Genomic DNA, 271,975 nt, shown 5'->3' on the forward strand with positions numbered 1-271,975 from the left:
GTTTCTAAACTACTGCACTTTTCTGTACTTGCTATTTAGCAATTTGCTAAAAGTTTAAGTGAGTTATTTTATCTAAGATTTAAAATTATTGGCATAAAGTTTTCACAACATGGTATCTTTTTTAAGGTATGAAGAATCAATCCTTGAGTTTAATTGCAATATTTAATCCATTTACATTTAATGTAATTAATAATCCAATTGGGTTTCAATTGACCATCTTGCTATTTGTTTTTTCACTTGTCCCAAATATTCTTTGTCCCCTTATTCCTTATTTCTTGACTTCTTTTGAATTAAGAGCAATTTTATTATTCCATTTTTCTCCTATGTTAGCATTTTCATTTCCTTATAATTGTTTGTACCTTTAGAATAAAAAATTCGTTCTTTTTTTAGTTGTCTTTTAAGTGAAAGTTTACGACTCAAGTCAGCTTCTCATACAAAAACTTATACACACATTGTTATGTGACCCTAGTTGCTCTCCCTACAATGTGACAGCACACTCTCTCTCTCCACCCTGTATTTCCCATGTCCATTCAACCAACTCCTGTCCCCCTCTGACTTCTCATCTCGCCTCCAGACAGGAGCTGTGCACATAGTCCCGTGTGTCTACTTGAACTAAGAAGCACACTCCTCACTAGTACCATTTTATGTCTTATACTCCAGTCTAACCTTTGTCTGAAGAGTTGGCTTCGAGAATGGTTTCAGTTTTGGGCTAACAGAGAGTCTGGGGACCATGACATCTGGGGTCCCTCCAGTGTGAGTCAGACCATTTAGTCTGGTCTTTTTACCAGAATTTGAGGTCTGCATTCTCCTTTTCTCCTGCTCCATCGAGGATTCTCTGTTGTTTCCTGTCAGGGCAGTCACTGGTCATAGCCAGGCACCATCTAGTTCTCCCAGTCTCAGGCTGATGGAGTCTCTGGTTTATGTGGCCCTTTCTTTCTCTTGGGCTCATATGTTCCCTGTTTCTTCGCTGTTCTTCATTCTCCTTTGCTCCAGTGCATTCTTGACTTATTAAGGGATCTTTATGGCTCAGTCTTACTTAAATTTATATTTTCACAACTTCCAGAGCAATAGAAGAAACTTAAAACAATTTAACTCCATTTACACTGTCCCGCCTTTTGTGCTTTTGTTGTAGCATATTTTACTTTTGTATTTATATAAAACCACATAACATAGTTACTGCAACTTTAAGAAACAGACACTTGTATTTTCCCATATATTTACCCTTTATGGTGTGCTTCCTCTATTTCATACTTCTATCTGGCATCATTTTCTATCAGCCTGAAGAACTTTCTTTAGTACTTTTTGTAGTGTGGGTATGCTGGTGACAAATTCTCTCAGCTTTTGTCTGTCTGAAAACATCTTTATTTTGCCTTATTTCTTGAATAGTTCACTATATATAAAATTTTAAGTTCACTGGGTTTAGAATGCTAGTTCTTTTTTTTTTCTTCCAGCACTTTAAAGATGTCAGCCTAGGTTCCATAGTTTCTGTTGAGAAATCAGGTGTCAATATAATTTTTCTTTTGGTAGCTATGTATATTTTTTTCCTCCGACTAGTTTTAAGATTTTACTTTTACCTGGTTTTCAGAACTTTGATGACATTTTCATAGGTGTGGTTTTCTTTGTATTCATCTATTTTTGGGTTTGTTGAACTTCTTGAATCTGTATGCTGATTCTTCCAGCAATTTTGGAAATTTCCTGGCCATTATCTTTTCATGTATTTCCTGCATCTTCATAGATCTCATAATGTTTTACTATGCTGGACATTGTGTATAAAAGAACCATAGAAACTAAAACCAAATCAATGTTATTTTCAAAAGAAGTTTTCTCTTTCCTATGTTAAACAGATAAAATGTGGAACAGGTCTCCTCAACCCAATCAGAAACTGAGCTAGGAGAGCACTTACTGGCACTGTTAATAAGACAGTCTTCCTCTGGTTTCAAATGTCTTGAGCGCAAGACCTATTGTGTGTTTGTGGAAAAACCCTCATTCTAGTGGGTCTTTGTGTACTAAGCATTTACTCCCAAGTGATACTATGGGATATTTCTACGGAGTTTTTCTGGGCCAGTCTCCCAGTCCACCATACCCTCTACAAGGAAAACCAGCCATGCATTTAGAACTCTCCAATTCCAATTTGTCACACCAGCCCACATGTCAAAACCTCCGCTGGTTTCTCTTTTCCCTAGTATAGTTCCTCTGCTTATGCCAAGCCCAATTCTCAGCCTGGGACTAGACTTGACAAATTCTCCCAAAAAAAGTAAATGGCTGTCAATTTCGACTCACCTAGGGAGGACTCCTTTCCTCTAGAATTTTAGTTCTTTGTTTCCACAGCTGTCTGATGTGATTAAAAATAAGGCTTTAACATTTAAAAATTTATACGTGTTTTAGTTGTTGCAGTGGAAGTAATGACTTTCTGCTACCCACTATATCCTAACTGGCCGTGGAAGTTTCCAAAAATGTTTCTGGCTACAAGAAAAATGTCAAGCTTGTCAGTCTGGCAATCAGAGTGCTTCATAATATGATGATATTCATCAAATTATATCCCAATTTTTCAGCCCTGAAATCCTGTGGTTCTCACTATGTCCACTGAACAGTGTTTTTATTTTCCTGACTTGATGCTTTTGCTCATTTTGCCCCATCATTATTCCTTCTATGTTCAATACTTACTAGTTTCTATGGATGCTTCTCCAGGGTAGCCTGCAGTAATCTCTTGCCCAGTCTAAATTTCTGTAGCAGTAGTTGTTACACTAATTTTCTAGTGAATTAGGACCCTTAATGTATGGCTATTTCATTTTTCATGCTATTATTGCCTCTTTTGTAAAGATGACTGTAAGGTTCCTACCATGTTACAATACAGATCTCTGTATTTCCTACAGTGCCTAGGACAGAGCAGAGTAGTCCCTAAAACATAATTTTTAATTCATCAAATCAAATACTGACCTATTTTCATCATTTACATTTTAATATGAATTAATTCCTGAGCTGACACTGTTGGGGACAGATATACTTCTGTCTACAGGCTTTCAGTTTCAAAAAACTACGTCTCCAGAATCTAAATGTTGTCCTGCTTACCACCTTGCAGATGTTTTCTTTAAAATATTCACTTTATCCCTTTCCTCTGTCTGTAACTCTCAGAGGACAGTGAGAGAGTCTGTTTTCATTGTGACTTCTCTTCAGCTTCAGGTCCTGTCCTGAAGTAGGCAATACAATCATCACACAGAATGATGAAATACAGCCTTGGCCCTTAGTATTTCTTTTGTCTCATGACCTAAAATCTGGAGATTTAAGCTTTATCCTTCACTCTAGCCTTTATAAAATATTTTATCAACAAAATATCCATAATATTTTGGTTCTCTATCTCCTAATTCTTTTGTTTCATCAATTGGTTCTGAACTTGATAGGAGAAGGGGGATGCTATTTATTTGACCTTATCAAAGACCTCAGTACTTTCAGTAGTTTCAACTCATTTAGGGATGGGAGAGAAGGGCAGTATCAACTAAATGTGACATAATGTGGCCAATGTGACATAATGCTAGTTCAGTGGCATCCTTTGTTTTTATATGTTTTTAAATAGATAAAACTAGTAAGTGGTTGAATTCAGATGAGAATCCAGGTTTCTTAATTCTCAATCAGGCAAATGGTCTTTTGTTCACTATACAATACTATTTTGACCAAACAGCAAATAGTTTTTTCCCAAGCCATGGGAGCTAAATTTGGCAACATACCAAAATTATGATTTGGTATTAGATGCCAAAGGTAGGAGTTTTAACTTTTGGCTCCTTCATTTTTGAAATGGCATGTTACCTTTGTAGGTTGGGACAGTGTCCAATTTTCCTTTCTTAATTTGTTGTCTTTCCAAAGGCTGGACTTTTGCCACAGGCTGCACTTTATAAGAATTAAAATCTCGTTTGTAGGTAGTACCAAGATCAATCTCCCCAAGTTTTGGCTTATATTCTTCTGGTATATGGCGAGGCTGTTTGACTATTTCATAAGGACGATAATCCGACCTGAAATATATAAATTTGAAACATAGCCTCACAGGTTCTCTTATGTCTAATTATTTTGATGCACTATTGAAAAATTCAAGAATTTTTTTTCACTTGAAAACTTGATATTAAAATAGTGATAGATGATATATTACTTGGAAAAAAAGAAAAAGAATTTCTTTATAAGAGTCTATCTAGTGATTAAAGATCTTAATATGTAAAAATATCCTAGTTTTCAAGGCATCATTACAATGGATCCTCAGTTAATTGGATATTAAGTAAATAAAATCCTCAAGTAATTGAATTTTTTAGAAGGAAATCTCAGGAGGCTTGATGAACTTGAAAATTTCTAAAATTATACCCTGGGTCCACTTTGTCAAAATCCTTATTCATCCTGCTTAAAGATTCTAGTAAACTATCCAGACACACTTTCTTCTAATTGAAGTCATGCTGCCTTCCTGCTCATTATTAAATAATCATTAACTCTGGCCTTCAGACACAAATCACATCTGTAACATGGATATGAGTCTTACTCATGTATGGTTCTCCCAGGAGGCCTTGGCATGGATGGGAGTCACACAGTAATCCAGCTGTCCTGGCCATTACATAATGCTATGTGACAGAGGTAGTATCATAGACACTGAGGTAGTCTGATGGAGGGAAGATCACTGACTCAGGCTGATCTGGGTCTGAATCCTAGCTTTGTTGTTCACTAACTGCACAATCTTGGGCAAGTTAGTTAATCTGTCTATGCCTCAGTTTCCTCATATGTAAATGGGACACAAATATCACCTATCTCATAGAGTTGTTTTAAAGATTAATTGAACACACACACAACTTAGGATTTGGCATATAGAAAGGGTAATATGTTAGCTATTAGTATTATCACCCCAAGTCTTCATAGATTGCTCTTTTTTCTTCTGGACTCTATTGGCTGTGTCACTCATTTGAATATTAATTTAAACTATCTTGTATTAATAAATATTTTCTGCATACATTTGTATACCACACACATGAACGGAAACTTACTAAGCCCCTCTTCCTATTTGCAACCTAACTTCTTATTGATTTCATTTCTTCACCTCCTATTCATTTTTCAACCCACTTCACTTTAGTCTCTAGCCAAATACAGCTCCAAGGTCCACAGTGACTTCCATGGGATTAAATCCATCAGGTGTTTTTAGTCCTCATTTTATTTGACCTGTCAAGCAGTAATCAATATTGCCCACTCCCACTATTTCCAAAAAATTTTCTCTTCCTGCCTCCGATTATTTCTTCTAGGTCTCCAATGTGGCATCATTCTCCTCTACTCAGTTATTAAATCTTGGAGTTCCTCAAGTTTTGGACCTACCCACTCTCCTCTTCTCACCCAGTGTTCAGTCCTCAGGTGAACTCCTTTACTCTCATAGCTTCAATTACTACCTATATAGAAATGACTCTCAAATTTACATCTTAGCCCAGATCTCTTTGCTGAGCTCCATACTAGTACGTGCAATGGCCTCTTGAATGTTCAAGGGTACTTCAAAACTCAACATGTCCTAAATAAAACTATTTCCACCCAACAAATCTTTTTCACTTCTTCCCTCTCTTAGTGAATGGCATCACCACGTCTTCACCTGTACAAGCTAGAAACCTAGGACTCATTCTTCATACCTCCCCTCTTTCCAATACTCAGTCCATCATCAACTCTTATAAATTCTGTCCCCTAAATCTCTTACAAACCTAATCACTTTTCTCCATCTCCATCAGTACCATTATATTCCACGCTTTCATAATAGCTCACTTGAACCACTTCAATAGCTTCCTAAACTCATTTACCTACATCCACTCCAGTCCACTCTCCAATCTTTTCTCCACGTAACACCCAAAGCAATCCTTTCACACGTGAATCTGATTGGGTCATTCCTGCCATCTCCCTAGTCACCTGCTAATCTCCCCAACACCCCCTAAAAACGGAACATAAGCCTTTAATGGCTTCTTGTGTTCTAAAAACACAGTGGGGGAAAAAAGCTGAAGACAGCCCACAAAGCCATGCCTGTTCTCCTTTATTAGCCTCAAACCACAAAGTGCTTCCTCTTGCTTTCTGTGCTATAGCTGGGCTTTGAGGATTTCCTACTTTCTACGCTCCTTCCTGCTACCTGCTGTTTTCTCTGCCTGGAATGCACTTTCTCCCCCTCTTAATCCAGTTCATTGCTACACATCTTTCAGGTCTTAGCTCATTTTTCCCACTTCTCTGCTAAAGTCAAAGAACCTTGTGCCTATCCTTCATACATTTTATCACTGTTGCAATTCTGTACTTATTTTGAGTGATCTCTTTGATCACGCCTCCGCTCCACTAGACACTGAACTCTGTGAGCACAGGGACCATGACTGTTTTTCCTCATGACTGTATCACAGGTGTCTAGCACGGTGCCTGGCAACTAATAGATGCTTCATAAAGTGTAAGATATTTATTTGTGGATGAATAGTAGTAGACAGCACATACCTCTGTTCCTCAAGACATCTGAGTTGTTCTTTTCTCTTTCCAAATACAGCTAGAGGGGAATAGGCTAAAATGCAATCAGCGGGTGGAAGAAGCAGGGAGAGACGGACAGAGAGCAAGTTCAGGAGTCTCACTTTCTCTGATCAGATTAGTTAAGTGTTAGAAAGTATACCTCTAAACCCAAATCAACCTTCATGGAGAAGTAGTAAAGGGTGAATGCAGTCTTATTCATCTCATATATCTTGAAACATTTGATATGTTAGAATCCTACTCTTTCAGGGCAAACTTCCTGCCAGATCTGGCAGTCATCTGACAGTCTATGCTGCATTACTGTAATGTCATAATGGATCAAAAATCTTGTACAAGTCCAAACATCTGCTTTTTACAGTCTCTTACTGTATTATAGAAAAGTATAAAATGACACCTTATTCTCTAAACTTATTACACTTCGTTGTTTATACAGATAAGTCAGTTGTCTGCTGCCTAGTCAACATGGTCAACATAAAGGAGATAGGCAAGAGTTGCAAAATGCTAGGATGTGGCTCTTAGAAATACTGTTAGTTCCCCAGTCAAAATAAAAAGATCCAGTGTCTTACTAAGTGGAAAGATGGTGATTTAAGGAAAGGGATTTTTAGTTTTATAGGCATATTTGGACACTTTGGAATTTGGAACATTTCTTTCTCTTTTTTTTTTTTTTTTTTTTTACTATCAAGGACTGCTTGGACAAGTCAACTGAGAAAACCAAGAATTGAAAAACAACTGCCTTTTTAAAATTTCCTAATTTTAACATTTAGAACTAGTTGAAAACTTTATTCAATATAAACACAGTGAAATTTATTTCAAATCTCCATTATGAAGCATTAAGGCATTAAGAAAAAAATAAGATTTATAGGTGAAGAAAAAAGAGTAACCATTCCCATTGCTCTTTGTCAACCAATTGTTTGATTTTATCTCATTTACTACAATTTGTAATTATCTTGTTTTATCTGAATTTTTTTTGTCTCTGGACTATCTGCCCCACAAGATTGTAAACAACAGTAGGGTAAAGCCCTTCTCTGTTTTGTGTTCTATGTCATTTCTAGTGAGCAGTCCAGTACCTGACCCACTGCAGTAGGTCTGTCAACAGAAACAGCAGCAATGCTGGCTAAAAATGCAGATTCCTGAGATCCACTCCATTACCTGCTGACTCCATTATGTGGAGTTCTGGAATCTGCAATTTTAACAACCATTCTAGATGACTCTGAACACACCAGTCTGAGGACTCTGGAAAATCTTCTAATTTGTGGAGGAGCCATACACCTACAGCAGTATCTAACTGGAATTACGAAAGCACCATTAACTGCAAGGGTTGCCTGAAATCAGGTTAAAAGTAGAAGTAATCTCATTTATATGAAATATCTAGAACAGGCAAATGGATAGACTATCAGTGGTTACCAGGGGTGGATGGGAGTAGAAAAGGGGGTACTGAGTTTCTGTTAAGGGTGATGAAGAAATTTGGAAATGTATAGTGATGATGGTTGCCCAACGTGGTAAATTGACTGTAATTAATGTCACTGAATTGTACATGTAGAAATGGTTGAAATGGCAAATGGGTGGTTATATGTATTTTAGCATAATAAAAAATTTAAAAAAAAGTAGAAGTGAAGAACTAAAGGTTTAAAAGTTTCCACCTTTGCTTTATAAGCAGAATGAGCTCTATCTGAAAGAAACTGAAATGGCTCACCCTAAACATCAAAGCTGTTACACAGCATTTAAAAAAACTCAAAATTACAGAAAACTGATACGAGTTCTCTGAAAGCAGGAACCTCAAATTCAACTTTTTATACTTAATGCTGAAGATTGGGCCTCCAATATAGTGTGCACATTAAATAAAAGAATGAATAAATAAAAGAATTAACTCACCATGTTTCAAAGATGCAAAGAGATCAGCTAGTCCAAGTGAAAACTTTAGGCTTAGGACTTCTTGTCTATCACTATTGAACAATTATTGAGCGAATACTATATGCTACTTGGTTTCTACAAATAAAATGCTGAGTTAAGAATAGATACAGTTCCTGCTTCCACGGACAATGAAAAAATTCTAATGATAAATAGGAAGGTGGTTATGTAGGGGAATTTCACCTATCCTGAAAACTGAGTGAAGTGTCAGAGGTAGTTCTTCAGAGGAAGTGATAATTGAGTTGAGATCCCCACGTTGAATGGGCATTAACTAGGGGAAGAAAAAAAAAAAATTTTTTTTTTTTTGAGGGAGGGGAAATTCCAGGCAGGGCAAACAGCACCTTGAAAGTCTCTGTGACAAGGGAATCCTGGTACTTTCAAAGAAGTGAAAAAAGCCCTATGTGATGGGAGCATAAAAAAGTAGAAAGGACATCGCAATGAAATTAAACTAAAGCAGCAAGTAAGGGACCAAACTCTGCTGGAATTTTGGTCCATGTAAAACACAATATGAACGTATAAGAATTCCAAGCAGGGAGAGGATAGGATTAGATTTGCATTTTATTTTGGCAGGCTAAAGTACAAAAAGCAGATTGGAGATGCAGAAACCAGAGTAGATACAAATACAGTTAGGACGCTACTGGACTTGTCTAGCTGGTTGTTACAGTGGGAAGCAAATGAATATGATTTTAGAAGGTTAAAAAAAAAAAATCAATAGAACTTTTCCTTTCTTTCACTTTGTCGGCCTAACTCAATTCTCATCTTTGTTTTTCTTGAGTTGTGAATGAGCTAGTTTCTTGCTTCTTGTGTTGCTGGTCAACTTGAATCAACTAACAAGTTCAATTTAAATGCTTAGAACATCCTATTAAGACCAGAAGAGTTGGGAGGAAAATAAGTAGAGCAAATAAAAAAATAGTTGCTGAATATTTACTTAAATGTTGTTATTCCTTCCATTTTACCACGGTATGCCCGAAATTCTTGCTTGGGTTTAAGACTCTGAGGTGGAAGAACATTGCCATACGTAGGGTATTTTTCCAAATACTCAGTTGTGGGGCAAGGCATGCCAGAATTTTCATAAATCCTTGTGTTTCCATGTGGACAACGATGTCGCCTGTGCAAACATAAACAAACTCTAAGTTTATTTTCACCTTCAAAACATTTTATGACAGTTGCGTTTAAATTAGAGACCTCAGAAAAACTCAGAATCTTTACAGTTTTACTTTAAAACAACAACAACAAACCCTCCGTTTACTCTGCAATGATGTTTACAAAATCAATAAATAAGTTATGGTATCTCTTTCTTAAAAAAAAAAAAATCAACTCTGTTGCTGGGGTTGATTCCAACTCATAGTGACCCTATAGGACAGAGTAGCACTGCCCCATAGGGTTTCCAAGGAGTGGCTGGTGGATTCAAACTGCTGACCTCTTGGTTAGCAGCCAAGCTCTTAACTACTGGTATGGCCTTAGGTGGTGGAAATGCTGGCTTTGCTCTAACAACAATTTGGTGTGTTTTCTTACTCCAAAGAAGCTGAAAAGCTAACAAGTGTATTTCCTAGATCCTTTGCAAGGAGGTTCCACATACAATTTAGGCTTCACTTATTAGATATACTTAAATGTGACTCTAATTCGGAACGGAGTCACACAGGAAGAAAGGCGGGGCACAACAGCCGTTCTGCTTGCCTGGGCTGTAGTGGAGGCTAACAGATTTTGGCGCCAGCAGTTAGGTAAGGTCCTGATGTGCAAGGTGGCTTCTGGAGTTAGCAGCTTCCTAATCTTGGCAGAGGTGAGTGGTTTTGGAGCCTGACTGTGGCAGAGGCAGTGGATCCCTCAGTAGCCCAGTTCTGTGGTGCAACTTTCGGGAATTCTTCCTGAAAGCTTGTTTTGAAAATTGTTTCTTCATTTCTTCCAACGAATTTGTGAGCTAAATATACTCAATAAATCCCTTTACGCCTAAACTATCTAGAATAGATATTGTCCATAACTAAGAACCATGGCTAATATACTCCACAAGCTAATAGAATGCAATCGTTAAAGAGGATGAGGTAGATCTTTATGCCCGGCCACTGGGAGATAGCAAGGCTGTAAATGGTGAAAAAGGAAGTTGCAGAATTGTATGTATAGTGTTGGGCAGATTATCCAATAGTCGAGGTTTACTTTGCTCACCAGATCATCCGTAGTGAACAAGTTCACATTCGTCACCACATCAGAGTCTGCTTCTAGGTATGGCTGCCATCTGTCTCTCCCAATCCCACAGCACCTTCCTACAGAATCAAAGCCTTTTTTCAAATTTATAGTCCCTGATGGGGCGGATGACCCAGTAAGCAAGGGAAGCACAGACTTACTTGTGCTTACTTACTAAATCTGTGGTGAATAATTTCATCTCAGATAATCTGGTGAGCAAGGTGAGCATTGGGCTTACCTCACGTATTGGATAGTCCACCTTTATATAGGATGATCCCTCTCTTTTTTAAGTATGTGTATATAAAATATGTCTGAAAAAAATTAAAAAACAATTTGGAGTATAGGATTTCACTATACCGCATGTGTATTTATTTCATCATCAGAAAAAAGGTAAAGCCCCTTAAAAACAAAACAAACAAAACCAAGCAAACAAAAAGAATAAAATCATACCCAAAAAACAATACCATTCTGAAATATAAGGTCAGTCTCTCAGGTCTGGGGACTCCAGGCTAGGCAATGAGGGCTAATAATACAAGCTCAGGTAAAGCTTGACCTGAAGAATATGCTCTGCAGATGAATCAGAACCCACTAAGATACCTGCACTCAGTGAACCCCTGGGAAGAAGAGAAATAAGCTTCCTTGTTTGGAGGTTGCTGGATAGCATCAGGAAAGTCTGGTGGTGTAGTGGTTAGGTGCTACGACTGCTAACCAAGAGGTCGGCAGTTTGAATCTGCCAGGCGCTCCTTGGAAGCTCTACGGGGCAGTTCTCCTCTGTTCTATAGGGTCACTATGAGTCGGAATCAACTCGATGGCACTGGGTTTGGTTTTTGGTTTGGAAAGCATAAAGAATTGCATGCAGGGAAAAGCAAGGAGGCGGTGCTACAGAATATCCAAGAAACGTCAAGGTCAGGGTAGTCTAGATTCAGGATTATCAGCTGAAAACAGAGGCTGTGGGAAAGTGCTGGCGTGACATAGTGTCGCACATGGCCCGTGACTCATGGTAAAACTAAGTGTACAAAGGTCTTGCTTTCGGGTTCTGATATAGCTGCACTGAGTTTTAGAAATCAAGTGAAAGGTTTGGAATTCATCATTGTTTTGGTGTTTAATTTTCCATTAAAGTAATACATGAACATTGTAACAAATCCAACAATGCTTAAGAGTTTATAAAGGAAAGCAAAAGCATCCTGTCCCAGCGTTTCCAATCCCCAGAAGCAACCTCTATTTCTGCTTTTCAGCTTTTGTGGAAGTTATATATATATATATATTTTATATCTATAACAGCAGCCCTGGTGGCACGGTGGTTAAGAGATCGGCTGCTATAGAAAAGGTCAGCAGTTGGAATCTACCAGCCGGTCCTTGGAAATCCTATGGGGGCAGTCCTACTCTGTTTTATAGGGTTGCTATGAGTTGGAATTGACTTGATGGCAATGGGAGTTTTTACGTCTATAACACCTGTCTATAAACTTTGAAGGTCTTGATTCGTCGACTTAAAATACCAACTTTGAAATAGGCAGCCTTGGAGGCATAAATGGTTTGCTAAAACATAATGACTGAGTTCACTTATCCCACCCACTTCCTTTCACTTCCCACTGTCCTGTCCTCAGTCAATTAATTCAGTAAGTACTTAATGAGCAACAATTATGCAAAGGTCTTTGAAGATACAGTAGTAAAAAAAAAAAAGCAAAGGTTAAAAAAATCCCTACCTTCATTGAGCTTACATCCTAGTAGGAGGTAAACAATGAATATATAAACCCAAAAAATACATAGTATATCAGATAATGGGTAAATGCAATGGAAAGAAATGAAGCACAGAAGTGGGATAGGGTTCAGGGTGGGGCAGGAAGGTTGCAATTTTAGGAAGGGTGATATTTGAGCAAAGATCTAAAGATTTATGTATCTTGATTACATTTGTGTCTTTAAATAATACATTTAAACCCTTTTTCTTATTCAGTCAAGGAGCCCTGGTGGCACAGTGGATAAAGCGATCGACTGCTAACCAAAAGATCGGCAGTTGGAAACTACCATCAGCTCTGCAGAAGAAAGATGTGGCAGTCACTCCCGTACGGATTTACAGCCTTGGAAACCCATGGGGTCGCTATGAGTTGGAACTGACCCTGAGGCAGTGGGTCTTATTCTATCATCTTTACATAGCATTTCAGGATACTCACTTTGCCAGATAAAGATATGAGCTCCTAATTACTTTTCCATTTTGTAAGATGATGGAGAAACGTATTAGCTCCTAAATATTTTACTTCCCTTTAACATCCCACTTTTATATTTATTTATATTATAAAAGTTGTTTGGATCATGTCCTTCAACAAAACCAAGTTGCCATACTCTGTAGCTAGGTTTTATTTTTGAAAAGTTATAACCTCAGTATACTATGTTTACATTACAATGACTACGATACATCCTTTAATGCTGGGCGAGGGAGCGCCTTTTCTTCTCTATGGGTTCAACATGATCCTAAGGCACTCAAGGTAAAAAGCTTGCTAGCTTCAAGGTTAATTTAAGTAAATTATCTTTACTTTCACTCTATTAATTATTAATACTTAAAATCATTTTAATTTTTACTTTGCTTCATTTATAATTTTACTGTACAGCTTTCCATTTTCCTGATGTTTCTAGTACCCTTAATGTCACTTATATTATTTGCATTTCACACACACTCAAGATGTCTCTTGTATCATCAGTTTATTGAGTCCTCTCCTCGTTTTTGTGGTAGGCTTCCACAGTTGGAGTCTTAACTTCCTCTAAAAAAGTAATTTAATTTCATTAAAGAAACATCCAGTTGTTCTTTTCCCCCCTTAGGGGTAGGTGTCAGTCGCCTGTGCTTTGCTTGGTGGGGGCAGATGGAGACAGAGATGGGAAGCCCAAGCAATACAGGTGTTTTGGATTCAGACCTTAATCTTTCTGTATACATCCTAGCCTTCTGCCCTCTCTTAAAACTATGAATTTAGACCACACAATCTCTCTCAGGCCCTGTACAGCTGTAAAGTTCCACGTCTAATTCAGGTCACCTTCGGATATCTGTATCTACTGTAAAAGTGTCCCTACCTTCACTTTCCTACCTTCCAAAAATTTGTTGACATCTCCTGTTAGTGAGTCCTTTTCCTATTCAATTCAATACCATTATTTCTACCCTGTTTTTACATTTTTATTTCAGTAGGGTCCTAGGAAAGGAATGAAGAACAACTCTCTTATCTGCTATCATGAACTTCAGGCACAAGTTACACGGCTTCCTATCCTCTCAAACATCATCCTCTCTCTCCTCCCTCTTCCAGCTCTCATCCAACCATCATGACCAGGTCATTGTTACCAAGCCTTGATATTTTTCTAGCATCACAGTTTAATTCATATGAGAATCTGTATAAACACAATGCAGAGGAAAAAATACTCAGAGATGGGTTGTTGCTTTGACCCACCTAGTGAAAGAAATTGGTGTGTGAAACTATTTATTTACGTGTGTGAAAATGATTCAAACAGGAAGCTGAAAAGGTAGCACATGCAGTTGACAATTGCCCCAAGGAGCTCTCTTGGCCGTCTTGATTCTCCTAGAAAGAAGCAATTTACTGAAATATTAACAAGTTTGTCCTCCCTGTATTTTTCCCCTCCTTTATTTTTTTTATTTTAAGTAGGTAGTCAGGACCCTTTCGTTTCCTTATTGCAGGACTTTTGGTACTTTAGAAGCTGCCTGAAGTCAACAGATTTCCCTGAATTTTTAAAAAACATATAATGGAAGAGATGATATCAGGTGTCCTTAAAGGGGAAATAAGAGAGTTGTGTTTTAGGGTCACAAGAGGAAAGAGATGGTCTTGAAGAGGAAAGAGATGGTCTTAGACTGAAAAAAAAAAAAAAAAGGAAGAGGTTAAAATTCCCCCATAGAGAAGAAGGAGGTAAAAGATGAGGGGGAGGGGTTCTGCTGAATGGGGAGCCTTTGCTTGACTCTGTCAGTGCCCCAGGAAGTTGCCATATCCCAAAAGGGTTGGCTACATGGAACAGCTAGGGAAGCTAAATCTAATGATAGCGCAGCTTCGGCAAAGATTCTTGTACCTCAAGAATAGGCCTAAAAGCAGCAGAGGCACCATTCTTGAAGAGACTATGTGAACCTGAGCAAGGGTCATTTCAGTGGTAAGCATTACCGATGGTCAAAGACCAGAGTGGACTCCTTTTCAACTGCCATGCCTCGGCTCCCTGGGTGATTATACTGCTGGGAGAAAGGGAGCCTCCACTGTAATGAAGACTCAATTTCCTAAGAGCTGAAAGGGAAAGGCAGTTGGGTTGGATAATAAATGAATTTAAAGATCAGAAAAAAACTGAAAATTTTCTTGCACACTTGAGTTTGCAGATTCATATCTCAAACATTAACTCATCTTTTTATCATGTTTATTATGAGACTAGCGAGAAACTGCTTTTCATTAATATTCAAGTGCTTTTCCTTCGGATGATGCGGTTACAGGGATTACAAATACTAAGGGATTGACATATTCATAATATTTATTTAGCAAATAATGATCTAATCTCTGGGTCAACAGTGACGCCAAGGAAGGAGAAGACTGTGTTTACAGGTGGTAGGAGGTTGTTAGGTGGGTCTCACCGGCCAATTCTGAGCTCCAGGGTGGGAACTACTTACTACCTTTCCAGTCAGAGGGATCCCAAAGGTGGGCTGCTGTTTAGGAATGGAAATATGGTCGGCGTTGGAGAATGGAAAGTTGGAGATGGAGGAAAGCGTACAGCACAGTTGCAAAATCATGACCATGCGCACCGTTCCTTTTTTTTTTTTTTTTTAATTTTTGGGGCATGCACTCACCCAGTTGGATCTGATCCCACCAGTTACCATCCTTACACTCGGCCTCCGCTTCACAGGTTATTGTCCTCCTGGCCCCGAAGGCATTTCGATTTGCGCTTCTGTTATGGGGGCGTCTCAGAGACGACAAAGCAGAAACCTTTTACCACCGGCAGCCAGCGGGTGCGAAGCGTGCATTCGTGGATCGGGGTAAGCGGGGACGTCTCTGCGCCCTCGTCCCTGCATCTCCGGGCTGGGAGCTCCCTACGGGACTGGCTCCGTCCCCTAAATGCCCCGCACAGCTTTCATGCCCGGCCCGCCGCCACACCAGCCGTTTCTTACCCGCAGGTACATATCTGGCAGAGACAACGGCTTCTCATCCTCTCAGTTTGCAGAGCTTCCTCAGCTGCGCCTCAACACAAGCGGCTTCTCCAGTTTCGCAGCGCCCGCCGTAGTCATGGCAACGGCGGGATCCCGGGGACGGACGCTGCGCCAGCTTCCGGCTGCGTCAGAGCGGCGCGCGGGTCAAAGGTCGCGCGCCTGACAGCCCCGCCCCTCGCGCGCCGGTGTTCCGGTCCCGCCGCGGTACTCCGGTCTCCGACGCGCGTGGTGTGGCCGAGCACCGAGAGACACAGCTGGCTGGTCGGACTGCCGGAGAGGGTGAGTGCGGGCTCCCGCTGGGTGCTGGCGCCCCCTCGGTCCCGCCTCCCAGCGGCGCTGGAGACCGGCGTCGTCGCGGCGGCGGGGTGGGACTGGGGCTGGGGGTGAGCCCCAGGCTAGGAGCAGTCGCCCGCCCGAGTTGTCGCCTCCACTCGGGGCCGGGCCGCTTCTCCATGTGGACACGGGATCCTCAAAGAAGACGAATCCGGGCTGAGTTTTTTTCCTTTTCTCTTGGGAAGGAATCAAAGAGCTTCAGCGCACCTGCTTGTTTAATAAGCGCGTGATCCAAAACTTTATTTGGGCTGTATAGGTAGAGAGTAACTTGGGGTGTTTCCTCTCCAGTGGAAACGAGCAAAAATGGTAGAATGAGGAACTAGGGAAAAAATCGAAGGGAGCGATGTTAGGATATTCTCTGCTTCTTGCTTGCGACCATTTTACGCATTTACTAGCTCAGAGAAGTTTAGCCTAGTATCCATCCAAAGGTCAGAATTACTGCTGGTGCTGTGCACCTACCCCCCGGGACCTGTGTGATTCATCGCAGCCGTCGGTTGCGGAAGAATGAGTACACTCCTTGAGTACAGTCGTGATATATGGGTTTAACCTAAGTGCTAAAGCGAGCCTTGGGCTTGGATGGGTACATCCTTTCAATAAAGGTTCACTGGGTTCTTAGTTGAAGGTATCTGAGAAGTCTTGTCACTTTTCAGCGTTGAAGCTATTTCTTTGCCCTGACCATCATCCACTGTGCTGTTTGTAATACATATTTAATTTTTAGCCACAGGAAAATAACCATGGTGCTCAATAGTTTGGATAAGATGATTCAACTCCAGAAAAACACTGCGAAAATAAGGAACATCTGTGTTTTGGCTCATGTTGACCATGGTAAGAATCCTTTTAAACTGCTTATTCTCTATTACAAAGGGAGTGTGTCTTGACACCCCTCATGGAGTGAAGCTGTGGGCAGTTGGGACTGATGCTTAGCTGACCTGAGAAGCAAGTATTATTTCTTTAAAAGTTTTCTGTGATGTAAGAGAAGCACACACTGTAAGCCATTTGAAATGAATATGACTCACTAGTGGTTAGCATTTCTTAAAACATAGTATGTCATCTTATTCTTTAAACCAGAACTTGACTTTTGGTTAAAATATGAAGAATTTTCGAAATGGCTTTGTAGTTTAAAAAGCCTGTTGCATGGGTTTGGATTTATGGCAGGCCTATTCCTATGGGCCTCTCATAGTGTCCCATGCTAGAGCAAACTGTAGCCCCCCCAACCATTGCCTGGCCTCCCTGACCGTAAGCTGCGGGCACTGAAGTGGGTTGTACAATGGATAAAAAATAAAAGGTCTATGTTGTTGTTGTTGTTAGGTGCGATCGAGTCGGTTCCGACTCATAGCGGCCCTGTGCACAACAGAATGAAACACTGCCCGCTCTTGCGCCATCCTTACAATCGTTGTTATGCTTGAGCTCATTGTTGTAGCCACTGTGTCAATCCACCTCGTTGAGGGTCTTCCTCTTTTCCGCTGACCCTGTACTTCACCAAGCATGATGCCCTTCCCCAGGGACTGATCCCTCCTGACAACATATCCAAAGTATGTGAGACGCAGTCTCTCCATCCTTGCCTCTGAGGAGCATTCTGGCCGCATTTCTTCCAAGACGGATTTGTTTGTTCTTTTGGCACTCCGTGGTATATTCAATATTCTTCGCCAACACCACAACTCAAAGGCATCAACTCTTCTTTGGTCTTTCTTATTAATTGTCCAGCTTTCACATGCATATGATGCGATTGAAAACACCATGGCTTGGGTCAGGCGCACCCTAGTCTTCAGGGTGACATCTTTGCTCTTCAACACTTTGAAGAGGTCCTTTGCAGCAGATTTGCCCAGTGCAGTGCCTCTTTTGATTTCTTGACTGCTGCTTCCATGGCTGTTGATTGTGGATCCAAGTAAAATGAAATCCTTGACAACTTCAATCTTTTCTCCATTTTTCATGATGTTGCTCATTGGTCCAGTTGTGAGGATTTTTGTTTTCTTTATGTTGAGGTGAAATCCATACTGAAGGCTGTGATCTTTGATCTTCATTAGTAAGTACTTCAAGTGCTCTTCACTTTCAGCAAGCAAGGTTGTGTCATCTGTATAATGCAGGTTGTTAATGAGTCTTCCTCCAATCCTGATGCCCCATTCTTCTTCATATAGTCCACCTTCTCGTCTTATTTGCTCAGCATACAGTTTGAACAGGTATGGTAAAAGAATACAACCATGCCGCACACCTTTCCTGACTTTAAACCAATCAGTATCCCCTTGTTCTGTCCGAACAACTGCCTCTTGATCTATGTAAAGGTTCCTCATGAGCACAATTAAGTGTTCTGGAATTCCTGTTCTTCACAGTGTTATCTGTAGTTTGTTACGATCCACACAGTCGGATGCCTTTGTATAGTCAATAAAACAAAGGTAAACATCCTTCTGGTATTCTCTGCTTGCAGCCAGGATCCATCTGACATCAGCAATGATATCCCTGGTTCCATGTCCTCTTCTGAAACTGGCCTGAATTCCTGGCAGTTCTCTGTCGATACACTGCTGCAGCCGTTTTGAATGATCTTCAGCAAAATTTTGCTTGTATGTGATATTAATGATACAGTTCTATAATTTCCACATTCGGTTGGACCACCTTTCTTAGGAATAGGCCAGGAAGCTGTCTTCCATATTTCTTGGCATAGACGAATGAGCACCTCCAGTGCTGCATCTGTTTGTTGAAACATGTCAATTGATATTCCATCAATTCCTGGAGCCTTGTTTTTTGCCAATGCCTTCAGAGCAGCTTGAGCACTTTTTCCTTCTGTACCATCAGTTCCTGATCATATGCCACCTCTTGAAATGATTGAATATCTGGTATAATGACTCCATGTATTCCTTCCATCTTCTTTTGATGCTTCCTGCATCGTTTAATATTTTCCCCGTGGAATCCTTCACTATTGCAACTTGAGGCTTGAATTTTTTCTTCAGTTCTTTCAGCTTGAGAAACGCCGAGGGTGTTCTTCCCTTTTGGTTTTCCATCTCCAGCTGTCTGCACATGTTATTATAATACTTTGTCTTCTCGAGAGGCCCTTTGAAGTCTTCTCTTCATTTCTTTTACTTCATCAATTCTTCCTTTTGCTTTAGCTGCTCAACGCTCAAGAGCGAGTTTCAGAGTCTCCTCTGACATCCACCTTGGTCTTTTCTTTCTTTCCTGTCTTTTCAGTGACGTCTTGCTTGCTTTATGGACGATGTCCTTGATGTCATTCCACAACTCGTCTTGTCTTTGGTCACTAGTGTTCAGTGCATCAAATCTCTTCTTGAGATGGTCTCTGAATTCAGGTGGGATATACTCAACGTCATATTTTGGCTCTTGTGGACTTGCCCTGATTTTCTTCAGTTTCAGCTTGAACTTGCATATGAACAGTTGATCGTCTGTTCCACAGTCGGCCCCTGGCCTTGTTCTGACTGATGATATTGAGCTTTTCCATCGTCTCTTTCCACAGATACAGTCAATTTGATTTCTGTGTGTTCCATGTGGCGAGGTCCATGTGTATAGTTGCCGTTTATGTTGGTGAACGAAGGTATTTGCAATGAAGAAGTCGTTGGTCTTGAAAAATTCTATCGTTCAACCTCCGGCGTTGTTTCTATCACCAAGGCCATATTTTCCAACTACTGATCCTTCTTCTTTGTTTCCAACTTTCGCATTCCAATCCCCAGTAATTATCAATGCATCTTGTTTGCTTGTTCGATCAATTTCAGACTGTAGCAGCTGATAAAAATCTTCTATTTCTTCATCTTTGGCCCTAGTGGTTGGTGCGTAAATTTGAATAATAGTCGTATTAACTGGTCTTCCTTGTAGGCATATGGATATTATCCTATCACTGACAGTGTTGTACTTCAGGATAAATCTTGAAACGTTCTTTTTGATGATGAATGCAACACCATTCCTCTTCAAGTTGTCATTCCCAGCGTAGTAGACTATATGATTGTCCCATTCAAAATGGCCAATACCAGTCCATTTCAAATCACTAATGCCTGGGATATCGATGTTTATGCCTTCCATTTCATTTTTGACGATTTCCAATTTTCCTAGATTCATACTTCGTACATTCCAGGTTCCGATTTTTAATGGATGTTTGCAGCTGTTTCTTCTCATGTTGAGTCGTGCCACATCAGCAAATAAAGGTCCCAGAAGCTTTACTCCATCCACGTCATTAAGGTCGACTCTACTTTGAAGAGGCAGCTCTTCCCCAGTCATCTTTTGAGTGCCTTCCAACCTGGGGGGCTCATCTTCCAGCAGTATATCAGACAGTGTTCCGCTGCTATTCATAAGGTTTTCACTGGCTAATGCTTTTCAGAAGTAGACTGCCGGGTCCTTCTTCCTAGTCTGTCTTAGTCTGGAAGCTCAGCTGAAACCTGTCCTCCATGGGCGACCGTGCTGGTATCTAATAGTGGTGGCATAGCTTCCAGCATCACAGCAACACACAAGCCCCCACAGTACGACAAACTGACAGATATGTGGGGGAAAAGGTCTGTAGTCTTGACATAATGTCCTCAGAGTGTCTCAGAGTGTGTCTTAATGTAATCGTATTTAATTGGTCAGATATTTATTGAGTATCTACTAAGTTGAAGGTGTTTATGAATAGGGCACCAGCCCAGCCTGAGATAGATCCTGGGGTGTGGCGCTGTGTCCTGTTTAGATAGCACTGTGTCCTGTTTAGCATGCTCAGAATCCTCCTTAGTTCTGGTGGCCACAACCAAGTGATTGGAATGGCGTGTGAAGTAAAGTGTATTTATTGTCCTGAAGGTGAGGGCATGAGTAGTAGATGAAGAGACAGCCTGGACTGTATCTTTTAGAACCCTGCATGCTAGACTAGGCACTAGCAGAAGGCTTAAATGCTCTGGAATTAGACAATCTGAATTCAAAACTGCATTTCAGGTTACTTTGCCTTTTTTATGCTTCACTGACAACATTGTAAAATAGGATGGAAACTGCACCTACCTGATAGGACAGTGAGGAGCAAATGAGATGATGAATGAGAGGCCCTTGGCAAAATGGTAAATCCAGAATCATGAACATGATCACTAGTGTTTATTAAGAGGCGGTGGGGAGGTGTTTGGGGAAAAAAATAAAGTGTGGGTGATGTATTCCGGTAGTATAGTGGAAAGATTAGTGGAAGTGCTTACTTGGCGTTTTGCCTTCAATGTGAGAGCTGAAGTGAAGCAACTGAGAACTGAAATAAGGACAGGGGTAAGAGGTCACTTTATAGGTGAAGCCAACTGAGAATGAGTTTTATATAAAAATCCAGTGACCAACCCCTTTCCCTGTAAGTTTATGATTGTGTTGCTTACATTTTGAGGACGTGAGATCTGACAAAATATTTTTTTGCTTTGTGAATTCATGTGGAAAGCCAGGCTATGTATATAACAAATTACTTTAAATTTACTCTTTAAAATTACTTTAACTGGCACTATTCTAGAAAATCTGTGATTTATTCATTCAGTCAATGTATTTTTATTGAACACTGAGCATTGTTCTGGTACTAGGGATACAACCATGAGTACAGCAAAGTCCCTGTTCTCTTGGCACTTAAAATTGAGGGTACGTGTGCTTGCCATACTGAGGATGATTTCTACGCCATTGCCTAGCAGGAAAGTGATGCTCTAGGATTGTGTTATTTCTAATATTTAATGACAAGCAGATAATATAGTATTAAAGGTCATCAGTGTTCCTAGTTATTGGTCTGTGGTTTAAGCTGTTACACACAGATGCCATAGCTTTGGATATAATAAGGGACTTGTTTCTCTTGAAGAAAAAAAAAAAAAAAAAACTTATTCCAACCCAGCTTCAGTAATTATATGTACCCACGGCATTCTTTAAGCAGGGAAAATTACTTGTCTCTACCACTTGCAATTCTGTAGAATTTAGTCATAATCTGTTTAATAAAGCACCCTTAAGTGTGTAGTTGTGTATACAAAAAATTAAATTTAAAGAATAGATGCCTAGATTGCTTGGATCCTAGGTTGCATTGGTAGCTACAGTGTAGCTGATGCCCTCCACAGGATCCATTGCAAACAGTAGGAGAGATGGGTAAATTTCATTAATTTCTTTGCTAAATGTGTATTTGCATAAGACAGTCATTACCAGGCAAATGCCAGCTAAGGCGATATGTGGGAAGTAGGGGAGAAGAGCATGTTCAGTTGTCTTGATGTTTTACCCAGTATACCTTTCAGAGAAATAAATTATTTCTGGACTGTCTTGTCATTCTGAGCTACCCTGGGCTTAATAGTTTATAGGCATGGTCACTGTTGTGGGTATTAAATGACTGATGTAATAATTGTGATAAGTTTGATCAAATCCTTTAGGGACGGATTAGGGTAACTGTAAATGTTGTTAGCCTGACGGTCTGTATTTCGATTTGAGTGGTGGTTTGCCTTATCAAGTACAGTTAAACTATGCATTTTACTCTACGTAAATTATGCCTTAAATTTTTTTTTAAAAGCTGTATGCTTAGAAAAACTTGCCTGACAGCTTTCCAGATGAGGTTGGTGGGATTTACAGCACTATAAAGTACTGTATCCTTCCAGGTGATGTTCTGTTGGTAAGTCTAGTTAAACTCTTTAAAATGTTCCATTTGCCTTGCTTCATCCAGCATCTGTAAATATGAACTCTTTGCTAAATCAATTCTTTTGACCAGATATTAAATCTGCAGGTATAATATATTCTCTTCCCCTTTTAAAAAAGAAATAGATTTGAGTCAATATCGTTGTTAATTTTTTTCAATAACAGGAAAAACTACCTTGGCTGACTGTCTTATATCTAGCAATGGAATCATCTCCAGTCGCCTGGCAGGCAAGGTATGTTGTTATATTTAATAAATACTTGTGGCATTTCAGTAAGTACTTAATAACTGTCTGCAATGTGACGGACCATTTTCTGTGTTCTCTGGAGATCCAAAGAAATTGTAAAGCCTAGTTCCTGCATCTAAGAAGCTTCCAATCCATTTGGGAGGATAAAATAGATGGGGACAAAAGCATCTCTTTCTATATTGTCTTTTATTGCTTTACATTAATATTTTATAAATGCAAAATGAATTTTTGCAACAAGTCAGATGATAGCCTGGCATGATTTCTTAGAGAAAGAGGTTTTTCACAAGTAGATGACTTGGGTCGTTTGAGGGGAAGGCAGAGAAACTGTCAGGTAGGGGAAAATGGCATGGATAAAGACTTAGTAGTTGGTTGTGCTTGATTTGAATGGAGCATTTGCTTAGAGACTAAATGGAAGAGGAAATGTGTTGGTAGAGAGAATGGCAGCAAATTATAGAAGACCTCCCAGGCTAACCTAAATGTCTTAACTACCAAGGAAGCCTTCTGAAGCCTGAGGTCATGGTGAAGATAGTATACATGCACATAAAAGGTGAGTAACTCTGTGAATGCTGCACTGAAGTCAGGGAAAGTAAGGATTGAAAAGGCTTCTTGTGTTTGGCCAGGAGGTCATGGAGAGCTCTTTGAAGTTTGGTTTTGCCAGAGCTGTGGGAATGGAAGCCTTTCTGAAAACTAAGCATTTGATGAGGATGAATAAACATGGTAATTCCATATCAGTAAAATTTTCACAAGAGTTTTGGATGAAGAAAATGAGTAAATGTAAAGGTTAAGAATTTTTCAAAAGTTTTGACAGTGGAGAGAAACAAGTCAAGGAAGGGAAAAGATAATTCTGGAGAGGGAGGAAGTTAGTGAGGTACTTAGGGTCAGTGAGGTGCTTAGGGTTGAAGAGTTGGAAAAAAACGGGATGTTTAGTTAAGTGAAGCCTCTTGTCAGTACTGATGAGTTACAAAACCTAGAGAATTAGATGCTGGCCCTTATTGGTGGGTTAAACTATTGAATCTAACTTTATAAAAGCCATGAATTAAGTGGTGATGTTATAAATACTTTTGTACTGTACCATTTTTAATGTGTTTAAAATCTGCTTAAAAGGAGTAAAGACTTCTCATACGTCTAGAGACCGTCTATTTCAGCCTCTGCTCAGATGTTGTCAGACAGCCTCTGAATAGAGAGAGAATGACTGTTCTTGATGAGTAGAAGTAATCCCCCCCAATCATTCATGATTGAAATTTGGACAAGCAACACTCTGGGAAGAGTGTGCAGTGTTTGAGTACATTCATGAGTTCCTAGTGATGATGTCTTTCAATTTGTCTGTATTCTCCCCATGACCAACTACGCTTCTCCACCCCCATCCCCCCATTTCAAAAACAAATCAAAAGGCTCTTTAGTTTAAGACTTAAGTGTTTAAAACAAAAACCCACATCAGCCAGTTTTAATGTTACATTTTAATTCCTTGGGAAATGAGGACACATATGTTGCATTTTTCCAGTTAAGGTACATGGACAGCAGAGAAGATGAACAGATCCGAGGGATCACTATGAAATCCAGCGCCATTTCACTACATTACACAAAAGGTAAACCAGTCTGTGTTTTGAAAGAACAGCGTTTTTGCGTCTTCCTTGCCCTTCTTCCCCTTTCTGAATTAATTACATGCCTCCATGTCTGTGCTGTATATTTCATGTATCTCACTCTGGCCTCTCCAACTGATCTGTTGTCTGAGGCAGGCTGTCCAGGCTTGGATGCAGGTGGGGACCTCTGACTGGCCTGAGGGCGGAAGAACTGACAGTCCACACCTGCCCTCATCTACCCTGGCGATTGTATGGATTTCCTCACAGGGAAAGTCAGGAGGTGTAGTACTTTGCTGGCTCAGCCCCAGCTGTCTGTTTTCTGGCTGCTTCCTTGTTCTGCCCCATGGCCTGTGCATTGAACATGGAGACTTAGTTACTTAATGGTGGGCTGCGGTGGTCGGCCCCAGCTTGCTATCCCCAAATCAGGATGCCGTTTTAATGGTAACACTTCTAAAAAGTTATCTGGCAAAAATTGTCATGCAAGTATGTGAGATAATTGTTCGTGAGTTAATAGTTACCAAAAAGTTTGTATTTGTGAAAAAGAAAAAATGACAGTTGCCTAAATGTCTGTCAATAGGAAAATGGTTAAGTAAATGGTACATCTGTGCTGTAAAAAGCTATTCACCTATGAAAACAAGTATGTTTCATGTACACGTATTTGTGTAGAAAAACAATGATATGTTAAGAGACAGAAAACAAGTAGCACAGTATTTTTGTAAGGTATGAATGTGTTTTGGTAATAAAAATATAGTATGTATGCAGATAAAGGTGTCTGGGGGCACCTTACTTGTCTCCAGGGGCTGGATAATGGAGAAACTTGTACTTTCCACTATATTTTTTTTTGTATTGTTGGAAAGTTTTACATGAGATGTGTATTTTTCTAGTTAGAAAAAAATAATAAAAATATGTTTCATTTCCCTACCGGACTGACCTGTGGTTCATCTTTCACATTGTCATGTCTCTGGGGCCGGCATGAAGGGACGTGCTGTGGGGCACGGCTATCCTCTTGGAGGTCAGTCTGAGAGATATTTTTGTACCAAACCAGTTTTGAAGCTGTTAGGCTCATGAATTCCTAAAGTTTAATATTTAAAGAAGTGCCTTTTTTTTTTTTTTAACTTTCACATTTTAAAAGGTATGTCCTCACACTGCGATCCAGAAAATGGGTCAATCATCAGTTTCTTTCTTTCCTCCTCCTTTTATAGACTTCGGAGACTTGTAGTTGTTTTCCATGCTCCTGTTATTAGTGGTGTTTTTTTGTTTTTGGTGATTCCTCTAGTGTCGATTTTAGTTGCTCTGCTTTGGACTTTGTCTCCAATCTCGCCCCCCTCCCCATCACTTTATTAATGTTTAAATACCATAAAACTTATTCCAATTCACTTTTTTCTGTCTGGGGTAGACAGTTCTGTGGGAGAATTGCCACAGGACCCAGGGAACCTCTCTTCTGTGACCTTGGCAATTCTCTCTCAGGACTGTTTTGTATATGCTTCCTTGATTACACAGAACAGAGACAAGCTAGCCTGGGTTGGTTTGGAATGGCTTCTTGAAAGAATATATGGGAAGTGATATCAGTAACAATATTCAGGGAAATTAAGAACAAACAAAAAATACCAGGAGCCTTATTAAATTGATGTCTCATAGAAGTTGGAGGCAGATATTGATTCTGGATCCAAAATGGCTCTAGAGTCCACATCAGTAAAAGTTTATGGATCCACCTGAACTCCACTGTTGTCCTTGGTGCTGTGTTTTTATCTGTTATTCCCCTAAAAGTCTTTTCTGTATCTTGTAGCTTTTTCTTAGCGTCTCATCCTCATAAATGGACCTTTCCCTGACCCTTGATCCCCACTCGTGTGTATGTTGATGTGTTCTTTGACCCTATATCTGTTGGCTTACTGCTTCACTCCCTTGAGTTTCTGAGCATATATTCTCAAGAGCAGAAGTGTGGCCAGTTTATTTTTTTAAGCCAGGCCATGGGAGAGGCTGTGGATTGGCTGCCCTTGAGTTGGATGGCCATCTCCTCGTCTAATTAGTGGTGATTGGAGTGTGGAATGAATGCCTAAAAGGGGCTTTGGGCTAAGCAGTCTCCATAATTGAGAATTAGTGCAGAGGCTTGTTTTTCACATCTACAAAATGGGGGTAGAAGCTGGGGATATGACTGAGACATATGTTCTCAGAACATTTGAGAGATGATACACATTCTTACCTGTATCTAAGTACTGATTTTCCTGGGTGGGGTATTTCCTGTTATGAAGGTGGGACAACCTGAAGGGGAACCTAGATGGGAGGAGAGAAACCTGATGATTGTGGAAACTCCACTGGTGATTTTCATTTACCATCCCATTCTCTCCTCCCTCTGAAGCATGTCCTTGTATTTGAGAGTCTGCATACCAAATGTTAATTCAGTCCTTTCTGTGGTCTAGCTCTTAATTTAACCAACTTTTGGAAGTTTTTTCAAGTCTTTATTTGGATTGAAAGATAAGGTCTTACTCTTATTTAATGTAAACAAATAAGCTTACAAAAACTGCATATTATAGATACGATGTTGAAACCCATCAAGGTGATAATCTGTCTTAGCAAGTTCCAGCAGTCTAGTTCTTCCCTGAGAAAATGGAGCCTCTCTCTTTTTACGTTTGTGGCCAAAGTTTGCTGCAGATGTTGGAGCCATATCGTTAAACCTTGTTTTTCTGTTTCTTACCCACCTCACTTTGTGCTCCTCCCACAAGGCATACCTTGCATTTATCGTTTCATTTCTGGTGTTAGGCAGTGCTTTCAACAATACACATCCTACAGAAGATCCTAAAGGTATGTGATGCCTCTGCATCTGTTAGTCTAGAATCCAGATACAGAGAAGAGGTAAATAACTTGAAAGTTGTAGGCTATTCTTTGCATATTCTCAGAAAGGCATGTATATTGCTTTCATTTCTACTTGGTAGCCATTCTTTATACCTGTGACCAAATATTGCCACTACAGGACTTCCAAATTGAAGTTTTCATTCTAATTCATCTTTTAAAAAAATTTTAAATAGATTTATAAGCTTATACTTATATAGAAGATTAAGTATACACAGTAAAATGCAAGACTGAAATGAAAATCACTCCAATTTTTACCACTGACCAAACCAAACCAGTTGCTGTCAGCCGATTCCAACTCATAGCGACCCTACAGGACAGACTAGAACTGCCCCACAGGGTTTCCAAGGAGTGCCTGGTGAATTTGAACTGCTGACCTTTTGGTTAGCAGCCGAACGCTTAACCACTATGCCACTAGGGTTTCCACTAGTTATATTTTCAGTTTTTATATTTAATCTAACTAAAACTGCATGTGTGTGTGTGGGTATGTGTATGCTGTGAGGTAGGTATCTAAATTTTTTCCACCAAATATTTAAGTACTTAGTCCAACACCAGTTAAACGTGGTTATTAAGTAGTATTTTATTAGGTCTTGAGGTGGTGTTGGTGTTGAACCTCTAAATGATTGAGTCGGTCTGGGTGGGGACTGTTAAGAGCTAGAGAATGAATTGTGCCCACCCATCCTTCTCCCTTATTAGGGGTAGAGTGGGGCACATTCTTGCTTGATGTCTTTTGGGAATCTGATTTTTCAAGAGAAGTTGGAATCAGGATTTTTGGTAAAATCTTCCAATTTCTTAAATGGTGACAACTTATTTAAAATTGTAAGACAATGTGCAGAACAAACTGCAATGGACTTTAGCTTATGGCCTTCCAGTTTGTAACTTCAGGCATAGAGGCTAGCTCACAACTTGGCTCAGTGGGACACTCAGGATTCACGTAAGTGGCAGCGACATGTCACCAGGGTATACTCCAAATGCGGAGACCAAGAATATAGCAGGGCTTTCTTCAAAGAGGTGCAAATACAAGTTTGGTTATGGGCAAGTGGAGAATTTACCCTAGCGTTGGTTTCAGCTCTATGAAACCAGCTCTCTGGTCTCACTCTCTCAAAGACAGATTCCCGCAAAAGCCAGCATGTACCAGAAAGTCAACTTACAGGGAGAAATTTCTCATTCTGAAGGCTACAACAGCTTCCCTTTCCTTCCAAATGTGTGAGCATTAACTCGCAGTCCTGTTTTTTGTCCCATTCCTTTGGGGCTCAGGCTAGGAGGGAGGGGTTCCATTGCCCCTTGTTTGACTAAAGGATCAGATTTTTTTATCCTTGGATTATAATGAGTGCTTTACTTTGCAAAGTATTCAGTTGGTGTAAGATCTAAGAAACTGCGTACATGATAATTTAAATAATTCTGAGCCACTTCTTACGCATGATTTCATTTAATCCTCACAGTAGCCTGTGAGATGGGTATTATCTTTATTTTACACGTGTAGAAAATGGAGATCAGAGAGGCTAAGAAACTTTTCCAAGGACCGAGTCATTTCTAGCCAGTTGTGATAGTCCTGGGAACCAGGTAATTACATTTCCAGCTTATTGGCTTAGACCACAAGTCTCTGGTCCAGGTCAGAGAAGTCAGTCAGTGCAGGCTGATTTCTTTCTGATTCCCAAGTCTTTCCTACCCATCAGGGATTGCTGGGACCACTTGTGGATATCTTCTTTACCAACATTACCCACATTCCTCTTGTCCTTTGTCACTGCCCCGTGGGTAAGCCAAGTGACCTTCTAGTCTCTTCTCCATATTGCTCTGTGATTCTAACACCCACCCACTAGTCGTTCCTTTCCTAAACTTATCCTCAAAACATTCCAGTGTAAACAAACATCCCTACGTTCTCAACCTCTTTTTATTGATGTCCGCTCCCTTCTCCCCTGCCTTAGCAGAAGTCTGGCTACCTTCCAAGGATACTGCTTTCCTTGTATTTCTTTCAGGTGAGTGCCACTCATTCTTTCATGTCCATGTATCTCTGGTTTAGGACATGGGTTGCCCTTCTCCCCTAGTCTGGTTTCAAAGTTTTAAAACTCCCCCTCAAGTTCTGCTGGCAACTATCTTGGTGTTTATATTTTCACCCCTGTTAGAAAACAAAATGACTCTCTTTCTTTTGAGACTCATACCATCCAATTATACACCTTCTGTCTTTTCTTATCACTGTCAGCTCCTGGTTATAGTCCCATTCATTAGTGGCTCCTAATTTTCATTTTTACCCCAAATCCTCCAAGGTGACTTACCATCTCTAAGGATGACTTGTTCAACAGTTTGGTCTCTCAACAACAGTGATGTTTAGCTATTCTTCGCTCACCCACTCTCATGGCCACTTTCTGGATTTTAGCATCACCTGGAGCTGTCCCTCTTTGACATTTCAAATTTAAATACTCCCTTCTCTACAATCTTCCATTCTCCTGGCTTTCTCACCTGGGTATTGAGGTACTCATTTTTTGACTTCATCAAGATCTCTAGTCTCTTGATCTGTTCCGCCTCATCAGCCTCCTGCTTTGTTCATCTCTTGCCTCATCCAGCCCAGACTTGTCGTTTCACTGATAGTCTTGCCAAGGTCCTCAGTTTATTTGCTCCCTTGATCTTCTGTCATACACCTAACAAGACTCTAACCCTTGATGAAGCTAATTATCTGGCCCTCAGCACTGCCTGGCAGAGTTCCCTTATCTCCCTTGTTAGGTCTTCTCATTCTCCCAGCTATTTTAAACCTTCTGTAGTCTCCCCAACTCGCCCCTAATCCCCTCGCTGCACAGTCTCAGAAATCTTTTCCCTCCCTTTCTTAGAAAATAGAAGAATTCTCTTAACTGCATGTCACCACACCACAAAATGTAATGGCATTGGGATCTTTGCTTGTATCCTGTGAAAGACCCAGTCGCTGGAGCTCATCTTCTATCTTTTCTTCTGTATCTTCTGCCTCTCCCTCTTACTAGCTCCTAGGCATTGGCTTTTAAACATGTGCAAATCTGTTTCATCTTTATGTATACACACACACACACACACACACACAGACACTTAAAAAAAAAAAAAAAACCGTTGCTGTCGACTCGACTCCAACTCAGCCACCCTGTAGGGCAGAGTAGAACTGCCCCATAGAGTTTTCAAGGAGTGGCTGGTGGATTTGAACTGCCAGCCTTTTGTTAGCAGCTGAGCTCTTAACCACTGTGCCACGAGGACTCCATATACATTCTCACAGAGACACACACATATATTGCCTTCTCTATCTCAGTCCCATGTTCCCCTGCACTCCCACTCTTCTCTCTTCCTAGTTAAAACTGCACTGCTATTACTTTCTTAGGGTAATGGCACACATTTAACGACCTAAATGAGTGAAAGAGAGCTGGTCCTTGATCTGTGACTTTCCTTCCAGGGTGATGTAAGCATAGGTAGATCGTAAGCAGGCTGCAAAGGTGTAGAACCTTTATCTGGGCTCCCAGAAGGCTGTTTTTCTAGTCCGGGGTTCCTTAGTCTGGTGGTTCCTTCCAAGCACAAATACCTGCAAGTCGAAGAATCAGGGCAATTTAGGTGTGTAATTACTAGATTTGTAGCCTACACAGCAGAATTTCAAAGGTGGGAAGTTCCGAGTGATGTCAGAGCTCGGGGTGTGGCCACAGTTTGAGTGGGCGAAGTGGATTGGTATTGTACTGAGAAAAACCAAAAGTGCATAAGGTAAACCATAATCAGAAGTGGCCCACACGTGGTCTAGTTCACTTCATGTTAGAGGAAAGTCCGGAGAGGCCTTTAGGATGGGCTTGTGCAACAACAACAAAAAAGCTCGATTTCCTTGCTATTAGATCATTGTTCTCTCCCCCTTGTCTAAAGCATCTCAGCTCTGACACTTGTGCCATCAGATTCAACCGCCCACAGCCTCTTCTAGTGGGAGCCTTCTGAGGTGGGAGCTTGGTTACCCTGCCATGTGCCCCATTACCTGTGTCAGCAAATGTGAGATAAAATGTGTTGTAATGTGCTTTACAATTCTGTCACATGATAAACCATATTCATTGATTTACAGCTTATAATTTTATATATTGGTTTAAAATATAAAGGGATAGTAGCGCTGTTTCCTTTGAAAACTTGTGGTTACTCTTGTTGCCATCCAGTCAATTCCGACTCATAGCAACCCTGCGCATGCAGTAGAATTGCCCCTTAGGGTTTCCAAGACCCTAAATCTTTATGGAAGCAGACTGCCACATCTTTCTGCCGTGGAGTGGCAGGTGGGTTCCAACTGCTGACCTTTCAGTTAGCAGCCGAGCGCTTAGCCGCTGCATCACCAGGACTCCTTGGTTACTCTATAGTTGGGGTATAATTTATGTTCATAACTGTTATATGTCCGTGCTTGAGTGATTTACTCAGGAACGTATCCTCATGCTCCTCAGCCCTGTGGCTGAATGCCTACCCCTTTCTCAGATCTGCCTGTATTCCTGTGTTGTTGTTGTTAGATATAGTGTTCTACACTGAAGCATAAAATACACTTGAACAAAGTACAGATCTTCATCCATAGCTTGAGTTTTTATCTGTTCCTTTTTTTTTTTAAGATACCAAATGTTAACATTTTTATTTTATCTTCCCAGTATCTTCCTTTTCTCTCCTCTCTCTCTCTCTTTTTTTTTCTTTAATTGTGCTTTAAGTGAAAGTTTGCAGCTCAAGTTAGTTTCTGATACAAAAGTTTATACGCACATTGTTGTGTGACCCTAGCTGCTCTCTCTATAATGTGACAGCACAGTCCTCTTTTCCACCCCGGATTTCCTGTGTCTGTTCAACCAGTTCCTGTCCCTTTCTGCCTTCTTGTCTCACCTCTGGACAGAAGCTGTTCATTTAGTCTCATGTATCTACTCGAGCTAAGAACCACACTCTTCATGAGTATCATTTTCTGTCTTACAGTCCAGTCTAGCTTTGTCTGAAGAGTTGGCTTTGGGAATGGTTTTAGTTCTGGGTTAACAGAGACTCTGGGGGCCATGTCTTCCAGAGTTCCTCTAGTCTCAGTCAGAGCACTGAGTCTGGTCTTTTTATTAGAATTTGGTTCTGCACCCCGCTTTTCTCCTGCTCTGTCAGGGACTCTCTGCTGTGTTCCCTGTTTCTCTTCCTTTATTTTAAGGAAAGTTTTCTCATCCCCTTGCTATGTGTGCTTTAGTGAGCATTTCCAGTGTTTTGGAAATTGAACGCCGAACTCCCTACCATGAAGCTTTACTATTCACCAAGGAGATATGTTGGCAGGCACTAGTGACAAGTGTGCACCTTCCATGAAACAATTATCTATGGCACTTTAAAACCAGAGGACTATATGGCAAGGGAAAGATTCTTTTCCCATAACTGCTTATTAACAGCAGAAATTGTCTGGAGGATTTCTCCCATAATTAACTTAAGGTTCTTGCAACCTTTTTTTATGGTCTGGAATGTAAAAAAAAAAAAAAAAACTGGATTGGTGCTTGACTGATTAGATCAGTCCCCTGAAATGAAGAGATTTATTTTCAAATGCCTGGGAAATATGGCAGCAGAAGTTTCTGTTCCTAAATGCTATAGTAGGAATTAGTTCAATATATGGCTCTGAGAACAGCCCTGGTGGTGCAGTGATTAAGAACTCAGGCTGTTAATCAAGAGGCTGGCAGTTCATATCCACCAGCTGCTCCTTGGAAACCCTGTAGGGTGGTTCTGCTCTGTCCTATAGAGTCGCAGTGAGTCAGAATTGACTCAACAGCAGTGGTTTTTTTTTAAAAGGACACTTTGTCTCTTGAGAAGTGTTATGCCTTCTCCAGGTGTTTTTATAATTTGTGTTAACAGTAATAATAAAAATATATAACATGGTAAACTGCATAACTGTTTTTCTTATATTTTTGTACTTGATCTTCACCAAAAAAAAAGTAAATGGCTTTTATGCTCAAGGAAACAAGTCTTAAAGAGACATAATGTGGCTAAAGTCATACAGCAGAAGAACTGTGTTGGTGGATTTTTTTTTCCTCTAACAGATATTGCACTTCTCTTCACCTACCTTTGAAATTTAGTTTGAAGGTTTTTGGAAAGAGTTAAGGTGGAAGACGCGTTGAAAGTGGTGTCGGGAGACTTGGCTCTTAGCTGAGCCCTGTCTTTATCAGCTATGGGACTGAGCGCAGCATTCCCCTTCTCACCATCGAATGCATTTGGGAAACTCTATATTAAACAGGATTGAGCAAGCTTCTTTATTATAGGACTTCTTTAACGCGTGTGTGTGTTGTGAACCTTCTCTCCCACTGGACTGGCTATATTTCCAAAGTTTATTTGATCTCACATTCTTATTTTTCGGAATGCATGTTTTCAGATTGAACTCATTTGGTGTAGTATTAGTTTTATAATCCCTTCTAGATCTGAATCTGCAATCCTGGAATGAATTTCAAGGAGTCTGGAAGGAGCCCAATGAGCCCTGGTGGTACAGTGGTTAAAGCGCTTGGCTGCGAACCAAAAGGTCAGCCATTCGAACCCACCAGCTGGTCCTCGGGAGAAGAATGTGGCAGTCTCCTTCCATAAAGATTTACAACCTTGGAAACGCTATGGAGTAATCCTGCTTTGTCCTGTAGGGTTGCTATGAGTCGAAATTGACTTGATGGCAGTGGGTTTGGTTTTGGTTTTCGGGAAAGGAGCTCTGGTGGCATAGTGGTTAAGTGCTCGGCTACTAACCTAAAAGGTCAATGGTTCGAATCCACTAGCCGCTTCTTGGGAGAAAGGTGTGACAGTCTGCTTCCGTAAAGATTTTGGGCCTTGGAGACTTTATAGGGCAGTTCTACTCTGTCCTATGGGGTTGCTATGAGTTGGAATCAACTTGATGGCAATGGGTTTGGTTTTTTTTTTTTTTTTTTTAGTTAAAATTGGGTGCATAATTAAAGAATATATATCTATTCATTCCAGCATTCATTCATTCATTTTTCTGGGTATTCTCTAAGGCCTGAAACCTCAGTAAAAGATAAAAGCACTGTTATATTGGAAGCCTGAGATTTCTGTGTGAGTCCATTTTTAAAGTCTATTTTTATGAGTCCATTTCTAAAGTCAGTTATTACTTATATTCAGGTTCTAGTTGGAACCCGACAAGAGACCCATTCTCTAAAACGTCTGTATCAGGTCGGGGTAGTGCCAGACAAAGGGTGAGGAAGTGCTTATAAGTCCCCACCCTAAACTCTGGAGTTTGGCCAAATGAACAAGCATGGGTATTGTTTCCCAAGCTGCAAAGTCTAAAGGAGTCCAAGAACAGAATGATTAACACCATGAGATAGACCTAGGTGTCTGGCTTGATAAGACTTTTGTGACCTTGGGTAAAAATCCCTTCTTTTGGGGGGTCTTTTGCCCCAAAATGAAGGAGTTAGGCCAAGATAATACTGAGTAATTGCAAGAGTCACAGCTTTTGTTTTATATGATGGGAGCTGATAGGACCCTGGACCATGTTAGACTTAGGCATTTTTGTATGGTTTATTCAGCCGAGTGTGAGGTACTTGCCCAAGATCGTGGCTGTGAAAACTGGTTTTATGAGACCCAGCAGTGGAAGGTTCCAATTAGATACTGTGAACTCTTGCTCCAGGGCCCTGGTTATTTGGCTTATTTTATTTTCTTTGGAAATATCCACAGTCCTTTCTGGTTGGAGCCTTCTCTGGTGGGTGCAGCAGAACCAGAGCCCTACATAAAGCAGTTTGCATGTAGAGAGACCTAGGAAGCAGAGGAGGGGAGGTACTGAGAAAAGCAGTCCATTGCCAGTTGATGGCAGTCTTTCCCACTGAGCTCTGGTACACTGTGAAAACCTTAGCATAATGCTTCAGGAATTCACTACCAGTGGAATCTTGGCACATGAGATGAAACTTACTGCCACCCTGAGTGTAGAGGTTATGTGCTCTAGTGTAGTTAGATGACCTGGGTTTGAATTTCTACTCTTCGCCTTTGAATTGTTTGATCTTAGGTTATTTACCTCAGGACAGGTTCTAGCTGAATGTCCTTGAGAAAGACCCCTAGCCTTTCATGCCCTGGTTTCCTGCTGTGTCAAATGGGGCTGTTGGTAGTAACCGCCACAAAGGGTTATCATAAGGAAACATCATATAATGTCTGTAAAATGTTCACAACAGTGTGGGGCACAAGTAGGCAATCCACGAATGTTAATTCTGGACTGGATGTTGTATTGTTGCCTTGTTAGTATTATCGGGATTATATAAGGGAGAATTCAAGTGATTAAAATTACCTGGGAACGTCCTTTAACTAGCCCACAAATTACAACATCGCGTCCCGTGGTAATTCCTGAACACAGTGAAGTTGATAAACAGTGACGTAAAGGGAGGAGCAGAAGTATATACACAGGTGGTTGAGCGTTCAATTGTTTTGCTTTTAAAAGAAAACTCAAAGGTAAATGGGAAGAGAGTGTAGAATTCTAAAGTATTGCTATTTTTCTGCAGTATTTTCTTAATTATGTTTCCATGTTAAACTTCTACAGCCTAAGATGACCAATTGTTCTGGTTTGCCTGGGACTAACAAAGTGTTTGATGGAATGTGGGACTTCCAGTATGAAAACTAGACAAATTGAGATGAGGTGATCGCCCTACTACAAAGTCCATATGTTATAATAAGTGTTTGTTGTGAGGATTAAAGGAAATTATATGTGCGAGAGCGCCTAGCACTCTAAACCAAAACCAAACCCACTGCCATCGAGTTGATTCTGACTCATAGCAACCCTATAGGGTTTCCAAGGCTGCAAATCTCTATGGAAGCAGACTGCCACATATTTCTCCTGTAGAGTGGCTGGTGGTTTCCAATTGCCGACCTTTCGGTAAGCAGTCAGTTGTTTTAACCACTGTGCCACCAGGGCTCCTTACATTGCATACTAGTAAGTAAAAAAATAAAATTTCTTTAATGTTTTACAGAGATGCTGTTTAAAATCAATGGTACTGTTAATGGGAATTCCTAAATTGGAATGATAGCTGTTGATTGAGCTTTTGGCTTGTGGAAGAGTATTGTATACTTGAGCAACTGAAAATGTGTGTTTTAATATGTCATTTCAGGTACTGAGGAGTACCTGATTAACTTGATAGACTCTCCGGGACACGTGGATTTCTCCTCAGAAGTATCAACAGCTGTTCGCATCTGTGATGGGTGCATCATTGTGGTAGATGCTGTCGAAGGGGTCTGTCCACAGGTAATGGATTATAATGTGAAAATCTTTAACTGGTTGAAGAAGGTGAGAATAGAGGAGGAACTGACACAGTATACCACCTTAGGCATTTCACTGACAATCAGACAGCCAGTTGTATATTTCACATTTGAGGATATTCCAGGCTATGATAGAGTTAGATCTGCCCAAGTTTGAAGGGATCTTAGAGACAGTGATTTTAATTTTAGATACTTTGGATTGAAGTTATGTCCCTATAGAAAGAGAAAGACTCAGCAAGATTGGGAAAAGCATTGAATTTTGGAAGGATCTGGAGGCTTTACACCAATAGAAAAGGCTTCTACAGAATGCAAGATGATGTTGATAGCAAGATACTGAGCTAGCTGTCTCCTAGATAGGAGAAAATTTTTCTATTGATTTCTCAGTCTGTACTTCTTCCCCCTACTTACCCACCCACACACACACACTCACACTCACACTCACACTGTCTCTGCCTCTCCTTTTACTCTCCCATATCCTTTAACCAGTGCTTTTCAACGTTTCCACCAAAGTTGGAAGAGGTCACCCGTAAGGCCAGAGTGAACATATAGCTCCGGTTAGGGGTGGAGCTCAGAATGGCTTTCTTTAAGCTCATTTGTTTTAATAATTTTTTGGAACCTTATGTTTTATCTTAAAAGATATCATGTTTTATAGTCTGCCTCTTGATTTGGCCATGTTTGTTTTAATGTTTAAAAAATAATAATAAAATGTTTAAATTACTCAAATAGAGGAAATTTGATAGTCCCAGGAGATGTGCTATGATTCCTGTAGCCACCCCTCTGATTCCCCTAAGGGCCCAGGTAACTTGAGAAGCACAGCATTAGTCTATGTAGTCCTCTGGGTATACTGACAAGATAAGTGAAATTAATGCCCTTCAAAGTAGTGGTTAGTTCTAAGAAATGGGATTATAGTTAGGGAGGTGTACACAGAGGACTCTGGTGGAATGTTCTGTTTTTGGCCCGTGTTCTGATAACATGGTGTTTGTTTTATAATTATTCAGTTAACTGTGTGTGTGTGTGTTTGTGTGTATACCCATACACGTGTGTGTGTGTGTGTATTTTATATTCTTTTGTATGTGTGTAATATTTCAAGGTAAAAGAGAGACAATAATTACAGCAATGTTGACAGAAAGGAACAACAGCAAGGGTACTAACAGTATAGTTCCACTAAACTCTTCATTGTGTTTAGGATATAATCATTATATTTCCTACTTATGTAATTTAATTCATCCTTAAATAAACTGTCAGTTCCAAAAGGCAAGGACTGTTTCTTATCTGTAGTTTTTGCTGCTGTGTTATGTACTTTGTGCATGCTTAGTGAAGACCTATGTCTGACCTGCACAGCCTAAGTTGTAGTAAAGAAGTATGGGAATATGGTGATTTATTAATCTAGATGTTCTAGTGTGTTTTAAGTATTTCAAATTATGAGATTTACATTTTCATTTCTGTTTTACTCAGACACAAGCAGTTCTTCGACAAGCCTGGCTCGAAAACATCCGTCCAGTTTTGGTGATTAATAAGATAGACCGCTTGATAGTGGAACTGAAATTCACTCCGCAGGAGGCCTATTCTCACCTGAAGAATATTTTGGAACAGGTATTTCATCCTTTACCTCAGGATTTTAAAAACTGGGGCTCAGAGAAGAATTGTAAAGAGGTTGCTGAGTGGGATGTGAGGCTTTGCACAGAAAAGTGACTTATAGAGCTTTTGTCAGAGAAGATTCGCGTGTGCTGGAGTTGTCATGCTGCAGCAGAGGCAAGAGGACAGATTTGCTCTCGGCGCCCCTTTTGTCTCCTGTTTAACACTTAGTAGTTTGGTTTCAAAGTGAAACAATATTAGGAGGCTCTGTGGTATTTTATTTCTTTTCATTAGATGAAGTTTTACCCACACATTCATTCATTTTATTTATTCAGCAAACATTCATATATGTTGAATAAACATTTTCTTGAATGTCTGTTGTGTACCAGGGATTGTCAATATAAAGATGGACAAGCTAGAGCCCCTATTTTCCAAGAACTCACAGTGTGGTAGGGGAGACCAACAGTTAAGAGATACTTGAAAAATAATGAGATAAGCACTAGGCCTGGTTTGAAAGCATAGGTGAAGGCCATGTAACCCAGACTGGGGTGAAGAGGGAAGAGTTAGGAAAAGTCTCACAACAGAAGCCTTGAGATGCAGGAAAGGTAGTCGTTTGCCAGGTATAGAATTAGGGGAAGGGCATACGAGAAAGAAGGAATAGGATGGGCAAAGTCATAAAGGCAAGAACAAGTATGGTGTACTGTTGCCTTCAAGGACTGCAAGTTGTTTGTTGTAGCTGGGGAGTTAGATCATGTTAAGTGGGGGCAAGAGGTGGCAGTCTGAAGGATTACAGAGCCTGATTATGGTGAGCCTTGTATACCACACTTAGGAGTTCGAACTCAGTCAAGACAGTGGAAAGCCAATTATGGGACAAACTTCAGAATATTTATTTGCTAAAGGGAGCAAATGATTTTATTTTATTTTTTTATTTAAAGGGAGCAAATGATAAAAGAGCAGTGAAAGAGAAAGATTAGTAGAAACAAGTTTCCTATAGAGCCAGGTAGGAATGGGCACAGATGAAATGCTCCTTCCCTGTGAGGTGGGAGGGGAAGGACAGCAGTATTTACAGATGTGAACAGGCTTATAGATTGGGATAAGGAGCCCTGGTGGCACAGTGGTCGAGTGCTCAACTGCTAACCCAAAGGTCAGCAGTCGGAACCCCACAGCTGTTGCACAGGAGAAAGATGTGGCAGTCTGCTTCTGTAAAAATTACAGCCTTAGAAATCTATGGGAAGTTCTACTCTGTCCCGTAGGGTGGCTATGAGTCAGAATCCATGCAGTGACCACAGGATAGATTGGAATATGGGCTTACTGACAGGATTTCTATGTAAAAGTTTCCTTTATATCTCTGAAGTAAGCAGTGAGATTATTTACTTGGGAGTGAAAAGTAGTTGGGGTTAGAGGATGAGAAGAAGGCCTGAAGAGAGAGGCAACAATTTCAAACAGCTGATGTGAGAAATGAGAGCGGGAGGTGACTAAGGTTACAAACTTTATAGGGGTTGGATACCAAGAGTTCTAGTGACACCAGGGCCTGGTACTGAAAAGCAAGGTAAAGATTTGACATATTAGTGTTTGCATTAAAGTAATAATAATAATAATCAAAAAGCGACCTTTCAAAAGCCCATAATTTAGTTTTACTGGGTTTAGAAAGAATGAGTTGATAACATGTAGTTGTAAGTTAATCATTGATTATAAATGTCATTTCCATTCATGTGTGCTTAATATGGGCCCAAACTGCCACTGATGATTCTAGCCCTAACAAGGGTTAGACGGTGTGTCTCCTACCATGGGGTGCTAAGCATCGGAGTGACGCTCTGCCATTTCACCATCTCTCCTAGATTAATGCACTCACAGGAGCTCTTTTTACTTCTAAAGTCCTAGAAGAAAGAGCAGAGAGAGAGACTGAATCCCAGGTGAATCCCAGTTCTGAACAAGGAGAGCAAGTGTATGACTGGAGCGCTGGCCTGGAGGACACAGACGATTCCCACCTTTACTTCTCTCCAGATCAGGGAAACGTGGTGTTTACAAGTGCAATAGATGGCTGGGGCTTCGGGTAAGTCTGTTTCGGTCTCATTAAATCTTTGGATTTTATATAACATTGACTTTTTAAATTAAACTTTTTATTTTTAAGTAATTATAGATTCACAGGCAGTTGTAAGAGACGATACAGAGAGTTCCCATTTATCTAGTCCCCCGCCACCCCATGGTTACATCCTGCGAAACTGTAGTGCAGTATCACAACCAAGATACTGACACGGATACGGTAGGGACAAAACATTTCCATCACAACAAGGATTTCTCCTGCTGCTCTTTTATACTCACACCTATTCCACACCTCCCAACCCTTGGTACCTGGTAACCACTAATCCGTTCTCCATAATTTTGTCATTTTTAGAATGTTCTATAAATAGAATCATACAGTGTGTAACCTTTTAGGATTGGCTTTTTTCACTCAGCATAATTCTCTGGAGATTCATCCAAATAGTTGCATGTATCAATAGTTTGTTCCTTTTTATTGTTGAGTAGTATTGAAGGATTCTATGGGCAAAACAGTGACCGATATAAGAAGCATCAAAAGAAGATGGAAGGAATACACAGAGTCACTATAGTAAAAAGAATTGGTTGATGTTCAGCCATTTCAGGAGGTAGCATATGATCAAGAACTGATGGTACTGAAGGAAGAAGAAGTCCAAGCTGCACTGAAGGCATTGGCAAAAAACAAGGCTACAGGAATTGATAGAATACCAACTGATACGTTTCAACAAATGGATGCAGCACTGGAAGTGCTCACTCGTCTGTGCCAAGAGATTTGGAAGACAGATTCCTAGCCAACCATCTGGCAGAGATCCATATTTGCCCGTTTCAAAGAAAGGTGATCCAGCAGAATGCAGAAATTATCAAACAGTATCATTAAGCTCACATGTAACTAAAATTTTGCTGACAATAATTCAAAAACGGTTGTGGCGGTACATCGACAGGGAGCTGCCAGAAAGCCAAGCCAGGTTCAAAAGAGGACGTGGAACGAGGGATATCATTGGTGATGTCAAATGGTTCGTGGCTGAAAGCAGAGAATACAGAAAGGTGTTTACCTGTGTTTCATTGACTATGCGAAGGCATTTGACTGTGTGGATCATAAGAAATTATGGATAACATTTTGAAGAATGGGAATTCCAGAAGACTTAATTGTGCTCATGAGGAACCTGTACATAGACCAAGAGGTAGTTGTTCGAATAGAATAAGGGGACACTGCATGGTTTAAAATCAGGAAGGGTGTGGGTCAGGGTTATATCATTTCACAATACTTATTCAATCCTTTTTGCTGAGCAAATAATCCGAGAAGCTGAACTATATGAAGAAGAACACGACTTCAGGATTGGAGGAAGACTCATTAATAACCAGTGATATGCAGGTGACACAACCTTGCTTACTAAAAACAAAGAGGATTTGAAACACTTACTGGTGAAGATTAAATACTACAGCCTTCAGCATGGATTACAACTTAAAGAAAACAGAAATCCTCATAACTGGACCAATAAGCAACATCATAATAAATGGAAAAAAGATCAAAGTTGTCAAGGATTTCATTTTACTTGGATCCACAATCAACGCCCATGGAAGCAGCAGTCAAGAAATCAAACGTGTATTGCATCAGGCCTTTTTAAAGTGTTAAAAAGCAAAGATGTCACTTTGAGGACTAAAATACAAGTGACCCAAGCCAAGGTATTTTCATTCGCCTCATGTGCATGTGAAAGCTGGGCAATGAATGGGGAAGACCAAAGAAGAATTGATGTATTTGAATTATGGTGTTGACAAAGAATCTTGAATATACCATGGCCTGTCAGAAGCACTGTCTTAGTCATCTAGTGCTGCTATAACAGAAATACCACAAGTGGATGGCTTTAACAAAGAGAAACTTATTTCCTTACAGTAAAGTAGGCTAAAAGTCCAAATTCAGGGCATCAGCTCCAGAGGAAGTCTTTCTCTCTCTCTGTCGGCTCTGGAGGAAGGTCCTTGTCATCAGTCTTCCCTTGGTCTGGGAGCATCTCAGCACAGGAACTTCAGGTCCAAAGGACACGCTCTGCTCCCAGCACTGCTTTCTTGGTGGTATGAGGTCCTCAACACTCTGCTTGCTTCTCTTGTGTCTCTCGATACAGGCCACACTCCAGGGAAGCTCCCTCCACATTGGATCAGGGAAGTGACCTGAGTAAGTGTGGTGTTACAATCCCACCCTAATCCTCTTAACATAAAATTGCAATCACAAGATGGAGGAAAACTGCAAAATACTGGGAATCATGGCCTAGCCAAGTTGACACATTTTTGGGGGGAACACAATTCAATCCATGACAAGCACAAACAAATCTGTCCTGGAAGAAGTACAGCCAGAATGCTTCTTAGAAGCGAGGATGGTGAGGCTTTGTCTCACATACTTTGGTCATATTATCAGGAGGGACAGGCCCTGGAGAAGGACATCGGGCTTGGTAAAGTAGAAGATCAGTGAGAAAGAGGAAGGTCCTCAATGAGATGGATTAACATAGGGGCTGGAACGGTGGGCCCAAACATAGCAACGATTTTGAGGATGGTGCAGGACCAGGCAGCATTTCAGTCTGTTATACATAGGGTCGCTGTGAGTCAGAACTGACCTGGCAACATCTAAAAACAACAAGTATTCCATAATGTGGATATGCCACAGTTTGTTCAACCGCTCACTTGTTGAAGGACATTTGTATCGGCTCTAGTTTTTGGCTCTTACAAGTAAAGCTGCTGGAAACATGCGTGTACGTTTTTTTTTTTGTGAACGTGAGTTTTCTTTTCTCTGGGATAAATGTCCAGGAGTGCAATTACCGGTTTATACAGTATTTGCATGTTTAGTTTTTAAAGGCACCACTGCACCGTTTTCCAGAATTGCTGTGTCATTTCATGTTCATGCCACCGATGTATCATTGATCCAGTTCCTCTGCATCCTCGCTGACGTTTGGTGATGTCACTGTTTTTTATTTTCACCATTCTTGTAGTTTTGTCTTGATATCTCATTGTGCTTTTAATTTATATTTCCCCTACAGCTAATGATGTTGAGCATTTTTTTCATGTGCTTATTTGCCATCTGTGTATACTTTTGGGTGAGGTGTCTCTCCATGTCTTTTGCTCATTTTCTGTTGGATTTTTTTTCACTGTTGAATTTTGAGATACACATACACACACAGACTAAGCAAGATACGTATATTTTTTTTCCCATTCTGTAGCTTGTCTTTTCATCATTATAACAGTGATTCATTTAGTCATATAACAGGATCCAAAACCAAAAAACAAAAACCCAAGCCCACTGCTGTTGAGTTGATTCCAACTCATAGCTACCCTATAGGAAGAGTAGAACTGCCCCGTATGGTTTCAAGGCTGTAAACCTTTATGGAAGCAAACTGCCACATCTTTCTTCTGAGCAGCGGCTGGTAGGTTCTAACCACGGATCTTTTGGTTAGCAACCGAATGCTTTAACCACCGTGCCAGCAAAAACCCGTTGCCCTTGAGTCGATTGAGACTCATAGCGACCCTATAGGTAGAACTGCTTCATAGGGCTTCCTAGGAGCACCTGGTGGATTCGAACTGCAGACCTTTTGGTTAGAAACTGAGCTCTTAACCATTGCACCACCAGGGCTCCCCTTCGCCACCAGGGCTCCTATCTGACCTGTTGATTTCCTAATTTGTGATCATTCTGCTAGTGAGCCACCAGGTGGAGAGCTTGTCCTTTACTTGTAATGATTTTCATAAATAATGTTCTATACTAATTTTTTTTTGTTTTTTTTTATACTAATTGTAGTCTAAATCTCACAAGTTAGGAGAAGCTTGTTGTGGAAACAGAAATAGGGAGATACTTGAGTGGATAGAGTAAGTGTAATTTTTGTACCCCTCACACTTTTGACACTGTGGAGACTATCAGTCAATAAGTAAGTATTCTCCGGTGTTAGGCAAGGTCATATTTAGAGATCTGCTATTACCTTTTCTTAGCAAATTGACATGTGGGTTTATGGGAAATTGGGTGATGGAAAAGACAGCACTGAGGGTACTATTCCTTTCAGCTTCCCTCTAAACTGTCACTGGATGGGGAAAGTTGCAGCTGCGTGTGTCACAAAAGGTGAGAAATGAGCACCTTTCAGAATCTGCAAGATGGTTCTATAAACTCTCATAGAGTGGGGCAGAATTTAGAAGTGTGACTAAGTGACTGAACCTAGGTCCACTGCCTAAATCAGTTTCGTTAGTAGGTGTTAATCTAGGAGAATCTGCTCTGCAAATCAAAAGCACATTGACTGGGGTAAGTGCCAGCAAGAATCAAAGTTCTTGCTTTAGGTAGATAGAACTGAGGACCCAGCCTTCAAGCATAGGGACCAAAAGGAAGAGGCAATGAAAAGCCCTTCATAATAGTTCTATTTGACTCTGTATACCACTGTTTTAGAATCCTTCGATTAACATTAATCCATTGGGTAGCTTGGAGGGCAAAAAGGTATGTGACCCAGAAATTTCATATTTGGCTTAGTTGTCATTGAGGAGGACAAGCAAAAGATAGGTCAGTAAAGTCCTGGAAAACATGCTCCACAGGCCTGTTCTAAGGCTCTTGCTTGAAGTTATTCTTCAGAGTAAAAGGAAATAAATTAAAACAATTCAGTAATGGCGAAGTTGTATTCGGAACTGTCAATGAATGTGATAACCACCAATGACAGAGAAATGAATAAAAGTACTAAACAATAATGGGGAAATATTGATGTCAGTAAGCCAATTTTGTGATAACTATAGCATAAAAAAGAATGATCTGAATAAAATTCAAGATTTTGAAAGATTTATGTGCATATATGTGTGTGTAACTACGTGGTAGACTAGAAAAGGATTCGAGGATGGTGGGCTAAACAAACGGGCTAACTTTTTTATAATTTGTGATTTTCGTAAAAGCTTTAGAGTGTTTATGAAAATCTTTAAGTTTACCACTTTTAGAATTAAAAAGAGAATATTTATCTGACACATCAGTGTAAGAGATAAAATATAATCAAGCCTAGATAGCACAAACCAACATTTTTTTTTTTTAACTCTGGAAACCTGAACAGAAGGTATTCTAGAAGTCTAACCAATCAAAACAGTGTGATAATAAACTTATGAAATCCCCCATTAAGGAGGCAAAGTATTTTAAAAGAAGGAAATTCAATTAAAAAATAAATTCCAGATGTTTGCATAAAAATGGTGAACATAAAGCATATTGGACAGAGGCTAAACACCAAAACTTGACTCAAATTTGTCTATCAGTTGTGAACAAAAAGAAAGTAGGTTTGGCAGTGTTAATGATAAAGAAGAGTTTACAACAAACAAGTTATGGCATAAGGATCATTTTATATTGACAATTGACAGATTTCAGTAGTGAAGAGATAAACTATGTCTCCATCATCACAGCAACAAAGGGCATGAGACAAAAATAGAACTGTAAGTAGAAATCAACAACATATAATTTGTGGGAGATTTTATTATCACCGTCAGACGGTTAACCAGTCAGGTAGACAGACGCACAAACCATGTGAATAGTGGTATAAATAAAGTCAGAATTTATTTTCTTTTAAGTGCCAGTAAAGGATGTACAAAAATTGGTCCTGTTTATTAGGCAAAAAAAAAAAAAGTCAAGTTTGAAAAATGGGAAAATATTCACAGTTTAATGTGCCAGTTACTCACTCATCATCTCTAGTTTTAACTGTCTATTCAAGTTGCCAACATGGAAATTGAAGTTTGCCTTTACTCATTGAGACCCCAAAGGGCATCACTCCCAAAGAATAGGGCTTCCTGGTCACGTTGGGTTGGAGAATGTGGTTGGAACCTCAGGCCACAATGGCTGCCTCCTCTTGTGTCCTTGCAAATGTAAACCCTAGGACCTAGCTATGGGTCCTGGATTGGATGTGCAAATCACGCATCGAGGCTGCTTAACTGGCTGTGTGCGTGGAAGATTGCTGCCTGCCTGGCAAAATTGGGTGTTGGCAAAATAGAAAGCCACAGAGATAATGGTCTCCTGAGTTGTGCTTGGAAAGAAGGCTCTGTGCCCCACTCTCGGTGTACTTAACCACAAGAAGCCAAGGAGGAGGCCTGGCTCTTACTGATCCTTGGAGCGGACAGCAACACAGAGCCTGTTTCCTTTTTGAAGCAACAGAACTCTACCCGGTAGATAACAGCCATTCACCTTCTCCTCACTTACGGGAGAGACCAGGAGTGCTCCTTTCACACGCCTGTGCTGGGAAAGCTGCAGAAGTCTTCAGGCCTATGGACTGAAGTAAGATTTTGTGGAGAAAAGAAAGGTTTCCTCCTTCAAACAGGCAAAATAAAATTATAAATTAATAATATGTGTTTCATAACCAAACCAAATCCATTGCCGTTGAGCTGATTGTGACTCACAGTAACCCTGTAGGACAGAGTAGAACTGCTCTGTAGGGTTTCCAAGGAGCGGCTGGTGGATCTGAACTGCCAACCTTTTTGCTTTGCAGCCTTAGCACACCATGGCTCTTAACCACTGCACCAGCAGGGCCCCTATATGTTTAATAGATGTAATCTAAAATTTTGGAAAATTAAAAAAAGCCAAAAAATCTCTAGTAAATAAATAACTGTTGGTTCAAGGGCAGAATCAAGATTACAGTAGCAGATTACTTAGAAAGTAATGGACCCTTGAGGGCAGCTACAGGATGTCAGCAGCCTGTATGTGTGTAATTTGGATTTTTGCTTCTAATTGGGTATTTTTTGTTACCTTGGCCTTCAGCAAGAGAAGACATTGAGTGATATTTATCTTCAGTAGTTTCTAAAAAATCTGCTTTTGCTTCTAAGATACTGACTGCCTGATGCTCCTCAAGTCTCTCGTTCTCACCATAATTATTGACCCCACTCTTCCAGCTTCTCATTGTTCCCATCAGCCTTCCAGGGTGTTAGGAGAATATCCGCCAGTTGGCCTTAACTCAGTTGTAGTCGATGCCCTGGAGAAGCGATTTCCCTCACCCGAGTTTGTCATGTGATTGCTCTGCTGTGGCTGGGCTTTGTAGTAGTCAACCCTGGTACTAACTGGGTTCTCTGCGGGCTAATGAGCATTAAGTAAGTGTGGGTACGTTTCCCAAAAAAGCTAAAAAGCCTTTTGGGGCAGGTTCTGGCTCTGGAGTTTGTTTCCTTTGTGAGCAACAGGCACTTAATAGCAGTGAAGGGCCAAAACGAGGTTTTTATTGTTGGTATAGTTGTGACAGGCAGCTGGAGCCTGCAGTTCCTGGCTTTTGTTCCTCTTACTTTGTTTTACACATGTAAAATTGACAGGGAGCTATAGTGTGCATTCTGATTTTATTAGTGGAGAGAGTGTATATTGGACAAGTACATGGGCTCTGGAGCCAGACTGCTTGGTTTTGAATCCCTGTCTCATTAATTATGTGTCTGTTAGCTCTCTGTTTCATTTTCCTTTTCTGTACAATGGGGGAAATAATTAGTATCTACCTTGTAGGATAGTTGCAGTGGTCATGTTTAGTAATACATGTAGAGTACCTGGCCCAGAAATGTTCAAATTTTAGCTGAATTCATTATATCATTACATTATTGTTATTAATAATGTGAATGCTTGGTTTTCTTTCAGAATTGAGCACTTTGCCAAAATCTACAGTGAAAAAATTGGCATCAAAAAGGAAGTTCTTTTGAAAACCTTGTGGGGTGATTATTATATAAATATGAAGGCTAAGAAGATTATGAAGGTCGATCAGGTAATGTGGCTCATGTCCCTTTTGATTGTGGGTCACATTCTCGCCCTGTGGCGACCTATTCTGTAACACCTTTAATAGATGTAATTCCACTTTGGTTTATGCAGACCAGTTCGTGACTGACTTACTATGCATATTTGGTTAAGGCTCACAAATCTTGCTTAAATAGATTTCTTAGCCCTTTTAAATACAAGGAGCAAAGGATGACATTTACTGAGTGTCCCTTTTTGCACGTTTGCTCCTTTTTTTTGGAGGACAAAAATTTCAAGTCCTGTACATGTGGGGAGACATAGTTTGCGTTGTACCTTTATTTGTCCACTTCATTATAAAGAGACAGGTCTTCTAGACATCACTGCTTGGTCCACGCTGCGTTCCTGGCCTCAGCATAGGCCTTATCTCACTGCCTGCTGTGCAGTGCCCCTGCAGTGTTGGTGGGAGAGGGAGGGAGAGAGAATCTCTGCAGCTAGAATCACATAGCCTCAACGGATGCTTCTCTTTAAACTTTCTTTTAAATGTAAAATTTATAATTTTAAAAGTTTATTCTCATTGAAAGACATTTTCTTTTTAGGAAGTACCCACACAGTACAAAGCAGCAGGAAAGAGAAAATCAGACATCACCTCTGCTAATGTTATGGTTTTAATTTTTTTTCCATTCTTTTTGCATAGATATATACATCCCGCAGTTAAGATTATATTGTTTATATAATATCCTAGCCTGCCTTTTTGCTTAATGTCACATTGTGAACATCTTCTCTTGCTCTTAAAAGCTTTTTATAAACAGCATATTTAAAAAGGAGCCCGTATAGTCAAGTAGGCGAGACCGTGGCTTGAGAGTCTGACTCTATGTTTGAGTCTCAGCTGGACCACTTGCTAGCTCTGTGACCTTTGTTTTGGTTTTCTCATCTGTAAAATGGAAAAATAGTATTTACCTTGTAGAGTGGTTATGATGTTTACATGAAATGATCTATATAAAGTCTTTAGAACAGTTTCTGTCATATGATAAACCTGTATTATTACTATTTTTTGAGTGCATCATCGTTTATGTAATCATTTTCATAAGATTGGACAGAGTTTTTTTTTTCCCCAAATGTATTGATATTGTAAGTAAAGCAGTAATAACCATCTTTGTGCATAAATTTACCTTTTCTTGAAATTGAACATTTTTTCGTATGCTGAAGGACGTTTTGTATTTCCTCTTAATCGACGGCAGTGGGTTTGGTTTTTGGTTTTCTCTTAATATACTTTAGAGTGAGATCCACAGGAAGGGTCCACACGTGCTTTAGCTCTGAGCTTGGGTGTTCCTTTGATGGCATGGTAGGGCAGCTGCAGTGATATGTCCCCCAAATGGTCTTATCATTTGCAAAGTCCTTGATCCTCAGAGGAAGGGAACAGTGGGTTATTATCGACTGTGGATTGTTGACTGTTTAGAGCATTCTTGTAACTCCTTTACTTTGCTGTTACATAAATATTATCAAGTAAAAATGAGACATTGATAATAAAACCTGTCAAGAATGAATATATAAGATATCTATTCAATATTTTTTTGTACAGGCCAAAGGAAAGAAACCTTTATTTGTACAGTTGATCCTGGAAAATATATGGAGTTTGTATGATGCTGTCTTGAAAAAGTAAGACTGTTATAAAATTGTTTGTCTTTGGGTATCTTTGGGTAGTGTCATTTGCCTCACTTTCCAATTTGATGACTCACACTTCAGAAAGCTGAGACAGACTGAGAAAATGAACAGAGCCTTTATAGATGAGTTGATTATACGGTTGGCAACAAAATTTAAAGGAGTATGTTTAACCTGAGTAAAGGGTGACAGAGGAGGGACAGAACAGCAATATTTTAGAGTGTGCTGAGGTGAAGATAGAAAAGAAATGGAAAGAAACATTGGCCTTTGTTTTCATAAACCCAGTTTAAAAAGAAAAAAAAGTGGTAGTAGAAGAGGTACTTGATATCCAGAATGATAGATGGGGAGCTGGGGAAATAACTCACCTGGTGCAAGTGGAAAAGAAACTTTGCTTTGGGACATTTAGTTTTTGAGTTATTCCAGAGGGGGCATGATGACTTTTTGGCATTTGTTTGTAAAACTGCTTAACTGGTTGACAGAGTTTGTTTAGAGAGATTGTGGAATGGTGCTTCATGAGAAGTTGTAAAGAAAGGTTCATTTGAAAGTAGAGGAATGTAAGAGTCAAGTGTCCCCTGCTATGGCAGCAGCCCCTTGCAATCATTTTTAACTTTTTATAGAAAAAGTAATACTTTTGGAATAAAGATGAGTCAAATAATGTTGAGTTCCTTTTCACTACTGCTCTCTCCTGTCTCTTCGTATGTGACTTTTTTTTTTAACTCCAATCTTGTGTGTTTACCACAGGGACAAAGAAAAAATTGATAAAATAGTGACTTCTTTAGGATTAAAAATTGGAGCCCGGGAGGCGCGTCATTCGGATCCCAAAGTCCAGATCAGTGCCGTTTGCAGTCAGTGGCTGCCCATATCCCAGGCAGTTCTTGGTATCCTTTATTTCACTGGTTTTTAATGAAATCATAGTTTTGATAAAACAAGTCATGCGTGTTTTTGGAACCAGGAAATCCTTTAGAAGTAATGCATTCCAAGTCAAAGTAAGTCTTCTGTGGTTATTTAATATTCTGCCATGAAATTGTATTTAATACTTTAAAAATTCATATGCTAATACTAATCAGTATTCAGACTAATACTAATGAATGTTTTTTAAAAAACTATTTCTTTTTACTTTTGTTTACTAATCTTGTAAAAAGACAACTTTTGGCCTAAGACCTGTATGTAAGCAGATAATGTAAATGTTTGTGTTGGATCACTGTTTTATTTTAGTACCATATTTTCTTTAGCTTATTAATATTTCCTATCATGTTAGTGATCCCAAAAAGACTTGATTTGAAGTGCCTTACCTTGACTAAAGTAATTTTGTAGATGGATTTCAATTGTCTTTATTTATCTGTGTGTACGCGGCATACCCGTGCATTAGGGCTGGAGGTACAGTGTCCTGGGAGTGGACCAGCAGGGGTACTCAGCCCAGAGCCATGATGGACACATATCCCACAGGGACACTGACTGTGGTAGGGGACCTTCTTGTGTCATAGCTAGTGGCTGATGATTATTGTGTTTTTATAGACTAAAACCATATGAAACATTTTTTGAACTTCGTTGTCACAGGCAGCCAACCTCTTATGCTCTATGGTCCTCACTTACTCCATGGGCAGTCAGTGTTAGAGTACTTATCTTGAGGATCTTTTCTGGGTTTTAGAGAGTCTGTGAACTTCCTGAGGTTGTATGAATATTTTGAGGCATGGTACAGAAAATAATGTAGTTTTACAGCCCAGGCATTTTCTGTGTAGACATACGTTGTTACTTAGTATTTCGTGTATCCAGTGAATCCTCGCCTCTGCGGAGGGCACTAGCTTGGAGTTTTGAGTCCTTAACAGCATACTTCAGCTATGGTATGTCAGAAACTTCCTAGTCCCCTTGATATTACAGCTGAGAGAGTGGAGAAACTGATGTGCACAGGATCGCAAACGTTTGATTCTCTTCCACCCGAAACCCAGGCACTGAAAGCAGGTGAGGTAAAGGTGAACATGTTGGCAAGTGCCATGTTATTGACTGTTGTAGTTCCAAGGTGTGCCAGGCCAATATGCTGAATGCCAGTTTGCTGAATGGCCCGTTTGTCAAATAGCCAGTTCCACAAATGAACGATTTCATAAATGGCCACTTTGTCAACTTTGTTCAGTGTTTTCCGTTTTGCTACAGCCGGTGGATTAGGCCAGAAACCCCAGAGGTGCCTGTTGCCTGCCCTGATCTCATTTCATAATTGTGCTATATTCCATTCTTATAAACAGCCAGGAATGTGTTCCCTGAGCTGCTGCCCCATGACCATGGCTGTGGCCCTAGGGACTGTGGAAAGTGGTTCCGGGGGCCGTGCTGCTCATAGAAGCCCAGTACACACACTCCCCCCTGTACATACACTCCCCCTGTTCCAGGTTCAAAAGCTTGGGAAATTATCTCTATGTACCTGCTGGTTCCAGCTCTTTTACTCCCATTCTATTAAATTTGGATCCCTCACCCCAAAACCACCCCACTGCTGTTTTCACGGTCACCATTGACCCTGACTTTGTCGAATCTAATGGCCAGCTCCCAGTCCTCACTGACTTGATGTGTCACAAACACTTAACACAGCTCCTTCCTTCTTGAAACACTCCCTTTGCTTGACGTCCTGGCTCCCAGGTTCTTCTGCTTTTCTCCCAGCTTTTTTTCTTCACAGGCTGGGTGTTCTCAGTCTCTTTTGCTGGTTGCTCTCCATCTCCCTGACTTTTTAACTCTGGGGTGTCCCAAGTAATGCTGTCTTTGGGCCTCATCTCTTTTCTGTCTGCAGTCACTCTCTTGGGGATCTCATCCAGTTTCACAACTTTTAAGTAACAGCTGTATACTTGTAATTCCCAAATGGGTATCTCCAGCCCAGGTTTGCTCCCTAACCCCAGGCTCAGATCCAGCTGCATGCTCTATCTCTACCTGGCTGTTTAGTAAGCATCTGAAACTTAACATATCCCAGATTGGGCTTCTTATCCACAAAGCTGTTCCCCCTAATCATTCCAATCTCAGTAACACGTACCTCCATCCTTTTCATTAGCTCAGGCCAAAAACCTTGTAGTTATCTTTGACTCTTACCTTTCTCTCATACCCCACATCCAGCCTATCAGCGAACCCTGTTCTGCCTTTGAAATATATCCAAAATTCAACTACTTCTCAACCTTTCTATTTCTGCTTTCTAAGGCCAAGCAACCATCCTCTCTCACCTGGATTATTAGTATAGGTTTCTGACTGGTTTCCCTGGTTCTGTTCTTTAGTGTTTCCTCAACACTGCAGCCAAACAAAAAAAGAAGCCCGTTGCTGTTCAGTCGATTCTGACTCATAGCGACCCTACAGGACAGAGTAGAGTTGCCCAGAGGGTTTCTAAGGAGTGGCTGTTGGATTCAAACTGTCGACCTTTTGGTTAGCAACCAATCTTTTAACCAGTGCACCACCAGGGCCCCAAACTGCAGCCAGGTGGTTCTTTAAAATGTAAGTCAGGGCGTTTTATACTCTGTTCCTAAGAAGCTTTCAGAGGTGTTCCTGGCAAGACTTCTGGTATATGTTTAACCCTTACTTTCTGTAGTTTTTTAGAATTTGTTTGAATTTTAATACTGAATTCTTTAATTCATCTAGAAATTATTTTGCTGTGGGGTGATTTAAAAAAAAAAATTGCTAACGATGGTTTTATAACTCCAATGTAGTATATGGTATTAAACCAAAAAAGACTCAAACCCTTTGCCGTCGAATCGATTCTGACTTATAGTGACCCTATAGAACAGAGTATAACTGCCCATAGGGTTTCCAAGGAGTGGCTAGTGGATTTGAACTGCCAACCTTTTGGTTAGCAGCCCAGCTCTTAACCACTGCACCACCAGGACTCCTATATGGTACTAGTTAAGGAAAAGAAATGTCACAATGTTGATACGAAATTGTACTAAAATTTGCAGATTGAGGGAGAATTGACATATTTATGGTGTTGAATCTTTATTTCTGAGGGGTTTTGTTACTATCATGAATAAAAGATTTCTGCCCATTTTACTTTCTAACTTGTTTTTGTGTGAGGCTGGAAAAACTGTTGACTTTTATTTACTAACAAACCACTTTGCTGACTGTTCACCCTTGGTAACTTCCTTCATTTCTACCTCTGAGGGATAAGGGGAGAATTTAAGGGCGTATAGTGGGTGATAGGAGCCCTGGTAGCACAGTGATTAAGAACTAAGGCTGCTGACCAAAAGGTCGGCAGTTCAAATCCACCAGCTGCTCCTTGAAAACCCTATAACCAAAAACCAAACCCAAGGGCAGTTCTTTTCTCTCCTATAGGGTTGCTATGAGTTGGAATTGCCAGCAACAGGTTTAGTTCTGGTTTTTTTATAGTGGGCAGTTAGGCCGATTCCCTAGCATCAGCTCCGATGGAGGAGTCCTCGAGCCCCACCCCGTGTACGGTTTTCTTTCTTGATTTCTGCCAACTTTGCTTGCTATCAGTCTGCTCTTCCTGCCTTCCCAGCAGCCTTACACTTACCTAGATGGAGGGATTTTGTTTTTTCATGTTAATAAGAGATTGTGGACTGTTTTTGTATTTAGATGATGCCATGTTCTAAACATCTTAACTGTTTTCCAGAAAAAAAAAACCGACTTCTTAATATCAAGGCGAAAAAAATAGTGACATTTTTGCTTCCTGTTTGTTTAGCTTTTATGAAATGTGGAAGTGAAGACACTGCTCCAGTTATTATCTTTGTTTCCAAAATGTTTGCAGTTGATGCTAAGGCTTTGCCTCAGAACAAGCCAAGGTAAGGCTAAAGGGGAAGTTGGGCTTGGCCAAGGAAATGGCATAGTTTGGGTGTGCAGTGGGGGTGTAGGTGGAAGGGCACAGATAATGCTTTTTCTCCTTGACTCAGAATTCATCTTGAGTAACCCCAGGGTAACATACCATTTGAGTAGTACAGTATCCTTATGTGATATCTGTATAGGAGAAAGCTGCTGAATTCGCCCTAGGACTATAGATTTGCACCCATATAAATTTGAAGGGGAACAGTAATAGTAGAATAGTAATTCGTGTACTAGTAGTGGAAGTGTGTCAGGCAGGTTCTGACCCGAGCCTGCATTATCTGTCTACTCCAGAGGAGACTGATGAGTGTGTATCTCTGCGTCTCTCTGTGTGCATCATGCGTATGTGAGAGGGTGCTGTGGGGCTTGGATTACTTCTCAAGTTTCCAGAGTCTTGGGGAGTCGAGTCTATTTATTCTGCACCGTCTGTGTTGTTCACATGTATCCGCCTCCTTCCCATTAATTTAGATCTCGATGATCTCTTGTAGAAATTATTGCAGCAACTTTCTAGCTGATTCCCCTGGCCTCAGTCATCCTATATGGCTTTTTAACCTCCTAGCTGGCAGCCACCCATGCTGCTTGTTTTTTTAAATAACAGCTTTTGTTGTTCTCAACTTTATCTTTCAGAAATTTTTACTGAATTCTCACCTGGTAATAAGTTTCTGTTAAGTAACATCATTCTATTTGGAGTTTCTAGGGAGTTCCTCACACCCTGAATCCCTGAGTCTATTTGTTGCTTTTGCTTCCTTCTTGAGAATCAGCTCCTTGTAACAAGATGCTTTTTAAAACAGATACCACTTTTCTACTTGGGCTCCTGCTTCCCGTCATCTTAAGCTAGTGGTACCAACTGCAGACAGTTCCCTCCAACCCTTTCTCTGACACTCTCCCAGTCTGCGCCTTGACCAACCTCACAGAGTCCAGAGCATGAAGGAATCCTTAGACTGGATGGCTTAGTGTTCGTGCCTCTTTTCCTTTTCCCTCCAGCTTCACCTCCCCAGCCTGCACTTGGATGCCCAGTCAACATTCTCACTTCTGGTCTCCTTCATCTCTAGTATCTGTAACTGCTGCCCCTTCAAGAAGCATTGTTAGTTCAGCTGTAGCCTAAATAATTCCCTACCCACAGCTGTTCCCTTACCAGTAGAGCCCTATTTTCTTCCAATAAATCCTTCTGTATTCTGTGTTCTCAACAAATACTGGATACACAGCGAGTTCTTCATGTGAGTCCTTGCTGATTTCTCTTTGTCTATTTTGTTCCCCTCCCTGCTTCCCCCACCACCCCCAGTGCCTACAACAATACTTGGTACATGGTAGCTGTTAACTCGATAGGTGAATAAATACAGAGAAGGACAGCAAGCCTCTGCATGTTTAATGTGAACGTGCATAAGGCTAATTTATCCCAGATCATCTGTCGTGAACTTTCACAGAAAGGGCATTTAATACGTGAGGTGAACGAATATACCGCTTTTCTAACCAAAGCTAAAATGAAATCACATTTATTGAAGGAGGTGAGTTTATCATCTCTAATTCCTTCTGAATGGGAGACATAAGCCTGGTGATAACTGAGCATAGAGTTGAGTCAGATAGATGTGAATTTGAATTAAATCTCCTCCATTTATTATCTGTGTGACTTTGGGCCAAGTTATTTAAATTCTATAAGCCTCAGTTTTTCATCTGTAAAATAAGGACAGTAATGTCTACTTCATTTCACTGTTGTGGTAAGTATGTGCTGTAATGTAAGCGAGTAACAGTGTCTGCATCACAGTGATACACTCATTGGGAGAAACCGTTCCTCTGCAGATGCTGGCCAGGTGATAGATGTTTTATCCTCAGGTGATAGATGTTTTATCCTCCCTGCTCTAATAGCAGTCATAGTAAAATAATAATAACAGTTAATGATCATAAAATTTATGTTTTAATTCACACTTTCCAGATAGTCTTAAAAGAGTTTTTAGCAAAAGTCTAGAAACGAGGGAAGTCATCTAAGGGTCAGATGAAGGACCAGCTGGAATGTTTAGGCTGGGGAGGAGAAGGGAAGGGTAAGGGCACGGGCACAGATGATTGAAGAGAAAGGGAGGAAAGTGGATTTGTTGCGTATTGCTCCAGAGGTCAGAACTATGGCCATGGCTAGAAATTGCGAGGAAGCAGTTTCATCTAGTATTTAAAAGGCCTTCTAACGTTTAGAGCTTTCAATAAAGAGGAGCTTGTCTCTTGCAGGGGTAGTTAATCCCTTCAGTGCCAGCAGCTTTGATTGCCTAGTGACACTTGACCAATCCATTCTCAAGGACCGGTCTCTCATATTTTTGTAACTTATGGCAAAGCCCTGTTATCTACAGTGGTTAGGTCTGACTAGAAGGGACTGACTCGTAGAACTGAACTCATCCATTTTTGAGGAGCAGGTGCTAAGGGAGCCAAAACTAGTGTCCAGTCCTGCTGAGAAGTCTTGTCTTGCAGACAGATGTCTGAAAAGTGTAGCAGCGAGCAGTCAGGGATTTAGGTGTTCACCTTCCTGGGTAGCCATGTGAAGTGAAAAGGAAGAGGTTTGGCGGCACTTGGCACCGGGAGCTCCAAGAGTATGTGGCCACTTCAAATGTGGCCGAGCAATGGACATTCAGAATGACCGTGTGCATGGTTTCCAGTGCGTAAGGAGAGAGGAGGGGAAAGGGACAAGGCAAGGTGGGAGATGAGGTTACCAGCCAGGTCCCAAGTCAGAGATTGAGGATGAAAGCGGAATCATAATTTCAAAGGTAAGGGACAGCAGGTACAAAGGCATAAGTTTTAGGACCGAGCAAAGTAGCCCAGCTTCCAGAGCTGGAGCATAAAGTTGGGCCCAGAGCAGTAGCCTGGTTATGTTGATGCTCAGTCCTAGAGTATGGGGCTGAAGGTCCTCAGGCTCTATGTTAGGGCAGGGTTGGTCTTGTACTTGTGTTGGGGTTGAGGATGCAGTTGGGGTTTCATGAGGACCCACACGTGGGAAGGCAGCCAAATTCTGGGGATTAGTTTGTCTGGTTTCTACCTCCCAAACCCAAACAGAATGTTCATTTTTATTCAACTTAGTGCTACGCTTTTGGTGTGAAAGCTCCAGTGCCTTCTCTGTGGCCTAACAGACATGAAGGTAACTGTTCTGGAAGAATACCTTAGTTATCCTCCCCCAACCTCCAGCACACATACACACACATGTAGTGCTCCCCAACTTCCAGCACACATATACTCACATGTGGCCTCCCAACCTTCAGCAAACACACATACACGTTGCCCCCAACCTCCAGCACACACACACACTCACAGCTCCCCCGACCTCCAGCAAATACACATATACACATACTGCCCCCCAACCTCCAGCACACATACACACACTCACATGCTGCCCCCTAACCTTTAACAAACACACATACACACTGCCCCCAACCTCCAGCACACACATACACACACACAGCTCCCCCAATGTCCAGCAAACAACGTATACACATACTGCCCCCCAACCTCCAGCACACATACACACATTCACATGCTGCCCCCTAACGTTCAACAAACATACATACACACGTACACACTGCCCCAACCTCCAGCACACACACACATACACACAGTTCCCCCAACATCCAGCAAACACATGTATACACATACTGCCACCCAGCCTCCAGCATACATACATATATACGCGCACACGCACACACACACACACACACACACACACACAGCTACCCCAACCTCCAACAAACACACATACACTTACACACTGCCCCCTCAACCTCCAGCAAACAGACACACACCCACACACTTCCTTTTCCATGGTGGTTCTTCTTGGGTCTTAACGCCATGGTTGATAATCTCAATTTGACCTTTTGCCCACTGAAATGCCAGTTCTTAGCCTGACCTTGAACCCTTACTCCTGGACCCTAGTTCTCTATGAAGATATATTTTTGTACTTGAGGGGAAAACCTCAATTCCTTATTGAGGCCTTATGCTTGTTTCTCAGCAGCGGTATTCAGAGCCCTGGTATCTTTTACTCACTTCCTTCCCTCCTCCTGTTCTCTGACTCATCCACAAGGAATATGAGTATGTAAGAAAGGTTCCATGCTGTTGTGCATAGCTCCACTGGGGGACATAGGGTTGTCTTGCATGTTAGCTCATAAGAGTAGGAATAGCTGGGGACACAGAGCTTTCTCATAGAGAGCCTGCTAGATCCTCTCTCCTGTTGCTACAGCTAGGATGAGGAAAGGGAACTTGGAGAAACCCTCTGTCTGTAAAGGAGCTGGGGCTCACCTTCATCTATCCAGTCATCTCACTACTTGTTCCCTGCTTGAACAGACAGAGATGCTTGATATTGCCAGATATTAACATATTTGTGACACCCTGTAGACCCCTCACTCAAGAAGAAATTGCACAGAGGCGTGAGCGTGCGAGACAGAGGCATGCGGAGAAGCTGGCAGCAGCACAAGGGCAGGCACCCTTGGAGCCCACCCAGGATGGGAGCGCCCCTGAAACAAATCTGAAAGGAGAAGAGCCAAGAGGTATAGTTGTCCTGAATAGGCTTTGGTGTGAAGTGGTTGACATTGTGCTTACCTTGGGAGACTCAACTTTTAGCTTTTGAGCTGTTAGCTTTTATTGTAGTTTTTATCAGTTTTCTCTTATTCTTGGTGTTTCTTTCCTGAAACTGGGCCAAATATATCATATTTAGTCTTCCCTCTGTGTTTCCAGGCAGTTTCTGGATTAAGAGGCTCATTCTTGGCACTCATTATCCCTTTGTTTCCAGCAGGTGATGAGGAACAGGTGGAGAGCATGACCCCTAAACCTATGCCCCAGGAAGAAAATAACCAAGGGTCTTTTGTTGCCTTTGCTCGAGTATTCAGTGGTGTGGCTCGAAGAGGAAAGAAAATTTTTGTCTTGGGGCCCAAATACAGTCCTGTTGAGTTTTTGCAGCGGGTAAGAATTGAAAGCAAAATATTAGTATATTGTTTCAAGGGTCTGATATCTTTTCAGATTGCTTGGGATTGGGGATTACCTTATTGGTAGATTTATTTTGTCTCTAGAAAGGCACACTTGAGTGAATCTATATATATCTGCTCTTCTGTTGCTTTGGTAACATTTGTTAGCAAATGTATCAGTTAGTAGCATTTAGGAAACCAAGCTAGTATATGACCCACATTTTCAGGTCTTACTGGGTGTTTTTTTGTACTTAATTACCAGGCTTTTCTCTTCAAGGCAAGAAATCACCTGTGGTGTGCGCGAGGAAGGAGCTGGTCAGAGCCTACTTCTGTAGAGCCAGGGCAGTGTCAGATCGTCATGATGGAGATCCAGTAACTGGGGACCTCAGGCCAAAGGCGTGGAGCATTGAGCAGGTGATAGGCAGCAATTCCAGGGCAGGCAGGTCCCAGATACCAGGTCAGGAGGGTCTGTAACCAGGTGAACAGCCAGCATCTAAAAAACCCTGAGTTAAAGGCAGAAATAGAGATTGTAGGCAAGAGCTATCTCAGAACAATTTTGGAAATAAGCAAGGTATATGCATAGTAATTAAATAATGAAGGTCATAGGTGATGACAATGCTGGAGGTCTAGGGAGCCAGTCTGGATCAGCAAGAAGAAGCCAGTCAGGCATTTGTCAGACGGCAGTGTGCAGCATCGCAAGCAGAAAGCACGTGCTCCTCTCCATGCCTGAAACTGCTTCGGGGTAAGAGGCCAGGCCTCTGCAGGTAAACCAGGGAGGCGACTGGGCTTGGGTACAAGTGATAGAGAGGGGGCTGGCAGTTGAAGGAAGTTTCTGCCATCAGCTTTTCCACGCCTTGAATGTTTACCAGTTTTAGCAGTTTAACTAAGGTTCGGAGGTTACATGCTGAGTGGTGTTTAAGCAGTCCTTGCTGGGTTTATGGCATGTTCTGATTTAGCAAGAAGGAGCACTGTGAATGGTGTGCATAGGAGCATAGTTTGTGGGAAGCTTAAAGTGCTGTAATTGCATATATAAAAACCCATTTATGATAATCATAACATCTTGGCTTGAATTCAAGACCATAGGACATCTAGGATAAAAACATCACAATTTAGTAAAGCAAAAGAAAAATTTTATTCTGCATATATTCAAAGAAGTAAAGGTGGGAAATGGACAAGCATGCTGCCAGAGCTAATGTCTGCCAGAGTTTGAGGAACATTACAGAATCATCTACATGATAATATCACAAATGGGTAAAATCATTGAAAGCTTTTGCCGATTGGCTAAAAACTGCCAAAACAATGTGATTCTACGTTTTGAATCATCTTTCCTAATAACCGTTGGTACAGGTTTGAATAACAACAGTCAGGAGGGTCTTCGTTGGTCCCACAAACTTTCTGTTTGCTAAATGCTAATAGAAAAAGTTGAAAGTCTTTTGTGCTGCTTGATTAGTTCATGTGAAAGGTTCCCTAAAAGATGTTTTTCAAGATTATCCTAGCTGTTGTCTTTATGTCTCAAGACCCAGTTGGTATGTCCTTGTCAGTCCAGCTCCAGCTGGGTCACATTCTGTATGCTCAAGGACAGGGAATAATGGCTCCAATATTGTCTCCTAAATCAGACATAATTGATAGTTTTATTGTTTATCAGGAAGGGTCAAGTATCTGTTAATTATTATTTTTTTTTTCTTTACTCTCTAAACTGTCCAGATGAGTAAGAAATTGTTATTTATTGAAACACTGATTTATTGGGCATTACAAAATCTGTGAGCACCCTAATTTATCTTCTGTGCCTAGTCCCTTTGCTCTTGTGGAGCTTGTCCTGAGTAAAACTCTCAGACTCAGTTAAAGTGAAACAAAGTGATTTATTGAAAGCGTAAGAAACATTTGAATGGGGAGGTGTTAGCCCACACAGAGTGAAGACCAAGGAATGCAAGGTATGGCTGCTTTGCAGGGATTGTTGTAATGTGGACTCAGGAACCTTCCAGCAAGATTCTGTTTGGTTGGTCCTCCCTGGACTTACCTGGGCTTGCCTAAGTTTGCCCAGCCTTGCCCTGGCTTGCTTAGGCATAGCCATATTGTCTATTGGTTCCATCCTGCCAGAGGCCCAAATCTATATGCGTATGAATGGGAAGAAGTCAAAGTTACATCCTGAGGAATAGAGAAGCAGGAGCTTCTAACAAAATGGAGTCAGGCCTGCTCCTAGGCCAGCTACCCTAAATATTCCAGGCACCTCGGTACTGATGTTCTTATTCATTCCTTTCGATCAGGAATTTTGGAGAAATTCTTTGATCACATTATCAACCACCATTTTAGGGAGAGTGCTTTCTTCTTCATAGACTTGGATTTATATTTCCCAGTAGGTCAGCATTTTTAGAATATGTTGGAAGAAAGAGACCTTTGTTTTGTTGCTGTCTTAGTCATCTAGTGCTGCTGTAACAGAAATACCACAAGTGGATGGCTTTAACAAAGAGAAATTTATTCTCTCACAGTTGAGAAGCCAGAAGTCTGAATTCAGGGTGCTAGGAAACGACTCGATGGCACTAGATTTTTTTTTTTTTTTAGCTTCAAGGGAAGGCTTTCTCTCTCTTGGCTCTGGGGGAGGTCATCAATCTTCCCTGGTTGAGGAGCCCCTCAGCACAGAAACCCCAGGTCCAAAAGACAGGCTGTTCTCCTGGCTCTTATTTCTTGGTGGTATGAGGTCCTGATGTCTCTGTGTTTGCTTTTTTCTTTTATATCTCCAAAGAGGCACAACCTAATCTTATAGATTGAGTCCTACCTCATTAACATAACTGCCACTACTTCTATCTCATTAACATCATAGAGGTAGGATTTCCAACACAAAGAAAAATCACATGAGATGACAAAATGGTAGACAGTCACACAGTACTAGTAATTGTGGCCTAGCCAAGCTGACAGATATTTTGGGAGGACAAAATTTAATCCATGACATTCCACCCTTTGTTCCCCTTAAAATCGTGTCCGTGCCACATGGAAAACACATTCACCACATCGTATCATGGCAACAGTCTTAAAGCAACTAACTCCAAGTCCAAAATCCAAAAATTCTTCTTCATCTGTGAAATCTAAAATACAAGTTATCTGCTTCCAAAGTGCAGTGGTGGAACAGGCACAAGCTAGACATTTCCATTACAGATGGGCAAAATTGGAGGGAAAGAAGGGATAACAGGCACCAAGCAAGTCAGCAGAACACATTATATTAGCCCTCAAGGCTTGAAAATAATCCTCCGTTCTCTGAGGCCATTTAGACAATAATAGCCCTGCTCTCCAGACTCTGGTATTGGCCACACTCTTCCAATTGAGTAGAGATCCCTTGGCCCTGGGCTTTAGCTCCTCCTTCCAGGCCTCCTGGAAAGGCAAGTTTGCTCCCTAGGCTTTAGGCGGTCCCGTATTCCTAGTCCATCTGAGTGGCGACTCTACCATTTGAGACTCCGGGAGTCATGGTCTTACCATTTGAGACTGAGGCAGCTCTGCTTCCTGTATTCCTTGTCTCTTCAGCTGCTTCCTAGTTCCTTGGCCTCTTGATCCCTTGGGCCTTGCCACCCAAGTCTGTCCTGCTGGGACAGGTGTTCCAAAGTTCTTTAGCTCTACCGATAAGTTCCTGGAGGCACCCTACTCTGCTTAAACTTTGCCTGGAAGGCACTTAGCTCTCTCATCCGTGGGTGAGCTCTAGCACTGTCTTGCACCAGTCTCCTGATTCTGCCGCTGCCATTTTTCTGCTGCTGCTTCTCGACATCTGCGCCATCTCCAGTGTTAACAGTTCTCACAGTTAACCAGAGCTGTCTTTGATGTCCATAATTCTACCAACAGTCTCTTCAAGGCAGTCTAAGCTTTTACTATTAGGCACTTCGAAACTCTTCCAGGTTCTATCTATTCACAGCTTCAAAACTGCTTTCACATTTTAGGTATCTATTAGAGCAGCACCCCACTCTCTCGGTACCAAATTCTGTATTAGTCATCTAGTGCTGCTATAGCAGAAAAACTACAAGTGAATGGCTTTAATAAAGAGAAATATATTCTCTCACAGTGTAGGAGGATAGAAGCCTGAATTCAGGGTGCCAGCTCCAGGGGAAGGCTTTCTCTCTCTGTTGGCTCTGGTGGAAGGTCCTTGTCATCAATTTTCCTTGATCTGGGAGCTTCTCTGTACAGGAACTCTGGGTCCAAAGGACACACTCTGCTCCCAGCGCTGCTTTCTTTGTGGTACGAAGTCCACTATGTGTCTCTGCTTGCTTCTCTCTTTTATGTCTCAAAAGAGATTGACTTAATACACAGCCTCATCTTGTAGATTGAGTCCTGCCTCATTAACATAACTGCCACTAATCCCATCTCATCAGCATCATAGAGATAGGATTTACAACACATAGGAAAATCACATCAATACTGGGAATCGTGGCCTAGTCAAATAGGTACACATACTTTTTGGGGACACAGTTCAATCCATGACACCTCACCCTTGGGACTCTTTTGCCTTCCTGAAGGACAGATTGTTAGTGACTATTTTGGACTGCTAAAGTGATTGAGAGGGGGAAGTTATGCTCCAAAGATGAGAGAACTGTGGCTAGAAAACCAGGGGGTGGCATGTGGGGCAGTGGTTTACTTTTATATGGCCTTTCTCGCCGTGGTCTTATAACTCCTACCAAATGATTGGGTTGTTGTTGTTAGGTGCTGTTGAGTTGGTTCCCACTCATAGTAACCCTGTGTATAACAGAATGAAACACTGCATGAGGACCATCCTCAGTCATTGCTATATGTGAGCCCATTGTTACAGCCACCGTGTCAACCCATCTTATTTGGGGTCTTCATCTTTTTCGGTGGCCCTCTACTTTACCAAGCATGATGTCCTTCTCCAGGGACTGGTCCCTACCAGGGGAATTAGGCAACTTGCTAATAATGCAAACAAGGTGCATGGCACCATTGTGTGTATGAGACCATGCAAATAAGATTTTGGAACCCTAATGAGGGGATTGGTCAGTTTTGCCATCCCACTAACCTTGAAATGAGCCATCCCAGAGCCGGAGAGGCAGACCTCACCACCACCAAGAAGAAGAGATGGGAGCAGAGCACATCCATTGGACTTGGGATCCCTGCACTGAAATTCTGCTGGATACAGGAGACAGCGAGAGATGGCAAGAAGCAGCAGCAGGAAAATCAGTGACAGCAGAACCAGGAGACCAGCACAAGATGACGGCTCAGTGGTCTTCCCAGTCCATGGAGCAAGGCAGTTATAGTGGGTGTGCCAACCAATGGAGTGAAGAAGCTGACAGCCTTCAGGCAGGAGGCTGCCTGGTACCGTGTGGTGCCTCCAGGCACTTGTTGGTATATCTAGGCTTTTTGAACCATGGAGCTGGAGAGTTGAGCGCCTTTGGGCCAGGGCTTACTGGCAGAGTAAGGTGCCTCTAGGCACTTATTGGCAGACCCAAAGAGATTTGTAACACCTTCCCGACCATGGCAGAGGCTGGGCCGAGGGCCAGAGAGAATGCTGCCTGTGGGAACAGTTGAGAAGAAGCTGTCCTGACCGAAGAACTGTATCCTGAGTCATTTCTAATCCTGAATTGTAACCTGTTACTTCCCTCATAAACTCCATAATCATGAGTATTGTCTGTAAGTTCTCCATGGCCATTGCAACAAATTTTCAAAGTAGGAAGTGAGAGTAGATAGCAGAGAAGTAGAGAGAGAGTGCCATGGGAGGGACAGTTGGTATCAGAATTGGTAAAAAGGTTGGAGAGAGGAGGCATGTCTGACCTCTGCCTCATAGGGATCAGCCTTGGGCTGTTGATGTTGATTATGATTCTGTCTCCTTCCCCTTGTGAAATTAGACGAGGAGGTCAGATGTCTCCACCACCACGTTTCTACAGTGGGAGCCATTTTTACTCTTTAGTAGTTGGAGTTCCATAAAACCTAATTCCAACCTACTTTTTAAAAATAGTGTGTAATGTTTTATACATTCCCCAAAGATAATCACCTGCTCAGACTTTTTTGTTTATCCTTTGTATTAGTTTTGTAATTACTAGACATCTAGCATCTTAAAACAATACATGGGGCTTATCTCACAGTTTCTGTGAATTAGGAGTTCAGGCATGGCTTAGGTCTCACAGGCTGCAAAGTGTCGGCCACACTGCATTCTCAGCTGATCGCTTGACTGAGGAAGGATCCACTTCCAAGCTCACTTAGCTTTGGCGGAATTCATTTCCTTACGCCTGTAGGACTGAGGGCCTTGGCTTCTGCTTGACTGTTGGCTGGAGCCTTCCCTCAGTTCCTAGAGGCTGCCTGCAGTTCCTTGTGATGTGAACTTTCCCAACTTGGCCACTTCCTTCATCAAGTAAGCACAAAGACTCTCCAGAATGAATCTACTAGCAAGACAGAGACTTATATATAATAACCACAGGAGTGACATCCCATCATTGTTTCTTATTCTGTTGTTTAGAAGCAAGTCACAGATCCCACTGACATTCAAGGGGAGGTGATTACACAAAGGAGTAAACACGGGGTAGAGATCATGGGGGCCACCATAGACTCTGTCTGTCACATCCTTCTCTTGCTTTTCTTTGTAGTTTTACAACCTATATATGTGTTACTAAAGACTAGTTATATTTACATGTTCTTGAACTTTGTATAAAGGTTGGAGAGAGGAGGCTTGTCTGACTGTATTTATTATAATAAATCCTACTGTATTTATTCTTCTACAACATGATGTTTTTACTCAGCATTGTGAGATTAGAATATGTTGATGCCTATCCTGTAGCTCATTCATTGCTCACCACTACATGGTATTCCCTCATATAAATATACATTTTGTTTATCTGTTGTCCTGTCACTGTATATTTGGGCTGTTTTCATTTTATGTTGACTATTTATGTACATATCTTTTTATGCACATTTGCAAGAGATCTAGGAACACACCCTAAGTGGAATTGCCTGGATAATTAGTATGTGTATCGTTAGCGTAACTGGACAATTACAAATTGTCCACCAAAGTGATTGTTCTAATTGACACTCTCAACAGGGATGTATAACCATCCCAGTTGTTCACATCCTCCCCAAAATTTGGTATTGTCACCCTTTTAATTGTCAATCCAGTGGATATGATAGGGTGTTTTGTTGTGGTTTTAATTTACATATTCCTGATTATTCTTTTAACATGTTCATTGTTATTCCCATTTCCTCTTTTCTAAAGATATCGCTTTGGGTCATTTGCCTATTTTTCTGTTGTGCTATGTGATTTTTTTTTTTTTTAACATTGCCTTTTATAAGTCATTTGTATATTTAGGATTCTAATCCCTTGTCAGCTTTTTTTTTTTTTTAATATTTTGTTTTCTGTGCAAGTTTATACAGCAAATTCGGTTCCTGTTTAACAGTTTCCACACAGTTTGTTCAGTAACATTGGTTACTCATTATTTCCATTCTGATTGTTCCATTTCTAGTACTCTAGTTTCCCTGCTTCCTTGTCTTCTCATCTTTGCTTTTGAGTAAATGTTGACAGTTTGGTCTCAGTACTTGACTTTGGTCACAGTACTTATGGGATGATACTATTTATTTTATGAACCTGATACTTGGCTAAAAGATGACCTTATGGAATAGTTTTGGTTCAAGGTTTAAAGAGTATCTCAGGACAGTAGTCTTGGGGAGTCTCCTAGTTTCAACAGGCCCATTAAGTTTTTTTTAACAATTTGAGCTCTGCTCCACATTTTGCTCCCATTCTGTCAGGACACATCTGTTGTGTTCCTGACCAGAATGGTCAGTAGTGGTAGCTGGGCACCATCCAGTTCTTCTCATCAGGGTAGATGAGGTCGTGGTTCGTGTAGACTGTTAGTCCCGTGGGCTAGTTTCTTCTCTCAGTCTTGCGTTTCCTTCTCTCTCTTACTCTGGATGCATAAAGACCAATATTTCCTTATAAATTTTAAATTTCATAGATTTCATCTTCAGTTTTATGACTTGTCTTTACTTTCTGTTTGGTATCTTTTAAAGAACAGATTCCTAATTTTAATGCAATTGAACTTATCACTCTTTTGTTTTATGAGTTTTGCTTTTTATATCTTATTTAAGAAAATTGTCACTACACTGAGGTCACAAAGTTTTCTCCTAAAAAGTTTAATGTTTTGCTTTTCATGTTTAAGTGTTTAATATTCATGTATGTTACGAAGAAAGGATCTAATTTCCTGTTTTTCCTCATACAAATAACCAGTTGTTCCAGCACCATTGCGATCCCTTCATTCATCACCCGTTAGTCGGCTTTGCCAGCTCTGACATAAATCAGGTTTCACATGTGTGTCTGTTTCTGGACTATTACATTTCATTTTTTCTTTTGTCTATCATTGCCTCTATTCAGTGCTGTCTTCGTTTCTACAATTTTGGGAATATAAACAGCTAAGCCTTTCTGTCTTGTTTTACTTTGTGTTTTGTTTATTTCTGACTCTTTGTTCTTCTGTGTAAAGTTTACGGTTAGGTTCCATGAAAAGCCCTGTTGAGACTTTGAAATTGCTTTAAATCACTTTGGCATGAATTATTGCAATACATAATTTTCCTATCCATGAATGTATTAAGTGTATTTATCCATTTATTTAGACCATTTCATTAAACTTTCTATAGAGATCTTGAATAACTGTTGATAGATTTATTCCTAGTTATCTTGTATTTTGTTGCCATTATAAAATATTAGCATTTTAAAAATACGTATTTGTTGTCTATTGCTGATACGTAGAAGTATAATTAACTATTGTATATTGACCTTATATCCAGCCACTTTCCTAAACTGTCTTACTCATTTTAACAGTTCACAGATTGTTTTAGGTAGGTGATCATATTGTCTACGGATAGTTCCGTTTCTTCCTAGCCAATCCTTTTATCTTTCACTTCTTTCTAACCTGTCTTTTGATTTACGCTCAGAGCTGTCCTTCTATCTGAACATGCACGTTTAGATGCAGCATGTGCCTAAAAGGTCGTCACTCTCATGAAGTGAAATTGGTTTATACAATAATCTCTCCTTCCTCTGAGTTTTTATGAATTAACTTGCCCGAGCAGCCTTTTGTCACTCACTCTGTGGGATGTTAGTTACTTTGTATTTGTAATCAAAATAGATATTTTTGAAAGGATGAAGTAAAGACATATCATAGACATTTTTTCTCTTCCTAGCACTATCACAGTGCCTTGAGCACCAAAGATATATTGGTTGGTCGAAATACTTTCAGAGCAATTGTGTTTATATGAAGGATATATTTCTTTTTTTTTCCTTCAATAAATTTACTTTTTTATTATGTGTTTGTGATTTTCTTGAAGGATATATTTCTGAAAGCCTTCACACAACTCAAAACTTGAATAGTTTGAGGCAGTATCTCTATAAGGATAAATATGATATAGGAGGAGCTCATAAATCTGTTATCTTTGTAGCGTAATTTTGCTCTGTGTACACTCTGTTTTTTCATCAGCATATCCAGTATTTCACAGCGTGTTCTCTTCTGGATTAACAGCATAGCATATAATGACAGGTGTTTGCCCTTTTTCATGGCATTTTTATTACATCTGACCACTCTTCCCCAGTTAGTAATTTTCACCTATTATTCACCAGTAGCCCTAGCGCTTGTTGAATGCTAGAAGGACATTATAATAAGATAAAAACAATTTTAAATGATAGTAATAATAATGAATGTTGTAATAATAGCACAGCAGTCACCAAAACTAGTGCCTGTAAACCATTACATGACTCACATAAATAACAAGGGACTATAGGGTTTTTTTTTTTTTTATAGGGTTTATCCCCCATGTATCAGTTTGTTGTACTTTGGGGTGTTTGCGTGTTGCTCTGATGCTGGAAGCTGTGCCACCAGCATTCAAACACCAGCAGGGTCACCCACAGCAGACAGGTTTCAGCTGAGCTTTCAGACTAAGACAGACTAGGAAGAAGGGCCCGGCAGTCACCTTCTGAAAAGGTTTTGCCATTGAAAACCAGTGGTACTGAAGGAAGAAGTCCAAGCTGCTCTGAAGGCATCGGCAAAAAAAACAAGGCTCTGGGAATTGACGGAATACCAGTTAAGATGTTTCAACAAACGGATGCAGCACTGGAGGTATTCACTTACCTATGCCAAGAAATTTGGAAGACAGCTACCTGGCCAGTCGACTGGAAGAGGTCTATATTTATGCCTGTTCTGAAGAAAGATGCTCCCAACAAATGCAGAAATTATTGAACAATATTAATGCCACACGCAAGTAAAATTTTGCTGAAGATCATTCAAAAGCAGCTCCAGCAGTATATTGACAGGGAACTGCCAGAAATTCAGTCCGGATTCAGAAGAGGGCATGGAACCAGAGATATCATTGCTGATGTCAGATGGATCCTGGCTGAAAGCAGAGAATACCAGAAGGATGTTTACCTGTGTTTTATTGACTATGCAGAGGCATGTGACTGTGTGGATCATAACAAATTATGGATAATGGTGTGAAGAATGGGAATTCAGGAACACTTAATTGTTCCCATGAGGAACCTTTACATAGATCAAAAGGCAGTTGTTCAGATAGAACAAGGGGGTACTGACTGGTTTGAAGTCAGGAAAGGCATGCATCAGAGTTGTATCCTTTCACCATACCTATTCAATCTGTATGCTGAGCCAGATAATCCTGGAAGCTGGACTGTATGAAGAAGAACCGGGCATCAGGATTGGGGGGAAGACTCATTAACAACTTGCTATAGGCAGATGACACAACCTCGTTTGCTGAAAGTGAAGAAGACTTGAAGCACTTACTGATGAAGATCAAAGACCACAGCCTTCAGTATGGATTACACCTCAGCATAAAGAAAACAAGAATTGTCACAACTGAACCAATAAGCAACATCATGATAAACGGGGAAAAGATTGAAGTTGTCAAGGATTTCATTTTATTTGGATCCACAATCAACACTCATGGAAGCAGCAGTCAAGAGATCAAAAGACATATTCATTGCACTGGGTAAATCTGCTGCAAAAGACCTCTTTAAAGTGTTGAAAAACAAAGATGTCACTTTGAAGACTAAGGTGCACCTGGCCAAGCCATGATGTTTTCAGTCACCTCCTATGCATGTAAGAGCTGGATGATGAAAAAAGAAGACCAAAGAAGAATTGACGCTTTTGAATTGCGGTGTTGGTGAAGAATATTGAATATACCATGGACTGCCAAAAGAACGAACAAATCTGTCTTGGAAGAAGTACAACCAGAATGCTCCTTAGAAGCAAGGATGGTGAGACTACATCTCACATGCTTTGGACATGTTGTCAGGAGGGATCAGTCCCTGGAGAAGGACATCATGCTTGGTGAAGTAGAGGGTCAGCAAAAAAGGGGAAGACCCTCAATGAGGTGGATTGACACAGTGGCAGCAGCAATGGGTTCAAATATAACAGTGATTGGGAGGATGGTACAGGACCAGGCAGTGTTTTGTTTCTGTGGTACATGAGGTTGCTCTGAGTTGGAACTGACTTGGTTTCACCTAACAACAACAGGAACATAAGGTTTATAGGAGCCCAGTGGTGCAGAGATTAAGAGCTTGGCTGCTAACCAAAAGGTTGGCAGTTATAATCCACTGTCTGCTCCTTGGAAACCATACGGGGTAGTTCTGCTCTGTCCTATAGGGTTGATATGAGTCGGAATTGACTCGATGGCAGCAATTTTTTAGTAGGATTTTTGTTCATCAGCTAATGTGGTCCTGCCAGATTACAAGAGAGTTTCTGTCACTTAGCTGGAAAGCTTATGATGGATTATGTGGAATTCTTGACAAATTTTTAATATTTGAGAGGTTTTGCTATTTGAAATTTTATTTGTTATGTGGCTGTACCAAAACTTTTGAATACAAATGTCTTTATAGGTACTAACAAGTGTTTGTATTTCACGTCTCCTGACTTCACTTTTTTTTTTTTAATCCAGGTACCATTAGGCTTCTCAGCCCCACCTGATGACCTCCCCCCAGTACCTCACATGGCATATTGTACTCTGGGAAACTTGTATCTTCTGATGGGAAGAGACCTGGAAGATCTTGAGGAGGTGCCGCCAGGAAATGTGCTAGGTAGGATGATGCTGTGTATTGTGTCTGTGCTCCATCCTGAGATACTACCTGATAGGCCAACACAAACCTAGTGAAATGTCTGAAGGAAATGACTTTAACCTCTGTTTTAGTTTGATTATTATTATTCCCATTGTTATTACTTTGGTGCCTTTAGAGTACTACATTTGAATGATCATTTTACGTAGCAATAATTTGCTGTGGATTGTGGTAGTTATTTAAAAAATTCACTACTTAAGTAACCTGTGACTGCGTTGTTCTAAGATGGAGTTCCATTGGTGTGGGAGTAACAGGGAATTCCTACTCACATAAAGGTTAGTCTAGAGGATGAGGACACTTCTGGTTCTCCAAGTTCGGTTCTAAATTGTTGGTAATTATTCTGATGTTAAGGTCTATTTAAACTCATTTCTTTTTTTCCAGTACTTTTTATTCATTGAGTTTGGCTTCACTAATAGTTAATTATCAGTTTGTATCCCTAATTATTCCTTATCTTCTCAGTGTTTACTACCTGCTTAACTTCTGCCCTTTTTGTGTGAAATTCCCTTCTTGAAGCAAGCACCGTGAGTTTCAGAAGACTCAACTGGTTTGGTTTTTGAAGCGTAACCCTGTTCAGATTAAGGAACTTCACTTAGACTATCACAGGAACCAGACTGTGTACTATAGAGTGCTGTATCTTGTTGTACTGCTTGATTCCTAACCCTTAGGACATTGTCACCGCGAGACTGCTTGGGTTGGAAATTTTCTTTTATGTTATAGAGAAATGGTCTAGAATAGCTAATGATTTATCTGGATTTGGTGAACTTTTATTTAAGAAATTTGCCAAAGCTTTTTGCCATTCCTCCACAGAAATAGATTCTTTTATTTTTTAATTCATTTTTTGTTTTTGGCATGGAATTAGTAGAATTCCTAGCTTGTTTGTGTTACCCATTCTTTTCTATACCTCTGGAAAATACCGTTGAACATTAACAATTGATATAGCTTCATGAGCTGCTGTAGCCAAATCCTTTGTCAGGAAGAACATTGGGAAAAGAATGGATAACACCCTACTTTTATTTAGAACTCAGATTAGCCTTCCTTGGAATTATTGTGTTGCTTAAACTCAGTCCAGTTGTCTCTTAAGTGGAAGGTAGAATGGAAGCTCTCAAACATGATGTTGAAGTGAAAGAAAAGGTGTTTTTTTGAGTGAATATTTTTTTAATATCTTCCCTAATAAAGGCCTGGTATTTCCCAGTAGAGGCTGGGAACTTGACATGCATTAGCTTCTTGTTTCCTTCTTTCTGTTTTTGGATTTCCAGGTGCAGTCCAGGACTGAGGTTGAGTGGTGTATAAAGAGGGAAATCATCCTCCTTTCATCTGCCTCCCAAGGCAGTCTTGGCTCTGCCATCTGCTATAGGGAGACCTCCTGCAAGTCAAAATTTTTCACTCTCTTCGGGAGAGAGATACCTCATTCTCATTCATTGACCTTTCAAAAAAATGGGGTTGGAGTACCAGGAGTGAGGGTGCTGAAGATGATTAAACATTGATTTACAAAATTTAGCTTTATCAGAAAAAGACAGGTGGATACACCACCTTGGGAGAAAATGGATTGTGGAGGAAAAAACAGATGTAATTTTTATTATAGTTAGGATTGCATAAAAAAATCAACTGCATAGCCTTAAACTTCATACAAGGAAATCTAAGGATTGAGAGTCCAGGGCTGGTGTGATGGCTCCCCTGTGTCATCAGGGAGTCAAGTTCCTTCTGTCTGTTTGCTCTGCCAGCATCACCATGTGGCTTTTGTCCCCATGGAACCAAGGTGGTGTCTGCATCTCCAGGAATCACATCTGCATTCCTGGTAGAATGAGAGCGAAGGGCGAAAGGCCTTTTCCATGACTTCTGTATCTAGTCTTATTTTTGTAATTTTGTCATGTGGCCACTGGTGGCTGCAAGGGAGCCAGAGACTGAGTGTTTTACCTTCACAGCATCTGCAGTTAAGGCAGGGGATATTGGGGTTATAAATGACTTTGAAGTAGTCCACACTATTAGCCACATTCCCTTCACATTTGCCTGGTGATGCCTAAGGCCCCTCCGTGAAGGTTCTGTTTCTTTCCATTAAGGAGAAAGATAGTTCACCAGAAGGATTATGAGTATAACCTTGAAGAAGTTGGAACCCAGCCAGCCACTTTGACTTACCTTTTAAATTGAAACATACAATAATTATTTTCCCTTCAATTAATCCAGATCTAAATGAGCCCCCTGATGACTAGAAAACATGAATAAACCAAAATTCTAGTTGTAGTTCTGCCGCTCACTACTTACGTGGCCCAAGGCCAATTGTATAACCTCTCTGGGCTTCCGTTTTCCCGCGTGATTTGTACTAGAGGAGTGATTAGTAACATTTCTTATGGTAGAAACAAAGCAGCCACTTTTTTTTTTTTCCTACAAATACTATTTATGGATTCTCAGGGAGTTTTTTATTATATTTATCATAATTCCTAAACTTTAAGGACAAAACATTAATAGCATTGTATGGAGTGCCTTTTATTGCTGTAACTATGAATTAGAAACATAATCATAGTTTATTTGAAGTTTAAAATTGCTGTTCTGTTGTGTCCAGTTCATGTATGAGGATGGAATGAGGTGAAAATTCTTAGTATTTATGGCATGAAAAGTCCTCCTTGGACTAAGTCGGTGTCCTACTGGTTGAAAAAAACAAGTTGGATTATCTCCAAGGTTCCTTCTAGCTTTCAGCTTTTCAGGCTTGTGTTTGTTAGAGAAGCACTTTATTTCACAAATTAGGACGTTTTCCTCCCTGGTATTCGTTAGAAGGAGCAATAAGTGCTTTGATACAGTAACTTGATTGGGTTGATAACCCATTTGAATGGTTCCATCAAAGCATCTTGAGCTAGTTTCTGGCATCAGAGTCATAAAATTACCTTTTCACACAAGTTTCACTTGCTCATTGATTAAAAACCTGGAGCATGTGTAGTAGCGGCAGCAAGTAAGCCAGGCTGTTTAACAGCCGAGGGATAAGACTAGCTGGCTGCTGAGAGTAATGCTGGGTGGGATTCCAGCCGTTAAGTTGCTAGGGTCAGTCTCCTGACCAGATATGTCAAAGCGGTTTTGTTTTCTTTGAAATGGGTTTGAAATGGAAAGAATAAGATTATTGAATTTCACTGTAAAAATCTACATGTTCTCTAAAGAATCCTCAAGAAAACTACTGAAACTAATAGAAGAGTTCAGCAGAGTATCAGGATACAGGATAAACATACAAAAATCAGTTAGATTCCTCCACATCAACAAAAAGAACATCAAAGAGAAAGTCAAATCGATACCATTTATAGTAGCCCCCGAGAAGATAAAATACTTAGGAATAAATCTTACCAGAGATGTAAAAGATCTATACAAAGAAAACTCATAGACACTACTGAAGAAACCAAGAGACCTGCATAAGTGGAAAAATATACCTTACTCATCGATAGGAAGACTTAACATTGTAAAAATGTCTATTCTGTCACAAGCGATCTATAGATACAGTGCAGTTTCGATCCACATTCCAATGACATTTTTTAATGAGACGGAGAAACAAATCACCAACTTCATATGGAAGGGAAAGAGACCCCAGATAAGTAAAGCATTCCTGAAAAAGAAGAACTAAGTGGGAGGCCTTACTCTACCTGATTTTAGAATGTTTTATACTGCCACGGTAGTCAAAACAGCCTGGTACTGGTACAACAACAGCTGCGTAGACCAATGGAACAGAATTGAGAATCCAGACAGAAATCCATCCATGTATGAGCAGCTGATATTTGACAAAGGGCCAAAGTCAGTTAAATGGGGAAAAGATAGTCTGTTTAACAAATGGTACTGGCGTAACTGGATATCCATCTGCAAAAAAAGTGAAACAAGACCCATACCTTACACCATGCACAAAAACAAACTCAAAATAGATCAAAGAGCTGAATATAAAATTTAAAACGATAAAGCTCATGGAAACAAAAATAGGGACAATGCTTAGAGCCCTAATACATGGTATAAACAGTATACAAAACATTACTAACAATGTAGAAGAGAAACTAGATAAATGGGAGCTCCTAAAAATGAAACACCTATGCTCATCCAAAGACTTCACCAAAAGAGTAAAAAGATTACCTACAGACTGGGAAAAGTTTTTAGCTATGACATTTCCAGTCAGCATCTGATTTCTAAAATCTACATGATACTGCAAAAACTCAACTGCAAAAAGACAAATAACCCAAATAAAAAATGGGCAAAGGACATAAACAGACATTTCACTAAAGAAGACATTCAGGTGGCTAACAGATAAATGAGGAAATGCTCATGATCATTAGCCATTACCAAAAAAAAAAAAAAAAAAAAAACCCAGTGCCGTCGAGTCGATTCCGACTCATAGCAACCCTAAAGGACAGAGTAGAATCCTGGCGGATTTGAACTGCCGACCCTTTGGTTAGCAGCTGTAGCACTTAACCACTGCGCCACCAGAGTTTCCCATTAGCCATTAGAGAAATGCAAATCAAAACTACAAATCACTCCAACAAGGTTGGCATTAACCCAAAAAACACAAAATAATAAATGTTGGAGAAGTTATGGAGAGACTGGGACACTTATATACTGCTGGTGGCAATGTAAAATGGTACAACCACTTTGGAAATCGATTTGGCGCTTCCTTGAAAAGCTGGAAATAGAAGTCCCATACGATCCAGCAATCCTACTCCTTGGAATACATCCTAGAGGAATAAGAGCCTTTATATGAACAGATATATGCACACCCATGTTCACTGCAGCACCGTTTACAATAGCAAAAAGATGGAAGCAACCAAGATGCCCATCAGTGGATGAATGGGTAAATAAATTGTGGTATATTCATACAATGGAATACTACGCATCAATAAAGAACAATGAGGAATCCATGAAACATTTCATAACATGGAGGAATCTGGAAGGCATTATGCTGAGTGAAATTAGTCAGTTGCGAAAGGACAAATATTGTGTGAGATCACTATTATAAGAACTCGAGAAATAGTTTAAACAGAGAAGAAAATATTCTTTGATGGTTATGAGAGTGGAGAGGGAGAGGGGTTCTCACTAATTAGACATTAGGTAAGAACTATTCTAGGTGAAGGGAAAGACCACTCACAATACAGGGGAGGTCAGCACAACTGGACTAAACCAAAAGTAAAGGAGTTTTATGAATAAACTGAAAGCTTCGAAGGCCAGCGTAGCAGGCACAGGGGTCTGGGAACCATGGTTTCAGGGGACATCTAAGTCAGTTGGCATAATAAAATCTGTTAAGAAAACATTCTGCATCCCACTTTGGAGAGTGGCATCTGGGGTCTTAAACACTAGCAAGTGGCATCTAAGATGCATCAACTGGTCTCAACCCACCTGGAGCAAAGGAGAATGAAGAACACCAAAGACACAAGGTAATTATGAGCCCAAGAGACAGAAAGGGCTACATAAACCAGAGACTACATCAGCCTGAGACCAGAAGAACTAGATGGTGCCCAGCTACAACCGGTGACTGCTCTGACAAGGAACACAACAGAGAACCTCTGAGGGAGCAGGAGATCAGTGGGATGCAGACCCCAAATCCTCATAAAAAGACCAGACTTAATGTTCTGACTGAGACCAGAAGGACCCCAGAGGTTATGTTCCCCAGTGCTTCTGTTAGCCCAAGACAGGAACCATTCCCAAATCCAACTCTTCAGACAGGGATTGGACTGGACTATGGGATAGAAAATGATACTGATGAAGAGTGAGCTTCTTGGGTTGAGTAGTCACATGAGACTATATGGGCAGCTCCTGTCTGGAGGGGAGATGAGAGGGCGGAGGGGGTCAGAAGCTGGCTGAAGGGACACGAAAATAGAGAGTGGAGGGAAGGAGTATGCTGTCTCATTAGGGGGAGAGCAACTAGGAGTATATAGCAAGGTGTATATAAATTTTTGTATGAGAGACTGGATTTGTAAACTTTCACTTGAAGCACAATAAAAATTAAAAAAAGAATCTACGTTTTCTCTTACCTGTTTCTACAAAGTAAAGTCAAACCCTTTCCCATTGAGTTGATTCGGACTCAAGGCTACGAAATGATCCGCCCTCGAACCTATGGAGGAGATCTGTGTAACACATGGGGTCACCACTACAGTTAGGATGGACTCAAGGGCAACTAACAACAACAAAACCTAGTGGCTGAAAACAAAGACAGCTTTTATTTTGCTCACAGATAGGCAGTTTGGACATAGTTTGGTAGGGACAGCTCATTCTGTTCCACTCACAGTTGAGGTAGCTGAAAGCCTGGAGGCTGCAACCTCTGAAGGTTTTGCCAGTCACATGCCCAGCTGATGCTGGTTGCTGAGTGGTACCTGGCTGGGGCTGGCCCCAGGGCTGGGACCTGTGGCCTCTGTGTATTGTTGCGTGGCTTCCTCACAGCATGGGGATTGGGTTCTACAGGTGAGCATCCCAAGGAGGAGAGCCAGGAAGAAACTATATCGTCTTTTGTGACCCAGCCTCCAAAGCCTTTCGGCCTCACTTCTGCTTATTAGAAGTGAGTCACTAAGACTAGCGCGTATTCACAGAGAGGAGAACTGACTCCACCTCAATGGGAAGAATGTTATTGAATTTTGGGGCATGTTTTAAAACAGTCAGACCACTAATCATGCATAACCTCTTGTTTCCTTTTGTATATTAGCCGACCAGTGGCAGGACATGTATCACAATTTAAGACATAAAGATATTTATATTGATCAGGACAGCCTGTAAATGAGCAGGACAGGCCTGTAAACACCATCTTCTTTTACTCTTGTTAACCTAGAGAAAAAGTTGTAATTCCTATTTAATAAGAAAGTAGTAGAGAGCTGTATGGCTGATACCCATATGCTTTTCATCAGTAGTGATACAGAGTCAGATTTATCAAGTGCAGATGAAAAATTTTCTTGGAGAAACAAATGAAAACGTTGTTTGGCATTTGTGAACAATTCAGGGTTATGTAATCAAAGACTAAAAGAAAGTTCTTTTACTATCACTTAAAATATGCAGATTTCACACTTGAGCTCAGCTGTAACTCAGACTGAGTTAGACTGACTAAGAGGTGTGGAATAGATTTTGTGGTCTGCAAATAGTTGATTTAAAGGTTAGAATTACTTAAATGTAACCTGATGTTTGTAAAGTTGGTATAGGTGGAACCACAAAGAACTCATCATGTTTAACACAATAGCCTTTTGTTCAGTTCCCTCCTGAGACTATCTCTGAAAATACATGTTTGCTACGGACTCTTATTAAAATGTGAGGGGAAATTGAATTAAGATTCCAAACCTTAAGGCTTTTCATGTAAGCTTTCAGATCTGTTCCAGATGGTTGAATCTTTCAAAGTTCGGGGGCATTTTCTGTGAGGAAACCCGATACCCCGCTTTCACAATATGAGGAAAATAATAAATATTAATTAGCCTTTTTCTGAACTGGTTTTGGTTCTGCCATGGTTGGTTGCTGGGCCTACAGGAAATCAGTGTGGATTGGATGAATAGAGAGAGAGAGAGAGAGTGTCTGTGTCTGTGTCTGTGTCTGTGTCTGTGTCTGTGTCTGTGTCTGTGTCTGTGTCTGTGTGTCTGTCCTTAAGTCAGGATGGAGCCAGGAGCCTTTAAAGGGTTTATACTAACAGATTTCATTTGATTTGATTATTTCAAGGGAAATCTCAATACTTTGTGACTCCTAGTCCTTTGTGGTACTTTTGTAATACATACTTTAAATATTATTATTAGTGAATTTTTAAAAACATCTCTTTTTATTAACACTTCCGCTTGGAGGGTATTTCATTATTATGTAACTAACAACCTTTCAGTTTCATCTAATTTTAATAGATTGTCTTTTACAGATGATGCTGTTTTATTCTCCTGCTTTTTTTTTCATAGTTACGTTTATTTCAGTTCTAACTCATAGGCACCCTGTAGGACAGAGTAGAAGTGCCCCATACGTTTTGAAGGCCATAAATCTTTAGGGAAGCACACTGTCCCATCGTTCTCCCTCAGAGCAGCTGGTGGGTTTGAACTGCGAACCTTTCGGTTAGCAATGAGTGCTTTATCACTGCGCCACTAGGGCTCCTTTATGAGAGTATGATAAATAATAATGGTCATAGCTGATAATCTATCTCATTACTTCCTGACTTTAATGGAAATTTCCCTCATGTTTTAGTGTCAGGATTGCTGTTGCCTGTTGATACATGCTATCCCTATGTATAATGCTAGCATTCTTTTTTTTTTTTCTTTCTTTAAACCAAGAATGGATGCTATGTTAGCTTTCTAGGGCTGCTGTGACAAAGTAACCACAAACTGGGTGGTTTAAAACAACAGAAATTTATCTCTCACAGTTCTGTAGGCCAGAAGTCTGAATTCAGGATGTCGGCTCCAGAAGAGTATCTTTCCTTGTCTCTTCCATCGTCTGGAGCCCCAGGCGTGCCTTGGTTAACGGCAGCGTAATACCAGTCTCTGCCCCCCTTGTCACATCTCTGCCTCCATCATCACGTAGTATTCTTCCCTGTGTGTCTGTCTGTTTCTGGGTCTCTTCTTTTTTTATTGCCTCACTTATGCTGGATTAGGGCCTACGCTGCTCTAGTATGACCTTGTGTTAACTAATTACATATGCGAGACTCTTATTTCCCAATGAGGTCACACTCACAGATACTGGGAGTGAAGGGCAGGGGAGGGCTGAGGAGTGCTTAGGACTGGAACCTATCTTTAGGGGAAGACAAATCAGCCTATAACAGATAGTGAACTTTATGGATGCATTCTCAGCATCTGAGGAGGAAATGACAGGGTTTTTCTCCTTTCTGTAATTGATGTCAGGAATTCTGTTTCATCAGTTTCCTCGTTATTAAGCTGTGCTTGCATTTGTAGAAAAAAACAAAAACCAGCACTTGACTGTTGTGGATTATTCTTTTTGTATACTGTTGGAGTGTGTTTACTAGCATTTTCTCCAGAGTTTTCTTGTATATTAAGTAAAATTGGTCATTATTATTATTTGTATCTTGGTAATGCCAGAATGGAAAATTCTATCATTTCCACCCTCTAGTGAGCTGCACTGTCCAGTCCTTTAGCCACTAGCTACCTCCAGTTATTTAAATTTAAATTGATTGAAATTAAGTACAATTCAAATTTCGCATCGTCAGTTTCACTAGCCGTGTTTCAAGTGTTCAGTAACTACGTTTGTCTAGTAGCTGCCATGTTGGATGGGGCAAATATTACCGTTATCACACAAAGTTCTACTGGATAGTGCTACTGTAGAGAAATTTCTATATGAGAATCATCTTTTCCTTAAAAGTTTTGAAGTAGTTTACCAACTGGGCCAGATGCATAATATGTTTGATTCTTTTAATCTGATATTAACTGTATCATTCTCATTCCCAATTCTGTATACTTGTGCTTTCTTGCTTTCTTACATAAGTTTGTCTATTTTATTTTTACGTAATAAAAAAAAAAAAACCCGTTGCCAAGTTCTTTTTACAAGATAAGATTCCAATATAGGCTGTCTTATAGGCCCATTTAAAAATGCAAATCAGCTAAATAAACCTTACCTCATACCACAAAACCAAAAACCAAAGTGCCATCGAGTCGATTCCGACTCCTAGCGACCCTATAGGACAGAGTAGAACTGCCCCACAGAGTTTCCAAGGAGCACCTGGCGAATTCAAACTGCCGACCCTTTGGTTAGCAGCCGTACCACTTAACCACTGCACCACCAGGTTTCTTGTACCACAGGAGAACCACTAATACTTCATCATACACATGTTGTGCGTGTTGCTCTTTGGTATCAAAAAAAAAGGTCATACTTTCTACACCGTTCTGTAACCTGTGTTTTTTTTTTTCTCTTAGAAACAATGCCTTCTCTGAATATTGATAGCTTCTCCTTTGTTTAACTTCATTTGCTAAAACTTCTGAAACGTTGTTAAATAATAGTGATGTTAGTAGGAATCTTTGTTTTGTTCCTTACATTATAGGAATTCCTCCAGTATGGTACCTTGAGATATGCTGTTGATTGTAGGTTTGAGCTTGATAGTCTTTATGAGGAAAAGAAAGTATCGTTTGTTTCTCTTTACCAGGTTAATTTTTTAAAATATAGATAGATAATGAGGTTTACCAAATAGCCTTTTCCACATCTTTCAGATGATCCATATGGCTTTTCTCTTTTGACCCAGTGGTGCCATGAATTACATTAACACATTTCCTAATAACAAACCAGTTTTGTAGCCTGTAATAAGCCATTTGATGAGTGTATTTCAAGTGTTTTAATAGAATAACTGAACTCAATTGGCTGACAGTATTTTATGTAAAATGTTTATATTTTTCAAGTTCTCCGGGTCTAGTTTTTTTGTGTGTACCTTATGTATTTGTGGAGTTTAGATAGCAGCGTTATACTGGCTGCATAAAGCAAATGAGTGGATGATTTTTAATGTATTCTGTGGAACAGTTTAAATAAAGTAGGAATTTTCAGGTCCTTAGAAATTTTGATATTAACACCCATGAAACCAGCTATACCTCTTTGGGTATTGAGTTTACTTCAAAGTATTGTGAGTTGTTGTCATTCCTTTCAAGTTCCTTTTACTCTTCCTTATGTCAGGTTTGGTACTTCATGTTCTTAGAGATGACCTTCTATTTCAGATTGATTATCCAGTACATTTGCTTAGAGTGCCATTCAGGGAGGGAGTACGGCCCATTCTTGGACAGTTTGGGGCTGTCCTGGTGTAAGCTTGTCACTGAGACCATCCTCTCTAGAGTGGTAGGCCCTTGCTTGCCCTTTGGTTAGAAGGCAGAGGGCAGGCTCTCCTACCAAAGAGCCACCTCCTGCAAACTCAACTGATAAGGCTTGTTGCAATTTCTTCATTGCATTCTGGGCTTTTGACACACCAAGCTTATTACATATATCATAGGTGAAAAAGTGAGCAGTTGTATTTAGAACTTACACTTAATAACGAATATACTGCAGCCCATCTTCTATTTAAAGAGGTTTTGGAAACATATTTGTAAGTTGAGTGTTTAATTATCTGCAGAGTTGTTATGCCAAAGCTGGGGAGGCCAGGGAGACCAGAGCCTAACATTTAGCTCAACTGGTCAGATGCTAGCAGATCAAATGTCAGATATAGGAAGCAGGAAAGAGGGGGTGGTAATGGGCCAGGCAAAGGTCAAGTTCAAGAAACCAGTGGTGAGACATTTGACTTATTTTTAGTATTTTGGGCACATAACAGAAGGAGGAAGTAATTTGACTCTTGTAAATGGCTTAATGGAGATTGAGAAGAGACCCTTGATGGTACATACAATAGTCTTCTTGTTGATACAGTCAGATTTGATTTATCCCAACAGACAGCCAATTGATTGTCAAAAGGGTACTAAAGAAGGTCAATAAATACCCTCTTTTAGGCCCATAAATTGATACAATCCATTTGGAGTGCAGTTTGGTATTATATACCAAGGGTCTTAAAACTATCCTGGAAAATAACTGTATCCCTTGACCCATAAATTCTACCTTTAGGAATTGATTCAGAGGAGTAATGAACATTCTACACAAAGGTTAGGTATGCTGTAGTTTTTTGGGGGGAGGTGGGATAAATTGGTTAAATTATTTTATATTATTTGTTTTAATTTCAACAAAGCAAGGTACTTCTTCAAAGACTATGAGAATCGTTTTGGGGTAGTTTATCCTGAGTGATTACAGTAACCATGAATTTTGAGTGGTGGCAGTGATTACGAGGCTTGACATCTCTTCAGTCTTTTCAGAGAAGATAAACTGTGGTTTGGAGGAAGGTGATACTGGATGGTGAAATAAGTTTCTAGAGTATGACCTAAAACGTGACATTAACATATGTGGCAGACACATTAGATGTAAGAGTAATCGAGGAAATACATCTTAAAGTCACAATGAGATGTCATCGCCTCATTAGAATGACAAAAAATGTTAAGATGTGGCAGTATCCTGTGTTGTGGATATGGAGCAGTGGGAACAGTGTTGATGTGAATTGATGTAGTCACTTTGAAGAATGCATTGATCCAAGATGTAGTCATTCCACTTCTAGCCCTATATCTTAGAGAAACTATGCTATTGTAAATGAGACACGTACAAAAATATACATAGTAGCAATGTTTATAATAGCAGGAAAAAAATGGGAAACAAACTAAATGTTCATTGACTAGAAGAATGGATGAGTAAATTAGGATGTGTTCATAAGATGGAATATTATACACATGTAAAAAATGAATGAACTATGCTATATGTATCAACTTGGCAGATTTCACGAGTATAATGATTTGGGAAAACAAGCCAATTGCAGACCATGTATATAGAGGTTAACCAAACCAAAACCAGACCCACTGCTATGGAGTCGATTCTGACTCATAGCAACCCAGGACGGAATAGAGCTGCCCCATAGGGTTTCCAAGGCTGTAATCTTTACAGAAGCAAACTGCCACATCTTTTTTCCGTGGAGGAGCTGGTGGGTTCCGACTGCTGACCTTTCAGTTAGCAGCTGAAAGCTTTAACCACTGCACCACCAGGGCTCCTTTTAAGATGAGTAGTGGGCCCATGTTGTCTGTTTTATTTTTCTTTTTACCTTTTTGTATATCTTAAATATCACCTAATCTATTTTATTTATTTATTTATTTTAATTTAGAAGGTAAGAGAGTGTTAATGTCTTTCCTTGTCAGTGGAGCTGTCTTGTAGAGTTTATCCCGTAGAATTTAGTGGAGAAGTGGAAAGTACGTGGTTTGGAATCCGACACTCAGGGTTCAGATTCCAGCTCAGCTACTTTTTAACTTTGTGGCCTTGGACAAGGTGCTTAAAGTTTCTGATCCTTAGTTTCCTCTTTTGTAAGATGAGGACAATGGAGGGCAGCTGTGAAGATCCAGGGGGTGTGATACACCTTATTTTGTTTCAAAAGACAGCAGAAGGCACGATGTTAATTAAGCAACATGGTTATCACCATTGTTTTCCATGGGAAATATTATCGTTAATTAATAGACCTCCAAAGTCACACACATAAAACAAATTATGAGTGAAGCACTTAATTATAAAGATTAAATAATGCTTTTCTAATTTAAAACATGTCATTTATTTAAATGCAATCGTTTTTATCTAAGTAAAAAATTCAAGTAGGCCACCAAAAACATTCTGAGTAAAAATTCTCTGTTCTAGGGAACTTTAGCTGAAAGAAGTCCTTTAACAGTGTATGTAGAAAAGAAATCATAGCTGTTACTGAAACTGTTTTTTGCCTGTCCTTTATCCCTCATTCTTAGTAATTGAAAATTACAGGGAACTAAAACTTTTTGGTAGCTCCTTAAAGAGAAAGCGTGAGGTAGCAGAGGTGATAACCAAAGCCAATCCAAACCTGTTGCCGTGGAGTTGATTCGGACTCATGGCGACGCCCGTGTGTGACGGAGTAGAACCGGGAGTTGATTCGGACTCATGGCGACGCCCGTGTGTGACGGAGTAGAACCGCTTCCTGTGGTTTCCTCGTCCGTAGTCTTTCTGGAAGCAGATCGGCAGCCCTCTGTCCTGCTGGGTAGGTTCCTAGTTAGTGGTCAGGAGCCTCGTTGTATATTTCTTCACAGCTTAAAATACTCTGAGGTTTTCTTTACCAGTAAGCCCATTTGTTTTTTATTTTAAGTCTACTGGAATTTGGTAGGTGAGAGCAAAATCTTTTCTTGGCCTGAATATTTCTCATTAAAGAATAACAGGGTAAACAGGAGTAAAAACCCCAAACGGATTGCCCTTGAGTTGATGCACATAGTGATACTGTAATGTGATTGATTACCCAAAGGCCCGGAGTCAAGTGGTGTTACCCCTGGACATTCTTTGTTAGGCTCCCCTATTGCGCTGACACTAATTGCTTCTTCCGCTCCTCACTGTTTCCCAGGTGCTCTGAGAGGCTCACAGGTACCTCCTGGACTGAAAAAGGCAAGGCTGTTTGATGATAGGGAAGCAGAGAAACTCTGAGTCCCTTTCAGCTATTTTCTTGGTGCCATGGACAGAGACAGATCCAATGTTCAGGCTTTGTGAGGCTCATATTGCCCCCCAGAAGGCCTTTGAGGCTCCTGTCTAGTCCCCCAAGCCAAGGGTGCTCCTAAGGGAGACAGAACTCAGTTGCCACATGGTCTGGAGAGCTTGTCTGTCCCCCTCCCTCCGCCCATTGTTGTTATTTTGCACAATATTCTCAGAGGTGTGGTGTTTAGGTTCTTAACTCCTCAGATACCTTCCTCCTCTTTTTTTTTTTTTAATTCTCTTACTCTCTACCTTGTATGTTAGTAATTGTATTCATTCTTGCATTGCTTTTTGAGTTTTTCGTGTACGTAACTCCCCTGTGCTTGCCAAGCTCTTCAGCGGCATGGACCAGGTTCCCCATAAGATAGGTATTCACGTTTCTCTTCTCCCAGATGGATTGCTGTTGTGCCAGCACAGTTTGTCAAACGGGCCTTTTTATTTTTTTCACTGAGTTTTACTATCACTTTTGTCATTTATTTATTTCCCACTAATGCTGTAGTCTATTTCTGGACTCTGTTTTCTATTTTACTGATATACTTGCCTGCCTATATTGTTTGATTTTTGATGGTTTCAAGAATTCATTTTTATATCTGGTTTTATCACTATTTGTTTTAATAATCTTTTGACTATTCTTAGACATTTATGAGATCATTTTATCTCATCCCAGTACATTAAATCTCTGTGGTAAGCCATTTAATTTTATTTATAGAAATAAATCATGACTATATTCTTTTACTATAAAACTCAAATAATATAGGAAAACTACATGAGTTATCTTCTTAGGGGTAATTACTACAGGTGTTATGTACTATCAGTGTACATTCTTCCAGATTTTATCTCTGTATAAACACACATGAGTACATACACATGTTCCTATAAGAATATATAATTTTATGTATATGAATGTATAAACAATTATTCCACTGCTAAGGAGCCCTGGTGGCGCGATGGTAAGTGCTTGGCTGTTAACTGAAAGTTCGGCAGTTGGAATCCACCAGTGGCTCCTCAGGAGAAAGACCTGCTGATCTGTTTCTGTAAAGATCGCAGCCAAGAAGACCTTACTGGGCTGGGCTGTTCTGCCCTGCCACCCAGGGCCGTTCTGCCCTGCCACCCGGGGCCAGTTCTGCCCTGCCACCCGGGGCCAGTTCTGCCCTGCCACCTGGGGCCATTCTGCCCTGCCACCCGGGGCCGTTCTGTGTCGAAATCTACTCAGTGGCACCTAACAAGGACAACATCCCAGCACTTGGCTCTTTTGGGGAGAAACCCTTCCCGTTTTCATACAAGGCCTTCTTATTTAGACCCCAAGCCTAGCTGTCTTTAATTGAGCCAGCTGGCAGCAACCAAAATTACTTCAAATGGACATTTCTTCTTTCACCTCAGGGTCTTCCCTAAGACAAGGACTTCTGCCCTTGGCCTTCTTACTTGGGTGTATTTGTGAAGCCCTGTAAAATCCAAACCCATTGCCTTTGAGTCAATTCTGACTCATAAGCCACACTGTAGGACAGAGTGGAACTGCTCCCATAGGGTTTTCGGGGAGCCTCTGGTGGATTCAAGCTGCTGACCTTTTGGTTAGCAGCTGAGCTCTTTAACCACTGCACCACCAGGGCTTCATTTGTGAAGCCCAGGCCCTCTTATTAACTTCTGAGAGACCAAGTGCTCTAGTGACATAAATGAATGCTAATGTACTCAGATGACCCTCTTTAATCAGGTTTCATTTTTCAAAGTGTCTGGCATTTGGATGAGAGCCTTTCCCGTGTTGATACAGCCTTTCCCTAATTTTTACCTTTCTTTGGTCATTTCACTTGGGGTTTGGAGAGGGAGGGACTTGAGAGAGAGAAGAGTATCAAATGTCTTTGATAAGCCTTTCTTTCTCAGAATCCGAAGTCTCTTAAAAGAAAAAAGAAATGCATTTTTCTTTTTTTACATGTAGTGAATTAGCATTTGCTCTGAAAAGACAGATTTTGTTTTCTTAAGTCATTCATTCACATACATTTATTTCATGGAAACCCTTGTGGCATAGCAGTTAAGAGCTATGGCTGCTAAGCAAAAGATTGGCAGTTCAAATCTACCAGGCGCTCCTTGGAAACCCTATCCTATAGGGTCACTATGAGTCGAATTCAACTTGATGACAATGGGTTTGGTTTTTGGTTTTATATGTTTGATTCCGTACTGCCCACTAGATTAGATGTCTTATCCTGGGTGGTTACATTTAATTTTTTATAGGCCCTTTACAGTTCTCACCCCAAACTAGCCAATAAGGCAGCCTCTTCTATTAGAAACGGTAGTGGTTTACCAGCTGTGGGGCCTCCAGCAAGTTGACCACTTCTGAACATCTAGACCTGGATCTGTATCCGTATAAAACAAGGAGACTGAGTCAGGTCATCTCTTGTGGCCCTTCCTTTGCTCTCTCAGCTGGTTTTCCAGGAGTCTTTCCTACCTTCCCCACTGCCCACATCTTGAGCTCCCCTGCCTCCCTTTAGTTGCTTCCAGTTCTCAATACCCTATTTGCCCTCCCCTCTCTCTTCAGATTTCCTTTAAGTGACATTCAGACAGCCAAAGGGCCAGAGGCCATTGGACTTAGAGGGATGCCAGAGATCTCTTCTTACAACCTGGAGCTTTTAAAAAGCAGTCCTTATCCTAACTGGAGACCAGCTGCCTTGAGAGAGATCCAGAATGGTGCTCTCAGACTTGAGCCAGCTCAGACTCATTGATACTTTCTTAGAAAGCCCGAGCAGTGATCCTCATTTATGCCAGTCTTGATTTCTGGACAGATGCTAAGTGGGCTAAGTCTGCTCTCTGAAGCTGTCATGGGACGGAAAGGCATATGCAGCCAGTCCTTCTGGCTCTAGCATGCACCACAGCTACACGGAGATGAACACAAGGGGGCAGCCTTTCCTACAGAATTTTATCCAGTAAGAAACCAGGAACAAAGACAGAGGTATCCGTGTGAGCGCGCGTGCATGAGCCTGTGCCCACATGTGAATTCACAGTCTCCCGCTGTGTTAAGTTTATATAGAGTATTAAGCTGTTGGATGAAGGACATATGGGTGCTGAGTAGGTTTTGTGCTTTGCTGGGCTGAGGTTTGTTAACACAACCCCAGGTTCCTCTGTGTAGGTACCAAGTCTAGGTTGCATTGGCCGGCGGAGAGCCTTGCACATGGCGGGCAGCATTTTTTGTGACGGGAGGTTTGGAGGTGACTGGACCACTAAATAGAGGAACTGGAACTAGTTTAGCTTGCTGTTTGAACCTGAAGAATGATTTCCAAGCAGCCATTTAAATTTATTCTGGACCCTTCTTTCTTTCTCCTGTCCCTCCTACCTCCCTTCCAAATACTAAAGGCATTGTTTCAGTTGTGTATTTTTTTCCTTTGGTTTCCTCTTCCTCTTGGAAATTGAGTTATAACTCCTTTGGTTGTTTGTAGTTGGAAAAAGCTTTTTTATGGAAATACATGCTGCTTAGTGGGCAATGAAGCGGAATGTAAAATATCACTAATATCCTGATCTCCCAGGCAATTAGAAGTACATTGTCACTAGTTTTGTTTTATGTTTCCCAGATGACTGTGTGTTAATTTACAGCAGTTCAGCACATAATTGCATTGATGATCATATTTCAGAGGATTTGGGTCAATGGATTCAAGTGCAGAATTGAAGTAGCAGTTGTTATTCCTTCACCGTTGCGTCTAAATTCACCTTATTACTTGACTCTCTAATGGCTGGAAGAAATCAGATATGCTTTGAGAATCAAAGGCAAAGCCCATCTCCCCTGGGAATTGGGGGGTGGGTTGGAATGAGGAACTTTTTTTTTTAAGCTCTCTGCAGAAGCAGAAATTAGTAGATTTATTGTATAATAGTTGTTTTTCTTCAAAGCCGTATTTAATTTTTCTAAAATGTCAACTGTAGAATTTCAGTTTCTGAACAGTTAATATAGTCAGTTTCATTAAATTTGCATATCTTTTGTAAACTGATACTAATAGAGATGGCACCCTTGTAAATGTACATGAAAGATACACCAAACTAGATATAACTAGCATTTACCCGGTATCTATTGCATGCCAGGTGTTTAGTGTGTCACTTTTGTCTGTTACCTTATTTAAGACTCATGGCAAACCTGAGTGGTGAATTTATGAACTTCATATTGCAGATGGGAAAACTGAGACTGAGAGGGTTTTGACCTGTCCCACACTGACCCCATCCATCCCTTAGCATCCGTAATTTTGTTTTCTGTATAGTTTTGTAGCTGAAATATTTTTAAATCCTTTTTTACTTATTTCCCTCACTTTCTATTATTGTTAACAAAAAAACATTAGTATAGTTTGATAATGATTTCTTTTACATCTTTTTTAAGAGCTTTCTTGAATTTCATAGTTGACATAGCCCATTCCTTTCCTCCTATAAATCAGGAATCTGAGACCCAGAGGGCCTAGGTCTTCTCCAAGCTTGGATAGCTAGTAGTGAGAGTTGCAACTAGAACCCAGGTGTTTTCCTTTGTAAAGGAGAGAAAACCACTGGGAGGACAGGAAGAGAAATAGTTGGCCTCCTCCTCCTCCTCCTCCCAAAAGGGAGAAGAGAGAAGTTGAACAATGAGAATGTGTCAGTTTTGCCCAGTTTGGAACAAGAGGCATATGTAGAGGCGAGATAGTAAGACCCCACACACACTCCCCGAGGAGAGAAATTTTCCATTGCTCCCTCGTACTCCTCACCGCCAGTGTCCCACACTGAGGGGCCCAGACTTGTTTTGTGTGCTTGTTATTGTGTAAATGTCACAGACCCTTCACTGGCTTCTACCTCTCCCAACCTCAAGCCCTGTGCTTCAGTTCTCATCACTCCTGAATACTTCAGGATGTTCATACCCCTGAGTTTTATCAAGTGCTGTTTCTTCTCCTCAAGTGTTCTTTCTCCCTTTCTCCCTTTACTGCCTGATGAACTTAGACTCAAGACTTGACTCAAATATCACCTCCTCTCTGAAGCCTTCATGGACTGCTCCCAGCATACATGTCTGGGTCTTTGCATGGAAACCCTTGTGGTGTAGTGGTTAAGTGCTATGGCTCTTAACCAAAAGGTCGGCAGTTCGAATCTACCAGGCGCTCCTTGGAAATTCTATGGGACAGTTCTGCTCTGTCTTATAGGGTCAGTATGAGTCAGAATCGACTCGATGGCAACAGGTTTTGGGTTTGGTTCCTTTGCATTCCTATTCCTCTTTTCATACATTTCTTTTAGTACATTGCTTGTATTGTTTGTTTTTTCATTTGGTGTCATTCAAGAAATTCAGCTTCTAGGGCACAGATTGCCATTCTTTGGGCATATCTTTGATGTTGAACTTGGGCCTGATACCCAATGGGTGCATGTGTGTAAGTGAATAAATGGTGTTAAGCATGTGTGTAAGTGAATAAATGAACGACTTTGTACTACCCGTTCAGGTGCTTCCTTCCAAGCACACAGATGGAATAGAATTTTGAGCAGGAGGAAAATGGACTTTATGGAAGTTATAGGTGGTTTTCTGGCATTTGGCTTTTAGGTAATATATGGGAAAATTGAAGGTCTACAGATCAGAAAGTGAGAATGGGGTCCAGCTTATTAAGAAACTTTGGTTTCCAGAAATGTGGCTACCAGCTTGCTTTTGGTTTGCGTCTTGATTGCTTCTGATGTTCAGCGTGTTCACCGGGAATCCATTTCCCCCAAGGCCCTAATTTAGAGGGGCAGAATTTGGAGTGGGCACCATTTTTTTTTACCTAGGCTGGGACGGGGCGGGGGGGCCTGTGCATGTGTAGGCATGTGTCTTTCATATGTAGAGAGGTTAATCTGCCCAGATGTGAGCACTGTTGACAGCCTGAAAGCTCACAGCTCAGAGTCAGCAAGTAGTATCACATTGGTCTGACTTAGATCTTTTTTAGAATATCTTTACTGGAGTAACTGAGTGTTTTCTGGATTTGAGTTTGGCCTTTAGATGTCTGGTGTTTTATATAATCTAATACCTCCACAGAGCTTTGGGATAATAAATAGGAAAAACAGTTCCCTTTAGAAGGTTAGACAAGTTTATAACTGAAACCAGGTACAAATCATGCATCAGTTTGAATGTTAAAATATAAAATTGTCTTTTTAAAACAAGAAGTCCAAACAAGTAGAGGGTGGCAGTTTGTTAGTATAACTATAATTTGAGTTTTGTTGATATTTAACTCTAAGTGACATAAAAGTAGCTTTGTTCTTTGTGTATATCCTTGAATATTTTTTGCATGCTTTTTTTTTTTCCATTTTCTTTCACACAGAATTTTGGATTCTGAAAACAGAACTTTGGGAAAGTGGAGAGGAAGCTGAGCTTTTGAACCCATGAACTCCATCCCCCTTTTTTAGTAAGGTGACCCATTTATTTTTATAACTAGGGAGGCCTCACAACCTGGTTTGCTCAGGACATCCTGGTTTATGCCTGTTGTCTTAGAGAAGTTATTATTAGTGCCCCCTTTGACTCTTCAGAATTCTGGTTTGGATAATAAATTCTGTGTTCATTCTAGTTATGACTGATATTTTGTCCTCGGTCATTTTATCTTATGCTTTGATTTTAATGCTGCTTTAGCTTTTTTTTTAGCTTGTCCTTTGACTATACATTTCTATATTTTTAGGTTCTCTAATGTTTTGGAAGGCATGTCCTATTTTTAACTCTATTATATAGTCTGCCTTTTATTTTTTTTTTTCAAATCACCCTTTCAACATGAAAGTCAAGCCTGAAATGTTACTGTTCGTATACCACTGATTTAACATTTGGACCCTATAAATTTTTGAGGGTGACACCTGATTCATCTTTATACCCCTGACAGTGTCTAGTAATATGTTTTGAGCAGAGAAAGTGCTCAAGAAAAATGTATGGATGGAATCTGAGCAAACAATTCCACTTTATCAGACTGAAGGGTGAAGTTTGTTCTAGTCTGAGAATAGTGTAAGGTTCCTAAAAGTAAAGGAACCAGGATTGAGCTTTGGCTGAGAATCCAGTCAGCCAGAGTGCCACTGTCAAACCCAAGTTGGGCAGTGGTTCCAGTCATCTCGTTTCCTTACCTAGGTATTTGAAATGAGTTTTCAGTCAGCTCTTTTTCAATTAAAGTTCTTTCTCAATGATGGCACTGCTGCTAAGTTAAAAGGGAAATTTTCCAGTGCCCTGGTAGAGGGTGAGAGAGAAAGTCGCCTGGTCCGGTTGCTGTGGCTACCAGCATGTTGGTGGCAGCACTGTCTTCTAGAGCTAGAAGAGTGAGGGCCCCCAGTTCAGTTGGAGAGACCAAGTGTGGATAGTTTCAGGAGCATGCAAAGAGCCCATTGAAGAGGCCAGAGATTTTTGTGAGCCTGTTCAGTTGGCTGAGCTATGTGGATTTCTGAAGGGTGGGTTTGGCTTCTTAATTTGAAGTAGGCATAGTATTAGAAAACTAGGTATATTTGGTATCAATCAATTATAAGTCTGAAGAGGAAAGAATGCCCTTTTTTAGCATTTAAGTGCAAAACATGCCTTGTGCTCTGAAAGGCAGCTTACCAAACCAAAACCAAACCCGTTGCCATCAAGTCGATTCCAACTCATAGCAACCCTACAGGACAAAGTAGAACTGCCCCATAGAGTTCCCAAGGAGCACCTGGTGGATTTGAACCGCCAACCTTTTGGTTAGCAGCCGTACCAGGGTTTCTAGGCAGCTTACAGTGCCTGATAAAACAAGTCTTTTTGCTTTGCCAAATTTTGCTCTAAATACCTCCAAGTTCGGGCAAAATAAGGACAACTGTTCATAACATGTAATAATGCTGAGTCTCTCATGAATAAAAACCTTTGATAATTAGAAAATATAGTAATCTTTGACTTCGTGTTTAAAGTATTTAAAAAAAAAAAAAAAGTTGCCATTGAGTTGATTTTGACTCATAGCGACCCTATAGGACAGGGTAGAACTGCCCCATAGGGTTTCCAAGGAGCGCCTGGTGGATTCAAATTACCGACCTTTTTGGTTAGCAGCCGAACTCTTAACTGGTACGCCACCAGGGTTTCTGTATAAAATGTGGGGGTTGCTTATCTGCAAAGCTAAACAAAAAAGAGGGGATATAATTGTATATACGTAAGGAAGGCTCTGGAAACCCTGGTGGCATAGTGGTTAAGAGCTAAGGCTGCTAACCAAAAGACCAACAGTTCACAGCTGCCTGGAGCTCCTTGGAAACCCTATGGGGCAGTTCTGTTCTGTCCTATAGGGTCGTTATGATTCGGAATCGACTCAATGGCAACGGGTTTAAGAAAGGCTGTGGACAAATTGAACACAGATATTTTTAAAGTCCTAAGTTACCAGATAATTGTTTAGCGCAATGTCTGGCACATGGTGATGCTCAACGAATATTAGTTGAATCTAAAAATCTGCCCCCCCCCGCCCCCACCAGCAAGTCCTCTCTCAGTTATATGTGATCATTAAGCTAACTGTTTCGTTTCTAGGATCTGATAGTCACAAACCATTGCACAATCTTAGGGTGTTTTTTTTTTTTTTTCTTTTTTAAAATATGTATATATAGTTTGAATTATTTTCTGTTTCAAAAGTAATACCCATTCTTTATTGGCATATTTAGCTGGTATATTTCTATTTTGATTTCACCCATTTAAATTTCAAGTTATACATGCTTATGATAAATCCGAACAATACAGAAGCATCATATAAAATTAATATTCTCATCTCCGCCAGCCACTTCTTTGATACAACCATGAATAACAGACTGATACGCATCCTTCCAAAGTTTCTCCTTTGCTTATACAGCACACATACACGCACACACACACTTATGCTCTTTCCTTTGTTTTATTGAAGTGGTATAAGATACATTCAGCAGGCATGGATTGACTTCTGCCAGTGTGGGGAGGTATCGTGCACTGTGGGTACTTATAATCTCTGCCCTTGGGCAATTTTATCACCTTCTCTTCTGACACATTTTCAAATTCATTACTGTCGTTAATCCCTTTATCAGTTCACGAGGGCTTCCTGCCTCATGGTTCTGTGAATCCCAAATAAGGTAATGTTTATTAAAGCACTTAGTTAAGCAGAAAGCGGTAAGATACGGCCAGTGTGGTTATTAATAATTAATTATCTACAAATAATTCTACTTTCTGTGATTTCTAGAGGACAGAAATGGTACGGCTGCTGCTTATGTTTTGTTTTCAGTGGGTTCCATACATTTCCACACCTGGTTTTGCTTCCTGCGTTTGTTACTTTTAGATGCCCAACTTTATTTGCCTCAACAGATTTTAAAAAAAGAATAACTTCCCATTAGTTGTAAACATCTTTAGCAATCCTTTTCTTCTGTATTTATGGCTAAGTCTGATGAAGAAGAGCGATACTCTAAACCTTGTTCAGTTAACGTGTGCTTTAGAGTCTAAGATTTCTTCTGGTTTGTATTCCGTGTTCATTGTTGTGATTATTTTATCACCACCTAATTAGTTACAGCCAGGGATTGTCACTCAACCACAAATATAAAGCTGTTCTTTGTCAGGAAGACCACACGCACACGTCTCTTAAAAAGTTACTGTCAAATTCGATCACGTGATTTCCAAGTGTTCCGCAAGGAGGTGGGCGGCACGATGGCTTTGAGTGAGAAGCTATGGCACTTGCCCAACGCCCTCATTTTGTTCCTGATCGTGTGTGAGTGGAGTGTGATTTGATGAATATTTACTGGCCTAAAATGATCCCAGTAAGATGCAGAACTGGATCTGGGTTAAGTCTGACTACTTACTGCCCTCATCCAGGCATTAAGAAAAATCACTGAAATGAGTGAGTTCGGAATTTCACGTCCCAATCCATTTTTTAATACTACTGCCTTATGTCTTCATAGCACTGTATGCCTTTCAAAATACTTTTATCTATAGCATTTGATCTGGCCAGTCTGCTTTTAGCTTCTATATTTCAAAGGCCAGTAATGGTTAGGTTGGAAGTAATATCTATTAGAATAATGACTTTGAAAACTTTGAAATCATTTCCAGGTGTTTTTAGATGGGCCACATTTGAATGTTGTAACTTTAAACTCTCATTTCTGTAAAAGAGAGCTTTACTGCCTGATGTAATCTTAGAAGTTAGCAGCCCCAAAGATTTCAGTTTTTTTTTGTTGCTGTTGTTGTTGTTCTTATAATGAATGTATACAGCTTACTGAAATGTGGATAATATGTAATGTCTGTGTACGGAGAGGTCAAGGAGAAAAGATGGGGCAAAGAAAACTGTCAGTTTTCTTTAAATACTTGAGGTCGTGGAAATGAATTTTAAACAACTTTCATGACAGGAAATCTCTGTTTTTTTGATCCAAGTAGGAATACAGACTATGATGGAAAAAGAATATGATAGGTTGTTCACTTTCTACTTCGAGGACATTGAGATTTTACTTGTGACCTAGTATTCATGTTTAAAATGTTTCACAGGCTTCTTAAAGACAATTTGCATATAGGGTACAGTATTTTATATATACTATTAAGGCAAGCTTATTGCTTACGTTATAGAAGGCATAGAAAAGATATTATTGGGGGCAAAAGTAAAACTCCCCACTCTGATTCTACTCGCTACACCTTATACCGTACAGATGATTAGATCACCAGGATGGTAAAGAATTGTACAATCTAGACTCTTGCTTCCTCTTTTTGTGTGAGACTACAGATTTGAACAGCAGTCTAGATGCTCCCTGGAACAACTCCTCACCACTCACAGAAAAAATATGAACGCTTCCTTCTCTTGGCATGAACGCAGAGGAATCAACGCACATGTTGAAAGATACAGCATTTCTAAAAAAAAAAAAAAAGACGGATTTGACCAACGGGAGTGAATAGGCCTGTTTGAAACAGACTTCCTGTAAGAAGCAGAAGAAAACTTGGAAAAATAAATTATCCAGAGTAAGATTTGGAGGTAATTGCCTTGATAAAACCAGAGCAGATTGTCAAGAAAAACAAAAAATCTGAGCAAAGAAAAAAAAAAAGTATTGGAAATTAAAAACATGATTGCAGAATTTTAAAACTTAGACAAAGCCGGAAGGAATAGATCAATACTGAAGAGACCTGAGTAAGCCAATTAGAAGAAAGCTAAAGAACTTATAATAGAGCTCAAAAGAAAACAGATGAAAATTCTAAGTGGAAAAACATGGAAAATGGATAGAGAGAATTCAAAGAAATAACAGAAGAAAATTTTCCATGGCCTGAGAAGAACTTGGGTCTTCATTAAAAGAACACCTTAAGTAGCAGACGTAGTTGAGAGGGAGAGATATAAAGACCTAGACCTAGAAATATTCCAGGGAAACACCTGAATCTCAAGAATAAAGAAAGTATTCCAGACATCCAGGTGGTTTAAAACAGAATGTCCACTAAAAAAACAAAAAAGAGAGACCAGCATCAAGCATCTCTTCCTGTCTCCAGAGTTTAAAAAAAGAAAAGTGAGTTATAAATTCTCTAACCTTCTGTAAGTTGGAATTGGCTCGACAGCAACAGGTTTGGTTTTGGTTTGCTAATCTTACAGGCTCTTACACATTTTGCCGTTAGAATGAAAGCTCCATGAAGGTGGGAATTTTTATCTGCTCTGTTCACTGCAGTAACCCCTGTATGTAGAAAAATGCTTATTAGAACATAGTGCATAAAAAATTGGCTCGACAGCAACAGGTTTGGTTTTGGTTTGCTAATCTTACGGGCTCTTACACATTTTGCCGTTAGAATGTAAGCTCCATGAAGGTGGGAATTTTTATCTGCTCTGTTCACTGCAGTAACCCCTGTATGTAGAAAAATGCTTATTAGAACATAATGCATACTCAGTAAATATTTGTTGACTGAATGTATGCGTGTACAAACAAGAACAAGCACATTCTCCAACACTGCAAGAGCTCAGAAAATTTACCGTTAATATACCTTTCCTTTTAAAACAGAATTACTGAAAATAATACTCCAGCAAACCAAGAAATGAATCACAATGTGTCAAACTCAGGAACTCCGAAGAAACAACCTGGAAAGTGGAGATAAACAAAACCATTAATATATAGAAAGTTTAGGCTGCATAACTGTTGTTTATAAAAGTTTGCCAAATTTAAAGCAAATCTGTTTAAAAATAATTATTTAAACGGAAGATAAAAAAAAAAATCACACCAGGAGTGGTGGAGTCAGTTTCAGCTCACGGCGACCCCATGCGTGTCAGAGTAGAACTGTGCTCCACAGGGTTCTCAATGGCAGATTTTTCAGAAGGAGATCTCCAGGCCTTTCTTCCAAGGCACCACTGGTTGGACTCAAACCACCAACCCTTTCAGTTAGCAGCCAAGCGCACCGCATTCTCCCAACCAAGAGCTCCAAAGGGAAGCTATACAATGTTTAGTTCACACTTTAGTTTAAATCAGGGCCCAGCTACCCTACTAGTAGAACCAACCACAAAAATAAATTAAACCCACATTGTAAAATGAAATGAACAACAAATGCCCAAGGTAGAGTAGAGGGACGCTATGCGGTGTCCCCTCCTTCCCTGCCTTTTCTCCAGCACTTCATGTTATTTTGATAAATGTGAAAGAGTTTAACAACTCCATTAAAAGAATGACTCTCAGTTTGGACCCTTCAAAAAATTGAAAATCCAGCTAAATGCCATTTGCAAAAGAACCATGTAAAACAAAATGGCTCAAGTTTGAAAATAAAGGTGAAGCCATATCAACCACCACCTACCTGTTTGTCACTTTGTTGTACTGTGGTGGCTTGCATGTTGCTATGATGTGAAAGCTATGCCACCAGTATTTCAAATACCAGCAGGGTCACCCATAATGGACAGGTTTCAGAGGCATTTCCAGACTATGAGACTAGGGAAAAAGGCCTGGCAATCTACTGCCAAAAAATTAGCCAGTGAAAACCATATGGATCACGACAGAATATTGTCTGTTACAGCGCTAGAAGATGAGCCCCCTGGGTTGGAAAGCACTCAGAACACACAGTGGCCTCAATAGTGAACTCAAATATGCCAACGACCATGAAGATGGCACTGGGCAACATTTTGTTGTTTTACATTGGGTCTGTGAGTCAGAGCTGACTTGATGACATCCAACAACAAAAAAGACAAACATTTATAAACAAAGGTACATGTATTAATATTAAATTAGGAAAGGAAAATTCCAAGACATGAAGCATTAAGCAATACAAAGTTATATTGAAGGAAGATACAGTTGGTACTGAAGTTTTAATAATGCTCATATGCCTTTTTTTTAATAATAATATTTTACTGAGTTTTTGGCGAAAGTTTACACAGCAAGTTAAGCTCCCATTTGACAATTTCCTCACTAATTGTTCAGTGACATTAGTTACATTTATCACAGTATATCAACATTCTCTTTGTGTTGTTTGTTCCCTTTCCAGTACTCTAGTTTCCCTGCTCCCTTCTCATCCTTACTTTTGAGTGATTGTTGACCTTCTGTTCTCATACTGATGGTTTTTAATAAAAGTAGGGCACCTACCTTACAGGTAATATCCTTTATTTTTTGTGTGCCATTCTGCTATTTTGCTAAAAGGTAATCTCGGGATAGGCTTGGTTTTCTGTGGAAAGAATATATCAGGGTGATAGTCTCAGAAATTCCTCTGTTCTTTACTGTTCCTATTTATCTGGATTTTTTTTTTTTTAAATAAACTTCTGCTCTGTATTTTTCACCGATTTTATCTTAGACCAACTATTGTGACCCTGGTCAGACCAGTAAGTGGTAATAGCTGGGCGCCATCTTGTTCTTCTGGTTTCCTGGTAGATGAGGCTCTGGCTCATGTAGACTTATTTCTTCTCTGAGCTCTTAGTTACCTTCTTACTGTTTTGCTCCTGGTGAGTAGAGACCCCTAGTTGTGTCTTAGATGGCCACTCACAAGCTTTTAAGAATGGTTATATGTCTTTATATGCCAGGTGACATAGCACTGAGATACAAAGTACCCAAAAAGTCTTAAGTACCCTAAAACATTGGGCTATTTTGTTATAGAGTTATTCATGTGAAATTCAGGCCTGAGTCTCAATGTATATTGCTCTAAAAATATCAACCACAGAAAAATGAGGTTAAGTCAAAGCACATTAAGTAGAATGAAGACGAATAGAGTATATGAGTTAAGTATTTCCATTTCTAGACTGTGCAGATGCCATGTATGTAGAGCCAATATTAAAAATAAAGGTGAGAATTTACAAAATAGAAATTGTATTAGAATACTTGGACTCTCCTTCCAGAATTTGACAAGTAAATTAGTCTGATGATAAATATTGAAATAGAATATTTCAATAATACATGCAGTAAGGTTGATTTAATAGGCATGTGTATAAAATTATACTTGATATACAGATTACCTTTAAAGTGCCTTTAAAAAGTGGATTTTTAGGTCACAAGTAAAATCTCAGTAAAGTTCCCAAAATATAAACTGCACAAGCTATGATATTACTCTCTGACCAAAATACACCAAAACTAGAAGTTAATGATAAAAAGTTGATCAAAATAATTCTAACCAGTTAGATATTAAAGTACAATCTCCTGAGTCCCTCTTGAAGCAAAGCAGAAATTAATTTTGCGATTACAAAAATAGTAATCCCTTGATCTAAACCATTTGCATTTCATTTTATGCAAGCAGCGTTAGGAGAAATTATACCCATTTTACAATGTGTTGTTTTTTTTTTTTTTTAATCTTCACTATCAGAAAGAAGCAAAACTTCAACTACATGTCACAGTCTTCACTCCTCGTTCATTTGGCAGTTGGCCACCTCTGTAGGAAAACACTACCTTAGCACTAGTGCTCATCATCCTCTTACGGCCTTCCTTTGTCAGGAGATGTATAATAGAGGACGCTGGGCAGGTCACTCTTAAAAACGGGAAAGATAAGCTTGGGTAAGAAGATGAAGCAAGATGTCCAAGGGATGGGGCGATCTTATTCAGAGTTTTAGGAAACCAAGGGCAAAAATCAAGGTACCTGGACTGAGACCTGTGGTTACATTTTCAGGAATTTTGCGAACCTGTTAAACTCAGCCATTACTAAAAGTCAAATTATATAAACTTATAATTAAGTTATATTAAAAATAAAGGTAATAAATACTCAAGAAGGGATCAAAAAGAAGTTGCTATGCTGGTGCTTCTTGCAATAGCAAAGCACAGTGAAGCTTGAAAACCTAATTATTTGGAAATGGTTCAGTTGATCCTGAGGAGAAAATGTTTAACTGCTAAAGCACCTATTTCCTTTGCCTGTTTATATAGTTTTAGAGAATGTAGTTTTAGGTTGGTCTTTACCAGAGAGCCAGACAATACAGTACTCTAAGATGGAATATTTCTGTATTATGTTAATGGACTTTCTTCCTGTTGCCTTTTGCTGTGCACCTTGCATTTATGGGCCTTAATCCAAGGTGGAAGGGAAGGTAGCTCTTTGGATTTTGAAAGCAGTGAAAATAGTGATTCCACGTATCAAAGCCTGTAGATGTGATTCTAAAGCTGAGTGTGAAAGACTGGCCTTAGCTTTTATTATTTAATTAGAAAAAAAATCAGCTAATCATTCAACTGAGGAAGTCGGAAAAAGAACAGTCAAAAAAGAGGAGGGTAATGATACAAAACAAAAATTAAAATTTAGACAACAGAAGTACACTTGAATTGATAAGTGAATGGCAGATGTGTTTGAAAAGGTCAGTACGGTAGATAAAGTTCTCAGTTAAGGAAAGAGGAAAACAAACATACATCGGGGCCAGTAGGAATGCAGTAATATACACAGAGGAGATTTAAAATTGTAAGAGAACACGGCGTGCTGTTTAAGGCAAATTATTTTCTATATGCAAATATATGTGATTTTTTTTTTTTTAAGTTACAAAACTGATTCAAGAATATAGAGTCAGTAACTAATGGTATTGAATTTTAATTTAAGCTTGTGTTTATTTTATCATTAATGAGGTTGAGCACTATATGTAAGAAGGCCACTGGTATTTCTTTTTTGATTTGTTTCTTTATATTCCCTAGCTGTATTTTTTAATTGCAGTATTTGTTTTTCTCATTTATTGGTAAAAGCTTTTTATATCATCTTTGTTTGGGTATATACAGTAAATAATTTTTCTCCATTTTTGACTTGCCTTTTAACTTTGTTGATTATTATTTTTTCCATAAAAAAACCTATGAGGTTTTTTTCCATAGAGAAGTTTAAAAAAATTATAGGCAAAGGTATCATTTTTTTCCTCTTGGAAAATTACCTTTAGAAGATAAATTTTTTATTTTTAACTTTTTTCATTTAAGAAGCTATGCCTTACGTTAAGCACAATATGGTATATACTGTTGTTTTATGCAAATAACACTCACCTTCCACGTGTGTTTGCCAACTGCACCCTCCCTCCGCAAGATATTTTCATAACTGTGCTATACTAGTTTTTTTTTACGGCAACCTGTAAAAAAATTGGTGTAGCGGTGCTTAGGAAATGACCTCTTGGAGGGAGGGCGCAGCTGGCAAACAAACGTAGAACGCGCATGTTATTTGTATAAAAGTGCAGTAGATAAAAATTAATAATCTCCTTTCTTCTGATAAAACATGTCTAGTGTATATTCTTTACACAACCCAAAATGCATATGTACAATGACTTTTTTCACTCATATTTTGTTATATTTGTTACATACACATGTGTCGTTTTTTAATCCATCTGGATTTTCATTTTGATTTATGCTGTGGTGTATAGGCGTAATTTTAACTTCCTGTTTATTTTTGAAAACAAGTGACCTAATGTCCTAACTCTGAATTGGGAAGTGGGGGAAGAGGACACACATACACACCCACGTACACACGCATATTCACACATAAAACATTCCTAAGAATTGTCATGTCTTCTGGGAGGGGTGATATATGTGTTGAGAGTTCATCCCTGTAGTCAGCAGAACTTAACTGACTTCATCTCTGAGAGGCCTTGTTCTGCTGAAGTATTTGCAGCACACATTACACAGTCTGGAGAAATGAAGGTCTCCTAATTTATTAGGTGAACAGCGGACTTATGATTCATTCCACTTCTTAAGTTGGTGTTGTCCTCAAGTCTTCAGATGAGAACGCTCTAACATTTTTTTGTTTTTATAATTGCACATATTTGGGCTGTGGAGTGGATTGTTTCACTCCATTTCATTCAGTAACCCCTTACTTACCAGCCTCTGAAGAATTTGGGAATTAGAAATGTTTACCCCCTTCCTTACAATCTGCTTGGATTCCATTTTTTTCCAAATGAGGAAAAATTCCCAAAACAGCATGACGTGCTGGAGATAAGACAGGGCAGGAGAGAACACTGTGTAGCGTTTACCTCTGCTCTAACTTGGGCCTTTGTTGTCCATCTGATTTTAAAATGTGGGTTTACGATGGCTGCCCTGACAGGGAACACCACAGAGAGCCCTGAGGGAGCAGGAGAGCAGTGGGATGCAGACCCCAAATTCTCGTAAAAAGACCGGATTTTATGGTGGGACTGAGACTAGAAGGACCCTGGAGGTCATGATCCCCAGATCTTCTGTTAGCCCAAGACAGGAACCATTCCCAAAGCCAACTCTTCAGATAGGGATTGGACTCGACTATGGGATAGAAAATGATTCTGGTGAAGAATGAGCTTCTTGGAGACTATGAGACTATGTTGGCATCTCCTGTCTGAAGGGGAGATGAGAGGGTAGAGAGGGTCAGAAGCTGGCTGAATGGACAGGGAAAGAGAGAGTGGAGGGAAGGAGCATGCTGTCTCATTATGGGGAGAGCAATTAGGAGTATATAGCAAGGTGTTTATAAATTTTTGTACGAGAGTCTGACTTGATTTGTAAACTTTCACTTAAAGCACAAGAAAAAAATTTAAAAATAGAATGTGGGTTTAGTTTATTTTTGTGTTTCACTCAACTGGGAGGGTATAGCTCGGCCCTGATTTAAGTAAAGTGTAAATTATGGGATAGTTGTTGTTGTTGTTTTTTGTTAGGTGCCGTAGAGTGAGTTCCAACTCACAGCAAGCCCCTGTGACAGTCGAACTGCCCCGTAGGATTTTCCAGGCTGTAATCTTTATGTGAGCAGATCACCAGGCCGTACTCTCTTGGAGCTGCTGGGTGGGTTTGAACCACTAGCTTTTCGATTAGCAGCCAAGTACTTAACCATCTGTGCCACCAGGACGCCTCTGTGGAAGAGCAGACGGAATTAGCTCCTTCTCTTGGAGAGGACTCTCTGTGATAACAACCCCATCCTCCCTTCCACCTGGAAACTGAGGGTAGCTTTTTGCAAGTCACCCTGATGGCAGGGTTTTGTCTTTTCCATTGTTGGAATAACTTTCTCTAAATGAATTAGTGCTCCTAACTTTCTGTCCGAGGTTGCTGTGAATGTGGTACCAGTCATGCTTTCAACTTCCTTACACTTACGTTAGGCTTCTGCTGTTTCCTGTGGTTACCAGGAGTGTTGTTTACGTTCAGCATGCTGTATGTCTCAACTGCGAATCTTTTACATAGCAGTATAACAGTCAGACCTGTCCCAGACAGACATTTATAATAGTGACATTCCTACAGTATTTAAGGAGTCCCGGGGTGGTGTAAAGAGTTAACGCATTTGGCTGCTAACTGAAAAGTTGAAGGTTCCAGTCCACCTAGAGTTGCCTCAGAATTAAGGCCTGGCCATCTGCTTCTGAAAAATCGGTCTTTGAAAACCCTGTAGAGCTCAGTTCTGCTGTGACACATGGGGACGCCATGAGTTGGAGTTGACTCGACAGCAACCGGTTAACAGTATTTAAAGGCCGTGAAATATTTAGATTAAAAATAATTACTAACCACTGATTATGATGATAGCTAATAAGAATGAAAGGTAAAAGCAATGCAGATGGTTTTCTTACGTGATAAAGACTTAGGTGTATCGAATAAAGGCTTCACAATCCTTTTCTGCCAACTCTGTCATCCTAAATAGTTGTGTGAATGTCTGAAGGTGATGACAGCAGGGTGGTCTTTTTAATTTACCTTCATCCGTGAGTTGACCTTTGGATAAGTAGAGCTACTCCCCACCCTCCTCCCCCCCGCCCCGCCACCCCACCGCCCAATCTGGACCATATCTTATTTCTTCTTTTGTTTTGTCTAGTTTACTTTTTGGACAGATAAATCTTTTAAGTATTGATAATTTCTCTATCACTTTAATGAAATTTAATTCAGAAGTGTTTCTAAAAGCTCACTTGACATTTTTCTTCAAAAGGTTAATATATATATATTATTACATGAGATCTTCCACTTAAGATTTGGGTTGTATTTCTCTTTGCTTTCTCCCTACTCTGTGTGTGTGTGTGTACATATATATGTATCTGTGGAATGCAAAGTATAATCATTTGAAGATAAAGAGATTAGTTCTTTAGGTTAAAGGTACATCTTAAAGAAAAAAAGATACAAAGAGTGTAGAGAACGGACTTTTTCTCTCTGTTTATTGGGCACCCTGAGCATAGAATCCATGACTTTGAATTGGGGATATGTAAGGAGTCTTACTTGACTCCAGAGAGGCTGGTTTTCTCAGACAAAATGAAAAGCGGGTGCTTGACTTGCCTCTGTCCAGCCACTGGTAGGAAAAGTGCTTCAGCCTTTTGGGGTGGTGCCTCTCAGCCCACCTGCCAGTGAGTCTTTGACAGTCAGTTTGTTAACTGGGTCCTGCTCCTACCTCAGGTTAGCTCAGGAGTTAGTCTTGCTCACTCAGCCTGCATCCTCTGTGTCAGGTGTGAGTCCTTGGCATTTGCCTTGCCCCGAGCTGCAACCTCTGAGCCTTCATGAACCTTCATGACAGGTTGTCTGTGTGAGCCAGCAGCCCTGCTTTGAACCATGCACTGCTTCAGAGTTTCCACCTCATCCTTACTCAGGAAACCATACCTGTCCATAGGAAAGAAAGTGTTTCAAAAGAGCCTGGGGCTTTGGGCTCAGAGTTTGGATTGATTCTCAGTTCCTCTACTCTCCAGCTGAGCGACCTTGGACAATCTATTTAATCTCTCTGAGCCTCAGTTGTCTCAATTATAAATAGACTTTTCCCTTGAAGAGTACATGAAAGGATGTGTAATGTGCATGTCATGGCATTCAATAAATGCCACTTTCCTTTCTCCTATTGGCTGTTTTCCTTTATCAAACACAGAGAACCCCCGGAAACCAGGACACCATCACGCACCTTGTTGTGAGCAAAGCTGCTGCCCAGGGACTCCTGTTACTCTGCCGTTTTCTCCCTGTTCAAGTTGCAAGGTGAATCCTAAGTTCGTCACATTCCTGCACATCCCACTAGGGCCCGCATTAGTGCTGGGTGGCTTTTCTTAACTCCTCTTCTAGCTGCTCCGTGTCTCCTCCCTACCCACCTCGGAGGTCCCAGTGTGCCCCAGCCCATAGGAATTAAACCAAAACCGTGAGGATGAAGTGGTGACCTGCTCCAGCCACTCTTGAAAGGTGAGCCCTCTATTAATACTATCCGCCGCTTGAGTGTTCTGCTCTTAGACTCGTAAGATAACCTGATATTGCTCATCTGGGCAGTCTGCCTAGTGCTTTGCACTTTTTAGGGAATCCTGTCCTTGGTTTTGTTTTAAAGTTGGCTTTAGTAACTCCCCAAGAAACTTAACCAGCTGCCAGCTACCCTATTCATAAACAGAGAACACAAAGACCTATTGTAAACCCCGCAGTATAATTCAAAATGGCTAAGCATTCTGTACCTCAGAGGTACAGAGTAACTTGGGCTGGACCATCCCTAGAGCCTTTGTTATTACTACATTTCTTCCAGCTCCTTCCATCAGATTTCGAGACGGTGGTGTGAGTTATCACCAAGCCTGTTCTCCTCAGCTGGCCTCAGCTGCTGTTTGTGCAGTGGTGGTGTGATGTATTCTAGAGAGCAGGGACAAACGGGCCAGCAATTATTAATAAGGACAGGTGACCTCAGCGGTATTGTGGCACCACCTCCTAAGGAGGCAAATATTTCCCCCCCAAAATAATGAGATGGACTTCCCAAAGAAGTGAGTGACAGAGCTGTGTGCTAAAAAAAAAAAAAAAAAAGCTTCAGTACCAAATTTATTTTTATTCCATGTGCTTAAAAAATTAGGCGAATGTACCCTGGGGTATGCAATGCTTTTATTTGAGCTACTAAAGAAAACAAAGTTTACATTAAGGATAAAAGTATAAGATCCCATTGCCAACCTTCTTTCTCTCCACTTTTGAGAAGTTGGCACTTTTTGCTACTTATTTTATATATATTAAATGGGCAAGTCCTCTCTTAGCTTTGCCATCTCCCTCACAAACCATGGTAATCAGTGGACTGTCATCCTCAAGTCCCCTTTCCTGCTGGGCGGACCTCTTCACCTGCAGACCTCACTGTTGTCTTTCTACCCTGTGCCCTTTAAAAATGCTCAGTGCCAGACCAGCTCTTGACCTTGGCGCAAGATTGGAGACCCTGTTTTTCCTCCCACTTGCTTGTCTGCGGTTGCCTTCACTGTCTGACTCTTGGTCAGGAGGCTGGTAATTAAACCTGACTTCATGCTACATTTGGCCTCTTGTCCTTCATACCTATAAAATACAGCCTACCAGCAGCTTTTCCCACTGCTAGAGGGACTCAAGTTTATCCTTGTTCTTCTACACCAGACAATATTCCTATGTGGGTGACCATTCTAGGAACATACTACTTCATCAGAGAGCCCTGGTGGCACAGTGGTTAAGAGCTTAGCTGCTACCCAAAAGCCAGCAGTTTGAAAGGTCAGCAGCCGCTCCTTATATACCATATGGAGCAGTTCTAGTCTGTCCTGTAGGGTTGCTATGAGTTGGTGGCTACCTGTTGGCTTGATGGCAACAGGTTTATTACTTCATGTACTAGACCCTGAACTTCATGAAAGAAAACCTGAGGTTGAATTTGCTGTTTTAGCAACTGCCTCAGACTGTTTGCACACAACCAACCTATTCTCTGCTACAAACAGAAGACTTTTTTACACAGGTAACTTCTAGAATGTGTTTGTATATGCAACCAATTTTTTTGCCCTAAAATATAGTACTTTGTTAGATTTATACATGGAGGGTAGAGGGAACTGGAAGTTTTTGGGGGGGAGTTTCTGAAAATAGAAGTATTGGGGAAGACATGATAGCTAGCTTTCAAGTGCTTAAGGGCTTATATTATTACAGGAAGTAAAACTAGAGGCAGTGGCACTATGACAAAGAATAAGATCAAAAAGAACACAAGCCAAGAAGAGTCTGAGGATTAGAGGCAATGTCATAGTCGTGTGTCTACTGGAGGATTTGCCGTGCAGCAGCTATTCATGATGTTGTTTAATCAGTGAGTAAGTGAAATACATCTATCGTACGTATGTACATATATATGTGTGTATATATACATACACACATTTATACATATATATATACACACACACACATACATATAGAGAGAGCCCTGGTGGTGTAGTGGTTAAGGAGCTTGGCTGCTAACCAAAAGGTCAGCAGTTCGAGTCCACCAGCCACCCTTGGAAACCCTATGGGGCAGTTCTGCTCTGTCCTATAGGGTTACTACGAGTCAGAATTGACTCTACAGCAACAAGTTTGCGTTGTGTGTGTGTATGTGTATAGTTGTTTGTCAGTTGCTATCAACTCAGTTCCGACTCATGGCAATCCCCATGTGTGCAGAGTAGAACCTCTCCATAGGGTTTTCAAGGCTGTGACCTTTCGGAAGCAGATCGCCAGGCCTGTCTTCCTAGGCATCTCTGAGTAGGTTTGAATTACTAAGCTTTCAGCTAGATGTTTTTTAGAATCCATGCTCTTCATCAGTGAAATGGCAGCTGGAGGCACCAAAGCAGAGGCTTGTGACCATCTTCTCTTAGGGATATTCTGAAAGAGATTCCGCATTACATACAGGTTGTTTTAAAGCAAATAGCCTGTCAGGGTCCTTCCAGTTTTGTAGCTCTGTGTTAGCATGATTAATTGTGCTTTTCTGTGTAGTCAGTGAGGATAACAAATCTGGTAGGCATCAGGTAACTGATTTTTCTTTTCCATGCTCGAGTATAGTTACAGTTAAGTAAGTTTGTCTTAAATGATGTTTAGAGGCTTTAAAAATGGATTTAATGGACTTGTATGCAAAATGCAGAAACACGAATGAACTTAAGTCTTACTGGTCACCTGGAGATCATTTTGTCACAGTTAGTTAAATTCAGGACAAAACCGTATGTTATGTTTTTACAGAACGTGCCATATATGAATAGAAGGGAAACTTGCTGGTAAGAATCATAAGACCCTAGATGTTTAGAGCCTGAAGGAACTTGAGAAGCCATTTTATCCATTCCATGTTCTTTGGAAAGAGTCTTCTTTAAGAATCTAGCTGATTTTCTTGACAATTAGTTTGTCAGTTAGGAAAAAATAAAAAGTTTACTCATGTATATCTTCTTACCAAGTATAGCAAAATATACCAAGTGTATCTCCTTACAGTCAAAAGGGAGGTGGAAAAGATCTTGCCATTAGTGTTGTTTTACTCTACCTTGTGTGTGTGTTTAATAGTACGTCAGAATAGTTCACTAGCACTATACCAACACATTCAGATTTACCATTTTCTTCTTCATGGCCAGATAAGTTTTATGGATGTACCACAGTTTTCTTTTAACCGGTCCCTTCCTAATGGATAACCGGTTCATTGTTGTTTTTCCTGTTTCAGATAGCGCTGCAGTGACCATTGTCGTATTTACGTTGTGGTAGCTTTTCTTGCCGGCTTAATTGGCAAATATCCATTGAGGGCCCGTTAGATAGAAGGCACCGTTCTAGGAATGAACAAAACCTCTGCCTTCATGGACCTTTTCTTCTATGAGGAAATACAAAAAATAAGCAACAGCAACCAAAAATGCTCATATGATATGTCAAACAAAGGCTATCGAGAACAATAGAGCTGGGTCAGAGGGCTAGGACATGCTAAGGAGAGCATGTTCTATTTTAGAAGTGGTCCAGGAAAGCCTCTCTGTTATGGTGACACTTAGGCAGCAAACTAAAGGATGTAAGGGAGTGGTGAGGCTCTTTTATGCAAAGTACATTTATATTTTATTCTGGATACAGAAAATGAGCAGGTAATTATTTACAAGGGATTCAAAGCAGAATGTTTGCCAATCATGACGGTTGTATTTGTGAGCAGTCACATGCACCTTTTCAGAAATACTTCTGTTTAATGTTGTGATTATGTAGCTATTTACAAATTTGGGTAGGTTTCAGCTACCTGAATTATACAATAAATAATTACATAAAAAATGAGATACATAAATATAATGCATTTCACGTGTAGTAGAAAGGAACCACAATTAATATCAAGTAGTATGCGTGATGCGGTATCTTTAGTTCATTGATTCATTCTCATTCTAGAATGATTTAGTGAGCGCCTTGTATATGTGAGACAGTGTTCTAGGTGCTGGAGGCTCAGCAGTGGTCAAAATACAAAACTCCCTGCCTGTTGGAGTACAGATTTTAGAGTGAGAAACAACCTTTTTTTTTTTTTTAATCAATTCAACAGACATTCCTTGAGTGCCTGCTTTGTGTAAGAAACGATCCCTCCTAAACTTGTAGCTGCCTGAGAGCAGATAACCTACCTGTTCATCTCTGTATATCTCCTGTGCATGTATGTGCCTGAGGTATAATGGGTCCTTAGTGTTTGTTGAATGATAAATAAGAGAACAAGAGAATGAGCAGTTGACTCTTGACAAACTGATTATAAGAATGTATCAAAGCTGTATTTCACGCTCTTGGCAGAAAGTTTATAGAAAAAAAAAGATAAAGGAGGATCTGATTAACAATCATTAGGAGGTAATAAGACTGGTTAAGTGTCATACCTTTAAATACATAGTTAAAAGTTGTAGGCTTATCAGAATTGTCAGTTAGCTGGGTTGGTAAAAATCTTCCCCAAAGTCTCTTAATCTCATTAAAATTGGTCATAAAATTGTTCAAACATCTTATTGGGAAGGTTGATTACTTCTAATAGGAACTGTGTATATTACCAAAAAAAACAATCTATCCCAGATCAGGTTTGGGACAGTTTTTTCATCATAAACATCTAAAACTAAAACCCCCGATTTAATGTATTTTTGCTTTCTTAGCTTTTTCATAGAGTTGCCCTCACTTTGTGTTGCTATGGATGGGACTGTTGTAGAGCTCTTCTGGTGATTATCTGAGCCAAGATGCAGTAAAGCCACAGTGAGTAGGAGTGGGGAGACAAGGAGATAAGAGATTAAAGAGGGTAGCACGACCAAACAGTGTTAAAGCAAACACCTCAAATTTTCATGGAAGGGCAGAAACCGGGATGGACTACAGCTAGTGCTCTCTACTCCTTTCCTTGCCTCACTGTATTTACATGACAAGACTCTTTACCGCTTCAGAGTTCCAGGTGATAATAATTTTAAGCTGATTTCACTTGTATTTGTGGATAGGGCACCAGTATTTATTTGCCCAGCCCTTTTGCCCGTCCCTAGGTGGTGCTTTGGTTAAGCACTTGGCTGCTCACTGAATGGTGGGCAGTTTGAACCCACTGGAGAAAGATGTGACAGTTGGCTTGCATAGATTACAGCCTTGGAAACCCTATGGGGGCAGTTCTGCTTTGTCCTGTAGGGTCACTGTGAGTCGGAATTTGACTCAATGACAATGAGTTTGGTTTTGGTTTGGTTTTAAAGGTGATTCTAGCATAGACTCTGGGGTCTTTCAGAATTATTGGTTCATCTTCTCTACTTGGGTGCCCCCTGTTGCTGTGTGGCTAGGCAGCTCTAGAGGAGAGGCTATCTCTCTGTCCCCACCAGTTCTTCCCCCTCCTTTCTCCACCAGGTTTGGCATTTTTACTTTTTCCTCAGTGGCGGCAAGGCATGTGGATGGAGTTTCAGTGGTTCTGGAGAGGAGTGAAAATATTATGACCGAGTTGTTTGTTCACTTTGGAAAAATACTACTCATCATATCTGGGATACATTGAAGAAACATGGCATAGAGGAAAAAGCCCTGGTGTGGGCGTCAGGAAAACTAGGCTTCTCCAGAACTGGCGGGAAGTGTGTGATCTGGAATAAACCCTTCCTCACTTTACCCCTCAGATTCCTTGTCTGTAAAATGGATGAGCTCTGAGGACTTATTGGAGCTTATGTTTTACGATTCTATCTTTAAATCAGGGACAGTGCTATTTTTATATGCAAACTGTAAAACTTGTTTGTAATGCTTTAAGGAAATCCCTTGTAAACTGAAACGGACTATTTCAGAGATGACACTGTTTTCTAGATAAAGCATCTACCAACATGGTATGGTACTGGATCAGGAAAGCTGGCTGCTCCCGTGTCTCCTTGAAGGACTTTCTCTCCACCTGAGTGCGCTCGCAAGTGTTGCTTCATTTTCCTCTACTGCCACTTGGGCCAAATGCCATTTTTTAAATGTAGAATAGTAGCACAGATAGTACCGAGTATTGACTTCAGCATGGACTGCAGTATCTGCTGGGGTTCAGATGTGGGGCATATCCAGAGAAGTGACGGAATGGGCCCTTGCAGGTGATCGAGATATCTCCTGGAAGGGAACCTCTTCTAAGGAAGAAGAAATCAGACATGACAGGGTAATCAGTAGGCAAGGCTTAGTTTAATCTCAAGAAGGAGGAATGGTGTGATACCAGTCACTTGTTTTTTGGCCCAGCCCTGTTGTTCCCATGACTGAAACCTTTGGAAAGCAAGAGTAAAACCTGGAAGAGCCACCCTCTGTAAGACATTGGGTCACAAGCAATATCTTACAGCCTGTAAGAGAGTAAGAAATATGAAGAAGAATTTCCCCTACTTTAGAGACCCCTGCAGTTTTGACGCCGTGAGGACACCAGAGCCTAAGTATCTGTGACAAATACGAGCTCATGAGGAGCACCCATTGGGATTCTCAGAAATTTCAGGACACTTTCCAAATAAGGCCCTATATGCACTTGTGGGGACAAGATCTGGTGGGATTTGGTGATTTCTGTTAATCTAACTTCAGTGGCTGGAAAGCCTTGAAAAAAATGATTTCATTAGTTTGTCTTATGAAGGTTTCTTTACAGAGGCTGTGTCAGCATTCTGCTTTGTGTTATGGTGGCATTCTTTAGTTTGCAACAGATTTTACTAGGGACAGTTTATTAACAAATGAGAAGTATGTTTGATAGAGGAGAGACACCAGAGTGCCTCTAATAAAGTAAAGGAGCTTCTTCTGGCATCCCCTTGTTGTTGCTGTTTCTGTTGGCTGCTGTTGAATCAGCCCCCAGCTCATAGTGACCTCGTGCACAATGGAACGAAACATTGTCCTGTCCTGGACCATCGCCATGATCAGTTGCACATCAGACTTCTGTGATCCATAGGTTTTCACTGGTTGATTTTTGGATGTAAATTGCCAGGCCTTTCTTCCTAGTCTTAGCCTAGAAGCTCCGCTGAAACCTGTTCAGCATCATAGCAACACCCAAGCCTCCACTGTGCACGAAGTATTTTAGCCAGGAATCCAATCTGAATCTTTTGCATGGAAGGCAGAAATTCTACCATGGAACCAATGCCTCCATTCCTTTCTTATGGGTCTCCTGTTTTAGATCTTTGCCCACAGACTCTCAGATACAGGGCCATCATGGTCCATATTGTGGAAGTTATCAACTTAAAATGACTTTTACGTTATTTTGCTGACCTACTTTTTGTAGCACTTTTTCTCTAGTTCTCTCAGAGCCAAGGGCCCATTTCCCATGATGTGAGCTGAGATTATTTTACTGTAATGGTGTTTAAATTTCAACAGTGGTAGCTGGTAAGAGTGGAAAGAGACACTTGGAAATTCTTTGGATAATGTGTCAGACTGCTTTTTATAAATAAGTAACAGCAGTAGAGATGTATGTGGTGTTTTCTGGGGTTTATTTTGTTTTCCCAAATAATGAAGCATACCAAGCCAGAAGAATTGTTTTCTACGCCTTTTTGAGCATGTTCCAATGGTATTTAAAAGAACAATCCCTGAATGAACCAGTGAGTGTCAGGAATCAGAGGGTAGACAGAAGTATGCATTCCCGGAGGAGGTCTGCTGCCCTGACTTGAATCAGGAAGTGGTTTGGTTGAGGATAGACATGTTCAGGAGAGAATCTGTGTTAGGGGGTTATAGCGAGAGACACATTTTATTAGTTATTGGAGGATGCAGAGTGAGAAGAGCCAAGGAAACAAACACTTTGCCACATCAACGTCTCTCTTTTGCTGCCAGTTCTTTTTTGTTGTTGTGGAGTGCCGTTGAGTCGATTCCAACTCAAGAGCTTAACCATTGCACCACCAGGGCTCCTACCATATGACTAAAAACTAATAAATCTGACTATATTATTAAAAAAAAAAAAACTTCTTTATAACAAAAGATGCCATAGACCAAGTTAAAAACTACAGAATAGAAAATGTTTTCAAATGTCTACAACAGACAAAGGATTAATAAGCAGAGTATGTAGTATGTAAAGGACTGTTGTTGTTGTTAGATGCCGTCGAGTCGGTTCCGACTCATAGCGACCCTGTGCATAACAGAACGAAACACTAACCGGTCATACGCCATCCTTACAATCATTGTTATGCTTGAGCTCATTGCAGCAGCCACTGTGTCAGTCCACCTTGTTGAGGGTCTCCCTCTTTTCTGCTGACCCTGTGCTCTGCCAAGCATGGTGTCCTTCTCCAGGGACTGATCCCTCCTGACGACATGTCCAAAGTATGTAAGATGCAGTCTCGCCATCCTTGCCTCTAAGGAGCATCCGGGCCGCACTTCTTCCAAGACAGATTTGTTCGTTCTTTTGGCAGTCCATGGTATATTCAATATTCTTCCCCAACACCACAATTCAAAGGCGTCAACTCTTCTTTGGTTTTCCTTATTCATTGTCCAGCTTTCACATGCATGTAAAGGACTAGTACATATCAATAAGACAAGCAACCCAATAGAAATATGGCTGAGAATAACACAGTTCAAAGAAAAGACAGTGAAAGAAAAGGCAGTCCTAATGATCAAAAAACATACAAAAAAGAATCAGTCTCACTGATCATAAAGGAAATACAAATTAAAACAATGAGATACTATTTCATACCCATATAACTGGTATAAGCCTGAGGAATTCATGTGTTGGCAAGTATGTGCAAAAATAGCAGGTCTTACGCGCTACAGATGGGAACAAAAACTGTTACAACTGTCTGGGGGAATAATTCTGTAATATTCATCAAAGTTGAGAATGCCTAGACTCTGCAACTGGCCAATTTGATTTCTAGTGGTATACTCCTGAGCAGTGTTGAAAATGGAGTGATTTGGTAATTGGTGTGGTGCTTCTGGTTGGGGCCTGCTGCTGACATTTCGGAGGAAGGGGCCAGTGCCTTGCAAAATATGGAAATATCCCACGAACAGAATTATCCCCATCACACACTGCTTTTGAGAGCTCTGCTGAATAAACCTGTTTAAATTGTATGAGCTCAGGGTTAATTCTGTTTTAATAAGAAAGTATTTTTTGCAGTTTAATATACATTGAACCTTCAAGACTGAAATTACCATGTAAATAAATCCAAGGAAGACCTAACTTTGTTGGGAAAATGAGCTGTTCACCATTTCACCAACAGCCACTATGACATCTGAGTAATAAATACCATATACCTGCGTCAAACTGCATCTGCAGATGTCACGTTCATGGTGACTGCAAGTATCTGAATTCACTGTGCCTTCTAGTATAGTCAAACAGAGCGTTTACATACTGAAAAACACATTATTTTATTATAAATTATTCCCCTTTTACTTATCCTTTCTATTACAGTTAAGGAATTGTATTGATGTTTTTGAGATTATGTAGGCAGGTTGATTATTTTATCTTTGAATTTCATCTCTAGATGGTAAAGGTGATATTAGAGTATGTTATAAAAAGAAGGTTTGGGTTTGACTGTTGTGTGCCCTCACAGCAACTCTATAGAACAGAGAGTTGCTGCTCCATAGGGTTTCCTACACTGTAAATCTTACGGGAACAGATTGCCAGGTCTTTTCTCCCGCAGAGCAGCTGGTGGGTTTGAACCTCTGACCTTTCAGTTAGCAGCTGAGTGCTTAACCACTGCACCACTAGGGCTCCTCCTGGGTCTGACAGAGTTAAGAGTTACTGCCCTAGAGAAACTCACTCATGTGTATAAGGAAATATGTTCAAAGATATTCACTGTAACGGTGTAACAGCAAAAAGTTGGAAGCAACTTTAAATGTCCATCAGTGGAAGAGTAGATAAATAAATTATGATAAATTCATACAATGGAATCAACACAGAAAAAATGTGGAGTATAATACAAAGACATGGACAGTATGATACTATTATGTAAAGTTTAAAAATAAAATAAACATATATATTGCTTATGGACACTTCCTGAAATAAATTACAAACGTTTTAAAGCATTAGAAGAGAAAAATACACAGCAACTTCAAAAAAGCAATTACTAGTGGGGAAGAAGGGAGTTAATGAGAAGGTTGCGGTAATATATTTATATAAAAAACCAAACCAAACGCATTGCTGTCGAGTCAGTTCCGACTCATAGCAACCCTACAGTACAGAATAGAACTGCGCCATAGAGTTTTCAAGGAGCACCTGGTCGATTCCAACTGCTGACCTTTTGGTTAACAGCTGTAGCACTTAACCACTATGCCACCAGGGTTTCCATATTTATATAAAGGGGCTTAAATTATATGGGTAACATCTTATTTATTATCAAAAAGGTAGTTGCAATTGTAGAAATAAAATTAGTTAAACCTAAATGGCAGGTACATTTGAAATATTTCAAAAATTTTGAAAGTTAATAATGATTACCACATAACAATAAGATCATAGCTGATTTTGACCTTTTAATTATTTCTGTATTCACAAATATTTATAATTAACTTGTTTTGAGTTCAGGAAAAAAAGCACAACTTTCATCTTTTAAAATGTATGTACTTTAAAATTACTGCTTTGTGTTTTAAAAAATTGTCTCAGCAAGTGTACTATTTTTCTGATCATAAAAAACAAATTATAAAAGAAAATCAGAAGGTAAAAAATAGCCCTTTGTTGCTTCTGTGCCTTGAATGCTGGCATTGTGTAAGTTACCACACAGCAATAAACTCTGGGTTTATGCTGCAAATGGATTACATTTATATTAATCAACTTAGGCCCTAGAATCTGAAACTATGGTCTCACCTCTGAAGTGCCAGACTTGGATTCCCGGGTGCCTGGTGTCCTCAGAGGGAGTCTTGGATTCCTATCTGATAGGGAGCTAGAATGTTTCTTGAGGTTAATCAAGGCCCTGAGAGAGTAGTCTGATAGCCTTGGACTGAAGGTGCTCGCTGTCAATCTTAGTCCCACCGAGGGACCCTAATCTCCAAGTCCTCTCACAGGTCACCCTGGCATTAGATGTGGACCTAAGTCACCTGACGCCACCCCTGTATCCTTTACTCAGCGGCAATGGGTTTGGTTTTGGGTTTTATTAATAATTTTACTGTGCTTTTTTAGGTAAAAGTTTACAGCACAAGTCAGTTTCTCATTTAAAAATTTATACACAAAGTATTTTGTGACATTGGTTGCAATCCCTGCAACGTGAAAGAACTCCCTCCACAGGGTTCTCTGTGTCCATCTGTCCAGTTTTCCTGTCTCTTCCTGCCTTCTCATATTGCTTTTGGGCAGGAGTTGCCCATTTGGCCTCATGTATTTGACTGAACTAAAAAGCACCTTCCTCATGTATGTTATTGTTTATTTTATAATGGTCACGTTTCCAGTGTTATGTTTTCTTCAAAGTCAATTCGGAAATTATAGAATTTGAAGGGTCTTATTTTTTTATAGAACCTTATAGTCTAATATATCAAGATTTATTTGAAAGCAGGGCTCAAAAGCACTGTTGAATGCATATTTCATATGATTTCTATGCTTTTTAGATTTATTTCAACAAGTATCTACTGAACACTTACTGTGTTTACATCTGTGCGGAGCATCATGGGAGAGGCAGAGAGGAAGAAGAAAGAGACCTCATATTTAATTTTCTCCCATTTTGTTATTACAGACGCTTCAAAAGCATTTTTAAAACCCAGTCACATTACCGCTCATCTACTTATTCCAATTCATGAGGCTTGCAGCTTGAGATTTTCGCAACCGTTGGCATGTACCTGTGTCTTGATGTGACAGAGTACTGTGGCACAGATACAGCTTACTTGACGTTAGAACTTACTAAAGAAATGTAATTCCTAAGAGGGAAAACAACAATATTAGAATGTTAACTACTTTTTAAGCAAACTGTCTTAGTCATTTAGTGCTGCTATAACAGAAATACCATAAGTGGATGGCTTTAACAAAGAGAAATTTATTTCCTCACAGGAAAGCAAGCTGAAAGTCCAAATTCAGAGTGTCAGCTCTAGGGGAAGGCTTTCTGTCTCTGTCAGCCTTCTCATCAGTTTTCCCCTGGACTAGGAGCTTCTTTGCGCAGGAATCCCTAGTCCAAAGGACGTGCTCTGCTCCTGGCACTGCTTTCTTGGTGGTATGAGATCCCCTAACTCTCTGCTTGCTTCTCTTTCCTTTTTATCTCTTGAGAGAGAAAAGGTGGTGCAGGTCATGACCCAGGGAAACTCCCTTTACTTTGGATCAGGGATGTGACCTGGGTAAGGGTGGTGTTACAATCCCACCCTAATCCTTTTAATATAAAATTACAATCACAAAATGGAGGACAACCACATAATACTGGAAACCATGGCACAGCCAAATTGATACAGACATTCACAAAAATCAATTTCAGATGGATTGTAGATCTACGTATGCTAAGTAAAACAAAAAAGTTTATGAAAAATAACATTTTTATGATTTTAGGGTAAGCAGAGATTTCTTAAACAGGACAGAAAATACACACTAATCATAAAAAACTGATTAATATTAGACTACATTAAAATTAAGAACTTCCATTCATCAAAAGACATCATTAAGAGAGCAGAAAGGTAACTCCAGATTACATATAATACATATATCCAACCAAGGACTTTTATCCAGAATATATAAACAATGCCTACAAATCAATATAAAAATGGCAGAGAATCTAAAAGAAAAATGGGCAAAGATTTAACACACATTTCACAAATGAGTATAACCAATGGCTAATAAATATATGAAAAGGAGCTTAACCTCATTCGTCATCAGGGAAACCAACATAAGATACTACTCCATATACACTAGGATGGCTCCAATGAAAACAAAAACAAGTGTTGGCAAACCTGTGGAGTAACTGGAACTTTCAGACACTCCTAGTGGAAGTATAAATTGGTATGTTCACCAAGCTTGAATATATACATACCCAATGACCCAAGAATTCCTCTTGCAACAGAAGTGTATACATATATTCATCAAAAGACATGTACAAGAGTGTTCAAAGCAACAATATTCATAATAGCCAAATACTGGAAATTACCTAAATGTCCACCAACAGAAGGGTAGATAAATAAATTATGGTAGGCACACAATCTGGCTCTTAGAGTGAGCATATCACAACAACATGCAGTGACACAGATGAACCCCACAAACAGGACATTCAATGAAAGAAACCCAACGCAGGAATTTAAGCTATATGATATGACTTATATAATGCTTAAAAACAAGTAAAACGAACGTATCATATTAGAAACCAGGAAGAGTTACAAACCTTAGGGGCGGGAGTACAGGTGGAAGTAACTGGAAAGGCACAGGGTTTCTGGGAGGCCGGGAATGTTCAGTTTCAGGACCTGGATGCTGGTTACACTGGCGTATGTTCAGTTTAAGAAAACTCCTCAAGCTGTGCATTTAAGGTTTGTGTACTTTGCTAACTGTGCACTACACTCCAATAAAGTTTTCTTAAAAATGTCATTTGACACAAACTACATGGGTTTTTTTTTTAAGTGTTTCTTAATCTTTAAGACATGCCATTAACTACAATTAATAAATATAATCTATTTCAGAACGTTTAAGGAGCCCTGGTAGTGCAATGGTTTAATGCTTGGCAGCTAACTGAAAGGTTGGTGGTTCGAACCCACCCAGCGGCTCCATAGGAGAAAGACCTGGTAATCTGCTTCCTAAAGATTATAGCCAAGAAAACCCTATGGGGCAGTTCTACTCTGTCATATGGGGAGTTAGAATCCACTCAACAGCACCTAATAATAATAAGTCTTATGGTATCATCTTACAGTTTGTGCTTTCAATTTTTATGTTTCACATTGAGGTCTTTGATCCATATGACATTTATTTTGTAGATGGTATAGTTCCACCTCTACCATATAAAAAAAAAAATTTATATGGTAGAGTTGGAACTATACATATTTTTTGTTTCCTTAGCTAATTGTTTCTACTGCTGTTGCCTCTCCATCTTTTTCCACATTGTGTGTTGGTCTGTTTCTGGGCTCTTTATTTTCTTCCATTAGTCTAATACACCAACATTACTACACTATCTGTGTGTTTCGTTTTCCCCAGAAGTTGTGGTACTTTCTCAAAAAGGGAGGTATGAACTGACCCTTGATATTGTTCTTTAATCTGATTCATAGCTAACAGAAATGGCCGAGTTTGAGGTGCTCTTCTCCAGTTTCATCCACTCACTCAGAATGCCCTTAGTTCTATCATTTCTTTGATCATTTCAGTCAGGATCTTTTGTGTTCCTGTGCTGAAGCTGCCATTTCAGCCAGAAGTGACTCTGCTTCCTGTTTTTAATTGGAAATATTTTAAGTTTAAAAGTAGAAGGAATCTAGTTATGAGTTCCTGGATGTATAAAGCCCTATCTTTTTTTTCTTTCTTTCTTTCTTTAAACAATTCTCTGGCATTTAGGCATGTTCTGCCTCTGGGGTGCTGAATTGTGTAAATTTTTCTACCCTTTATTTAAATCACGTGAATTGGAATGAAGCATATCTTAAAGAGGCACCACTTAACACCATCTACTACTACACAGTTTTGGTCAGTGGAACAGGATACAAAGCTCATAAGTTGATTTTATGATAAATGTGAATTTGTTTCTTGTAAAGAAGTTATTACAACCTTCTTTACAGTTAACTAGTTAACAGTATATATAAAAAAATTAAATTCACAGTTCACACCATAACCAAAATAAATTCTAAATTGATTAACAAATATATTAATAAAATTGCTACTGGTGCTACTATGACCATTATTGAGTGCTTACTCTGTGCCTGGGGCTGTCACGCTTTATTTCATTATCTCATTTATTGCTGGAAGTAACCCTCTGAAAGTACCACACATACGTTGCAGGTGTAGAAACTAAGCTTGGAGAGGTTACGTAGCCGGCATAAAGTCAGAGCTGAAATGAACGCAAGTCACTTTTATTGCACATCAAGCGTGACATATGCATGCTGAACAAAGAAAAGAAGAGGGGCAGTTGCGAGATCCCAAGGAAGTAGAAATGAGTGAGATAGCAATGTCTTTTCAGCTGTGCTTTATGTTCCACGCAGCAGCGGTAGGTAACGACCTTGGTTTCTCACCTGGGCCTCCAGTGGTACCATTTGCCCACCTCAGCACCCCCTCCCAACGCCACCTGCAGGGTTTTCTCCCTACTCCTGTATGCCACCTCTTCCAGGAAGCCTGTAACCTTTATGTCCTCGTTTCCCCATAAACTTTGTATTTTTCCCCCTTAAAATATTTGCCACATTGTATTGTAATTGCCCCTTATCTGCCCTTCTCCCTCACCAGATTTTAAGCTCTGTGAGGACAGGAACGGTGTTCCTTTATTGAAGAAACTTTATGAGGTACCTATTTTGTGCCCTGACCTTCAATAATTGAAAAACCAGCAGAAAGTTGAATAAATATTTAGCAGTTCTTTGCAAGCAAAACTTTGTAAGCATTGAAACTTAGACAACAAATAGGAAAAAAGCTCAAAAACACTATAGTTTTGTTGTTTTTTTTTTTTAATAAAACTATAGAAGCAAAAAGAGAAACTATGTTCTGGAGAAAAAAATATGATAAAGAGTTAAAATGTATGTTACATAAAGAATGCAAATGATAGGAAAAAATGTGAGCCTAAAAAGAGTAGAGAAATGCTTTGAGCAAGTTATCTGCGCTATAGGGTCACTGTGAGGGGAGTCAACTTGATGGCAACAGGTTTGGCTGGTGTTTTTTTTTTTTTTTTTTTTTTTGGTAGTTGTCCAAGCCAGAAATCAAGATTTTTTCCTTGTTTCCTCCTTGTCCGTTCCTCCCAACTCCAACTCCTAAGTAACTGCCAAGACTTGACAACTCTACCTCAGGTCTCTCTAATTCATCTGTGTTCCTCCAGGCCACTGTCATTGTATAGCCTGTTTCCACAGCAGTTCCCTGACTGGTCTCTGTGCCATCCGACTTGCCTACCTCCCATTTTCTCCACACTGGAGCAAAACTGTGTTTCTAAAATGTTGCTCAGATTTTACTATGCTTCCTTCTTAAAATTCTTACAATTCCTTCTGGGGTTCTTGATTGCCTTCTGAAGAAAGTTGAAATTTCTTAGCATGATAATCAAGTCCCTTGATAATCTTGCTGTGTTACCTCCTAGCCTCATGTTTTGCCTGCCCTTCATTTGTGTTCTGTGCTAAGGTATTGTATTCTGAACCACTTAGAACACTCCAGGGCTTTGTATTGGCTTGTGTCCCTGGCCTGGAATTCCCTTCCCCACCATTAATGACTGATTTTCACCAGTCCTTCATCTCCTCAACTTCACATCTATTCTGTCCTAATAAAACCATTATTTTTAATATTTTAATTATGTGTTACCTCCTTTCCCCTAGGCCTGTATAGATCTTTTTATTCTAATATGACACACCAAGAGACAACCAGAAGATTTTCTACTGCCCCTTTATTTTGTTTCAGGTACAACACTTGGCAACATTCAGGCATCCTCTACTCTGTTTCCAGGCACAAGATGGAATTTCTTCCATTGTTTCAGTGCTGGGCCCCTAGTTGTGTAATTCCCTTGGTGAGAGACAAGCTCCATCAGGCCAGTGTGTTCTCATAGGAATGGAGGTGGTCTGACTCCCATATTACCCTTTCCTGGGTACAAGTTGAGGCCCCGTAGTGACACTCTGTTATAACTCTGTTTCATTCAGGACACTGAAGGGCCAGTTTCTGCTTATTCTCTAATACAGGCAAAGATAGCCAGTCTGCACAATCTCTTAAATAAAAAAGAATTTTTGATTCTTCGGGTGTTACTTTTTCTCATTTATGGTCATCTGTCTTCTGAGGAAAGAATCCACAGATCTTGGTGTAACTTGCTTAAGAACTGTTATTAGCCTATTAGTAGCTCCATCTGTTCCTATGAGAAGAAGAAAAAAAATTATGACATGGTGATATCATTATTGCAGAATTTTCCCCAAGGGCTTCCCATAACACAAGAAGCTAAAGGGCAGTTGATTTAATGGATTTGTTTAGCATAATGTACAGGCATGATCAGTCCTTGGAACACCTTTGCTAAGCAGTAACGGCCTACTTTGGAGATGTTGGCCAAACAGGCTTGGAAAAGGTGCATTTTATATCTATGTCCCTACCCGCCTATCTACCTCTATGGCAAGAGTTATAAAGTACGTAGATTGTCTGAGACCCTTTGTAGTTGCATCAAAAAGAGCAGAATCTGAATTTTGATGAAAGATACAGAACCAAAGCATAAAATTGCAGTAGAGGATGTGGGCTTCTTTGGTATCCAAAGACAGAAGGGCCTAGAGCAGAAGGTGGCCTCCCAAAACCAAGAGTCCTCTAGATTCGTACTACCCTGGGAACCTTTACTTTAAAATAATGTGTTTTATGCTCGTTTGAATACTCATGTCTCTTCCAAATGAGTGTTCATTCCTCTCACAGACCTGAGGCTCTGCGGACTTCTGTGACACACAGCTTGCATTTTATTGCTAAGGTTTAAGGGAACCCATTAACCCCAGGCTTAAATAGGCTAAGAGGAACAGGTCGATGGCTCTTGGGTGTGGTAATGTTAAAGTCTGCTTGAAATAAAACTTTGGTGATTAGGAGACCATTTTATAGCTACAACATTAACATGTTTCCCACAAAGGCTTTTTAAAAAATGCAATGTTATTTTTACATCAGCAATGAATAAGCACTTTATGAATCCAAACTTTCCTGAAGATGGTGAGGTACTTCCTTGTGCAGACAGCTAACAGGCTTATCCCCCAGAAACGGTGTTAGTGTTTAAAAATTAATGTTTTTACCATCTTTCTGCCTGCCAGTCTGACCTCATCCTAGGCTGATTCAACCTGTGCAACAGGGAGTTGTTAAGAATAGGGAAAAAATTTTAAGCAAAAGACCAGTCCATTGCACTCTCCACAGTGTTTTCAGTCTCATAGAGTAAAAGATGCTCTTGTTGTTTGTTTCTGGAATTCTTTTTAAAGAGAAATGTTAGGGAGAGCCTGGAAAAAATTTTGACCTAGTGGTTTTTGCAAAGTACTGGTTTTGATTAACAAAACTCTGAAGGGTGTGGAGTAAGCCCAGCAAGGGCCTCTGTATACCCAGTTGAAGAACTCAGTGTTTACTTATGTGTGGTTTCCCCAGTCTGTGAGATACAATTTATCTGATTTTACTGGTTGTACAGAGAAGATTCAGGTCAGAAATAAATTGCAACATGTATCATCAGTCAGACAAAAGTTACTAGAGTTTGTATAAAAAATAAGCTAGATTTCTTGGTGCCTAGTAAATTGCTTTACCTCCATATTTCTCAACTTGCTTTCTTTTTTTTTTTAATCATATGCCCTGTCTAGATAAACATTAAAAAAAAAACCCTCTTTACTCTTTGAAATTTCAAAATAAATACAGCAACTGAAAACAAATCAATACTGCACTAGTTTTGGATTTCTTTTTCTGAATTACCCTTCCTCCCATCCCAGAAATGGTTCCTTGGAGGGAACATGCCCCTTATTCCCCAATCACAGTTGAAAAAAAAAAAATGCTTTAACAAGTGTACCTTATGTGGAGGAATTACTTCCTCTCACTTGTTCTAATTTTGACTAAAGCTACTGATGTGAAAATCACATGATTTAACTAGAAAAAAGGATACAAAATTCTATGGACTGGTACAACCACTATGGAAAATGGAATGGCACGTCCTTAAAAAAGCTGGAATTAAAAATACCCTATGATCCAGCAATCCTTCTCCTAAGTATATTCCCTAGAGATCTAATAGCAGCGACACAGACCAGACAGATGCACACCTGTGTTCACTGCAGCATTACTCACAATAGCAAAAAGATGGAAACAACCTAAGTGCCCATCGACAGATGAATGGATAAACTGAATGTGGTACATACATACAATGGAATACTACGCAGCTAGAAAGAAAGAATAATGATGAGTTCACGGAACATTTTATAACATGGATGAATCTGGAGGACACTGTGCTGAGTGAAACGAGTCAATTAAAAAAGGACAAATATTGTATGATCCCACTTTTATAAAAAAACAAAAATAGGTATAGAAATCAACATTCTTTGGTGGTTATCAGGAATGTGAGGAAGAGGGAGTCACTCTCTAGACAGTAGACACCTGTTATTTTTGGTGATGGGAAAGGCAGTACTGAATGTGGGTGAAGTGTGTACAACTTGACCAAAGTAAGAGATGTTATTGGTAAATGCTGTAACATATACAATTTTGCAACAGCAGCAGTAACAACCAAAAAATGCTTGAGTGGTTACATATGTAGATATGTAAACATGTATGTGTATAGGAAGGTGTATGTGTGTGTCTACAGGTGCATGTATGCACATGCATATACGTGTTTGTGTGCTGCACATGGTGCAGTGGTTAAACACTTGGCTGCTAACTGAAAGTTCAGTTGTTTGAACCCACCAGCAGCTCTGTGGGAGAAAGATGTGGAAGTCTGCTTCTGTAAAATTTTACAGCCTCGGAAACCCTATGGGGCAGTTCTGGTCTGTCCTATAGAGTCACTATGAGTCGGAATCTACTCGACAGCAGTGGGTATGGTTTTGAGATAATAAAGCATATGGGGGCACAATCAGTTACATCTGAGATGTAACTAAACGCTTCACGGGATTGGTTTACTGGTTTTGAAGGCTTAGGGCCATAGTCTTATGGAACAGCTCAGTCATCTGGCACAACATACTCCATAAAGTTTATGTTCTACATCCTAGTTTGGTAAGTAGCATCTGGAGTCTTGAAAGCTTGTGAGCAGCCATCTAAAAAGATACAGCTATTGGTCTCTACTTGTCTGGAGCCAAAGAGAAAGAGGAAAACCAAAGACTCAAAGAAAAAACTAGTCTAGAGAACTAATTGCCTGTACGAACCACGTCTTCATCTATCCTGAGACCAGAAGAACTAGATGGTGTCCAGCTACCACTGCTGACCATTCTGACCAGGGACACAATAGATGGTCCCAGATAGAATGGGAGAAAATTGGAGAACAAAACTCAAATTCTTTTTAAAAGAAAAAGGCCAGACATACTAGACTGGTAGAGACTAGAGAAATCCCTGAAACTACTGCCCTGAGATATCCTTTAAACTTTGAACTGAAATCACTCACAGAGGTCACTTTTCAGCTTAATAACAGATTGGCTTCTAAAATAAACAATATCACCCATGAGTTCTGTGCTCCTTTAAAAAAAAATCATCCATATGAGACCAAATGGCTAATATTTACCCTAAAGCAAAGATGAGAAGGTCAGGGGGGACTGGGAAGCTAGATTAATGGAAACAGAAAAACTAGAATAGAAATAATGAGAATATTGACACAATGTAAAAAATGTAACCAGTGTCACTGAATAAGATGTTTAGGAGTTTTTAAATGGGAACCTAATTTTCTGTATAAGCTTTCACCAAAAACACAAAATATTTAATTAAAAAAAAAGTAAAGAATGGCAAAAAAAAAAAAAAAGTATGGACATTGTAACTGTAAATTATGTGTACCAGAGGGAAAAAAATAAAAAGAAATATACAATAATGAAAATAGTGACAATATTAGAATTGTGTGATTATGGGTATACAGCTCTTTTTTTCAAAATTGTATTCAATGGCATTATTAAAACAAAAAGGTTGTTTTAAGCCTTTTGTATAAACACCAAATTGTATACCTAATTATTATCTCATAATATGCCAAGGAACTCTCAAAAGTGATTTTTAAATCGTTTTATTGTGGTTTACCCAGATAACCTTAATGATTCCTTTCCTAGATTTTAAAGTTATATTGAAAAATAAAGGGTAATATATAGTACAAATAGTGAATTTTTTTACTACATTTTAGAGCATTTTTTTTTTTTCTTAAATTCTTAATCTCGACTAGGAATACTGTGGTGTTGACTTTATGTTTGTTGGGTGAATTATAATTATGTTAACAAGTCTGGACATGTCTAAAGAGCAAGAATAGATTTGGTAATTCAAATAGCAAAATGTAAACTCAAAGTTCAAAGATACGGACTACTTGCAGCCTGTGTCCCTGGTAGCACAGAGGAAACACCAGCATTTCTCTTTTTACTGAAACCATGTGCTCTGTGTGCAGGAAGGAAATGCATGCAGATCAGAGGTCAGAAACAGGATAGATGAGGCTTGAAAGGGAATATTTACTGTGGGGTTTTCCTAAACCCCTGGCCTCAAGGGGGATGTTATTTTTAGGTTAGAGGTAGACTTGGTGGAAACTGAGCGAACATGAAAACATGTTGGCTCTTTCACATCATGGTATCAGTGGGGGACATGAACAAGGAGCCTTGGCCAGGTATAGATCTCTGGGTGCTGGACCAAGAGGTACAGTAATAAAAAATTGAGACCTTGACCAAATACAGTTGGCTGGAGATTCAGGGGGGAATCTAGCACCCTGGAAGTTTTAGTCTGAAGAGGATCCCATGCACACAAAAGGCCTGGGAAACTTGTTGTGAGCTAGACAGTTAAAGGAGCTAATGATGTTTAGTGTGTTGCAGAAAACCGTTACAAGGACCTGAAAAAATATCTTCAAAATCCAACTGGCAATAGCCTCTTCAACAAATGGTGCTTGGGAAACTGAATTTCTACATGCAAAACAATGAAGTTGGACCCTACTTTTCACCATATATAGAAATTAACCATAAATGGATCCAAAACTTAGCTATGAGGTAAAACCATTCAACTCCTAGAAGAAAACATGGGGGTCCATTTTCAAGACCTTGTATTTGGCAGTGAATTCTTAGTATGACTCCAAAAACATGAGCAACAAAAGATAAATCAGACTTCATCAAAAGTTGAAACTTTTGTGCTTTCAGCACAACTGGATGGTGCCCAGCTACTGCCACTGACTGCTCTGACAGGGATCACAATAGAGGGCCCTGGACAAAGCTGGAGAAAAATATAGAACAAAATTCTAACTCGCAGAAAAAGACCAGACTTACTGGCCTGACAGAGACTGGAGAAACCCTGAGAGTATGCCCCCCAGATACCCTTTCAGCTCAGTAGTGAGGTCACTCCTGAGGTTCACCCTTCAGCCAAAGACTAGGCACGTAAAACAAAACATGACTAAAGGGGCACACCAGCCCAGGGGCAAGGACTATAAGGCAGGAGGGGAAAGGAAAGCTGGTAATAGGGAACCCAAGGTTGAGAAGGGAGAGTGTTGACATGTCATAGGGCTGATAATCAATGTCACAAAACAATATGTGTACTAATTGTTTAATGAGAAGCTAGTTCTGTAATCCTTAATCTAACACACGATAAAAAATAAAAACTTTCATGCTTCTAAAGACATCAAGAAAGTAAAAAGACAACTTACAGAATGGAAGAAAATATTTGGAAATCATACTGATAAGGGCTTAGTATCCAGAATATGTGAAGAACTACAACTCAAAAATAAATAAATAAATAAAAAGGCAAACAACCCAATTGAAAAATGGGCAGAGGACTTTGATAGACATTTTTTTTGAAGATCTACAAATGGCCTGTAAGCGAATAAAAAGATGCCAAGTATCACTAGGCATTAGCGAAATTGCAGATCAAAACCACAATGAGATACCACTTCATACCCACTAAACCCACCAAAAACCTTCGTACCCACTAGGATGGCTTTTATCAAAAAATCAGAAAATAACATTTTGGTGAGGATGTGGAGAAATTGGAGCCCACATGTACTGCTGGCGGGTATGTAAAATGGCGCAGCCACTGTGGAAAACAGTTTGGCAGTTCTTTAAAAAATTGAACATAGAACTACCATATATGCCCCAGCAATTCCACTCCGAGGTGTGTACCCCAGAGAATTGAAAACAGGGACTCAGACAGATACTTGTACTCCAATATTGATTGCAGTATTTTTACCATATTTTTACTCAAATAATACATACACCTACATTTTTTGCCAATCGAGCCCTCCCACAGCAAGGTATTTTCCTAAGTGTGCTGTGCTGATTTTTTTTTTTACATGTTGCTATGAAAATAATTAGCATAGCATACTTATGAAAATACCTGGGGTGGGGAGGGAGGTTAGCAAAAAAAACTTAGAACTTATGATGTTATTTGCATAAAAATATGGTATTTACTATAGCCAAAATGGGGAAACATCCAAAGTGTCCATCAGCAGATGAATGGATAAACAAAATATGGTATACACATACAATGAAATATTATTCAGCCATGAAAGGGAATGAAATTCTAACATACGCTGCAACATGGATAAACCTTGAAAACATGCTGAGTAAATAAGCCAGTGACAAAACAGCAAATATTGTATAATTCTGTTTATATGAAATATCCAGAATAAGCAAATCTGTAGAGACAGAAAATGGTTACCAGGGCCTGGGGACAGCAGGGAATGGAAAGTTACTGCTTAATGAGTACAGAGTTCCTGTTTGGGGTGATGAAAAGTTTTAGAAGTAAATGGTCATGGTGTTTGCACAACATTCTGAATATAAATACCACGGAATTATATACTTAAACTGATTAAAATGATAAATTTTATTTTATATATATATATATATGCATACATTGTTGTTAGGCGCCATTGAGTTGGTTCCAACTCATAGTGACCCTACTTATAACAGAATGAAATACTACCCAGTCGTGCACCATCATCACAATCGTTGCTATGCTTAAGGCCACTGTTGCAGCCACTGTGTCAATCCATCGCATTGAGGGTCTTCCTCTTTTTTGTTGACCGTCTACTTTACCAAGCATGATGTCCTGCTCCAGGGACTGATCCTTCCTGACAACATGTCCAAAGTATGTGAGATGAAGCCTCACCATCCTTGCTTCTAAGGAGCATTCTGGTTGTATTTCTTCAAGACAGATTAGTTTGTCGTTTTGACAGTCCATGGTATAATTCAGTATTCTTCTCCAACACCACAATTCAAAGGCATCAATTCTTCTTAGGTCTTCTTTATTCATTGTCCAGCTTTCACATGCATAGCAGGCTATTGAAAACACCATAGCTTGGGTCAGGTGCACCTTGGTCTTCAAGGTGACATCTTTACTTTTTAACACTTAAAGAGGCCTTTTGAAGCAGATTTGCCCAATGCAATGCGTCTTTTGATTTCTTGACTGCTGCTTCCATGGGTGTTCATTTTGGATCCAAGTAAAATGAAATCCTTGACAACGTGTCTTTTCACCATTTATAGTGATGTTGCTTATTGGTCCAGTTGTGAGGACTTTTGTTTTCTTTATGTTGAGGTGTAATCCATGCTGAAGGCTGTGGTCTTTGATCTTTATCAGTAAGTACTTCATGTGCTCTTCACCTTTCAGCAAGCAAGGTTGTGTCATCTTCATAATGCAGGTTGTTAATGAGTCTTCCTCCAATCCTGATGCCTCATTCTTCTTGTAGTCCAGATTATCTGGCTCAGCATACAGATTGAATAAGTATGGTGAAAGGATACAACCCTGACACACACCTTTCTTGACTTTAAACCGGGCAGTATCCCCTTGTTCAGTTCAAACAACTTGGTCTATGTACAGGTTTCTCATGAGCACAATTAAGTATTCTGGAATTCTCGTTCTTTGCAATGTTATCCATAATTTGTTATGATCCACACAGTCGAATGCCTTTACATAGTCAATGGAACCCAGGTAAGCATCTTTCTGGTAGTCTCTGCTCTCAGCCAGGATCCATCCGACGTCAGCAATGATATCCCTGGTTCTGCATCTTCTGAATCCAGACTGATTTTCTGGCAGCTCCCTGTCGATGGCACCAGTCACTTTTGAATGATCTTCAGCAAAATTTTACTTGCATGTGATATTAATGATATTGTTTGAAAATTTCTGCATTTGGTGGGATCACATGTCTTAGGAATAGGCATAAGTATAGATCTCTTCCAGTTGGTTGGCCAGGTAAGCTGTCTTCCAAATTTCTTGGCATAGACTAGTGAGTACTTCCAGTGCTGCATTGGTTTGTTGAAACATCTCAATTGGTATTCCTTCAATTCCTGGAACCTTGTCTTTTGCCAGTATCTTCAGTGCAGCTTGGACTTCTTCCTTCAATACCATTGGTTCCTGCTCATATGGTACCTCCTGAAATGGTTGAACATCAACCATTTCTTTTGGGTATAGTGACTGTCTATATTCCTTCCATCTTCTTTTTATTCTTCCTGAACTGTTTAATATTTTCCCCATACTCACACTACGTCGATTCCATAGAATCCTTCAATATTGCAACTTGAGGCTTGAATTTTTTCTTCTGTCCTTTCAGCTTGAGAATGCCGAGCATGTTCTTCCCTCTTGGTTTTGCATCTCCAGGTCTTTGCACATGTCATTATAATACTTTACTTTGTCTTCTAGAGCCACCCTTTGAAATCTTCTGTTCAACTCTTTGACTTTATCATTTCCTTTCACTTTAGTTACTTGACGTTCAAGAGCAAGTTTCAGAGTCTCTTCTGACATCCCTTTGGTCTTTTCTTTCCTGTCTTACTAATGACCTCTTGCTTTCTTGACGTATGATGTCCTTGATGTCATTCCACAACTTGTCTGGCATTCGATCATCAGTGTTCAGCACGTCAAATCTGTTGAGATGGTCTCTAAACTCAGGTGGGATATACTCAGTGTCATACATTGGCTCTTGTTGACTTGTTCTAATTTTCCTCAGTTTTAACTTTAACTTGCGTGTGAGCAGTTGCTGGTGTGTTCTGCAGTCGGCCCCTGGCCTTGTTCTGATTGGTGATATTGAGCTTTTCCATTGTCTCTTCCCACAGATATAGTCGATTTTATTCCTGTGTATTCCATCTGGCAAGGTCCGCATGTATAGTTGCAGTTTGTTTATATTGGTGAAAAAGGTGTTTGCAATGAAGAAGCCGTTGGTCTTACAGAATTCTATCATGTGATCTCCGGCATCGTTTCTGTCACCAAGTCCATATTTTCCAACTACCGATCTGTCTTCTTTGTTTCCAACTTTTCCATTCCAATCTTAAGTAATTATCAATGCATCCTGATTGCATGTTTGATCAGTTTCAGACTTCAGAAGTTGGTAAAAATATGCAGTTTCTTCATCTTTGGCTTTAGTGGTTGGTGAATAAATTTGAATAATAGTTGTATTAACTGGTCTTCCTTGTAGTTATATGGATATTATCCTGTCACTGACATTGTTGTACTTCAGGATCGATCTTGAAATGTTCCTTTTGGTGATGAATGCAACACCATTCCTCTTCAAGTTGTCATTCCCAGCATAGTAGACCACATGATCGTCTGATTCAAAATGGCCAATACCAGTCCATTTCAGCTCACTAATGCCTAGAATATCAATGTTTATGTATCCTATTTCATTTTTGACAACTTCCAGTTTTCCTAGATTCATGCTTTGTACGTTCCACGTTCCAATTATTAATGGATGTTCTCAGCTGTTTCTTCTTAGACATACATATGTATATATACATTTTTTTACCACAATAAAATAAAATTAAAAAATCAAAGAGCAGTTGATAAAAGTGTAAGAAGTACATTTTCTGTGAATTTTTGGAAAACTTAATTAAGACGCTGTGTGGAAATGGGAGGAAGACAGGTTTTTAGCATAATGTATGAAATATTTCCTTATAGCTGGAGCTGTCCTTTATAGAGGAGTAGTGAATTCTGGATGCATTCAAACGGGAATGTTGGGGGAGAGGGTTCCACTCTGTGCAGTCGAACTAAAAGAAACCTGTAAACCACCTTCCAAGCTTGTGAGTCAAGCCTCTGCTTCAGTTTCCTTTCACCAGGCTGGGTGTTGGATTTTGTAGCATTCCATCAACCTGTACCTTTACATCAGTTGGTCAACTAAAGAGAGCAAAGTTGTTTCCCGGCTTTCTAAGCCCAAGGTTCAGAAGCGTAATGTTGTTCATGTATTCCTGCCCCTTCTCCTTTGTTACCTTCCCATAAAGTGGGTAGGCTCTCCCCTCAGGCCTCCTCCTTCCTTTACCTTGATCCAGAAGCATAAATGTCTTTGCCCATGTTTCTTAACTTGCTGTAGAATGTTGTGTATCCATACTCCGGATGTAGGGTTCAGTGTGCTCCTTCATCCCTCTGGGCTAGGGCATTCTGTCTATACCCATCTTCTCAAACCCAAATATGCACCCTTCAGAATCTCAGGCTTAACAACCTGCCTGGTGCCTGAAGGTGGGGGAGGGGTGGGAAATGAGATTCTCTTTTAAATTTGGTACAGATGAGAGTCCATTATGGTCAGGTACTCCGTAGTAACATCAAATGTTAGGCCTCTAAATTCCCTTTACCTATATGCACGTAGGAGCCATGGTGGTGCAGTGGTTAAGACTTACGGCTGCTAACCAAAAGGTCAGCAGTTCAAATCCACCAGCTGCTCCTTGGAAGCCCTACAGGGCAGTTCTGCTCTGTCCTATAGGGTCGCTATGAGTCAGAATTGACTTGATGGCAACGGGTTGGTTGTTGGTTTTTTTAAATATGCAAGTAGATTTGGCAAAAGAGATTATTTCAGTAGAGACTCATTTTCATCAAATTAATATATTTTTAAAAACCTAAGAGTTATAATTAGAAATAATCAGTGTTTTCAGACAAATGTGCCTGGAAACAATCAGTTCTGTGGTCAGAATAGGTATGTGTTAGCCCAAGCTGATATATCAGGATTTGTGGATTTGGAAAACAAAACGAGCAGAATTTCTGTATTTTTAACAGCAATTAAACAGCATCCAGTTGGTAAAAAAACACAACGCAGGCCTGCCTCATTTCTTGCAGTATTTTGGAAGTGTTTGGCCCTGTGACAGATTGATGCTTTTATTTTTCTAAGGTAAATTCAGGATGTATTCATTCTTCATTGACCCCATGGATCTTTCCCTCTGCAGGAATAGGAGGCCTGCAAGACTTTGTGCTGAAATCTGCAACGCTGTGTAGTTTGCCATCCTGCCCGCCATTTATACCACTCAACTTTGAAGCCACCCCTATTGTGAGGGTTGCCGTGGAACCGAAACACCCAAGTAAGATGACCTTGTTCTTAAAAGCAGTGTGATGTAGGTTATACGTTTAAATGCATGCACTTAGCACTTGATCCATCATGATTTGTGTCAGCAGTAAATTCTGTGTTTTATGTACAAGAAGTAATATATTTCTGTTTAATGTGCTTCTGTATCATAGAAGTAATCTTTCAGCCACAAGGCTGCACAGACCACCTCTTCAAAGGAAACCTAGTCTCCGTCCCTGGAGCATGGCATGTTAGGTAGCTTTGCTCTCCAGGGAGACTGTAGCCTCTTTAATGGCAGAGACAGTGTCATCTCACTGGTTTCCTGACTTCTTTCATCCTTTATCTGTATCAGTTTTTTTTTTTTTTTCACCCAATATATCTATGTTTAAGGAGCCCTGGTGGTGTAGTGGTTAAGCATTCAGCTGCTAACTGAAAGGTCAGCAGTTCGAACCCACCAGCCACTCTGGGGGAGAAGGATGCGGCAGTCTGCTTCTGTGACGACCACAGCACTGGAAACCCCGTGGGGCAGTTCTGCTCTGTCATATAAATTCACTGTGAGGCAGAATCCATTCTACAGCACACAATAACAACTCTATGTTTATATACATATATGTGAACTTTTGTGCTAATGTTTCATGTGCATGATGAAACTTAAACAAAAGTAGAAATTATTTAAAAAATTGAGACAAAATGAAATAATGATTTTAAAAATTTTACTTGCATTTGGTAGAGAAACACACATGTATATACACAAATATATATTCATTTATTTATGATCATGGTTTATAACTATATTTAGTTATCTACTGCTGCATAACAAATGACTGGAAAACTCAGGGCTGCAAACAATAGTTATTTTCTTTCACAGTTCCTTTGGTCAGGAATTTGGGAAGAGTTCAGCTTGGGGTTTCATGCAGTTGCAGTCATATGTCAGCAGGGGCTGTAGTCATCTGAAGGCTTACAGGATTCTCAGGGTGGTTCATTCACATGGTTTATTCACAAGTTGGTGCTGGCTGGGGACCTCCGTGCCTCTCTGTGGGTCTTCCCACATGGCTGCTTGAGTGTCCTGCTGCATAGCATTGCTGAGGTCGCTGGCCTCAGCAGGCAGCCCAAGACACCAAGGCAGAAGCTACAGTGCCTTTGTGATTTAGCCTTGGAAAGCACACACTGCCACTTCTGCAGATTTTATTAGACACACAGACAAGCCAGATTCACTGTGGGAGGAAACTGCGCAGGAATATGAATATTAGGAGGTGAGGATGAATTTTGAAAATCTTGCCTAACACTTTGTGATATAGCTATTCAAAGGTTGGCTTCTAACTTCCATTTATTCCAACACTTGAATTTAATGACTGTCATCACTAGAAAAGGCGCTTTACATGTCTCATAATCCAGGTGGAAGCAGTGCATCTTTGACTGTCTTTACTAAATCATGTTGTCCATTTTAGAATCCCATTTACTAGTTATACAAAGGCTTTGATGAAATGCAAATAAATATCTATTTTTCCTGATGTCAGTCAGATTTTTTTTTGCACTACTTGGAAAGTGTCCCTGGGTGGTACAGTTAACTACTAACAGAAGTGTTGGCAGTTCAAACCCACCCAGAGGCACTTGGAAGAAAGGCCTGGTGAAGTTTCTGAAAGGTCTTGTCTTTGAAAATCCTGTGGGGCACAGTTCTGTTCTTCAGCACGTGGGGTCGCCATAAGTTGGAATCAACTTGACAGCATCTGGGTTTTTTTTTGTTTTTTTTTTTTTGCTTTTAGAAGGTATTGGTTTTTAAATCTATAACAGACTATTCATTTGGAAGGTTTTAAAACGAGTTTAGGAAAGCCAGCTTCCAAATTTTAAAAGGTTTTATAGATGAGGTGTTTATGTCGTTTTTGGCAACATAATGGCTATCAATGGAAACATTTTCAAACATGTATTTTCAAGATGTTTCCATGTTCCAAACTTCTTTTGGAAATCAGTTTCTTTGTTGGTGATTGTTAAGCTGTCCCTTTTACTTGAAGAAATAGATTTAAGTGTGTGTGTGGGGTTTTTTTTTTTTTTTTTCCCAGTATCTGCCGGGTTCCCATACTGATGACAGCCATTGTTTTTACATTGTCATTTGGCTGATGAAAAACTGACAAAAAGCTTTTCCGTGTTTTTTTGTTTTAACTGTTCCCTTATGCTTGTGTTATTAATATCATCTTCAATCTGTGGTCTCTTTGCAGGGATCCTTTTAAGCCATATTTCATATTCTGTGAAGGTTAAGTTATTTAACAGTAGATAATATCTGTAAATCCACTTAACTAGCAAAGGAAAACTAGACTGTGCTGAAAGTGAACTAACAAATGAGGATGGCTGTTTTAATCCCTGTGTATAGTGGAATCCCCGACCCTGTCCATGCATCCCCTAGTGCCTCATGACCACCTGACGTGTGAGGGTGCTGCCATCCATCTACAGAGAGAGCGTGGACCCTGGGGCTAGCTACCTGGCTTCAGAGCCGGGCTCTACCACTTAGGGGCTCCGACCTTCAGCACCAGTCCTTATCTTCTCTGTACGTACTGTTTTTTCATCTGTGAAATGAGAACAACACTCATACCCACCTCATAGTTAATAGGTTAGTGAGTTTATACATGGGAAGTGCTTATCTGGCACATTGTAAGGACTCTGAAGTGTTAGTTATTGGAAAAGCCTTATTTGTCTAAAAAATCAGGAAGTATGGGAGTTTTAACATTTTTTCCAGTACCCCAATCCACTTTCGTAACCCATGTTGAAGACCACTGTACTGCAGAGACTCCTGTGATTTTGATTGTTCGGCAGGTTGAAAAGCAAGCACTGGAGGAATGACTGAGTCCTTCCTTCAATATAGGAGTGAAACAAGACTGCGTAAAATCCTCTGATAGAGCAGTAACTGGAGACTTCCTCTGGCCTGTCTTGAGTCAACAGTAGCAACTGAGGATGTGGAATGGGGTGAAAGAGCAGCTAAACCCAAGATGTTGAGTAGAATCCCTGTCCTTGCCCTCAACTCCTCTGAACTGTAAAGAAAAAGCAATTATGTACCAAAAGCACATGCAGAATGCAGTGCGGAAGGCACCTGTAGTTCACTGGGGAAGTGGCTAGTTAGTGTGTTAAAGGGCAGCTTTATTCTAAAACCCACAATTCTGACAAGTAGTTTTACAAACGGTAATTTCAGACACGAGGCTCTGATACCATTCCTTTTCGTCGAATATCATATTAAATGCTTCTTTTGCTTATACTTAGACTGTTTGAAGAAGATCTCTGTTGCGTTTCTAGGTATGCACGTGTGTACATTTGTAATACGATTTAGGTGAATCTCTGGGCACAACCATGAAAGTTTACGTCTGAAGAGGTGATACAGATCAGCTTTGGGAGTCTTGAGGTTAAGGTGTGAATGTCTCATAATGTTAGTTATCTGTATGAAAAATTATGAGAAGACGGTTTTCTTCACATGTCTGCATTTTGTGGACGAAAAGTAAACCATCATTTTAAGAGTTTATCTCATTGTACTTTTCCCTTAGGTAGCTGTAGACATTGTCTTTAGATGGAATTTACCGTATTTAATCAGTATTTCGTTGTCTCACTAGGTGAAATGCCTCATCTTGTCAAAGGAATGAAGCTGTTAAACCAGGCTGATCCCTGCGTCCAGATTTTAATTCAGGAAACAGGAGAGCACGTTTTAGTCACAGCAGGGGAAGTCCACCTTCAAAGATGCTTGGATGACTTAAGAGAAAGGTTAGATGATAATGAAAGAGATGGGAAAATGATAGCTCCAGAACCAGGGGGGATGTTTCAGAGGGTCTTTAACCAGTATAAATGAGACTGGTTAATTTTGGGAGCAGCATGATATGCCCTCAACTCAAACATGAACTGTTTTTGGATCGTAGATTTAATTCTGATAACTGACAAATGGCACTCAGTTCCTACACTTGACTATTTTTACATACACATGCATCTTACTTGAAGCACATACACAAAGACATACAGCATGTCAGGGCAACAAAACAATCGTATTTTATGAATTTAGAGTGATTAAGTGGGACTTCTTTCCTTATTGAGATGTTCCTCTACAATGTAAACCTGAAAATCTTTGTTTCTCTGTAAAGGTAAGATGTGTCATAAAATGAGTGTCCCAAATCACTTTTTGTAAATAACATTTTTCCCTTTATTCCAAAGGTAATGTACATTTATTGCAGCAATTAAGAATACAGAACAATAAAAATAATCACTCAGTCATCATGCGGAAGTAGCCACCTTTACATTTGAGCTTATACATCCCCGGCTTGTTCTATTAGATATCTGTATACCCAGCTCTGATAATTTGGTGAAGGTAAACTTCTAGAAATACTATTGCTGGCTTAAAGGGTTTGCATGGTTTTAAGACGTATGATACATGTTATCCTGAAGACCAGTCCAGTTTACACTATAGCTGGCAGTTAAGTCTTTGAATGTGCCACTTTTCCCAAGCCCATTTTGTCAATCTGGAGGGCAGATAAAAGGTATTCAATGTTAATTTGGAAACACTGGTGGCGCAGTGGTTAAATGCTACACCTGCTAACCAAAAGATCACCAGTTCAAATCCAGCAGGCGCTCCTTGGAAACTCTATGGGACAGTTCTACTCTGTCCTAAAGGGTCGCTATGAATCTGAATTGACTGGACGGCAGTGGGTTGGGTTAATTTACATTTCTGTGCTTGCTCTCTGTTGTTGTTACTTGCTGACTCATGGTAACTCCATGTGTGCAGAGTAGAGCTGCTACATAGGGTTTTCAAGGCCGTGACCTTTCAGAAGCAGATCTCCAGGCCTGTCTTCCGAGGCGCCTCTGGATGGGTTCGAACTGTCAGCCTTTCTCCTCTGTGGTCACTTGCTGTTGTTGTGTGCCATCAAGTCAATTCCAACTCATAGTGACCCTCTCTGACAGACTAGAACTGCCTCATAGGGTTTCCTAGGCTGTAATCTTTATGAGACCAGATCACCAGGTCTTTTCTCCTGTGGAGCCACTGGTGGTTTCAAACCACCGACCTTTCAGTTAACAGCCAAGTGCTTAACCATTGCACCACCAGGGCTCCTCCTGTGCTTACTTGTGTTATAGATTTTTTTTCTTCATGTGCTTATTGGCCAATTGTTTTTCTTCTTTGATGAATCGCCCTGTAATGGCCCTCTTTTAGTTTTAAAATTTCTACAACTATGATAATGATAATCTCAGTGAAAATAATAATTATGAATAATCACCATAATTACGTACTAAATATAAGAGGCCAGTCATGGTGCTAAACAATATTTATTGTCCCATTTAATCCTTACAACAACCTGGTAAAATTGATAATAGTAGTAGTGGTGGTGGAGTCCCTGGGTGGTACAGCTAACGCACTCAGCGGCTGACCACAAGGTTGAGGGTTTTAGTCCACCCAGAGGTGCCTTGGAAGAAAGGCCTGGCAATCTCCTTGCAAAAAAATCAGTGATTGATAATCTATAGAGCACAGTTCTATTCTTACACACATGTGGTCACCATGAGTCACAGTCGATTCAGCGGCAACTGATTTTAGTAGTAGTACAACTACTGATACTACTGCTAATAGAGTACCATTAGCTGCTACTGCAGCCCCACCCATGTGGAATTTTGTAGAAACTCCTGCCAGTTGGGGAATGTTCTGATTTATGTTCTTTAATTTCAAATGGTGCTGTGGTTTATTCCTTCTTTAAATTCTTTTTATAGCTTTAAGTATAATTAATACGAAATTGGAAGGTTAGCTCTTCCATCTCTTTGACTTTTGTCACCATTTTCATAGAATTTCTGAAGGTTCTAATGTTAGAGAATAATGCTAATCAGGTAAATCTGAAGACATGGTTCATTTTAAAATAACTTAATTCTCAAGAGTTTTAAAGAAACTGGGGGGATATTATTTTTGTTGGTGTTTTTGAACTAAATTATTTTCTCCCTTTTCACTCTCCTTGCTACCAAATTAAAATCTATGTTAAATAATCATCCATTTCGCAGGATATTAACTCCTCTTTAAAAATCATGCTTTTTGGTACTTAGAATTATATTTTGAGTAATATTCCCCCTAACCTAATACTGATTTTGAGTTATAGATCTGTATTTTTGTTGAGTCCTTTTTTCATTTTTATTTCATTGTGAATACTTTCTGTCCTCAGGAGGAAAAAAAAAGGTAACTATACCTTATTATAAAAAGTATTAGTTTCCTAGAAATTTACTCTAAACGTGGCATTAAAATATTTTTAATAAATCATTTCATTCAGGAAACCACTGTTTGTAAACCTTTCTAGAAAATATTCATATCATAATATCTAAAATTAATTTTTAAAAGAATATATGCTTTAATAAGATTTTTTGAAAATTCTGAATTGTTTATGAACTGTTTTTCCTAAAACCCTGGTGGCATAGTGGTTAAGTGCTACGGCTGCTAACCAAAGGGTCGGCAGTTCAAATCTGCCAGGCACTCTTTGGAAACTCTATGGGGCAGTTCTACTCTGTCGTATAGGGTCGCTATGAGTCAAAATCGACTCGATGGCACTGGGTTTGGTTTTTTGGTTTATTTTTCCTAAAGATTCCAATTTCTAAAAGTAATTTTAACTCCTTCCTGCTACATCCCTCCCCCAAAAACAAACAAACAAACAGAAAATTTCCTTTGTATTATGGCCAAGTACAATGGAAAAATAACCTGAAGTTCAGAGTTCTCTGTCAAAACTCAGAGAGTAACCTGGAGCCCAAGTAGGGATGAATCTTTCTATTCACCTATAGGGTCGCTATGAGTCGGAATCGACTGGACAGCACTGGGTTTGGTTTGATTTTGGTTTTATATGGGCAGTCTTTAGAGAAGTCAGCTAGACCAAGAGCGGAAAGGGATAGTGGACAGACACTTAGGAAACCGGACAGGGTGGTGTTGTATGTATTTGACATATTAAGTGTTTTTTGGAAGCCCAAAGGATCCGAATCCAGTGGCGTTGGTAAAAGGACATTGCATCCTCAAGCACCTCACTGTCATGCAGAAGTTTAGGACACCTTAATGAAATGATGCTGAATAGCGTGTCCTGGGCCATGAAACATAAGAGAGTGTTATGAAAAATTTTATGCCAGTGTATTTAAAATTTTAAAGGAAATGGACAAATTCTTAGAAAATTCTGACCCAAGAAGAAATAGAAAGCCATATAGTCCTATAAAGAAATTAAAAGTTGTAATGCTTTTAAAAATCAATCAGTGACAATTTACAGATTAACAGAAAAAAAGAAGTCATCCCCATAGGTGAATAAAAAGCATTAGATAAAATTCAGCATCCATGCATGAGCAAAACTCTTAGTAAGCTAGGAATAGAAGGGGGTTTCCTTACTCTGATAAAGGGTATCTTCAAAACAAATACAGCAAACATGTAATCTTACTGAAGAAATTTTTGAAAACCATCTTTTTGAGCTCAGGAATAATATAATGGTGCCCCACTGTTAAAACTTCTATTTAACATTGTAGTGGGGGGTTAGACAGCATGTAAGGAAGAATAAAAAATGAAAGAGATAAGAATTAGAAAGGAACAAACAAAACTTTTGTTATTCACAGATGTGATATGATTGTATACTAAAAATCCAGAAGAATCTAGAGGAACTATTAGGATTACTAAGTAAATTCAGCAAGGTTACTGAATTCAAGGTCAATATGCAAAAAGTTACTGTATGTCTATATTAATGAACAAAAAATGAAAATTCATTTAAAGTAACAACAAAAATATCAAATACCTAGGAATAAAAACTTACTCATATTTATGGAACCTCTGTGCAAACAAACTATAAAACATAAAAGGAGGTATATACCATGTTCATGGTTTTAAAATGTAATATTATAATGATTTCAGTTGTCTCCAAACTGATTATAGATTCAAAGCAATTTCAATTGAAAACTCATTATGTTTGTGTGTGTGGAATTTGACGAGTTGATGGTAAAATTTATATGGAAATGCAAAGGACCAATAATAGCCAAGACACCTTTGAGGAAGTAGAACAAGGTGCGCATTCTCGCTGTACGGGAAATTAAGACTGTTTTAAAGATACAGTAATTAAGATTTTGATATTGGCACAGGCACTGCCCATTAGTCAGTGGAGGTTTGTGTGTTGATGTGATGCTGAACAAGTTTCAATGGCACTTGCAGACTAAGAAGGACTAGGAAGAAAGGCCTGGCAATCTACTTCTGAAAATCAGCCAATTAAAAATATATCCACTATATATGAAGAATTCCTACAAATAAATTAAAAAAGCAATAACTCAATAGAAAGTGAGACAAAGGCACTTCACAGAAGTGTTCTAAACACCAATAAACATAAAAAAGTATTGGAGTAATTAGTAATAATGAAATGCAAATTGACATCGAAGTGATATATATTACATACTCACCAAAGTTGATATTTTAAAAAGTGACAATACCAAGTAGTGGCAAAGAGGTAGAGCAACAGGAGTCCACCCACACAACTTGTAGGAATATGAATTGGTACTACTTCGGAATATAGTTTGGTAGTTTATCTACCAAGGCAGGCACTGTCTGTGGTTTGGCAGGTCTACTCTCAATGCTACTCTGTATATACTTAACACAAAGCTGGATAAATGTGCTTCAAGAATATTCATAGCAGTGGAATTTGTAATAGCTAAAAACTGGAAACAATTCAACAAAATGTATAAAATGTATGATATATTGATACAGTGGAATTCTGTTGAATAATCACAGTGAACAAACCATAGATAGCTAAGCAGGACATGGGTGAATCTCACAGCACAATGCTGAACAAAAGAAGCCAGTTGGAAAAATTTCAAAATACATGTTTTAGTCTTATTAATACAAAGTTCAAAAAGAAGGCTAAACTTTAGGGTTTAGTGGTTATATGCTTAAATAAAAAATAAACTATTTAAAAAAAAAAGGCAATTACAATAATAGGATAGTGGTTACCTTCTTTGGGGTTGGGAGGAGGCATGTTGGGAACTTCAGAGGGCTGACAGTGTTCTGTTTCCTGACTTAGATGGTAGTTTACATGGGTGTTCATTTTGTGACAAGTCATAGATCAGTACATTTTTGTTTAATACACTGTTCTATATGACTTAAATTTTGCAATTGTACTGCTGGAATTTTTTTTAGCTCTCATAGAAGAGAACCTGTCTTTTTACTACATAAGTTTCTTTTTCAGCTTTCATACACGTTTTGTGGAATGCATTATATATAGAACTGAGAGACAGGACGCTACCTGTTATCTCTAGCCCCAGTATCTGTCAGAGTTCTTAGCATCCAGATCTCAAGTAGGAATAATCGGATATGGCAGGAAGCCACAGGAAATTGCCCTGGTGTAGTCTGACCCTACTGCCCTTTTTTTGAAGTAATGATAGGCCCTGCATTGCCTGAATTTAAAGAGCCTCTTTTTTTTTCTGACCCTGAGGTGCTTCGTAGGTATGGCAACCATACACAGACTTCAACAGGCTGGATTGGTTTTGGTTAATTTTGTAAATGACCACTATAGAAGACCTCTTGGGAACCTCAGACATTTGAAGGACAAAAATGGACCACAACCCACTTAACCTTATAATACAACTGGCTAAGACGGCAGGGTCATAAATGCATTCTCTGTCTTATAGTTTTAATAGCTTCGTAGTTGATTTTCATGAATGTCCGAAACATATGAAACCTTCTTCCTAAATAATGACAATTTAAAAAAATATTTTTCAATTTCTTTGTAACTGCTTTTCCCTCCATAAATCAGGAATGGATATTCAATTTTATTAAATGCCAATATAGCACTTTTAAAGATGGTTACATAGATGACTTTAATTGACATTGGTAATATATTTTAACAGATATCCTAATACAAATCAAGTTTTATTCTCATATGATAAAAACTGTTTAATGTTGTGGTGAATTATTCCTTTAATATCTTGTTTAATCTGATTTTTTTGCCATGGCATAATGGCTAAGAGCATGGATTCTGAAGTCAGATCTGGATTTGACTTCCAGCTTCTCCACTTACTAACCATGTAACTTTGAGGAAGTTACTTAACCTTTCTTACCTTAGTTTTATCATCTATAAAATGACAATGGTAATAGTACTAAAGAAAAAGTTGATTCTCATTATTTGCAGTCATGTTCTGTAAAGTCACTGCAAACACTAAATTAGTGAATTCTGAGCCATTGTCCCTAGGTAAAATACAGGCTTAAGTTCCTGTGACCCTCTGGTCACAGCATTTTCATCAACTGATCAGTACATAACATTATTTTATGTGTTTCTATTAAAGACGTCTTACCTAATACATGATCTCCCTGGGTGGCGCAAGTAGTTAAGCATTGAACTATTAGCCAGAAGGTTGGCAGTTTGAACATACCCAGAGGCACCTCAGAAGACAGGCCTGGCAATCTGCTTCTGAAAGGTCACAGCCTTGAAAACCCTATGGATCAGTTCTACTCTACACACACAGGGTCGCCATGAGTTGGAATTGACTAGACTGCAGCTGACAACAACATTTAATATATATTGTTGATTCTTTAACATTGAACTCACAGCCAGCAATGCTATAACTCATGCCTGAATGAAACTTATGAAACACATACATTTTCTCCCTAAGGCCGATCTCCGCCTTCATAGGAACACTCAGCAGCACTTCAACACTATTCTTGGGAGCCATTTTAAAGAAGCAATCGCCAACAAAAAGCACAAAATATGCAAAAAAAAGTGTCACTACATAGACCACAAAAAGGATACTTATTTACACTATGAAAACTGAAACAAGAAGGCGAGTGTTGCACTGTTCAGTCTGAGCTGGGAATGTCTGTGTTGGGTGACTCAAATTTCCCACCACGTGTCTGCAAAGGAGCGGGAAAGTGCTGTGCGTATTTATTTTAGGGTTATAAGTTTCAATGAGTAGAGGAGTTCACAAACAGAATCTACAACTAGTGAGGATTGACTGTCCATGTAAAACACTTAGCACAGTGCCAGGCACATAGTAAGTGATCAGTCAAAACACACACATATATATTCATTGTTTTTTCATTGTTATTTTGTCTTAGATTTTATATCTGAATTCACAGTTAAGATTGAACCACAGTTTTGTCTGTGGATGCTGTCTTTGTCAGATTTGAGTATCCAGATAATTTTAAATTACACAGAAAGTATAGACATCTGTCCGTATACCCTGCAACAACGCATATGCAGCATTGAAACAAGCTGACCCTTGAAAGTGAACCAACTCAAGGCAAAGCCAGAAGTAATTTCTTATAACATTTTTATTTTCTTCCATGTGTTATGGTCTATTCAGGTTTTATATTTCTTCTTAAATGAATTTTGACAACATCGTTTTCAGAAAATCATCCATTTGTTGAGTTTTCAAATATATCAAAAAGTGTAAAATCAGATAAATCAGATCCTGCTCCACACCTACCAAATGTAGAAAACAGAAACAAATCCAGAATCAAATGTAGGAATTTCAGAAGCCTATACTTCCAGTGTTCTGTTCCCTTATTACTATTTCCCAGGGAAATCCATTGTTCCCAGATCCCAAAATGTCACTATATGTATTATATATGTATGTACACACATTAACATACATTATACATATGTCCATCCATATCGCCAATTGCAGACATAGGCCAGACCAAAACTTTAGTGTTACCTGGGAACAAGGCAGACAGAAAATAAGAGGAAAGATTTCATGGTTTCATTGTTATTATAGTCAATCCATGCCAGTTTTCTGTGAACTTGTAATTCATTTAGGAAGGAAGTCGATGACCCACATGAAACTAAACTTGACCTCATATGGGGAAAGGGACTTTCTCAACTTGATACCAGACTGAGGCTCAAGATCTGTTCTGTCTAGCACAGTAGCTACTAGCCACATTTGGCTGTTTAAAATCAAATTAATTAAAATTCAGTAAAATAAAAAATTTAATTTCTCGGTCATGCTAGGCATGTTTCAAATGCCCAGTGGCTGCAGGTGGCAATTTAAATTTAATTAAAATTAAATCAAACTGAAAATTCAATTCCTCAATTGCAGTAGCCACATTTCAAGTGCCCATTATGACATTTCAGTGCAGACACAGAACATTTCTGTCATCGCGGAAAGTCCTTTTGGAAAGTGCTGCTGTAGACAAACTGGATCACGCCACTCCTCCGCTGAGCCTCATTATCAATACCAAATACAACAGGAAAGTTAGGTGTCCTGTCCTGAAGTTCTGTGAGTCTGTTTTCTTTTTAGAGTTATAATCAATTGAGTTTTCTCTGAATTCAAATATCAAATCCTATTAAAACATTTATTTTCTACCCAGAACATTCTTATCTAAGTAGATGGTTCATTTATTTTGAGAATGAACAAAACAGTGACATTCTGGTACGTGCAGAGAACTCCCTGAAGGCGTGTCTCCCTTGGAGGCAGTCTTTTCAATCTGACATGAAAATGATTTTTTAATTTTAATATAATGTAAATTACAGATCTTTCATACTAAAATAATTTTCATGTTTCTGTGCCTTTGCAGACTTTCCATTGTGTAATATTTCTACATAAGAGCTTTGATACGATTTTGATTATAACCTTATGTTATTTCTCTTGAATTTGTCTATAGGTTTGCGAAGATTGAAATCAGTGTGTCTGAACCCATTATTCCATTCAGAGAGACAATCACAAAGCCCCCAAAAGTTGACATGGTCAATGAAGAAATAGGCAAACAACAAAAAGTTGCAGTCATACACCAAACAAAAGAAGATCAAAGCAAAATCCCTGAAGGAATCCAAGTTGACTCTGATGGGCTAGTCACCCTAACAACTCCCAATAAACTCGCCACACTCAGTGTTCGAGCCATGCCCCTTCCAGAAGAAGTCACTCAGATTCTGGAAGAAAATAGTGATTTGATTCGCTCTATTGAGCAACTCACATCCTCTTTAAATGAGGGCAGAAATACTCAGATGATTCACCAAAAGATCCAAGAGAAAATTTGGGAATTCAAAGGAAAACTAGAGCAACACCTAACAGGGAGAAAATGGAGGAACGTTGTTGACCAAATCTGGTCATTTGGTCCAAGAAAGTGTGGGCCTAACATACTAGTCAATAAAAGTGAAGATTTTCAGAACTCAGTATGGCCAGGCCCAGCCAGCAAAGCTTCAAAAGAAGCCACTAAATACCGAGATTTGGGAAATAGCATTGTGAGTGGCTTCCAGCTAGCAACGCTCTCCGGCCCCATGTGTGAGGAGCCTCTTATGGGTGTCTGTTTTGTTCTGGAAAAATGGGACTTAAGTAAATTTGAGGAACAAGGAGCAACTGATAAACAGAATCAAGAGCAAAGCGACCTGGTAAAAGAGGGACAGATGGGAGATGAAAAACAAGAGCTCCAAGATGGCTGCTCTGAGCCCTTTGAGAAGAGGACTGCTCAGAAAGGAGAAGCGTCACTCAGTGACTGCTACGGACCCTTCTCGGGACAGCTAATTGCCACCATGAAAGAAGCGTGCCGCTATGCACTGCAGGTGAAACCTCAGCGCCTGATGGCAGCCATGTACACATGTGACATCATGGCCACTGGTGATGTTCTCGGTAAGCAAGGAAAAGAAAAAACAATGAGAAGTGCCCGGTTACCAGTGAGGACTCCTAGATCAGAACACTTAGACTCATTTAGAATTGTTTGCAGAAGCTACATTATCTTCTAATTTACTAAGGAACTAAGATCTTGAAAGCCAAGGGCCTTAATTATTAAATCTTGAGGGGGAAACATCTGAGTACTAAGGATCTCTTCTTTTGCAACAAATGGAAAGAAGTTTTTGTAATGAAAGTTGTGATGAGTGAGGTTTATACTGTCTCTTTAACAGAGATTTGTTTCCATTCAAACCTGCCTACCAGGTTTTCTCAAGTGAATGACCCTAGCAGTCTAGGTAACCAAAATCAGTCAGAAAATGATTGAGGAGTAAGGTGACATTCTTACACTCCTAACACAAGAGGGCTTTTGTGAATTCTGGGTCCCTTCTGAAGAAGAAAATTATTTGGGTCTTTATTTATTACTATTATATCAAATGTCCCCGTACCCCTACCCTGTTTTTCTCTCTTTGTAGGAGGCAGCATGGCCTTTGGAATCTCAGGAGCCAAGGAGCCCTGGCACTTAGTACCATATTTGACCCTTGGCAGATACCACCTCACTGAGAATTATTTCCTCATGTATAAAAAAGAATATAATAATTCTTCAGAGGTTGTGAAGATTAAAATGAGAACACAAATATAATGTCTAGAACAGTGCCTGGCACACAGTAGTTCTCTTACCGTCTTGAGATCATGGAACTCTTTCAGTGGTGAGGAGGCATAAAGGGGGAGTGGACTAAATTATTAGGCTGCTTCTAACCCTGAGGTCCTTTGAGTCCATCTGTGGTTATTTTACATTCTTTTTAGTATAAGCTCTTTTACTTATTGTTCCTAAAAACAGAAATCTAAGCCCCCCCAACCCCGAAAGAAATTTAGGCTTCACTTCACAGATCCTTGTGAGACAAGTTGATCATCCACAGTGCATTTCAAAAAACTCTGGGTTAAACAAAGTTATATAGATTTGGTTCTACAGGACTTCTTAAAGCCATTAATACGCCAGTGTGTAGTGTGAGTTGAATTTCCAAATATGGTGTATAATACAGTGTTTCTCAACCACATTTTCATACAGCATACTTATTAACATCTTATGGAACCCACAGGCCCATTTGGGGACATCAATCTAGACCATTCCCAGATATTACTCTTTATGCTCATCAAGAACTTTCTGAATTTAAGAAGGCAGAGTTAGATTTGGAACCCAGGCATCACGATTCTTTGGCAATCCTTGGAAAAGACTTCAGAGCTCATCTGCAACCATTCTTTCCCTGATGGGTGCTTATAGCACCTCTATTTGAGTACTTCCAGTGATGGACAGCTTATAGCACTTATATGATTAGACAAGTGTCTTTCTAGTACTATATAAAAAGTCTTTTCTCTGAATAGTTTCCAACCATTTGTACCATCATTCATACCTCTTCCATACCTTGTCCTGCACGTATGGGAGGACAGTGTAGTTTTCTAGTTTTATAATTCTAAAGAAAACTCTCCAGAGCCTTCAGCTATTTCTCATATGATGTGATTTTCATACCCTTTCATCATCCTGATGATTTTCATACCTTGGTCAGCATCCCTCTTAGATAAAGCAACCACATTTGAACACCAGAAAGCCAGGCCTGTTGCCATCAAGTTAATTCCAACTCATAGCGACCCTAGAGGACACAGTAGAACTGTCCCATAGGGTTTCCAAGGAGCAGCTGGGAGATGCAAACTGCTGACCTTTTAGTTAGCAGCCAAACTTTTAACCACCAGGGTTCCTATTTGAACATGGCACCTCAAATTGTCATCCAGCCAGTACAGAACACAGACATACTGTCATCCCCATATGTGATGCAATGTTCACCTTTTAGTGCAGTTTAGCAGTTGCATTTTATCCTTAACTCATGGCAGGTCAGGATCTACTCCCCCCCCCCCCCTTTTTTTTTAATGTCTTCTCACTTTGTTCCCAAAAAGCAGAATCCAGTGTTTTGGTAATTGACAAGGCGGTAGAAATTAGGTAGTATGATTAACTCCTGTGTTTACATCTGAGTAAACTGGGTCTGTACAATTAATTTCCTTCTTAAGTCATATGTATATATTATATAATAAGCACAACAATAGTAAAGTTTTTTTTTTAATGGCAAGTCAAAGAAGCTACAACACAACCATCTTAAAACAGTGACTCTTTCATTTTCTCATTTGTGTTTTTTTTGTTTGATATCAAATATTTTGATGAAAGTGATGCCGTTTGTGTCTATAGCATTCTCCTGATTATATCAGCTTACCAACCATATTGGAAAAAGAAAAAAGCTTAGGTTGGTATGATTTTGTGTAAATAAACCCATATCATCTCCAAAGGTTTTCCTCATACTTATATAAATGGAAACTAATCTTTATAATATATATATTTTTCATTCTAAAATTCTACAGGAAATTAGCATAGGACTTTTTAGTCTATAGTTTATGGGAACCCTCTAGTCATTATTTACCTTTTACCTGTAATCTGACAGCTATCTCACTCTCCATAACTCAAGTTTCTTTAGCACCATGGACATAATTCTGGTCCTGGAGACTTGAACTCTGGTTTAAAAAAGCCAGGTACTTGCTTATCAACTTCTCAACTATGTTGAACTTCATTGTTCTGTTTGTCCTATTTGCTATAGTGTGTTCACCATTCTCCTTACTGGAAAGAGTGAAAGTATGGATGTTGAGAAGCCCTGCTTTCTTGCTGTCTTACTGACATACAGACTTCTCCACATTGTTGGCATGCCCTCATCCTTGTTTTGAAAGTAATGGAAAAGACCTTTTTTGTTGTCTTTAGCTCTGTTGTTTTGTTAGGCCCAGTTCTGGTTTTCAGTGTCTGCGTACGTCACTAAACCACCCTTAATTGGTACCAGCATCTTCCATCCTGTGTCCTCTCAAAAATAGGAGTTATGAGACACAACAGATTTATTGTATTAACCATGACCCCACTGATTTACTTTGGAGCTACTGTTGTATTTGGAGAGGGGAGGGAGATAACGCTGTTTCTTTCATCGGAATCATTCATGATTGGATTTTTTAGGCTCTCTTCTTACTTCTATAAGGAAGTTTATCTGAGGGTCTCCTATCCTAAAGCTTACTTTTATGTTTTACCTTTCCCCTCATGTGTTTGAATGACCCTTCCTGAAGCCCAGGGTCTATGTAGGTCTGTGCTTACCGTTTCTTTCCCCTAGATTGCCAAAATAATGGGAACACTTATGTCCTCCAAGAATTCCCATCTCTTCTACATTATCCATTTGGAGTGACATTTGTCCTTTGTTTTCTGAGAGGACAAGTTTTCAGCTCAACATGTGAAGCCAGAATCAGCTGTTGGCGTTTATGAGACTAAAATTTAGCAGACTGTTGAGTAACCCTGTGAGTCACCACTCTGTGCCCATTTTCTCTTTTCTATTAGGAAATCACCGCCTGGACCCCACCTGGACCCTGCACGTGACCAGGCAGCCCTAGGACAATCCCACAGAAGTATTACTTGTCATCCTGCCCTTTACCTTCATCTTGACACTTCTCACCCAGCCACAGGACTGCCAACTTCTAGGGAGCTGTGGGTATCTTAACCCTCAGGGCTATGTTCCCTCTCTTCCTTTGAGTCAAAGAATATCCTTGCCTTGTCTTTTCCAGGCACAAATGTCATGCTAGACCTCAGTGACTCCTGTGAGACCCCACTTATTTAGCCTCTTGTGTGGGAGCTGTGTGTATGTGTCATTTAAACCCTGGGTTGTTAGTATACAGTCTATACCATTGTCACTAGTCAGCTTTTTTATTACATTTCCCTGAGACCAACTTGCTAACACACCCACTGCCCTCCAAAGACGCTGTGTTTAGCTTTGATTTGTTTTTGTTTTTTCCTAATTTGATTAGAAGACCTCTGGCTTTGACTCAAGAACCTTCTCTTTGCTTATGAAGGGCTCTTTGGTATTGATAGCCAGTCTCTAGGGTCCAAGGCCTGTCAACAGAGTCAGTTGTTCACTTCCTGTGTTTTGCTCTTTCTTTCTAAATCGCCTGGAGAAAAAGAGATGAAGAGACCATCTGTGTCCCCAAGGCCTTTTGATTCCTGTATGGATCTTCAGAGATCTTGCAAGAAGACCTTGCTGACTCTTGCTTTAATTCTCCAAGAATTAGCACAAGTTGATTGCAGTCTTTTTTATGTAGCAAATGCTCTCTTTTTAAAATTGTTATTTCTGCACAAGTTGTTAAACAAGAAATCCTTCTATAAATGGACAGAATTGCTTATGGTCAAAATGGGAAATTATGTAGGAAAATAATCATCTCAAAACCATTAATTTGTTTTGTCTGGGGAAGTAATCCCAAGAAAATGACCGTTCTGTACTTGTAAAATCTACTTTTCTAAAGGAGTGATTCTGGCATCTTTTTGTCCAGGAAAATTCCCTTCTTAATGAACTTGATTAGACACCAGAATTGCTTTGTGTTTTGAATTGTCATGTGACTAGTAAATTGCCTCATTTCGTATTTGTTTCTGTTGGCCTCTTTCATTCTTGCTCTTCCCCCGCCGCTTTTTTTTTTTTTTTAACTTTGGCAGTAACCATATATTTAAAAAATACCTTTTTCCATTAGACTGTATTAGTTAGAGTTTTAAGATGCCTTGGTGGCATAATGGTTAAGTGCTCAGCTGCTAACTGGAAGGTTGGCGATTTGAACCAACCAGCTGCTCCACAGAAGATGTGGCAGTCGGCTTCTGTGAAAGAAGCTACAGCCTTGGAAACCCTTTGAGGCAGTTCTACGCTGTGCTATAGGGTTGTTATGAGTCAGAATTGACTTAGTGGCACCTAAAAACATAACAGACGTAACAGACGACAGTTAGAGTTTTAACAAGGTTATAGCTATTGTAGTCCTGCCTTTGATTTATACTTGGAGAAATAAATGTTTACATTTACATTGTTAGAACACATGTGCCCTAATATAGCAGGAAAATCCTCAGCAAGTATCATTCTCTGTTTAGTTTGAAAAACATTTTCTTATTCTGCACTTGGAGTTCTTTTTACTTTCCATCAGCATTTCATAATTCAACAAAGATTTATTGAGCTGCAATGTGCCAGCACTGTGTTAATCGTGATTCCAGCTTTGAGAAGTGAGTGAAAGTGACAAAGCTTAATTATGTAAAACAATTGGAAAGTAAAATATGTTTGAGTTTAGTGCAGAAATGGTGGTTTTCAGAGAAATTTTATTAGAAATTGGCAAAAGTAAAACAGAAGGTCTCTTGGAAGTGATAGTACTTTGAAATGGGCTTTGATGGGTGGAGTAATTTTGAGTTCATCAACCCAGTATTAAATTAGCTTCCTTTGAATGACAGCGCACTGAGGACTTCTGTTAAGCCTAAAGTAAACTCATTTCTCATTGGTTTTAGAGGAACTGATGATCAGCATTGCCTCTCTAATCCTGGACACTTGGTTGGTTGCACCCAAGTGAAGAACCTTGCATTTATTCATGCTAAATTATATCTTGTTGAATTTGAGCCCTTATCTAGTTTTCCTGGCTCTATCATAGTATTTATTACCCACCCAGCTTCTTGTGAACTTTGGAATTGGTCATCATGCCTTTTGAATCAAAGTGTTGATTATAATGACACAAAGCTGTGAGCTAGAGCATTTGAGAGCGCATTCGAGACCTCCTTCCAGGGTGGGGTCAACTTTTGTTAGCATCCATTTCCTATGAACTTTTAGTGGAATTATCTATGTAAAAGCATCCAACCCACTTTCTCCATTATGTCCACAGCATGCTTTATCTCCTGTTTGGTTGAAGCCCATCTGCATCCTGTCAACCACATTTGCTTGATTTAGCAGTCTGGTAACTGTAATAAAAGGAGAAGAGGTTACTGTGACCTGGTTTATAAGAATAAGAAGTGAACTGATGTCTTTTAGTGCCCACCAGTTTCTTTGTGTGTGTGTGTGTGTTTGATTGAAGTTATTCTACAAGGGTTACTAATAATAGCAGAACTTACTTATAAGCTGAAAGAAAAATCTTCCTCCTCGGAAATCTTACTTTCATTTTTCCTCTTCTTTTACAATCCTTGACTGTAATTGTACATTTTATATAGTTGTAACCTTATGGTAGAAGCAATTTAGTATTCTGCTTTTTACATTTATGATTCATTTCATAAGCATGCTTCCCATTAGGCTACGTAGTATTCATAATTTTCATCTTAAGATCTGCATAATAATCCTATCGATTTGATGTGCTATAATTTACTTACTCATTATGCCAAAATTGGAAATTGACATTGCTTCCAGTTTGTCTACTATTAGAGAAAACACTGCCACGAACAGCTGCTTTCTTTCCTAGACTCTGAAAAGGAAAAAAAGGGAAACCATACCTTTAATTGTCCGATTTCCAACTTTAAAGATTGTAGAATCTACAAATCAATCTTACCGCCTATTATGGAAGAATAAAATGTGTACACAAGACTCTGTAATGCCATAATAGAACAGATAAAGTTCAGTGAAGCTCAGATGGTGAAGTGATTATTTGTAAGTTGGTTTCGAATAGGCATGAGAAGGATTTGAACATAGAGTATCCTAGATAAAGAAAATGTGAACTCAGAGTGATGAGACCTCAGATGTGTACTGTAGGCAGTGAGTGGTTTATCTGGGCTAACATGTCAGGTCCTTGATGGCACATACAGGAGCTGAAGTAGTTGGTCGCTGCCAGGTCAGAGAGGGCTTTGAATACAGGCTGAGACATTTATAAACCCAACCAAGCCCATTGCTGTCAAGTTGATTCCGACTCATTGCAACTCTATAGGTCAGAGTAGAACCACCCTATAAGGTTTCCAAGGCTGTGAATCTTTACAGAAACAGACTGTCACATCTTTCTCCCAAGGAATTGCTAGTGAGTTTGAACCGCCAACCTTTCGCTTAGCAGCCTAGCTCTTAACTACTGCGCCACCAGGGCTCCTTTGAGACGTTTATACTATAGTCATTAAAAGTTGAGCCTCAGTTGAAACTGTCTTAATAGGATTAATCTTGTTGGGTTTTTTGTTTTTTTTTTTTTACCCCTAAGGGATGCCTCTTCCAGGGGCCTTATATATAGTAGAGCACACAGTGATCTTTCATAGGTGAGTGAGCAAACGAGTGAGTGTGGTATGATGGAAGAAGTCCAGTTGAAGAATTGTCAAGTATTCACAGTCAGGGGCCGTATGCTTAGAAACCCTCCTTGATGTGTCTATAGTAATAATTTCTCAGTGATGACAGTGGTAGGTTTTGAGGGTCTCTGAATGCATCCAAAGCATTGGACACACCTGTAAGGAGAGCCAGCTGCATTTGGAAGGTTTTATTGTAACTGTTTTGTTTGGTGATCCATCACTCTGCCCCAGTTTTAAGATATTGTTTTAGTGGAATTAAAATTGAGTGGCTCAAAATTATATAACTAATTACATTGAGTTTGTATTATAATGATTGATCCAAGCCTGCTGGTTTGACCCAGAGAGGGAGGAGCTGCTGGGCCCTGGAGCAGCAGTCAGGTGGCCAGGCCTCCGGCCTGCCCATTCATGGTCTGTTTTCCCCAGTTACCTCATTCTGTTTCCCCTGTTATTCTGTATTCACTCCCACAAACCAGCTTAAAACTTTCTTAGAATGAAGTAGCAGACTAAATAAAAATTACTAGCTTACACATGTTAGCTATTACGGTAAGATTTTTTTTTTTTTTTTTTGCTCCTACAAATCTTAGCCAAATGGCATATAGCCTAAAGAAGGTTTATTGTCAGTGAAGGTAATAATTGTTCTACTTTTTTCAGAGCTTTCAAACTGTACCTAAAAGTATTGTTTACAGTTCTGGGTACCATATTCCAGGAGGATGTAAATAAATCAGAGTAGTTCAACTAGGAAAGTGGCCAGTATGGGATAGGAAACGAAGGCCATGTCGTAGAAAGATTGAGGGTGTTTAGTCTGGAAAAGAGAAGGCAAGATAACAATCTTCTGCTAGTTTAAAGGCTGATCTGTAGAAGAGGGATTAAACTTGTCCCATGTGATAAAAACTAGGACTCATGATTAAAAACTTCAGGAAAGTAGATTTGGTGCTCAGAATTGTCCACCAGTTAAGGCTGTCCAAAGATGGAATGAGCTTCCCTGGGAGGCAGTGAGTTTTAGAAGCATTCTAACCCAAAACCCAGTGCCGTCGAGTCGATTCCGACTCATAGCGACCCTATAGGACAGAGTAGAACTGCCCCTTAGAGTTTCCAAGGAGCGCCTGGCGGATTTGAACTGCCAACCCTTGGGCAAGCAGCTGTAGCACTTAACCACTATGTCACCAGGGTTTCCAGAAGCATTCTAGCAGAGCTTAAATGACTAATTGGCACCAAATATGGGGTAGAACTTGTTGACCCTTAAGTTCCCTTCTAAACCATTGTTCTTTGATTCTGTAACTCTGAGATTTCTAGTAGGAACTTCAGGGGGAAGGTGACCGAATAGAATTGGGAGAATGGAGTTGCCTTTTGCAGAAGGTAATAAACTCTATCTTAGACGTGTTGAACTTAAAAGGAAGTTGGGTTCCACAGTGGAGATGCCCTGATGCCCTGGCAGTCTTCATAAGTATGTGATTGGCCGGCCTGGTGAGATACAGAGTCTCAGGAGCCCCAGGCATAAAATTAGTAGTTGGAACCACACAAATGATGAGTGAATGGGCTCTCTGAGGGGAGAATTTGTTCAGAGGAGAGGATGGAGCCTCAAAGAATCTTCCTAGGAAGAAAAAACAAGAGTTATTGAAGTAAACAGTAGAAGGGTGGTCAGAGGTCCAGGAGAACTATCAGGAGGTATCAGGAGGGTAATTGTAAGATTGGAGAGATTTGGTAGAAGAGATGTTGATCCATAGCTTCAAATACCAGAGAGAAATCATGGAGAATGAGGATTGAGAAAAAGGCATTTGGGGTAGGCATATGAAGATTATTCCACAACTTCAAGGCAGCCATTTCAGTAGAGACTAGGTGTTGAAGAAAGCTCGTAGTGAAGAAATGAGAAGCTACCCACATAAGAAATCTGAGGAAGAAAGGAAGGAATGTGGTAGCTAGCTGGAGGAGTAGAGAAGAGTAAAGATGGTGCCTTTCCTCACTAATAGGATTTTTTATTTGTTTTTAAGCTTAAGTTATAAGGATAGCACCATCACAGTTTCTGGTTTTTATTTTTTAAGGCCTCGTGACACAATAACGTTCTACCATTTATTTCCCTTTATCTTTTCAAATCACCACCACCAGGGGGAAATCTGAGTCAGAGAGAAGCGTTTAGGAGTCAGACAGTTTTGCTCTGTGCTTCAATTCCTGGTTTAAAAAATAAATAAGGTAGGTAGCCCACACACCCCATGTGGTTACTTAGGAAGGCAGGTCCAGGACTCACTGTGGAGGTCAGAGGAGATTTTAGCTCTGTTTAACTGTAATGTTGTTAATGTTTCAGGATAATGTATTCATATGTCACTTATATAAAATGAAACTTTTTTTAAGTGGTAGATAAAAGGAGGAGTCTTTAATGAGAGTATCTGCTAGCTATTGCAAGTTCTTCGTGATTGTCTGATTTTCAGTTTAGCACTTCTTTTCAGCGTCTGTTCTGCTTACTAGTTGAAAGGGTACTTTGAGCCCCCAGAGGCTCTCATACAGAACTCCACTCGGAGGCGTTCCCCTCCTGGGTGTAAAACAGACTTGTGCCTAAAGAAGAATTAAAAGTGTCAGCCGAGAGAACTTAACTAGATTTCTTGTGATGTGGCAATAGAAATTGTTACCAGACCGTAAAGATGCCAGAGTATCAACTTCCAGGGGAATAAAACTCTTTTCTGCTCATGCCACTTATATAATCAGTTTAAGAAAAATATGAGCAAGCATTTGTGTTTATGTGGCTTTTATTTTTAGTATAAAAATATCATTATGTCAGCTCCTTGCTTACTAGATCCACACAGCTTATGTCATGACCATCATGTTAATAATGTCTTATAGCTATTCAAATGTTTTAATATTCCAAAGCACAGTCACACTCATCTCATTGGATTTCATAGGACTTCACACCCAAAGATAGCTCAGAGGCGAAATTGTGTTGGAAGGTCCTTTCAGAGGTTTCCTACTTTTCTTGCTGTGTTACAGGGATTGTCTTTGGATAATGGGTTTGGGGATGATTTCACTTGTTATTTATGGTTTCTAATTTTTCTACAATTATCATCTTTTACTTTTTAAATAGATATTTAAAAATTTTTTCCATGCTTGTATACACCAGTTACTCATAATGGATTGTTACAGGATATATACATCTCTGTGTGGCTCAAGACATATGACCAGTCACTGAATTTGAAAGATTTATGGTTTTACAGGTCGGGTCTACGCTGTCTTGTCAAAGAGAGAAGGCCGAGTGCTTCAAGAAGAAATGAAAGAAGGGACGGACATGTTCATCATCAAGGCCGTGCTGCCTGTTGCGGAAAGCTTTGGCTTCGCTGATGAAATCAGGAAGCGGACAAGCGGCCTGGCTAGCCCACAGCTGGTATTCAGCCACTGGGAGGTAAGACCCCAAATCCCATTCCTTCCTTCTCACCTAGGGATTTGCTTCCTACGGATGAGGCTGGGAGTAGCCAGCAGAACTCACCATGCCCTTTGGCCTTCCTTGGGCTCTATTCAGTCAGATGGACAGGAGAAAGCAAATGGCATTTATTTCCACTCAGATTATATATGATCCTTAGATTGTACATGGCATGTAACGTACATGTACTGTCTTAGTTGTCTAGTGACGTTATAACAGAAATACCCCAAGTAGATGGCATTAACAAAGAGAAATTTATTCTCACAGTTTAGGAGGCTAGAAGTCCAAATTCAGGGTGCCAGCTCTAAGGGAAGGCTTTCTCTGGCGGTTCTGGAGAAGGGTCCTTGTTATCCATCTTCCCCCGGTAGAGGAGCTTCTCAGTGCAGGAACCCCGAGTCTAAAGGACTCGCTCTGCTTTTGGGCCTGCCTTTTTTCTTGGTGGTATGAGGTCCCCCTGTCTCTCTGCTAGCTTTTCTCTTTTATATCTCAAAAGAGATTGACTCAAGACACAACCTAATCTTGTAAATTGAGCCCTGGCTCATTAACATAACTGCCTCTAATCCTACCTTATTAACATCATAGAGGTACGATTTATAGTACATAGGAAAATCATGGAAACCGTGGTGGCATGGTGATTAAGTGCTAGGCTGTTAACCTGTTAACCAGTTGGCAGTTCCGATCCACCGGGCGCTTCTTGGAAACTCTGTGGGCAGTTCTACTCTGTCCTACAGGGTCACTATGAGTCGGAATCGACTCGACGGCAGTAGGTATAGGTTGAGGAAAATCGTATCAGATGACAAAGTGATGGACGGTCACATGATACTGGAAATCATGGCCTAGCCAAGTTGATACACATTTTCGGGGGGACACAATTCAATACGTAATACCTTCATTCTTTTTTTATTTGGTGCAAAATTTGCTAAGACACAGACATTTAATCTTTTTTTCCATCTAAAGACATACTTTATGTTTTCAAAAGAGAATCACAGACCCTTTGAAAGTAAAACACAAAGGAACTTTCCTCCTGGGGAAAATAACATCTTCAATTGACTGACTTGTCCCATGAGACTATGGTCCCAAACTTTGAAACCCAGAAAACCATTCTTGGAAGGTGTTTGGTTATGTCTATGGAGTATCCGTATTTGTGTCTTCAGTGAATATATGTGCCTGCACGTACATATTTATATTTACACATACCTATGTATTTTTTTTTTATGTATACTTTTGGAACCCTGGTGGCACAGTGGTGAAGAGCGTGGCTGCTAACTAAAAAGTCAGCAATTCGAATCCACCAGCTGCTCCTTGGAAACCCTACGGGACAGTTCTACTCTGTCCTATAGGGCCACTGTAAGTCACAATTGACTTGACAGCAACGGGTTTGGTTTTTCTTTTTTTTTTATGGTATATACCTAAGAGTGGGATTACTAGATCATAGGCTAGTTCTATGTCTAGTCTTTTGAGAAAGCACCGTACCGTTTTCCATAGTGGTTGTGCCATCTTATAGTCCCACCAGCAGTGAGTAAGGGTTCCAGTCTCCCCACATCCTCACCAGTGTTTGTTATATATATATATTTTTTCTTAATCAGTGCCATGTTAGCCAGGGTAAGATGGTATCTCAATTTTAGTTTTGATTTTCATCTCTCTAATGGCAAATGGGAAACCCTGGTGGCGTAGTGGTTAAGTGCTAAGGCTGCTAACCAGAGGGTTAGCAGTTCGAATCTGCCAGGTGCTCCTTGGAAACTCTATGGGGCAGTTCTACTCCATCTTATAGTGTCGCTCTGAGTCGGAATCGGCTCAATGGTACTGGGTTTGGTTTGGTTTTGGAATGGCTAATGATGGTGAACATCTTTTCATGTGTTTGTTGGCTACTTGGATGAACAGACAGTTTTTGTTATTTGAAAGCCATGGTGGTTTTCAGTCTCCTTTTTCTCTCAGAATTTAAAAAAAAAAAAAAGCTGAAAACCTTACATACTTAACTGTGTTTTTTTTTTTTAATTTAATTGTTTGTTTTAATATTAGCTGGCATAGTTATGCTTATTATTAAAAATTAGTGTCTTAATAAGTAACTTCAGAGAAAAATATTGTCAAGAAAAGTTTTGCTCCAGTTTTATACCATCCTTCTGTCATCTTCTGGCCACCTGTCATGGTGGTAGTCCCAAAAGCTTCAAACCTTTGAAAGTCTCAAAAACTACATTCTAATTAAATGTCATTGATCTGATATTTCTTGGCTATCTCTGTTTTTTCCCCCACAGTTAGGTTTAGAAATAACACAGTTGTTGAGAGCTGGCTTCTCACTCCAAGGCACTTTTTTTTTTGTTTGTATTCTACCGCACCATATAATTTACAATCAAGAGCTTTTGAGAGAAAGTGCTTCAGAAAATAGAGAAAATAAAATTACAGGCATTTTCCATGAGGAAACCTTGGGAGTCAGCAATCTCCTAATTTCTCTTTCTATGTTTTACCCTTTTATGAAGAAGGAAGAAAAGGAGCTAATAACAGGCACAGAAAGGAAAATATTACTAACCAGTGCTGTCGTACATGTATGTCAGCATAACCTCCACAATTGCCATTTAATACTGAGATTACCCTGAGAGGCAGGCCAGAGTTCATCCAGGGTAAGGAAGAAGTGATTGCAAGAGCACTGAAGAGGTTTATTTTGGACATGGGTATTTCCCACCTCCAGCCACAATCATGTGAAAATTGGGCAAAAAATTGAAATAGAGCTCCAGTGCTTTTTCCTTTTATCTTTTTTGTGTGTGTGTCTGTGGTAGTAAAATGCCTGGGCAGCAGCTAGCCCTTGTGGTGCCTTTGTATGAATTAGAAAATGGCATCTTCTCCAGGCTGTTGAGTATCAAAAAATATTCTCCCTCTAGCCAGATGAATTCTGGGCAAGCCAGTTAGAGAAAAGAACCTCACCCTCCAAGCTGAGGGCAAGCGGTACTCTGTGGTCGAGAGGGGGCCTATAGAGCACAGCCTGGATGACCATCAACCTCGTCTTTTCCCCATGTCAGGAAATTCAAAACTAGCCCACAGCAGTCAGGTGTTGCTCCGTCTCCCCTGGTTTAGAGCCTGTTTGGCATGTTGAGGCAAGTAGCATCAAGACGTCCACAGAGCTACAGGAGTCGTGATGCTGAAAACAGAACACCCACTCCGGGCAGACATGGGAAGCACAGGCAGTGGACCTCAGTGAGGAGTGGTCTAGAGCTAAGTGTCTACAGTAGTATCCTAGGCAGTTGGGGTGATTGCAAAAGCTGGGCCCAGGAGCATATGGAAACAAACTGAGCAAGCCTGAGAAGCATGTGCAGGAGGCCAAGACAATCCGCTGCCTTCTGAAACTCCAGGATCTCCTTTTTTGAAACAGCAGGACTCTGGTCTTAAGTTGGCCAGTCTGAGCCTGGCGTCACTCAGGTGGCACTTCGTTTACTTCTTTCTGTAGAATTTGTCACTTTCTTTTTTAATAGAATTAAAAATGTATTTACCACTACCACTCAAACGTGCTAAGAACATGTAGCTTCTTTATAGTCTGTAAGAGATCTGTCTTCCAATTGGTTAGTGGAGGGCACCAATAACAAGCTTTATTGTGACATCACAGGCTCTTACACAGAATAGCCTTTGGGTGGCTGCCCAGGCAGATGTTCAGTTTTTCTGATTTTCTTCCCCTTCCTCTCTCCAAAAAGGAGAGGATTATGTGACCTCATAGTGGAGGAAAGGAAAATGTCACTTGCCTCAACATATCAAACAGGCTCTAAACCAGGGGAGATGAAGCAACACCTAACTGCCGTAGGCTAGATTTGAATTTCCTGACATGGGGAGAAGACAGGGTGATGGTCGTCCAGGCTGTGCTCTACAGGCCCCACCTCTTGATCACAGAGTACAGCTCCATAGTATCCTCTGGATCCTTATCGGTCTTTGCATGGAGTGGCTTGTCTGGTCCACTCCCATCTGGCTACTAGGGCCAGTAAGCTGGCACTGCTTAATTCTAGTAAACTCCATTACTAGTCATTTGCATCCAACAATGAGTTCCTACCCACAGCTGCCTCTTTGTCCTGTCCAAGGCTTCTCCCAGTCCCCTTAGCACCTCCACGTCTCTCCCAGCGTAGTACTCTGGTGCCACATCAGTTTCTGTCTGCATTTACAGGTATTCTAGTACCCAGGAAGAAGGGGAGGAAATATCCAGTTTTCATAATAAGCTGAGCATTCTGTAATCAAGGCAGGTGTGCAATCGTTTACTCAGTCGACATACATTTACCAAGTACGCACTAAGAACACCTACCTTCAGAAAAAAAAAAGTCATTGGTATCTTCCTGAGGCAAAAGCCCCACTGCAAAAGCTGGGAAGAAAAGAGGTGGAAGGATGGGAAGAGAAGAGCACCTAGGAGCCCAGCAAAGTGTCCACAGGGAGGCCTCGCTGTACAGATGAATCTGCACACTTACCAACTGTGTGCCATTGGGTGGGTTCGTTACCTCCGCACACCTCAGGCTTTGAGGGGATATGTGAACACCCATCGGACAGGCCCCGGTCACTGTCACTCCTGTAGAGGGGTAGACGATGGATCAGAAGCTGATGTGACTGCTCAAAGCCACACAGCTAGTTATGTATGGAAGGGCTAGGCATGCAGTTAGACTAGCTGGGCCAGCTGGGTTCTTTAACATCAGATGGGAAGCTCCTGTGTATCTGCACATGGCATGGGGTCCAAGCAGTCCTTCCTCCTCCAAGACTGAGGAGCGCTGAGATGGGAGTCTACTTGCTCACCTTCTCTTCCCTCATCCCACTTCATCTGACTCTTCTTACCAGCTCCCTTTTTCTGTTGCTGGCCGATTTAGTGGCACTGTTTCTAATATTCTTCCCTCTGGAAATGGGAAGTTGGCTAAATTAGAATGCAGAGGAGCCCCCAATACAATATCATTATACCATTTGGGTTTTGCAGGACCCCAGCAACCTGCCAATACTGTGCTAGTGGCACCCTTAGAGGTCTTGCTGATTACTTTGTAGATGTCTACCCTGATGAGATTTGGTTCCTCACATCCAGTAGGTCATCTTTCTTCAACCTCAGGGCGCTGGTTCTGTGCTCTTAAAACACTTAATGAGATTATGTCCTGAGGGAGTGCAGGGGCAGTGTCCCCAAAGGTGCCTGCTCCAGGTTTGGTGAAGTGCCAAACTCCCCACTGGCTCTTGTCACTCTGCACTTTGGCTGGTGCCTTGCGCGAGGAACAGAAACTACCAGCCTCACCCCCTCTCCCACTAGCATAGCAGAGTAACCAGTTTCTAAAGCAGTTCATATACTTGGTTTCTTAAAAGTGTTGAGAATTTTGCCTCTTCCTCCAAGAGTTGAACCCTAAAAAGGAAAATTACAACTTGTGAATGACTGGCGTTTATTAAGAGACAAACAAGCATGACAAAACTTTTTTATCTTAAAATAATTATAGATTCATAGGAAGTTACCAAAAAAAAAAAAAAAAACCACAGGGAGGTCCTGTGCACCCTTCAGCCCTCCTCCCCCAGTGTTAGTGTCCTCTATAACTATAGCACGGTATCAGCACTGGGAGTCTGAAATTGATCCAATCCACAGAGCTCACTCAGATTTCACCAGGTATATATGGACTTGATTTAGCTAGCACCATTGGGCAACATGTGTTATGAACAACTGGGATCTTCATGGCAGCCATTGTGGTGGAAGGAGGGTAGGCTTTGGAACTCGACAAGCCTAGCATGTGCCTGGTGCTTCACCAGGTGAGTTTCATATGGTGTCCTCCTCAATCTTCACCGCCACCCTATATCAGTTAGAAGTGTTTTCATCTGCAGGCAACATAATACCATATCAATAGTTGCTTAGACAATTAGGGCTGGCACAGTGGCTCAGTGATGTCAACAAAGATCCAGCCTCCCTTTCTTCTGCTGTGTACACTCAGCGTATGTGTGTGTGTGTGTGTGTGTGTGTCATTAGTTGACATCAAGTCAGCTTCAGCTCATGGCGACTTTATGTACAACAGAATGAAACTGCTGCCTGGAACTATTGTACATGATTATGATCATTGGCCTGTTTGGGTCTATTTTGGTGGCCACTGTGTAGTGCCTTCCAATCCAGGGGTAGAGGGGGGCCTCATCTTCCAGCACTATATCAAACAATATTCTATTGTGATCCATAAGGTTATCATTGGCTAATTTTTGGAAGTCAATCTCTAGGCCCTTTTTCCTAGTCTGTGTCTTAATCTGGAAGCTCTGCTGAAACTTGTCCAGCATGAGTGACCCTGCTGGTATTTGAAATACTGATGGCGTAGTGCCTAGCATCATGGCCACCATAGCACCACAAAATGACAGACAGGTGTGTGTAGTTCTGTGTAATTTTATCACATGTAGCTTTATGTAACTGCGACCACAATCAAGATGAAAAGCTATTCCATCACCACCACAAGGCTCCCTCATACTACCCCTTTATAGCCACTCCTACCTGCTCACCTTGGATGGGTGACTTTGACTAGCACCCCCGCCCAGCCCAGCCCTAAACCCTGAGCCCTCACTGACTGCCTGGTAGCATGGTGGATGTTTTCTGCCAGTAGATGGTCTAGAATGAACCTTGCTATTGTAGACTCAGTGTCTAGTGAATCAGCCTTGAGTCTTAAGGGACTTGTGTGCTCACAAAATTGAGCAGTACACTCCCTCTGACCCTGGGAAAAGCCTCCTAAGATTGCCGAGTCCATGGCACTGGCCGTCCTCCCTACGCCCCATTCTTGCTGCAGTTTTTTGGTCTGAATTGCATCCAACAGCCCTTGTCTACTGCTCTGCTCACACCAAGAAAAAAAAAAGCTACACCTAATCCCCTTTTCTCCCACCATCCCCCCAGCCACCAACTGGGGTTCTACTTCAAAACAGACATTCACCCTGAAAACTTGCTATCACTCACCAGAATTTTTACTCACCGTTGATAAAATCTCTGTGGTTCTGCTGGCCACTCTTGCTTCTAAACATTTCCCTGTTTCCTTCAGGGGTAATTTTCTTTTTGCTTAAAGGATATTTTTTAAATCTTCCATTGAGGACCTATGAGAAGTAAATTTTTAGAGTCTGTCTTAAAAAACCTTTTTTGTTGTTGTTGTTGTTCATTGACAATAGTTTGACTAGATAAAGAATTTTAGGCTCACATGTATATTCCTCAGCCTTTTTGAAGCACTTAATTGTGTTCTGCCATCTCTTGTTGCTGATGTGAAGTCTATTGTCAGTCTGATTCATGTTTTTTTGTAGGTGACCTGGCTTTTCTTTCTGATTTTCTCTGTCTTTGTCAAGAGAGTGACTCTGCTTCAGTGCCGGGTGCTTTGTCTCCAACCTTTGTCTAAGGGCCAGTGGCACAGCCCTGTCTCTCTCTCTCTCTCTCTCTGCTCTGCAGTGTCTGCTGGGTCAGAATTGAGCATAGGACGCAGGTGCTCACAGATTTGCAACATTTCGTCAGTGTCACAGAAGGTGAGCTTTTTGATCATCCTGCCCAGGACTCAGTGAGGTTTTTCAATCTGAGGACTCATACCCTTCCGTTCTCTGTTCTTTGATTCTAAAACCCTGTTAGACACATCCTGCACATATTTTATGGTGCTTAACTTTTTTTTTTTTTTTTTTAATCTGTCTCTCTTTGCTGTGTTCTGGGAAGCATCCTCAAGTCTATCTTTTAATTCACTTACTCTCTCTTCGGCGGTCTTCTGTTTAATCTGTTGCATTTCTTGTTTCTTATTTAATGTTTAAGTTTTTTTTTTTTTTAATTTCCAGGATTTCTAGTTTATTCTTTTTTGTAACTGCCTAATGCTTTATAGATACTATCTCTCCCTTTATTTCTCTGAGGATTTTAAATATACTCTGTATAAAGTCCTCTTCAACCAGCGTGAGCCCAGAAGAACTAGATGGTGCCTGGCTACCACCACCAACCACTCTGATGGGGATCACAATAGAGGGTCACAGACGAAGCTGGAGAAAAATGTAGAACAAAGTTCAAACTCACAAAAAAAGACCAGATTTATGGTCTGACAGAGACTAGAGGAACCCCAGAGACTATGGCCCCTGGACACCTGCTAACTCAGAACTGAGGCCACTCCTGACATCTCTCTTTCAGCCAAAGATTAGACAGACCTATAAAACAAACAATAACACAGGTGAGGAATGTGTTTCTTAGTTCAATCAAGTCTGTGAAACAAAATGGGTAACACCTGCCCAAAAGAAAGATGAAAGGGCAGGAAGGGACAGGAAAACTGATGAATGGACACAGAGAACCCAAGATGGAAAGGGGGACAGTGCTGACAAATTGTGGGGATTACACCCAGCATCACAAAACAATTTGAGTACAAATTTTTGAAGGAAAAACTAATTAGTGCTGTAAACTTTCACCTAAAACACAATAAAAATTTTTTAAAAAGATTACAGCCTAGAAAACCCTATGGGACAGGTCTGCTGTGTCACATGGGGTCGCTATGAGTCAAAATCTAATTAACGGCATCTTGCAACAACATTTTATATATATATATATTGATATATATATATCTACACAGATACATACGTATATATGTGTGTGTGTGTGTATATATATATACACACATATGAAATCAAGCCAACCAAACACAGTGCCATCGAGTCAATTCCGACTCATAGCGACCCTATAGGACAGAGTAGAACTGCCCCATAGAGTTTCCAAGGAGCACTTGGCAGATTTGAACTGCCGGCCCTTTGGTTAGCAGCCTTAGCACTTTACCACTACGCCACCAGCGTTTCCTATGCACATATAGATACACATAATACATATGTGTGTGTGTATGCGTGTGTGTTTGTATCAGTGTAAGGTCCCAACTCTTTATTCTTGGAAAAGAATGTATTTTAATCTGCTATTATATCCCTATTTCTCTTTTGATTTCAAAATATAATTTCTTCTATTAAACAATGCACATAGTACTGATAGATTCTGTTATTTAAATTCCTATTTGGAAAATGTTAGCAACTACAAAAAAAGAAAAAAGTCCTCTTCAGATTACTCTGCTAGCTCTTCTTTGGTTATGAATTCTCCCTTTCTTTTGAGTCTGGTGATTGTCTTTCATGGTGCTGGATTTCCTTATGTGCTCTGTAATTCTTATTTGTGAGTTCATCTTCTGTGGGGGCTTTCTCCACCATGTGCTCTCTTTTGAGGAGGTTCCACTGTAAGGCATTTCAGAGCTGCCTCCTGCTCTGCCCTTCTGAGCGCCATAGGTCCCAAATGAATCCTTTTCAGCAGCTCAGCCAGTGCCTTCACCAGAGTGGATGGCACAGACAGGACAACAGATACATCAGAGGCCAAGTCTGGTCTCCAGAATGTGACTGCTCCTGCCTCATGGCATACAACTGATTTCTAGCCAGAACCCTGGGCAGACATGGTTATTACAGCTCCAGAGAACAGTGGTGGTTCTTTCGTCCACCACTGGGCTTTGGGCCCATCCCTAAGTGGACATTAAGAGCCTGACCCTCCTGGCTCACATCTGTCTTGGCTCCTGTGGGATATGGATAGGGCTTTTGCCCCCCTTTACTACTGTAGACTCCTCTCCCTTCATCCCTCCAAAACTCTCCCTTTCTAGTCTACAGATAATTCCCTCTGGTTTTGAAAAGTGTCTGTTTTAAAATGTATTTTCCTTTCATTGCTGTGTTTTAAATTGAAAGGTGTTAGGATTTGAGGCCACCAAGTAAATACCACCTGTTTTCCCCCAAATGAGAAATAAGAAAACAATAACAACCAAAAAAGAGTAAGGCATGCAGAGACCAAACTCTCACCTTTATCACTGATGAAGCTGATCTTGGAGAATGTGATCTTTGTCTGTAGGTGAGTGGGTCTCCTAATGCAGGTAGTCCCCAGCTTATGACAGGGCTCCGTTCCCATGACTACTCCTTCGTAAGTCATAAGTCAGCTCTGACATAAGTTGAATATCTCTCTTTTTTTTTTTTTTTTTTTAGTTTTTGTTGTTATTGCCTTTCATTGTCTGTATCTTTATAAATCGGATCTTTATTTGTCTTTGGGGGTTGGAAATGTTACATCTGAGAATGATAACATCAACAAATTACACCCTGCAACATTATATAGTACATATTACTAACGGTAAGATGTACAAAAAGAAAAAACTAACGGTTCTAAGAGTGCTTTGTCATTACTCAAGTACATCGTAAGTCAGGGACTACCTGTACAGAACTCCAGAGTTAGACAGACTAGACTGGGCCGCCTCCCTCTGCAGGAGCAGTCTTCTCTGTCAAATAAATAGCTTGGAGGACCTTCCTGTGGACAGCTTGCTTCCAGAAGAAATGGAAAAGAAGAGGCTAAGCTACCCATGTGTGTTTTTCCTTTCATGCTTACCAATCAGATTCCGATGGGGAACCATGAGTGAGGAGGCAGAGACAGGCCAGGAGCCTGAGGCTAATGGAGCTTTCACTTTGTGAAGGCAACCATTAGGAGCCAGGGACGAAATGTTCCTCTCATAACTGAAAGGTGGGGAGCGTTCAACATATGTACAATCCACTGTCTTGTCCTAAAGTCCATCAGTAAGGTCCATGTCCAGATTCACCACTAACTTGAACATCGGGACTTCCAAACTAACCCTTTCTCAGTTCTTTTTTTTCCTCAAACTGCCCCTGTCCTTCCTCCTCAAGGAGTAACCTCAGAGAGAAACTGTCCTCAGCCTGCTTTTCCCTGGACTTGTCTTTCCTCACCATCAAAGTAGTAACAGGTGTAGGCCCAGAGAAAAGAGAAAAGGAGGCTGTTTGTGTCGGCCTCTTGCTTGGGCAGAATATGTGGCTCACCTGTTGCATTCCAGCTCACCAAGATGCTTCACTGAATTTTGGAGCAAAAGCTCAAAGTAATCAAGAATGAGCTTGCATGTGTTGATCTTTGCTGGGGACAAAGGCAAATTGGTGGGAAGACACTCACACCCAAATGTTCCCTAATGAAAGGAGAGCTTTTTTATTAATTGTTCAGAATTAATAGTCCCCCCCGCTTCAGGTTATGGAATGGCTCTGTGAACAAAGAAATATGTTATAAATTTTGTTGAATCTACTTGCGTTTGTCCACACCTTCCATGATTCTTCATGTGTGTTTATTATCATTCCTAACAAGCTTAACCTTTCTTCATTAGCTAAGACTGTGAACTGGGGAGATGAGTAAAGGGGATTTAAAATTAAAATATATTTGCTAACCCAGCACATTCCATTCCCTTCTTTTACAAGATGATTCCCAGCGACCCTTTCTGGGTGCCAACCACTGAGGAGGAATACTTGCACTTTGGTGAGAAGGCCGATTCAGAGAACCAGGCCCGGAAGTACATGAACGCAGTGCGAAAGCGGAAGGGCCTTTATGTGGAAGAAAAGATTGTGGAGCACGCGGAAAAGCAGAGAACACTCAGCAAAAACAAGTAACTGCTACTGATGGTGGGGTCTTGCCTGTGTAACAGATTAAAAAGTCTGATCCAGGGTTTGAGATCAGGAAAATGTCTTTCTGCTCCTTACACCTGTGTATTCACTTTCAATAAAGTTGAACCATATAAATCTTTTCAAGAGGATGGTAGAGAACAAGTTTTCAAAGTGCCTTTTTCATTGATTCTGGTACCAGGCAAGAAGCTACTGTAAGTATTGCACTGGTAACAGGTTATGACCCCTGTGCGTGCTGTGGAAAGGGCAGCCTATTCACCGCTGGGGCCATGACATGCAGACCCCAAGGTGGGCAGGGTCGTCTACAGGGAGCAGCCTCCCCTCTGCCTGTCTTCACAGTGTCACACTTCCAGTTTTATCCCCTGCGTAAACATCAAGCATGAATCTCTGGAATGGAAACATATTTCATATTTAATTATTGAACCACAGCATTAAACATCATTTGGAGAGGCCACATACTCAAGAGGGCAGCTATTTTTTAGGTTAGTGAAACAAGTCACTGTTTCAGCTGATCCGCCTTACAGTGGTGTCTAGCAAAACAGTGTAATGTTCAATAGTTAGCTTTTAAACATTCTGTTTTTACACCCCCTCATGAATTACTGTTAGCATCACTTGTATTTAAACAAGTGTTAATGAAAGCCATGTGCCTTCTCCTTTAAAAAAAAAAAAAAAAAGTCGGTAAATTTCTATAATTTTCTTAGCTCTTTCTTCTTTGCCATACTGAAGGGATATTAGCCAATGTGCGTGAGGTTACTGCCTTTATCTTAAATACTTTTCCTAAATCTCAGTTGCCTCATTTACAGCAATCTCCATTTTAAAGAACAGCTGCAATTCGGTCATAAATGGATTTTGTAATTTTGGATGTTGCACTAATGTTTTTTATAAGACACTTAAAAGAATTCCTTTTCATAATCCATAAAATTATCAGGTAGGACTTTGATTTTGAAATACTCTGAATAGGTTTCCTCAGTAAACTACATCATTCTTAATACTAGTTGTAGACATTTATCTTTAATCTTTGGGGCCCTGGTGTATCTGGTCAGGGCTGATTGACCAAGACTTTGGGGAAAGTGTGGCTAAATAATTCACTGTCTGTTTAACAGGTAATGATGTCTGAATTAATTTAGGAGAGTTAAGCCATGAATTAGTTTATCTGAAGACTTTGATAACATGGGAAAAGCTAGCACATCGGTTTATACCACTGGTAAACAACATCAGCCAGACTTCCGGATATGCCATAGAATTATTCTTAAACTCTACACTTTATCAGCAGACCTTGTATTTAATAGACAGAAGGGCCATAACCCAGGAAGAGTTGGAGTTCTTCCTGCGGTCTGTTTGGCCCTGCCAGCTGCGCCAGTGTGGGGGAAGTGACATGTCAAGTTGACAGATGCCTGTCTTCCTTCTCTGTGTTTGGGGGAGATTATAGTGAGCCGTAAAATGGCCACAGAAATGTAGCTACTCTGCCGTCTGAATAATCTACCCTACCGTGTAATTGGTGAGGGGACCCCAGTCATTGAAGCCCTGCCCATCTCTGACAGCATCGTTAGACTGTCTTTAACCATGCCCAAACCTGGCGTCCATTTGTTGAATTAACTGGAATGGAACCCAGGAACTGTCCGTCCCCCTTCATATATAGGAGTGATTTCTTGCAGTCCTTTGTAGACAGGCCTCAGGGCAGTGAGGAAGTGGGGTTGAGGAAGCCACAATACCAGGACCCTCTCTCCTGGAAGGTTCTTCATATTGAGGTTCAGAGGCAGTCGTCCTACTCTAGGCACAGGCATAGGCAGTACAGCATAACGCATTCTCCCAGCCAGTCCCGGAGGAGAGGCTTGGGGTGGTGTGCTCTGAGGATGTGCCTTGCTGAGAGGGGGCAGGAGAGCCATGCTTCTTGGCATGAAGGGCCTGAGGGCCCAGGGAGGAGCCGGAGCCAACCCCGCTCACTGACCGACTTACCACAGCCCACAACATCTTCTAACATCAATTTCCTTTTTCTCCCCAAAGCAACCAAAACTCCCCCAAGCAACCCTAACTACTTTAATGTGGGAGGTTGCTTTGCTCTACCCTGAAGCAGTGAAACACTGCGAGGTCCTGACATTGCCATGGGAGACCTCTGACAGGAGCTGAGAGCTGCCTCTCTCAACAGCCAACTGGAAAGGGGCCAGAGAGAGTGAAGTCCCCAGCAACACGGCATGGTGGGCGAGGGGAGGAGAGGCTGTTACTCCATATGGACAGCGTGTGGCACAGAGAGCATCTTCTGGTGTCTTAGGAGTGAGGAGTGGGAGGGTCTTTAACCATGTGGTAAAAGGTCATAAACCAAAATAACCAAACTTACTGTCGTCAAGTCAATTTCAACTCAGTGACCCTCCAGGACAGAGTAGAACTGTCCCTATAGGGTTTCCAAGGCCGTAAATCTTTATAGGAGCAGACTGCCACATCTTTCTCCCGCAGAGTAGCTGGTGAGTTCAAACTGCCGACCTTTCGGTTAGCAACCCAGCGTTCAGCTGCTGCGCCACCAGGGCTCCTCGCAAAAGATCACAACCAGAGCTATATTCAGAGTCTTTAGGGAGTCAAGGTAGTTGCTACCAGAGAAGAGGAGTGAGGGGGCAGAACAGAAATAAGGGTCCCTACTTAGCTGTCCCTGGCCCAGGGGTGGGAGCCCAAGACTTCTTGACTAATGGGAATGAGGTTTCTTCCCAGCCCCCCTGCCCTCTGCCTCTAGGCCTTCTAGCATTCCTGAGGAAATTCCAGAGAACCAGGCAGTTGTATTCAACTCCACAGATCCCTCCCCTGGTTCCCCTCAGTGGCTGGGATTGTTTTGACTTGGTCTAATCCTGAGGAGGACCTTTCAGAAGAAAGGCTTGGTGATCTCCTTATGAAAAATCAGTTATTGAAAACCCTGTGGAGCTGTTCTCCTCTGACACACATGGGTCACCATGAGTCGGAGTCAACTCCACAGTAGCCGCTGAACAGGAGGGATCACTTGGTTACCAGTGGGTTTTGCACATCTCTGACAGGTCTTTGGGTCTGGCGAGATTATTTTGTATGATTCAGGTTCATGGCAAAAGGTATAGCAGCTCTGAATCTGCGGGCCCAGACTTCATTGTAATTTCTCCCTGAGTGCTCAGTTTTAAAGGTCTTAACTGCAGCTGCAACTTTGACCTTTCTGCAAAGTCATCGATCGGCTGTCCTGAAGAATTTTTGTTAATTTTTGAATGACCATTTTTAGAATTTTTTCAAAAATACAAATTGTTTTCTATTGTCCTTTAAAAAAAAAAAAAAAACATTTCAGTTGAATCACAGGGCACTGATATCTTTGGATAATACAGCAATGGAATCATTAGCAAGGATACAGGAGCTTAGAAGTTAGAGAGCCCTGGGTCCTATCACTCCTAGCTGGGTCACCCTGCTCAAGTGGCTTAGTCTAAGCTTTACATCCCTCCCACGTAAGGTGTGTGGGGGGGGGTGACTCCTTCTATGTAGGGTTGTTGGGAGGAGTCAGTGGAAAGATCCATATTAGGGTACAGTACGCAGTATATTACAGGCAGTTCTCATTGTTTGTTTATTTGTTTATTACAATACAGAATCAGTTGAACTAATAGGACAAAAATCCAAACTACATATTTCACTTTATTTTTCTCTATTTTTGCCATTTTGCTGAGCTTGACCAGTTTAGACCTAGAAGGAAGGGAGACGGCACTACACTAAAATCCCAGATAATGGTTGCTTTTTGCTAAAGATAATTCAAAAAGAGCAGCGCATTGACATTATTGCTGATGTCAAATGGACCTTGACTGAAAGCAGAGAATACCAGAAGGATGTTTACCTGTGTTTTATTGACTATGCAAAAGCATTCGACTGTGTGGATCATAACAAATTATGGATAATATTGCAAAGAATAGGAATTCCAGAACACCTAATTGTGCTCATGAGGAACCTATAGCTAGACAAAAGACACTCATTCGAACAGAATAAGGGAATATTGTGTGGTTTAAAATCAGGAAAGGTGTGTGTCAGGGTTGTATCCTTTCACTATACTTATTCAATCTGTATGCTGTGCAAATAATCCGAGAAACTGGACCATATAAAGAAAAACAGAATTGGAGGAAGTCTCATTAACAACCTGCAATATGCAGATGACACAGCCTTATTTGCTGAAAGTGAAGAGGACTTGAAGCACTTACTGATGAAGATCAAAGACCGCAGCCTTCAGTATGGATTACACCTCAGCATAAAGAAAACAAAAATCCTCACAACTAGACCAATAAACAACATGATAAATGGAGAAAATATTGAAGTTGTCAAGGATTTCATTTTACTTGGATCCACACCCATGGAAGCATCAATCAAGATATCAAACAACGTGTTGCCTTGGGCAAATCTGCAAAAGTCCCCTTTAAAGTGTTAAAAAGCAAAGATGTCACTTTGAGGACTAAGGTGTGCCTGACCCAAGTCATGTTATTTCAATTGCCTCATATGCTTGTGAAAGCTGCACAGTGAGTAAGGAAGACTGAAGAATTGATGCATTTGAATTATGATGTTGGTGAACATTGAGTATACCGTGGATAGCCAGAAGAACAAACAAATCTGTCTTGGAAGGAGTACAGCCAGAATTCTTCTTAGAAGCAAGGTGGTGAGACTTCGTGTCATATACTTTGGACATGTTATCCGGAGGGACCAGTCCCTGGAAAAGGACATCATGCTTGGTAAGGTGGAGGGTCAGTGAAAAAGAGGAAGACCCTCAATGAGATGGATTGACACAGTGGCAGCAACAATGAGATCAAACATAGCAACAATTGTGAGGATGGCACAGGACTGGGCATTTTTTCATTCTGTTGTACATTGGATCGATTTGACAGCACCTACAAAAAAAAAAAAAATGCTTTCTAGTTTCTCAATTTCTCATTGTATTTCCTTGAGGTTGGATTTTACACTATAGTCAATGCCTTTTCTCACATTAGGAGCTGTCCCCAAGGCACAACAAGGGACATTGACCCTCCCCTAAAACTCTGCCCTTTGGTGACCCTCATGCAGTTGACCTTGGACAGTGACTGGTGCTAATCATAGCAAAGCAGGTAAGGATGCCCACCCCAAATCCTTACACAGGCACGTTCCACAGCCTTTTAGACTGCCCTTCCTTCATCCTTTGGAATCCACAACCGTCCCTGCTTACAGCTGGAAGAAGAGTTACTGAGAAGTGTCCAGCAGCACTGTGTGGGCTTGGCCCAGCCAAGGTGTACAGTTCTTGTTTCTCTGTGTAGCGCCTATCCCTGCCCCGGCATTCTCAGTTCCTGAACCCTCTCCTGTTGGTTCCCCTCTACTTTGGAAGCAGCACTCGTGACCACTGTAGAATCTTGCGCAGACCTGGACCGGCCACTTTGGATGTTTCAATTCCATTGTGCTCCTCCCCACTACAACTTCTGCTTCCCAACTCTGGCTATGACTTCCACAGCCCACTTAGTAGAGTCGTTATCCTGCCACACCACTGTCTTCTCCCACTTTTTTGGAAGACTTTTAGCTTCACTTCCTTTGCTGTCCAGCCTGGACCCCAACACCAACTACTCCAAAGACTCACCAACACGTTGGTTTTCTTCACCCTTCATCCAGTCATCCACCGAGCCCAGTCGTCACTGTGCAGACCTGCTTGTGTCAAGACCCCAGTTGCCTCATTGCCAGAATGAAGGCTTATTCACTCTGTGACCACCGTAATACCTCTGGAGCTGTGACCTATTCTTGCCCTTTTCAAAGAGCAAAAGAGAGCATTGGAGAAAGTAGCTCATGGTGAGGCAGAACTGCAGGTGCTGTGGTCCCTTGGGAAGGAGCTTCCAGGGAAACCTGCCTGTAGGGCAACACAGGCGGCCAGAGGCCCAGGAGGGCTGGGCTAGCAGGAGGAACTCGATGAGCAACAGCGGCTTCTGCTCTGGCCAGTAAGTGCACAGCAGCACCCACAAAGGGCAGGGAAGGACTGGAGCCTTCTAGAAAGGTGACAGTGGACTTTAAGGCTGAGGGGAGACATTAGCACAGTGGCTGAACCGACCCTGTCCTGCCCTGTCCTGATTAGAGACTTGGAGATGGCACATAGGAACTGGCTTTCAGGCCTGGTCTAGAGGGACCCTGCACTGCACTCCCACACCCTCAAGCTGAACAGGTCCCCTTGAGGACTCCTACTGCTGTAGAGAAGAGAAGCTGGGAATAGAAGGGGCAGAGAGCCAGGGAGCTGTCCTGGACCAGGCTCCAAGGACGGAAGCCAGATTATACCAAGTCCATTGGTGAAGGACCTGAGAGGTGGGTAGGACACTTCGCTGAATTGGGCCCAAGCTTGGGTTATTCATATTTATAGTAGCTCCTAGTCATTTTCTCCTGGGCAGTATCCAGAAGCACCCTGGAAACCACCAGCCTTTCTTTTGGGAAACTACCTCATCTCTACTCAGTCCATGAGGCTTGAGTGGGTTTGACTTCTCCACACCTGCTTATGACCCAGGCCTGGACAATCAGTGTATTCAAGTCCACCCGTGACCCAGGTGTTTCATGAAGGTCAACCTCGGTGCTTTGGTTAAAGAGGCAATATTGGAAAAGAGGCAGTATCTTTGATTGGCATTGCTATGCTGGTAAAAGATAAGCCAGGGCTGCTGGTGGCCATCTTTGTCTCCTCATGGCTATACCCTACCAGAGAATTAAGCTGGTTCAGGAAGCAGCTGAGACATAAGAGACCAGTTTCTGATAATGTCTTGAATAGCTGAATTCTATACCTTAATCCAAAGCTACCCCTGGACTTTTCAGTTACTTAAGACAGTTAGTTCCCCTTTTTTTAGTTGAAATCAATTGGATTGAGTTGCAGTCATGAGGAATGAAGAGTCCTGACCAATACACCACCACCTTTGATCAAGCCACCCTCCTGCTCAGAAATGTGTGGTAGCTCTCCATTGTCCCTGTGCCCCGTCCTGTCTCCTGTCCATCTTTCAAAGCTTCTCTCTAGTGCCATCTCCATTAGGATGTTACTTTCCTCATTGCCAGCTCAACCTGAGCTTACGTTTTTCTGATGCCCATGACATTGTATTTCTTTTATGGTATCCAGTATGTTCTGGCAAGTGTGGTAGTGATATGTGTACAGATCTTACCTTATCTACCTATTTGAAAGCTCCTGAAGGTAAGGACTTTTGATACCATCCTGTGCCTTGCACATAGTAGATGCTTAGTAAATCCTGATGGAAGTGCCCGGATTCCCTGGGTGGTGCAAAGAGTTAATGCGCTCAGCTGCTACCTGAAAGGTTGGAGGTGCAGGGCCACTCAAAGCCTCCTCAGAAGAAAGGCCTGGTGATCTACTTCTGAAAAATCAGCCATTGAAAATTCTATGGAGCGCAGTTCTACTCTGACAAACGCGGGGTCGCCGTGAGAAGATGACTCCAAGGCAACAGGTTTTATGCATTTAGTCAGAGGTAGAGCTACACGGAGACACAGATCTCCTGGCCCTCATTCCAGTGCTGCTGGTATGCCATGCTGCCTCTTTCATGAGGGAGAAGACCTATTAGTAGAAAGAACTAGTAGGGCAGTGGTTCTCAGAGTGCGGTCCCTGGCCTAGCAAGGTCAGCATCACTGGGGGAGCCTGTGAGAAATGCAAATTCTCAGGCCCACCTCAAACCTGAGCCAGAAACTCAGGCTGAGGTCCAGAATGTTTTCACTAGCCCTTCAGGCGATTCGGACACACAAGTTTGAGAACCACTATCATAGAAATCTGAATAGACATTTTATTAAAAATTGCAGTTTTTTACTTTTTCGAATTTTTATTAACTGCAGTGAAACATGTGAGAGCTGGAACTCGACTGGACTGCCTTGTGTTTCTGGGTCTCATAAGTTTTCTGCCTTTGACAGGGTAGTCTTACCACTTTTCTATCCCTATGAGTGGAAATTATTTGCGTTTTCCTTCTCTGACAGGTTTCCACTCCACACGTGTTTCAGCTTTTGCAGTTTTTACTGTACTACATTATTTACAAGTGAAAATACACAGTATTCGTCTTCAGTCTGATTTTAAGGACAATTTCAAAAGGCATTTGTTACTGATTGAATTGTGGTGCCCCAAAATATGTGTTATAAGTCCTAAACCCCTATAGCTGTGGATGTGATCCCATTTATGAATAGGACCTTCTTTGTTAGGAAATAAGACCATATCTGTGTAGGGTGTGTCTTAAGCCAATCACCTTTGAGATATAAAAAGAGCAGGTTAGGCACAGGGAAGGAAGCACAAACCAAGGAGAGGATACATGCCACGTGGAGATCACCAAGGAATAAAACTGGAGAGACAAGGACCTTCCGCCAGAGCTGACAAAAAACCTGGCACCCTGAATTCGGACTTCTGGCCTCCTGTGAGAAAATAAATATCTCTTTGTTAAAACCACCCACTTGTGGTGTTTCTGTTACAGCAGCGCTAAGAAACTAAGATAGCTTTATTTGGATGACTCATTTTCTTCCATTGAACAATACATAGATTTAGAAGTTCTTAAGCCTTTCCAAAAGCGTACACTTCTATTTTAGGATTGGGGTTCTCAAACTAAAGGTCAAAGGAGAGTACTAACCAAAAAGTGTGTTTAGTTTGAAAAAGAGCTTCCACACAGTGTTCATGGGCAGAATGTTGATAGACAGAGGAAGGACTTAACTGACCTTCCGGGCCAGTGGGGACAAAGGGTGGGAGGAACTGTGTACCTTAATAGGCTCAAAGATCTGGGCCACTTATAAATGTCCTTTAAGGAGAAAGGACTGGATCAAACTGGAAACGGTTGTTTGAACATCAGATTTAGATGTTTCATTTTTTTAATTCAAAAAAAAAGGAGCAGTGACCTATGAGATGTCTAGTTTGTGAGTGTTTTACCCCTCCTTTTATCTTTTTTTTTTTTTAAGAAAGTGTCTGGAAAGTGTGTTACAGTTCATAAAACTAGTGATGGGAGAATTCTTCTGTTATGTGAATCACATAAGATCATTGAAAATGTACACTTTCCCTTTTAGGTGCTACTCCTTTCAAAGACATTTTCTTTTATTAAAACAACTTCACTTTTGAGAATGCCAATTAGAAGTGAATTCATTGGGCTGTTTTCAGAGGCTTTGGGGTGTTCTCTAAAAATTACTTCCCCACCCCTATTCTTCAGCATTGCAGTGGGGTGTGACAGAGAAGAAGTGATGCTTATGGTCAAATATTTTTCTCAAAAAGGCAGAAATAGCCTCTAATCTGAGGCTTCTCTCTTTGAAAGCTAACTTCTTCCTCAGAAAAGGGTAATGTTAATATGCAAAGAGCTTTACCCACATACCCCGAGTTTACCCAGGCTGTAGCAGTCTGATAGGTGACTGTGTTGATGGTTCTTACCTTCATCTAATGTAGACCCTCTACCTGATGCTTCCCACATCTGAATATCTTAGGGCATCCCCGGGGGGGTGGGGTCTCACTTGGGCTTGTGGTCAAATTCACCTTCTCTGGGCACCACTCTAAGGGGCACGACAGCTCTCCCCCAGCCCCCTGGGAGCTGTCCCTTCTTCACTATTTCTCATGTGCACCCCAGTCCCCTGGAACACCCTAGCTGCTCCCACTCTTCACTGCAGTCATGCTGGTGCCAAAGCTATGGAAATTATTATGTCTCTTCCCCATTGTGTTATATTGCACTGGAGTGGTCTCAAAGCAGTATTACTCGTGTCCCAGGGTTTTATGGAGTTTTGAGTGAAACAGTCTCTTGGCACCCTACTCTCCATGGGACCCAGACAGACGTCCCCAAGGCCCAGCTTGGGACAGATTCAAATGGCTGTCACCAGCTGTGCTCAGATTTATTGCTCCTTTCTATTAATCGTGTTTGCCATCTTCTTCTCATTGTATGTTTCTCTTCTAGAAGGTTCCTCAGAATTCCCTACAAATAAACTTTTGTAGGTCCTATCCCACCAACTCATCAGCCACACCCGAGCAGATTTGAACTTCAGCAATAAGCAACACTGAGGTCCCCTAGACCAGTGTACCCCAAATTTGGGTGTGTATTAGAACCACCTGATCAAAAAAAACCATTGCTGTCAAGCTGATTATGACTCATGGCAACACTCACTGTGTTACAGAGTCGAACTGCTCTGTAGAATTTTCTTGCCTGTAATCTTTCAGAAGCAGATTGCCAGGCATTTCTTCCGTGGTGCCAGAGAGGCTTTAAAAATCACCGATGCCTGGATTTTACCCCCAGAGCTTCTGATTTAATTTGTTTGGGGTGTCACCTCAGTATCAAGAGATTTAAAGGCTCCACAGGTGATAACAATGTGCAGCTAAACTTGAGAGACATGCCCTAAATACATGCTATCTTATGTCTCACAGTGACCCTTATTAGGTGGCTACGTTATTTATTACTCAGCCCCCTCAAGTGAGGAAACTGAAGCTCACAGAGATTAAGTGCCTTTCCCAGGTTCACACAGCTGGTAAGTAATGGAGTGTGTCAGTCAGGATCTCGTTCAACTGGCTTTAACAGAGGCTTTAGCAAGACGTTTGTTTCCCTCACATAAAAGAAGTCTGGAGGAGGGTGTCCAAAACTGGCACAGTGACTCGACAGTCATCAGGGACCCAGGCTCCATCTCTCTTTCTGATTGACAGCCTTCCATTCTCAAGTTTGCTCGTGACCGAAGGTGGCTCTTGGGGTTTCAGATGATCACCTCTGTATTTTGAGTAGGAAAGGCAAAAAGGTTGCCTTCAGCTGAGACAACTCCTTTTTTTTTTTTTTTAATTGTGCTTTAGGTGAAAGTTTACAGCTCAAGTTAGTTTCTCATACAAAAATTTATACACAGTAACCCGAGTTGCTCTCGCTATAATGTGACAGCACATTCCTCCCTTCCACCCCAGATTTCCTGTGTCCATGCAGCCAGTTCCTGTCCCTTTCTGCCTTCTCATCTACCTCTGGACAGGAGCCGCCCATCTAGTCCCAGGCATCTACCTGAACCAAGAAGCACACTCCACGAGTATCACTCCGAGTATCAGTCCAGTCTACTCTTTGTCTGAAGAGCTGGCCTTGAGAATGGCCTCGGTTCTGGGTCAACAGAGAGTCTGGGGCCGTGTCCCCCAGGGTTCCTCCAGTCTAAGCCAGACCACCAGGTCTGGTTCCTTCACTAGAATTTGGGTTCTGCACCCCACCCCTCTCCTGTGCTCCCTTTCAGGGTGGCCACAGGTGGCAGCCAGGCACCATCCAGCTCCTCTGGTCTCAGACCGATGGAGTCTCTGGCCCATGTGGTCCCTTTGGAGACAACTCTTTTTACAGACCTCTTCCAGAAGTCACTTTTATCCTACTAGCCACCCCTAGTAGCAGGGCAGGCTAGGAAATGTCTCCCATTAGTGTGCCATTAGCAGGGGAGGGGGCCGACCAGCAAGCGGTCTCTGCCACAGTGAGCCTGGATACTGACTCGGTTCTGATTCTGTTCAGGTTCTTAAAAACCAGTATTAGTACTTAGTGATTTTTAAAAATGGCATATTAAACAAGAGCTTATAGAGAGTGTATTTGGCAATCATTTTCTTAGTTTAATGTGTGCCATACTCAGTGCCCTGAAAGGTTCAGTCTGATTCTCCTCCAACAATCAAGATACTTTCAGAGCTGCAACACGAACTACAAAAGGAGTTTCAATTTCCAAAGCAAAAATCAGATAGGAGGCCCTGACATCAGTACTTAACAGCTTGATTCAGCCTTTTGCCATATCCATAGCTTGTTCTAAGGACACCCCTGCTGCCATTATTTTTTATAATAATGCTGGTAGCAGTGGTTAAATTTCCAATGAGTTCATCCATAGGTTGCAGAAGGGTGTGAGAATTAATAGCTGGACATGATATCAATGCAGCTAGAGGGGAAATGGACAGCATCTGGTAATTGAAGGCTCTGACATGTGCAGGCAGCTTTGAGAAGTTGTCCTGCCCAATATGGCAATATGTATTAAAATGTAAAATGGTCGTACACTTTAACCTAGCTATCCTTCTATAAAAATTCTACAGAAACTTTTGCTCATGTGCACAGCCATTAGAAAGATTGAAGACCTTTACTGAATAACATGGAAGTCCAAGACAGATTGGAACGTAAAAAAGCAAGCTACAAAACTATATTTTGTTTGAAGTCATTTTTATTATGTATTTATGTTATGTGTAAACATTGTTAACAAATGCTTAGAAAAAAAATTCGAAGACGTATTATTCGCAAGCCTGTTCAATTTGTCATCTCTGTGGGTTTAATTACAGAGCACTTTTTCTTTCTACTTTGTTTTTATATAAAGTCTTACTTTTGCACATCCAACATATATTACTTTGATATTCAGGAAAAGAAATAACTATATAAGATAAAATAATAAAGTGGCCCTACCATCACTTGGAGCCCTGGTTAAGAGTGGTTAAGAGCTCGGCTGCTAACCAAAAGGTCGGCAGTTCAAATCCACCAGCTGCTCCTTGGAAACCAAATGGGGTAGTTCTACTCTGTTCTGTAGGGTTGCTATGAGTCAGAACCGACTTGACAACACCTAACAACAACAAGCATTGCTTACAGATTCTGCCATCCACCTGCTAAGGGCTTGAGTGCATTGGCATCTGCACGTGAACTAGACGGTGTTGGGCAGGGACATAGTGGAAACTATATTGAGGGGAAGAAGGCTTTGAAAGCCAGGCAAGCCAAGAGTTGAATTTAATCAAGGTGCCGGTACCACCGCAGCCCTTCCGAGGGAAACAACCACTGTGCCTCTGCAGCCTCTCTTGAGGGCCAGGGTCCCAAGATGCTCCTGGCCCAGGAGTGAGCCTTTTCTGAACCGTGTGACTGTGGCCACAGATGAAAAGACTAAGGAAAGCTGATGACTTGCCCTGGTGACATGGCTCAGGAATTTGCATGGGGTGCCTAGGAGATGCTTAGCTAGTTGGAAGAGGAAAAGGAGAAAGAAGAGCAGCCCATGGAAAAGCAGAGGCGGAGAGAGTTGCTAGGTCACTAGACTGCTGTCACTAGATGGGCTCTGTGCACAGCTCCTGCTGCTCCTCCGGCCACCTTGGACCCTAGACACATTTCCTTTCCTTCTCTTAGTGGCCTGGATATGCTGCAGTTCTAGCCGTGACCCTGAGGCTTGCTAGCTCTTCTTCCCTTGGGTTCCCAGGAGGCCTGGCTGCACAGCTGAGATGCTGTTCTCCTTGTCTCCATGCATAACTTAAGCCACCACCATCCCTCCACCATATGGAAACCTGAGTGGTATCTGTTCATCTTAAAAGGAGCACATTGGGAGGTATCATGGATTCCACCCAGTCTGAGAGTCCTCTGAGTTATTTTTGGCCACAGAGGCCTTGCTCTAAAAGAAATCTAACATGGAAGCCCCAATGTAATCAAAGCCCTGTTGTACGCGGGAGTAGAAAAGAAAGAGGGAGGAGCGGGTGAGGAGTGTCAAGCTTGGCCCCAAGATCAGGCAGGCATCTGCTCCTGGGGAGTCCATGAGACCCTGAGTGTCTGAAAATTGACAACTGTAGCTCCTGCTCAGGTGACACTCTAATGTCTCCCTTACACACCCCATCATCCCCTTTCTGGTAGTCCCTCTTACACACCCCATCATCCCCTTTCTGGTAGTCCTGAGTCACGCGCATGCATGACACACACACCATGTCCAATTCCACTGTCACCAAGGCACCAAGTTCAGCTGGCCAACTCCTCACTAAGCTGTCTACATCTGCAAGGATGGGAATAAGTTAGGTGCCTGCATGCACACGCCCCAGGTCCCAAGAGTCTTGCTTTAGAAAAAGAGGGACTTGGGCAGACACTTTGATTCAATAATGAAGCCCTAGACCAGCGATAAGGAGCCCTAGTGGTGCTGTGGTTAAGCGCTTCGCTGCTAACCAAAAGGTTGGTGGTATGAACCCACATGCCACTCGTCAGGAGAAAGATGTGGCAGTCTGCTTCCGTAAAGATTACAGCCTTGGAAATCCTATGGGGCAGTTCTACTCTGTCCTACAGGGTCGCTATGAGTCAGAATCAACTCAGCGGCAACGAGTTTTTGTTTTCATTTTTTGATATTTTTATGGAAGCAAATTGCCAAGCCTTTCTTTCATGGTACTGCTGGGTGGGTTTGAATTACCAGCCTTTACGTTAGTAGCTGAGTGCAGACTGCTTGCACCACTGTTTAAAGCTTTCCCAAGACTGATAAACTCTTAGCTGGTGTACATGGTTCTGGAACTTTCCTGGCTTTTCAAACAGATTGCTTGTTTAAGACATAGGGCAGGAGTTCTCACTGGGGTAAGGGTGTGATTTTGCCTTCTACCAGGTATTTGGCAGTGTCTGGAGACACTACTGGCATCTAGTGGGTAAAGGCCTGCAATGCTGTTGAACGTCCCAAAGTGCACAGGAGGGCCCCGCATGGGATTATCTGGGGTGGGGGCACAGGGAGGCTTTTCCATCCTGTTTGAGTCCCATAGGCTTCCTGTCTGGGACCCAAACCCTGTCCTAACGAGAGTGGGGGTTGGTGGGGGATGTGCCAGCTGGTAACCAGGGCCCAGGCTGCAGCTCAAGGGCAGAGGTGAGGTCACAGCCTTGGGAATGACCATGTCTGCGTGCCGTCTGGTGCTGTGAGGCTCCTGCAGGCTTTTTCAAATGCCAGGATTTTTCAAATATTCCTCCATCTTTTCTGTAGCGTAGTGAGGGACTGGGCACAGTCGTGTGTCTGATCAGCCTGTCCAAGCCCTCTTGTCACAGAGCGAGGTAAGGGGAAACCCTGGTTGGGGTGAAATGTTCCTGTCCTTTCCCTGTCTGTAGAGACAAGGAAGCCGAGGGTAGGATGCAGGAAAGCTATGCATCCTCAGCTGCCCAGGGGAAAAAAGACATAATAACTTAGAGACCTGAGAGAACCATCTAAAGAACAATTCAGCAGCTACATTCTTGGGAACTATACACCAAGGAGCCCTGGTGGCGTAGTGGTTAAGAGCTCAGCTGCTCACCAAAAGGTCAGCAGTTGGAGTCCACCAGCTGCTCTTTGGAAACCCTATGGAGCTGTTCTACTCTCTCCTATGGTGTCAGAATTGACTCAACAACAGGTTTGGTTTTCTGGTTTTATTTGTTCCAAGACAATGTGAAAATCAGAAAATTCCCATAAAAATGGAAAACGACAACAACTGCTGGCGCGGTCAAGTAATGTGCATACCCCCATCTCCGCTGCAAATCACGTTGGTGACGCCTGCCTAGGTTTGCAGAGTCCCTGGATGGTGCAAACAGTTAATGTGCTCGGCTACTAACCGAAATGTCAGGGGTTCAAATCTATACAGAGGTGCCTCGCAAAAAAAGTCCTGGCGATCTACTTCCAAAAAATCAGCTACTGGAAACCCTGTGGAGCACAGTTGTACTCTGACACACATGGGGTCGCCATGAGTCAGAGTCAGCTAAATGGCAACCAGTCTTTTTGTCTAGGTTTGCAGCCCTCAGGCCCTGCCTCAGGCTTTTAGCCCAGCCCTGCCCAGCTCCAGGAAGTTTGTCATGTTATGGTGCAGCAGGTGGGCTGCCCTGGGGCAGACACCCACAAAAAGGACTTTGTTTCCAGAATGGATGGCAGTCCTGGAGTCCCAGACTCTAAGGAGCTTTGTTTTGTCCTCACAATATTGCCTCCCGGGACTTGCCAGTGGGGCAGCTCCGTCTGTAGTAGCATCTGGGGCAGTTGACCACAGGATGGGGCAAGATCCCCCACCCCAAGCCGCCCCACCCTCCCCAGCCTGCTCATCAGCAGCTGGAAAAAGAATGTACTTTCCTTGTGGCTCATCTCTCTGTCCTGCTGAAGTGGGCTTGCCCGTGGCGCTGCCTCCTAGGCATCGGGATGTTGGCAGTAGCGCAGATTGCAGCTCAGAGGGCCCTTCATCCTGGAGTGGCTCAAGGCCTCGGTCAAGGTCGTTTTGCTGGAGCACTGAGGCTGCCGAAACGTACATGGGAGACGTCTGCGGTCTCTCTGTGTTCCACGTTGGTTGGTCAACACATGGTCTGAATTAAGACACTCGAGATGGTTTGCAAAACACGGTGCTGGGGGTGAGGACTTTGTCGAATCCTGATTTCAGGAAACCTACTGTGGAAGACATTTTGAAGACCACTGGGGAAGTCTGAATAGGGCCAGAGTGTGAGATAATATTAAGAAATGATGGCTTATTTTGTTAGGAATGCTAGGTGGTATTGTGGTTAAGTAGGGAAGTGTCCTTGTTTTTTTGAGATGTAAATTGAAGTGTTTGTGGGTAAATTGTCATATCTGTAATTTTCTTTAAAATACTTGCTCTCCAAAGAATATTCTGCTATCCTTCCTTTCGTTGTGTGCTGAGAATTTTCATAATGAAAAGTAAAAACAAAACCAACAGACCCTGGTTCCTCAGGCTCCTCGTGTGAAACAGAACATGCTCTCCTGACCTTTTGGTAAAGCCAGTGTGAGGGAGGGAAAGGCCCATGCCACATCAGGGGCTTGCCTCCCTACTCTCCTTGGCATCCCCTGCCCTTCTGTGGCAGACACATCTTTTCTGGCCCGGGGTATTTCTTCTGCTATGGGGAAGAAGTTACTGCCACACAAGGAGATTGTGACTAGTCATTCGTTCATTCATTTACACAGTTGCTCATTTGTCCAGTCATTCAACCAGTCTCCCTCGAGGGTCTGTCATTTGCCAGTCTCTGTGCTGGGTGCTGGGCACACGATGAGTGGAAACAGGCACAGTCTCTGCCCCCGGGGAGCTTACAATCTGTGGGGAAGGCAGGCATGAATCAAGGAACCACAAAGATAAATGTTAAACAACAACCAAATACAATCACAAGTATTATTATAAGCGAGAGTATGGGAACGGGAGATGACGGAGCCAGGAGATCTGGGAAGCTGTGTTTGTGGTGAGGAGAGAAGAGACGTGCAAAGGTCCTGTGGTTAGAGAAAGCGTGGCAGCTCTGAGGGCCTGAAAGAAGGCCAGCATGGCTGCTGTGAGGGGAGAGGATGGGAGGGGACAGGAGAGGTAGATAGAGGCAGAGATATCTGCTCCATAAGCTATTTCTGCTCTTGTCTCTTGAGATCTGGAAATGGACTTGAAGTTTGTTTTCTTGACTTGTTTGCAACCGGCGGTTTTTTCTTGCTGACTTGGCCCTACATAGCTCTGGCATACCCTGGTGGGGTCACATCACCCCTTACCATGGAAGGTTCTTGGTTCTCAACTCATAACTGTCATCCCACTGGCCCCTTCCATGCTAAGGGAGGGTGATGGAGCCCTACCTCAGGACTTCTCTCTACCTCGTCGTGCCAGGTCTCCATTTGCACTCTGTGTGGCTGCTGCATGGAAGTGTGAAGGGACTGTGCAAGGAAGTCTCTTCCCAGATCCTAACCCAGAAACAGAGCAAAAGTCCCTCTGCTTTTGGCTTTCCCATCAGCCCATCTTCACACCAGTCCCCCCACCACATTCTGGGATTTTTTTCTGGGGGGCAGGGGGTGGGGCATGACACATGTGTGTGACCCATTGTTTCTTCTCTGTCCTCTTCCTTCCACATTTCATCAAGAGGAAATAGCAGGATTTCCATTTCCTCTTCCTGTGTGGAAGAAACTCCTCTTACACAATATCCTCCTTCCTCCCTAAGCCATAAAGCCCATGATGGCTAGGGGTACCATTTCAACATTCCAGATGGAACGCTATGATTTGAGCTCACTGGATTTGGTGCTAGATATCGCATCAGGTATAAATGTATTGGCTTGCTGTCCCGCAAATAATATCCTTATGATAGAACACATTTCAGTTACTAGCAGCTATTATTACTAATGCCACTCCTTCTGTCTGAAGACGGTTTCTTCAGGATTCTCTAGAACTACTTCCTTTTTAAGAGAAGAGCCAATGCTGGGCTTGTCTTCACCTAGGTCTTTGCCTCTGAAGGTCCTCAGCCTGGTGACACCAGCCCATACCCCAAAACCTTCAGCTTCCAGCAACAGAGGATGCAGGGGTCTTCCCACCATCTGTCCAATTTGGACCTTCTCACAGCCAGGTCATAGTTCCCAGCTCTCTACTCCCCCTGGTGGAGCCCTGCTGTACTGCCCTGCCCAGGCCATGGTTGACTATGTGCTAGAAACAGCTGCCAGGCACAGCTCTTTGACTCTATAGGGAAAATGTCAGGGAGGTTAAAGTCCCCAAATGAGGTGAGACTTATGGTATAAATTGGAGCTCACACAGAGGTGCCCCCCCCCCAATTTGCTGAAGGGATAAAAATAAGGAAAGAGGAAGAAATTTGTATTTGTTGAGTCCCTATTATGTGCCAGAGCCACTAAACACTTTAGGGATATGATTTCACGATAGAACCGTGAGCTAGGTATTAGAGTTTACAGAGGAAGAAGATGAGAGTTTTAAGTGAGTTGCATGAGATAGAACAGTGCATAAGTGGCAGAAATGAAATCCAACCATAGGACCACAGCATACTGCTTCCACTAAAACATACCCAAAACCCACTGCCATCGAGTCTATTCCAACTCATAGCAACCCCATAGGGTTTCCAAGGCTGTAAATCTCAAGGGAAGCCAACTGCCATATCTTTCTTTACCGCACAGTCAATGGTAGTTTCGAACTTCCAATCTTTCAGTTAGCAATCAATTGCTTTAGCCACTGCGCCACCAGGGCTCCGCTAAAATATAGAGGTTGTTAGCCAAAACGCTAGAGGTTCAAATCCATCCAGAGGTGCCTTGGAAGAAAGACCTGCAATCTTCTGAAAACTCAGCCACTGAAAACCCTGTGGAGCACGGTTCTACACTGACACATGTAGGGTCATCATGAGTCGAAGCTGACTTGACAGCAACTGGTGGTAGATACAAAGCAAATAGATGACAGGGAGAGAGAAGAACTATTCAACTCCTGCTTTGCTTCCAGAAGAAGGGGGATGTCAGAAAGTCCCTTGCAGTTCCCAGAGTTGCCACTAGGGGAACAGGACACTCTTCTCCAGCTCAGACAGGAATGGTATGCCAGTGAGAAGTCCTCAACCTCTCTCCCCCTGCCCAACATTTGGAAATCAACATCTGTCCCTACAGGACCAGCCATTGCCAGGTCAGTGGGAGTCTGACTTGGGAGCAAATGAGGAGAACCTTCTGGTAAGGGAAACAGCTCTGAACGTGGCTGTGCCCACCCATCTGGGTTGTAGACCCTGAATCACACCATCCCAGGTCTTCAGTGGGACCTCGTCCTGTCCCCAGTCCATCCCAGTCGGCTCACCAATGCTTCCCGCCTTGCCATCTTTTGGAGGTGGGTCTGGGTGATATATATAAAAGCACAGTTCATCTCCATATCTGAAGAAACTGGCTCTCTGCCCCGAGAGTGCAAGGCCAATGCCCAGGCGTGACACCCTTCACAAAAAGCCCTGTTTCCTCTGCACAGTCAACTGGGCATCTGATCACGGAGCAAGGCTATGATCCTGGGTATCGTTCCTGCTGGGTCCTGTTGTGTTGCTTTCCTAAAGGGGCATGCTAATCAGCCATGGCATCAGCTATGTGGCTGGGCCTTTTCCCTAATGCCTTGTCAGTGATGGCAGTTACTAATTAAAAACAACAAAAAAGAGTGTTCTGCCAGTGTAGTAGGTGTAAAATGGCATTCATATACTCAATGATTTTGAATTTTATGGTACTTAATGTTTTAACTTTTAACTATATGTTTTCTAGTAAGAATTGGATTTGAACAGGAGATCTGGATTTAAATTCCAACTCTAACCCTTCTTTGTTTGCATTGTGATACAGACATATGTAACAAAACATTTGCCATTTCAACATTTTTTCCATGTACAATTCAGTAACATTAATTACGTTCATTGTCCAACTCTGCCTCTTACTATTAGAACCTTGGGAAATGTGCTTAACTTCCCAATGCTTCAGTTTTGCTATTTATAAAAATGGAGGTAATAACAGTACTAGCTCAAATGCTAGTTGTGAGGATTAAATGTAATAACATATACGAAGCCTTTAGCACAGTGCCCAGCATGTAGTAAATGCTCAATAAAAAGGAGCTGATGTCACTGGGTGACACAAACAGTTAAGCACTGGACTACTAACCAAAAGGTTGGTGGTTCAAAACCGCCCAGGAGTGCCTTGAAAGAAAGGTCCGGTGATCTACTTCCAAAAAACCAGCCATTGAAAACCGTATGTGCAGTTGTACTCTGAAACACATGGATTTGCCATGAGTCAGAATCGGCTCGATGGCAACTGGAACTCAACAGCAACTGGAAAAAACCCACAGGGAGAGGCACATATTAGTAAAAGGTAGCCAACAGCAGGAGAGGAGAAGGCCCTGGATGTTTTTCTTACATATTTACAAGACTTACATGGATTGGAACCCATTATCATTTGTTGTTGTTGTTAGGTGCCGTCAAGTCGGTTCCGACCCATAGCGACCCTGTGCACAACAGAACGAAACACTGCCCGGTCCTGCACCATCCTTACAATCTTTGTCATGCTTGAGCTCATTGTTGCAGCCACTGTGTCAATCCACCTCGTTGAGGGTCTTCCTCTTTTTCGCTGACCCCGTACTCTGCCAAGCATGATGTCCTTCTCCAGGGACTGATCCCTCCTGACAACATGTCCAAAGTATGTAAGACTCAGTCTCGCCATCCTCGCCTCTAAGGAGCATTCGGGCCGCGCTTCCTCCAAGACAGATTTGTTCGTTCTTATGGCAGTCCATGGTATATTCGATATTCTTCGCCAACACCACAATTCAAAGGCGTCAACTCTTCTTTGGTCTTCCTTATTCATTGTCCAGCTTTCACATGCATATGATGCAATTGCAAATACCATGGCTTGGGTCAGGCGCACCTTAGTCTTCAAGGTGACATCTTTGCTCTTCAACACTTTGAAGAGGTCCTTTGCAGCAGATTTGCCCAATGCAATGCGTCTTTTGATTTCTTGACTGCTGCTTCCATGGCTGTTGATTGTGGATCCAAGTAAAATGAAATCCTTGACAGCTTCAATCTTTTCTCTGTTTATCATGGTGTTGCTCATTGGTCCAGTTGTGAGGATTTTTGTTTTCTTTATGTTGAGGCGTAATCCATACTGAAGGCTGTGGTCTTTGATCTTCATTAGTAAGTGCTTCAAGTCCCCTTCACTTTCACTCCACTTTACAGCCTGAAATTGATTGAACATGCAATCAAGATACATTGATAATTACTGGTGATTGGAATGTGAAAGTTGGAAACAAAGAAGAAGGATCAGTAGTTGGACAATATGGCCTTGGTGGTAGAAACAATGCCAGAGATCGAATGATAGAATTTTGCAAGACCAACAACTTCTTCATTGCAAATACCTCTTTCACCGACTTGAACAGCGACTATACACATGGACCTCACCAGATGGAGCACACAGAAATCAAATTGACTACATCTGATGGAAAAGCTCAATATCATCAGTCAGGACAAGGCCAGGGGCCAACTGTGGAACAGACCATCAATTGCTCATACGCAAGTTCAAGCTGAAACTGAAGAAAATCAGAGCAAGTCCACGAGAGCCAAAATATGACCTTCAGTATATCCCATTATCATTTAGAATACAGATATATTTTGCAGTCTATTTTACCACTTTGCTTTTAATTTGCTTATATTTCACTTACAGTAGGTTGATGTCTCTGCTGTTGATTCTTTTTCTTTGTGTTTTCTTTGATTACTTGAAACCTGAGAAAATTGTCATTCCTCCACAGGTCTGATAAATTCTCTATATTCCTTGCTTCAAAGGATAAAGTGACATATAAGTGAGAAATTGGTGGATGGCGGTGGGAAATATGATGAGCTGGTTTTTCCAGCTGTGTTATAGGGGGCCTTGGCTGGCAGGCTGCGGTGTTATAAACATTCTTAGAATATTCTGAGAAATTTCTTTGAGTGGCTCAATTCCATAAAGTATCCAAAAATGAATCACCAGATATGCCCACCAGCTAATGATGACAGATTCACTCACCAAATTTTTACAAATATTTATTAATAACCTACTACACTTTGCAAGGAAACCCTGGTGGCATAGTGATTAAGAGCTGTGGCTGCTAACCAAAAGGCTGGCAGTTTGAATCCACCAGGTGCTCCTTGGAAACCACATGGGGAAGTTCTACTGTGTCCTGTAGGGTCGTTATGAGTCGGAATCGACTTGAAGGCAATGGTTTTTTTTTTGGTTTATACTTTGCCAGGCCCTGAACTCCTCAAGGTCCCTGGGTGGTACAAAACATTTGCACTTACTACTAATTGAAAGGTTGGAGGTTTGAACCTACCCATTAGCACTGCAGAAGAAAGGCCTGGTGATTAAAAAAGGCCTGGTGATTATAACCAATAAAACCCTATGGAGCAATTCTACTCTGTCACACATAGGGTTGCCATGAGTTGGAAACAACTCGAAGGCAATAGGTTTGTTTTGGTGGAGAGGGCTTGTCCTGGATCCAGGGGCTATTCTCACATGGATCCTGTACTCTGGGACTTCACAGTAGGACTGAGAAGCCATGTGCTGGGCACCCTCTATTTGCCCCACCAGATCCACTCTCCACTCTCCCCCACAGGTTCTGAGCCCAGGGGGCTGACCAGTATGGGCTGCATCAATATGCACCCTTGGCCTCTGTTTTCTTGCTGAGCTCAGCCAGTGGGAGGCACCCGCAGGATATCAGAGGGCAGGAGGGGAGAGGGGCCAGAGTACTTACTTCCCCAGCTTCCTCTGTGTTCTTTTTCCCAAGGCCACAGCTCTTACCAGGTGACCCTCTCCCGATTCCGGTAACCACTTCCTCACCTTGCCTTTAGCCCTAGGGGTTGTCATGGGCTTCCAGTGCTTGCTAGCCCCAGCATGCTGCCCCATCCTTGGTGGTTTCCCTTAATCTTGCCCACACCTTTGTAAATAGTCCCTCTTATTAAATTCTCTTCAGCTGCTCCTATTGCCTGTGCTTAACTGATACAGCATGTATTTCAATAACTGTCAAAGGAAGAAAGCAGTAATGACCACAGAGAGGTGGGAAGTGCTGTAGGAGGGCAGAGGTTGAGGCATTTATTCCACCTGAGGCAGCTGAGACAATTTGCTGGAGGAGGTGGCATTTGAGCAGGTCCTTGAGGGAAGAGCTTGGATGTGTAGAAGGACAAAAGCAAGGGCATCCTGGGCAGAAGCAGCAGCCTGGGAGCAGGATCGGAAGTGAAGAGCAGATGTTGACATAGAGAGTGTTTCTCAAAGTGTGGTCCCCTCTCATGACATCACATTCACCTGTTTCTTTGCTGTTAGGTGCCATCAAGGCAGTTCAGGCTCATAGCAACCCCACGCTCAACAGAAAGAAACTCTGCCTGGTCCCGTACCATCCTCACAATCGTTGCTATGCTTGAGCGCATTGTTGCAGCCGGTGCATCAGTCTATCTCATCAGGGATCTTCCTCTTTTTCACTGACCCTTTACCTTACCAAGTGTGATGTTTTTCTCCAGGGACTAGTCTCTCTTGATAACAAGTCCAAAGTACATGAGACGAAGTCTTGCCATCCTCACTTCTAAGGAGCATTCTGGCTATACATCTTCCAGGACAGATTTGTTCACTCTTCTGGCAGTCTATGGTATATTTAATATTCTTTGCCAACACAGTAATACAAAGGCATCAATTCTTCTTCTGTCTTCCTTGTTCATTGTCCAGCTGTCACGTGCATTTGAGGTGACTGAGAATACCCTGGCTTGGGTCAGGCACACCTTAGTCCACAAGGTAACATCTTTGCTTTTTAACACTTGAAAGAGGTCTTTTGAAACAGGTTTGCCCCATGAAATACGTCATTTGATTTCTTAACTGCTGCGTCCGTGGGTGTTGATTGTGGAGCCAATAAAATGAAATACTTGACAATGTTAATATTTTCTCCATTTATCATGATGTTGCTTATTAGTCCAGTTGTGAGGATTTTTGTTTTCTTTTTCACCTGGAGGAAATGCAAATTCTCCAGCCCCATTCTAAACCTACCGAATCAGAAACTCTGCGGATGGTGCCCAGTAACTTGTTTTTTAAGAGTCCTCTAGGCGACTCTGTTGTAGTGTCAAGTTTGGAACTGACTGGGCTGGGGATTTCAGTTCAGAGATACTAGAGTGAGAATGGAGCAAAAATTGGAAAGGCCAGTGGGTCCAGAGGACACAGGACCCTAAACAGTTAGTAGTGTTTGGACTTGATTGTACTAGGTGACTGGGAGCTCTGAAGTTGTGTGTGAATGTGTGTACACATGCACATATGTGTGCACAAGTGTGGCCTGAGCAGTGATGCTCTTAAGAGTGTGGTTGAAGGTAGGAAGATCACCAAGGAGATGATTGGAATTGCCAAGGAGGGGAGGCTCTAAGTCAGGGTTTCTCAACCTCAGCCCTGTTGATATTTTGGGCTGAGTAATTTATCTAGGAAGAGTTAATAGTCAGGCAAACCATCTGCATCACTTAGGGACCTGGATCTAGGATAGGGCCACATGATTAGCATTTCTAACAAGTTCCCAGGTGATGCTGATGCTGCTGGTCCAAGGACCACACTTTGAGAACCTCTGCCTTAGACACATGATGAAATTAGGAACAGTCATGTGATATGTTAAGCAAAGAGGAGGATTTGGCCCGGGAGGTCTGTTCCAACTGCGCTCTCGTTGCTGTGGGATCTCAAGAAAGTTCTCAGGGCTTCAGTGTTCCCATCTGTTAAATGAATGGGCTGGACTAAATGCTGTTTAAAATACCTTCCGGCCCTGAAGGTCCTTGGCCCTGTGACCTGACTTAATCAGCTGACCACCACCAGGCTGATGTTGGGAATAGAGCCAGCCCTGAGCAGCCTCGTGGTGTCTCATTGGGTGGCCCCAAGTCAAGGAGGGCCAGCAGGCCTTGGGGCTCTAAAGACTCCTCAGATATCTTAAGCCTTGTCTTCAGTCCTAGGCCAGGCAGCTGTTGCCAGCTCAGTACCCAGGAAGGTGACCAATGGTCCACGTTCACCTGGGACTGTGGGGCTTTCCAAGATGTGGGAATTTCAGTGCTAAAACTGGGAAAGTGTGGAAAAACCAGAACAAGGTGAATATGCCTGTCCAAAGTCCCTCCCAGCTCTCAGGCTGCCCCTAAGCTGAGAGCTCCAGCCTGCTTTTCCCCATGGGAGTCCCACCTCCCTTCCCTGCCCATCCAATCAAAGCTCTCAAGCCTTGGGCCAGCCACTCGGGAAGGAGATAGGAGGAGGAAAGTGCAGTTGCAAAGCAGCCAATAGGAAGACAGTTCACCTAGGTTCTAGTCCAAACTCCACCCACCAATCACTGATAGTGTAACCTCAATGAAAACGATTTAACTACTGTGAGCTTTGGCTTCCTTCATCTGTCACACAAAGGAACAGATACTGGTGAGTGTGTCCCTATGTCAAAGTGATTAAGCAATTAGACATTTTCACCAGTAGGAGGCAGAGAGAACAACGTTTGAATCCTGATACTGCCACTTACAAGCAGCTTGGGCTTGGACAAGTCACTTAACCTTTCTGAGCCTTAATTTCCTCATCTGTAAAATGGATATATTATTTCTGTTTCAGGGGCTTTTGTAAGGATTATGTGAGATGATTTAAGTAAAGCCTTCAGTCCAGTGCCTGGCACATCCTACCTGCCCATTATTATTGCTGCCATTATTGTTATTACTACCTCCTCAACAGCCTGTGGTTCTAATGCACTCTGAAAAATACTGGAAGCTCTACTCCCCGGGCATGATTTGTTAACCCAGATCACAATGAATTGGAGGACTATTTAAGAAAGCAAGGCCTGTTTTAGCCACTCTATCCCCAGCTCAATGCCACAAAACTAGGGGTCACTTCTGACGAAATTTCTGGAGTGTGGTGACTGAGATGGAATTTACCTACTAGGAGTTCAGAGGTACAAGAGATCACCATAAGGTAATTTTAAAGGCTTCTTGGAGGTGGCTTTTGATGGAGATCTTGAAGAATAAATAAGAGCACTGTTGGGGCAAGGATAAAGTTTTCTTTCCAAATCTTTACTGGGGTCCCTCAAAGATTGTGGGAGGAGAACTTCACAAGTCACAAATCCTCTTTCCCTATTGCCTTTGCTCTTTACAGTTTTCCATCCCAAACTACCTGAATTCTCTCAATCTCTCTGGTCCGCCGTTGATTCCTCACTTCTGTACCCACTTCAATCTCTTTTTTTCCGCTGTAAGAAGTTTTCCTGCCCCTTTCCAAATGCAGTTTTTCCCCCTTGCATTTCTTTAGCCTCTTCAAGATATACCCATGTTTTGTCAGAAGAGAAGCTCGGGAGCCAAGACGGCTGACCCAGAATTCCCTGTGGAAGGAGGGGGTTGGGAAAAGTGACCAGAGATGGAATTTGCTTTGTTCTGCTATCCAAAGAAACCAAACCAAACCCGCTGCTGTCGAGTCGAATCAACTCATAGCAGCCCTATAGGACAGAGTAGAACTGCCCCATATGGTTTCTAAGGAGTGGCTTGTAGATTCAAACTGCTGAGGAGAAATATTACAACCACATATGTTTACTTTTTTTTTTCCTGATAAATTGGTTTTTTTCAATGATCTGTCATTGTCAAGATAGGAGAAAAGTCAAGTATCAGTGGTGTCTGGAGGTAAGCCAATAACAACACAAGAGAGGACACTTCATTCCTCCTTCCAGAATTTCTTACCCCTTTCTCTTCACCTATGCTGTGAAATCTGTTTCATTCTCCTGCCTATACATCCTGAAAATAAAACAGTTGGCTAGTAAAGCCCAGAGGGGCAGGAGCAGGATGCAGGTGTTTCTGTGAACGTTGTCAGAGAGTGAAAACCTGCAATAGTTGCTATTTCACTGAGACAGGAAGTACCATCATGTCTGTCCCTTCCGGGCAGTGGGGAAGGCCTCTCAGCCTTGAGTACCTGCAGCCCAGGGGGTATGAAGGGGGAACTGAGGAACAATTGACACTTTCCCAAGCAGAAATGCTACTCTAGGAAATAAGCACCCTTCCAGGCCAGGCTGTCAAGAGCTGAAGGTTCTGAAATTTTTGAGATTTCAAATTAATCTTGTCCTAAAATCTCTGAATATATTTAAATGTAAATAGCTAAAGCAAAAGGAAGAAATGATGAAGTAAAAGAGCTGAAGAGAAGATTCCAAGGGTGACTCGAGAAGATAAATTATTACAATGAAATGTGCAAAGACCTGGGGTTAGAAAACCAAAAGGGAAGATCACGCTCAGCATGTTTCAAGGTAAAAGAACTGAATAAAAAAATTCAAGACTCAAGTTGCAATATACAAAAAAAATTGAATGAGGTAGGAAGCATCAGAAGAAGATGGAAAAAATACACAGAGTCACTGTACCAAAAAGAATTGGTTGATGTTCAACCATTGCAGGAGGAAGCATATGACCAAGAAGTGATGGTACTAGGGAAGAAGTTCAAGCTGCTCTGGAGGGAACGGCAAAAAACAAGGCTCCAGGAATTGACAGAATATACACCTATTCCTCACTTATCAACTATCCTGTTATCTGACATTTCATTTATAACAATAATAAAAAATCTACTATCCGGCTATTTGTCCATTAAGGACATAAGTCTGTCGTATGGTAGTAACAAACACCGAGGGCAAGGCAAGAGTAACTTTGGTTATGGTGTGATGGTTAACGTTATGTGTGCACTTGCTTGGGCCATGATTCTCAGTGGTTTGGCAGTTATGTAATGATGTACTTTGGCAGTTACATAATGATGCTGTCATTCTCCACTTTATAATTGGATGTGCTCATCCTCTATTTTCCCATAATGCCAATTTTTGCACAATGACCTGGTCTTCGGAACCTAACCATGTTGATAACTGAGGAGTGGGGATAGTGCTGAAAGATGAGCCCCTTAGGTTGGAAAGCACTATGAAATAGTTGAAACAATGAACTCAAGCATGCCAATGGTCACGAAGATGGTGCAGGGCCAGGCAATGCTCCAACCATGCGTTAGAGCTGACTCTACAACAACTGACAACAACAACAACAACAAAAAGCTTTAGGCTTGGAGCTGGACTCTGGTGTTGTTGCAGGCCGATAGTACTGGAGATCTTCACTGACCTCACGGCTGCTGGTGACATTCAGAGCAGGTAAAGGATGCCTCGGAGCTTCAGAAAGCACAGAGTGAGGGAGAAACAGGAGACCAGATTAGAAATGCCCAAGAATGGGCATTTATTGCTGGATAAACAGGGGCTGTAACTTGATCTCCCCTTTAATCCTCCTACCCCCAGCAGATTTGCAAGACAGAGGACTCCAAAGAGGGTGAAGTGTTTTAGAGGAGGAGCCTGTCTGAGGCCAATGCCCCTGCAACATGGGCAGGGCATGAGGCGAGCCTGCTGTCAGCTTCTGGGGGCTTATTTGCACTGTCCCAGCCGGGCAGAGGGCCACCAGTCAGTAGGCCTGGCCCTGGGCTCAGCAGCGCTCCGAGCAGAGGCTTTTCTGCCAGATCCTTGGCATATCTGTGACTAGAAAAGTGCTCAGCTAATTTCCCCTCTTTTGCATCAAAATACAGGATTGTGGCTGGGTAATTAGAAACTTTGGTTTTTCCCTCTGCTGGACCACAGGACAGCCATGTGTTGGCCAAATGGCTCCCATTCTTAGCCTGGGCTGCTCCTGGGCCCTTTTCCCAAGTTATGAAATGTTACATATTTGTCTTTGTGATGATACCATTTGTGGTAGTAAATATGCAGTTATCCATAAAGCTTTCGCATTATTTTCTTTAAGTTTCCATCATGAGGGTGGAAGGAATTCAGCCTTTCCTACCAACATCTGCATATTTGGGGTCTGACAAGTAGTTAGCTGGTTGAGGAGCTTAAGAAGCTTCATTTTCAGGGGATACTGACAAATTGGAACTTCTTAACCATGGGGAGGGTCAGGTCAGGTGAGGGGTGGAGGCCCTTTGTGAGCACCCTCAAGCATTCATTCATTCTGTGGGTGGTTTGCACCGGCTGCCTCATGTTTTGGTTCCACTATGTACACAAATATCTCAGGAGTGTGAGCTTTCATAAGGTCCCTGTGTGGTGCAAACAGGTATTGCTCAACCACTAGCCTGAAGGTTGGCAGTTCTATCTGCTTCCATAAATATTACAGCCGAGGAAGCCCTATGGGGCAGCTCTACTCTGTAACACATGGGTCTCCGTGAGCCAGCATCAACTCAACAGCAATGAGTTTGGTTTGGTTTGGTGAGCTTTCAGGGTTAAACGAGGATATCAAATCTTATATCATAAAATTATAGAAGTTTAGAGCTCAAAAGGTCCTTAAAGAACAAGTTGTCAAAAAAACATGTTTTATAGAGGAGAAAAGAGAAGCTGAAAAGGTAAGCAACTTGTCCAACATCACATATCTCACAAGGGACTGGCCTGGAAGTGGGACCAGGGGTTTCGGCTCATGCTTCTCTTGGATCACCTGCTGAGTCTATGAAGAAGGGGGGAAGAAAAGGAGAGGGGGAAGACAGGGAAGCAGCTTGCATTTGATGAGCACCTACTATGTGTTGATCACTGGGCTCAGTGTTATCCAAGTTCATTCCTAACAGAGAGGCCCATTCAGTTATTGACTTCATGTATTACTTTCTTGTATCTGCTGGAACAAATCACCACTAACTGGTTGGCTTAAAACAATATGCAACCTGAAGTCTGAAATCAGTATCACTGGACCAAAATCAAGGTGGCAGGGCCACACTACCTCAGAAGGCTCTAGGAAAGAATACATTCCTTGCCTCTTCCAGCTTCTGGTGACTGTCTGCATTCCTTGGCTCATGGTTGCATCACTTTGGTCTTCAAGGGTAGCGTCTTCAAATCTCTCTCTGCTCCATTTTTACATTGCCTCCTCCTCTTGTGTGTGTGTCAAATTCCCTTGTTGCTATTGTTAGGTGCCGTTGAGTTGTTTCTGACTCAAAGCGACCCTACATACAACAGAATGAAACACTGCCTGGTCCTGCGCCATCCTCACAATCGTTGTTTTGCTTTGTTATAGTTGAGCCCATTGTTGTAGCCACTGTGTCAGTCCATCTTGTTGAGGGTCTTTCTCACTGACCCTCTACTTTACCAAGCATGATGTCCTCCAGGGACTGGTCCCTTCTGATAACATGTCCAAAGTACATAAGACATCCTTGTTTCTAAGGAGCATTCTGGATGTACTTCTTCTAAGACAGATTTGTTCGTTCTTCTGGCAGTCCACGGTATATTTAGTATTCTTTGCCAACACCATAATTCTAATGCATCAATTCTTCCTCAGTCTTCCTTATTCATTGTTCAGCTTTCACATGCATATGAGGTGATTGAAAATATCATGGCTTGGGTCAGGCACACCTTAGTTCTCAAAGTGACATCTTTGCAGCGGATTTGCCCAGTACAATGTGTCATTTGATTTCTTGACTGCTGCTTCCTTGGGCATTGATTGTGGGTCCAAGTAAAAAGAAATCCCTGACAACTTCAATATTTTCTCCATTTATCATGATATTGCTGGTTGGTCTAGTTGTGAGGAATTTTGTTTTCTTTATGTTGAGGTGTAATCCATACTGAAGGCTATAGCCTTTATATTCCTCAGTAAGTGCTTCCGAGACCTCTTTGCTTTCAGCATGCAGGGTTGTGTCATCTGCATTTCATAGGTTGTTAACGAGTCTTCCTCTAATCTTGATGTCACATTCTTCTTCATATAGTCCAGCTTCTCGGATTATTTGTTCAGCATATATCCTTCTCTACCTTTCTCCTATAAGGACACTTGGGATTGCATTTAGAGCTCACCTGGATAACCCAAGAGAATCTCCTCATCTCAAGATCCTTAATCACATCTGCATAGACCCTTTTTCCAAATAAGGGAATATTTACATGTTCCAGTGATTAGGGCTTGATATCTTTTGTGGCCACTAGGTTAAAACTCCAATTCATCAGTGTGCTTTACATGAGATCTTCAGTAGCTATAGAGTGTGACTGAAGCGCAGAGCTCTGTGCAGCATAGAAAAGTGAGCCCATCAGACGATAACTGGTTATCCTAAAGTTGAGCTGAGAAGGCTTAGGGAGGTTAGGAGCACAGCATCAGTCCTGTGACTAACACCCAGAGGAATCATTAAAGCAGACCAATTTTAGGTTTTATGTAACAAGCCGTGGACCTAGCCCTCCCTCAAGCTTCTCTGAAAAGCCCCAGTCTGTCCTTACCAGCCCACTCACTGCTGGACACCATGTCTGCCTCCGTCACTTGTGTTCTTGGTGCCCTTCCTGTCCTCTTTGGACGTGTTCTGGCAGGTCACAGTCTCTTTGAATGTAGTCCTCAGGAGGCTGGGTTCCAATAACAAACACATTGTAACAGCCAGTCTTTAGAGTGCCACGTGGCAGGCACTTTAGGTACAGTATCTCATTCAGTCTTTACAACGAACCTATAAGGTAAGTGCTATGATTATCTCCTATTTTGTAGATGAGAAAATTGAGACCCAGTGAAGTTGACTTGCCCAAAGTCACGAAGTCTGCCTGACCCAAAAAGCTGTGCTAGTAGCCACTGAACTGAACGTCTTCCTGGGCATGTACCAGAAGACATGCCATGAAAAATTAATTACAAATAGAGTAATAGAAATGTGATTTGGAAATTAACAATAAGCAAAAACATCAAATTCTTTAGTCAAGGAAGAAATCAAAACTGAATTTACCAATTTTTATACAGTAGTAACAATGAGAACTATATATATTATAACAAAAGATGAAAACTCGACAGAAAAACTAGCAGAGGATGTATAGAAAACTAAGAAAAGAAGTTACATAAATGGCCCAAGATACATGGTGGGGGGAAAGGTCAAATTTTTCTAACTAAGGAAACAAAAACTAAAGCCATAGCAGAGTTTGGAAAACGACAAAACTGTGTGTTGGTGAGTCTGCAGGGAGGCAGACAGTGAAAGGGGCACATTTTTTTTTTTTTTATAATTTTTATTGTGCTTTAAGTGAAAGTTTACAAATCAAGTCAGTCTCTCACATAAAAACTTCCATACACCTTGCTGCATACTCCCAATTACTCTCTCCCTAGTGAGACAACCCACTCCCTCCCTCCACTCTTCTTTTTGTGTCCATTTCGCCAGCTTCTAACCCCCTCTACCCTCTCATCTCCCCTCCAGGCAGGAGATACCAACATAGTCTCAAGTGTTCACCTGATCCAAGAAGCTCACTCCTCACCAGCATCCCTCTCCAACCCATTGTCCAGTCCAATCCATGTCTGAAGAGTTGGCTTCGGGAATGGTTCCTGTCCTGGGCCAACAGAAGGTCTGGGAGCCATGACCACTGGGGTCCTTCTGGTCTCAGTCAGACCATTACGTCTGGTTTTTTTTAATGAGAATTTGGGGTCTGCATCCCACTGCTCTCCTGCTCCCTCGGGGGTTCTCTGTTGTGTTCCCTGTCAGGGCAGTCATTGGAAAGGGGCACTTTTGTACAACTGTGGTGAAGGGCGTACATTTGAACAAAGCTTTTGAGGACAGGGCCCTTTTAATGGGCTTTTTTAGCCTTAAAAATATGCATAACCTTTGCCTGTCAATCCCAGTTCTAGAAATTTACCTTCAGATGTACATAAAGAATTATCTATAAAAATGGTAGAAAAAATTTAGCCAAATTTTATAATTTTGCAAAACAGTAGGAGTTATAATAAATAAATGATCAGGTGAATGCAATAGAAAACTATGCACTATTAAAATAAAGCTCTGTAAGAATATTGTAAACATGCCAAACTTTTGTAAGTGGAAAAGCAGTTTATAAAATAGCATTTCCAGTATGATCCCAATTTTCTTAAAGAATATCTGACCTTAACCAAGTGACCAACCTTAACATCACCAACAGCAGGACAAGCCAACCTCCTGTGCCTCCTGAAGTGACGTACTCAGGATACAGCATCACTGTGGGGATATTTCTACCAGAAATGTATAACCTGAATCTAACCATGAGGAAGCATCAGACAACCCCTAAACGAGGAACATCCCGCAATGTGACTGGCCTACATTTGTTAAAAATGCCAAGGTCCTGCAAGATAAAGACTGAGGAGTTGTTACAGATGAAGGAGACGAAAGAGACATGAAAAGTAACTGCAGTGTGGGATCCCAGATTACATGCTGAACCAGGAAAAAAAATTGCTATACAGAACATTACTAAGACACTTGATGTCACTGGAATATGGACTATGGGTTAGATACTAGCGCCAATGCTAAATTTCCTAATTTTGGTATTGGTACTGTGGTTATGTGAGAGTATGACCTTGCCTTAAGGTAATACACACCAAAGTATTAAGGGACGAAGGGGTGCAGTGTCTCCAACTTACTCTCAAATGGTTCAGAAAATAAAAACCTGTCTGTCTCTAATATACAAGTATTAATTATTAAATTTATTATAACAATTCATTACATACTTATTAATATATAATTTGTAAATTACATATTGTTTATGATAACAATTATTATTTTAATATGCACAATAACATTATTTAACACATTTTTATTCATATTTATATTAAACCATGTTCAGTATATGGTGCCCTGTTGGTGTAGTAGTTAAGAGTTTGGCTGCTGTCTAAAAGGTAGGCAGTTCGAATCCACCAACTGCTCCTTAGAAACCTTACGGGACTGTTCTACTCTGTCCTACAGGGTGGCTATGAGTCGGAACCGACTTGAGGGCACTTAACGACAACACCATGTTTAATATATTATCATGCTAATAATTATTAGTATTATTTATATATTATGTACATATATGTTTTCAGAGAGAGAGAAAAGGGAGCATAATAAAGCAAGCGGGGAAAATGTAAACAATGAGTCAGTCTGGGTGAAGCACAAATAGAAGCTCCTTGTATTCTTGCAATTTCTTGTAAGTTTGAAAATACATCAAAATAAAGTTACAAAAATACGATAAAAACTGGAGTAAACAAACAAACAAAAAAACCCAAACCCATTGCCATCTAGTCAATTCTGACTCATAGCAACCCTATAGGACAGAGTAGAACTGCCCCATAGAGTTTCCAAGAGCACCTAGTGGATTCAAACTGCCAACCGTTTGGTTAGCAGCCATAGCAGAAACCACTATGCTACCAAGGTTTCCAAAAAAACGAGAATGTTATCTACGAAAATGTCAAACTTACCTTTCGGTGGTGGGATCACGCTTGACTTTACTTATTTTTATCTTCCTGCAGGCTAGTGTTTTCTAGAATTGTCCCCAATGAAGATATATAGCTGGTTCATTGAACAGCCTGAACTCAGGGGGTACAGACACAAAACCGTCTCTTTCTTTTTTTTAATCCCAACCACAGCCTTCAGTTCCTTGACATCATATCGGAAAGATCTCCAAACTTCCCAGTCACTTGTCAGTACTAAAAAATCTGGTCCAGATGGAAACATCTTTTTCCAATTTAACGGAGCATTCATCTCGCCCTAATACTGGCCTGCAGGAAGTGACGCCAGGTGGTGGCTCTCTGCTTTTTCGCCCTGCCTCCCCTGCTCACTCTCTGCTTTGTGATCCAGGGCTGGGCAGAGGGCAGGAGAAAAGGAGCATGCATCCTTTCACCAACGTGGTGCTGCTGAGGTTTCTCTGTTGGCTTGCATACCTTCTGGTGCAGAAGTCCAAGGGCTGTTTCTCTTGTGGGCCAAGTGTGTGAATTCTTCAGGAGCCCTTGGAGGGGCTTCCCCTTTTTACAGTCCCCTAGCCTGGGGGATGCACCATAGCTCCTGTCCCCAGGGTCACTCCACCAGTTTTCATTGCTCTGGTCTTCCTGCCCAGCAGGCGGTCCTCATAGGTGGGGCCATGGCAAGATGGTGCAGGCCTGGCTACCTTCCTCAGTATCTCCTTGCCCACAGGAGAGTTATGGCTCCTTAACATCCCCTCTCACTGTCTTGTGGTCTCTCTCTTGGGTTTCTCCTTTCTTATTTACTTAGACCCAGAGGACAGAGCAGCGAGATTGCTTTATAAGCAGATGTCCATTGAATGAAAAGTTGGTTTTCCATTGTTGCAAATGTCCAACCAAATAGTTCGTATATTAGACCCCCTTGCCCCCAATAGAGAATGGAAGGGAAGAATCACAGCTCTCCCCACAAGCTGACAGCACCCCACTCTGACAAATTCTTCTGACCCCATCTTCTGCTCATGTAGGCTGAGAGGGGGGTGCTGGGGTGATGATGGTGGTGGTTCCACTACCTCTTGGTAAGACCTGTGAGACCGTGTGAGATGACTCTCTTAAGAGCAAAGATGATGCTGCAACATGAATGTAACTTGATAGTGAAAGAAGCCGGACACAAAAAGCCACATATTGTATGATTCCATTTATATGTAATATCCAGAATAGGCAAATTCATAGAAATAGAAAGTGGATCAGTGGTTGCCAAAAACTGGTGGGGGTTAAGTGGGGAGCAGTGACGTCACTAGGGTTGGTGTCACCCAGTGCGGTAACTCATGGTGTCACCCCCCATGCTAATTACCACCAGAAAATTTGACAACATCAGCAACTATAAAAACACTGGCAGCAACAAAAACAACAGTGCGTGCTCGTAGTGTGTGCAGACGAAACCACATAATTCGAAGCGTCATTGTAATTGAATAATGATGACAGATCTCACGGGAGTGCATTAGAAGGTTCAAAAGTAAATTAGCACAGAGTTTTACCTTGTAGGTATATTGATACATGTAAGCCAGGCTTAAGAAAAAAAAATTTATTATTATAATTAGCTATGGGGATATTTTTATAAAAAATAATAGATTTTTGCTGAAACACTGCACAGAAATTTTATAGACAGTCACTTTAGTGTCACCTCCTCTGGCAGTGTCACCTGGAACAGTCCACACCCCATGTATCCTCCTTAGTGACTCAAGTGGTGGGGAGTGACAGCTTAATGGGTACAAGGTTTCCTTTGGAGGTGATGAAAATGTTCTAGGGTTAGAGAGTGGCGATGGTTGAACAACATTGTGAATGTGCTAAATACCACTTAATTGTACACTTTTAATGGCTAAAAATGGTAAATTTTCTGTTGAGTGAATTTTACTTCAATTAAAAAAAGACGTATGGGTGATACTTAGTTTTGGGCTTTAGGCACAATTCAAAGACAACAGGAAAAGTTCCATTCAAGATCCAGGTAAGCTTACATTACTTTTAAATAATTATTTACTGTATGCCTACAATGCGTCAGGCATTTTGGTAGGTGCTGGAGTACAGGGGCTTATGATAGAGTTCCTGCCCTCAGATGTTTCCAGCTGTGTATAGACTAATTACAATATAGTGCTGTGGTGGATACGAGGAGATGAGTGGGGGGGTACCTGACTCAGCTGTGGGTGATTAGGAAAGGCAGCCCAAAGAAGGTGTTAACCTGAGCTAAGACCTGAAGGGTGAATATGTGTTAGCCAGAGAGAAGGCTTGATCAAAGGCACAGAGGTGTGAGCTTGACCATGTTTTGTCAGAAACAATATGGCTGGAGAGCAGCATGGGGTTGTGAACATGGCAAGAGGTAGAGCCATGCCAAGGGGCATAGGTTTTATCCTAAGGGCAATGAGGAGCTGCTTTACCTACTTCCCAGTTACCATGGAGATGACTCTGACTCATGATGATCCCACATGTTTCAGAGTAGAACTTTGCTCCATAGAGTTTTCAATGGCAGATTTTTTGGAAGAAGATCACCAGACCTTTCTCCCGAGGTGCCTCTGGGTGAATTTGAACTTCCAATCTTCCAGTTAGTAGCCGAGAGCTTAACCATGTGCACCACCCAGAGGACCTCTTTATCCTACTAATAGTGGAATAAGGTGATCAGGTTTGCAATTTAGAAAGCTCGCTTTGGGTGCAGTGAGGCAGCTGGTCTGAAGGATGATTGTAACCTTGAAGCTAGGAAACCAAAGGGGGTGGAGGCAACTGTAGGAGTCCAGGGAGGAGATGATGAAGGCATAAAACAACTATTGGCAACCAGAAGAAAAGTGGATAAGCTCGAGAAATGTTTAGGGAATAGAAATGGAAAAACAAGGAGGTCGATTGGATGTGGGAAGTGAGTACAAGGTTCTGGATTAAGAATGACATGGTGGATGGTAACACACATTGAACCTTGGAAGCACAGGAGGAGCCAGTAGATAACAAGCTCAGTTTGGGACATCTCGAGCTTTAAATGGCTGTGCTGAATAGCCCTAGAGCCAAGTACGAAGAAAATTAAAGTGAGAAGGCAGAGAAGTCAAGAGGAGTCAAGGGCAATGCCCTCTCTAAAGCTGTAGGAAAAGATCTAAAATGTGTCCATTGGGTTTAGCAACATTTAGGCCATTGGTGCCCTTGATGGTCAGTGGAATGATGGGGGCAGCACCCAGACTGCAGGGCTGATCCAGGGAGGAAAGGAGGTGAGGGAGAAGAGCTTGATCATCTTTGGAGAAGTGTGGATGTGAAGGGAGCCTCACAGGGTTAGATTGACGGAAACTGGAGGGTTGAGGATCTCAGAGTTTGGGAGGAAGAGATCTGACCAGGTTTATAAGTAGAAGAGAGAGTCAGGCAAGGAGAGGTTGACACAAAGAACAAAGGGATGGCTAGTGGAGCAAGGGTGCCTTGAAGGTGGGAAGAGAGGAAGACCAGAGGGCAGCACTAGCCCTGGGCAGGTAGAGGGGCACCTCCTCCACTGTGACAAGAGCTGCTGCCCAATGCCCCTGTTCTCCTTCATGGAACTTCATCAGAGCATGCAGGGAGAAGAAACCTGGGCTTGGGCCCCACTTACCTGGGATGGAGCTGGGTCCTGGAGTCCATTGAAGGGTCTGGAACCCCACCTATATCAGTGTCCAGTGCTTTCTGGGTTTCAAGAGCTGCCTAATGGGCTCATTTTCACCTCTATGTATGTATGTGCTTGTTAAGAAACAGAGGGTGGTTCTGAGGGGCCTGGGAAAAGTCCAGGCCACCTCCCTCCTGGGAGGACAGTCTCGTGGTTGAGTCTCAGCAGCGAAATAGCCTGCAAATCTAGGTATGTGCATGTATGTTTCTCAATGCTTACTGATTTTTTAATAGTTAAATATGCACATTTATGGTTGTACAACATGGTGAACATAATTAATGTCACTGAATCATACACATAAAAATGATTAAATGGCAAATGTTTTCTTATATATAGTAATTAAAATGATTTGAAAAAAATTTATATTTAGAAAATCCAAATAATTATTAAGTGCCTGTGGTTAAGTGGCAGAAGAAAGATATGGCAGTGTGCTTCCATAAAGATTAAACTCTTGGAAACCCTATGGGGCTGTTCTGCTCTGTCCTATAGGGTTGCTATGAGTCAGAATCTGCTCGACGGCAATAGGTTTATGGTTAAATGGTTGACTAGTCAAAAGTTCAGTGGTTCGAAACCACTGAGAGACACCTTGGAAGACCGGCCTGGCGATCTGCTTTCAAAAGGTCACAGCCTTGAAAACCCTATGGAGCAGTTCTAGTCTGACACATTGGGTTGCCATGAGCCGGAATCAACCAGACAACAACTAACAACAATGTGTCAGGCACTCTGGGAATTAAAGGAAGAGCGTTGTAGATGCTGCTTAGTGTATGGAGAGCAGGGTATTTGGGATAAAGACCAGTACTTGAGCTCAAGAAGCTCATGGTCCCATGTGAGAGGTTAACAGATGATTGCCCTGCACAGTATCATGAATTGGCCAACAACAGTGTGACCGGGTGCTTGGGAGCATACCTAGGGGAGGAGTCAAGGCCAGCTTGCCAGATGTGTTCTTTCTTCAAGAGTACCTGAGCTGAATACTCAGAAGAAATTGACTGAGTAACCCTTTGGTAGGCTTGTATCAGAGGGCAGTGGTGGCTCAGTGTAGAATTCTCACCTTCCATGTAGGAGTCCAGGGTCTGGTTCCTGGCCAATCTGAAGCGTAGCCACCCTGTGTCTGTCAGTGGAGGCTTCTGTGTTGCTATGATGCTTAGCAGATTTCACTGATGCTTCCAGACTAAGATAGGCTAGGAAGGAAGGCCTAGTGATCTACTTCCCCAGTTCAGTCAGTACAACCCCATGGCTCACAGCGGTCTGCTCTGCAACTGATCATGGCGATGGCTCAGGACTGGGCAGCGTTTCGTCCCATTGTGCATGGGTCACCATGAGGCGGGGCCAACTCCACGGCAGGAAGAACAACAGGCTTGTATCAGGGCCTATCAGAGGCCTCGGCTGAGGGTTCTTCTCTCTTCTGACTTGCATAGCTTCTCCCTTCCACCAGAACTGCTGGAAAAGCTCTGGTTTCATCCCCTCTAAGATCCATGCCTGCTTCCTTCTCACTCACCCCGTAAAGGGGTGTACAGAGTCAGATACCCAAACGCTCTCCACATCTCCCTCCCCCAGTCTATCACACCAGATCCTTTTCCAGCATTTGCCACCTCAATGAATGGCACCACCCAGGGGTGGATTATCCAATAGGTGAGGTAAGCACACTACTTACCTTGCTTGTCAGATCATCTCTGGTGAAATTGTTCACTACAGATTAGAAAGTAAGAACAAGTAAGCCTGTGCTTACCCTGCTTACTGGGTCATCCGCCTCTATCAGGGATTGTAAACTTGGAAAGAGGCTTGATTCTGTAGGAAGGTGCTGTGGGGTTGGGAGAGAGACAGATGCCAGCCATACTTAGAAGCGGAATCTTCGATGTGGTGAAAAAAATGTGAAATTATTCACTATAGATGATCTGGTAAGCAAATAAGCACTGTGCTTACCTTGCCTGTTAGCTAATCCACCCCTGGCATCACCTTCCACACAAGTCATTCTTGCCATCTCTCTGCCCCTGACCCATCTCCATAATCACTGAGTCTTGTCTAGTCTATCCTCCAAATATATCCCCAAACCAATAGTTTTCAAACTTCTTTTTGGGAACAGAACCTCCCACCTCCAACAGAAGCTTATACAGCCCCTCCATACAGAAAATGTATCAAGGTAGAGCTCCCCGAGTTAAAGGAGGGGAGGGAAGGACAGGTGGCAGGTAGAACTTCACCCACCGAGCAGGCTTCAGCCTGCACATTGGTCCTGGGGTCCATCCTCTGTGGGTCCCACTGTGTCCAGAGCAGTGTATTTGCTCATGGCCACTCTCTTCTGGTCCACACAGCTCCTCCCTTCCCCAGAACTGCTGGAAAGGCTCTGATTTCATTCCTTCTTGCTTTCTTCAGCGCACGGCCTTGGGAGGGGCCTGGGCAAACTGGGGTGTGGGTGGGCATGGGGGGCAGTGCCTAGAGCTGCTTCCTGATAAATCCACACTTTCTGGAAAGAGACTGAAATCAAGACAGCACCCTTAGCCTGCTCTTCATTCCCAGTGTGATTCTGGTATCATGGGGTGCTGTGAGGGGCTAAGAGCATGGCTGTGGGAGCCAGACAGGCAGGGGTTCCAGTCCAGGCTTTGCTTCTTACTAGCTGCAGCCTATGGAAGGTTAAATTCAGCTCTTTGAACTTAGGTCCCTCTTTGAAAAAAGCTGGGATTCCTAACTGGATCATTGTTCTAAATGGTTCCCTGTTTTCCCTTCCAGAAAAGCAGCCTTAGAATTGAATTCAAATGACTCCAGCCCTTTTTTTGCACCTGCAAGGGCAAAGACAAGTGCTTGAAGTAATGATTAAAAAAAATGGTTTTTGTTACTAAAGGGTCCACTTCATAAAGTGTCCTTTAACTTTTTTTTTTCCTCTACACTTGGGGAAAGTACGCTTAACCATGGGTTGGAAAATTCCTTTCCTTGTCTCAAGAGAGTTCTACGGTGACTGCGGCAGTGCTACTGCTCCCTGAGTGAGGAGAAGGCTGGCGGGGCTCTGTGCAAGGGGTGGCCTGGCCGAGTCAGAAAGATGGTGGCTGTGGGGGCGGAGCTCTGTGCAAGGGGTGGCCTGGCCGAGTCAAAAAGATGGTGGCTGTGGGGGTGGGGAGGAGAGGAGCAAGGAGAGGGCTTCCTTTCCCTTTCCTAGATTCATGTTTAACCGATAAAGTGCCATTTTTTAATAGATAAATGTTTATTGATCACTGTCTTAGGCATCTAGTGCTGCTATAACAGAAATACCACAAGTTAATGGCTTTAACAAAGAGAAGTTTATTCTCTCATAGTCTAGGAGGCCAGAAGTCTGAATTCAGGGTGCCATCTCCAGGGGTTTTCTCTGTCTGCTCTGGGAGAAAGTCCTTGTCATTAATCTTCTCCTGGTCTAGGAGCTTCTCAGTGTAGGGACCCCAGATCCAAATGACACACTCCCCTCCTGGTTCTTCATACTTGGTGGTATGAACTCCCCCTGTCTCTCTGCTCACTCCTCTCTTTAATATCTCAAAAGAGATTGACTCAAAATATAACCTAATCTTGTAGATTGAGTCCTGCCTCATTAACATAACTGCTTCTAATCCTGCCTTGTTAACTTCATAGTGGTAGGATTTACAACACATAGGAAAATCAAATCAGATGACAAAATGATGGACAATCAGACAGTACTAGAAATCATGGCCTAGCCAAGTTGACACACATTTTGGGGGGACACAATTCAACCCAAAACAATCAATTATTATATATACAGGCAGTCCCCGGGTTATAAATGAGTTCCTTTTCTAAGTGTGTCTTTAAGTCAGGGCTTTAAACTGGTTCATTTCCAGTTAGAACCACTGCTGAGAATTTGCATTTCCATTTCAGATATACTGAATCAGAATCTACAGTTTAACAAGGTCCCCAGGTGATTCTTATGTATAATCAATTTTGAGACCCACTGCTCTACTAGTGGTTCTCAGAATTGGTCCCTAGCCAGTAGCATCTGCCTCACCTGGGAACTTCTTAGAAATCAAAGTTCTCAGCAGGGATTCAAACTAGAAGGGACCTTCAAAGCCCTGCTTTAAGTTGAATTTGTAGGTAAGTCAGAAAAGGTACTTACGGTTCTTATTTAGCCTTACTTTAGTGCAAGAAATGGAAACCCTGGTGGCATAGAGGTTACGAGCTATGGCTGCTAACCACAAGGTCGGCAGTTTGAATCCACCAGACGCTCCTTGGAAACTCTATGGGAGACTTATACTCTGCCCTATAGGGTCGCTATGAGTTGGAATCAACTCCACTGCAACGGGTTTGTTTGTTTTTGGTTTAGTGCAAGAAAAGACTCAAAGCCTTTTCAATGACTTAAAAACTGCACATGCAGCAAACGAAGGTGATCATAATGAAGAATTTGTTGCTAGCAGGTGTTGGTTCAATCATTGCAAAGTGAGGGCAAATTTCCATAACATTAAAGGGCAAGTACGAGTTGTCTGTAAGTCAGATGTTCGTATCCTGGGGCTTTGCTGTATAGGCAGTGTTCTAGGTGCTGAGGATTCAACAGAGAACAAATGAGCTGAAATAGCTCCCTACCCTCATGGAGCTTAGTATCTAGTTTTAGACATTGTGTTTTCTCTTGGTTAACAGTGATACGGCACTGTCTCTGATGAAGGCTGATGAACCCCTGAAACTATTGCCCTGAGATAATCTTTAAACCTTAACACTTAAAGCAAAAATATCCCCTGAGGTCTTCTTAAAACCAAACCATAGTTTAGCTCAATATCCTACTTATTTTTAAACCTTTATTCTGGGGAAATAAACTTAACAGAAAGTTTGCCATCTTACCCATAGTTTTAGTATATAGCTCAGTGACATTAACTGAACTCGCCATGTTGGACTACCACCACACTCTCCATTTCCAAAAGCTTTCATCACTCTAAACAGAAACACAGCCCTCTTCAGCAACAACTCTCATACCCTTCTCCCTGCAACCCTTGATAAACCACCAACAAACTTTTATCACTCTGCATTCACCCATTCTAACTATTTCATATAAGTGAATCATACAATATTTGTCCTTTTCTGCATAAAGTGAGATTTGGATATAGCCAAAATTAATCTGGGCATCCTTTTGCTTCCTTTTCTATGCTCCCCTTTCTTGTGGGTGCTCTTTCCTAGAGGTTTAACATGATCCCATCCCCCCACCTCATCAGGTTGCTCTTCTCCCACCCCACCCCATCCCACCCCACTTACCAGCTCCCAAGTGCAGGTGATAGCAGCTTAGGGTTTAGAGTAAAAAAAAGCTTATTGAACTAATGTCAGTCTCAGGTACTTTAACCCTCCAGGAAATTATTTCCCTTTTTAAAGACTGTCTGTGCTTCACCCACATGAATTCCTAATCAGTGGAATATCAGGCAGAGAGACAAATGGAACTTTGAAACCAGGCTGAGTGGATGAAGATCATTTCTGGCACTAAGGAAAGGGAGGTTAAGTCCACCTAGAGATGGACTCCGGCTTCTCAGTGTCCCCCTTACTCTCTCCCAAATCCCGAGGTTCTCTAAATGTCCCAGGTCTTCTGCAGAGAAGGCTGAGCAGCAGGCACTCGGTGGTGGGTAGGGAAGAGAGAATACGGAGCAGAGGGTGCTCACAGGCGGGTTTGTGTGACAACAAGTTGGATGCTCACAGTCTTGGGGACTGATGCAGGGGGAAGGGGCTAGAGAATTAGGGAGAACCCAATGGGGCATGGTCTAGAAAGTGATTGCATATGGCGAGAAGGAGGAACCTTGGAGGATTTTGAGCCAATGTGTGATGTGTTAAAAGCTTCTTTTCCCAAAGTTTGATTTGGCAGTGGCATGTAGATCTGATCAAAGAGCCTGGGGTCAAAAGCTATGAGGGTGCAGAGCTAGGCAAGGAATACCAATGGTCTCTAGATGGAAACACTGCTATTTGGGGTCTGGATATAAAGGGTGGATAAGAGAGTTAAGATACAATAATAATACTAAATACTGATATTAACAATAATTATCCCAATAATATCCCAAGGCAATGGGAAGACCGTCGCTGTCCTTGACGGAGACAGGGTGACAAGATCAAGCTGAGATCCCCTTTAGCCAGTAGCATCCTGAAGGCAACATATGGGGTCACCCTGAGGCAGAATCAACTCCACAGCAACTGGCGTTCTACAGCAGGAACTGGCTAGTTATTCACCACATTGTTTCACTGAACATCTTTGTTCATGTATCTTTGTAGACGTTATGTGAATGCTTCATTAGGGTAGTTTCCTAAATGTGGGGTTAGTATGTCTAAGGATATTTACACAGAAACTTTTGGAAGGCTCTAGCAAATATATTTTTAAATGCCAAATCCCATTTGGTGAGAATGGAGAGAAACATGCTTTCTCCTCTGTCACTGGTGGGGTGTTGAAGTGTTCCATCTTTGCAATCTAGTGTCTGGTATTAGGGAGTTGATTAAATAAAACATGGCACATCAGACCATAGCATGCTGTTAAAACTATGTGGTCATAACATGCAAGAGGAATGTGCCTATCAGTTCAATCAAATATATGAGACCAAATGGGCAACTCCTGCCCAAAAGCAAGATGAGAAGGCAGGAAGGGACAGGAAAGCTGGACAAATGGACACAGGGGGCCCGGGGTGGAAAGGGGGAGAGGGCTGTCACATTGGGGGGATTGCAACCGATGTCACAAGACAATTTGTGTACAAATTTTTGAAAGATAAGACTGATTTGCACTGTAAACTTTCCCCTAAAGCACATTAAAAAAAGAAACAAACTATGCGGTAGATATAGGTTGGTGAACACGTAACAGCAGATGCTACAAAAAGCAGGTTATAAAGCAGGTTACCCAGGTTGGAGGCTCTGTGGGATTAGCGTCTGCTCCCAACCCCGCCATGGGTTGGGACTTATTTTCTGAGTCAAGAGCAGGGGAGGGGCTCTGCTGGGTCCTTTCACTTCCTCCCTGGCAGCTTTGCCCTCCTCAAGTGGGGAATGGTTGTGAACTCTAAGGAAGTTTCATTCTTTTGCTAATGTAGAAATTCCTCACCTGGATTAGAATTCTGAAACTTCCTTACAATGAATCAGTCTTATGGTAATCTGACAAGGAGCTGGAATTCTTTTTGTTGCAGAAAAAAAAAAAAAAAAAAAAGATTGCAAAGAGGTATCATATATTTAATTAATGATTTAAAATAGTGATAATGATAGTAATAAACTATTGCTGTTGAGTCGACCCTGACTCATGGCAACCCCATGTGTGTCCGAGTAGAACTGTGCTCCATAGGGTTTTCAATGGTTGATTTTTTGGAACTAGATCACCAGGCCTTTCTTCTGAGGTGCTCTGGGTAGACTCGACTGTCTAACCTTCCTGTTAGCAACTGAGCATGTTAACTGTTTGCACCACCCAGGGACTCCAAATACTAGTAATAACTACTACTATTTGTCGAAAGCCTCATATATGCCAGTTTCTGGGATACACCCCCCCACACACATACTATACATTGTGCATTATATATAATATGTTATACATTATATTCTTTATACAATTACATCTTACATAGTGTATACTATACATTACAGTCAGAAAGAGACTAGCAACTATATTCCTAATGTCTGGGCTTTCCTTGTCACTGTTCTGGCCCCCAACGGTGAACGGGATTGTTTGTTTTTTAGAGGAGCCAGAATTCTCTAACCTACAAATTTCTAGATGATCCATTAGGGCTTTGCAGTTTTAGGATGAAAAAGAGAAGAAAGTGGCCTGATCCGCAGGTCTGGGAGGAGTAATGAGGCTGTTGAGTAATGTGTGGTTGGTGGAGACCACTCACGAGCTGCCCTTTGGGCCAGGGTAAGGACAGGGTACTGGGAGGGGTGCCTGTGCTTCCAGGCAACAGGCAGGGGAGCAGATTGCTGTGTGGGGCTCTGCTGAGGGGTACCAGGCAGATGGCACACCGTCATCCCAGGCGTAGCAGCAACATAAGCGCAGAAGAGCAGAGCACCTCCTTGCTTGGGAGTTGGAAGTTGGGGGAGCTTTTTCAAGGACTCCTTTTAGTGAATGAGGTTCTCCTTGACTGTCAGTGGACAGCGTTCCCAGATTTTCTGAGGGCTGGATGAAATATCAGATGATAGAATTAGGATCCAGGAAATATCTCGATAGGCCTGAATGCTGCCGTGGTGCTGACAGCTGCATAGATGCCAGAAAGGAGGTCTGGCTTAGCAGCAGCAGGTGTGAAAGGACATTAGGAACTGGGAAGGAGCCAGGCGGAGGACGAGAACGGGCTTTGGCCATCCGGAAGTGTGATGAAATGCTAGCCTGTGGGGCTGTTTTAGGGGCTAGGAGCCCACACCAGAGCTTTGTGGTCGGCCCCAAGTGCACAAACACTCCCTTTCTCAGCCTCCTGGGGGTCCTCTCCCCTGGTCACTGCCCTCCATATCATTTCCATCTCATCTTGTGGGCTGGTCTCCACCCAGATCTGTGCTGACTTCTCCCCGGCCTCCTGCTGCCCCTCCAACAGCCTCTTTCAGCCCACGTCTGATGTCCTAAGGCCCGGTTGTTCCTGGACCCTCTGCCTTCCTCCACTTGGCCACCAGCTAAATCTTAAGACGTGAAAAGTGTGTGATGTTCCTCCTCTGTCAACCCCTAGCCCACCCTTCAGTGGCTCCTAACAATAACAGTAATAATACTGTTGTTATTGTGTGCAGTCAAGTTAATTCCGACTCATAGCGACCCTATAGGACAGAGCAGAACTGCCCCATGGGGTTTCCCAGGAGCGGCTGGTGGATTCAAACTGATGACATTTTGGTTAGCAGCTGCAGTTCACCATAGCTCTTAAACACTGTGCCACCAGCACTCAATATACCCATTGCCATCTAGTTGATTCCAACTCATAGCGACCCTATAGGACAGAGTAGAACCACCCCACAGAGTTTTCAAGGAGCACCTGGTGGGTTCGAACTGCTGACCTTTTAGTTAGCAGTCACTATGCCACCAGGGTTTCCAGCACTCAATAATAACCACCATTTATTGAAACCCTAACACAGGCCAGTTATTATGTGCCCTGCAGAGTGCTGCAGGTGGCAGTGGGGATTTAAACAAGAGTTGCCTTTGGCCACCTCCCTACTCTCTTACTCCCACTGCCCATACACAGCATCAGTTTAGCTCCTCAGTGATTTTGATTTCCCAATGTCAACCAGAAAGAAGAAAACCAGATGTTTTCTGGGGGTGCTAATTAGTGAGTAGTGTGTTCATTGTTACCCATGAGAAAGGATTGTTAACAACAGAGCAAACACACACCCAGATGGAAGAACAGCACTGCACCATGTTCACTGGGCACATTCCAGGCAGCACGCCCTTTACGTAGAGCTGCACTGGCAGCGGAGCTAAGGTGCACAGGTCAGGGACAATGGAGCATCTCATACTCACCAAAGTTGCGGGAAGATGGACAAGACCTACTAGGTGAAGTCTTGCAGCCAGGTATCAGCTGGCATCTCCTGGCCCCTAGAGGTCTAGGAAATGCTGGCTCACACGTGGATGGACGCATGGATATCTAAACTCTCAACAAGATGCCTGAGAGCTCCTGTGGGTCTGACACTCTCACAGTCACATCCATATCCAGTTTCCTCCATCTACCGAATTATTGTTCCTGCTCTGTGCTCTGCACTTGCCTCTTTATCTCTGCCCAAGGAACCTCTCTGGTAAACTCTTCTCCTTGTTTCCTCCCCAGACAAAGCAAGTGGGGACGTCCTGCATCATTGCTTCAGAACTTCTCCTGAAGAGTTGTAGGTCACTGAGGAAGTCTACACAGTGGGCCTGTGGCAAACATCTTAAAACCACACTTTGTCTTTGACATTCCTGTTACAAAAGTCTTTTTAGCCAACCTCCTGGGAGGGATTGTCACTGGACCCTTCCCCCATGAAGCCCTCAGCCTCTGCCATCTTGATGGGTCTTCTCTTCCCCTTTCCTTCCCATCCCTCCCTCTCATCCCTTTCCAAACCCAGCTCCAGGCATATCCGAATCCATACAAGCACTTGGCAAGACAACAGGATGCTCCTTCCTTAGAAGGCCATTGTGGTTATAAATAGCGAAGACATTTTCCCTCCTTTATGAACCCGAGTTTAATGAATAAAAAATGCCCCATCTTATGTGTAGATGTTAAACACCAGGCTCGCAGACAACCTGTGAATTTGGATTGCTGACGTGGGCTTCTTTCCCTGGCTCCCCTCAGAGGTCTTGCCCATCTTCTCACAACTTTGGTAGGTACGCGGTGTTCCATTTTCCCCTCACCTGGTATGCTAACCATGTCTTCCCTCATGTCAGCTCTTCAGAGGCATATATAAAAAATTATCTTCTCAATGCTTTAGGGACACTGAGCTTCTGTTAGGGGTGATGACACCACTTAGGAACCGATAAGGATGACGGTTAAACAACATGATGGATGTAGCTAGTGTGACTGAACTGTACATGTGAAGGTTGTTGAAACGGCAAATGCTTTGTTGCATATATATTTACCACAATAAAAAAAACTATCTTCTCTTTTATTTGTATTAATAGACTTAATTTTTTTAGAACAATTTTAGATTTACAGGAAAATTAAGCAGGTAGTATACAGAGTTCCTGTATACCACCCTTCCCCTGCCCCCAGCACAGGTTCCCCTGTTATCAACATCTTACATTAATGTGGTAGGTTTATTGCAATTAGTGAACCAATATTGATAAATTATTATTAACTAAAGTCCATAGTTTATTCAGACTTGCTTAGTTTTACTAATGTCCTGTTTCTGTTCCAGGATCCCATCCAGGATAGCATATTGCATTGAGTTGTCACGTGTCCTAAGGCTCCTCTGGGCTGTGACATTTACTCAGACTTCTCTTGTTTTCAACGACCTTGTCAGTTTTGAGGAGAACTGGTCAGGTATTTTGTAGGCTTCTCCTCTATTGGCATTTATCTGCTCTTTTAGTCATGATTAGACAGGGGTTATTGGTTTTGGGGAGGAAGATCAGAGAGGGTAAAGCACTATTTCCATCCTCTCACATTAAGATTATATACTAGCAACATGACTTATGACTGTTGATGTTGACCTTGATCACATGGCTGAAGTTTTTTTAGGTTTCACCACTGCAAAAAGCCACCTGCTTAGCTATTGTTGTTATGGCAGCCCTAGATAACTAAGATACCCTGCAAGCAGCTCTAAGATTCATTGCTGGTATTGAAAATTGTCTGCTGTAGAGGGCAAGAGCCCTGGTGGCGCACTGGTTAGAGTGTTTGATTGCTAACTGGAAGATCAGCGGTTTGAAACCACTGGCTGCTCCAAGGGAGAAAGATGTAGCAATTTACTTCTGTAAAGATTTCCAGGCTTGGAAACTGTAGAGGGTCACAATGAGTTGGAATGGACTCGACGGCAGTGAGCTTGGGTAGGGGGCCAGAGATGTGAACAGCGTTGAGTTGCCGCTACTCATGCACCATGGCTTCTCATGGATTCCCAATGATGTTCAACAAATGAAGGGGAAAAATGACATAAACTAAAACCACTCTATTTTTATGAAAGTATGTGTATTTATATATTCATCTCATATTTAAATGTTCCAGTTTGGGCTATGGTTAAAAAAAAAAAGTACTATTTTTTCCCCCCTTTTTGTAGAAACAAAGTTCACTTGGAATTGTGGCAGATTTCTTTCGTTCTTTTTTTTTTTTTTTTTTAAAGAAAAGGCTGCATTTGAACTTTAGAATTAAAAGCATGTCTGGTCTATACCAACCACACAAACAAGAAAGATTTCAAGAACTCCTTTGGGGCCGTACCAGAAATGGCACGGAGGGGTTGTCTGCTGTATAAACGCCATCACTGGCCCTGTGGTCCAGGCCACAAGCATGTGATTAGGGACCAGATGAAGGAGCGGGCTGAGTCAGACCTTCTGCTGGCCTTGGCACTGCTCTGCAGAAGGCCAAGCTTTGAAACGCCTCCCCCACCCAAATTGACGGGACCCCTCCTGCCTGCTCCTGCCCACACCCCAGCCTGAGGTCAGGGCTCTGATGTCCTGCCAGGGCCTGACCCATCCCTGCCCTGACTCCAGGGAGTCCAACCCCTGGAGGGAAGGATTATGCAAAAAGGGAGGAGGAAGACTAGGCTGGAAAGGGTGAGCCTTGTAGCTGAGCACAACAGATCCAAAGCCCAGGGGCCCAGCTTGTCTCTGCTGTGAGGGTCACACCCTGCCTTGAGTGTAAGTCAGGCCCACCGAGAAGTGGGTTTAAATTTTCCCCCAAGCCCCAACTGTGGGCCAGACCTTGGCTTGCTTTCAGTTTGGAGGGAACGAGAACTCAGCTCTTTTGATGTGATGGGTAAGAAAAACAACCCAGTCACGTTACACTGACTGCCTCTTCCTCCGTCTCCCAGGCCTAGCTTCATGCTTTCATGATTCACCACTAAACAGGGCCCACTCCAGTGCCTCATTTAAGTAACGACAATAATAACCGAGAGGTTCCACGTGCCGGGCACCGTTTTAAGTGCATCAGAGGCACGCACTATCTCATTCAAGCCTCACAGCACCCCTATACCATCATTCTCCCCAGTTTACAGGTGACAAAACTGGAGCTCAAAAAAGACAGTCTTAGTGTCCTACTGCTGCTGTAATAGAAAGACCACAGTGGTTGGCTTTAAAGAGCAGGAGTTTATTGTATCAAAGTCCCAATCAAGACCTCTGCCACATCAAATCCCTCCTTGCTGGCAGCCCCAGCACTCCTTGGTTCCTTGGGTGGTAGACAATCCTCACGCAGCGTCTGCTTCCTCCAGGTTTTGTGCGCAGTGTCTAATGTGCTCTTTTTAGAACTTAGAAGTGATTGGCGTTCGAACTCACTCCCCTGCTTGGGTATGATCTAATTAACATAAGAAAGAAAACCCTATTTCCGAACAGGATTACATCCACAGATACATGGTTTCGGATTCCAGCACACTTGGGAGGACACGATTGAATCCATGATGCTTAGTCTATTAGGTGGTGGAACTGGGATTCAAGGCCCACTCAGCCTACCTCCAAAGTCCACGTACTACCCTCTGGGTTAGACTTCCTCCTTCTAGAACATGCTTCCTCTTTGACACTAATTGGCTGGGTGACCTTGAGGAAGTCACTCTCCGCCTCTGACTCTTTGCTTCATTATAAGTCAAATGGATCTACTGCTACTAGCACTTACCCATCAGTTTTCTGAAAGATCAGTAGAGAAATGTATATGAAAATAATATGTTGCCCTGTTACAAGCAATACGAGAACCTGCAGAGAGAATGCCCGTCTCTTTGTAAGGCTTTCCCATTCTTTCTCATGGCCCTTTACCCTCACTTAAAAAAAAATTTGTTGTCTTCAAGTGGATTCCAACTCATGGCAACCCCATGTGTTTCAGAGTAGAACTGCTCCATAGGGTTTTCTTGGCAGTAAACTTTATGGAGGCAGACTGCCAGGCCTATCTTCTGTGGCACCGATGGGTGGGTTTGAACCACCAACCTTTAAATTAGTAGTCAGTGTGAACTGCTTGCCCCACCAGGAACCTTTCATTCACCAGGGACCCTGAGGCGTATTTGCCACAAGAGTTACACCACATTTTGTCTTCAGAGCTGTGGGGTGCAGCAGAAGAGGTGGGGTTTGCTAGGTCCATGCGCCCATAGGTGATCAGAGGGCTCCACTACTGACCCACACCACTCGATCTGTGTGACTCGTTCTGAGCTCACCATCTTTCCCCTAATAGGAGGTGGGGGCAGGGCAAAATCACCTGGTCCCCAAACCAGGCCACCCTCCTGGATTACTCCTTCTTTACCCTCCTCATCCAATTACTCACCAACTGTTATTGATTCTGTCTCTTTAGCAACCTGGGCATCTGCCCCCTGGTCTCTGGTGCCCTAGAAAGTCTGAGCTAGGCTGTCTTTGCTTGTGCAGATAACAAGTTTCCTAACCCATTCATTGCCTGACCGCTAGACACACCCAGCTTCAAGCGGTCCTCCATCCAGCCATACAGGTCTATGGCTCTTCCTGGCTTAAACTACATCAGAGACCTGATGATCTTCCTTGTCAAGACTAAGCCACATTCACATGGCCAGCCTCACCTTCCCTGGCCAGGCTGCCCAGCCTCACCCTGCACCATACCCTCACACTCAGGAGTGCAAAGGCTGAGATCAGAGGGCTCCGCACAAGCCTTGCACCCGCTTCTACTTGCCTGATGCTTTAGAAGTCAGTGGCATGGATTGAACTGTGTCCCTCAAAGAGATATGCTGGAGTCCTAACCCCCACAACCTGAATGCGACCTTGTTTGGAAATGCAGTTTTTGACGACATTATCGGAAGTAGGATGGGTCCTGATCCAACCTGAATGGTGTCTGCCTTAGTTATCTAGTGCTGCTATAACAGAAATACCACAAATGTGTGGCTTTCAGAAACAGAATATTTATTTTCTCACAGTTTAGGAGGCTAGAAGACCTAATTTAGAGCACCGGCTCTAGGGGAAGATTTTCTTTCTCTGTCAGCTCTGGAGGGAGGTCCTTGTCTCTTCAGCTTCTGCTTCCTGGTTCCTTGGAGATCTCTGTGTGTCTTGGCAACTATCTTACCCCATCCTCTCTCTGCTTGCTTATTTAATATCTCAAAAGAGACTGACTAAAAATATACCCTACACTAATCCTGCCTAATTAGCATAACAAAGACAACCCATTCCCAAACGGGATTATAACCACAGGTATAGAGGTTAGGATTTAGAACATGTTTTTGGAGGACATAATTCAATCCTTAATGTTTCCTATAAGAAGAGACACAGAGAAACAGGCATAGAAGAGACAGCCACGTGGCATGGCGTTACGCTACAGCTGCAAGCAAAGGCGTCGCTGGGGCTCCCGGATGCTGAGAGAGACGAGGAAGGATCTTCCCCTAGGGCCGTCAGACAGGACCTGGCCCTGGACTTGGCGTCCTAGCCTCAGAGCTGTGGACAATAAATTCCTGTTGTTTAAAACCACCCATCTGTGGTACTTTGTTACAGCAGCCGTAGGAAAATAAGACACTCAGTTTTGAGTCTCCTGAATTGGGGGTTCTCCTTGAGCTCCCACAGGCCCTGTGTTCACCTCTACCTAGACCTCGTTACTGTCTACCTGCCTGCTCCATCTACCTCCCAAAACCACAAGGGTAGTGACTTTGCATATTTAATGCCTTGTATGGTGCCCAACAAACGAATGCTCTCAGTGAGTGTTTGCCAAATGAACACAAGGTGGGCAGCACCGTGCTTACCTTGCCTATCGGTCAATGTGCCCCTGGGCTGGACACACCTGCAACGACAGTGGATTCTGGGAGTTATGTGGGTGTCTGGATGGATGCTGCTCACAGTCCTCCTGGGCACCCAGGTCTCTCTTCTCCTCTATGCTCCCCAAGGCAGTCTCTGGGGCTCCACCATTCCTCTCAGGGCCACCTCCCACCAGGACATAGCCACCTGCACCTGAGCGTCCAGGCTGCCCCTGAGAAGTTAGAGAGCAGGTGGCACAGGTGAATGGCAGAGGTAAAATGTGCCACCCCTGACAGAGATCAGAATACAAGAAATCAGCTTAAAATCCACATTCCTTCCCTGTGATAGAAACCCATCAGTGTCTACCACATTCACTTTATCTAAGAAAATAATCAGATTTCAAAATGAAATAGAGAAATGCATCTCTCATGTCTGATATATAGTCAAATAATGCATAATTGGGTTTTTTTTTTAATAGATGTTAGTTTTAGAGCAGTTTTAGATTTACAGAAAAATTGTGCAGAAAGTACAGAGTGATGATATACCCCCTTTCCCGCTACCACAGCTTCTCCCGTTAGTAACATCAAGCATTGGTGTGGGATACATTTGTTACAATTGATGAACCAATATTGATACACTGTTATTCACTATAGTTTATATTACAGATCACTTTTTGTTTTGTACAGCTCTATCAAATGCATAATGTCATGTGTCTACTATTACAGTATCATGCAGAACAGTTTCACTGCCCTAAAAATGCCATGTGCTCCACCTAGTCATCCCTCACCTTCCCTCCCCCAGCCCCAAACCCCTGGCCATGACTAATCTTTTTACTGTCTATAGTTTTAACTTTTCCAGAATGTCAAATCACTGGAATCATACAGTATGTAGCTTTTTCAAACTGGCGTCTTTCATGTGGCAATTTGCATTTAAGATCCCCCCATGTCTTTTGTAAGGTCATGGGGTTTTGCACACTCATAGAAGACTTCTCAATAAAGCTGCCACAAAGTTGGAACTAAAGCTGTTGATGCCCACCACCTGAACAAAATTAGAGTAACCCCAGGGAGGGGGGAGGGGAAGACAGAATGACAGTGTCCTCCTATTTTACTTGTCATTTGTCTTTCAGGGAGCCCAGGCTGAGAAGCCCTGAGGATACTTGTCTCCCGTCTCCTCTCCCACAGTTAGGAGGATCATAAGGGTTATATACACACTGGTGAATGGGAGCAGGGTCCGGGCAGATCTCACAGACAGAAATGGAATTCTTATGGAATGAAAAAAACAAGAACTCAGGAAAAGTCTCAGCAATGTAGAATCTTCTGGGGAAGTGGGGTCCAAGACTACTGATTGTCTTCATTTAGATGAGATTTATGTCTCAAAATACCAAGTATATTATCCATTTTGGAAGGAAATTGTTCTTCCCGGTGTCTGAGCTTCTTGAAGGCAGAGATACATCAAGCGTGGAGCCCAGCTGTGGCAGCTGTCTTCCCACTATTCCTTCTCCCCTTACTAACAGAATTTATGTATTTTTGGGGGCTACAGGAAAAACCTATGTTTCCTATTCTCCTTGCACATAGAAGTGGCCACTGGGATGTAAGCAAAATTGGGCAGGGCTTCCATTAAAGCTGTTTGAAAGAGGTTGGTTCAGATGGGAAGTATGCTTTTCCCCTTTCCTGCTCCCTACTGACTAGAATGCAGATGTAATGGCCAGAATCGAAGCAGCCATTTTGTGATCATGAGGTGAACCCGAGGATGGACACCATATACTCAGAATGATAGAACAGAAAATAGAAGGAGCTGGGTCTTTAATGAAATTAAAGTGCCACCATATCAGTGTTGAGCTCCCCACCTCAGTTTCCAGTTATGATGAGAGAAAAATATTCCTGCTGCAGCTTGTTTAAACCACTGTTATTTTGGATTTCTGCAACTAGCAGCCAAATGCTAAGTAACATACTAGCAAAGGCCCTATCATAGAGAAGAGACTTGGTAAAGACTGGCTGAATGCATGGCATGGTCCTACCTTGTAATAAGCCCTTGAGAACTTGGGGTGTGCACATAATGGCCCCTGATTTCTACACTGACTTCTTCTGTACCATCTTTCTCCTTGTGACCCATCAGGTTGTCAGGTGTCACTTTCTATTGCTATTAGTACGTTCCTTTTTCCATCTCTAGTTCATCAGTTCTGATCTGCTGTTATTTTAGAAACCAGATATCCTAGCTTGTTAGAATTGCCAATAAAGTAAGAGCACATGGGCTCTGAGTGAGAGGTTGTGAGGCTTGCCTTTGAATATGCGTAATAAACTTTAGTGGATGAACTTCTTTTCATTTATTTTGGCTGCTCGGAAGTCTTTTTTCTCACTTCCAGCTTTGGCTACATTTTAAAAAGCCAGTTTGCTGGACAGCTAGCTTTAAATAAACGAAAAAGCTCAAACAAGTTGCGGTTGAATCAATATCAACTCATGGCAAGCCCACGCATACAGAGTAAACTGCTCCGCTGGGGTTTCAAGGCTGTGACCTTCATAAGCAGATTGTCAAGCCTTTCTCCTAAGGCACCTCTGGGTGGGTTCAAAGCGCCAATCTTTGGTTAGTTGTCTTAGTCATCTAGTATATAACAGAAATACCACAAGTGAATGGCTTTAACAAAGAGAAATTTATTCTCTCACAGTTTAGTAGGCTAGAAGTTCAAATTCAGGGTCCCAGCTCTCGAGGAATGCTTTCTCTCTCTGTTAGTTCTGGAGGAAGGTTCTTGTCATCAATCTCCCCCTGGTCTAGGAGCTTCTCAGTGCAGGAAACACAGGTCCAAAGAATGTGCTGTGCTCCCAGCACTTCTTTCTTGGTGTATGAGGTCCCCCTGTCTCTCTGCTTGCTTCTCTCTTTTATATCTCAAAAGAAATTGCCTCATTAACATCATAGAAGTAGGATTTGCAACACATGGGAAAATCACACCAGATCACAAAATGGTGGACAATCACACAATACTGGGAATCCTGGCCTAGCCAAGTTGACACACATTTTGGGGGGACACAATTCAATCCATAACAGTAGACAAGTGCTTAACCCATTTGCGCCACCCAGGGGCTGCTTAGGTGAGATTTATGAAAGTGACATCTCAAGTCTCTAAGAGCTCAGGCACAAGAAGGTGAGTGTGACATTAGGTAAGGGAAGCGAGCAATCAGGCCATGGTTACTGTCAGGCCCTGTGTATTAGCTGGCCAGTTAGGAGATGGGTTCTCATACAGCTTTCCCACTTCAGATGAGTTGCTTGGTTCTCTGAGGCTTTGGTTTCCTTGTCTTTTCAGATGACCAGGCTCCCCTGGATTAGCTCTTCTTCCCTTTGCACTCTGACAGTCTATTTTCTCTGCTTGCCCAGTGCAATGGCGGGAAAACACGTTTCTCTGTAGCCGCAGGGTGGTAGAGCACTGTTGAGTGTCTTCGACTGGAGAAAGGGAGCTTTGTGACTCATGAGTTCGATGCAGAGTCAGAGAAGGAACTTTGTGGACTGGCTGTATGTGGTCAACACTATGAACAAATTAATCATTACTGAGGCCCTGAACACTGATTAGCTGGGATGACTTGGAAGCTATATCTAAGTTCTAACAGGACTATGGGACTTAAGTCGGTGAGGATTGAGACCTTTCCTCTTTGTCTTCTTTAAAAAAGCCCAACTGAATCATTCTTTCAAAAAAGAAAAAATCAAGGAGTCTAGAAAATGGCAACCATATGGAAATGATGCATTCACGCAGAAGAAGGGGGAGTTTAGTTAAGGGTGAATGAAGTAGAGATGTGAAGACTAAGATAAATATTTCCTCATTAGAAGTGCCAATGTGTGGTCTCAAGCTTTTTGTGTACTTCCACCCATGCTCCTTTATTTCTAATTTAGCTAGGAGGGGTCAAATAAGAAAGATTTGGGCTTGATAGTGAGGAGAGAAAGGGTCAGCTAGACAGCAGACTCTCCTACACCGAAGGGGATGCGGGGATCCACGGCTAAAGCTAAGGAGATCTTTTCATGCTTTCAGGAAGAAGCTGCAAATAACACATTGTTGAGAGAAACCCAAGTTTTTCTTACAGGGGCGCCGTAAAGAGAAGAGAAGAGATTTATTTCAAGGAATTGGCTCGTGCAATTGTAGGGGCTGGCAAGTCTGACTTCTGTAGGGTTGACCAGCAGACTGGAAATGCTGCAATCTTGAGGTGGAATTTCTTCTTCTTTGGGAATTCTCAGTTTTTACTCTAAAGCCTCCAATTGGTTGGGTGAGGCCCACATGCATTGAGGTTTATTTCCTTTATCTAAAGTCAACTGATTGTGGACGTTAACCACACCTATAAAACACCTTTACAGCAATACATAAATTAGTGTTTGACTAAATAACTGGATACTATTTCCAGGCCCACCACTTGTCTGCCAGTTTATTGTACTGTGGTGGCTTGCATGTTGCTGTGATGCCGGAAGCTATGCCACCAGTATTTCAAATACCAGCAGGGTTGCCTACAGTGGACAGGTTTTAGCTGAGCTTCCAGATTAAGACAGACTAGGAAGAAGAACCTGATGATCTACTTCTAAAAAAAATTGGCTAGTGAAAACCTTATGAATAGCAGTGGAACACTGTCTGATATAGTGCCAGAAGATGAGCTCCTTAGCGGGGAAGACACTCAAAATACAACTGGGAAAAAGTGGCATGCTCAAAGTAGAGTCGACCTTAATGATGTGGAAGGAGTAAAGCTTTTGAAACCTTCATTTGCTGATGTGGCATGACTCAAAATGAGAACAAATGGCTGCAAACATCCATTAAAAATCAGAAAGTGGAATGCATGAACTATGAATCTAGGAAAATTGGAGGATGTCAAAAAATGAAATGGGATGCTTGAAGATAGACATCCTAGGCATTAGTGAGCTGAAATGGACTGGTACTGGCCATTCTGAACCAGACAATCATGTGGACTACTATGCCAGGAATGATAAATTGAAGAGGAATGGCATCGTATTCATTGTCAAAAAGAACATTTCAGGATCTATCCTGAAGTACAATGCTCTAAGTGACAGGATAATATTCACATACCTACAAGGAAGACCAATTAATACAACTATTATTCAAATTTAAGCACCAACCGCTAAGGCCAAAGATGAAGAAATAGAGGATTTTTACCAACATCTGCGGTCTGAAATTGATCAAACATGCAGTCAAGATTATTGATAATTACTGGTGATTGGAATGCAAAAGTTGGAAAAAAAAAAAAAAAGAAGGATCGGTAGTTGGAAAATACAGCCTTGGTGATAGAAATGATGCCAGTGATCACGTGATAGAATTTTACAAGACCAACAACAAGATTTATTCATTGTGAATATGTTTTTTTCAGCAACATAAATGGTGACTATATATGTGGATCTTGCCAGACAAAAGACACGTGAATCAAAGAGATAATATCATTACTCAGAACAAGGCCAGGGGCCAGCTGTGGAACAGGCCATCAATTGCTCCATTGCAAATTAAGACGAAGGTGAAGAAAATTAAAACAAGTCCAAGAGACAAAGTACAACCTAAATTTACAGACCATCTCAAGAATAGGTTTGACTCATTGAACACTAATGACTGAAGACCAGGTGAATTGTGGAAGGACATCATACATGAAGAAAACAAAACGTCATTAAAAAGACAGGAAAGAAAGAAAAGACCAAAATGGATGTCAGAAGAGACTCTGAAACTTGCTCTTGAATGTAGAGTAGCTAAAGAGAGAGGAAGAAATGAAGTAACAGCTGAACAGATTTCAAAGGGCAGCTCAAGAAGTCAAAGTATTTTAATGCAATGAGCAAAGGCCTGCAGTTAGAAGACCAAAAGGGAAGAACAGGCTTGGCATTTCTCAAGATGAAAAAAGTGAAGAAAATATTCAAGCCTTCAGTTGCAATGTGGAAGGATTCTTTGGGTAAAATATTGAATGACATGGAAGCATCAAAAGAAGATGAAAGGAATACAGAGTCATTATACCAAAAAGAATTGGTCAACATTCAGCCATTTCAGGAGGCAGCACATGATCAAGAACCAATGGTGCTGAAGGAAGACGTCCGAGCTGCACTGAAGGCATTGGCAGAAAAAAAGTCTTCAGGAATTGACTGAATACCAATTGAGATGTTTCAACAAATAGATGCAATTCTAGAAGTGCTCACTTGTCTATGCCAAGAAATTTGGAAGACAGCTACCTGGCCAACCAACTGGAAAAGATCCATATTTGTGCCTGTAGTGGTTAAGATTGTATGTCAACTTGGCTGGGCCATGATTTTCCGTGGTTTGGCAGTTACGATGTGGTTTGGAAGCTATGTAATGTTGTAATCTCCTCCATGATGAGATTTGCTATGAGTAGCCAATCAGTTGAAAGGGAGTTTCCTTAGGGGTATGACCTGCATCCAATATATATGGGCTTCGTGACAAAGCTCGCTAACTTTTGCTCTGCTCTGGATGCTACATTGGGCTCGTCATCATCTGAACTCTGGTTCTTGGGACTTGAGCCAGCAGCCTGCCCTCTGACCACTGATCTTGGGTTCATCAGCCCCTTCAACTACGTGAGTGAGGAGAAGCCTCCAACCTGATGCCTGACCCATGGACTTGGGACTATCTAGCCTCTACATCTGCATGAGCCATTTCTTTGATATAAATCTCACTCTTTATATATATATATATATATATATATATATATATATATATAATCACTATGAGTTGGAATTGGCTCAATGGCAAAAGGTTTTTTTTTTTGTTGTTGTTGTTATATATGCTTCACTGGTTTCACTTCTCTAGAGAGCTCAGCCTAAAACAGTGTACATTCCAAAGAAAGGCGATCCAACAGAATGTGGAAATTATAAACAATATCATTAATATCACTTGCAAGTAAAATTTTGCTGAAGATAATTAAAAAATGGCTACAGCAGTACATCAACAAGGAAATTCCAGAAATTCAAACCAGATTCAGAAGACGATGACACAGAGCAAGGGATTTCATTGTTGATGTCAGATGGATCTTGGCTGAAAGCAGAGAACACTAGGAAGATGTTTTCCTGTGTTTTATTGCCTACACAAACGTATTCGACTGGGTGGATCATAATAAATTATGGATAACATTGTGAGGAATGGGAATTCCAGAACACTTGATTGTGCTCAGAAACCCTGGTGGCATAGTGGTTAAGAGCTATAACTGCTAACCAAAAGGTCGGTAGTTCAAATCCACCAGGAGCTCCTTGGAAACTCCATGGGGCAGTTCTACTCTGTCCTATAGGGTCACTATGAGTCAGAATCGACTCAACAGCAATGGATGATGGATAATTGTGCTCATGAGAAACCTGTACGTAGACCAAGAGGCAGTCGTTCAAACAGAACAAGGCGATACTGCACAGTTTAAAGTCAGGAAAGGTGTGCATCAGGGTTGTATCCTTTCACCATACTTATTCAATCTATATGCTGAGCAAATAATCTGAGCAACTGGACTATACGAAGAAGAATGCTGCATAAGGACTGGAGGAAGACTCATTAACAACCTACGATATGCAGATGACACAACTTTGCTTGCTGAAAGTCAAGAGGACTTGAAGCTCTTACTGATGAAAATCAAAGACCACAGCCTTCAGTATGGATTATACCTCAAAATGAAGGAAACAAAAATTCTCACAACTGGACCAATAAGCAACATCATGATAAACGGAGAAAAGATTGAAGTTGTCAAGGATTTCATTTTATTGGACCCACAATCAATGCCCATGGAATCAGCAGTCCAGAAATCAAGCGACATATTGCATTGGGCAAATCTACTACAAAAGACCTCTTTAAGGTGTTAAAAACCAAAGATGTCACCTTGAGGACATCTCAAGTTGTGCCTGACTCAACCCTTGGTATTTTCAATCGTCTTATATGCATGCGAAATCTGGACAATGAATAAGCAAGACCGAAGAAGAATTGTTGCATTTGAATTATGGTGTTTGTGAAGAATACTGCATATACCATGGACTGCCAGAAGGATGATCAATTCTGTCTTGGAAAACGTACAGCTAGAACGCTCCTTAGAAGTGGGAATGGTGAGACTTCGTCTCATGTACTTTGGACATGTTATGAGGAGGGACCAATACCCTGGAGAAGGACATCATGCTTGGCCAGTGAAAAAGAGGAAGACCTTCAAAGAAATTGATAGATACAGTGGCTGCAATGATGGGCTCAAATGTCGCAATGATTGTGAGGATGGTGCACGACAGGGTAGTGTTTCATTCTGTTGTATCTAGGGTTGCAATGAGTCGGAACCAACTGGATGGCACCTAACAATGATAACGAGATATCCAAGCCAAGGAGATCTGGTGATGCAATGGTTAAGTGCTTGGCTGCTAAGTGAAAAAGGTTGATGGTTCAAACCACCAACAGCTCTGAAGAAGAAAAATGTGGCAGTCTGCTTCCATAAAGATTATAGCTTTGGAAACCCTTTGGGGCAGTTCCATTCTCTTCTATAGAGTCGCTTCGAGTTGGAATCAATTCTATGGCAATAAGCTTTTTAGTTTGGTTTTTTATAGCCTAATCACCTTGACCCATAATACTAACCATCATAGTCATCATTCTTTGTTGATACATATGTATATATAAATAAAAAATATATTTATTTATTTATTTATATATATATTTAACTCATTCCTTTTTATCACCTCCATAGTATTTCATTGTATGGATGCTTGATAATTTGTTAAATAATTCCTTATCGGAAGGCATTTCCATTGTTTCTAGTGTTCCACTGTGAAAAAAATGCTGAAAAGAAGAATGGGCATTTCTGTAAGATAAGTCTTAGGAGTGGAATTGCTGGATCAGAGGATATAGGTATCTGTGATTGATCAACACTACTATCAAAATTCCCTCCAAAAAGTCTGTGTGCTCTTGCTCTAATAAAAAGCTTAATGAATCACAAGCATGAGTGACCAGGTCGTGCGCTTCACGTCCGCCGCCTCTTCTTCACCTTTGCTAGTTGTTGTTAGCTGACACGTTGACCTCTATGATTAACACCAAGTATCGCCCCACACTTGCTGACATCTCTGAGAAGTGCAGGCCTCATGCCTGGAAGGCTGTGCCCTCGATTCCACTGACACTGTGTGTGGAACACCCTCCCCTCATTGTCTGTCCCTCCAACTCCCCTAGGGCGCTGCCTGTGACGTCAGCAAAGACCCCCATTCTTCCCACTCTGTGCTCCTTTGTGCCACTGTACGGCAGTTGTCATGCTTTGTTGGCCTGTCTTTTCTCTTCAATACTCTAGAGTTCCTGGAAACTGGGGACGGAGTACTAGCCAGTCTGGCACAGACAATGCACTGCTTGACAAGCAAATGACTACTGTCTGGTATTTATAGCTATGTTTCTTTTCTTTTTTCATGTTGGTTGTTTTCCAGACACCCCCAACCTAATAGATGTTCATGAAATACTACTTGATTTGTTCATTCATTCACCATAACTTGAGCACCTACCATTAACAAAACTCTGCTGGTGTCCTGGGCTACTGTTGAGTCAGCCCCCGGACTTATGGCGACCCCGTGCACAAAGGAAAGAAACATTGCCTGGACCTGAGCCATTCCCATGATCAGCTGGGGATTGTACTGTTGTGATCCATGGGGTTTTCACTGGCTGATGCTTGGTAGTAGATTGCCAAGCCTTTCTTCCTAGCCTTAGTCTGTAAGCTCCACTGAAACCTGTTCAGCATCAAGGTGACATGCAAGCCTCCACTGACAGATGGGTGGTGGCTGTGTGTGAGGTGCACTGTCTGGGAGTCAAACTCTGGTCTTCCTCTTGAAAGGTGAGAAAACTCTGCATTAGGGGATAAAAATGTGGAAGTGGGGGTTGGCAGGTGGGCCCCCGTAGGAGACAATTTTGAGACTTGCCAGCAGAGAGATGAGAGTTGAAACCTTGTATGTGAGTTTGGGGGAGGGGAGAAGAGGTCAGAACCATAAGGAGTAGACGGAGAGAGGAGGAGCTTCAGGAGCCTGGGAAGGAGCAGTCTGAGAGGAGGGGTGATACCTGGGAGAGGGAGGTCAGAGGTCAAGGTGCTCCTGACATAGTCAGGGAAGACTTCCTGGAGGAAGGGGACTCAGGTGTCAGGTAGGTGCAAATCTGAACCGCAGTTCTGCCACTTACAAGCTGTGTGACCTGGAACTTGATATTCAGTAAGTATTTTTCTCTCCTGCAAAAAATGAGGGTAGTAATGTCTCGGGTTATCATAAGAACTGTGTGAAATCATGCATGCGTCCAGCATGGGGTCCCAGCATGGTGTCCCTAGCACGGAGTAAAGGGTAGGAACATCTTTTTTCTTTGTTCAGCTCCCAGTCAACTGGTCAGAACAATTAATCATGTAGATCAAGTCGTTCATCTGCTTTCTACTCCATAAACAAACAAACTGAAACACATTGCTACCGAGTTGATTCCAATTCATGCTGACCCCACGTGCTACAGAGTAGAACTGCACTCCTTAGATTTTCTTAGCTGTAATCTTTATGGAAGCAGATTGCCAGACATTTCTCCCATGGTGCCAGTGGGTTTGAACCACCAACCCTTAGGTTAGTAGTTGAGCGCAAACCACTCATGCCACCCAGGGATCTTTGTAGGTGACACTTAAAAAATCTGCAGAGATCTGTCACTACACCTGATAACTTCTCTCCAGACTCAACACTTCCAGTCATTTCCTATAAATTTCCAGTTCACCCATGCCATCCTGATCCCGTTCTCCTGAACCTTAAGATGGTACTTGGAAGTAAGCACTGGTCTTAGGTGTTTCCTGGATGTAGTCTGATGTGTGAAGGGTACAAGGGGCACTGTTAACCACTCCACCCACCTCATATCATTAATGAGGGGTGTTAATTTTATTTTTAATATTCTAATAGTGCTGTTGGCTTATAATGAATTTGTGGCCCTCTGAAACTCTTAGGTATCTACTTCTGCAATGAAATTTGTGGAGCCCAAAAGCTGAACTTTACTTTTAAGGCTGCCAGATTCTTTCCTGTTGGTTGAGATTCACCTTGTCACAATTTCAGCTTGATGAGATTGTTCAGTTTTCTTATTCGCCTCTGCAGAGAAATCTCAGCTCGTATGGCTTCCATCTCCGAAGATAGTGGTCTCTCATGACCTTGCCACTTACCTCAGGACTAAGCGCTTCCCTCTAGCCACCCTTCCCAAGTGTTGTCCCCAGACCTGAACTGGGGTGTCCTGCCCAGCTCTGAGCATAGTAGGATAATTACTCTATTGATGTCATTGTTCTTTTCTATTTGTTCAGCCTAAGATTGTGACAGAATCCTGGGTGGTGCAAATAATTAGCATGCTCTGCTACTAACCGAAAGGTTGGAGGTTTGAGTCCACCCAGGGGTGCCTTGGAAGAAAGGCCTGGCCATCTACTTCTGAAAAATCAGCCACCAAAAACCCTGCTATGGAGTACAGTTCTACTCTGAAACACATGGGGCGGCCATGAGTAGGAGCTCATTCAATAACAACTTGTTTTTAAGATTGTAATGACCGTGGCCATTCTTGGCTCATGTAAAATTTGTTGTTGGGTATAATTCTGAGACCTTTTTCCTGTAAAATACTCCATTCATAGAATGTGCTGCCCAGAAGATCATGAGTATCTCGGATTTTTATTAAGAGTCCAGTTATTGCCCCAGGGATTTTCTGATCTCACACTCTCTGCAGGCAGTAACTATTGCTTATTGTTTCCAAAAAGGGAATGGTAGGCCTTGGCAACTTCTGAGCACAGCTATACCGGGATAAAGGAGTCTGTCATCTCTAGCATCCCCCTGAAGGAGGGGCCTTCTGGGGGTGACGAACGAGCAGAGCTTGAAACCAAGCCCCGGGGACATAAACACAGAACACTTGGAAATGACAAGCAAACATTCCACCACAAAGAGTGCTATGGGATCAGGAGGGATTGAGGGTTTGTGCCCCGTGAGGGCTCTGCAGGCGGGTATCTGTGGTTTTTGCATGCTGGCCACTGACTGGCTGCCTTTGGCCCCCTCCCAGCGTTACATAAATAAAAATGATTTATCATGTGAGACTTGGGAGTTTCCCTTCATAAATCGAAAGTACAGAGTAATGGGAATCTGAGGAAAGGCTTATTGTCTAAGAAAGGAATGAAATCCTGCTTCTTATCGTGGTGGTGGGGCCTCCCCTTGCATTTTGCTCTCTGAGAGGTTTGAAGTAGGGACTGGAAGATGTCTAGGGACAAAGGTGTCCCTTTTAACTTCTTCTAGAACTTTCTACTTCCTCCACCACAAGCAGTGAGATTGCCCTCTGGGAGTGATTCTGTTAAGTCTGTTGGGGTGGGATGACCCTCCTTGTAACTCCATTGAATGTCCCTGTAATAATTCTGTGTGTGTGTGAGTAGTAAAGACAGAGTTTCCCTCTAAAAACCAAAACACGAATCTGTTGTTGTGGAGTTGATTCTGACTCTTGGCAGCCCCATGTGTGTCGGAGTAGAACTGCTCCCTAAGGTTTTCAAAGCTGTATCTTTTCAGAAGCAAATGACCAGGTCTTTCTTCTGAGGTGCCTCTGGGTGGGATCCAGCTGCCAGCCTTTTGGTTAGTGGGTGATCGCAAACTGTTAACATCATTCAGGAACTCCAGCCCTATCCACAAGTACTTTCTATGATGATGGAAGTGTTCTATAATCTGACCTACCAACCACCAGCCACGCGTGGCTATTGAGCAGCGGAAACGTGGCTAGTGTGTCTGAGGAACTGAATTTTTAATTGTATTTAGTTTTATGTAAATTTTAATTTAAGTAGCCCTGTGTGGCTGGTGGCTACTGTATTAGACAACGCAGCTCTGGACCACGAAGCTATAGTTAAACTTCAGTCACTCTCTGTCATTCATTTATTCAACAAACATTCTCTTGGTAGCCTCTGAGTGCCTGGCTGGTACCAAGCTGAGGGTTTGCAGCCTTTACCGCGTTCACACACAGTAGGGTGGTGTAAAGAACAAGCAGAGATGATTGCAACTGCTGTGTGGAAAGGGCAGGAATGGAGGCTGCCTTACTCTCCTAGGGCTGCCATGATAATACACCACAAAATGGGTGACTTTCAAGTAGAGAAATTTATTTCCTCACAGTTCTGGATGCTAAAAGTTGAAATCGGGATCTCAGCCGCGTCAACTCTGGCGAGCCTCTCTTCTAGTTTCTGGTGACTGCGGCGATCCTTGTCATTCCTAGACTTGTGGACACATCTGTCGCCATTGTCAAATGGCTTCTCCTCATGTCTGTGTGTCTCTCCATGTATGTTTTCTCTTTTTACAAGAGTCTACTTGAAAGAGATTCGGTTTAGGACCCACCCGACTCCAGTATGGCCTCATTAACATAACAAAAGAAAAACCTGATTTCCAAACAGGATCATATTTACAGGTACAGGGGTTGGGGCTTCAACAGAACTTTTGGTAGGACGTGTTTGATCTACAGCAGAGGTGTATACAAACTAGCATGCAGGAAGGCATGCTAAGTACTCTCTCTGAAGGGCACTTGAAAAGGCCTCACATAGGAGGCAATGCTTAACGATACGCTCAAATACTCACTTCTGAAATCCTGAACCTTGGCACTCGTGTTCAGAAGGGAAGACTGGCCTTGAAGTTCTAACTGAACTTCAATTTACCCCCTAACGTGACTTTTCATTAGCTCCTGGACTCACAACCATAGAAGCGCCTTTCATTCTCCTAGCGTCATCAACGAATCCATTAATCAACAAGCTAATTCTGACAGGAAATGTGTTGTCAACATATTGAACATTCCCACAAGGCCATGGAGGTCAGCTAGTCCAACGACCTTTTTTAGTCAATAAGAAAGCAGAGGCACAGAAAGGAAGGCGGTTTAGATGAGTAGGCATGTCGGGCACCTTTCAGGAGGGGTGTGGGTAGGTGAGGCTTCAAAACAGACAGGAGATAGGTACATATTGCCTGAGGAAAATTCTTTATTTATCCCTCTTTCTTCAGAAATTAATTACAAGGACTCATTACCACGGACACTTAATAAACAAACACTGTTGGCTGTCATGATTTTGCAGAAAATAAAGAAGCAGAAAGTAGGCTCTTAGAACTGGGAGTAGCCTGAAGGAAATTAAGTGCAAAAATAAAGTCTAGAATCATATTTGTTTACTGCCCAATGTTCTGATCTCCTAAGGAAGGCTAACTTTCTTGTCAAAACTGCATGTGGATTTAATAGCCTAGTGTCTATATGAGTTAAAATAGAGAAAGGCTCTCTCACTAGCTCCCTGGTCTTCATCTGGGAACACTGTTCCTCTGTGTGGTCATCAATAAAGGGTTCCATGGAATCTCGGCGCCTTTCTACTTTTGACTACTTCTGAGTCACCCACCCATCAGAGCCATAGACTGTCTCTTCCTGTATCTTAAAGTGATGGAGGATGGGTTTTTGAAGTAATAAAAAGATCAGACAATGTGACTAGACATGGAAAATACATGAGAAATACAGTATTGGCAAGAAAAACAAGGATGGTATCATTTTTTCAGTGGACATAATATCATACCTTATTACATACCAGATGAATATATCCAAAAAAGCATTCTGGAATACACTACAATAAAAAAAGCTTTAAATAAATTATTAAAAGAGAAATCACCTTTGCAAATTCGATGCAAGTATTTTACTGCAACAGAATAAAATAATTGAGAGATGGCTAAAAAAAAAAAAAAAGTTCCTATTGAGTCAATTTCAACTCATAGAGACCCTGTGTGTGTCAGAGTAGAACTCCGTGCTCCACAGGGTTATCAATGGTTGATTTTTTCAGAAGTAGGACACCAGACTTTTCTTCTGAGGACCCTCTGGATGGACTCGAACCTTCAATCTTTCACTTAGCAGCCGAGTGTGTTAACCATTTGTACCACCCAGGGACTCCCCAGAGATGAAACAATGACTAGGATCTTATTATCTTTGAAATGTTTTAGACACACAATTGAATATATATAATATATCCAGAGATTGCAAGGCAAAATAATGAAAGGAGCTTTCAGAACCCAGTTTAAGAAATACAGACTCTTTACAAAGAAAACAAAACATTATTGGAAGATTTAAGATTTGAATAAATAAATATACTACACTTAATACAGAAAGGCTAAATGTTGTTGAAAGATGGTTTTTCTTTATCTGACATTTTATAGGCTTAATATAATCAATAAAAAAACAAAGATTTTTTAATGGAAATATACAAAAATGACTCCAAAATTTATTTAATAAACAAAGAGGAAACATTTACATTACAGCTATTAAAAATTCAATAATTAAAATATGTTTGTGAAAGCTCAAAACAAATAAATATAGACCAATGGAACAGGCTAAAAGGCCCAGCTAACTATAAGAATTTAATGTTTAACACTGTAGAAAAAGAAGGCAGAAAATGGTTATTTTATGTGTTACTGGGACCCTAAAAAGAAATTGGAGGATAAGTCCATTTATACCACATGTCAGGTACTCCAGGTACTGTGTTTACAGGGGTTTTTAAGTACAGATGTGTCCCTTCAGTGGCTCACGATCTTGGAAGGGACACAGGCATGTGAACAGGCAGCCACAGTGTGCTACGAGGTGGTAGCATGGGGCTGTTCTGGAAATACACAGGGGAAGATCTCATCCCAGACTTGGGGGTCAGAGGATGAGGTAGCTAGGCTGGGGCCTAAAGGATGATGGGAATTATCTAGGGAATGGAATGACAGGAAAAGTGCTCTGGGTAGAAAGAACAGTATGTACGAACCCTAGGAGGTATTCAGCTAGAGCAAAGAGTGGGCTTTGGCACAGGGGGTGCGGGGGAGCACTGCTGGCAAGAAAGTCAGTCAGATCAGGAAGCATCTTACATGCTGAGCCAAGGTTTTGGAAGAAGCACTAGGACAGGGTCCACAGAGCAAAGGCTAAGCTGGGGCTCTAGAGCCAGACTGCCTGGGTTGGTGTCTGTCTTAAGGTTCTCTAGAGAAGCAGAACCCATAATGTATATATAGATACATATATATAGTGTATATGGAAACCCTAGTGGCGTAGTGGCGTAGTGGCGTAGGTCGGCAGTTTGAATCCACCAGGTGCTCCTTGGAAAACTTATGGGGCAATTCTGTTCTGTCCTACAGGGTCGAAATCTACTCAGCAGGAACGGGTTTTTTTTTTTTTTTACATATGTGTATGTACGTGTGTGTGTGTGTTTAGAGACAGAGGAACAGAGAGAGAGAGGTTAATTTATTTCCAGGAATTGGTTCTCAAGATTATAGGGGCTGGCAAATCTAATATTTGTAGGTCAGGTGACAGACTGGAGATTCCTGCAGCCTTGTGTTCCAAAATCCATAAGTCAGCCGGCATTGTAATAGGAAGGAAGCAGCAGTGAGGCAGAATTTGAAGACACAGGACACAGCGCAAGCTTGAGTTTGAGTTTGAAAGAGGATAACTCATGGAGCAAAATCGCTGCAGAGGCAGAATGGAAGGAGCCAGGGGGCAGAGGTAGAATGGGAGGGGCCAGGGCAGAGGTAGAGTGGGAGGGGCCAGGGCAGAGGCAGAGTGGGAGGGACCACGGCAGTGGTGGTGTCTTAGTCATCTAGTGCTGCTATAACAGAAATACCACAAGTGGATGGTTTTAACAGAGAAATTTCTTCTCTCGCAGTCTAGTAGGCTAGAAGTCCAAATTCAGGTCAGCTTCAGGGGAAAGCTTTCTCTCTCTGTCAGCTCTGCAGAAAGGTCCTTGTCATCAATCTTTCTGTGATCAAGGAGCTTCTCGGCTCAGAGACCCCGGGTCCAATGGACATGTTATGCTCCCTGTGCTTTTTTCTTTGGGGTGTGAGGTCTCCATTCTCTGCTCTCTCCCCTCTCCTTTTATCTCTTGTAAGATAAAATGTGGTGCAGGCCACACCGCAAGGAACTCCCTTTACAATGGATCAAGGACCTGACCTTAGTAAGGGTGTTACAATCCCACCTTAATCCTCTTTAGCATAATCTAGTCTTGCCTCATTAACTGAAGGCAGAGATTAAGATTTACAACACATAGGAAAATTACAATCACAAAATGGAGGACAATCACACAATACTGGGAAGCACGGCCTAACCAAGTTGACACATATTTTTGGGGGACACAAGTCAATCCATGACAGGTGGAGTGGGAGGGGCCAGGGCAGAGGAAGGAGACAGTTTAGACAAGGAAAGGTGTTATGGATTGAATTGTGACCCTCAAAAGTATGTGTTGTAAATACTAATGCCTATACTTTGCGGAAACCCTGGTGGTGTAAAGTGCTACGGCTGCTAACCAAAAGGATGGCAGTTCAAATCCACCAGGTGCTCCTTGGAAACTCTATGGGCCAGTTCTACTCTCTCCTATAGGGCCACTATGAGTCAGAATCGACTTGACAGCAATGGGTTTGGTTTTTATACCTTACTGAAAGTGAAGAAGATTTGAAGCACTTACTGATGATGATCAAAGACTACAGCCTTCAGTATGGATTGCACCTCAACATAAAGAAAACAGAAATCCTCACGACTAGACCAATAAACAACATCATGATAAACAGAGAAAAGATTGTCATTGCTTTTGCTGCCTAAATAATATTCCATTGTATGGATATACCACAGTTTGTATTCAGTTTATCCTCTGATGGACATTTGGGCTATTTCCACCTTTTTTGTCAGTTTTTGGAGAGAAGTTTACAGAGTTATTTCTGATGGTTTCTAAATGCCTGTAAAGTTCTAGACAAGGTTATCTTCTCTGAGTAATGGTGAAGGAAATGGACAGGAATGGAAGCTAGGATCCAGGCACCAAGGCTACCACCAAGTGGTCATGCAACCAGCTGAACTTAACCTCAGTGGAGTGAGTTTAGACATCAGGGTGAGGAAAAATGGCTCAGAAGCATCTTCAAAGATGGAAGAAGACACCAGACCTACCTCCTGACCCTCAGATACACAGGGTGGGAGAAAGAGAGAGCAGCTATGAGAAAGTTTCCAGCCAAGTCCTATGCTCAAGGACAAAACAGGAGGCAGTTACGGCTGAAGTTAGATGACATTTTTTAGTAAAGAGGAGAGGGTGTGCTGGAGTTTGATCACAGGACAGATTGGGAGCTCTAGAAAGCACAGAGGAAAGGTTTGAGAAGGAAGAGCACTGAAGGAGTAAGATCAGGGAGAGGAGGTACTGAACAGCAGATTTGAGGGAGTACAAACTGATGAAGATCAGAGACTATAGACTTTAATATGGATTACACCTCAACATAAAGAAAACAAAAATTCTCACAACTGGACCAATAAACCACATCATGATAAACAGAGAAAAGATTGAAGTTGTCAAGGATTTCATTTTACTTGGATCCACAATCAACAGCCATGGAAGAAATCAAAAGATGCAGTGAATCTGGCAAATCTGCTGCAAAGGACCTCTTAAAAGTGTTGAAAAGCAAAGATGTCACCTTGAAGACTAAGGTGCGCCTGACCCAAGCCGTGGTATTTTCAGTCTCATCATATGCACGTGAAAGCTGGACAATGAATAAAGAAGACCAAAGAAGAATTGATGCCTTTGAATTGTGGTGTTGGAGAAGAACATTGAATATACCATGGACTGCCAAAAGAATGAACAAATCTGTCTTAGAAGAAGTACAACCAGAATGCTCCTTAGAAGCAAGGATGGCGAGACTACTTCTCACATACTTTGGACATGTTGTCAGCTGGGATCAGTCCCTGGAGAAGGATATCTACTTGGTAAAGTAGAGGGGCATGGAAAAAGAGGAAGACCCTCAAGGAAATGGATTGACCCAGTGGCTGTAACAACTAGCTCAAGCATAACAACGACTGTGAGGATGGCGCAGGACTGGGCAGTGTTTCGTTCTGTTGTGCATAGGGTCGCTATGAGTCGGAACAGACTGGATGGAACCTAACAATAACAAAAACAGTCTCTCTGGGATGGTCCCTTGGTAGGGCAAATGGTTTGTGCTCGACTATTAACCCAAAGGTTGGCAGTTCAAACTCACCCAGCAGCACAACTCAAGAAAGGCCTGGCGATCTGCTTCCATAAAGATTACAGCCAAGAAAACCCCACGGAGCACTTCTACGTAAAACATGCGCTTGCCACGAGTCATAATCCACTCGACAGCAATGAGTTTGGTTTCATTTTTGGTTTAGTCTGTCTGGCATGGGGAAGGGCCTCATGTGAACGTGTGTGGACACCCCAGTCCACGTATCCAAACTCTGTCCACAACGCACTGCCCCTTGGCCACCCGTCAGGCAGGCTGTGTGCCCACTGCTGGTGTGACCGGACCACCAATACATTGATACAGTCCTGTGGGAAGGCAATTTGCAACATTTAGCCCTGTAATTATACTGGTGGCATATGTTCTGAAGAAATCATTCTATATGCTGAAAAACAAACTTTTTAGAAATCATCTAAGTAGTCGTAGGTTAAGTAATCCTTGAAGAATTCACTAGAATTCAGAATTTCCCAGATTCCCCTGATCATAAAAATCAGTCAAGGTATTTGTTAAATACACAGTTTATTGCCACGCTCCCTGGGAAATTCTGATTCAGTAGGTCTGGGATGGTGCCCAAGAATTTCTATTTTAGAAAGACACTTCAGGTGATTCTTATCTGCAGGCACATTGGAAAACACTGATAGATGAAATATAACAAATGCTGTCATGTGGTCATTAAAGCTGATGTTTACAAAGATAATGTAATTCTAAAAAAAAATACTTCTGACATGTTATGCACTAAGACTCTTGAACAAAATAACAGGATATAAAAGCCAGTAAAACCCACTACTGTTGAGCCGATTCTGACTCATAGCGACCTTGTAGGACAAGAGTAAGAACTTCCGATAGGGTTTCCAGGGCTGTAAATCTTTACGGAAGCAGACTGTCACATTTTTCTCCTGTGGAGCAGCTGGTAGGTTCGAACCATTGACCTTTCAGTTAGCAACCCAGCACTTTTAACCGCTGAGCCACCAGGGCTCTTTAAAAGCTTGTAAGGTATTTATCTATTCAACAAATATTTATTGAGCTCCTACTATGTGCCAGGTGCTGGACAGACAGAAGACAACAAAAGAGACACCATCCATCCTCATGAGCCTTAGCATCTATTGGGGAGACAAACAGTGTCACTGAGGAAACGGTAAACCGAAAAGAATTCCACATGACCTAACCGTGTGGTGAGCATCTGTTTAGCTGTCTGTCTCCTTCACTCGACGGCAGTGGGTTGGGTAGTTCTCCTTCACTAGGCTGCGAGGTCCTGGAGAACAGAAACTTCTTGCTCAGCTTTGCATCTCCATCACCCAACCCAGCAAGCGCTTATAACTGTGACACAGCTCAGGAAAGAACTGGATTTTAAAGGAAGAAGGGTTTTGCATGGATTTGCAGGAAGAGTAAGAACAATAGGAGCAGAAGGAGGGTTAATAAATGTTCAGAGCAGTTGCCGAGTTCTGCACAGGGGTGAATGATGCAGGAAAGATTTCCTTTAAGGTGACCTCTGGGTATCTGCAGGCAAACATGCTGAAAACCCACCTGGGGGAACAGCAACCCTGGCCTGAAGAGACCATGTGGCTCTTCAGAACCAGCACCACAGGTCAGACGTCTAAGCACAGGCACCAGATCCAGGATCAGTACCAGCCTAGCACCAGAATGCAGAACCGGGGTGGGGACAGAGGACCATGTGGCTCGACCTCCCATTCAGGAAAGGCTCAAATTCAGACTTGAAGTTAATCCCAAATGAAGTTATAACACAGTCACAGAGATCACTGACAAGGCTGAAAAAGAGAAAAGTTTACCTAACACTTTTATGCTTCTGTATCTTGACCGGACTGCACTGCTTTTGATACACTATGAATGTTTTTAATAAATCCTATAATTATCTGGGAACTCACATAGCTACATGGCATTATAATTGGTTTGATATAAACATTTAATATATATGGTAATTTTTGTAATTCAATGTTGGCATTTCTTCCTTATATAAAAAAAATATACTGGAATCCTCAAACACTGGAAGTGGCTTAAGCCTGTCTAGAGCTGTGAGGCTATTCCAGGACAAGAATGTTGCCCTGTGCCCTTAGAACCCTGAAAGAGAGGCCTGGTGCCCATTTCCTTAGGGTAATCTCATATAGTTCACCCTTGGTGTTAAAAGGATCCTTTTCAGCTTCCCAAGTTAAACAGGTCCTTGTGGTTGTTGTTGTTAGTTGCCTTCAAGTCAATTGTAACTCACAGTGACCCCATGTGTGCAGAGTAGAACTGCTCCACAGGATTTTGAAGGCTGTGACGTTTCAGAAGCAGATGGTCAGGTCTTTCTTCCAAGGTCCCCCTGGATGTGTTCGAAGCGCCAGCCTTTTGGTTAGTAGTCCAGTGCTTAACGGGTCCTCAGGGTTCTGTTAACGAGAAAGGCTGTTAAGCTGGAGAGAACCATGGAGTCACTCTCCTGTGTCTTACCAGGGGTATCTTCAAAGGATCAAATCACAGCGTTCAGCAGAGCTGGGGACTCAGGAGGGAGAAGCAGCCCTTGACCTATCTAAGCCACCTAATCTCTCAATCACTTACCCATTCTGGGCCCTTTCCATTGGTGTTTTTGGAAGCCAGGTTTATTAGTGTGGGGTAGATGTCAAATATGGTGAGACCTGCTGGTCCTTCTCTGTGGTAAGCTGGTTGGGTGACCTGGGTGCGGGTCCCCCATATGCACAACAGGGAGGATGCACTTGGTCATCTCTAAGGGCCACTGCAGTCCTGACACCCTTGTCTTAGTTTTCTAGTGCTGCTGTTACAGGAATAGCCCAAGTCAGTGGCTTTAAAGAACAGAAAATTATTTTCTCACATTTCTGGAGTCAAAAAGTCCACATCAAGGTCTTGGCCTTGTCAAATCCTTCCGGCCTATAGCCCTGGGCATTCCTGGGTTCCTTCGCTTGTAATGATCCTCACGTGGCGTCTGTCTTTCCCAGCCTGCGTGTGTCTCTGTGTCTAATCTGCTCTTTTTGTATCTCAGAAGTGGTTAGATTTAGAACCCACCCTACTCAGGTATGATCTCCTTAACAAAGAAAATCATATTTCCAAACAGGATTACCTCCACAGGTATAGGGGTTAAGATTCCAATGCATTTTTTTGGGGGGGGAGGACACAATTTATTCTCTGACACCCTGTATACATAAGCTTCAGAGAGTTTACTTGTCCAATGGCAAAGACGGAAATTGCATAGTCCAACATAGGCACCCCCATCTGTTTATGAGCTTCCAAGTTTTATTTGTTGAATCCCATATAGGTCCTTAACACTATATCCACTTTTCTTCTAAATTTATTCCCACCAGACACCAAGTAACATGTTCATAACAATCCTGACAGGAGTCTCTTGGAAATAGCTGCAGCTGCCAATATTCTCACAGCAGAACTGATAAAGGAGACTCGTTTGTGTATGTATATTCAGCATTCACAGGGCTTTATGATGCTGGGAAGTAAGTTGCAATTCTGTAAGTTACTCAGCCCTTACTTAGGGTGTGTACCCTGTGACAAACTAGGGTCATTCCTATTCAAATTAACTTCTAATGCAAACATGTCTTCAGCTGATGGGACCACTGAATCTCGGAGTAAGAGACAGCATCAGGAATGTCATTCAAACACCTCCCCCTGACAGAGTTAGTTCTTGGCAACCCAGTAGCCCTGGGCTTAATCAGACACTAAGATCCTAAATGTTTTATATAAATTCATAATACGGAAACTTTACTAAAACAAAAATGCCAATAATAGGGTAGGAACCAGCATGGTTTGGGGCCAAAAATTAACTTCTTGCTACACCACCAACTCACCTGTGCCTAGCCTCAGCCTGGAACTGCCCTGACACCTGGCCAAGAGGGACTTGGCCCTGGCCCCACATGTTCAGCAGCCCCTCCCTGGCCATCCTCCAGTGTGACCCTGCTCTCAGGGCCAGGAGTCTGCAGGGCCAAGAAGCACAACACTCAGATCTGTGCCTCCCCTTTCAGGCCGTTCTCTGGGTGCCCCAAAACCACCGGCTGCAGAGCCGACTGACTTGGGGCAACCCCGTGTGTGTCGGAGTAGGACTGTGCTCCATAGAGTTTTCGATGGTTGATTTTTGGGAAGTAGATTGCCTGTGGCTAGACTTGAACCTCCAGTCTTTTTGTTAGCAGCCGAGCACGTTAACTGTTTGCACCACCCGGAGACTCCTCTGGGTACCCAACAAAAAAAAACCAAACCCATTGCCTCTGAGTTGATTCTGACTCATAGCAACCCTATAGGACAGAGTAGAACCGCCCTGCAGAGTTTCCAAAGAGCGCCTAGTGGATTCGAACTGCAGACCTTCTGCTTAGCAGCCGTGACACTTAAACACTACACCACCAGGGTTTCCTCTGGGTACCCAGGACCCTAGAACTCTCTGCACAGATGCACAGCTCTACTCCGACACACAGCGGGCTGCCATGAGTCCGAGTTCACCGGAGAGCAACCGGTTTGGTTTGGTTTTGAGGGGAACCTACAGTCTCCTGTTATATCTTAAAATCTACAAAGTGAAACGAAACCCCTTCATTAGCATTTGTATAAGGTAATATTTTTTAAATCAGGAAAGAAAACTCACAGAAACCTTATTGTTAAAAAAAGACAAACAAGGTCAACATGACAAATGACATAGCTGAATCAACCCTCTGCTTTGTGCTGTTTTCACTAATTGCTGTGAAGGCCCTGCTACACTTCACTTAGCAGATCTGCTACTGGAAGGGAAGGAGCAAACACTTACTTTTTGCAAGTAAACTGTATTTTAAAAGTGCCCGGGGAGCCTGCTATTTAAAGGAACAATGGGGTGAGTGGAACTCTAATGAGGGGACTCCAGCTTCAGGGCTGTGGTTAACTAGTTCCCTCTGGGGTCCCTCCCCACTAGTTGTGAAATGAATAAACAAAACCCTCTGGTGGAGGGGTTCTTAGCCAGAGGTGTGCATCAGTATCATCTGGGGTGCTGGAGCCCAATACATGTGCCCAGGGCCCCCCTTCCCAGTGTTACAGAAGCAGAATGGAAAAGGGACGGCTGCGTTTGCCTGCAGAAAATGCTCCTGGACGATACTGCTTCCAGCTTCTGGTTAAGAACCACTGTTAATGGGTCTTATTTAAAAGCTTAGGTTTTTACATCCAGCGAAACCCGTTGCTTTTAAGATGGGTTACCTTAGGGAAAAACAGCACTTTTCACTCTGTGATAGGACTCATGTACCTGGAAAGAAAAAAGCAACAGGATCAGCCCTGGAAAGTGGTGCTTAGAAGGTGGTTTTCCTCACACTTACAGATCAGGGGAAGGAAGGTAGAAGGGGCAGACTGAAAAAAAAAGGCAAAAAACAAAAATGTTGCTGTCGAAGTGATTTTGACTCATGAAACCCATATGTTACAGGGTAGAACTGCTCCACAGGGTTTTCTTGGCTGTAATCTTTATGGAAGTAGTTTGCCAGGCCTTTCTTCCACTGGGAGTTAAATAACTTAATATTTAGCTAACCAGCCTTTTAATTAACTCAACACGTCAGATAACGAAGCTACTACTAGGTGAGAGTTACTTAGTTGAAAGTGGGAAAAGGTATTTTTAAAATATATTTTCAAAACCATCTACAATGAGCATTATTAATTTTACAATCATCAAAAAAAATGTTTTTAGTGAAAAAGTGGCTGCCTGCTTTGAACTATTAAAAGGGAGGGATGGTCAAACCTGCACACAGCAGCTTAGCCTGCCCTGTTCTTGCCTCATCTGGTGGCCCGTGCCTGATTGTGCATGAATGATAAAGGGTAGTATGATTGGTTATATTAGTGTGCAATTGTTTGCAGGAATTTTCCCTGCAAGTCACTGTTGCCATTGTGTTCCTGGTATTTTTCCAGCCTCATCTCGTACTGACCTAAGCCTCTAACTCTGAGCCCAGCCACACCCCCCCCCAAAAAAAAACCTCATTGTCAAATTGATTCTGACTCATAGAGACCCTACAGGACAGAGTAGAACTGCCCCATAAGGTTTTTAAGGAGTGGCTGGTGGATTCGAAGTGCCCATCTTTTGGTTAGCAGCCATAGCTCTTAACCACTGTGCTGCCAGTGCTCCACATCACACTAATGTGAGTCCCTCAGCCCTCCATGGTTGGCAGGTGCAGTTTCCTTTGCATTTGGAATATGGGGTGCTCCTCTTTCCCTTCCCCTTCCTTCCCTTTGGCTTCTGGGCTTCCAACAGCCAGCTTCTAAGCCACCTTTCAAACTTCGGTATCAAATGTCTCCTTTGAGGACATCTCTGATTCCACTTGAAAGACCTGGGGGCTTCATCTCCTGTGATCCGTCTGCACTCTAGACCACCATAATAACAATTTGTTAATTGTACTGGGTTGTACTGGACCAGTTGCTGTCGAATTGACTCTGACTCATGGTGACTCCATGTGTGTCAAAGTAGAACTGTGCTCCATAGGGTTTTCAATATCTGATTTTTTTTGGATGTAGATTGCCAGGCCTTTCTTCCGAGGTGCCTCTGGGTGGACTCAAACCTCCAACCTTTCGGTTAGCAGCCGGGCGCATTAACCATTTATACCACCCAGGGACTGCTAACAGTACTATGTGTGTTTATGGGCCCATCTCCCAACCAATCAGAGCAGTTGGTACTCACTGAGTCCTTACTTGTACCAGACACTGTTCAAGCCCTGGGCAGTTATTTTCTCATTTGATTATCACAGCAACCCTATAAGGTGGCTTTGACTATTACCTCCATTTCTCATCTGAGAAGACTGAGGCTCAGAGCGTAGTAACCTACCCAAGTCTCACCACAAATAGGCAGTTTAGCTGTGATGCCTCCAGGTTTGTCCATATTCGAAGTTTGTCCTCTTAACTTCTACATAAGCAACAGACTATTTTCATATTTGTATCTTCAATGCCCAGCTCAGGGCAGGTGCTGATGGATAAATGCCAAAAAAAATGTCCAAATCCACTGCCACTTTGACAGACCCCACTCTAGGTAAATCTTTCCCTGAGGTATTAATTACTGCCAGGCTTCCCTTGCTAGAACACCTGTGACATCGCCCTACACAATTGATACAAGGCTCTGAGGTCTTTTCTGACAACAAAACAGGAACTTAAAAGAATATAAGGCAAAAATCTAGGTGGTTTGCTTAAAGCCTTGTGATTTTTTAAAAAATTTCCTCTAAAAGCTGAGGATGTTAAAATAAATATGCCTTTACTTGATCTGATTGATATTTTCATTGTTTTTATTCTAGAAAATTTAAAAAGCAGTGAGCTTATTGACAAAGTTGGAGTAAGGAAGTAGATTAGATCAAAGTATTGTATCAATGTTGAATTTACTGAAGTTGGTAGTTGTAGTCTGGTTTTGTAGGAGAATATCTTGATCCTTAGGAAATGTACACTGAAGTATTTGGGGCCAAAAGGCCATGATGTAGTGTATACGCAAGCGGTTTGCAATGGTTGCTAACCTAAAGGTGGGCCGTTTGAAACCCACCCAGCAGCTCCATGGAAGAAAGGCCTGGCAAACTGCTTCTGTAAAGATGACAGCCAAGAAAACTCTACGGGACAGTTGTATTCTGTAACACAGGGGGGCATCACAAGTCAGGCGCCAACTAAACGGCAGCTAACAACAGTAACGACAGCATATAAATTACTGTCAAATGTTTCGGAAATGAATAGTATGCATGTATGTATGTATGTATGTATGTATGTATCATCTATCTATTGCAACATTGCACAAATGATAAAGTGAATAGGACATAATGTTAACAACTGATGAATCTGAGTGAAGGGTACAGGCATGTTCTGGTAGTATTCTAATTTCCGCAACTTTTTTTTTTTAAATAAATTTGAAATTATGTCCAAAAAACAAACAAATGAAAAAGTCAAATAAACAAAAATGACCTTGGAAAAAAATTGCTCACTCCTCCAGGAGAAGAAGGTATAATGAATACTTTTCTTTGAAATTCTGTGAGCAGGGGCTGGTGAGGCTGCTGAATGCCTGATGGTTGAATGAGATTTCCTTCAGACTCACTTGTAATGGCTGGTTTTCTTTACCTACTTATGTGTCTTGAATCTGTTTAAAGTTCAGCTGGCCCCGTTCTGTTAGAGGCAACTGGGCTTCCCTGCAGATGCGGCACTAGGAGCACAGTGCCGCCTATGCCTCCAGGAGCCCCCGACACGTGCTGGGGCCAGGGCACATATGGTGTCCTAACTCCCACTGCAGATGTGGCTCCCTCAGGAACAGTGGAGCCTGCAGTTCAAAACCCACCCCCTCTGAATCGTGCAGCTGTGTGGACAGTGACATCTGTGTGCCTGCAAACTTGCCCTCTGTGAGTGGGAACAGTTAAGGCTATCTGTGGCCCTCACATCTGCTGACTCCATTCACCAGCACAGCACTGTGCACGTCTAACATTAGACCTTCTCACCCCAAGGCCCGCCACTCAGCTTTAAAACAGGTCAGCTCAGAAGCCCTGGCAGGGTATCTTGCAGTTACTGTCATCCCACAAATGTTTTCTGAGCATTTGCTATGTGAGAGTGCTTCCTTTATGCTGGGACTGTATTTGTGTTTCCACCTAGCATTTTCTGTAATTCCCATACTGACCCTATTACTGAGGTGCAATTAATATTCCCATTTTCTGAAGGTGGAAACTGACACTCAGAGGCTAAGTCATTTGCTGATATAACACAGAAGAAAGTGGAGTGGAAATTTCCAAAACAGACTCGTAGCCTAGCAGGGGAGGGAAGAAGGTCCACAAAGCACTTTAGTATCAGGTTGGAGGCAGGGGGCCAAGGACAGACACAAGCGCTTGGCTGGGAGATGAAAGGAGAGAGTGATTACTTCTGACTCTGGGGTAGGCCTGGGAGGCTTCATGGAGGAGATGGCATTTGTACAGGGCCAAATGGGATAAGAACTATGAAACGAACATTTAAAAAAGAAAAAAGAGGGGCATTCAAGACACTTATGAGAGACTGTGGTGAACTACAGCACATTGGTGGGAAAACAGAGCAGAATTTGAGTTAATAACAGTTGGCATTTATGGGGCCCTTCTAGGCACTGTGTGAAGCACTTTACCTATATCAACTCATTTAAAAGAACAGCTCTCTGAAGTTAGCCCCATGACCAGCCTTGCTTTACCAGTGCGAAAATAGAGGCATCTGCTGAATGTCATGTACATCTAGTGCAGCTACCAAGCCTGCAAACTTAAAAAGTGCGTCTGTGTAATAGTGAAATAATCAAAATGATAGCAATGAGGAGGAGGAGGAAACCCTGGTGGCACAGTGATTCAGAGCTATGGCTGCTAGCCAAAAGGTCGGCAGTTTGAATCCACCAGGTGCTCCTTGGAAACTCTATGGGTCAGTTCTACTCTGTTCCTTCAGGGTCACTACCAGTCGGAAATCGACTCCGGAGCAATGTGTGTGTGTTTTTTTTAATTTTTTTGAGAAGGAGGAGAAAAAGTAAAAAAGAAGATGAGGAAAGAGAGAGAAGAAGAGTAGAAAGAGGAGGAAGAGGAAGTAGTAGCAGTCCTAGTGGTAACAGTGGGTTAGGGTCAGTCCAGAGCTCTTCAGAGGCCTGCCTAGGGAGTTTGGTTTCTATCCCACTCTGCCTTAACCTTGACCAAGCTGACAATATCATTAGAGCTCACTCCCTGCTTGGGGCACTTGAGAGGTTTATAAAAAGTTGCAGTATTCTAGGGTAAAGGTCCCTAGGTGGTGCGAGCTGTTTGCCATGGACTGCTAACCTAAAAGTTGGTGATTTGAACTCACCCAGTGGTACCGCCCCTAAGAAAAGGCCTGGCCATCTGCTTCTCTTAAGATTATAGACAAGAAAACCCCAGGGAGCTATTCTACTCTGTCACACATGGGATCTGCCATTGGTTAGCATCCACTCCACCCAGCAACTGACAATATCTTTGGGTAAAAGATGCTCTGTAGACAAGAGAGCCGCCCCTCCTCAGCCTTTTGCTCATTTTTTTTCTCCACTCTGATTCTGGTATTTGATGTTTTCCCAAAGAAAGAAAATGCCATCATAACTCCCTGCGGTTTGTAGGTAAGGTAGAGGAAACGCATCACAGGTGCTTTTCCCAGGAGAGTGGAGGGCATGAGGTGGGGCGCTCCTTCTCAGTAGTGAGGCCGGTTCCTAGTGCAGCCTTGGAACCCTGCCCCTCAGCAGCAGAAGCTCCTGTGAGGGGCTCCAGACCCACTTTAGCCGTGCCAGCTCCTGTGGGCGTCTTCCAGCCCCGACATGATTCCAGTCACCAAACCTAAAAAAGGGAGGCGCAGGAAAACGCATGTATGTTTTAACTAAAATACAGCTTAAAAAAATAAGGTTTTCCCCTGCAGGGGATAGAACTTTTAAAAAGCTGGAATGTTTAGTGCCAGAGGGTGGTGGGGAGGGCGGGGGAAGATAGGCTGCTTTCACCTCTTGGGGAATGTTGGCATAATTGACTCTTAAGTATGGTAAGGATATAATCGTTCCTTTCCCAAGGTAAATTTCATGAGGATTTACTCCCTACCAGAAACAACGAAAACCCTTGCTGAAAAGATATAAGATCAGCAGGCAATCAAAAATCCATATGGCCAATGTTAACGGCGCTAGCAGATTTTCCTTTTAGGGCCTGCCCCTTAATACAAAGCTATTTAAAAATTAAGTGCTACTAGATTTTTGTTGCCTAAATCCATGCGGAGAGCATTAATAGCTGTGTAAAAGTTTCATGAACCTGGGTATGGCTGTGAGGAGCTGAAGCCAAGGCCCTGCCCTTGGCTGACGGAGGTGTCCAGCTGGGCTGTTGTCTAGGTCTGAAGTGGCTGCTGCCTGTCCCCCACACCTTGAGCGTTAATTTACTAGAAATCGCCTGGTGTAGGGTGATTGGAAGAAAAGTCATGAAACACTGGGCATCATTCATCCTAACTCCTCCTCTTCTTTTTTTGTGGTTCGCAGGGGCATGAAGAGGTTAAAATGGGTCTCCCAGAAGCGCTTGGAAATCTCCCCCCTTGTGTTTCCATAAGAATTTGGCAACCAGGGTCGTCTGGTAAAACCTCTAGCTTCTGTAATTGAACAAGTGGCTCCATGACACTGCAGAGGAATTTGTGTCCTGGAGTTTTTAGTCAAGTTTTACTATAGCAATAAAGTTGGAGAGTTAATTTAATAAAATTAGCTCATATGCTTGTAGTAAGTATATCCAATTCCGGTTAGCTAGATGAAATGCATCCATTTTGGAGGGTGGTGAGGGACGTGAGGCCCCCGGCTTCCAGAGAAAAGCACAGTAACATTTCTCCCTGTCTCAGCTGGAAGCAGGAAATCAAAGGTAGCCAACAAATCAACACCTGCTTACCTCTCAGTGCACTCAGACTGGTGTGTAACTACACATTTATTTGTGTGTGATTAGTGCCAGTGTGCTCACTAAATCGTAAACTCCCTAAGAGCGGGTCTGTTTTGATCCCCCTTGCACTCAGGTCCCTGGGTGGCACAACAGATTGCCATCAATCACTAACCTAAAGGTTGGCAGTTCCAACTCCCTCAGCGGCACCTCGGAAGAAGGGCCTGGTGATCTACTTCATAGCAGTTAAAACCAAACCCATTGCCATGGAGTTGGTTCCAACTCAGGGAGACCCCCATGTAGAGATCACAGCCAAGAAAATCCTATGCAACAGTTCCACTCTGTAACACATGTGGTCATCGTGAGTCACAATAGTTGCAATAGGGTTTGGGATTCTTTTTTTTTTTGCACCCCAGTGTACAGGCACATACAAAGCACTCCATAACTATTTGTGGAAGGAAGGGAGGGAGGGAGGGAAGGAGGAAAGGAGGGAAGCTGAGAGAGAGGAGGAGGGTGAAATAAGGAAGGAAGCAAGGAAAGAAGTAGCAAGGCCTTGCGCTTGTACCTTCAAAAAGTGAGAAACGTCACATATGGAAGGACTTTTTATAACCATCTTGTCCAGTGGTTGATAGGTTTGCTTGTAAACTCTTTTTTCTCACATATATATAATGAAGAAAATAATAGTACTTAGATAGTTATTTTATAAGTGTCAGGCCAAAGAGGCCTTGCCCTGAGCCCCATGCTTCTGCGGTTCCCTCTTAGCTCTCCTCTGGCTGTACCTTTCCTCAGAGAGTAGGAAGTCTGAGAGGCCAAGAGGACCATGCTCCTTTGAAGCCCTTGCTCTTCTTCCCTGACCAAAAGACCCCAGGTGGGCTCTCAGGGTCTGAGTGGATCTCTTCCCGGACAGTCTGTTCTGTCCCTTCACTGCAAGCATGGCATCCCTAGGTCCAAAGGGTGTCCAACGGGTTACTGTTTAGAGAGGACAAGGTGTGAATGGAGCTGAGGTGTCTATACAGGTGTGCTCAAGACCTTGTCCTGGTATGGGCTGGAGCCTACGGCTAGAGGCAGGGAAGAGAAGGGGAGGAGCCATGGGTCCAGTGGCCAAGACCACTTCTCCCTGTGTGGCCAGGGCCCAGAACAGAACTCCCAGGGGGCTGAGAGTTCTAAATTCTTTCCTGGCCTTTCAGGTCACTCCAAAGGCCTGTTAGTCAAGGTAGGAGGTTAGAACATTTTATTCAACAGTTTTCTTCTTGATTTATAACTTTTAAATATATGGGATGTGGGTAAATGTTAGGGATACACATACAGACACATATACCGAACCCGTTGCCATGGAGTCGATTCTGACTCATAGTGACCCTACAGGACAGAGTAGAACCGCCCCGTAGGGCTTCCAAGGAGCTGCTTGTGGATTCGAACTGCGGACCTTTTGTTTAGCAGCTGAGCTCTTAACCACTGTGCCACCAAGGCTCTACACATGTATACATGTGTGTGTATATAGGAGTCCCTGGTGGTGTGAATAGTTCACACGCTCAGCCTGGCCACTGAAAGTTTGGTGGTTTTGGTTTACTCAGAGTCACCCCAGAAAAAAGGCCCGATTTTTCTACTTCTGAAAAATCAGCCATTGGAGCATAGTTCTATTTTGATACACATGGGATTGCAGCCATGAGTCAATATATATATATGTGAGTGCATATATATGTCCCTGTACATATGTGTGTGTGTGTGCATGTGTGTGTGTATTTCACTTGGTATCATAACATGGTGATTAAGATAATTAAGAGTGAGGGAGGACCCTAGCTTTGGACTGTCTGTCTGGGTCTGCATGACCCCTAACGATGCCTCAGTTTCCTCAGGTCAAAAGTAGAGATAACGATAGTACCTATTTCACTGTATTATTGAGAGCAACTTGCACAGTCCTGGTATATAATAAGTTCTTCATAAATAACAAATTACTCTCGTTTTTTTCACTTCACACATGGAACCATCTTCCTGTCTCATTCAATAGTTATTTCTAGACCAGAGAATAAGATCTCTGTGCAATAATAATATTAGTGAATAATATAATAATGAAGAAGGACGGGGCATCAGGATTGGAGGAAAACTCATTAACAACCTGCGTTATACAGATGACACAACCTTGCTTGCTGAAAGTGAAGAGGACTTGAAGCACTTACTGATGAAGATCAAAGACCACAGCCTTCAGTATGGATTACACCTCAACATAAAGAAAACAAAAATCCTCACAACTGGACCAAGGAGCAACATAGTGATACACGGAGAAAAGACTGAAGTTGTCAAGGATTTCATTTTACTTGGATCCACAATCAACACTCATGGAAACAGCAGTCAAGAAATCAAAAGATGCAGTGCATTGGGCAAATCTGCTGCAAAAGGCCTCTTTAAAGTGTTGAAAAGCAAAGATGTCACCTTGAAGACTAAGATGCGCCTGACCCAAGCCATGGTGTTTTTAATCATCCCATGTGCGTGCAAAAGCTGGGCAATGAATATGGAAGAAAGAAGAAGAATCGATGCCTTTGAATTATGGTGTTGGCAAAGAATATTGAATACATCATGGACTGCCAGAAGAACAAACAAGTTTGTCTTGGAAGAAGTACAGCCAGAATGCTCCTTAGAAGTGAGGATGGCTTTGTCCATGTTATTAGGAGGACCAGTCCCTGGAGAAGGACATCATGCTTGGCAGAGTACAGGGTCAGCGAAAAAGAGGAAGACCCTCAACAAGATGGATTGACTCACTAGCAGCAACCGTGGGCTCGAACATAGCCATGATTGTGAGGATGGAGCAGGACCGAGCGGTGTTTCATTCTGTTGTACATAAGGTCTCTGTGAGTCAGAACTGGTTCTACGGCACCTAACAACAACAACAACAACAATGTAAAAATAACAAGTCAATCCCCCCTTTTATAAGCTGTCATTGCACTATGCTCCTCTTTATATAGCACCTGTTACTGTTACGATTTTGGACAAATGCCTGTGATATAATCAGTACTATGCAGTTTGAATCCATCAGCCCCTCCCTGGAAACCCTATGGGGCAGTTCTGTTCTGTCCTCTAGGGTTGCTATGAGTCGGAATCAACTCGACCACAAAGGGTTTGGTTTGTTTGGTTTATCTATCCTTCTAGACTGCAGGTACTGAGAGGGCAGGATCATATCTGTCTTTGGCTCACCATTTTGTTCCCAGCTCCCAACCCAGTGCGAAGGACAGGGGTTCCAAGTATTTATTGAGAGAATGGATATCTATGCTAAACCCTTATGCAATCTTGGGTCTGTTTCTGAACTTTCTATTGCATTCCATTGATAGCACTTTGTTCAGTGACATAGGATGTATTGTGAGTCCTACCCAGCATCTCCAGGCTCTTCCTGTGTTCTTTTAGATGAACTCCTGAAAGACCCCCTCCAAATTTTTTTTGTGTTTTTATTAGAATTGTCTACAATTCTAATTATAAATTGCTTCTTAGAGAATTAACTTCATTAGAACTTCATTTTCTCATCCATAAAGTTTTCATCTCTCTTTTTTAAGGCTGTGTCTTCTAAACACGTCACTCACATAACGCTTGCATTACAGGCACATACATTTCCGTCCAGTTCCTTTATGATTTCATTTTTAAAACTTAACTCTTTAACCTACCTGGAATTTATTTCAGTGTATGTTGTGAGGCTATTAAAAAAAAAAAAAAAAGCAAACCTAATATGTTATTTCTAAAAAGCCAATTGTGCCAACATCATATAGTAAATAGTTTTCTTCTAAATTTTCAAGTCTGTTTCATTGATCTAGCTTTCTTTGATGTCAGTATACACTGTTTTAATTTTTGTAGGTGCCTAACATGGGTAACATGGTTAAAGAGCCCTGGTGGCACAGTGGTTAAGAGTTACAGCTGCTAACCAAAAGGTCAGCAGTTTGAATTCACCAGCCGCTCCTTGGAAACCCTATGGGGCAGTTCTGTCCTGTCCTCCAGGGTCGTTATGAGTTGGAATCAAGTCAATAGCAATGGGTTTCATTTGGTTTAACATTGTTAAATAAGCAGAGTACAAGGGCCGTTCCTTTTCTTTTTCAGAGTGTCTTATCAATTACGTGAGTGTCCCCACGTGAAATCTGCAGGCATCACTGAGGCTACGCTTTTTTTTCTGTTTTCATGCCAACTTCTCACATCAGCCCAATGAGGCAGGTTCTGTAACACCCCTATTTTACAGATAAGAAAACTGAGCATAGAAAGACAAGACAGTTGATCAAGGTCATAAAAGCTAGTCTGCAACAGGGCCAGAAGCCAAGCCCAGACTGTCTAGCTCCAGGGGCCACGATCTTAACCTCTACAAGATGGATCAAATCCAACCTGAGAATCACTCTGTTTTCAAGGTGAGTGTGTTCTCTTAAATCTATTATTATTGACTTGTTGGTATTTGCTCTATTTGTTTTGTTTTATTTTTGTACCCTGTTTATTGTTTTCTGCTTTCTATTTTTAATGTATCTTAAATTTTTTTGGCTAGAGGCTATAGTTTCTCTTTTTTTCCTGAGATGTAGAATTTAAATTGTGATCTATGTTTTAATTCTTCGGTTAAGTTTACGAGTGATTGCGCCTTTTCAAAAGCATTCTTTACTCTGTATTTCTTTGGTTGGCAAGATCAGTAAATCTTCTCATCATGGCTGCATACATGTAAAATTTTAACAAATGAAATTGTAGAAGATTTGTTTTATTAATATAATAACAAATAAGATGATTCTATTATTAGTTAAAATTGCAATAGCTTTGTTGGCAATGATAAATTTTTACCGTTTTAACTGAAATGCATGAAAAAGAAATCATCTTATCATAAGGAAAAATGGACAATAATAGTTCAGAGCATTTTTGAGGTTATCACAGCCTTATTTCATTAATTGGCATCTTTTGGTGTGATATTGAGTATAGATGAAAAAGTCTATATTAAGTTATAAAAGTGTGTTTTGATTTTTTTTAGTTATGAGAGCAGAGAAGGGATGATCAATCACACAATTAAAGTATTGAAAAAGATTACACGGTTTTTAATTTTTTTTCCCCACTCTGTATTCTATCACTTTATAGGGGGACTGATAGGAAAAACCTTATCCCACTAGACTATAGCTTCATCTCGCTGGCAAGGAAAGAATCACATTTATTGCCTGTCTAAGTAAGGACAAGTCCCTTGGTGTCGCAAATCATTAAGCACTGGGCTATTAACCAAAAGGTCAGAGATGCCTCCAAAAACAGGCCTGGAATCTATTTCAGAAAGATCACAGCCCTTGAAAACCCTGTGGACCACAATTTTACTCTGACACACAGGGGGTCACCATGAGTCGGAACTGGCTGGACAGCAACTTTTATTTAAGTAAGGGCTATTGTACAGATGAGAAAAACTGAAGCTCAGAAATTAGATGACAATTGGTCAACAGACCAGTTGGAAGAAAACTCAAATTGCTACCACCGATCAAGTTCAACTATCTACCCAACCAGTGCATGAACCTTTTGTAGACGTCTCTTGACTAAGCGGTCCTCAGGTATGTGTGAGCTTCAACCTTCAGGTGGTCCGCTCCACCTTCAGGCAACTCTAAGCTTAAGGAAGGCCTTATCTTATGCCGGTATCTGCTTTCTGGTACTATCTATCCTTGTTCTGCCCCTGTAGTCTCATAGAACAAGCCTCCCATTGAATATATGTAATATTTGAAGACAACTGTCAATTTTCTCCCTATTCATCACCCTTTCCCAATTTTGATTGTTTTAAACCTCGCTTTACCACTCAATAAATGTTATTTTTAAGGAACCCTGGTGGCACAGTGGTTAAGAGCTTGGCTGCTAAACAAAAGGGTTGGTAATTTGAATCCATCAGCTCCTCCTTGGAAACCCTATGGGCAATTCTACACTGTCTTACAGGGTCACTATGAGTCAGCATCAACTCGATGACAATGAGTTTGGTTTTGATTTGTTTTTACTGAGTATTTACGATTGCTAGGTACTTTATTGATTTTTATTTTTTTATTTCACTGCCATCTTCAACTCTGAGGAATAAATATTATTAGCCCTCAGGCTTCCCTCTGTCAACAGTCGTAGTTTCTTCAATTATTTCTCTACATCATGATTTTGAATCTTTTCACAGCCCTGGTTGTCCCTTTCTGGAGACACTTCTATTTGAGAAGGTCAGCTGGAGCTTGAATTTTGGAGTTACTGGATTCCAATCCTGGTTCCAACTCTTTCCAGAAATGTGACCTTGTGAAAGTTAATGTATATAAATGATAATATAGACCTTATTGATATGCTGTTGGAATTAAATGACAAAGTATCCAAATCTTTAGCATTGTGCCTAACTTGTACCATATGCCAATGCATATTATCAATTTTAAGAAATTTTATTTTGCTTTATTTTCATGGTCTGGAAGTCCCTCTAAGGGTACATGGCACCACTGTGACCACTGGAGACTTTGCTGCTGGTGCTTCACCTCTCTGGCTCCACAGGGTTAAGTGACTCCTTGAAACATTTGCTTCACCAAGAGGCCTTCTGCTTAGTTCAGGGAAAGGAGAAGGGGGCAGAAAGGTGAGAGAGACTTCTTTAGATATCTTGCACTATCGCCCCCTTCCATATCCTCTGCTACCTAGATCTGAGGAGCAATTGTAGAGTTCTTTTCAGGTTTGATGCCAGCAATTCTGACTGTGAGACTACCCCAAGGCTGAACCTTGAAAGACAGCAGGTGTTCACTCTGGGTGATCCTAGATTTCCTTAAATTTGGGAACAATAGAGCACATCACATTGGAAGTCAGGACTCTGGTTCCCATCCAGCTCCACTATCAATGAGCAGTTTGATGGGATGACCATGTCCTGTTTTGGGCCTTCCATTTCCTCACTGTCAAAAGAGGTTGTTGGACCACATTCTGTGATTCTAACCTGCTATGGTTTTGGGGCTGTGTTCTGGGAACTTCTGGAGGCTTTTGAGCGTAAGGGTGGGGAGGATGAAAAGCCCAGGTGGGCAGGGCCCTCCTGGAAGCAGGGAAGTCCCTTTTGTGTGTTTTATAGACAGGGGTTCAACCTGAGATTGTGTGTGTGGGGGGGACGGAGTGTTCAAAGTAAAAATGTGCCTGATTTATGAAGATCTCATTTGTCTCTGCTCAGAAGGAAGGAAAACTACCTTCTTCCTGAAGAATGGTGAGCTCTCGGGCTCCTTGGATTCCCAAGTACCTGAGAGACTTTTAAATTACTTTCTCTTTTTCCTTTCTGATATTGCAGAATGATTATTACTGATTATTAGCTAAGTGATGTTTAAATTTTGGAAATCAAGCTACTTTTTAAATAATTTATTTTTGTTGTTGTTGTGGAGAATAGACACAGCAGAACATACACCAATTCAACAGTTTCTACATGTACAATTCAGTGACGTTGATTACATTTTTCAAGTTCTGCAACCATTCTCACCCTCCTTTTCTGAGTTGTTCCTCCCCCATTGACATAAACGCACTACCCCCTAAGTTTCTTGTCTACCGTTTTGAATTGCACTTGTCAATTTAATCCCATATAGATAGATCTTAAAAGGGCACAATGCTCAAGGCAGACATTCTTTATGAGTTAAGCTACTTTTAAAGCCCAGTTAATAAAAGTTATGAGTTATGCAACTTTCTCCTTCTGCTTTCATAATCCCAAAAGCTTTCATAAAAATAAATGTCTGCTAGGATTAGCTTCAGATTTCTTTTTTTCTCTATTAAAAAAAATTTTTTTTTTCTTTTTTTATGGGGGGGGTGATTTTATTTTATTAAGCCTTTTAGTACAATTTAGTTTTTAAATCAATTAATACCAATCGGGATGTTTCCACAAACGGATGCAACTCTGGAAGCACTCACGTGCCTGTCCAGGAATTTGGAAGGAAGCTACTTGGCCAACTGACTGGGTGAAATCCATATATGTGCACATTCTAAAGACAGATGATCCAATGGAATGTGGAAATTACCAAATAATATCATTAATATCACGTACAAGTAAAATTATGTTGAAAATCATTCACAAACAGTTGCAGCAGTACATCAACAGGGAACTGCCAGAAATTCAGGCCGGTTTCAGAAGAGGACATGGGACAAGGGAACAGGGAACTGCCAGAAATTCAAGTCGGATTCAGAAGAGGATGTGGAACCAGGGATATCATTGCTGATGTTAGATGGCTCTTTGATGAAAGCAGAGAATACCAGAAAGATATTTACCTGTGTTTTATTGACTATGCAAAGACATTCTACTGTGTGGGTCATAAAAAATTATGGATAACATGGTGAAGAACGAAATTCCAGAACACTTCATTGTGCTCATAAGGAACCTGTACATAGACTAAGAGGCAGTCAGTTGAATGGAACAAAGGGTTACTGTGTGGTTTAAAGTCAAGAAAATTGTGCATCAGGGTTGCATCCTTTCACCATGCTTATTTAATCTGTATGATGAACAAATAATCTGAGAAGCTGGACTATATGAAGACTGGGGCATCAGGATTGGAGAAAAACTCACTGACAACCTGCATTATGCAGATGACATAACCTTGCTTGCTGAAAGTGAAGAGGACTTGAAGCACTCACAGATGAAGATCGAAGACTAGAGACTTCAGTATGGATTACACCTTAACAGAAAGAAAACAAAAATCTTCACAACTGGACCAGTAAGCAACATCATGATAAATGTAGAAAATATTGAAGTTGTAAAGAATTTCATTTTACTTGGGTCCACAATCAGTGGTGTTCCTAGGGTTGGTGTCACCCAGTGCAATAACTCCTAGTGTCACCCCCCTATGCTAATTACTACAATATTGTAGATAAAACACCAGAACATGTGACAAAATCAGAGACTATAAAAACACTGGTGCCTGAAAACAGCGCATCCTTTTAGCTCATGCCGACAAAACCGCATGTTTCAAAGAGTCATTGTAATTGGGTAATAATGACAGCTCTGACCAGAGCATATTAGAAGGTTGAAAAAGCAAAGTAGTATAGAGATTTAGCTTTGTAGGTCTATTGATACATGTAAGACGAGCTTATGAAAAAATTTTTGTTGTTATAGCTAACTACTGGGATATTTTTATAAATAATAATTTCTGCTGAAACACTGCACAGAAATTTTATAGTTATTTTACTGTCACCCCTTCTGACAGTGTCACCCTTCCCATCCCCACCCCCATACCTCCCTAGTGATGCCATTGTCCACAATCAAAGCCCATGGAGGCAGCAGTCAAGAAATCAAACGATGTATTGCTTTGGGCAAATTTGCTGCAAAAAACCTCATTAAAGTATTAAAAAGCAAAGATGTCACCTTGAGGACTATGGTGCACCTGACTCAAGTCACGATATTTTCAATCAACTTAGATGCATTCAAAAGCTGGACAATGAATAAGGAAGACCAAAGAAGAATTGATGCCTTTGAATTACAGTGTTGACGAAGGATATTGAATATACCATGGACTGCCAGAAGAACGAACAAGTTTGCCTTGGAAGTATAGCCAGAATGCTCCTTGGAAGTGAGGATGGTGAGACTTTATCTTATGTACTGTGCACATGTTATCAGGAGGGACCAGTCCCTGGAGAAGCACATCATGCTTAGTAAAAGTAGAGGGTCAGCAAAAAAGAGGAAGGCCCTCAAGAGATGGACTGACACAGTGGCTGCAACAACAGTCTTAAACATAGCAATGATTGTGAGGATGGCACAGGACCAGGCAGTGTTTTGTTCTTTTGTACACAGGGCTGCCATGAGTCAGAACTGACTGGATAGCACTTAACAACAACAAAATTTTAAACTAAACACATATTATTTTTAAAAATTAATTGAGCAAAGATGTATGTCCAGAACTTGAAACAAATACAAGTAAAAGAAAATCAAATTGTGATTCTACTACCTAAAAAATAACCTGTTCAAAAAACATTGCCACGGAGTTGATTTCGACTCAGGGTGCCCTATGTGTTACAGAGTAGAGCTGTCCCATAGGGTTTTCTTGGCTGTAATATTTACTCAAGCAGATCTCCAGGCCTTTCTTCCATGGAACTGCTTGGTGGGTTCAAAACACCAACCTTTAGCAAACCAATTGCACCGCCCAGGGACCTACATAAAGAACCAGTCGCCATTGAGTCGATTCCAACTCATAGTGACCCCATTGCTAAAATGTTGATGTATTTCCTTATAGCCTATTCACTTACTTTTTCTAATGCTTATTGAGTGTTTTGTAACACACACACACACACACACACAGAGTTTTTGTCTCCTTTTCATTCACTCAACATAAGGAGGGCATTTCCTATATTATTGAAATATTTTCCAAAAATATGTCTGTTGCATGTGTTATATAGAACACACATGTTAAAAATACAAAGACAACAGAAGAACACCAAAAAACAAAGTGCTTTCACGTCGCCTTGTGTGCGTCATCCTTACAATCCTGTGTGAGAGGCAGGGCTGAGACTATTTCCAACTTCCAGCTCAGAGATGGGAAGTAAGGTCAGGCTGGTTAGGGTCACAGGCTTGGGTGCCACTTATTAGCTATGTCGCACTGTATTAGCTTCCTAGGGCTGCCATAAAAAGTACCACAAAGTGGGCGGCTTAAAACAACTGAAATTTACCCTCTCACTGTTCTGGAGGCTGGCAGTCCAAAATCAAGGTGTTGGCAAGGCTGGTTCTGTCTGGAGGGCTCTGAAAGAGAGTCTGTTCCACGTCTCTGTCCTAGCTTCAGATGTTTCCCTCCAATCCTTTACGTTCCTTAGTATTTGTAGATGCATCACTCCCATCTCTGCCTCTGATGTCACATGACTTTCTTCCCTGTGTCTTTGTCTGTGTCTCTTCTTTTTCTAAGGACACCCGTCATAGTGGACTAGGGCCCACCCTACTCCAGTATGACCTCATGCTAACTAATTACATCTGCAAAGACCTTACATCCAACCAAGGTTATAGTCACAGGTACAGGGCAGGTGGAGGTTAGGATGTCAACATACCTTTTGGGGGGGGGGACACAAATCAACCAATAACAGGCACCTTGGATGAAAGAGTGGGTCTAAGATTTGTTGGGCCTGAAGCTTACATAATTTTAGGGGTCCCCCTCAAAGAAAAGAAAAACTTACTCTTGCAAACTTTACTAAAGCATCTGATCTTATAAACACATTGCTAGAGTTGCTAGAATCTCTCCCAGGGTCCTGGAAGGACCCATGCTAGTGAGGGGCCTTGAAGCTTAAGCTTCCTCTGCTCCAAGGTAATCTGGCTCTGCTAGGGCAAGCGACTTATTTTCATCTGTAAAATGAGGAAAATAAAACTACTTGCCTCAGAGTGGTTACAAGGATTAAGCAAAGCACTGTATTGTAAAACCAAAAAATCACACCCATTTCCACTGAGTCGATTCCAACTCATGGTGACACCGTGTGTTTCAGACTAGAACTGCTCCACGGTGTTTTCTTGGCCATAATCTTTATGAAAGCAGGCCTTTCTTCATGGTGCCACTGAGTGGGTTCAGACTGTCAACTTTTAGGTTAGTAGCTGATCCCAAACCACTTGTGCTACACAGGGAGCCCACTGTATGGCACTTGGCAAACTGCCTGGCACATAAAAAATCAGCTGCTGTGGAGTTGCTTTCGACTCGTGGTGACCCCATGTGTGTCAGAGTAGAACTGTTCTTCATGGGGTTTTCAATGGCTGAATTTTCATAAGTATATTGCCAGTCCTTTCTTCCAAAGTGCCTCTGGGTGGACTAGAACTTCCAACCTTTTGGTTAGCAGCTGAATGTGGGAATCAGTTGCACCACCCAGGGACTCCACTTGGCACATGGTAAGTGCTTAATAAATACTACCTTCAATTACTGTTTGTTATGGTTTGAATTGTGCCCCCCCCATGTGTGTCAACTTGGCTAGTCCACAATTCCCAGTATTGTGTGATTGTCCACCATTTTGTCATTTGATGTGATTTCCCCATGTGTTGTAAATCCTACCTCTATGATGTTAAAGAGGTAGGATTATTGGCAGTTACTTTAATGAGGCAGGACTCAATTTACAAGATTAGGTTGTGTCTTAAGTCAATCTCTTTTGAGATATAAAAGACAGAAGCAAGCAGAGAGACAGAGGGATCTCACACCACCAAGAAACAAGAACTGGGAGAATAGTGAGTCCTTTGGACCTGGGGTCCCTGCTCTGAGAAGCTCCTAGACCAGGTGAAGATTGATGACAAGGTTCTTCCACCAGAACCAACAGAGACGGAAAGTCTTCCTCTGGAGCTGGCACCCCAAATTCAAACTCCTAGCCTTCTAGATCATAAGACAATAAATATCTCTTTGTTAAAGCCAACTACTTGTGTTATTTCTGTTATAGCAGCACTAGATAACTAAGACACTATTATTATGCAAAATCATGTAGTTATGGCTGTAGTCATATGAGTTGCCTCCCAGAGACTGCGTTATTCATGTACATACTTAAGAAAGTTACACCTTTGAGGCTTCTCATCCTGGCTGGCCATTCATTTAAGAAACATTGAGGTTCTACTAGATACCATACAGGGTGCTAGACCCAGGTCTCAATTAACCTCTCACATCTCATTTGTTGGAGGCACAACTCCAATGTCCCTTTCTCTTCTAAGTCTTCCCTGGACCCCAGGCAGATTCACCACCATCTGGGCTCATGCTATGTGACTGTGTTTGGACATGACCCGTGTTTAAGGGAAGGCCCCCCCTTGTTTGTTTCTTTTTAGTTAGCATGCATACCCCTGTGCCTGTAACAAAGGATGCAGGTGCTCAATTAGTACTGAATGAGATGACTGAAAGTGTGCTTGTTTTCCCACCAGGATTTTCTTTTGCCAACTATTTTGTTGCAAAAGCAAGCAAGATGTGTGTAAAACCGTTTGAAGCCTTTGGAAACACAAGTACAAAGCTGTCTTAATCTTTGTTTCTGTGTGACAATCTTTTCTAATTTTGTAACAACTAAAATTCTCTATTACCAGACCACACTTTGGAAACTTCTCTCTTGTGCTAATAAAAATAATAAGGCAATGGAGGGGAAGTCCTTAGGGAACAAGTTCTGTATCAGGAAAAGTAGTTAAGCTCTGGGGTTCTGAAGAAGCCTGGGAAAGTCTAAGCAGAACTATGGCATTAGGGTGTAGTATCTATTTAAAAAACTGAACTGGACTTTGCAATTTTTATGACGTCTTGGCATATTAAAGTCACTAATTGGGAATGCAAATTTCCACATCCTAACATTTGTAACAGCATTCAAGTGTCAGAAAATCCCCTGGCCAATCAGTGTTAGGTACAAGTAGAGAAGGCGAGAAGTGGCTGGGCTAAGTCCCCACACCGCATTTATGTGGTTGCTACCTGCTGTCCCTGGTGGTGTAGTGGTTAAGTGCTACAGCTGCTAACCAAAGGGCCAGCAGGTCGAATCCACCAGGCGCTCCTTGGAAACTCTATGGGGTAGTTCTACCCTGTCCTATAGGGTTGCTCTGAGTTGGAATCAACTTGATGGCACTGGGTTTGGTTTTTTGGTTACCTGCTGTCGAGGCAGCCCCTGACTCATGGTGATCCTTGCACAATGGAACTAAATGCTGTGCAGTCCTGCGCCATCCCCATGAGCAGTTGCAGGTAGGACCACTGTGATCCATGGGGTTTTCACTGGCCGATTCTTACAGAGGTAGATCACCAGTCCCTTCTTCCTAGTCTATCATCTGGAAGCTCTGCTGAAACCTGTTCAGCATCATAGCAACATGCAGGCCTCCACTGACAGATGGGTGGTGGCTGCATATGAGGTGCACTGGCTGGGAATCGAACTTGGGTCTCCCATATGGAAGGGAATTCTACCGCTGAACCACCAATGCGTATACATTTGTGTAGCACTTTAAAATTTACAAAGCATTACCATTCATTGTCATTACCCATCTCACTAAAATGACCCTGTGAGGTAGGTAGGTAGAACCACTGAGGTGGAGCTGACACTCGACCAGATGTGCCAGGTGTCATGGCTCCACCTACCGCACTAGACTTTCAGCAGGACCTTTGATTTCCTGGGTGTCTTTAGAGGTCGCTGCTGATCTCCATATAGGTTTTACTGAGACCTGGGCTACTGGGAATGTCCTGGGCATCTCAGGATGGCAGCTTTCCATGAATTCCTGTGGTCAGAGTTTCAACTTATCCTAAGATGTGTGATTTTATTTTACAAATACGTGGTCTCTATTTTGCATCTGAAACTGTCAGAGCTGCAGTTCCAGGTAGGTACAGTCTCCGGCCCCCTTCGTGATCTAGCAGGTAAGAAAGACATTAAGCACGTCACTTTGGAGGAGTGTTGCATTCACCTTCCTGGTAATGACCCAGGGGCCCCAGGAGCCCCATCTCTGAACCATCTAATCCTGTAAATTTAAACGAATTTCTGAATTAGCTCATCTGAAATGTTCACACCGCAGGCAGGAAGAGAAGGCGTTATGTATGGCAGGCCTGAAAATAGCTGCGGCAGGGCTCCCCAGCACAAGCAGGCCCAGGGGAGGAGCGATCCTTCTCTACTCTCCATTTACCGGTGCACAAGCCTCAGCATCATGGAAGCAGGGGAACGACTTTACCTTATCATGTTATTTAAAAAGAAAGAACCCTCAGGTGGCTCAATTGGAAGCTATTAAATTCCTAGAAACAAAGCTGAGAGGCCAGAAACTAGTCAGTTGCATTGGCAAGATGGAAATGGCTCCGGCCTTCCTAGTGGTTTTCCTCTCTGCCTTGGCGTTTGCAGGCCCTGAGTGAGGGCACCAGGCTGGGCCTCATCCGTGGCCTCCCCCTACCCAGGACCCTTGATTCGGAGCCCTTCCGATTACGCACGAACCCACGAGGGCCCTCCGTCCTCAATCCCAAATTAGTTGAACACGAGTTCACAGAATAAAAAATGACAGGGCTTCCCCCTTGGAGCTCTGACTGGTGGCTTCCATGGAGGTCTGGCACCACCCCGCTCCCCCGAGCCCAAACTGAGCATTCCCTTTCAAGACAGACACACACAGCCCGCTCAGGGAAGCTGACGTAAACATCCTGAGGAAACAACCACTGTAAGCGGCTTCTGAACCTCATTTCCCAAGGGAAATAATCAGCACCTCTGCCCTAAGACAGCGCCAGGTGAACCAGTCGGGAACGGGTCACCCTAGTGTTCTCAAAAGTGAAGGCGCTTGCCCGTCTGATAACAAAGGGCACTAACATCTATTGTCACATTTCATCCTCAGAATAACCGACAGGGTGGGTAGGGCAGGTATTATTTCCCCTCACTTTACGGATGACAAACCCAGGCCCCGGGCGCTAGCTCCCTCTTCCCGGGGTCGAGCAGGGGCGCCTCTGCCTCCAGGCCCCGGGGTCGCCTCGCGGCACCACGAGGTCTCCCGAGTCAGCCCGTCTGCGGCTGCAGCCACATGGCTTCATTGTCCTCGCCGGCGCGCCGCTGCGCTGGCGCTGCCGTCTCGGCGAACCGCGACTCAGGCCGCTCCGTGGCTCGGCCCGTGGCGGAGCGCAGCGGACGCGGCGAGCCGGGCAGCACCCGGAACAAAGGCGCGGAGTGCGCACGGGGCCGCAGGGGCGTCTACTCGGGTCGGCGGCGGAGGGGGACGCGAGCGGGCGGGCAGCGCCCCTCAAAGCCTCCTTTCTTCTCTCGCGCGCTCGGAGGCGGCCCTCGAAAGATCCGGGAGGGGGCGCAGCTCGCCGTGCCCGCTGCCCTCGCTGCGCGCCCCTCCCGCCGGCCGGTCCCATCGCGCCCTCCCTCGGCCGTCGCCCCCAACCCGAGAAGCGCACAAAGAGCGGCCGGGCCTCGAGCGCACTCCGCCCGTCGGGGCGGGGCCGCGGGCGGGGCCGCCGCGCCTGCCTTAAAGGGCCCGCCAGCTCCTCACACACACCGCGCATGCCCGGCCGGGAGGGAGGGCGGAGGAGCAGCGGGCGCGTTCACCCGCGCCGCCCGCTGGCGCTGTGGCCGGCGTCCCCGCGGTGGTTGCGCGGCGCTCGTGCGCGTGCCTTGCCCGCGGGGTCTCGGCCGCCGCGCTGGGCGTGTGCAGGACCCGGTCTCGGTGCATTCCAGAGGTCGTTGGCCGCTGGGCTGGCGATTCTCGCGCTGCAGCCGGCTTCTGGCCGTTTCTTATTCGCAGTTTCAGGACCAGTTGGGCGAAGTGCAGCCCAAGGGGACAGAAATGCAGGCGCGGGCGCGCGCGCGCGAGTGGTGGTGCGGGCGGGAGTGTGCCTTTGTGTCTCCTGCGCTCCGGTGCAGGTGGGCAGCCCGCGCCGGGAGCCACTTCGTCCGTGCGCGCCAGGTCATCGAGTCCCGCTTTCCATGTCCGAGGGCTTGGACCGTCCTTTTGGGCAGACAATAGACTCTTCTCCCAGCCGCACCTTTGGCTCCAGGGGTGGTTCATATTTGGGGGCACTAACGGGACTTTGTAAGGACCGCTGTCTCAGGGCCGGGCCCCTGGCATCAGAGTTGGGCGCTTGCTTTTTTCTCAATTGGGCGAGGGAGGAAACCTGGAGACAGTGATTGTCCTCCGCTGATAGGTACAAACAAGTGTCCCGAGCCTGCTGGTCCCGCATTAGACAACAAAGAGAGGCGTTAGCGGCGGCGGGGGAGGGGCGCGGCCGGGAGGAGGACGGGGCGGGCTGCGGCGAGCGCTGGGGCGGGGGGTAGCTCTTCGCCCGGGGCCTCCGCCCGCCCCCGGCCCGGCGCGCGCCAATCGCCTCCCCCAGCGATAGTGTCAGTAGCATTGTAGTGTCAGCTCCCGCCGGTGACGTTGCACCTCCCTCGTCCCCCTCCGGAGCCGTCTGGCTGCAGAGGCTCAGTCAAGAGGCGGGGAGGAGAGGAGGAAAAAGCGCTGAGTGAGGGCGGGCGGGCGGGCGGGAGGGCGGGAGGGAGGGAGTGGAGGAGCCGGGGAGGGGCTCCTTAAAGAAACGCTGCTGTCGCTCGCCTGCTCGCTTCTCGCTCGGCATTGTGGCCAGCCAGCCGGGCAGTCGGGGGGCACGCGCGGCCGCCGAACGAACTCTGCCCCCACCCCACCCGCCAGCAGATCTGGGGTGGGGACCCAGGCGGGGGCTCCTGCAGCCACTGCCTGGTGCGGACCGCACGGAGCGACCCACTCCTCCTGGCGCCGAGAAAGGAGCAACGGAGCCCTCTGCAGCCGGCCGGCCTCCCCGCCCCTGACCACCCGCTTCCCGGCTGCCTTTGTGGCCTCAGCTTCTCGCCGCCGAGTCGAGGGCCGGCGGGGGCGCGGCGCGCACCGCCGAGCGATGCCCAGCTCGCTGTTTGCAGACCTGGAGCGCAACGGCAGCGGCGGCGGAGGGGGAGGCGGCGGCGGGGGAGGCGGCAGCAGCAGCGGTGGGGGAGAGACCCTGGATGACCAAAGAGCCCTGCAGCTCGCGCTCGACCAGCTCTCGCTGCTGGGGCTGGACAGTGACGAGGGCGCCTCTCTCTACGACAGCGAGCCGCGCAAGAAGAGCGTGAACATGACCGAGTGCGTGCCGGTGCCCAGTTCTGAGCATGTCGCCGAGATCGTGGGGCGGCAAGGTGGGTCCCGCAGGGGTAGGGAGCTGGGGAGGGAGTCACGGGCCACCGCCCCGCTGAGAAAGCGCTTGCGGGAGCGGGATCTGCGGCGCCGGGGAGCCTTAGGGAGGAGGAAGAACCGCGCGATGGGCCGGCGCCCTAGACAAAGAAAGTGCAGGCAGGCTGTCTCCCGGAGCCGCGCTGCAGCCGCGGCGGGATGCACTTTCTCCTGCTAAAATCACTGCCTTCTCCCTAAGCGCCACCACCCAACCCGCCCCGGGAAATATAATTTAAATATAAGATGCTTGGGGGAGGGGGCCTTGGATCGGTCCTTTGGGAGGGGGGAGGAGGAACGAGCATCTGATGGGAGGAGGATTCTGGATTTCTGCAAAGCGGAATGGAGCCCAGAGGAGGAACAATGGGTCCCAGGACTGCCCCCCTCCAGTCCTTCGCGCTGGGGGATCACGACTCCTGCCGCCTTCCCCGAACCCCTTCGCCTAGTCTTGAGGGCGGGCGGCGCGCCCCGCTGGATCCCAGCGGCATCTCCCTAGCTGACTTTTCTGGGATTCTCGGGTTTGGCTCAGGACGACTGCAGTCACTGGGGGAGGACTGGGCAGCCAATGGGCTGTTCCTCGAGCGCCGCGCGGGTGGAACCCGCTTCTCAAGCCCGTGGCGCGGCCCCAGGTCAGTGAGGGAGCCGCCCCCTTTCCGCCCATCCCTCGGCCTGCCGTTCCGCTGTCCTGGACGCGGGCTGTCCCTGGTCTCCGCGGTTACCCCGGGATAATGGGCGTGTCTATCTCTCTCTCCCCCTCCCTCCCCCGCACCCCGGCTCCCAGGTTGTAAAATCAAAGCTCTGCGGGCGAAGACCAACACTTACATCAAGACCCCGGTTCGCGGGGAGGAGCCTGTCTTTGTTGTGACTGGCAGGAAGGAGGATGTGGCCATGGCTCGGAGAGAGATTATCTCCGCCGCCGAGCACTTCTCCATGATCCGCGCCTCCCGGAATAAGAACACGGCTCTCAATGGGGCGGTGCCCGGGCCGCCCAACCTGCCGGGGCAGACCACCATCCAGGTGCGGGTGCCTTACCGCGTGGTGGGGCTCGTGGTGGGGCCCAAGGGCGCCACGATCAAGCGCATCCAGCAGCAGACGCACACGTACATCGTGACGCCCAGCCGCGACAAGGAGCCGGTGTTTGAGGTGACCGGCATGCCGGAGAACGTAGACCGGGCTCGTGAGGAGATTGAGGCGCACATCGCCCTGCGCACTGGCGGCATTATTGAACTTACAGACGAGAACGACTTCCATGCCAACGGCACGGATGTGGGCTTCGACCTGCACCACGGGGCCGGCGGGTCCGGCCCGGGCAGCCTCTGGAGCAAGCCCACGCCCAGCATCACGCCCACCCCTGGCCGCAAGCCCTTCTCTAGCTACCGCAACGACAGCTCCAGCTCGCTGGGCAGCGCCTCCACAGACTCTTACTTCGGCGGGGGCACCAGCGGCAGCACAGCCGCCACCCCGCGCCTGGCGGACTACAGCCCCCCCAGCCCCGCGCTCAGCTTCGCCCACAACGGTAACAACAACAACAACGGCAACGGGTACACCTACACGGCGGGGGAAGCCTCTGTGCCGTCCCCCGACGGCTGTCCAGAGCTGCAGCCCACCTTCGACCCAGCTCCTGCCCCTCCTCCTGGGGCGCCGCTCCTCTGGGCCCAGTTTGAGCGATCCCCGGGAGGTGGACCTGCAGCTCCAGTGTCCTCTTCCTGCTCTTCCTCAGCATCTTCGTCTGCTTCGTCTTCCTCAGTGGTCTTTCCCGGGGGCGGTGCCACTGCGCCCTCCAACGCCAACCTGGGGTTGCTGGTGCATCGACGGCTGCACCCCGGCACCAGCTGCCCGCGCCTGTCTCCGCCCTTGCACATGGCTCCGGGGGCGGGCGAGCACCACCTGGCTCGTCGGGTGCGCAGCGACCCGGGCGGAGGGGGCCTGGCCTACTCCTCCTATGCCAATGGGCTGGGGGCGCAGCTGCCTGGCCTGCAGCCTTCGGACACATCCGGCTCCTCCTCGTCCTCCAGCTCTTCCTCCAGCTCTTCCTCCTCCTCCTCCGGGCTGCGCCGGAAGGGCAGTCGCGACTGCTCTGTGTGCTTCGAGAGCGAAGTGATCGCCGCGCTGGTGCCCTGCGGCCACAACCTCTTCTGCATGGAGTGCGCCAACCGCATCTGCGAAAAGAGTGAGCCCGAGTGTCCGGTCTGCCACACCGCGGTCACTCAGGCCATCCGCATCTTTTCTTGAAGGAGGCGCGCGCTTGCGCGCACCGCGCGGGGGAAGGGGCACCCCCTATCCTGCATCCTCACTCCCCAGCGCCTGTCCACCTCCCTGGTGCCCCACCTTCCTCTCTTCTTTCTGCTCACACTCTGAGATCCAGAAGAGTTTGGAAAGCTGTAGTATCCGCTCATTTTTAAATTTAAATTTTT

At 42.1% G+C, this 271,975-nt stretch overlaps 2 protein-coding genes and 1 non-coding gene across 5 annotated transcripts in view; all 3 read left to right on the plus strand.

Moving 5' to 3' along the window:
* The first annotated feature begins 15,920 nt into the window (after positions 1-15,920).
* EFL1 (elongation factor like GTPase 1) lies at positions 15,921-169,078 on the plus strand. 3 transcript variants are annotated; one of them, XR_010317385.1, is made up of 20 exons: positions 15,921-16,027; positions 16,800-16,906; positions 22,826-22,893; positions 24,407-24,491; positions 36,371-36,504; positions 37,974-38,111; positions 39,932-40,146; positions 47,713-47,836; positions 49,385-49,461; positions 50,206-50,342; positions 51,301-51,423; positions 54,119-54,218; positions 58,615-58,766; positions 59,009-59,178; positions 71,082-71,220; positions 133,303-133,434; positions 137,009-137,156; positions 146,014-146,975; positions 150,424-150,570; positions 157,326-157,438. XR_010317385.1 is itself a non-coding variant. In XM_064267197.1 (20 exons), the coding sequence occupies exons 2-20, from the start codon at positions 16,816-16,818 to the stop codon at positions 168,920-168,922; spliced, it is 3,369 nt and encodes a 1,122-aa protein (XP_064123267.1). In that variant the 5' UTR covers positions 15,921-16,027; positions 16,800-16,815; the 3' UTR covers positions 168,923-169,078. The 3 variants fall into 3 exon arrangements, 2 of the variants coding, with proteins under 2 accessions (XP_064123267.1, XP_064123268.1); XM_064267197.1 differs by lacking the exon at positions 150,424-150,570 and adding an exon at positions 168,734-169,078 and having other exon boundaries at positions 157,326-157,510; XM_064267198.1 differs by lacking the exon at positions 150,424-150,570 and adding an exon at positions 168,734-169,078 and having other exon boundaries at positions 59,012-59,178; positions 157,326-157,510.
* Positions 17,214-17,351, plus strand: LOC111751645 (small nucleolar RNA SNORA42/SNORA80 family). Its single transcript, XR_002786766.1, has one exon. It is a non-coding gene; the product is annotated as a small nucleolar RNA SNORA42/SNORA80 family (small nucleolar RNA).
* Positions 169,079-268,916: 99,838 nt separating the features above from the next.
* Positions 268,917-271,975, plus strand: part of MEX3B (mex-3 RNA binding family member B) — a 10,471-nt gene continuing 7,412 nt past the window's right edge. The window contains exons 1-2 of the mRNA XM_003413865.4: positions 268,917-269,530; positions 270,343-271,975. The exon at positions 270,343-271,975 is cut by the window's right edge and continues 7,412 nt beyond it. Coding sequence (XP_003413913.2) covers positions 269,254-269,530; positions 270,343-271,793 — 1,728 coding nt within the window. The 5' untranslated portion in view covers positions 268,917-269,253 and the 3' untranslated portion in view covers positions 271,794-271,975. The remainder of the gene's footprint in view (positions 269,531-270,342) is intronic.

The sequence above is a fragment of the Loxodonta africana genome, chromosome 13, assembly GCF_030014295.1.
Source record: "Loxodonta africana isolate mLoxAfr1 chromosome 13, mLoxAfr1.hap2, whole genome shotgun sequence".
NCBI classification, from domain to species: domain Eukaryota; kingdom Metazoa; phylum Chordata; class Mammalia; order Proboscidea; family Elephantidae; genus Loxodonta; species Loxodonta africana.

Excerpts from the sequence above, each read along its gene's own strand:
- EFL1 (XM_064267197.1), top strand. The coding sequence starts at position 16,816 with ATGGTGCTCAATAGTTTGGATAAGATGATTCAACTCCAGAAAAACACT. Across the intron at positions 49,462-50,205 it reads TATGATGCTGTCTTGAAAAA|GGACAAAGAAAAAATTGATA; the intron begins GTAAGACTGTTA and ends TGTTTACCACAG. Across the intron at positions 71,221-133,302 it reads GCCGCCAGGAAATGTGCTAG|GAATAGGAGGCCTGCAAGAC; the intron begins GTAGGATGATGC and ends TTCCCTCTGCAG.